This window comes from Acanthaster planci, linkage group LG20 (genome assembly GCF_054643075.1).
Source record: "Acanthaster planci isolate LZ-2023a linkage group LG20, COTS_SCS, whole genome shotgun sequence".
NCBI lineage: Eukaryota > Metazoa > Echinodermata > Asteroidea > Valvatida > Acanthasteridae > Acanthaster > Acanthaster planci.
In genome coordinates, this window is record NC_141796.1 from 6563200 (window position 1) to 6851557 (window position 288358).

General features: G+C 42.2%; 11 protein-coding genes and 4 long non-coding RNA genes across 26 annotated transcripts in view; 8 read left to right on the top strand and 7 right to left on the bottom strand.

Annotated features, from left to right (window-relative positions):
- Positions 1–695: 695 nt before the first annotated feature.
- On the top strand, positions 696–10140 carry LOC110978455 (uncharacterized). 2 transcript variants are annotated; one of them, XM_087130409.1, is made up of 7 exons: positions 696–809; positions 846–890; positions 1640–2083; positions 2677–2838; positions 3961–4227; positions 4393–4467; positions 8084–10140. In XM_087130409.1, exons 3-7 carry the CDS (start codon positions 1675–1677, stop codon positions 8266–8268), a joined length of 1098 nt encoding a protein of 365 aa, XP_086986535.1. In that variant the 5' UTR covers positions 696–809; positions 846–890; positions 1640–1674; the 3' UTR covers positions 8269–10140. The 2 variants fall into 2 exon arrangements, with proteins under 2 accessions (XP_086986535.1, XP_022089165.2); XM_022233473.2 differs by having other exon boundaries at positions 696–890.
- On the bottom strand, positions 8742–16725 carry LOC110978454 (uncharacterized). The gene is made up of 6 exons (XM_022233472.2): positions 16533–16725; positions 15225–15348; positions 13678–14739; positions 12793–12964; positions 11553–11630; positions 8742–10648 (listed from the first exon to the last, which is right to left on the bottom strand). Exons 1-6 carry the CDS (start codon positions 16590–16592, stop codon positions 10546–10548), a joined length of 1599 nt encoding a protein of 532 aa, XP_022089164.2. The 5' UTR covers positions 16593–16725; the 3' UTR covers positions 8742–10545.
- Positions 16726–16775: 50 nt separating this feature from the next.
- lin9 (lin-9 DREAM MuvB core complex component) lies at positions 16776–42534 on the top strand. Its single transcript, XM_022233471.2, has 14 exons — positions 16776–16866; positions 19196–19293; positions 20063–20173; positions 20848–21062; positions 21866–21991; positions 23101–23264; positions 24156–24289; positions 24873–24955; positions 25274–25406; positions 26371–26451; positions 27539–27664; positions 34537–34716; positions 36906–37000; positions 38091–42534. Exons 1-14 carry the CDS (start codon positions 16842–16844, stop codon positions 38191–38193), a joined length of 1674 nt encoding a protein of 557 aa, XP_022089163.1. The 5' UTR covers positions 16776–16841; the 3' UTR covers positions 38194–42534.
- An 8243-nt stretch (positions 42535–50777) lies between these two features.
- LOC147795874 (uncharacterized) lies at positions 50778–51439 on the top strand. The gene is made up of 2 exons (XM_087130842.1): positions 50778–50832; positions 50955–51439. Exons 1-2 carry the CDS (start codon positions 50778–50780, stop codon positions 51437–51439), a joined length of 540 nt encoding a protein of 179 aa, XP_086986968.1.
- A 1129-nt stretch (positions 51440–52568) lies between these two features.
- Positions 52569–53120, top strand: LOC147795875 (uncharacterized). The gene has a single exon (XM_087130843.1). It carries the CDS (start codon positions 52569–52571, stop codon positions 53118–53120), a length of 552 nt encoding a protein of 183 aa, XP_086986969.1.
- A 6277-nt stretch (positions 53121–59397) lies between these two features.
- On the top strand, positions 59398–70825 carry LOC110978504 (uncharacterized). Of its 4 annotated transcripts, XR_015423477.1 has the most exons (6): positions 59398–59820; positions 60616–60683; positions 62250–62541; positions 66201–66355; positions 67260–67379; positions 68900–70825. It is a non-coding gene; the product is annotated as an uncharacterized LOC110978504 (long non-coding RNA). The 4 variants fall into 4 exon arrangements; XR_002598078.2 differs by lacking the exon at positions 60616–60683; XR_002598079.2 differs by lacking the exon at positions 60616–60683 and having other exon boundaries at positions 66224–66355.
- An 830-nt stretch (positions 70826–71655) lies between these two features.
- Positions 71656–87436, bottom strand: LOC110978515 (uncharacterized). Of its 3 annotated transcripts, none has more exons than XR_015423478.1 (6): positions 86852–87436; positions 86193–86389; positions 82653–85002; positions 75915–76093; positions 75475–75540; positions 71656–73016 (listed from the first exon to the last, which is right to left on the bottom strand). It is a non-coding gene; the product is annotated as an uncharacterized LOC110978515 (long non-coding RNA). The 3 variants fall into 3 exon arrangements; XR_002598082.2 differs by having other exon boundaries at positions 82653–82747; positions 86852–87409; XR_002598083.2 differs by having other exon boundaries at positions 75992–76093; positions 82653–82747; positions 86852–87406.
- Positions 87437–88750: 1314 nt separating this feature from the next.
- On the bottom strand, positions 88751–164896 carry LOC110978497 (uncharacterized). The gene is made up of 15 exons (XM_022233543.2): positions 164581–164896; positions 113361–113432; positions 111396–111467; positions 106283–106360; positions 105914–106129; positions 103548–103691; positions 102888–102956; positions 101939–102010; positions 101623–101688; positions 100933–101076; positions 99730–99801; positions 99083–99290; positions 97876–97921; positions 96921–97076; positions 88751–95864 (listed from the first exon to the last, which is right to left on the bottom strand). Exons 1-15 carry the CDS (start codon positions 164799–164801, stop codon positions 93646–93648), a joined length of 3855 nt encoding a protein of 1284 aa, XP_022089235.1. The 5' UTR covers positions 164802–164896; the 3' UTR covers positions 88751–93645.
- Positions 107511–113435, top strand: LOC147795876 (uncharacterized). The gene is made up of 3 exons (XR_015423504.1): positions 107511–108245; positions 109488–111496; positions 113347–113435. It is a non-coding gene; the product is annotated as an uncharacterized LOC147795876 (long non-coding RNA).
- Positions 164897–165598: 702 nt separating the features above from the next.
- On the bottom strand, positions 165599–173442 carry LOC110978516 (DNA damage-regulated autophagy modulator protein 1-like). Its single transcript, XM_022233573.2, has 7 exons — positions 173326–173442; positions 172791–172943; positions 171849–171916; positions 171197–171339; positions 169995–170172; positions 169257–169345; positions 165599–167545 (listed from the first exon to the last, which is right to left on the bottom strand). Exons 2-7 carry the CDS (start codon positions 172913–172915, stop codon positions 167294–167296), a joined length of 855 nt encoding a protein of 284 aa, XP_022089265.1. The 5' UTR covers positions 172916–172943; positions 173326–173442; the 3' UTR covers positions 165599–167293.
- A 1488-nt stretch (positions 173443–174930) lies between these two features.
- On the bottom strand, positions 174931–231630 carry LOC110978486 (uncharacterized). 5 transcript variants are annotated; one of them, XM_022233523.2, is made up of 23 exons: positions 231370–231630; positions 226792–226872; positions 218177–218333; positions 217672–217746; positions 215948–216169; positions 214222–214405; positions 213094–213516; positions 212296–212531; positions 210746–210955; positions 209973–210150; positions 209546–209832; positions 206498–207050; positions 188561–188581; positions 186918–187150; positions 185136–185229; positions 184797–184900; positions 184458–184569; positions 183541–183680; positions 182733–182864; positions 181907–182284; positions 181426–181584; positions 180526–180663; positions 174931–179746 (listed from the first exon to the last, which is right to left on the bottom strand). In XM_022233523.2, exons 1-23 carry the CDS (start codon positions 231480–231482, stop codon positions 179603–179605), a joined length of 4374 nt encoding a protein of 1457 aa, XP_022089215.2. In that variant the 5' UTR covers positions 231483–231630; the 3' UTR covers positions 174931–179602. The 5 variants fall into 5 exon arrangements, with proteins under 5 accessions (XP_022089215.2, XP_022089213.2, XP_022089212.2 ...); XM_022233521.2 differs by having other exon boundaries at positions 209546–209829; positions 210746–210997; XM_022233520.2 differs by having other exon boundaries at positions 210746–210997.
- On the bottom strand, positions 188595–205531 carry LOC147795877 (uncharacterized). The gene is made up of 2 exons (XR_015423455.1): positions 201395–205531; positions 188595–191871 (listed from the first exon to the last, which is right to left on the bottom strand). It is a non-coding gene; the product is annotated as an uncharacterized LOC147795877 (long non-coding RNA).
- A 7796-nt stretch (positions 231631–239426) lies between the features above and the next one.
- LOC147795878 (sperm-specific sodium:proton exchanger-like) lies at positions 239427–254341 on the bottom strand. Its single transcript, XM_087130616.1, has 20 exons — positions 253992–254341; positions 252765–252994; positions 252148–252313; positions 251508–251624; positions 250767–251037; positions 249959–250102; positions 249117–249370; positions 248340–248527; positions 247802–247942; positions 247236–247394; positions 246252–246518; positions 245091–245282; positions 244255–244456; positions 243951–244099; positions 243101–243226; positions 242456–242554; positions 241830–242006; positions 240918–241055; positions 240541–240657; positions 239427–240422 (listed from the first exon to the last, which is right to left on the bottom strand). Exons 1-20 carry the CDS (start codon positions 254227–254229, stop codon positions 239988–239990), a joined length of 3810 nt encoding a protein of 1269 aa, XP_086986742.1. The 5' UTR covers positions 254230–254341; the 3' UTR covers positions 239427–239987.
- Positions 252941–275548, top strand: LOC110978450 (uncharacterized). Of its 2 annotated transcripts, XM_022233463.2 has the most exons (3): positions 252941–253023; positions 270040–270287; positions 270715–275548. In XM_022233463.2, exons 2-3 carry the CDS (start codon positions 270233–270235, stop codon positions 271674–271676), a joined length of 1017 nt encoding a protein of 338 aa, XP_022089155.2. In that variant the 5' UTR covers positions 252941–253023; positions 270040–270232; the 3' UTR covers positions 271677–275548. The 2 variants fall into 2 exon arrangements, with proteins under 2 accessions (XP_022089155.2, XP_086986743.1); XM_087130617.1 differs by lacking the exons at positions 252941–253023; positions 270040–270287 and adding an exon at positions 269768–269979.
- A 2811-nt stretch (positions 275549–278359) lies between these two features.
- The window catches only part of LOC110978475 (importin-7-like), a 23506-nt gene continuing 13507 nt past the window's right edge, over positions 278360–288358 (top strand). The window contains exons 1-11 of the mRNA XM_022233501.2: positions 278360–278539; positions 281349–281587; positions 281927–282085; positions 283076–283232; positions 283548–283643; positions 284236–284330; positions 284511–284581; positions 285930–286032; positions 286603–286648; positions 286927–287026; positions 287181–287374. Of these exons, the coding sequence (XP_022089193.2) occupies positions 278456–278539; positions 281349–281587; positions 281927–282085; positions 283076–283232; positions 283548–283643; positions 284236–284330; positions 284511–284581; positions 285930–286032; positions 286603–286648; positions 286927–287026; positions 287181–287374 (1344 nt within the window). The 5' untranslated portion in view covers positions 278360–278455. The remainder of the gene's footprint in view (positions 278540–281348; positions 281588–281926; positions 282086–283075; positions 283233–283547; positions 283644–284235; positions 284331–284510; positions 284582–285929; positions 286033–286602; positions 286649–286926; positions 287027–287180; positions 287375–288358) is intronic.

Here is a 288358-nt window from a genome sequence, read left to right on the forward strand (position 1 = left end):
TGCTCGAGCGCCACTTCCCCCCCCCCGGTTGCACTAGGGGACTGGTGTTGTATCAGTAGTAGCCAGTAGTTTAAGATGTACGTGTATGTTGTATGTTTGTTTTAAGAAAAGAACAGCAGAACCTCGGGGGTTGAGACTCCGAGCCCCCCCCCCGTACGCCGTGGCGACAGAATGAGCTTCGATTATTTCATGCATTTATCTGAACCCACTGGCTGTCCCTCTTCAGAGAATGCACGACGACCTCCAAGTCACCCCCTTTAAATTGAATCCCAGTAGATTGTAGCGCCATACCAGGTGTAGTGTTAATTTGCTTTGCAAAATCACATCTCTTGGGACGCATGGACATTATGACAGCTAGGGTCGGGCACTAAATGAACCTTTTTGAAGCATAATTAATACTGTATAGCCACGATTAGTCCATCGATTCATCTAGAAGCGTGTTGGTGGGCACGTCATTTTTTTTCAAAGATCTCACACGGGGTGGAATGGTATGGCACACCCCATCAATGTCCCCGAATGGACTCCAGTTGAACCATGGAGGAAGACGAACCGGTTTCCTCGTCTGCGAGTTTTGCTCTCCTCTGGATGCCTGTAATATGTAGCCACAAAGTGATGACACAGTAAACCAGACATCCGATCATTAGTATTTTGCATCCGGTCTGCCCCGTATATATTCCTCTGGGTCGGACCAGGCCCTTGGTAGCGCGCGTCCTTGCCTTTGCATATACCAACACAATCGACCAACACCGCGTGCCCAGCGAGTCATACCGAGCATTACCGGAGAGTGACCCGCTCAGTTTGGTGTCGATTTTTTGGTTACCGGGGACGCTTCTGGCGCTGGCGTGTGCAGCTGAGAAATCGATGCGATATCTTCTGGTCAAGTCATAAAGGTTAGTAGAAAAATCAAAGAAATTCTATTTAAAGAGCAAGCCTAATTTTTTTATTGTGTGGATTTACATATGCTCGTAACACTTGGATATGTTTGTGTATTTTTATTGGTCGCGCGTAATGAAAGGGGAGAAATTAGACTCTTGGAGATCTGTATCACGGTGTTGTTTTCCTCACTGAAATTTTATTTTGGAAATAGGTAACAAAGCTAGGCCTGCTCTTTTAAGTAAACACATATAAATATTGTATTGACCACTTTATTCAGAGGTTTCAAATGTCCGGCTATTTTAGTTTGGACTTGTTGAGCCTGTTGTTTCAAAGTTTATAACCGACTCTAATTTGTAGCACACTCTTTTGAATGAACTCCACATTGCAAAGTTTATTTCAGTACTTTTTTTGGGGGGGGGGGAATTTGTGTTTAATGTTTCTCCAGAATATTCCAACAAGTTAGATCAGTTTTGTCCGGTGCCTTCATTTTATAGAGCATTTTTATTAATGAAAATTCAGCAGGCTGTATTTAGCTTTTTCGACAAATATATTTTTGTTCAAATTAATAATCAGTGAGTCCGCTTTTGCCTTCCATACCACAGCTAGGCCTACTGTACTGTTTAATTTATGTTGAATTACCCAGGCTGAAAAGGAGACAATAGACGATGTAACCTTGTCAGAATTGACCATTTCCTCATGAATGGAATCACATCCGCAAATATGGTATGATCATTATTTTCACAGTTTGTTTTCTTTTTTATAGCTTTTTCGTTCTGCCTGCTTGTCGCTCAGGGAACGATGAATCACCAACTTCCGCCGACTGTTCTTATTTGCATCTCGCTCCTGATTGGCTGCTGCTACGCGGGCGTCGACCAACCACCGGAGGGTCCGTCCGAGAGCGAGACCATTTCTCAGCCAACCGACGCGTTTGAAAGCCCGGCTGCCGGCGACGGTGTCACGCCTGCCGGAAGCAATCCGTCGAGGCCCAGGGTTCAAGATCCACAGGCGTGTTCGAGCGGTTCGCCCATCGTCATTGGTATGCCTGGTCCGGCCGGGCCTGTCGGACCGCAGGGCATCCCAGGCGTTCAAGGCCCAGCAGGGTTCCCGGGCAATCCTGGTAACAATGGGAACAATGGACAGCCCGGGTCGACAGGGAGGCCTGGAGAAAGAGGGGAGAAAGGCGAACAAGGCTTCCCGGGTTTGCCAGGTATAAAAGTTTCATTTCAGTAAAGCAAATCGTGCACATGCCAGTGGCATGGAAATTAAAGACCATAACACTTAATGGTAGTAACTGACGATCACTGGAATTGAAATCAGGCGTATCAACAAACAGGAAGTACATGTACAAGATAATGACATAGACAAACGAAAGACATCCGAAGACATCCACATGAAATCTGGTTCTTCGTGTATATAAAATACTCAAACTGAATTACCACTTGTCCAGGGGTGGATTGTGGGGAGGGCAACGGGGGGCTATGCCCCTCCCCAAAAGAAGCAAAAAAACTTTTCTAAAAAAAAATTGAGAGAAAGGGTTTTTTGTCTCTATTTTCATTTTCTTCAGAAAGCATTTAAAATTTCCCCAAATAATTGTCTCATTACCCGTCACAAAAATTCCATGAAAGTTATATGAAAAATTCCAACCTCTTTGGTTTCCCCCAAAATAAGTCCCCGCCCCCAAAATTTGGTCTGGATCCACCCTTGTATTAGTTGTGGATGCTCCTGCAAAATTAGTAATTCTGTCAGAGTAAAACGCACGGTTGTATTGAATTTAATCATCCCCTAACTGTCACTGTGCAGGTCCCCCAGGCGGTACGGGGTTCACCGGCCCAGCAGGTCCGCCAGGGGCACCGGGAGAGGTCGGCAGTCCCGGGCCCATGGGACCACTGGGCAAACACGGTTTGACCGGGCCCCCTGGGAGCGTCGGACCCCCAGGTCAGTCTGGACCCATCGGTTTCCCAGGTAGGTGACTACATGGAGTATTACTTTTTAATAGCTCCATGGTGACTGTAAGTCACTCAGAAAATCCAGAGGGTATTATTCAGAACTGCACAGAAAGAGAAACAAATGGACATTTGTTTCCATGAGTAGGGGTGGGTATTTGTGTAAGGGGCGTGGAAGGGCTTCCCAGATGCATCCTGCGAGAGCAGCGTTGTAATAACTTGGGTCAGTGACTCTACTAAATCCATTTCTCGTCACAATTTTTGTCGACTTGACTCGACTCGAGTCTTCCATCAGAATACCCTACTCGTGTGAAAGTTTGAGTCCCCCAAAAAAGAAACTTCAATAAGTCGCTGCAAAAAAAAAATTGCAGTGACCTACATTGCCAGTTTGTAATTATGTGAGTTTACAATTATGTTCGTGCCATGTGCTATTGTCATCAAGAGTAAATTAGATAGGACCACATGTACATGTGTACAAACCCAAAGGTAATTTTTGAATGCCCCCAAAATGATTTCCGGCCTTGCTTTTATTTATCCTGATGTGTTCAAATATTTGGGACTGCAATTGACTCGAGCTAAATACTTTACTCAGCTAGACATTTTTTACTCAACTCGTTTCACAACGTCAAAATGACTCGAATTGAGTAAAAGAAAAATTGGTGACTTGTATAGAGATTTTTTTAAGGAACTGAAAGCGACAGCATCTTTGAAAAGGCATTATACCACCTCGGGGAGGGGGTTGAGGATTCGCTTGCAGAGGACATTAATCAGACTGTCATCTCTGGAAAAAATATACCCCCTCCTTGCCACTGCGACTTCCCATGCACCGTACAGATTTTAAGTGTTCAGATGAAAGTGTCCCCATAACTTCACTCTGAGAATTCCGTCACCACTAGGCCTACATGGCTCCTTTGTCCTCCATACTGCCGTCTTTAATAGGCCGTCATTGCTTGGTCTCAAGTTTTATCTAGAGTTTAAAGTCTAGCAGCAGTTAAGCAAAATGTACATGGTTTCTTAATTGGTTGCGTCCAGTTTCTGGTTAAGTTCGTGAATGACTTCAGTGGCCGCAAAGTTTCATATGGAATTTTAAGAGTGGTAATTATTTCAAACTGTGTATACTTTTTGTTTCGTAAATATGCAGGCGAAAAAGGAGACCCAGGGGACACAGGTCTCCCAGGGTTACCGGGTGAATGCGCCTGTCCACCGCCCAGAGCGACCGACACTCCCCCGCTGGGAAATACCGGCGGGGGGCGGCAAACCCGAGGCGGTAAGTCGGCCTTCTCTGCTGCCCGTACGACAAGCTTGATGGCCACCAACGGGCCGGTGGTCGTGACGTACCAGACGCTCTTCTCGAACAAAGGCGGCAATTTCGACAAGGACACGGGGGTGTTTCAGTGTGCCATCGCCGGTGAGTTACTAGTTTGGGGCTCTTATGCATGACAGATTTAGGGGGCTATATCAGCTAAGCCCCAAATGACTTAGGGGGCTATTATTCCCTAGTATATGTTAATGTTTACTTTCCTTTTTCCCCCCTGTTTTTCATTGTTATTTTCCATTGCATTTTTTCCTGCAGGGACGTACTTCTTCAACATGAATATTTACAAGTCATCAGCTCAGAATTTCCCTCTCGTACAGTTGCTTCTGAATGGTAAGTTTGGGCAACTGTGCGTAGAAAAAAAGAAATTAGAACGAAAAACGAAAACAAACGGGCTGTTAATTTTTGGATGGGAATTTTGTTGTTAATATTGCCCCAAAAGACTGAAAAAAGGAGCTTAGACCTACACAGATGTAGTGTCGGTCTAATTTTTAAAAAAATGGAGCTCATACATCAGGCCAGGTTTCCCTGGAACGTCTGACGTAACGTATCTTCCTCCTTTGTCCTTGTTATGTTTCCTTTACTTTTCTCTCCAAGAACTTTTCGAACCATTTGTTGGGAATTCTGACCAACCAGCCAAAGGATATTTTGCTTTCTATTGACAACTGTAAATCCTGCCGTGCGGGCATTCCTAATTTTATTAACCCAAGAATACGAAGGCACTTCTTATACTTTCCTGTAAACGGAACTGACCCTTCGACCGCCTAAACTTCGGCCGACTGAACTTTTTTGAATGAGACATCCTAAAGACTCTTAAGCTATTTTGCCATTGCATATACATGTGCATGTATATCTACTGGCTTCTCACACTGAAAATTCTTACATGAAGTAGGCCTACCCAATTCCACTGCTCCACTCAACGTTCTAGCTAGGCGTGCTTCTCTTCTGCAGTCTGGCCGAGTGGCGTTGGCCTAACCCGTACCGTCTTTGGTCAGGCTGGTGAATGACAAATTATTAATCATCTTTTCTTTTAAAAAACGACCGTCCCATTTTTTTATCTGTAAAGGAATCCCCAAATCCCCAGAAGGTGCTTGTTAACCGTTTCTAGCCCTTTCAATTAAAAAGAGCAGTGCAGTGTCTAGAGATTTGTTCCTATTATGCAGTGCGCAGTATACACACTCGTGGACGGTGCTGACGTGCCGCGCCCCGGCGCGCAATTCCGAACGCCGGTTACCATCAACTTTCCTCATGCAGCATTGCCAAACCTCTCTGTTGAAAAACTTTAAATTCATACAGTTAAATATTGGTACTCTTACCTTCATTATGCACGCTGTTGAACCTTTTCGAACTATTTCAGTTTCATGAAATTTAGTCCGAAATTTAAAAATGGTAGCTTCCGGAATTTAGGCACAAGTTCAGCTGAATGTTCCCAGGCTTGAGTGGCAACAAATCTCAGATACATCATATTAACATTTAAGAATTTGTAAAGTAGGAGACCTAGATAATTTCTGATAAATCGTTGCTGCCTCCTCTCACTCAAGTTTGTACGAAAATGATTTTCTAATTTTGGGGGCGCATTTTAAAAAAGAGTGCAGTGTGCAATTCGACAGTATAGCTGAAATCAGGTCAAATGCAATTTCATTGGAACATATTGCAGTGGGTAACGTTAACTAGAGCTTGATGAAATAACTTCTGTGAGTGTAAACATTTGAGGCAAAAATATTGCCATAGCGACTGGAGGCGAAACTGTGCCACCCCAGGTACTTGTAGGCGCCATGTGTGCCACGTTCGTTAGGCTTAGAGGCTGGTCCATAAAATACGTACGCACGGGGGGGGGGCGCCGTTGCGTACACCACGTGTACAGAGGTGGAGGGGGTTCAAGCCAGTGCGCCATACCGTCCGCCAAACGAAAATTTGTCTTTAATGAATCTTCATCATATCAATACACTTTCTTATACAAATAATTACCAGAATCAGCTTCTCTGCTTCGAAAAACCATTCAAACACGGTTTCCTCCATCATCCACCCCACCATGTTTTCCTCCCGTGACAATTATTTGTAAACCGCGATATAACTCATGACGCATAAACCGGCAGCATCTTCCGGAAACGTACAGGTACCCTCATCCGTGCAATTAATTGTAGCTAAAAATGCTCAACCCAAAATAAATAGCACAACCCTAAATATTTCCACGGTTGAGTAAAAGTCAACGACTTATGATTTTTGGTTATTACTCCGATCATGGAGGAAGGAAAGGTCTCCATGCTCTGATACGGTATGCGTACGGGGGGGCACTAAGTACGCCATGCGAAAACGGGGAGGGGAAGTCTGAAAAGTCGTCACAGTCGTGCTTAGGTACTTTGTGGACGGCCCCCGTACGCGTGCACTCACGGTATTTGTAGGTCTATGTACCCCCCCCCAAAAAAAAAAATACTACAGAGCATTGTTCCACGATAATACACGAATCAGTGATCGTACAAAATGGAATTTTCATTTTTTTTCTGGTCTAGTGTCGCGTAATGAAAAACGCCGGTTTGGTGTGCCATACAGCTAGCCCTAGCTCTCCGCACGTACGTACGTACGTGCGTGTGTAGGTGCACATCAACAGCGCAATTATAAAGGTCAACGATTATAGCCAAAGTGAAGCATCAGAGAAGCGTCAATCCTCGGTAGTATAGTGGTTAGTATCTCTGACTGTCACTCAGGAGACCGGGGTTCGATTCCCCGCCGGGGAGGATTGAGTTTTTTCTTTCTTTCTTTTAGGACATTTTGTTTTCATCTTCTAAACAAAAATTAGAAGGTTAGACTATTTGCTGTTTCCTTTTTCTTTTCCACTTGTTTTGCGCATTGCATGATGCAAAATTGGCATAGATTGCACGAGGATGGTAATTTAAATTTTCCCGACCTGCCGGACTGTTGAAATAAGGTTTCTCAAATTAAACAAGGACTTCCCGGCAGTGTGCTTAAAATTACATGATTGTCTATTGAGGCACGACTGGGCATCGCTGCTCTACTGGGTAGTTTATTTTAAACCTTTTAACGATTAAAAAAAATTGGTAGGCCTATTTGTATTATCAACATTGTTAATTGGGTCAATTTTTCAAGACGCTTGCCTTTACAGAGAAAAATTAGCAATGTCGATGTTGTGGGAAAGGCAACCAACTCTTGTTCAAAGTTACTCAGCTCGCGTAAATTTTTTCCTAGGAATGTTGGGGTGCGCATGCGTTTTTCATCTAGGAAGATTGGGGGCAATTATTAAAATGGGGTACACGAACTTTTTAAGTACAAGTTCACAACAAAATTGCCTTTCTGGCCGACTTGCAGGCACGGTACATGTAGCTCTGTTAGCAGAGCGTTATGTTTAAAACCAACAAGCCGAGGGTTTGAGTCTACATATGTAGTAATTTTTTCCTGGTGTGGAATTTGTTAGTTGGAGGATGTTAGTAAGAAAGTAGAGCCCGACATTTACCTTAGCACTTAAGTTTCTAAGTGTCCACTAACCCGATCAAGCTTGCAGTTAACCACGCCCGTCTACTATAATTACCCCTCACCTTTCTAAGAACCTAGGCAAACAAATTACGCATCCGGATCTAGGCCAAGCAAAATATTAAGACGACCAGTCCTCGTATGAACTTTCATGTCATTCTCCTGGGAATTTTTGCGTCAGTACGCGGCTACTCATATTTTGGAACAATTGTATGAAAAGAAGCATGTTTTCTTTGATTAGAGAATATAGAAGGGCATCCCAGCCCACCCCGTCCCCACCGTGACTTTGGCCGTCACTTGTAGAAATCTTGTACTCGGAGTCGTCTTCGAATAGTAATGGGCATTACAAGAGAAGACTGAACACAGGAATAGACAAATGTTGTCTTTCCAGCTTGAAATATTACCGTTTTCAATGGGGATAAAAGGATAGCTTCCATACTCCGTTCGTCTATCCCCGGTACAGGTGACCACAAGATCGCAGTGATCGACTACGGGGCTTCGGACACCGAAGACGGGGCCAGCAATAGCGTGATACTGGACCTAGAAGTCGGCGACCGGGTCTGGCTACAGCTTTACGACAGCAGAGAGCTGCACAGCAGCCACTACCGCTTCACCACTTTCTCTGGCTTCTTACTTTTCGAGGCTTAAGACATGGTTTACCAACAGTCGCCATAAAAGTGGCGAGGCAGCGGAAAGAACCATGGAGGAAGGAGGAGAAAGAACTAAGCACAAAGATTAAAATTCTTAAAATGTGAAATGCCGGGTGGTTGAGGAGGGGGCTTGTAAAGGAACGTAATAAAGTGATTTGAATGTTTGTATTGAGTGTCACTTTAAAAATAAAAAGGTTGTGTGGCATTTTAATAGAAATGGAGGCCATTTTGTAGGGGTGACTAACAATTGAAAAGACAGGGTGTAGTTTTGTGGCTTAATATGTGGTTACAAAGCCAGGAAACACTGGTTGGGTTTCAATGAACTTCATTGTATGAGGATTTCAAGAGTGTCTGTTGATCCATTTCTTCATGCATAATACTGCATCTTGTTCAGTTTTTAGTTTGTTACAGTAGAGTGGCAGTAGAAAACAGCAGCAAACGCCGAGAACCAAACACAACACACACAAAACGTAAAGAGAGATAATTTTATTTTTACCTCCTCTCTTTCTTCCACGGCATAATGTTGCACTAAAAAATATAATGCTTCAACACGACAGCATTAGCTTTCAATGTTATTTTTCCTGTGTAATGTGGAGTCATGATGACGAGTACATGAAAATGTATACGCAACAGACATGTGCATGAAACTGATAGCAATATTTGAAGGGGTAAACTTTCCCATTTGGATGCAGAAACATTGTAAATGCAGATCTGCTAACAAACTGAAGCAGCGAGAAACCAATTCTCAAAGACAAGAGTTTGCGTAAACGACATAAAATTATTTAAGAATGCACTGTGTCTTCTATGATGGTATGACATTTGAAAGAATAACAGCCCCTGTAGAAGTTTAAACTTGTTCATCATAATTTCTGTTAGTAAACGGTCCATATGAGTTTGTCATCAATCAGAAATTTAAAGTTCCTATCTTGATTTCATATCAACTGTCCAACTCTCAAGCTTGAAAAAAGTGTATTGTTTCTACAGGCGATCTTTGATCTGGACTTATTTTGACTATCTCAAAGACCTTCTGATAATTTTCATTTCATGAAAAATTGGTACGTATTGAAAGGACTTAAAAAGTACTACTCCAATACAAACTTAATCAACAGCTGAATACGTGTTGCTTTTCATTTTTACCAGAAATGTCATAACCTAGCCTAGTAGTTCGTGTAGCCAGGATGGCTGTAATTCACTCCATCTATAAACAAAAAATGGTAACATTAAAGCTAAACAGCACCCCCTGCCCTCGTTAAAAATAAAAGAAAACAGAGTGAGTGATTATGAAAGATGTCTTACTGCATTTAGCAACCAGCAAGGTTTTACAGAACAATTCAATCTTTTTTCAGAAAGTATTCATCAAAGTTTGTTGCACAATACGGGCGATTCACGACAGAGCACCTTCAAGAGTTTGCAACGCATTGGCCAATCATAACGTGCGAAATCTGTCGACCCTTTCCAAACGTGCATTGGGGCGACAAATTTCATGCATTGTGATTGGCCAAAGGGCCGCAAACTCTTGGAGGCGCACTATTGTAAAACGCCTGTATTGGGGAAAAGGGGTCACATGGAATTGTAGGAAATGTTTACAAACCTTGCAAATTAAAATGATGACCACAAAAAAGAGAGAAAAAGCACACAAATAAAAACCAACCCAACATTATGCATAAAAAATACTGAATTGTCTGTGTTCAGCATTAAGAAACAAAGCTTGTGCAAATTTGTATTTCAGACTGTTTCATAGAGAAGGACAGTCACGGTAAGTTAGAGGCATCTTAAATTAGAAAGCCTAGCATCACAAGGTTCACATCAACCATTTCAGAATTATTCACCCTTTGTTGAATAAAAAATAATGAACCTGTGTATACATGTATATATTATGAAACTGTCTGGTGACGAGATTATCTTAACTGCACTTTGAAAGTTCATTATCTTCAGATATCATTTAGTTAATTTTAAGTAGCACTCAAATTGCACTGAAAGTCACATATGAGCAAAATTGTAAAGCGTTGGGTCTGTGTTGTGCAAACTTCATAAAAAACCAAACAATAACAGCTCCAAAGTCTTTGGCTTTTTTCTCAATGGCAAGAGAGAGCAAAAAAGTCATCACTGCTTCTGTAAGCCTATAAATGGCCAAATTCTATCCAGATTGGGCACGTTTGTGGTCTTTGAAACACACCGGTGTTGTTGAGTGGCTCCTCCTTAAAATTGATAGTGAGAAATTTCCTGCAGTTGTGGACGTTGAGCGCAACCATTAGAAGCAGGTTTTCCTTTTTCGTCACCGTCTGCTCTTCTTGGTGGCTGTGTTGGCTTTAAGTCTCCTGTTCTCTTCTCGTTCTCTCCTTATGTCCTCCAGATCCTCTAATATGCCCAGACGGGTTCTGTAACATACAAAGAAAAAAACACACCGTGTTACTCCAAAATAAACCATCAAGAATGATTATAGTCTTTAGAAGACACAAAGTGGTTTCAAACCCAACTCGGGAATCATGGACATATTGGCGTCCCTGAGCAAGACACTTTGCCACAATTTTTTGTCGTCATCTACTGAAAACAAAATTCTTTGTTATTTTGGGCCATGATAATATGAATTGGCAAATCACTGTGGCCAATCAGGGCAGTAAGAGTTTGAGATTAACATTGTTGAATATGGCACGCGTCAATTAAGTCCAACATCAAAATGTAAGCGGAAACGTAAGCATCTGCATCCTGCGGAGAGCGTCATCCGATGTACAGCATAAGGAACTGGAGCAGTGCGTCATCTTCCAACTTGGGACACTGCATCCAGGGGGAATGAACATGGACTTTTCTACATTCATTCAGAACTGAATCTGCTTGCCATGACGAAGGTACCCAGTTACTGAAAGCTCGGCAAAAAGATAAATTTAGAGCACTGATTGTATATATATCTTTGTCAATATTCTGATTACAGTGCTACGCAGCCCTTTCACATTTCTTTTATCAAAATGTAATAAGCTGTATGTACATGTATTTATTGAATCGAAAAAAAGCCAACGAAAATGCTTTAACAATGTCTCTGGTCAAACGCTTCAAAACATCTTTTTTGCCAGAATATGATCACATGTTCTTCATTTGAGCTTCCAGGAATTACTATTGGACCGTTCTGTCTGGGAGAAAATGGAACTTGATACAATGCCTTTCATATGCACTTCCTCAATGTATTTCCTTTTTGGAAAAGCCTACAAGGCTTTTTTGGACCAAAGAGCAGAGTGGGGTGGGAAAAGGATAGAGCAAAGGGGCGTGGCTAGGTTATAAAGGACGTACGTTCTAGCCTCCTCTTTCTGGATTTCTCGGAAGCTAGCCTCCATGTTCCTCAGCTGGTAATCACTGACGTAGTCGTACCTAATGATTCCGAAAGAAAAAATGGATCAGAAACAGGTCAGATGGTGCAAAAACAATCATCCCTTATAACATTTTGGCAACTGAAGTACTGAAGTGTGACATCACTTTGAAGCAGGAAGTGTTGTGCAAACGAATGGAGTACGTGCGCGTGTTGGTTCACACACTGGTTCTCATGCTAATTGCCTTCTACACACGTATGCACTTCAGTACTCTATAGTTACGGTAGTCCATTTAGTGATGCTATATCACTTTTTGCATGTATCACTTGCTAAAATGCGTCAGATTTTTAAAATATCTTACAGCTTCAAGTTGAATGTGTCATGTAATCCAAAATACAAGAAAGTTCATTCACTTTAATACATGTTTATTTTACAAGACAAGTTCATGAAAAAGATTTTTTTTTCTGCCAAAAGGCTGAACTCCTCATACATTCAATTCGTTCCCTGGGAGATAAATGTCCTGTTTGTTTCACATGGAGCTTAATCTTGATTAGTAATCCGTCATCGGTTCACTGACACCAGAATATCAATAATGAATGCAGCAAACCAGTTTTGGGATCACCGACAGAGATCCATTTCCATGTGAAATTAACAGGCCTCACACTGCATGCTTCAAAGGACATAAAGTATGGTTTATACACTTTAACATCAAATGCCAGAGAGTAAGAAATGTATGGACTTTAACATCTACAACAAGGTACTCACAGTGTCATCTGTTTGAAATGTCTAGTGTGTGTTTAAGTAAAATGGAGCCCCCTACCTTCAGAGCGGCTTTTTTGGCTTTAAAGCTTTGTCCATATTACATGGCTTTGGCTCGCAGCAGCACATGTGCCTATGGGAAGTGGCTGCACCTGTGAGACAAAGCCTTGTCCGAATCACATGGCTTTGGCTGGCACTGAACATGAGCGCCTGTGGGAAGTGGCTGCACCTGCCAGCCAAAGCCTTGTCTGAATTAAGTGGATTTGGCTTAGAGTAAACACATGTGCCTATGGGCAGTGGCTGCATCTGCTAGCCAAAGCCTTGTCCAAATCACATGGCTTTGGTTGGCATTAAACACAAACGCCTATGGCAAGTAGTTACTTCTGGCAGCCGGTGGATTCCCTAAGCATCTGTGCTATTTCAAGCCAAAGCTGTTAATATTCGGTCGCAGGTCGCAGCCTTACTTTGACTTGTCATAGCCGAATATCTCCTTGATGTATTTGGACACGTCTTTGGCGCCCCCTTCCTCGAGGGGCGTGTCATCAATGAAACCGTCATCTTCATAGTCACTCTCCTCTTCGCTCAGGAGACGGCCACGCTTGGCACGGAAGGACGGAGGAGGACCTGATGAGGGAACTAGGGGGAAGGCACAAAATACCGATTCGTACAATGTAATAAGTGCCACTGACAGGGCAGGAATGAAGCCTAGGGATATACACAAGGAAGCCTAACCGCCTAGGCCCTTTTGGCTAGGATACACCCTAAATCCTTCAAACTCTCCAACAGCTCCCATGAAAAAAATTGGATACTGCCTCAATCCTTCAAAATCTTCCAGCAATTCCTCTCATTATGTTGAGGCAGTGTGAATGGTATACTGGAGCAGTATGGAGGGTCTCACATATAATGTGGGCACGAATTTGTGCACGGCTGCACATAAAACAACACAAGGTCGAACCCACAACCTTGAGACAATGCATCCTTTGCAATGTGCTGTAGTTTAAATGTGCTGTGTTAACAATTTCTTTGGCCTTTTCTAAACTGATTAAAGGTGGATGTTGAAATGAGTGTGTGAACTTTACATGCATGAACACATGGAGGTTGTTGTGTTCTCACATGATCAAAAGCATGTTTGGGCTTTGCTTGTTAGCCAATTCTTGTTTGCACTTGGGTTGTGCTCAACTGAACTCCCAAGTTTAGAACACATAACTGCAAATTACTGACAATTCAACTGTTTTTAATTCAGTTTACTGTGTTTTGAATTAGACAAGGAAAGCAATGTAACCACAGCTGTTCTCTGAAAGACACTGCTGGAGAAGATGGCAAATAGCAATGACAAACTGGGCTTGTACCTGGCCTTTTCCTGGGGACTTGGCCGCCCACTGGAGGAACTCTCCTCTCCAAGCCTGGCTGCGGCCTGCTACTGCCTCCCTGGCTGCTGCCGGGGGTGGAAGCAGATGCCCTGTCAAAGAAACTGTCCAGTTTGCTCTGGCGTCGGGGTGGGGAGCGTGACGGCGGGGCGATGCGCGGCCTGTTGGCTGCGGGCTTCTTTTCAAAGTACTCCTCCACCCGACTCTGGTGCAACTTTGCCGGGCGTCCCTTCCGTTCTAGTTCTTGCTTCCCCTGTCTTGTGCAATTTGGGTTTGGAGCACCGTTCTTCCTGATGTCTGTGGTGATCGGATACCGTTTGCCAGTCCCCGCAGGAGAATGTTTTGTTTTTGCCGTGCTGGTGGCAGGTTTTGAGGTCACTGTGTCTGGTCTCTTGGTGCTAGACAGATGTACTGGTGTTTCGGCTTTGCCTGCCACTTTCCCGTTAGTTCTGTGGTGATGAGAGGTTGGACCTTCTGTTGCCGTGCCCTGCGGTTTCCTGTTGGACCCACTTCCGGATTTCACTTCCCCGCTTTTCCTTCGCTCATGTGACTCCCGTTTTCTGGCCTCTTCAAGCTTACGAGTGGCCAGTGCTTTCTTGGCGGCCATGCCATCCTGTCTGTGGTTCCTCGGCTCACTCTGCTCGGCTGGCGGCTGCGAGTCGGCTCCAGTGCCTCCCTGAGTGTGGGGCTTGTTTTCAGCGCTGCCCCCACCATTCTGCTGGTCAGCTGCCAGTGCCAGAAGTTGCTTGTAGCTCATTGGCCCCTTCTGGACAGGGGCTGGCTTCTTGGGCTTTGCCGGCCTATCGGGAGCCACTTTACTAACGGGCTCTGTTCCTTCTTTCCTTGTCCTCTCTGCAACCTTCTGGATCTTCTTCATGAAGGACTGGTGTTTCTGCTTGTGCTTCTGGTCCTCATAGCCGTGCTTCCTCTGATCACTTTCCCGCTGTCCACTAACCTTGGGTTTTTCGACACTTTTCTTGCCTTTTTTATTCGACTCAGCCCGAAGTTTCAGCAGCTGCCGTTTTTTAGCCTGTTCATCTGAAGCTTTAAACAAACACATGAAAGATGATAAAAATTCTTTACACAAATTCATATTTTTGCAGACTTAGTACATTCTCAAATTTGCTGGACTACTGTTGAAAAACCTGTGTTTACAAAACACTACAAAGTGCATACAAGTACACAAGTATCGAACCAATTGTTGAAATACTGGAACGCTAAGAAACTTATTCGGCGCATGAAAGTACTGGAGAATTTCAGTGGCCACAAAATGGGTACAGCTGGCCTGAATAGATATACATGTACAATATGGCAGTCCTACTTCTCAGTGAAGCATACCTTGCATTGTACACGTAGTTTAAATACACCAAAATTTCGCCCATACAAAAATACTTGGCCGCTGAAGTTTTTGTGGTGCATATTTTCCTAGAGTGGTCTTATTTTAACCTCCGCAACTGTTTTGGCAAAATACTTCATGATATCACATTCCTGTCTTCACCCCAGGTGTGAACCTGTGTCAAGACACCCACCTTTCTGCTGTACTTCCTGCTGCTTTCTTTCCAGTCGGGCCCGGATGGCAGCCTGGTCCACACCATTTCTCTTCTCCTTTTTGGGGGGTGGAAGCACTGTACTGTAACGCTTACGTTCATCAACCTTTCACACAAGTGGAAATGATAACAGCGAGAAAAGAAATTACACTGTCAAGACCTATTGTTTTACAGATGCTCACAGATCCAAAATGCAACGGTGAACAGGATGAGAATGGGTCTGAAAATCTTTTTCCAAAGTGAGATCAATGTTTTTATTTGATATGCTTTAGGCACAGTAAAAATTAGCAACAATAAGGGATTTAGCAAATATCAGAAAGCATTAGTGGAAACAGCCCAAAGTTGCACCAGGCTTGTAAATATGAATTCAAAGTAAGCCTGTCAATAGTGTCGACGTAAGCATGGAAGTAGACAAAGATTTGCTGCAGTAAAATTTCCAAGCATCCAAAAAGACTCACTGACCATAATTAGTTGCCGCGCCAGTACAACCGCAAAAGCATATCAGGACATTGTACCAAATATCCACTGGCACTGCCTTTAAAAAAACTTGGACAAAATACTCTCTTTTTCAAAATGAGCCTCAGAGAGGTTTATAAAATCTGAGACGATGCCCACAAGAGAATACCCCGACCATTGAAAGAAATAGATCACAATTGTGGATAGTAAAAAAATCTGAAATTTGTCACAAATGTGCATTCTTTAAAACTTTCACTATTACAATTTTTCATTTTAAGTGTGAATTTAATTATAAGAGAGACAACTGTTTTTCAAAAAAGAATACTAGGGCCTACATTTAAAAAAAAATAGGAAGACAAACAGAAAGAAAAAGAAAGACAAACGTAAACCCAACCTTAAAAATAGTCCAACATGCTAACAAATTTTAAAAATGAGCAAAATGAAAAGGGCAGAGTTCCATTTATGGACAACACCAGTTTATCCTTAAAATATTATTATAACCATAACCAATTACAGTGTCAGAAGGTGATAAAAATGTCCTAAATTGAAATATAGCTTGGAAAATTCTTAAGCATTTCCTTAGAAAATTAGAAATGCCACTATGCCAGTTTGTATATACAGATTCTCACACAATTTCTGTTCCTTTTTTTAGTTTTACATTGTAATTACGTTTTTACACGTAGGCACACATTGAGCTACGTCATGACATTCACATGTACCGTACGTACATATACATGTACAGTAGTACACGTCCTGTCTGCCCGTGCGCGAAACAGTACTACATGAATCAGAATCAAACATCAGCAGTGACAAAAATTGAAGTAAAAAAAGTACCTCTTTTTGTGCCCTTTCATTGTTTCTAGCAGCAATGCTAAGTAACTTTTGGAAATCCATGACCACTCAGAAGTAGATGTCGCCAAAAAGAAGAAAATCCGTCTCCGGCTTTTGTTAAAAAATCCCGAATTTCAGCCTCTTTCGCCACAACCCAGCCTTTCCCTGCCTTCGAAGCAAATCATGATGTTTTGTGTCGAAGTTCATTGCCCTTTGACCCGTTTTTACTCATTCGGTATTTTTCGGAGTGGATCGGCCTTGATTTCCATATCCCAGGATTCATGGGTAATCTTTAAAAAGAGGCGCGTCAAGATGGCGGATGCGTCTGCCTTGGAAAGTAAGCAATAATTCCATCGATTTTGAGTTCACTCTTTGCCATTGTCAAGTTGCTTTTCTCATTGAAACTTTACGGAGAAAATTGGGAATTTTTTATGCACTTGTATGATATCTTAAACAATGATTCATTGGCTTTTTTTGGTGTGAAAAGGGCAGTCAAAATTGTCCGGCTAACTGCGCAAGCCGTCGCACGGCAGCAGTGTAGTGGCTGTGACTGAGTGTGCCGTCTGCGTGCGCGTGTGCTCCGCCGTACGTGCACAGTTCAACCATGGTTCAACAGTCCTGCTGTGCTGACTGCCTTGCTGGTGCATGCGTAGTTCCCACAGTCGCCCAGTCTGTCATTTTCAGACGGGCTGGATTGTAAAATATTGAAATTTAGAATATTGATCCATCCATGTCAAAATAGGCCTAGGCGCCATTGGCCTAAAAAATGTGAACTAGGCCTGAGTGGTGATGTTGTTACTTCATACTTGCCCCCCATTTGATCATTTAAATTTCATAATTTGTTTCATCATTGACATGTTCATTGAACTTGCCAAACTCTGATGAAGACTTAGCAGCTGGTTTCAGTTTCATACTTACTCAGCCATGTCAGTGGGATGCAGGATGCATCATTTTAGAACAGGGAGATACCAAAAACCTCCCTTGTGATACTTTATTACAGAATTTGTAAAAAACAACTTTCCAGTGCCCAGTTTCGTCTAGCATGTCGCGTTACGTTAGAGATGTTGACCAAGAGTTCCATATACAGGCAACACTAATTTTCCCTTAAAATGTTATAACAGCCATCAAAAAGTGATAGGGGGCCTATGTCAATAAAAAGTTAAATTTATCTTGGAAAATTCTGAAACATTTACTTAGAAAACCCTTTTTTTTTCAGACAAGTCTCTTACAGGTGTAGGTTTTTGCACAGGGGCATCAGGTGTTGTCCCTACAGAGCAAAAATCTCCCAAGTGTCCAACTTTTTAAGTGACGTCTTTCATGTCTTTTCAACATGTCAATTACAAAAATACAGTTTACTGACACTTTGTTTCTTGTGAATTAATTTACATTTAGTTCTCTTAGTATTAGAGCAGTAGTATCTTTATTACTCTTGGCCTTGCCTTGCATATAGTGATACCAACCAAGCGTATTTATGAAGTGTCTTACAAGCACATAAATTGGAACATGTATGCGTTAGATGTGTTTCTCAAAGAGTGCCTAGCACAAGTTTACTGCCAAATGGATAAGTCAGTAGGCCAGTATGAAAGCAGGGAGGAAGGACGCAGCATGGTCACTAAAGGAGTTTGAACTAACTAGGCTAGAACATCAGGCTTTCTGACATGCCCTTTATGTCCATAGCTAGAGCGCAGCGAGTGCTTGAATGATGTGTACCTCATCTGTTTCACAAAAATGAAACCCCTTTGTACCCTATGATCGTCGCCACAGTTCTTCTCTGGTCATCCGCATTTCTAAATCTTTGTGTCCTGAAGTGTACGAAATTGAATATCCATGTCTTCGTTGCTGCTCGGTACAATATCAAATTTAATGCTTGTGTTAAGACGTGTGCCCTAAATGTTCATCTGCATTCGGTGCCCTTCTGGAGTTATTTTGGGAATAAAGAGCCTTAGTTGTTTGTAAGATTTTGCTTTTTTTTTTTAAATCATTTTTCTTATGGCATTTATACAAAAAAGTATTTTATGAAATCTCATGATCACTCCTTGTGATGAAATAGCACATTTTATGAACTAAGCTTTCCAGTGTTGAACATTGCCAGTCTCAGCCACGTTCGTACCAAGTCTTTGAAAAGTGATGTTTGGAGGGGCAAAACTAAAATTACAAACTTTGCATGAATAATGGAACAGTGTTGAATATAAAAGTTTATTCGTAACAAAAGTAGGTCTAACCTTAGGGATTTTTCTCTGTCTGTTTCCTGGTCACAGCAATAAGTTGTAGTTAATTTCAAGCAAAACACCACTTGTATCGCAAGGATATTGCTGGCCTAGGGGGTTGACCAAATTGGAATACGTGTACCTCGAGCGGGCCCTCTATAAAAGATGGATGGGCTATGCAGTCACTGCCCACATTGATTTCCCCTGCACAAGCGGTCGCCACTTACCAAATGAAGCACTTGTTGATGCCTACGTATACGGCATCACAGAAAAGCAAAGATGATGCTCTCAGCTGGAAGGCCTCTGTGTTAAAAAAAACATGGATGTGGATATAGATGAATTTGGGGGAAAAAAGGGTCCTCCACTCTCCAAATTAGAGAAAGCCTAGAATCCTACCTCGTCATTGCTGTTAGTACCTTTTTTGTCGACACGCCAAGACTGTGATCTTTTTTGTTTCAGATTCCTCTGTGGAGGCTCTGATGAGCCTTCGCAGTGCCGGTAGGAACCGACCCTCGCCCATCAGCAACCCTGTGCCCACACCCCCTAGGAGGGGAAATGTAAGTGCCCGAGCTGTCAGTGATTTTGTTCCCCTCTTTATTTGGAGGGAGACAATCTGTCCTGTGATTTTCCACAGCTGAAACTGGGAAGTGAAAAAGGTTTGCTGAGAAGAGAATGTGCTTAATCATGAACTGAATTTGGGAGACTATTGAATGCACATATTCCCACTAAACCCTGGATGTAGGTAATTGGAAAAGGATTTACGAGTTCTTGATTTTCCTGTTACGGAGCTCTTGATATGATTTGTAATGTATACAGAGCTTTTCATTAAAGCACATAGAAAGACTGTGAGGATCTAATTTGACCCTCTGGAAGGAACATGGAAGTCCATGGTGCTTATTAGAACATGAGCTTTTCAGGTTCAGGGGAATAGTACATGAACAAGATATAAAAAAAGCATTTAACCTGAAAAACAATACCTGTATTTGTATTAATATCCTGCAGCCCCTTTAGACGCAATCAGTACCCTCTACCGACGAGCCGTGTCCTTACGATGACATCGGCATGAGGGTGCATACAGACTACTTGGTACATTTTGACCAAACAACAGATCACTGGAGGTTCCAAACAAGTGAATGTTGCTGACAAAAGGAAGTGTAGCCTTTTGGGCATTTTGCACTCAGAAAAATAAGTTATTTTTCTTGGTCCCTCCTTCCCTTTGCTAGTGAGGGGGACATGTGAATGTAGAAAATGTCTGTCCTTGAAGTTGGTTTTTAACCTTCATGTTTGTGCCATTTCAGTCAACCTACTTATTTTGCCTCAACACAGCCACCAAGAATTCGGAAGCGCAACCGACTCATCTTCAACGATGACGAAGACACATCCATGTCCCCTATCAGATCCTCCCCCAAGAGAAACAGGACGACACCCACAAACTCGGTGAGTCATTTAGCAATTCATAGGTTATTCATGGGCCCTTGCTGCATCTCTGGTATTTTTCTAATCTTGTCCAAGTGCATACTTAGACTTTCAAGAAGGGTCTGTCCCAAGGAGAGAAATAGTCACTTGCTGAGCAGCCTGGTGCACTGCTGGTTGCACTGTGTCAATGCTGATGTCGGCACAGTGCACTCTAAGTTGTGTCAGAGTCCGCTGTTTTCTTAGAATCCACTAGGTTCTCATTTCAGCCGCCATAGGTAAAGAGATTTTCATGTGACTTTACATGACAGGCAAAGGCCTTTCAGGAAGCGTACCACGACCTTGGAAGTGCCTTCATATTGCGATTCTGTGTATTTCTGTTGGCAATTTTATGCATACCAGAATGTTGAGAGACTTTGAAGGTGCACACATTTCCGCACACATCCGTGTAAATTGAACACTAACCGTCAAAATCACGTAACAGAAAACCCTCTATGATTGCATTGAATAGCAAGGTGCCCTGAAAACAAAACAGATATGAAAAACGAGATGGGTGTTAGTGGTAGCATTAGAATACTTTCAAATTTTATAATTGATCTTTGAGTTTACGTTGTACATTAAACTGAAATGTATTCAGGCCTCTCAAGGTACTTGTCATAGCCCTAGTCTGAGCCCAATTTTTTTTTTCTTCTGTACAGCCTGCCAAATCTCAGCACTCCCGGGACCACCCCAAGTCTCACTCAGTTCCCTCCACGCCCCAGAAGATTTCTTCCTCGGCTCTCCAGAACCTGATCCTGAGCACGCCGGCCAAGAAGTCCGCCCAGAAGATGGGCTGCAGGCTCAAGAACCTCCTCAAGTTGCCCAAGGCCTACAAGTGGTGCATCTACGAGTGGTTCTACTCCAACATAGACAAGTCAGTTGACATGGCAGGCCGAAATTCAACCCTTTGGTTATGCCGGCTTGAACGGCTAAGTCTGCATTACTTGGCTTATGGCTGACAAGAACACATGGGCCTGTGGGCAAGCTGCCACCTTGTAGCTGAATCCATTTCACATAGGAACGTGTTATGGCTAGCCATAGCTAAGCGATTTGGGCTGAAAAATCCAGTACTGCCAGCAGCCACATTTGGCGTTGCATCTGAACTTTGTTTAAGGCCACAGAATGAACCATTGGTTTGCTGTTTGCATGGTGAAGTTCCTATTCAATATGCCGTAAAGTTTTAAACCTGTTGTAACAGTTAATGATGCAAACACATTGCCAGTTTGATCGAATATTCAAACATTTGATCGTACCAATTTACCAAAAAGCAGAATGAAATATTTACATGTGTCTACATGTAGCCCACAAAAGAAGAATTTTAAACAAAAAAAATGTTTGGTTGGTTGGGCATATGCTTTAAGTTTACTCGTAATATTTGTTTGAAATAAATTTTTAGAGTGGAGTTTAATAACCCCCAAAATGAAGCTATTCCTTTTTTTGTTTTCATGATTTTCACCAACAAATACCTGATTTTGAAAATTAATAGTTGGTTATCCAATAATTGATTGAATATCCAAGTATTGAATAATCGACACAGCCCTAGGGGGTTTGTGTCCAAGATCTCTAATTTTCTAAAGTAGTACAGGCACTGTGGGAGGTTGGCAATAACCACCTCTTGTTGCAAGAATCAAAGAACAAGCAAAGTCATTTGTTTGGTTTTGTTCTCTCCCGCCTCAGGGCGTTATTCAGCGGTGAAAATGACTTTCTCATCTGCCTGAGGGAGTCCTTCCCCCAGCTCAAGTGTCGGAAGCTGACGAGGGTGGAGTGGTGCATCATTCGCAGGCTGATGGGCAAGCCGAGAAGGTGGGTCCAAGAGAGGGCTCTTTATCACTGTCAACACAGTCCTTGTAGGTCTGCCAATGATGCCTGTCTGTGTCAGTAGACTGATTGTGCCCATTATTAAGTCACGTGACCCGTAGTTGATATCAAACATCACAAACATGGCGTCCTCCCATAACTGTTTACCAAACCATAAAGCCAATTTTGGGTATAGTACTCAGCACATCAGTTGTCTGAGCACTGTACTGACCGTCGGCTTGATTTTTTTGGTTAGTAAACTTAAAATACCATTTGGTATGGGAGGACGCCATGTTTGTCAGTGTCTGATACCCACCGTAGGTCACATACATGTAGGTCTCTTGACCTGGCAGGCGCAATCGGTCTTTTTGATGAAGCGCCCTCTTTTTATGAGAGTTTCAGTTTTAAAATGATCTCATAGTTTCACTGGTGCGGCTGTACTATCAGGTTCCCGTAATATCTAGTTTTTATTAAGCAGGTGCATTGGATTAATTTTGAATGTGCTCATAGTAGAATCTGAAACATTTTCATTGATTGGTCTCACAGATGGCAGAATTTGTTTGATTAAGGAAGGAGTGAGGTAATAACAGTGACAGGCAGTTATTACTTTGTAGCATTTGGCCACAGTTGTTAATTAAAGCAATCCTCAGCCAACCTGAACCAAACACGGTTTCCTTGTGAGGCAGTTAGCTCCACTTGCAGGCAGGCAGGTCTGTACACACCTGTACACATCACAGTGCCTTCAATTTCACTAAATGCCAAATGTACTGGTGCGGCTGTATTATTGGCTTCCCGTAATATGTGACCCACTCTGCAAAAATGAGTCTTAAGTTGCCAAAGCCACTTTGTGAGTTTTCGTTTGTAACGTTTGGAAAGAGCAAATTGAGTTTTTTGTTTTGATGTAACACTCAGTTTGTCATCCTGACGGAAGTGGATACTCCGCCGTGGGTTCCTATTGATTTACACTGTGCAAAATTTTTTGAAAGGACTTTTTACTCCAAAGTGGCTCTGGCGACTTAAGACTCATTTTCACAGAGTGGTCACGTATTCAGTCTCTACTAAAGCAGGAGCATTGGATTTTGGATGGTGAACACCCTTGCTCTTTCGTTTGTCAGGTGTTCTCCGGCATTCTTTGCGGAGGAGCGGGCGGCGTTGGACACCAAGCGGCGCCGCCTGAGACTGCTGCAGCAGAGGAAGTCCAGCGAGCTGGACACCAGCGACATCAAAGATCTTCCCCAAGAAATACCTCTACCCCTGGTCATCGGAACAAAAGTTACCGGTGGGTTTTTCTAACTACAGTAAACTCTTGATAACTCAAAGTTGATTAACTTGAAACTCCGCTTATCTCCAAGACATTCTTCATTCCTGCCAAAAAACATAGGCTTTTACGCACAAAAAAATACCTCCATAACTCAAAATGCCCACACCGCGTGCACCACATTTTGAAATGCAACATGGTGCACCGTTAAGCAATTAAAATGGAATGATCATCTGGCCAAACAGGAAAACCCCGGACCTGGCCCCGGCCACATGAGCAAGCACTGGGCTGGACTGAACAAAAGGACTTTCACAAAAAAGTACCCAGTTATGGTGGTTTATGTTTCCTTAATCAGTAGAACAGAAATTTTACATAAGAAAATCATTAAATCTCAGCAGAATAATTTTGGGAAGAAATTTAATCTTGGATATAAGGAATAACCATTTAAAGCATCTCCAGCAGCCGCTTCTGGGGCAAGTAGAGTTGCTTATGCATTGTGAGTGTCTGTGTGGGAAAGACTCAGGAACTTTCGTTAGCTCAAAATCCAGATAACTCGAATTTTTTATCCATTCCCCTGAGGTTTGAGTTATCAAGGGTTTACTGTAGCTGTAAGCACGGGAAAGTGACAGAACTTGGATACACGAGTATCTAGGGCACAAGTTGTTCTTCCTGAGAGCAGCAAGAATGTGTCCAGTTTTCCTGAAGTAGAATGTTTTGTTGTAAATCTAAAATGTGCCCACTACACGCTAGTTTATAGGAACATCCTGCCAAGTTTTGAGAGTAAGTGGAGGAATAACTCACCAGAGGATGACGTGACATTGGAAAAAAAAAAACTTTCAGGCGTATTAAAAATCTCTCTGGGTCACTGATAGACAGGACATACTCATGAGGAATTTGAATCTTATATTTCAGCTCGTTTAAGGTACCCCCACGACGGGCTTTTCACCGGGCAGATTGATGCCATCAACACGCAGAATGCCACGTACCGGGTGACCTTTGACCGGCACGGCCTGGGAACCCACACTATTCCAGACACAGAAGTCTTAGTAAGTCTGTTATCTTCTTTTGCTTCTTGTCAGTGTGTATGGGTTTTTTTGGGGGGGGGGCATTAAGTGTCTCGGGCTTTATTTACTTCAACTCTTCCAAAACCCCAACAGCAGCTTTGACTGTGTTTTTATGCATCATCTTAAGGTATGTTCATTCATCAGTGTTGTTAAAATTCCTGATGTGTGATATTTCTGTAATGAGTAATTTTTTTCCAACGGTTTTGAACAGTATTCTTCAAGTGATTTAAGTTGCAATTTAAACCACAGTTGATTTCAATGAAACAATGCTGTTTAGCCCAGCTTGATGCCTGATGTTTGATAGCTGTCTTTGGTGGAAGTTAAAATGTGTCCTCATCCACCAGTGCACTGTAGTGGACTGTGAAGGATTCAGGATAACCTAGTTAAGTGGTTAGGGTTAACTTAAGCAGTGTCCGAATTATTTGGCTACGGCTTGATATTGAACACTAAGCAATGGCTAGTGGCTTCCGCCAGTATGGTGGACGCATCTGTGATTTGAAGCTGCAGCCAGCTGATCTGGACACAGCCCTACATTTCTTCCTGTCATTTTTTTTTTCAATACAAGGGAACTGAGCCGCAAGACACCATGCCACTATCTGCCTTCCTGAATAAGCAAAGACCCAGGCCCAGCCTGTTCTCACCACAGAGGTACGTTTACAGTTTAGATTGGCACAATTCAAAAGGCAACTTTATTGTTCTGCATGTTGATTCTCTTTTTATAGTCCAGTTGAAAATTTTTTTTTTTCAAAATCAGTGAAATGTTTTTATCAACTGAGAACCTGTCATGAGTAATGAACAGTTCCTGACATTATTGGCTGATAAGCTATTTTGTTTAGCAGATTTCTCCTTGCTTAGCCAATTTCTGTGTTTTTAGCAGAGTTGTGGAATCTTCCCCTGGGGCTAAGGTCTCTGATCTGTCAGTAATTTGATGGGGGGAAAAAAATGATTATCTGTCTATGATCACAGGATTACGCTGGATGGTCTCCATTCTCCTAACTTGGATAACGACCCAATGCTGGGTATGTCACCTCTCCGGGGGAAACTTCAAGGGGACGAGAAGACGTTAGGGGGATTCCCTGTCAAATTCCTGGTTCTTGTGGTAAGGTCTTTGCTTCCTGCTATAACTCTACCTGTGTGGTGACGTTGTACATATTTTACATTTTTTACATGTGTCACACTATGAAAGCTTTACATCAAAGTCTCGCTGATTCCAGTGACTTTTTTTCAACATGGGTTCACAGGACTTTGAAATCATCAAAAGTCGATCCAGTTTCTCCGACTAGTGCTTTATTTTTAGTTTAACAAATATAAATGCAGCTGTTCAGACCTGCAGACAGCAGACTGCTATATGACTACCCAGAAAAGTTTCAGTGAGTCTGGCAGACTGTGTGCACACACTGTTTCATGACTGTCCTGTTTGGACGAGGCACAGTGTATTTTGGTTTCAATGTTTTCAAGGCCTGGTGTGCCGTTTAACGGTGGCACTCAGCCATCTGTCAATTTAATAGACGTATTGTGCCCATTAAGTCTCATGACCTATAATGGGTATCAAACATCCGCAAACATTGCGTCCTCTCATAGCAAAGTGTGTCATAAATGTCATTTACCGGAAATAAGACTGACTGTCGGTAAAGTACTCAGACTACTGATGCGCTGAGCACTATACCCAAAAACAGCATTAGTTTTGGTAAACAACACTTACAACACTTTTCTATGGAAGGACGCAATGTTTGTTGATGTTTCATACCCACTACAGGTCACGTGACTTAGCTTGTGCAATTGGTCTATTGTTATTGTGTAAAGGGGCATTTTCATACAACATCCTTTGCTGGCATTGTCCCAGATTTCCGATTTCTTTTCGTGTGGCCCTTGTCAGATGCTGTGAGTTTCTTAAGTTCCGACTAGCTGCAGATTAAGTACAAGCTCTTGTTTCTTGACACATGAACAAATGCTGCCAATCTGCAGAAGCGGCCCTCAAGGAGGGCGCAACGTTTTCCAAGGTTCAAGTGCCTGATATGCATCGCCCTATTGACACGCTTTGCTTCAACTATCTGTCTATCCAGACCAGGTTATCAAAGATACTCGGCATCAAGAAGGACCTCTTGCAAGAACTGAAAGACATGAACACAAACGCCGAGAGGATGGTAAGCTCAAACCAGACCGTGAACTGGTCACGACTTGCTCAAACTGGTATCACTAGTTCTTCGTCTTTCTTCTGCTACACTGCTGAAATTGTTATTGATTTTGATTTGACGGCTTTAACAAAACGTGATCTGGTTTGACCTTCAAATACCTGGGTTTCTCAGACCCTCCCTCCCCCCAGGATCTAGGCTGTCCCATGCCTGAACTTTTTGTAAACTTTACATGCATGCAAGGGTATTTATTTTGAGTGGATATCGGAAGTTTAAATTCAGCCTGTCAAACTGTTTTGTTAAGGGTTTGTCATAGTTCATACCTTTATGCATGTCGGCCCCTGCATGGGTCGAGCACATGCGAAAGAGAAACATTAACTTTTTGGGCCGACCTGTCTCAGAAAAAGTGGCACCTTGGGAAAACGGTGCTTAAATAATTGTAAGACATGACTCGGGAAAAACTCTGCAGACTCTGCACCACAGGTGCCCCCAACTCCGCTCTTGTAGGGTATACCTGTTTTGAACTGTGGTTCATTTGTAAACGATGTTCACAATGTGCTTGCAAGTCACAAAACTGTTCGTAAGTCATTTTTACAAGTGTTGTTAGACTAAGTTCAAAGCACAAAATTCTCCCAGCGTTTGCTTCAGATATACTAATCAAAACAAGTTTAAGGAACACTTTCTATTTTGTGTATACTCTTTTATATGAGATATTTTACTGCTGAAAATGTGCATTTGATGTTTTGAAACATTTTTAAAATTTTTTATTTCAATGAGTACATCATCGAGACAAACAAAAAATGAAAGAACCAGACCCCACTCATTGCTTTGAAAAAAATTACAAGTTAAGAAAGGAGCGGTCCTTAACTTTTTTTGAGTAGTGTATATGTCTTTCATCAGCTTTGATTTCCCAAGTACCGCAGCAGTTAATTTATTTTGCCCAGTTGATTTAAACTCCAACAGGGCTGTATCCTCCAATTTCAGGATGCTTTTACACACACCCTAGGAAGTTAGGGTGATTGTTTTTTAACAAATAGTGGTTGACTGTTATTCCTGTATCTGTGTGCATGTGTGTCCACCCTTTTTTCTCCCTGAACAGCAATCCTTGAACCAAAGTTCAGGGTTGGACTTCAAGGAGAAATATGCAAAGTGCGTGCTGCAGTTGGAGAAGCTGAACGACGCCCTCAACAGGCACCTAAACGATGTCCAAAAATATTGCCAAGAGGTAAGAAGATGTAGAATACAGGTTATTCGTAGGTGGAGGGTATCTTCGTTCTCCTTCCATTTGAAGAGCAGCTTAGAGTTTCCGATCTGGGCTAGACAGCCAGGTCAGTGCTGCGTCTGTAACCTCATAGTGTTCGCCCAAGACGCTAGTGCCTGGTAACAAAGCATGCATAGTGATTCCTCGAACGGCTCCACGAGTAGACTAGTTCATAAACGTCTTGGGAATCTTGTTGGGGCGGTTGAATTTTTTTCCTTATTTTGTCTGTAGGTTTTCCTAGGGAACCAATCAGGCATCACAAAATGGTTTATTGTCAGTAGCGCAATGGTTGTGAAAGTGCACACTTCTTTTGCAGAATTGAACTGTGAAGAGCGATGATCAAGCATGGTAATTTGGTATGCAGTGCAGTGATGTCCCCCGTGCATTACTACTGGTACCAAATGACAAGCAGTCATTTGTTCAAAGATATTAATCTGTACATCAACAGTCTAATTTGAAAAGAATAGTTATATCCTCATTGCAAGAATCCCAAGATGTTAGTACGAGCATGGTGTTAGAAAGAAAACAAAAATCCCAGTTTACAACAAATGCAGCCATTAGCACTGATCACGGACATCTTGGGCCAAGACAGGTGACTTCATGAATTGCCTTTAGTTCCCCGGGGGAAGCACCTAAGAGTGGAGGTTACACAGGTTCCATTGAAGGCAGCGGTGTATAACAAGTGGAAGCATAATTATGAGTGAGATTAAAGGAAAATGACTCCCTGGTAAGAGATTATGAAGTAGGGCGGAGCACAGCACCCAAAGTGGTTCGTGAAAGCAGCTGCCTGAACATGAATGTTTGGGTTTTACAACTGATACTATAAGCAGTGGAAGCCAATTTTGATTCAAACTACGAAGAGTTTGTAGGGGTCTATAACCTTGTAGGAAGGAACATATTTTTTTGTGAGTTCAAAATGGTTGGATAGACTGAGCCCTTTTGGCCTCAGCAGTAGATGTATTGACCCGTGTAATTTTTAACGGAGGGTGGGTGCATCCACCAACTCTTTGAATTTCAAGAACGGGGGGTGGGGAAACTTTGCATTGTTTAATTGGCAAATTGTACACTCATTGTGCTGCTGTCTGAAATGGAGCACACCAAAGATGTAGTTTGGATTCTGTACTTGAGCAGACCTTCTTTTTAATGGAGAGATGATCTCTCCTGGGGAGTCAGGCATGAAGCCTGCAGCAGCTGTTTTCCTTCAAATCTGTAATGTCTTTGCTTGGGCACTCATGTCATGGTGCGGTGGTGCCCATCTGCATGGAGAAGATAACCGATTCGCCAAGATTTGCCACACGGAGCAAGAATGAAGGTGTACCGGCTGACAAGTGTACTGGCATGGATTGACCAAAAGGTCTTTCTCAAATGGCGTCGCCTCCTACAGATTGCCACATGCAGCGGCTTTGTGGATGTCAAATTTTCGTGGCGTGCATTAGACACGCTGTATTTCAAAGATTTTTGTATCAACACGTGTGCAAGTATAGAACATTTCCGGGCAAGGGAACCCAGTGAAGTTAAGTATGCATTTGCTTTAAAATAATGGTGTCCTGTGAGAGATGAGTATTTGTATTGGGGTGGGACGGAAAGTTTGCGTAGGGCCATACACATTATTTAAACAAAAATACTAAAAAAAGACCTCTTACCACTGATACTTGTGCAATTTTGCTGACAAGCATAATTTGCCAGCTGTGACAATTTACCAAGGAAAATGATTGGCCAGCAAGGACAGTTGGCCAGCAAGGATAATTTTGCCGACAGGGATCATTTGCAAACCGGGATATTTGCCAACAGGGAAGTTTTACTAACGGGGATCATTTGCTCACTGGGATCATTTGCCAGCAGGGGTCATTTGCAAACAGGGATCATTTGTAGACAGGGATCATTTGCCAGCAGGGGTCATTTGCCAACAGGGATCATTTGCAAACAGGTATCATTTGTAGACAGGGATCATTTGCCAGCAGGGGTCATTTGCCAACAGGGATCATTTGCAAACAGGGATCATTTGTAGACAGGGATCATTTGTAGACAGGGATCATTTGCCAGCAGGGATCATTTGCAAACAGGTATCATTTGTAGACAGGGATCATTTGCCAGCAGGGATCATTTGCCAACAGGAATCATTTGCAAACGGGGATCATTTGCCAACAGGAATCATTTGCAAACGGGGATCATTTGCCAACAGGGATCATTTGCAAACAGGGATCATTTGTAGACAGGGATCATTTGTAGACAGGGATCATTTGCCAACAGGGGTCATTTGCAAACAGGGATCATTTGTAGACAGGGATCATTTGTAGACAGGGATCATTTGCCAGCAGGGATCATTTGCAAACAGGTATCATTTGTAGACAGGGATCATTTGCCAGCAGGGACCATTTGCCAACAGGAATCATTTGCAAACAGGGATCATTTGCCAACAGGAATCATTTGCAAACGGGGATCATTTGCCAACAGGGATCATTTGCAAACAGGGATCATTTGCCAACAGGGATCATTTGCCAACAGAGATCATTTGCCAACAGAGATCATTCGCCAAGGAGTTTGTGTATGAAACTCCCCTCCTGCCTCCCACTTTCTCATATGCATATGGATTTTTCTAGAAAGTGATAAATACTGTCCACTCGCAATTGGACCAACATTTAAATCCGATAAAGAAGTTAAACTACCGTTTCAATGGCTGTCCATTTTCAATGGTCTTCAGATAAGCAATCTCTTTTGAAGATTTGTTTACACATGAAGGTGCATTTAATCCATCAGTAACTTTCCTCAACAAAAAGTACCCGGACCTTTATGTTTTAAAGAAACCATTCTCTCTCCACACCTCTCCTGGAAACTAGATGGTACAACTTGATACCTTCTAAGAAACAACAACGGACATCCTCTTGAAAAGATAACTATTAGGCCAGGGTTTTTACATCTTCTGTGTTCATGTATTTTCAAGTGATGAAGAAAATAAAATTCTTTTTGCTTGTGTTTTGAGTGTTTTATTCTAGTGTCCGCACTTGCTTAAAAAGTTAAGTATTGAAATAATATCCTGTTCATATGCTTTAAATAAACATTATTTGAAGTGTTCTTTAAAAATTTTGAAATTAGGTCCTAACTTCATGAAATACATTGTGGACATTTTGAAGAACAGGCTTTAACAAGTAGATGTACGTCCCGTTATTTGGACAGTTTTATCGCTTGAAAATTGTTGACGACATCTTGTTAATGTCATTTGATAAAAAAAAATCAGTAATAAGTAACCTACCAGATGGGGAATTTTGCAGATACATGTTGTAAAATTCTGTCTGGAAGAGTTTTTGAAAAGATTCGGTGCACAGCTAATTTTGTGGGATTTTTTCTTTACACATCCTGGGATTCCTACTTTTAGCGGATTGAAACAATCTAAAAGAATTCTGATTTGTGACTTGGATTTCTATTTACAATCGAAATTTTTATATTTCTGAAAGGTGGAGCATGTTAGATATCTTGGTAAAACATTAAGCTTTTACCATTTAAAAACATGTTTAAAGGGAGAAAAAATGCAGTATGGTCAGTAGAAACAAAAGTAATGAGTTCACAAACAACATAAGAGTTGTGAAAATTTTGAATTAAACATTATAGCAAAGGGAAAAGACGACCATAAAACTGGTGATAAATGGTCATATGTAAATTTTCCTATCTGTCTCTTGATGAAACTTAATTTAAAACACGTGAGGTTTGAGATTTCGAAAAAAAATAACTCCTTTTTGAATCTTTGCAGATACTTGAAGATTCGCGCGGTTTTCCCGCAATTTTTTTCGTACATGACCTGCGTGCATGAATCCAATTGGTCAATACATCGACCCACTCAAATCTGATTGGTCCGTCGATTCGACTTTTCACGACCAATCGCGTCAAATCAACCTGACTCGTAACCTTTCTGAGCATGCGTGGATCAATTTAAATGCCCAAATTTCAATATGGCTTCCTCAGTTTAAAAACCAGGAGAAAATTCGAGCTCTTTGTTCGGCGGCCTTGCAAGAATTTTGTCGGCGGTGCCTGAAAAATCTCGGCAATAATGGCGTTAAAATGAGCCGGTTTGGACCAGAATCATGGAAGATGAACCCCAAGGTGGCGTACATTTCGCTGCTAACGGGAACCAATCGTTACTCGCCGTGAATTTCGAGGGAAGCCCGGGTGTGGCACGGCGCTTGGCCGATGCGGGTATGCCGCAAAAATCACCGCGGAAACGGAAGAATTATGTCCCCGTAAAAGTCGTCAAAATACCGAGGCAGGAGGAGGAGGACTTCAACGGGTATCACTGGGACGACGAGGACGAGGATGAAGACGAAAAGAAGGGAGATTTGGAGGGAGATTCCGCGGTAAATATCGTGGGAAAAATGACAGAATTGCAAGCCAGTGCAATACGCACGCATTCTTCGTCGTTGGAAAAACCACGTTTGGAGTTGTGTACACAATCGTTGCATTGTCACAGGGGAATGCGGCTGACTAGTGTTGCTTGCATTGCGCTGAGCGTGGTTATGCCTCGCTATTCCAATGCCCCCGAATCACCTGCTGAATTCAAAATGTGAATGAAGGAGAGGTTGCAGTTCAGTGATTAAATCTATATCATAAATCACAAAACAACAACATGAAAATAACCATTCAGCCTTGAAAAGCATGCAGGTATGGCAGGAATCATATGCTGTGCATGTGAATACTGTACACTGTGGCATGATAAATGCTCATGAGTTTGTTCATTTTTATTTTTTTGGAACGTACTCCGTGGTTAATGAGCAGTACATACAGGTTTGATATTTTTGATTTGTTTGTAGGTAAGTAATTCATCAGTGTCAGGTGGCAGGTCTTTCTCAGATTATCGTATTTAACCTGTTCGAGCAAGTACATGTGACACATACATTTAATTAGTTACTTTGTCTTAGCCCTGCATATATTATCAGGAGATATATATGTAGTCATGTATGAAGCCAAACCACGGTGGTTGTGTTTCTATTGCACATGCCCAATGTGTATTAGACTCGCTTTGCAGCCGTTCATCCGCTGTTAACCTGTGTGAATAAGCCATTTGTGAGTTAAATTTGAATAAAATCTGGTGCACTGAGTTATCTGAATGCACATAAACATAACAATTTCCCCAGACTAAAGACACTATTGCTATACCTCCTGATTCGGGGCAAGCTTTCGCATAGCGACCACCATCTCTGGAATAGACTGGTTCCTTTGTGCCCTTCTTATCCATTGAGAACAGTGTATTGTTGCAATGCATCTCTTATGTAACTAAGCAAAAGCTTGCCCCGAATCACAAGGTTTAGCAACAGTGGTTTTAGTAAGGAGAATTCAAGTTGTTATGTTCACGTGAATTTAAGGAACTCATTGTACCAGATTTGGGTCAATGTTAACTCACAAAAGGCTTATTGCGGTAGTCAAGCGGTTACAGCATAATGGTTTGTGATGCATGGGGTGTGGGTTCAAATGCCGGGTCGAAATTGTGGACAGGGTGTTTCTTTTTTTTTTTTTAAAGGAAAATAAAGCCCGAATGTCATAGGAGCCTAATTTCACACGTGAAGTTTTTATGGTTGGTTGAGTATCTACTTGTAGGTGTCATGCATTGTGCATGGTTGTGAACCGTGGTTTGGCTTCATATGTGTGATTGCATATATAGCTCATTATCAGTATATAGTCCTTGGTGATGCTGCTATTTCTTGGCATCAGAAACCTATACACAGTTTATGCAGTTCTGTCCTTTGGAGATGGATGTGATGATCAGTGGCATAAATCTGTACATGTAACACAACTGAGAAATAAAATTGATTGCCCTACTGTGCCACTACTGCCCTGAGCGCTGCTCATGACACATTTTGTACATATTATTTTTACTCGCATCCCATAATCTTGTATCGAAATGACATATTTGAAGCTTTTATACTTCACCCCTTTTCAGTACCGATATTGAATACATCTTGGCTGTTGGGGAAATTCCAAAAATAAGTTTCCTCTCTTTATCTCTTGCCATGAAAAAGGGATAGATGAACCAAAACAATAGCCCATCCCCCAGGTTAAAAAGTGGTCGGAGATACACTCCTCCCCCTTCCATTCCCCTTTAGGACTTACGCCCCGTTGATGAACATGCAGAGCATGTTTGGTGCCTGAATTTGCAGTATACCAACCACAAGCAGCAGGTTTCAAGCAGTACTGACGTGAACCAGTTTAACACTGACATTGAAACAACATTTAGGGGTCCACCTGGTCGAGCACAATGTATATCAGATGGTTAGGAAATCTGGCAAATACGTGTATGTGCTCTTTAGTACATCTACATTCGTATGTAGACGTACACAGCTGATAAACTTATGGTTCATTTGATGGGGCCATGTAAAATGAAATAAAGAGGGGGCCCTAACAAGTACTTTGGCATCACATGGTACAGTGAAACGTGGAACACATTTGTTTTTAAGGTTTATTGTCGATCATTTTTTCTTTTATGTTATATTTTTTGTGGGACAACATCGGTTGTTTGACAGTCTCTCAAGACTGTAAAAGTGAAACCTTGGTGAAACAAAGGTTTAGTGCATGGGATGCAAGCTGCCATGCTCTGCAAAGTCGGCATCATGGAATTAATCTGATATTGTTGAAAATCTGTACCTTGGGTGTCTGTGTCGAAAGGATATCAGTGGTTACTGTGAAGTCACAGTTGCATGCTTTGTGTTGTGCTGAGGCTTTAGATCTCCATGGAAATTGAAATTTACGCGGCCTTATTTGTACTTTGTACAACTGCACTGAGCACTGGATGAGCTCACCCAGAATCAAAATCACCCTAAAATTTTGTCCTGTGTTTGTGTGTGTTGACTCAGATTGCACCGGAGCAGGGACTACCGCCCTTGTCGGAGCCCACGGCCGATCGGTTACAGTGCGATCAGGAGGCCAGTCAGATGGTTCACGATGCCAACCTGGCGCTGGGCGACCAGGCCGTCAAGAACCCCAAGCTGAACGATTTGATAGCCAGCTTGACATCTTTAATGCTGCAGATCAAGGTAGGTGGCACCAGGAATATCAACCCTACACCACAGACCCGTCATGGGGCAGCCATCTTGCTTTCCTACCATTCAAAGCAGTGTAACGAAACTGAGACTGCATCTGAATCTAATGTCTAGAGCTAGATCTTGGTCTTCACTGCATTACCTGTAGACAGTAGACCTAGCCGTAGCTCTGGAAGCCCATTTTGGACATGGCCTGAAAAATAAAGTTTGTTCCTTTTTTCAACAAGTGAAATTGTGCTACCATTGCCAAAGGGGCTACTAGGAACAAGAAAAACATGGCAGCATCATGACAAAGGCTTATTTATTATTCCATCGTAGACCGCTCTCATATTGCCTACTTCATACATGTATTTGTATGGGTGACCAAAGTTGACAGAAAAAAAGATCACCTTTGGTTAGTGTCAGATTGCACACAAAAAAGTGCAGTCAACTCTTGTTGATACAAGGACCTCGGGACACATTTTACACGTATTCCCATTCATAGATAATGTGCAAGTCAGACCATCAAAACAAATGTTTTAAAGATTTAACTTTCCTCATTTTTTTCAAATACCCCTGTGGCCATGTTACTGTTAGTTCCTCTCGTGAGCAGTTGTAAACAATTTGGAGATTTTCAAAATGGAGTCTCAAAATGCTGAATCACAGGAAGTATTGGGCAAACATAAGTGAAGATTGTGAACAAAGGGAAAAGGAAACCAGATTTGATTGGAGTCGAAAGGTCATGGGACACCGGGAAAAGGTTCACATCAGCCAGTCAGTGCTCTGTCAACCATTTAAGACTGGCCATGTTATGAATTTTCTATAAGTGTGTGGCATTCAAGAAAACTGGTACATGTGTTGTGGTGTTAGACTGAAGTACACATACTCGTCATGAATAAACCATGACCAAACAAAGAGAAAGACTTTTGAACAGAAAGGTTCCAGACACCTGCCCAGTTTTTCCACTTCCCTTCATTTCCATGTGGGGCAGAAGTAGTGTACATGTACATGGAGGTCTCATCTTTCCATACATCCAATGTACGTACTTCTGTCAGTCACTGTACTTTACAACATGATCTCTTTGTTCTGCTGCTATTTTCAGTGTCAGTTTTTACACATGCGTCACCTTGTGTCTGTTGAACTTGATATGTTCAGTTTGCATTTGCAGATAAAAGCTCTTATTGAAAAGTTGGCTTGGTACTGGGTCATTCCATAAATTCGGGGTCCAAAACTGTGACATTATTGTGTCCTTACACCAGAACATATACATATCACTGAAATTGATTTCAAACAATTTCTAGTTGTTTGGCAGGTAATTTGCATTCATGAATACCTTAGAGAGTCTCCCTAATCAACAAAGCGCAACTTGACCATGTACTAACATTTTATAATGCCTGCTGAGAAGTGATAATGCTGGCTGCGTAAATCACATGCTGGGACCTGGATACGAGAGAGTTTGGTCAGTTCTGATTGGTCAAGGGTCTGTGCATATGGCTCGCCACCCATTCACCAGTTGGACAATTTACACAGGGAATATTCCATAAAATAAACAGGGGTGTTCAAGAAACTGCAAGTAAAATTCCAGCACAAAATTGCTTGAAATCCGTCATCTTATTGACTTCTTTTGACTCTCTGACAAAAAAGTTTCTTTATGAATGGGAATATGCAGCTTAGGCATTAGTCGCATTAATTCATCTCTCTTGGAATGTGTGCTGAACTTACAAAATCTTATGTCAGATGTGACAGGGACACAAAAAAAGAGTCTAATTTATAGAATGACCCAACTGTAGAGTTGTTACAATGAGAGTTTGGAATGTAGTCATTAATATTCATGGGGTACGTAAGTGTACATAGTATGTGTACTTACCATGTATTTGCCTTAGCTTGGTACATCTGTTCACATCACTGAGGATAAAAATTGTGCGCCTGCACCTTAGTGATTTGTCTGTTTAGTGCATTTTAAGTGTACCCTCGTAAAGTCAATTTTTCTTCTTTCGTGCGCAGCTTTAATACATTGCATACTCTTCCCATACCTGGAGTCTTATGGGAAAAAACCTTGAAGTTTTTCGCATGTTCTTGTGGTTCAGGAAAATATTCAAAAATGGCAGACTACATGTAGATGGAGTTGATGTGGCTGATACAGTGAACTTGTGCTCTTCAAAGACGTCCCTAATGTCTGATTTCTGTATTCGCTGTCCTTGTAGTCGTTAGCGAAGAATGACATGAATTCCTACGGCTTCAAGTCGCTGAACGAGTCGTTAGAAGAAATCAAAAAGAAGATTGATCCTTCAAATCTCAGGTCAGTTTAACTTGTTGCAACAGCAGTGATATCGAGTTTGAGCATAAGCCCCCTTGGCTTTCAAATACCTCTGTAAGATACAACAAGTGCCTGCAACAGGAGTCAATTTCACCATTCAAAGACAAAAAAAATGAAAAGAAACAGAAAAATGTATCCAACTTTGCCTTTCCCTAAATGTTTCTTAAAAACTTTTGGACAACAAAAATGGTTGTAACATTACTGCTGTCTGTACATCTGTATACATAATTAGAGCTCATGGCTTGTTATTAATTATTACTGAAATTTTATTTAAAACTTATTGATAAAAACGTTCAAAATCTTTATTCATTATCTGAGAAGTTGCAATATATCTTGTTATTGTTTTTGAGTACCCTGTCTCATTATTTTAAATCAGTTTCAGATATGAATGGAAGGGTGTTTGGGTACACATGCACACGTTTCTCCCAAAACAGCTTTTTCTAGCCATCCCGTGGCCGGGGTTGGCTCTGATCAAGGAAAAATGCCAAACCCTTTTTTATTCTTTCAACCTGCCTGGAATGTCTTACCAAGAAAACAAACCTGAGACAAAGTAATCATCTGAATAATTTCTTTGCACAAGCAAGTACATTTTTACCCCCGTTTGTTCCCTGATTAACTTACTTACCGGCCATCCTTCAAGGTCCAAAAAATGCCAGAACTGAAGAATTAACTATGGATGCTCTTATGAATGTTCATGAAATTCTCAATTCAGTCCAACACTGGCTTTCATTATGGTCGTGTATACAATCCATGGCCTCACATGTGTCAGTCCACAAGAATTAAGCAATGGGAAAATTAGGTATTTTTGTCCAACATACCTCAGAAATACAAGTGTTGTGTGGGAAAGGTTGGTCCATTAGTGGTAAAATGGGTGTGATTGTATGACATCAGTGGAAAATGCTTTGCAGTGATATCGGAGAAATGGTCAAGGGGGGGAGCATTCTGCCACATTTCTGGTTAAAGCATGAATCAAGAGGACTTCATCACCAATTGCAGTAGCGGGAACACAAGGTGATGTGTTAGTTTAAGGTTGCAATGGAACTGAACGTCTCATTGTTGTTCTTTTTTTCAGATGTTTCCAGGACAACGTGGAGGTTCACATTGCACATATCCAGAGCGGCATGAGCCAAATGGGCAACCTGCACGCATTTGCTGAAAAGAACGTTGACTTCTGAGTCCTGGTACTTCCAACTTTCAACACACACCTCTCAATTCAGGCTTGACCCTTTACTCCCGGTGTGACTTCTACACTGTCCCGGGACCTTCAAGAAGTCACGTGACACCCACACTGTCCTCGGAATTCAAAGTTGTCATGCGACATACAAAGTTGTATTATCAAAAGCAAAGCAAGCACCTTTGCGTGCCTTTGAGATGCCCTTTGACCTTTGACCCATAAGAATGGCTCCCTCCATACTCCCATGGGACACCACGCTGTTTCAGAAAATGGTGTTGTTACTTACAGCTTTTGTTCACTGTAGCACACGAATGGCAAAGATTGATTCGGTTGAAGCCTCATTCTCGCACAAAAATGTAAAGATGTATTTGGAAGCAAGCTATGGTTTTCTTCGAAATCCCTTGGTAATCACCAATTTTGTTGTAAACCTACCTTACTTGTCTGGTAAGACTGAATTCTCTCAGTTTTGTAACTAGCCATTGTTTTCGTCCTCTTGTAAGTTTGTCCGATACGCTCTGCAATCAGTGATGCGAATTTTCACTCTGTTTTACGTCTGATGAATCACTGAATCTCTCCCCAGTCACTCCCCACTTCAGTCAGCCTCTCTGCCAATATGAAATCCGTCAGCTAAAAGAACTGATTTGATCATTGCACCGAAATTGTTAATCCCTGACTGACACTGTCAATCTCTACCTCAGAGTCATCTATTTGGCTGAAAATGACAGAAACACAGTGGGTTTGTTTTTGACCCGTTGAAGTGTTACACAAACGAGTCGTTACGATTCTTTCCTTGTTTGTCACCCCCCCTGCAAGGAAAAAAAGGGGTAAGTTGTCCTTTGCATTGTGCCCGTTGTCTAAGATTCGGAGGTGGCCTTTTGCCCACCTCTTCCTGCTATGGAGTACCAAAGGGAATGTGTCACGCGAACAATTTTGTGTGCACAAGGCATTAATTGAGGAACCGGCGTGTAAACCAACATATGCGTGCATACTCCATTCGTTCCCACTACACTCCCTGGTTCAAAACGACCTCGCATTTTGGTATTGTATAGTAATCAGACAGCTCCACAGAATTGGCTCTTTGGTCCTTAGACCCGAGTTCCCGTCCTAGGTCTCATGAGACCCTGAATAACCCAAGGGCAAGACTGCGCACACTTTGTCCCGTACATAATGGAGACTTCACCCTCAACAATTGTTGAGGATTTTAGCATTTTTCATTGTACTGTTGGACATTTGGAGGAAGAACTCCCACAAGAATTTCTTACATTACTTAGTCTTTGTGATGGCTGTGTAGTTTAAAAAAACTTGGGTGTTGTGGATACGACAGAATGGGGGACCTTTTTCAAGGATTCGCATGTACCCCTAATGTGACTACATCTCGTGTTAAATGCTTGACCCTGACTTCCGTTTATTCCTGTGTTAGGAATACACACCACGTAGTAAGGTTTGGAAGATTTTGAGCCAGTGGACTCTTCTGCCCTCCCCCCCATGTATCTGTAGCCATGGATGCTGGAGGATATCATTTCTTATATTTTTTTCCTCGCTTCATCAGATATTTTTCCAAATCACTGCCTGAGTCTTAGGAAAAAATTGTTTTGATATTGTTTTCAAAAGCATAAAAGAAACTATGTACCATAGCTCTGAGTTGTTAATTTGTAAAATATGTGGATAACAGACGTGTATTTTGTGATGTGCAAAAATTTTTGTATAGCTCTGGAATTTAGTTGCAAGCTTGCATTCTGTTTTGTGAGCTTATTCTGTTGGAATCTGCTTTGCCAAAAAGTTTGATTTTTGGTGCAAGCAATTAAATGTTGTTCAGATTGTGATTAGATTGTTGGGCCCGTTATCAACCCTGCAGTGTGCTTGTTGCTGGAGGTCTCGTTTTGTAATGAGTGTATCCAGGTTCTGGAGTTCAAGGTCAGTGACTGGACATTAAAATGGTTGTTAGACACCTTCAACATACTTAAAAGTCTGGACTCTTAGGGTGCGTTGGAGCGAGCTACTCATGTTAACACAAGTATACTCCTGAGCGCTTGAACAGCTGGAGGGTCAGCAAGAGTATACTCTCGCTAGAGGGGGAGTGTACTCTTGTACCCGAGTGTAATGCGCACTCATCCCACTCGTGTTAACAGGAGTAACCGCGCGAACGCACCCTTAATGCTCCTTGTCAACACAATGAAGCCACTGGTCAGTGGAGCCACTGGTAGCCATCTTACTGGGCAGGACACAAAGCTCTTACAAAGGCTTCCCCACCATTGCGAACCAGATTCAGTTATGGAATCAATAGACACTATGACACGCGAGCCAACCAGCAGCTTTATATTGGGCACGGTAAGATGGGTGCTGGTGGCTTCAGTCAGTACAAAGGCATTGAGAGTCCAGACTTCTTGACATGATTTCCAAGTTGGACACATATAGACATGGTTGTCACCAGACTAGACCATCCTTGACAATATCCATGTATTTTCCAAGCCCAGATTATGTCTCCAGGTTTTTCTGTTCCCTTACAACTACCTGTAGGCCTTTTCAAATATCGTAAAAAGACTTCCCATCTTGAGCACTGTCATCCGGTAACTAAGAACTCTACCTTTACTGAGCCAAAAAGTTCACATCAAGGATCTCAAAATCAGTCAAAGCTGAAGGAGATAAGCCACTCTCTGAAAACTTGGCCAAATGCTTTCTACTCGAGCTGATTTGTACAGTGGGTGTGTTTGAGTAGCTTCCACAGGCTGATTCAGTTCAACCTTGACCAAACCGTCTTGCTTGTCTGACACACAGCACACACGGCCTTCCCAGGTCTGGGTTGTCCTGTGGAAGCTACTCTTATGCAGTGTGTCTGATAACCTGGCAACCTGCGAGATTGTGACATCATGGCAGATACCTTGCAAATTTGCCTACGTGGTACACATTTCAATTCTGGCAAATCTCATGTCGGCGTGCTTCATGATGTCAAATCCACATTTTCGTAGAGTGCGAGTTTTCTTTTGCATTTCAGCTCTAACAAATTCCACTTTAACAGCCCTGATGGTAGTGCCTAGCTGCTACCATTCATTTCAACCATCACGGCAGACCCTGGGATTTAGTGGTGACCCATTGGAGACAAAGAAAACTTTTTCCCCATATATGTTTAGATATAAGGATTAGCACAAAAACTTGTGGTTTATTCATTGCACGTACCAGTAATGTTTGATTATGTGGAAGAGTTGGTGTGTCGGTCACCTAGAGTCGTTTCCTTTTGTTGAAAGAATTAGCATTGCTTACATCTTTATCTCTTACTAAAAGTGCTTTATGAAATTTTTGCTTTAATCATAGTTTTAAAAAAAATTTGCCCATATACTCCAGTTTTAAATTAACATTTGGCAAAGTACAGCATAGTAATAGACTTGTAACATAACCAAAGTCATGTTTTGGTGACATCCGCGCTTTCCTATGGTAGTGAGGTATGGCATGATCCATACAGCCTTCATAGGGAAGCACACGTAAACAAAGTGTGAGGTTATGTTATAGGTCTGTTGTGAGTAGTTGTTTACAGTGAATAGCCCACCCAAATCAACAACTTTCGTTGTTTCAAAAGAAACATACATGTATCTTTGATGCATTTTACCCCCCCCCAAAAAAAAAAAATTTCCAGTGAAGAATAGCTTAGCTAAAACTAGATGTGACTTACTAAATGTAATTAATCACTTATCACAGTCAGCCTGTTTAGTTGACATGTTTGACAAAAATCAATTTACCAAACTGAATTGGTGTATCAGTTCTTCAACACCCTTCGGTCAAAACTGTCATCAGGACAATTTCTAGAGGGAAATTGGATGCAAATGGAAGAAAAAATTTACTTTTCTTTTTAAAGAATTGTCCAAAACATTTTAATGCCAAAGGAGTAAGAAAGTTCTATACGAATAATTTTGAACCAACTTTGGTTGATACCCTGTGTCTACAGATGTGTTCCATGTGTGTCGTCTACATATGTACCGTGTTCCTACATGTATTTACTTACCTTAAATTCATGATGCCAATAACTCTGCAGGTTGGAACCCAGGCTAGGTGTTGGATAAATAGGAATTTACAAAGAAATTCAAGTACGTTAATATACTACAGATTTTCATATTGTGTACGTCATTTTCAGGTTGTACAAAAATTTGAGTCTGAATCATAGAAAAGGCCCAGTCAATTGTATTGCATTTTTATTTTAGTGTCGTATCAATCTTGTTCCAATTTTTTTGTAATTGTTTCTAAAAGTTGTAAGCACTAAAAACTGCTTTATTTACATTTCATGTATAAAACTTGTACATATATAAATAAGGTAAATTCGTATTTCAATTAAATATTCGTGTAAAAAAGTTCACCTTTGTGTCTGTTAATTTCTTGCTTATTTTGGCCTCTTTTGCTTTTCATTGTTTTGAGTGATTGTCAGATGAAAAGGGAACCACAGACGTGGAAGTTTTGTGATACGCTTGATATGCTGATGTTCTGGTGTCTTGATGTCCTGATTTGTTTCCTAGACATCTACAAATTAGAAAGGCGGCACACGTCCAAGCCCTCTCCCTTATCACCTCCATGTTGCAGTTTTGAAATGTACACGACCTATCTGCTCTGATACGAAGCACCCCTCATCTGCTGAACGGAGCCGGTTTGCCAGTTTTCATTTTACTGGTAGCGATGTGACCGTAACCCGTGCATTTTATAATCGTCCCGACACAACGAAGTGCACCACCGACCGCAGGAGCCTCTGAAAATTCTAGGAAAATTGTGCCGTCGATTCTAACTCAGGGATACCGTGCACGATGTGGGGCCGATGGGTCCCCCCCCCTACATGTCCAATCCTATACACATTCTAGATTATTGTTACCTAACACATCCCCCTAGAAGTCTGTAAAGAATTCCTGAGATTCCGATCAAACAATGACCAACAAAAGGCGGGGGGGGGTTCTCTCCGCCCCATATCTTGCATCATATGAAGGCGGGGCTCAAACACAAATCATGGTTTAATTTGCTCTAAATTCCCCCTTGTAAAATGTGTGCTCAGATATTTCACCCGGTTAAAACTGCCCTCACTCATCCATGGTATCAACGGATTAACTTAATTCTCAGTGGAATTTTGAGGTCAGAATGTGGGTCAAATACCTGAATAATAGGTTTACAAACTGTAATTGAGATTTTTTTGGCCTTTAAATTTCATTTATTTTACAAATTTGCTGTAGAAGTGAATTTTCAAGACTTCTTTTTTTGACAGGCATACCTTCCGATTGTTATTTGATTTAACTAAATTATCCATTTACAAGTTTATCGATCAATTTCTAGTATTCGTTAGTTATTATTGCTTGACTGATGTGAGCCACATTGCAAAAGGCCGCTCTTCAAACAAACCCTAACCCACGACGATCGACGAGCAACAGGGAGCACCTGCGACGCAACTACGCCTGATTATCATGTAAAATGTCTACAGTACACACAGTAGTGACAGCACAGGCAGAACAGCGTTACTCGCACATAGCCTACCTAACTTTCCGACTTATTTTGGCCTGCCTTGCTTTTAATGTCCACCAAACAAACAAACAAACAACCCAACACCCCAACAAACAAACAAACAAACACCCCAACAAACAAACAAACAAACAAACAACCAACCCAACCAACCAACAAACAAAAAACCGTGAATAGAAAAGGTCAGCATGGGAATCATAATTAAATTTAATTCACATCACCATTGAATATGAAAATAGAAAAATATACATCAACAAGAAAATAACATTTTAACAGAAAAATGTCAGTAAATTGTTTGATTTAGACAAGTAAGCTCTATTATCAGTAGGTTTTCGAGCGTTTCACAATATGCTTGAGAGTATTCAGAGCTTATTCTAATGGATGTTTACCGATGATTTATCCAATAAATAATACAGTACCAACCCATTTTGAGAAGTTACCAGCAGCTACTTTTTAAGTATACAGAGGGAAATCAAGCTCTGTCCCTATTCATGAAGGCAGCCTTTTCTTAGGTTGGCAACGCATACACAAAAATATTCCTCAACACACTTTATTGATTTAAATGATAAAATGATGGCGAACGTGGTCTGGTCAAGCAACCACGTGGGAAGGGTGTTGGACATGCAAAGGGCCACTCCCCCCAATATGGAGGGCGTGACGAAGCATGCCAATCAAATGGTATTGTTAAAAGCGCATTCCACGACAGGCCCGGAGACGTATAATAGTTGGTCGGGTCTAAGCCGTAATTCTTTTACAGACTTGGCGAAAGTTTTCAAATACGCCCGCTAGTAACCGTGACAATACGTCCGCCTCGACGTATAAATCATGGTAGTCTCCGAGATTTCGACAGCCGAACGTTTTCCATACGTTTTGGGCCCTTGCATATTCTTCCTCTGTAACAGACTGCTGCCTCAACGTACGAGCTGTGAAAGATAGCTCGAAGAAGCAGTTGCATGTTTTTAAATCTATCAAAAGAGTCCATATATTCCTAAGGGTAAATTCCCTTTTCTAGTGTAACCTGGAAATTTGCCCCGCTAACTTAATACACAAGACTTTGGGAAAGTAACAAGATCCGAAGAGGCTGGTTCAGGAAGACTGGGTCGCGATTTATTTGGAAGGTCAGGACAAAGTTAAAAAAAATGAAAAAAAAAATAGAAATGTGATAACAACCCAACACAGTGCCACAAGTGGATTACTCGAGTGACCAATCAAGCACAAACCCCAGCTGCAACTGGTGACAAGAGCAGAAAAGTGCAAATGTGGGAAAGCTGAAGAGAGCTGTGAGTGGTAATGCTCACTCTTCAGAAGCACGCACCAGTCTGAACAATTAACTGCAGGAAGCTCGATGAGCAATGCTAAACTATAAGGTGATACAGGGTACCAGACAAGTTGCTGACTAAACTAAGGAAGCTTGTAAAAGAAAATGTGTCATGTAAAAAACATTCAAATCTCCCTTCCACACTAGCAGCAGGTCCGTGTTATTTGGAAATCTTTCGTGGATTTGAAATCTTCCGAAGAACAGTTTTTAACTAATCGATCTAACAAAGCAACCACGAAACGAAACGAGTCTAAAAACCTGAGTTGATGCTAAACGAAATGTAATTTTCAGTGTTTTTGGCAAGTACGTTGATTTTACTACCGTCAAATGCTTGAGCGCCCTGCATAATTAAATGAGCGTCGTATTTTTCTAAGTTGTGCAGAATCACCGGAACGGGCGTTTGACTAGGCACGACTCCTAGTTTTAGCTTGCAGTGGGCATGTGCAGGCCCTCTATATTTGCCCGTGATGTGGCAGTGGTCGCGAACTTTTCGAAATTTATGAACGGGCTTTTCGCAACTCATACAAATATCGTCTCTAAAACCGCGTTCGTTTAAAGAACTAAAAGCGGCCTTTTCGCTTTTAGTTTTGGCTCGTCCGTGATTTGGCATGAAAATTGTGATTCTTTGGTTTTGCCAATGTGACTTTCGCAAATCCAGCAAATGTTGCTTTTCTCGTAGATTTTCTGCAACTTGTGCAACCAGGCTAGGGGCTTTGGATCGGCAAATGTTTCGTTGATCTTGACGACCTCTGAAGACAACGATTGCACAAATTTAAAGACCGCGTCTTGGCCTGTATAGGTTTCGCGACTGGTGCAAATTCGATTGCATCTCGCGACTGCATAAGAATAGCCGCTGGGTTTGTGAATTTGTGTTTTGACCGTTGTTGCGATACTAATATTTTACGGGAGGTTTGCTTACTTTCTGACTCGTGCCAATTGAGGGCGCTCTTATTGGTGACAATTCGCAGCAACACTTATCAGTCACGCGGAAGTAGCTATTTTGAAGTACGAATTTGGAGACAAGATCTGATATCCTTTGATGTTTTGAAGTTATCTTAAGACATAGGGCTTCTACCTATCCTGCAGATTTCAGAGATTTGGATAATTGTGTAGAGGAGCCATTCTGGTTTTGTACGTCACTTATAATAAGCTTGTTTTTCTGAACGTCGTCATGTTCATGAAGTTACGTTACCGGCATACATGTACGTTGTGTCACATGGACAAATTCCCTTCGTGATTGGACGTACTTCAAGGTATCGATTATTATATTGTTCATCCTGCAACGCATTTAGAACTGTGTTTGTGTACGCCCGGCCATCTAAGTGTCTTTGGGCTGGTACGGCATAGTAGCAGAGAAATCCTACCATTGCAGTGTACAACTTAGGAAGCCAGAATCGTGAGAATTATCTCATCCAGGCATGTATACGTACAAGATTATGATGTGACAAGTCTAACCTGGTGAATTGAGATTACTCACAGTAATAAAGTGATGAACAGAAGCTTGTGTGTCTATTCAAGCTATTTTAGGTGTCAGTCACAAACGGGGCCAGTTACGCGCGAGTACACAGAATCCATCACATTTTCTGTACAAAAGCAGAGATGTACTAGCTGGACGTTGCATTTGATTTGAGTTTTGAGTGAATTTTAAGTGAATTCGTAATCGCAACCTGCAAAGATAAGTAGCCATGGGAGTTTGCATGACAGCTTGGACCAACAAGTAGTAAAGAATGAAGACTTATTCAAACTCTGTAAATCGCGTGGTGGCCATGCTTCAAACATTAAAAGAAAATATAAGGATTTGCTGAAGTCTGTAGAGAGTAAGCTTGAATCAGAGGCTGTCAGAAATAAACTAGCATCACTTAAAGCAGTCCATGGAAAATATCAGGAAGTCCATGCTGAATGTGTTCGCCTAGCTTCACAAGTTACAAGGAAAAGTTACCAAAATATGAACAAAATTTTAATGAGATTGAAGAACTCATTAAAAATGCTCATCATCTGTATAGTGAGTTCATTGCTGGGATGAAAGAGGAAGTCAGCCCTGAAGACAGTTCCTCACAGTGTGGTACAAATGTTTCAAACCGGTCATCACCATCAAGTGCCAGAGCCATGGCCGCAGGTAGAAGGGCAGCGCTTCATATCAAGGCAAAGTTCCTTAGACGGCAGCAGGAATTGGAGCCAGAGCAACTGAGGCATAAAACCCAGCTGGATGAACAGTTGCTGAAACAGAAGGCTGCCATGGATTCCCAGCAACTTTAAACAGAAATTGAGGTGGCACAGGCAGAGGAAGAAGCTTTAGCTAAATTTAGGGGCCCTCCGCTGCAAAATTACGAGGCGGTAAACCAGGTAGTGATCCGCAGTAAATGGTCACGGTGAAGGAGGGTTACAAGATCAGCAGCACTTAGCAATGAATGCCTTAGCAGAGCTGCCACCAGCTGACTGCCCAGAGAACATTGATGCCCGGAATTCCAAGCTTAACCCAAATGCAGAGCCTTGGCCCACTCTGCCAAAGGAACCAGAAAGTGCCTTCCTAACACTGCAGCGACAGATGTTGGATGTCATGAACCTTCCAAAGACCAGACTGATGTCCTTACATGGCAACCCCATGAACATTGGGCATTCATGAATTCTTTTGACAGTTGTGTCGGAAACTCCTCTGTCAGCGATGGAGCCAAATTGAACAGGCTGTTCGAGTACTGTAAGGGAAAGGCAGCTCACGTCATACAGCCATGCGCAATGATGAAACCTTCAGAAGCTTATGCAAAGGCACGAGCACTTCTCAAAGAGAGATTCAGCAATGATTTTAAGGTCTCACAGGCCTGGGTTGACAAGGTATGTGTGGGCCCAATACTGAAATCAAACAGTACCGAGGCCTTGCAAGATTTTGCTGATGATGTACAGGGCTGTATGGAGACGCTAAAGGCGATGAACAAATTGAATGAAATCGACTCCCGTGTCAGAATGGTTAAAACTGTTGAACGGCTGCCATTCTTCCTGCAGTCCAGATGGCGTGAGCAAGCAGTGAAGACGGTTGAGGAGACAGGTGATTACCCAAGCATCAACAGGTTGTCAAATTTCTGAATATGGCTGCCAAGGAGGCCAATGACCCTGTATTCGGATCCTTGACCATCAGGAACAAAGACTCAAAACCGTTGGGCAGATCTAGCAATACTAAGCGTGGGGCAAAGTTCAATGTTCATGCCAAAGATGCGGGAAGTACGGTACATCAGTATTTTGAGTCAAATAAATCCGGGGCATCAAAGAAAGAAGGACAGCCAAGGCCATGTCACCTCTGCAAAGGAAACCATCGTCTTGATACCTGTGGTGACTTCAAGAAAATGTCATCGCAGAAGAGACTGGAGGTGGTGAAAAACAAAAGGCTCTGTTTTAACTGCTTAATGGCCAGTAACCATGTAGCCAGATGGTGCAGAAAGAAGAGTTGCTGTGAAAGGGAGGGATGTGCCAGACGATATTCCAGTTTGTTGCATGATTCAATGCAGTATTCCACTCCTGCATCAAACCAGAAGGATGCTGGAGAAAGCAAACCTGAGGATAATTCTCCAATGGTAGATGCCAAAAGTTATGTATGCGGACCTTCTAAAGGAGAAGCGCTGAAGGTTGTCCTGCCTATAGCAACCGTTAATGTCTGGGGCAGGGGTCAACACAGTTATGTTCATACCCATGCGCTTCTTGATCCCGGGAGTAATAAAACATTTTGCTCCCAAGCTTTGCTTGGCAAGATGGGTCTTCAAGGGGAGAGAGCCAGTCTGTCTCTTGAAACACTTAATAAAGGAAGTGATGCTGAAGCCTTTCAGGTAGCACTGGAGGTGACTGGAACCATCGGAAGGGAACGAAATAGGGAGGTCATTCAACTACCAAGAGTGTACGCCCTTTCCAAATTTCCAGAGCTGAAGAGTTGGCTACATCAACTAACACGAACCGATGGCAGCACCTTCAACATATTGACATGCCCGGTGTTGATGAGACTGAAGTGACCATATTAATAGGACAAGACGTTCCCCAGGCATTGGTGCCACTAGAAGTGAGACGAGGCGGTGCTAAAGAGCCATATGCAACAAGGACCGCCCTTGGTTGGGCTGTAAATGGACCAATTGGTGGGGATGTGCGCCGTGCAAAGGCTGAGTGTAATCTCATTCAGGCATGCATGAAACCGGAGGTCAGTCTTGAGGCCCAGGTTGAGGAGTTCTGGAAACTGGATACTCCACAAGTTTTGGCAGGAAGCACTTCCCAGATGTCTGTAAATGACCAGAAGGTGGCTGATATGTGGGACAGCTCATTGACCATTGTTGAAGGGCACTCTCAGATGAATGTTCCCTTTAATGTTCTGCTCCCTCAGTTGCCAAACAACAGATCCCTTGCAGAGAAAAGACTAGAGAGTCTTTGGCGACGACTTTCAAAGGACCCTGAAATGCACAGCAGATACAAGTCAGAAATAGATAATCTATTGGACAAGGGATATGCGGAGCACGTACCGATCTGTGAAACTGATGGCCCAACTGGTTGTACCTGGCACTTGCCAGATCACAATGTGGTTACTCCACCCCACAGAGATGTGTTGAGATTTTTGTGGTGGAGAGATATAGGTACAATAGCATCAGCAATGCCAATTGGCCTGATATCATCAGGTCCTCCAAGCATGAGCTACCAAACATCTGCTGCTTGGTGGACCTGATGATTACCATCCCTGCAAGTTCAGCAGAAGCTGAGCGTGGCTTCAGCAGGTTAAAACTGCTGAAGACAACCCAGCGGACCAGGCTGAAGGACGACGCTGTGTCTGACCAACTCATGGTGATGCTCCACAGTGCGGGCATTGAGGACTTTGACCCAATGCCCGCAATAGATCTGTGGAACAGATCTAGCGTAAGAGCAAGGCATCTGGGGAAGCCTTAGGTGCAAGCAGATGAGGAACAGAGTGAGAATGGGAGCGATGATGACAGCAGTGAGGAGGAGAACGAGGTAACTATGCCAGACGACCCAGACCCGGACAGCACATCATCTGATTCAGATTTTTAAATAGACCTCATCATTGTATAAGAATATCAAAGAATTTCAGACCAGCAGCCTATGTTTATGAGGCAAACATTGTCAACATTCTTTCATTTGATTTACCGTACAAATTACTTTAACATCAACCTTCCACCTGTCACCTTTTCATTTGAACTTAACATAAATTTTGCTTGGAAACCTGTAAAAGAAAGGAGGGAAAACAGAAGTTTGCATTTATGTAAAATGTTATATCATTTTGAGCCTTCTCTGTCTCTTCTGACAGACTGTGAATAAAGCAACCCATTTTCAACTGTTAACCACCTACTTGTCTGTGTGGTTATTGCTTGATTGAAATCTATAATTAATCTCATCACTCATCATGTAAACAATACGCACCATGTGCACGCTGTTATTTATGAAGTTGAAGTCAGCAACCTACAGACAAAAAATTACCTTAAAAATTAAGGGGGAAGGATGCGGACCAGTGAAAATGCTGGCGGACTAGTGAAAAGTCTACATTACTGGTCTGGTTGGCCAGTGAAAAAAAAGTTAAGGGAAAACCCTGCAGTGGAGAGTGGCGACAATGCCATAAATTTGGAACTCTCTCCTGTATGCAGCTACATCACTTCTGTGATGCGTCGATGACTGCCTATGGTGCAGCATCCTACATCAGGCTAGTAAACAGCCGGGGACAAATTTACACTTTGTTCCTGACGGGGAAGTCTAGACTTGCTCCCATTAAGTCAAAGACAATTCCCCGACTTTAACTTTCTGCAGCCGTGATGGCGCTGAGAATGGACTGTATCCTGCGTCGTGAGATGAGACTGGAGGTTCAAAGTACTACATTTTGGACCGATAGTATGATTGTCTTGCAATACATGAGAAACACATCAAGGCGATTCCAAACCTTTGTCACTAATTGAGTCAATGTCATCCACGATGGTTCACTGCCTGCTCAGTGGAGATATGTAGACACACATATCCAGCAGACGACGCCTCCAGAGGACTTGATGCCAAGCAGATGCTTTGCCAATCAAGATGGAAACAGGGACCGGAGTTCCTGTCAGAGAATGAAACAGCTTGGCCAGTTGAGCCTGAAGCATGGTCAGACCTGCTCAAGGATGACAAAGAAGTAAAGCATGGGACGAAGACCTGTGTCACAGAGGCGGTTGTTCCAGATGATATCATTGATTGCCTGCTGAAGAGGTACTCCAGCTGGCATCGCTTGAAGAAGGCCGTTGCCTGGGTGTTACGATTCAAGGAGTGGCTCCGCAGTCCGCAAACAAAACAAATGTTCATCCAGGTTCATGAGTTGCAGGCAGCGGAGAATGCAATCATTTCTTACCTACAGGAGAAGCATTTCAGTGAAGAGCTCCATGCCTTAAACAGGAAGGAAGATATCCAGGAAGAGTACAATATATTGCTTAGACCCTGTGATGAATGATGATGGTCTGTTGCGAGTTGGAGGGAGGTTGAAGATGGCACCGCTCACAGAACAAGCAAAGCACCCGCTGATAGTATCCAGGGAACACCAGGTAGCTAAGGTAATCGTCCGACACTACCATAAAAGGAAGTCTGCGCATTCCGGGAGAGAGTATGTGCTGAGCCTGACGAGTGAGCGCTGTTGGATACCTACACCACGCCCACTCATAAACAGGATAATTCGTGAATGTGTTGTATGCAAGCTGGCATCGCTTGAAGAAGGCCGTTGCCTGGGTGTTACGATTCAAGGAGTGGCTCCGCAGTCCGCAAACAAAACAAATGTTCATCCAGGTTCATGAGTTGCAGGCAGCGGAGAATGCAATCATTTCTTACCTACAGGAGAAGCATTTCAGTGAAGAGCTCCATGCCTTAAACAGGAAGGAAGATATCCAGGAAGAGTACAATATATTGCTTAGACCCTGTGATGAATGATGATGGTCTGTTGCGAGTTGGAGGGAGGTTGAAGATGGCACCGCTCACAGAACAAGCAAAGCACCCGCTGATAGTATCCAGGGAACACCAGGTAGCTAAGGTAATCGTCCGACACTACCATAAAAGGAAGTCTGCGCATTCCGGGAGAGAGTATGTGCTGAGCCTGACGAGTGAGCGCTGTTGGATACCTACACCACGCCCACTCATAAACAGGATAATTCGTGAATGTGTTGTATGCAAGAGTTTCAGAGAAAAACGTGTCTTCAGAGGATGGCCGACCTACCTGGAGACAGAGTAACTCCTGGAGACCCCCCCTTTACTTATACTGGAGTGGACTGCTTTGGTCCCTTTTTTGTTAAGAGGGGCCGAAGCCAGGAAAAGAGATACGGATGTTTGGTCACATGCTTAACAACAAGAGCAATACACATTGAGAAGCTGAACAGATTGGACTCTGACTCTTTTATCAGTGCTCTGGTGAGGTTTGCAGCAAGGAGAAGAATGCCTGAGAGGATGCGGTCAGATAATGGAACAAACTTTGTAGGTGGAGAAAGGGAGCTGAAAGAATTGATTCGGAATTGGAACCAGAGTAACAAGAGCAAGGAGTACTGAGATTGAATGGCGAGATTGAATGGCGGTTCAACCCACCCACAGCTTCACATATGGGGGGCATTTTGGAGCGCCAGATCAGAACAGTGCGTAAGGCTATCGATGCTGTGCTGAAGAACCAAGTGCTGGACGATGAACGCCTGGTCACCTTGTTTTGTGAGATAGAGGCTGTTGTAAACGGTCGTCCAATCATCCCGGTCCCAAATAGTCCCACAGATGCAGAGGCTTTGACCCCAAACCACCTGCTGCTTCTCATAGCTGGCCAGCCTGCACCCCCGGGGAACTTCACCAAGCAGGATGCATATGGAAAACGGTGGAGACACGTGCAGCTGCTTGCAGATAACTTTTGGAGGCGGTGGCTACAGGAGTACCTCACCACTCTGCACCTTAGACAGAACTGGATCGAACCGCAGAGGAACCTGGTGGCTGGGGACATCGTATTGACCATGGAGGAGACTACGCCAAGGAAGAACTGGCCTTTGGGACTTGTCAAGAAGACATTTCCAGGCAAGGATGGACTTGTAAGGACGGCTGAGGTGAAAACTTGTCAGAACATTGGGGCCAGACCGGTCCAAAAGCTCTGTCTGCTTGAATCAGCTAACTAAGATTAAAACAATCAGGATAAAGGCCAGAATAATGCCTCCTGATTGGGAACGTACGACATGCTCTGCTCTGATAATCTTAGTATCAACTGCCGTCTGCCAATCTACCTCAAGGCCAAGGAGAGTTTGTTTAGTTTGTTTTAGATTAAGCTTGTTATGTAGTTTAATGTAAGTTGGCTTTAACCTTGGGTCTGAGAAGTTAATTCAGCCCTCCTTTTTTGCTTAAGTTTGTTTGCGAGTTTATTGTCACTTAAATGTTGGTAAATGGTCACTTGTTAATGTTTTTATTTAAGGGGCCGGGATATTACAGATGAAAATATTTCACGGGAGGTTTGTTTACTTTCTGTCTCTTGCCGATTGAGGGCGCTCTTATTGGTGACAATTCGCAGCAAAACTTATCAGTCACGCGGAAGTAGCTATTTTGAAGTACGAATTTGGAAACAAGATCTGATATCCTTTGATGTTTTGAAGTTATCTTAAGACGTAATTAAAGTAATATGGCTTCTACCTATCCTGCAGATTTCAGAGATTTGGATAATTGTGTAGAGGAGCCATTCTGGTTTTGTACGTCACTTATAATAAACTTGTTTATCTGAACGTTCGTCATGTTCATGAAGTTACGTTACCGGCATACATGTCCGTTTTGTCACATGGACAAATTCCCTTCGTGATTGGACGTACTTCAAGGTATCGTGTATTATATTGTTCACCCTGCAACGCATTTAGAACTGTGTTTGTGTAAGCCCGGCCATCTAAGTGTCTTTGGGCTGGTACAGCAAAGTAGCAGAGAAATCCTACCATTGCAGTGTACAACTTAGGAGGCCAGAATTATCTCATCCAGGCATGTATATGTACAAGATGTATGATGTGACAAGTCTAACCTGGTGAATTGAGATTACTTACAGTAATAAAGTGACAATCTTCTTGGTGCCTGTCTAGTCTTTCTTTTGTTTGAAAGTGAGAGAGGCATTTGAAATACCAGTGTAATTTAGCTTTGTGTCTCATGTCGTCACCACCAACCGAGAAAAGTTCTTGACCCAGCAGTAATGACTCGTTTCGCCTTGGGTAAAATATAGTAAATTGATGGGCTCGTCTGTGCGTTTAGTTTTGTAATTTACCCCTGGGAAGAGGGAAGTGGCCTCTTCTGGCGAGTCCATTGGAGCTAATTTTTTTTAAGTCCAAATTCCACGACTACTTATCATATCCTACCCCTGAACATGCTGAAAAGCCTGGTTTATTCATTTTACAGCCAGGGCTTCCCCAAGCCAGAAAAAATGCAAAAAACCCTGACGGCCTTGAGCCAGCCTCCAGGCAATTCCCATAGGTCTGTGTGCTAATTGGTCCCTTGTGCACAACCTAATGGGCTGTTTACAAAACGGTGCCTGGGGCAGGCAGTGGAATGTTTTTTATCAGCGACAGCTGTCTGGAACTTGTCAGAGGCCTCTGTCGGCTGTCTTTGAAGTGTTATTTTTGTTGGGGAGGTTGTGGTGGTGGTATGGCTTGGCTGGCGCGTGGCGAGGGGCCCCCTCAAATCCGGATAGCCTGGGAAAACGGCCCCCACGGTACTGTGATGTACTTTTGGTGGGTTTTGGTGGTTTGTAAGATCTGCAGAGGCTATGGGACAACCTCTGAAGCATTAATATACCTTCAGGACGGACTTGGGGCTCTGCAAACCTGAAAAATGCAATGGACTCAACGGAATAGTCCGTCCCCGTAACCGTGTGAGTTGAAATTGGGAACGCGTCCCAGGGGTAAAGTATAAATGCCTTCTTTCTCAGTATAGCCGAATTCGTTGGTGGCTAAGTTATTTTGTGATTCGATTCGTGGAATCTGCGATAAAGGCGTGGGAAAGTCTACGTTTGCAAAATTTAAGCCGTCTGCTGTCGTGTACGTCGAGGTGCGCTCCTGTTGTATTTCATAATCTGGATTGATTTTGAGTTGATTTTTGGCGTTGTCTGAATATAATTTTAAAGCAGCTAGCAACGCCCACCGAATGCAATATTGATCTTTATTTTGTACATTAATGATTGCAGTCTTGCCTGCCAAATATTTTGGAAGTGGAATATATAAGTCGCTCCGACTGGGTTATACTTTACCACGTTGATGTAAAATGCAACGACTTTAACAAACACCCAGCCCGAGCCCCTCTGTTCGTGAGCTTTGACGTCCTCGAGATGTTTAGCGATTTGCTGGTTTAACGATTGTTTAATCTGTTGATGTGAAATGACTTCGTTGTTTTTACTCGTAAATGTGAACACACCTAGTTTAGTCTCGGCAGCGGGCTTTTCCATTTTGAACTTGACCTTGATGGCAGTTTGCAATTAATGACTAATGCCTTGTCCTGGATAAACTTTTTAATAGAAATAAAAAAGTGAATCAAGTCGTCGGCAAAGAAAATAGGTGTCAATTCCCAATTTCTATAGTTGCCTTTAAAACGTCTGATTCTTCGAATGTTTACCTCGTCAATCACTTGCGGGTTATGACGTGTGATTTAATCGCAGTAATTAGGTCCGTTCGCAAAATCTTGCCTTTGGTGCCCGTGGCCGTAAATTCAATGTCGTTGCCTTGTGCTATTTTTAAAAGTTGGCTGTTTTTAAAAGTTGGTCGTGAGATTTCTAAATTGCCGTTGGCTCGATTGAATCGCTTTTACAAGCTCCGGCTTGGCGTGCCTTTTTTAGGGGGTGGAGGCAATTGAATATATATCGTTTGACAAAGTCGGCTAGAAACGATTTTTTTTCAATAGCCTAAAATCTGATAATATAGGGCGGCGTTGTGGTTTGGTTTCTCTGTTCATGTCTCTATTTTATATATAGGTTTTTTGATTATCTCATTTTTATTTGAAGCTTTGAGGAGACCTATTTTTCCGGGGTAGTGGGAAAGTCCCCGGGGAATTCCCGAGTTGCTGGGTTTAGAGGTCACGAGGTCTAGTTTCGGGAAGTCCCTTTTTTAATTGGAGAAGTTCCTTCTGGGCTGGGAAAAGTGGAGAGGAGAGGGCTTGTCTGTTACCCCCCGTTACCTACTACTTTAAACGTGATTCCTCAAAAAGGTGAGTTAAATACATTCTCGTTCGTTTTCATTTTTAAAGTACTTCCGACTTAAATTATATCGCAGGACATCAGTTAAAACCAGTGAAATCTGCTTCATTTAATTGGATTTTATGGTAAATTTCTGATGGACATTTAGGTTGTGATGGACCCAGAGTTGTAATAGGAATATATTTAAAACTGCGAAAACATGAAAACAAATTATCAACGTTTCACACAGAGGCAAAAATATAAAAGAATGACTGTTGTCTATTTTAGTATTCTAAAATATCGCATTCGACCTTTTTGACATGCTCCCACGAGCAAAACAATGTTGTCAGGCCAGAAATCTCGGTAACTGTATTTTGCGCTTTCACGAGGAGAAAAATTTGGTGAGGTGGAACTCTGCTGACCGTGAACAACGGCATCAGTAAGATTTCCAATGACGGCCATTATAAACTTCGACGATTTGATTTTCACTTTGATACTATAATGATTGTATTGATTATATATTGTCGTATAGAAATAATTAACCGCTCTCGTCCTAATCAGACCAAGCTGAAAAAATAGTGTCCAAGTTTTTTGAAAATTCGAAACACACATACATTCACATAACCTCTGTCACGTATTCTCGGCTTACAGATGAATTTTTGATAAGCCAATCGGATGATGTGCTGGGTATAACTTGGGCGGATGTGTTCATAAGTCACATACCTTACAGATGCATTTTTAACAGGTCAATGTCTGTATATAAAAAGAAGCTACACAACAGATCAGCTCAACTTCACATAAATGTTATTTAGCTCAAATGATAGATTCCTGAGATGGAAAAATTGTGACGTTATTGCTGAGATAGCGCTGTTCACCTCTCATATGTGTCATTGAAGCATACTGAATATATTCATTTATTTCTTTAAACCAGCTTCATCTGGTCTGCCAAAGGTTGAGTACACGCATTGAGACAACCGGACAAGGTTTACTGATACAGATATAAACATTGACTGCCATTTTGTATGGGCGGCCTATAAATCTCCAGCAAGTTCAATCTTAAGTGGTTGGCAACAACATTTGCTTCAAAATGCTCTGTCTTCTCCATCAGTCTTCAAATGGGATGCATCTATTAAAGTGGTTTGATATTGATACTATAGATCTTTTTAAACTTTGTAAATTAATTGGTTGATTTGTACTTACAACTATCCATAGTTTTACGAATTACCGTCTTTACAAAACGCTGTGCTTCTGGCGTAAGAAAAGAAGGTCTGTACAGGTCCGTGTTTCATACATACAAAAGAAAAATACTGCAATCAATTTACTATTTAAATGTAATTCTAAATGGAAAAAACGGTACAGTACCACACGTAAATCATTAAACTTATGATGGCATCAAAAAATTTATTGCCATATTTGGCAATCTTGCATCACATAAGTATTATTACACACACGTGTCTCAGGCTTTTTATAGTGCCCAAAATTGATATTCCTTCCGCATTCGTACTCTCTTTTCGTGCAATTTTCATATGCACGCACCTGAACGTTTTTGGAAAAATGGCTTTTCTACAAATATCTAAGGCAACAGGGAGAAAAAAGAGGCCGAAAGAGCAATGTACAAGTACAGTCCACAAGTTACTTCCATGTGGTTTGCCTACATGTTCATAGGATTAAAGTACAAACACCAGACGCGACCTTGCAATGTTACAGTTTTCAAGGATTTTCATTTCTCCCTCCACTACGCATGCATTTTACCAGATCGCTGGGACCGTAACTCTCATGTATCATGTACATGTATATCGGTTGTTTCATATCATGGTTTCTTTGGTGCTTGGAAACGTTGTAAGAAACTGAGCAAGCTCACTGTATATGACTTGTTCACGACGATACTATAGTGTGTCGGGAATTTGGGTCAAGTGAGAAAATTATAGATCTCATGAGCTGGCAAATCGCTGAGTGCTGTATATGAATAGCTGAAGCTTCTGCTTACATCAAATCTGTGAAATAATTGGCTTTGCAGTATGAAGGGATGGAACTTCGTTGGTGGTGTTAAGTGAGAGCTTTGAGACGCAGGTGGCAGCAGGCATGCCAATCCCTTTTGCCAGTACATGGGCTCGGGGATGTCGTTCTGAACATGCGTACTTCTGAGCGACTGCAGAAAAGAACAGGTATTTAAGTTTGAAACAAATAAATGAGAAATTGGCTGAACATTATTACGTGACACGAGGACTGAAGAGGGTCTGTATGCTTATGCAAACAAAAAACAAGCATTTCTGAAGCAGACCAGTGCCTGACAATGTATTTTCTTGCCTAAGGTTGTAAGGATTGAGATAGTGATATTGGAATTATTGTGTGCGTGTGTGTACCGGGTGCCTCGATTAAGCTCCATATAGGGTTAGTATTGGCCTTGAAAGTGCCACATATATATAATATTTAATATATTATATAATATATAATGATTATACTTTTTTTCGGAAAAGTAAATCTAAAGAGCTTTCACAGAGAAGACATAAATGGTACTCTTACATTCTTGCAAATTAAAATCGTTATCTGGCGTTATCACAGCTCTCTTTCACTTCAATATATTTTAATCCAATGCGGTTTTGAAGTATTTTGCTTGATCAAAAGGAAAGGAAGTTAAGACTGCTTAGTTAAAAAAGGGGAAAAAGACAGAAAAATAGATAGTTTGTATCCAAAAGGAGGTTTAGATTCCAGTTGAACAGTGGATAATATTATGACAGGAGCTCGGGTGTTGAAATTGTGTTAGGAATCAAAACAATTTCATCTCGAAGCTGAACACTTTGAATACGACAAAAAACAAGTGTTTACTCGGTATGTATTCCTACTGAATATTATTTGCAAACGTTTTTACAATTTTATTTTTTCCATTCTAACGTCTCAGAGATTTGTCGCAAATTCACTTTTTTCTTTACTTCTGATACATGAAAACGTAAATTGGTCCAATTTTTCCTGTAACTTTGCTCTTTCCTGGGGAAAAAATCATCCAGTTCATAGGGGACTGTGGAGGTTTATTTAAAGTAAGCAAAACTTTTACTTATCTATTGAGGGCGCCATACTTAAAAGTACATCCGTGCATCGATTGAGTCATGAGGGCGCTGTTTCCTTTAAATTGAAAATGTCCACTGTGGACTCAACAGAGGGCGCTGTTAACAAATTTTATTCTTACGAAAGAGGGCGCTATTCACTCGGTCAATAGAGGGCGCTAAATATAAGCTCAAGAGAGGGCGCTACCATTTTATTTATTTTTTTCAACTGAGGAAGGTCAAAGCCGTGTCGGAAACGAGCTTCCAGAGCTACGGCTAGGTCTATTGTCTACGCGTCTCCACACATTCCCAATGGAGCGAAGACTTGGACGTAGCTCTAGACCACAGATTGGGATGCAGCCCAAGATTAATAATACGAGTGATTCACAGTATAATAGTGCGCCTCCAAAAATTTGCGACGCGCTGGCCAATCACAATGCGTAAAATCTGTCGACCCTTTCCAGACCCGCACTTGGTCGACAGATTTTGTGATTGGCCATGAAACGCGTTGCAAACTCTTGGAGGCGCACTCTTGTGAATCACCTCTAGTTTATCCAATACGTACAATACTCGGTAGTTTGTATACAGCGCGCGGTATGTATGAACATCAGACAAAACTTACGCGAGGAGAGACGACCTCTTCTGGAGGTAGGCTCTTATGAGGTGGTGCAAATACTCTTTGCAAATCATGAAATGTGAATTTCACTACTATCATACTTTACTTTAGTTTTACCTTATTGTTTTCTATTATAAATTAACAGTTTTTTATTCAAATTTAACTTTAAGTCTTTATTTTATGGATCAATTTTAGTGAGCATATTTTTGTGTTGAATTTAATGTATAAACAGGGCCCTTTAGGAATAGCAGTTCTTTTCATAACTGATGAGGCTACCCTGTATAAATAAAATAGATAATAATAATCTTTTTAAAGCTTGCATGCAGTTGTTGCTCGAGCACATGTACATTGTCAGAGACGTGCATGACTATTGCCATGCATGGTCCCTCCGATCCAACTGGAACATCACTCAATTCAGGTCAGATCTGTCTCCTGAATGTACATGTAAATGAATTTTGAACAGATGTGATGTTATAATGTGGCAGCTGATTCCAGTCCCTGGTTTTTGTACCAGTAGACCTACTTGTAGGGAATGGTTTGTAGCGGGACCTTTAAAATTAGCACTGTTCCTTTAATGTGCTTTATATATCCATGAGTTCAAAGGTCACACTTTGCCCTGCTCTTTTGTACCTGCATCACACACGTGAAGTTGTCAGTACATGCTCAGATTCTGTAGATTGTTCGCCATTCATATCGGATGATTACAGGCTATGGTCATCACTCTTGTTAAGTACCAGTTTTTATGATTCTGTATCTTGAGCACTGCAATCATTAGACTTCAAAATGAGGTCGAACTAGGCTTTTCTGTGCTTGAATCACTTTTTGAGGGGCATTGCCAAGGTTTCAGCAAAGAAATCCAGTCATACCACTGTTTGCTTTGGACTACTGTGTCAATGTGAGTATTCCACGTACGTCCTACGTACATGTACTTTGTCGTGTTTTGATATGTTGACAGTGTGATTACGAGGGTTGAAATTAACCTTTTCTTTCCACTGGTCCTGCTGAAAGTTTGGTGGGCCTTCTGTAACGGGAAAAATAGCACTCTATGGGGAACTCGCAAAACACCAAACCTCTAACTAAACCAAGGATCTTTGAGGGAAAGGTTGCAGGAAACTGAATTAATAAGGACTGGGACACCAATATTTGACTAAAACAAAAGGACACAAAAGAAGGTGTTAATGAAAAAGTACAAAAAGAACTTTGAAAGGACTAAACCCCAAACCAACACAGTGTGTCAAAATGGACTTAATGAGGAGAGTTAAGCTTGCGATCACTAACTCATAGAAGCAGACAGAAACCTGACGCAAGCAAAAATAACTTCTTGCAGTCAAGACAAGCGGCATTCACAAAATGAGTGGAAAAGGCTTAGATTTCCATTTCGCTTGTTCCAGTCAGGTCTGGAACATGTTGTTTCGAACGCTGCTTTCAAAATGACTGGGACCAGTGAAACCAAAGTCATAGAGGGGTGCAGTGCTGCAATTCAAGGAAAATTCTCTGCCAGGCCGAGGTGCATAAAAGGTTCTTTCGAAAAGAGGGGTCTGTTTGGGCCAAGAAACTGTTGGACTGTCTCAGTATGGCCCAGGATCATCTCTGTAGATTCAGGGGTACCCATCTAGGGGCAAAGCAGACAAAAATGTGATTGAAACTTTGTCATACATGTAAGAGCCCCAGGAAGGTGAGGGATGTCATGTGAAAAATGGCTGCTGAGAAGACTTGGGAACATTCACTTTTTGGGGGGGGTGAGTTTGTTTTGGGCAGATAATTCAAAACTTTATTGGCTAATCTACTAAAAATTGAAAATCAAATGAAATATGAGGGACCATACAACATATTGCTTTTTGTTTGAGAGGCTTCAGGGACTTTAGTTGCCTGCCTTGGAGCTCCAAACTTTGTTGATTTTTCACTATAGATTTCAGTGGAGCTTGAATTGGTTCAGTGCACCCAGAGTGTTTTCGAAGAGAGTGGATTCGGCTTAGACTGTAGTTTCGCTGGTTCCAGCCATTTTGAAACAGCGTTCAAAACCACATGTTCAAGCTCTGACTGGAACCAGTGAAGCTGAAGTCTATGCCAAAACCCCTTGTTTTGAAAATGCTCTACATGTAGGTTAGCCCAGTGCGTGGTGCGCATGTGTGGCAAAAACTACAATTTGGATCGTTCTTATGTTGTGCAGCTTCGTACATGCAGCACATGAAAATATAACCGGATCCACTACACTACTAATTTGGGTAATATGAACACAGATCTTTTTTTTTTAAGTTTCTTCAGTATTTTATTAAATTTGTCAAGTATATTTTGTACTGGCCCACTGGATCACCAGTTTTCTTAGATTAGCTGGTCCACCGACTTTTCTGCTTGCCTTGGGCCAGTGGACCACCTTTAATTTTGACCCCTGGATTAGACAGTTTATACGAATTTCCAATAGTAGCTTTTCTCTTTGTGAAACGTACGCTGCTTTTGTCAGGTTTGAAGGATACCAGCCATTCCTCTCTCAGTCTTCAAGCTGCTGCAGGTCTGTTTGAAGGATCTCACAGTCTGCTGCTGTCCTGCTGATATAATAGGACAAGACAATCATCCACGAACGGACATACATGTACTTGGGATTTAATCCCATCAGGGACATCTTTAATGTACAGGAGAAACAGGAGAGGTCCAAGAACGATGCCCTGAGATACTCCAGACAATACCTCAACAGGAGTTGAAGATGCGCCTTGAAGAACAACAGTTTGATGCATCCCAGTGATCAAAGATCAAAGGTAAATAAGGGACCTTCAGTGCCGAAATAATTGAGCTCATGAATGGCATCAACCTGCTTAAGAGACTCACTAGATGAGATGTAGCCATGAGTTGAGTTTCACAAGACCTTTTTACTCTAAACCCATGTTGACAATGATTCGAAGCATGGAAACGATCAAGATGTTTCATGACATGGCTGTAAATTATATGCTCAATAACCTTGCAACATACAGAGGTTAAGGAAACGGGCCTTTAATTAGATGGATCAGTATGACTTCCGTTTTTGAAGATAGGAGCAATATTTGCCATAGACTAATCAGCTGGAGCAAAACCGGTGGGGAGACTTTGACTGAATATCTTTGTAAGCACAGGGGTGACTTCTGATGCACGTATCTTCAAAACGAAAGGGTGAATCCCATCTGGACCAGGGGCCTTTTGTGGAACCAAACTGTTCAGAAGTTTAAAAATGCCATCAGGATGGATTTGAAGTGGCAGAATTGAAGGGTGTTTTAGTGCCAAAAAGCTTGGGAAAGTGAAGCAGAACCCTCCGTGGTAAACACTAATCTATACCGATGAGTAAGTGCCTCAGCCGTCTTCACAGAGCTAACAAGATTTTTTCCACTCCACCAAGCAGAGATGCTTGTTGATTCATGACGTCTATTCTTTATGAAGGACCAGAATTTCTTTGAATCTGTACAAAGTGATTCAAACATTGTGGAGAGGGAACTGTGTTCCGCTTTCCTTAATTCCCTGTGAACACATTTCCACAGATGAGGATATCCATCCCAGTTTTATACGATGATTACTTTTGGTTTTTGTCATGTAAAAGGCCCTGTTTTTTTTCTCCAGACAAGTCAGTTGAGAGATTGAGACATCCAAGGGAGAATCTTACATGTACGTGTATATGCTAATAGGATATACATGTATGCATCCGTACCTGAAAGAATAGCCAATTTCAATCTATTCCAGTTCTCTTCAACTGACGTCGTTTCTGCATCCTCCAAGAATGAGTCCGCCATGTGTTTTTTTTTATTTTGCCATTTACCTGTGATAACCAATCACACTTGACAATAGGTGGCAAAATTTGGGACCTGACAGTGATACTATATGGTCATGCATGTTAGGGCCTTCAGCTTAGACCTATTTGCCTAGGCATGCTATAGCCTAGGCCTCTCGTCTGCATGGCATGATGACCTTAAAAACAGGAAGCAGTAGGGCCTGTGTAGGCCCCCTTCCGGCTTTTTTTCTTGTACATTAACATGTACGTGTGTAAACTTGACAAACCTACGTTAAACCATGTACATAGCTGAAGTTCTTTAATAGAGACACTGTGTTCAAACAATGAGGTGAAACAATATACATGTAGGTCTACCTCAACACGGTGTGGTTCTTTGTCTGCCCTGCTTCTACCTTGACAAAATGGAACACAAGTCCTATATTATTCAGTGATGTTGGCCCATATGAAAATACCCAACATGAGCAAACTGCAGGCGTTTTACACAATGATTTGCAAGTTTACGGCGAATCTTCCTGAGTGGACTGGATATTTCCATCTAGTTGATTCATACATGTACAAAAAAGCCAAAACTTTCACAAGGCATAATGAAATATGGCACATACATGTAATGTCTGTCTAGAGGGTTGATTAATCCTTATAGTTCTGAGGGTAGCGGGGGTTGGTGGAATGAATTGGTATCCTGGATGTTATATACATGTACATGTAGTAGAGCCCAGGCCCCTGACACCCCACAATAACCCTAAAAAAGTGTCCAAACCCTCTAAGGTACTTGTGTCAGAAGCCCTGCCAAGTGGTTTGCCTGTCAATCATAACAAGATCAAGCAGGTCGATTAACCTGAAGGCCAAAACGGCCAGGAAGTCTGTGATTACCAGCCACCACAGGATCCAACAGGTTAACTCTCCCCAAGACCAAACGGCCTGGGAGTCTGTGCTTGCCAGCCACCAAGACCAAACAGCCTGGGAGTCTCTGGTTGCCAGCCACCAAGACCAAACAGCCTGGGAGTCTGTGGTTGCCAGCCACCTCAGGATCCAATAGGTCAACTCTCCCCAAGACCATACAGCCTGGGAGTCTCTGGTTGCCAGCCACCAAGACCAAACAGCCTGGGAGTCTGTGGTTGCCAGCCACCTCAGGATCCAATAAGTCAACTCTTCCCAAGACCATACACCCTGGGAGTCTGTGGTTTCCAGCCACCTCAGGATCCAATAAGTCAACTCTTCCCAAGACCATACACCCTGGGAGTCTGTGGTTTCCAGCCACCAAGACCAAACAGCCTGGGAGTCTGTGGTTGCCAGCCACCTCATGATCCAATAGGTCAACTCTCCCCAAGACCATACAGCCTGGGAGTCTGTGGTTGCCAGCCACCAAGACCAAACAGCCTGGGAGTCTGTGGTTGCCAGCCACCAAGACCAAACAGTCTGGGAGTCTGTGGTTGCCAGCCACCTCAGGATCCAATAGGTCAACTCTCCCCAAGACCATACAGCCTGGGAGTCTCTGGTTGCCAGCCACCAAGACCAAACAGTCTGGGAGTCTGTGGTTGCCAGCCACCACAGGTTCCAATAGGTCAACTCTCCCCAAGACCAAACAGCCTGGGAGTCTGTGGTTGCCAGCCACCAAGACCAAACAGCCTGGTAGATTGTGGTTGCCAGCCACCACAGATTCCAATAGGTCAACTCTCCCCAAGACCAAACAGCCTGGGAGTCTGTGGTTGCCAGCCACCATGGGTTCCAATAGGCCAACTCTCCCCAAGACCAAACAGCCTGGGAGTCTGTGGTAGCCAGCCACCAAGACCAAACAGCCTGGGAGTCTGTGGTTACCAGTTACCACAAGATCCCACAGTGGCATTGTTCAATGAGTGTCCAGTTGTCATTGTCTCAACATGTTATGGCCAGTTACTGGTAGGTCATCTGCTGTTGATTGCCCAGTGCAACAGAGTGCGTCAGACTAGTACACCCAGTGCACTGCACGGGATCGGTAGCATTGGAGTTAATACTGCTGGACTGGCCTGGGGCCTGCATGCCCAGCGTCAAGTCATGTGATTGTTTACGTGCAGGAAAGTCACGTTGCAACTTGTGCCGTGCCAGCGTGATGCAACAGTTTGCATTTCACAGCCATTGGTGGGGTCGTTGAATCATGACCTTCAACATGGCTGCCATCATACATACAGCATTTGCACATACTGTACTTGTGCACGTTACCAGAGCCTTTAGATAGACCCACGCTGTTACTCTCTGTTTACCAGGCAGTGGTGTAGTTTTGTCTTAGACACTTACATTACATTTCCAGTTGTAGATCCTGGGGTGAAGCGCAACAGCCCTGTCCCCCCCCCCCGGTAAAAAAGGAACCAAAATATGTTAAGTAATTGAAGGTTATTTTCTTGGCTTTGTCTTTAGTTCTCTTTTCCCGTGCGTAAAAAAGTCCCAGAATGTAGTCTTGGTCCACAGAAAGGGCATAAATGGCCACATGACGGTCCACAGAAAGGCCATAAATGGCCACATGACGGTCCACAGAAAGGCCATAAATGGCCACATGACCGCAAACATTTGGAAAACTTGTACCCCTTCCCAAACCAGCAAAGACACCCCCAAAGGTCTTGATTTATCCTGTTATACTTGAAACTTTCAAACTCATTTAGGTTATCTTGTCATTTTGGTGATTGTTAGATATGGAAATGCCTTGTTGACAGATGTAATGTATTGCAATGGATGCCCATGCCGAGGCTGGCTAACTTATCCCACGTCATGGAGTGAGTAGACTGACCAGGGATGAAATCTTCAAATCTGAAAATGCATGCTAGCTATGTCATGAATGGTAGCAGGTAAGAACGTCATTAGATTCATGCTTGCTTTTGGCCAGTATACAATACACATCACCAAAATGTATCAATTGTTTTTGCAGGGAACCCTACATTTAAAGGTGCAGTCCATCATTTGTCATTTGTACAGTATGTTCCTTTATCAAAATGACTCAAAAATCTAAAGAAGGTTGACTAAAGAACAAACCTGATGAAGTCTCAGTTCAGTGAATAAATGTTATTGTAGAATTTCAGTTATAGACCCAAAGTTACTGAGTCATGTTTTGAATTGCACCAGAATCTAGCATCTGGGGCAATTCTCATGCACAGTCCAGGACAACCACACGATGTCATGCTCACAATCAACAACTTATACATTTAGTAATGCATGTGTTGTGTCACAAGACTTTGGGCGTGCTTCTATTAATGGCAACTTTCCAATCTTGAGACGCATTGTTGGAAATGGCCTTCTTTCACTGTTTTCTTCAAAATGACAGCTTGGTAGAAAGACTGATTTCTCAGGGAGTTTAGTCCCCTAATCATCTTTAAAACAAGTTTGTTTTTCAACAATAACTTTGTCAGGTGCTTTTTAGATGATGGACTGTACATACAACATTTTAATAGAAACCAATCAAGTCATATTCTCCCACATCTTTTGACATCTCACCTGTAGCACCAGTATTGAAAAAACTGATAATTTGAGTATAAAATCTAGACACAAAGCCAAATAAGATATAAGACCAATATTTCACTTCTTGGTATCTTTTGAGTCATTTTGTTGTAAATATATATAAGTTTCAAACAGTTGCCCCCCAATAAAGTTCGATTCTGGATCTGCTCTTTTTTGGAAACCTTCACTCAAAAGCGTTTCATTTAAAAAATGTTATCTTTACTTGTCATGATGTTGACTGCTTTTTCCTGTTGTCAGGTGAATGCACCGGTACTGCTGAGGCTCGCTAACATATCCCGCATTCTGGTGTGACTGGAATGACCAGCGATGACATCTCTGATGTTGAAAACGCAGGCCTTACATCATGAATGGTAGACGGTAAGAGTGTCATGTTATTTATGTCAGCTTTTGGCCAGTAAATAATTAATAGACACATCACAGAAATGTATCACCTTTTTTGGGGGGGGGGACCCTACCGGTACATTTAAAGGTACAGTCCATCATTTGTCCGATCCTTTGTGGATTATGTTCCTTTCAGGCAAGAAAAGTACTCAAAAATGTAAAGGGTGCCTTAGAACAAACCTGAAGTTTCTGCTCAGTAAATGATGTATATTCCAGGAAAAACAACATTGTAGGATCATGATTTGCCGTGTGATGTGTTAGATTGCACCTGCATTCAACGGCCAGGATGCATTCTCATATTCAATCAAGTGCAGCTGTGCGATGTCATGCACTGAACCAATGAATTGTACATTAAGTAACGTGAGTCATGTCACAATGCTTGCACACGTTTCTACTGGAAACTTTCAAAATACATACTTAAACACTCAGTCTTTGGAAACGACCTTCTTTCATTGTTTCTTTATAAAGACAGCTTGCCAGAATGACGGATTTCAGAAATTATTCAAGTCAGATTGAACAAGTTTTTCCTCCTTGACATCTCACTTTTAACCACTCGCTGCTGGGTGACCCGTTTTTGAGTACACAGGCTTTATATGCAGAGCCGGGGAGCCTGGAACTGGGACAAAAGAGTTGGGCCTTATAACAAAAGACTGTGCTCAGCACAAAAGACTGAGCAGCTGGGCATCACCGACACTTTTTTGCTCTCAATAGTGGAGATAATCCAGCCTTGTTTTGAAACAGTATACCACGGTTTGAGGCAGTTAGAGCGAGCGGATTACCTCCGGGGACAAAAGCTCTCCACCACCGCAGCGATGAGCCACACAGCACTGCTGCACGCTAATCTGGCCCCAATTGAAAAGAGGTCAGCAGTGCACTGTGCCAGTTTCGGGAACAAAAGAATTTTACGTAACACCGCACAATCTGGGCTCTTTTTCCAAGGCTGCAGGCCTGGCTGAAATATTCAGGAGTGAATAAATTTTACCTGTCTGCTTTAGAGTAGTGCCCAAAGAGTCCTTCATATTGGTATAAACGGCAATTAAATGAAATAATGAATTTTTGAAGAATTTTGAAAACGGAAAATCTTGAAAATGAGCCGGCATCTTGTCTTGCTCAAGAAAAATCCACCCGGCAGGTAGTGGTTAACAGTGGCCCCAATACTGATAAAGATGTGGTCATTTGAATACAAAAGGACACAGATTCTGTTGGTGAACTTTGACCTATTTGCCTTGAGCAGAAGCACCCCCGCATCAGCTGAAAAGAGCCATGCTGATGGGAAGTGCTCACTTTGTTGGTAGCAATGCAATTGTAACGTGCATTTCATATTTGTAAGCCAGCAAAGTGCAGTTCCCACCAAAGGAACCTGCTTTGCAAGGAAAACTGCGCCCTCTCTTGGACCTGCTCAGGCCTCATACCCATAAAAGATGTGTATTTATTCTCAGAAACGTCTGTTCCCACTGTAGCTGAGCTCATTCTTTTGTGATTGATTCCTTCCCCAGACCTCATATGAAAGCTGTGCATATGGCCTAGGAGAACCAGACAATGGTGCCGATGAGAAGAGCACCCTCGCCTCCTACAACAAGGAGAGAAACAAGATGGAGGGCAAGATACATTCAAACCCTGTTAATAAGAACATTGTAAATACAACATTTTGCTTTTAACAAGGAAAATTTTAGGTCCCAATCATTCTTCATTGTTTTCTTTCCTGATAATACAAGGTTCATGTTATAACAAGTTAATCTGCTAACTCTGAAGGGCCTCGTATTAACGAGGTTCAACTGCACTCCCCCTCACCCCACAGATTTACGCCCCTGCCACCCTATGATGGAGCAATTCTATATGTGTTTGTATATTAGTGGGAAAAAGTTCCATACACAGCCATCACTTGACACCCTATATACAAACCCTATGAGGCAGGGCCAGGAAATTCTAAGCAGTAAAACTCTTCATTGTTTTCCCTGCTAAATTTGAATTTTTAGGACCGTACTGCTTCCCAATTGTCACATTTACAAACATGTTCCATTGCAGGCAGAAATTAGCGATGTATCAGTGTATGGAAACTCTTTCCACAGTACTTTCATCCAAATTCATTACTGAAAAGGATATTTTCCTGTTTAACGTAACTTGGTCATATTGCATTTCAACAACCATTCTCTCTCATATTTGCGCAAATTTCTTGCTTTAAATTCACTTTCTGGGAGTCAGGTTTGCATAGCAGCTTTTTCCTTGTCTTCCACCTCAGCGGCCCAGGTTCGAATCCCACCAAGGCCCACAACCTCCCAATAAGTGCTTAATGTTCATTGGATGACTAAAAATAAAAGAGTAACGGTAACTTTATTTATTCATTGTACAATTTGTACATGTAAACTCTATGGGATGATTTTCAATGGGCCGTCATTATCAGCTGATGCCACTGTAGTGATGTGTACATGCATTACTTTTTTCACCCATCTTGGGGGGGGGGAAATAATGTGAAGTTTTTAAAGGTGGGAAGAAAACTCCAGGTAAATAATCATAGAGAAACCCAAGGAATCAAGTAGGGGCCAAAACTCAATCCACACGTCGGTTTGGGCAAGATTTGATTGTGGATCGCTGAGGTGGAACACTGAGGTGGAGGGCAAGGAAAGTATCATTGTGCCAACCTGTCTCCCCAAAATAAAGTCATAACATTATCACGATGCTACACATGTACATGTATGGTACTTCAAAAACTGTAATTTGTCCTGTCGGTGCTAAATGGTCCTTACTGAAAAATTGCATTTAATGGTCCTTACCGAAAAATACTATTTTAAACCTGAAATTAAGCAAGAAAATTTCCTAATATTTAAATATGTTGGTCCAAAAAAAAGGTTTAATAAAAGTAAAACAAATGTTTTGTGTGTTTCAATGCATTTCCTTCATGCTCAGAGTAAGACCCTGAAAGTATTTTCACAAATTTTATTTTTGCTGCATTGACCTTTTAGCACTGACCCGACAAATTGTACCATAAAATAGTTACCGTTTGGAAAAACTACAGTCTAGGGCACGAGGAAAGTTTATAACTATATTGCATGCTTTTAAGAAGTGAACAGTGTATTGCACATTTCATATCTCCCCCTTTCCCATTTAGGCAATAAGCATGTACCTGTACCGTACCCATCAACCCTGCTTAGCCAAAACAGTGGCTGTTCAAAACCTCACTGTAACAAGTTTATCATCCCCTGGAAATGGTTCTATGTGCCTTTGTATTTTCCTGGTGTCTTTTAATTATTAGCCTTTCCAATTTTAATTATCACAAAAGTTTTAAATCAGAATTTACAAATTTTAGCTTGCTGTGAAAATACATGTAGGCCTTTTTCTGGGTATATTTATCAAAATTACTATGTATCAGAACCACTTCTATTGTACAGGTGCCTTTTATGAAATAAATGTTTAAACTAACAGAACTATTCTGTTTAATTCTATTTGTATGTAGTACTTTGCCACTTAGCCCCTTCTCCTAATCTCAACCATTTCACACTACCAGAGTTACATCCGTTTCCCATCCTCAGATTTTACATTGCAGCCGCATTCTAAGCCCTGCCAGTTTAAAACATCTTCCAAGCTCCTCATATAAAGTTCCCTCATGGAGCCTTTTCAGTATTAATCCTATATGGGCTACAATAAACCCACTGGCAATATGGAACATTGAGAAGCTATGTCCTTCAACCCCATGGGATCCTTAGAGCTCTAATGCTGATAGTCCCAAGCCCTCAGCCAGCACTCTTCCTTGCTACCTTTCCTGTCAGCTCTCAGACTTTCAGCCCCTGGGATTTCTACCCTTGCCCACATCCAGTACAGAGTTTGGGTGAAAAATATTCTAAGTCCAAACAATGGAAGGTTTAACATTTAGAAACGAGCACATTTTATCAAGAAAGTGCCGTGGCATAGCGGTTAAGGACACTAACTGGTATGCACAAGGACCTGGGTTCAATCCCAGGTGGGCATGCACAATTTTGTTAAAAAACTTAGTAAAAAAAAAAAAAAAAAAAAAAAAACTTCCTTTTCCAGGGACCCCAGGTTTTGAACCGGGATCCCTTGGCCTGGCAGCCAGCTAGCTAACCACCAGGCCACAGGCCTCTTGATATAAAATGATTCGGAACATATATTTAAAGGTTAGGATTGCGCAACTTCGAAAAAAGGCAGAGACATAGCTCATCTGCATAAATTTAAATAAATGCTGAATATGCAGACATAGGGAAGCAACAGCATACCAATGCAGGTAGAAACGGACTGATAAATACAGACTTTGATGTGTTTCAGTTTAATATAAATTCATATGTCAAACAAGTAGGTACAAGCACTTCTTTACGAACAGCTTCAAAATAAATTATTTGATATTATTTACATGTATCCGTCACAAAAACAATTGGCATAAAGATTTTGCAGGCATGGAAATTTCTTTCAATCAGAGGCATCTCTAAGAAAATTTGGTAGTAACAAGTCTCTTGTTCAAGCTACCAGTGACTTGGAACATGAGAGGAATTTACACTGCAATCACACTCAGGAGAACAAAATTGAAAGTTTCGAGAAATAACCAGCTATTTCAAGCTTCCTCAAAATTTCAAAAGAGTTCTATTCTATCTACATCTATACACAGCAGCAAAAGGCATAATTATGAATTTGTGCAGTCACAAACAATTTGACAGATTTTGAATGTACAACTTTGAATGCACAACTGATTTTTTTAAAAACTGAATGATAACTTTTGAAAACCAAGTTGACGTTTGCATAAACCTTCAATATGCATCCTCTTTTTCTCAGTTAACCCGATTTCTGGATTTTCTTTCACTTTTTGAAAAGGTATTTACTGCCTTTTAGGTCATTATGCTAATGAATAATTTCCATATTCATAGCAAAAGTGTGATGTCATCCCAGGAAGAAAGTCCTTGTGTTACATTGGTTCGTATTCAGAAGAAGTCCCTCATTTTTGTAGATTTTGCTGGACAACATTTTCACTTCGTTGCTGATTCATTGTCGTTTTTGTTCATAGCAATAAGCAAGCATTAATCCCTTTATCAGAAATGTTAAAAAACTTATGTGCTGAAATACCAGTATGTCTTCCCTAGGCTCCATAGCAATAGCGCCCTCAGTTGTCAAGGAAAGCTTGAATAATTTTTAAGCATTAAAAAGGTGCACTTTTCAATGTGAGTAACCAAATAGGAATGTAAAAACACATCAAACAAGTGTAAGTTAAAAAAATTGTTGTGAAGAAAATTGCATTGCAGCTAAATACTTTTATTTCTTTCTCCAGAGACAAAAATATACCCTTGACACCAAACACTATGAACGTCTAACAAAAGAAGCAGGTTGCAGTAACAGTGAACGCTTATACATGTAGTAAGTGCAATGCGTTTCTTTTGTTGGATGTTCGTAGCGAAAACTACGGCAACATTTGTTTTTTTTCTTAGACTAAAAAACATCTACACTCCCTGTTTCAAGTGTGAACACTGTTAACTGTGTCAAGACAAATGCTGTACAATTTTGAGCTTCAGAGCACCCCATTTGCACGAGCCATGTTTGTGAGGTGAATCCCCTCCAAGTACCACGGTAGACAGGAACCACTTCACCCTGCTTGAAACGCTAATGTTCTCTTGCCTGCACGGATGAGAAAATATTGTTGGCAATGGTCTCTTTAGTTCATAACGTTACATGTAGTACAAAGTACATGTTATGCACAAGGAAGACTTCAAATAAATTGGCTTTAATACTTCAAAGCATGGAGGAAGGACACAGGAGTTGTAACTCACGCATTTCAAAGCGTCCAATGATGGTTGTTGCCACGTCTGACGAATAATAGAAAACATTCCAAAAATGCCTTATTGCTGCCTACATCTTAGCCAGACAAGCGGGGCTAGTAATATCCTGGCGATACTTGTAATTTTTGCTTGCAATTAAATACAAACTATCGATGTGACCAGGAAATAGAGAGAGAAAAATTCCTGATATTAGACCTACTTTTGCCATAGTAAATAAACTTTTTAAATTTTGACACACTGTTTCATTATCCATGCAAAGTTTGTAATTCTAGTCTCCCCTGTCCAATACATCAGTGTTCAAAGACTAGGTACGAATTTGGCTGAGGCTGGCCATCAAAATCTTCACTACTTCTGGAAAGCTCAGTTCATTAGGAACAAAATGCGCCATTTCATCACAGGGAGTGATCATGAAATCTCATAAAATACGCCTTTTTACAAATGCCATAATAAAAATAATTCATACAAAATACAAAATCCTAGTAACAGCTTGGCTATTTACTCCAAAAATAAGTGCAGAAGAAAGTGTTTGATAAGGGCAACAACTGCACATGAACACTTCAGGTACACAGCCTAGTAAAAGCAACTACGCAAGCACTAAATTTGATGTTGTTGTCGGATCATATCAAGCACCAACGATGGCATTAATACTCAACTTCCTATTCTGCAGCACACAACGTTTTGGGGATGCAGATTACCAATGAAAAATTGTGGCGACGATCATAGGGTACAAAGAAGGCTTATAGTTGCAAAACAGGTGGTGAGTAGCAGGCGTGCGCTGCGCTCTGGCTATGGACATACCGGGTATGCCAGAAAGCGGTAATTGGCCAGATGTTATAGCCCGGGAAGTTCAAACTCCTGTGTCCTTCCTCCATGTTCAAAGTTATGTCACCTTGATTTTCAAAAAAAAATTGGAACTGAGGCTTTACCTGCAATTGAGAGCTATGCAATCGCACGTATGAAGCCAAACCACGGTTCACAACCACGCACAATGCATGACATCTAGATGCTCAATCAACCATAAAAACTTCCTGTGCGAAATTAGGCTCCTATAACATTCAGGCTTTATTTTCCTTTAAAAAAAACCTCCCTGCCCACAATTTTGACCCAGGATTCGAACCCACACCCCATGCATCACAAACCATTATGCTGTAACCGCTTGACTACCGCAATTCACATAGGTTGACGGTTTTGTTACTGTTGATATACCGATGAACGGCTGCAATACACACTGGGCATGCGCAATACAAACACAACCACAGTGGTTTGGCTTCATATGTATGGTTGCATATATATCTTGCAATTGAAGTGAAATAGTCAGGCTCCTTCTGATTTTAGAGAGGATGATAAATGAAGTGAATCCGGGTAACAAAATCCAAAATGGCCATCTTGTGAATAAAGGCCACTGAATAAATGATCCACATACTGGTTAAGTTGTTTAAAGAAGAATCAGTATATTAACTTTCAACCAATTCTTTTTTTTTCAAATATCCAACTAACGATTTCAAAGAATTTACGGAGCACGTGCTCTGGGAGCACATGATTGTCTTGAAGGAGTTATATTTTTGGAGTGATTTAAACAACTGTGCCAACTTGTTGAAACTATATTTTTGAAATTGGCTAATTTTCTGGAATGTTCATGTCAAACCTCAGCCTGGCTACAAGTGCAGTATTACACATTTCTGTTAAAGGTGCAGTTATCAACACAAGGAAACTGGTGCAGTTGGCCATCGTGGAACTAAACCCGTTGTGAAATTATTCTTTCTGGCGAGCTGTCATTTTGGAGAAAACAATGACAGAAGGCAGTTTTGGAGAAGGCAGTTTCAGAAAATGCATCTGAAGACACATTTTGGAAAATTACCACTGGAAATGTGGAAGCCTTGACAACACAAGCGTGCATCAACTACACAATATAAATCATTAGCTCAGTGTGTAATACTGCATAGCTGCATTTGAGTGAACGTGAGAATGGGTCCCTGAGGCTAAAATTCCAGCGCAATTCAAACACAACTCAGCAACTTTTGATTTGAAATCCAAATCCTAGAATATTTTTTTTTCTTCAGAATCTATAGTATTCTACGAGATGAAACTTCATCAGGTTTGTTCTTTGAAACCTGTCTTTGGATTTTGAGTACTTTTGTTGCCCCAAAGAACACGATCCACAAGGACTGGATAATCCGCAAATGATGGACTGTGCCTTCAACACATGAGAGGTTATTATTACTATTCACAATATCAAATGTACATGTACAGTTTGCATAACATTTCTGATGTTTTTAGTAGAAATCATCAGGGCTCACCTACATATATGCTCCTTCAGCCAGTCAATGGCATCTCCATGAAAGCAGGTCACAGTAAACAAAGTGCTGGAATACAAGAAGAATCAAGTTCGTGAAATCGTTGTCAATCGTGTTCACAATGCTTGCAAATGACTACACAAGACATTTTAGCTCATATGCAAAATTTACTGGAGGTGTTTATAAACTCAAACTCTAAAAGACCAACACCCTACTGGGTATAAAATCTCTCCATGAAAGTGCATAGATCTAGGATTGGTCACTCAAGCCTGGATGGTTAAAGGCTCGGGTCAACCTGCTGGTGCATGTTGCTGAGACTAGAACTAAGATTGGTCACTCAAGCCTGGGTGATTAGAGGCTCAAATCCACTTATTGGTTTATGTTGCTGAGAATACAGCTAGGACTGGTCACTGAAGCCCGGATGGTTAGAGACTCAAGTTCACCTGCTGGTTCAAGTTCCCGAGATGACATTGTAGAGCTAGGATTGCTGATACTGAAAGCTAGGATTGGTCACTCATACCTTGGTGGTTTCAGATTCTCAGTCCACCTGCTGGTTTGAGTTTGTGTCTATGAGTAAGACATTTCACCAATGCTGTAATAACAGCATGAGGGATGGGGAGCTCTGGAGATGGAGAAGAAGAAATCGAAATGGGTAATTACGTGATGCAGAATTTTACCTGTAAATAATTGGGTAAAAATACGCCATTAAAACAATTAATCCCAACTTATCCCCATTAGTCGCCAGATGACGTGTAAACACATACAATTTTCCTTTACTTTGTTCAGCGGAAGATGTGTACACTCACTAGGAATTCCTTGATTTCATTCCTGAAGTTGACTTATTAACGCGTCATGAAGTTGTAAGGAAAACCTGCCCCTAGCAGCTTTTTCAAGGAAGAAAATGGACATTAAGTGGCTAACCAGTAAAAGATCAACAAGAGCCAATCTTGTGCTTTGGCTGCTAGTTTAAGAGTCAGTCTCTTTTGTTTTTAAATCAGACGCATTCAAAATGTGCAAACATTGCCAAAGTTAAGGTGGGAGCACCTAGGACAAGTTTGTGCGATGACTAAGGCTAAGCAGTTTGACAAATGTTGCCCAAATGAAGGCTGGTAGGGGCCACACTTCCTGTTCCTCAGATGGAAAATTTGCTCAACTTATTGACATAACAAGGGAAAACTCAATGCGTGCACAACAGTTAGCAAACTGACCATTAAAAAGGTTAACAAAATTTTCTGATAGAATAAGCACACCTTTAAAGCAGCACCACAGACCTTTAATTCCAGCCTCAATTTGGTTACATTGCTTTGAATGGAGAAAAATGAAATGACTGCCCCATGAGAGAGGTCTATGAAACTAGGCCCCGGATCTTGTAATATACCAGACCATAGAGGGCGCTAGTCAGTCACTCCGGATAGTTCTCAGAGCTCACGTTGGAAATAAAAGAGTAGCTGAAGTTGTCACCTAAATACAGGTCGTCCTGACTCCATAATAACCCTCCACACATAACATGGTGGCAGCGCGGTCCTACCTCGCCATTTGCACTACCGATATTCACATCATCGCATAAAACAAGGTGACATTTGACTCGGAAATGTGCCATCATTTCTGTGAGAATGACTGAGTGACAATCCATGTACGCATGTATGCATAGACTGTGTGTGTACAGTAGCCTCGCAACGCCTGTGTGTATAGCTTAGGATCGTCACGGTGCAGCATGTACTGATACTCGCATAGTCCATTGAGGTCAGAGGTCATCCAACTTACAAGTAGGAACAATGACAGACTCAGTCACACCTCGCCTGACCTGGGATGATCCAGATTTGCCCAGTGCCATAAAGATTTTTCGGCAACAATGTGAGCTATATTTCTCTGTCAAGAATGTCAAACCAGAGAAACAAGTCGACCACATACTTCTCTTCATGGGGCCTACTGGACTTCGCATGTATAACTCATGGAGCTTACCTGAGGCTGATGTGAAAAAACCTGACATTGTTTGGGATCGCTTCTCTGCACAGATCACTCCGAGAACAAATTTCCGTGTTGCTCGCCTGTACTTACAGAAATTTCAGCAGAAGGATCGTGAATCTTGATGACTACATGTCACGGCTAAAGCTACATGCCCAAACATGTCAATTTCGTGACGACAAGGAATTCGCAGACAGAATCGTCGAACAGTTCATTGCGGGAACGTGTCACCTAGATCTGCAAAAGCAACTTTTGGCTCGCGATGACACCTTGACCATTGATCAGTGTTTGGATATTGCTCGTACCCACTAGGCATCCTTGTCACACATGGAACAGCTAACCAATGTTCATCATGGTCAGTCTTCCATTGATGCATTACAGCGCCGACGCACATGTAGGAACTGTGGTACGCAACACCCCTTCAGACCTCGTGAGTTATGCCCCGCCTACAACACAACATGTGATAACTGTGGAAAACGCAATCACTGGAGAAACATGTGCAAGTCCAAACACCAACCCAGTGATTCTACGCGTGGCCGACAAAACCAGCAAACTAGTCCCAGAGATACTCGTTGTCGCTCACAATCGCAGTCACGGTCCAAGTCGAGACAACGCCGTTCTCAACGCGACATGCACATGTTTGCAGACAGCGCCTCTTTGGTTTCGGGTGGTGACATTGAGGTTCCATTCGAACAACTCACACTTGATATTGTCGTATCCGCTATTCGTCCAAATGCACGTGATCACGACAAAGCCTACACATACGTACAACTTCGACAGGATACAGAACGTCGTATCATAAATCTACATGTGAAAGTCGACACAGGTGCCCAGACGAACACCATCCCTGTTCGTGTTTACCGTCGAATGTACCCAACTCACTTGGACTCTGATGGATTTCCGCGCAAGGGACATTTTGCTAACTCTGGTGCTGTTCTCAAAGCATACAATGGCACAGAGATTAAGCAATACGGCACACTGACTCTCCCATGCAAACATGCCCAGTCCGAATGGCACAATGCTGAGTTTCACATCTGTGAGACCGATGGCCCAGCTATCATTGGTCTTCGCACGGCTCTGCAGTTGAACATTGTAGCCTTCAACTGTTCTGTTGAATCGCACGCTCAGTCTGACACAGACATTAGACCACAGAACCAGCCGCTTCGCTCAGTTGAGGATCTTGTCTCCGCATACCCAGAACAGTTCGATGCACTTGGCGATTTTCCTGGTGCATATCACATTGTGCTTCGTGATGGTGCACAACCCGTTGTACACGCCCCACTTAAGTGCTCCATTCACATCCGCGATGAACTCAAGTCGGAATTAGACAAAATGGAGGCACAGGGTGTCATCCGACGTGTTACCGAGCCCACAGATTGGGTTAGTAGCATCGCCATTTCGCGCAAGGCTAATGGTCAGTTACGCATTTGTTTGAACCCTAAAGACCTTAACAAGGCACTCATGCGATCTCATCATAAGACACCGACACTGGAGGAGATTACGCACAAACTTGCTGGCGCAACAGTTTTCAGCAAAATGGACGCGAAACACGGTTACTGGTCCATCCACCTCGACGAGGAGAGTTCACTGTTGACGACATTCAATAGCCCCTTCGGTCGCTATTGTTACAAGCGCATGCCGTTTGGCCTGGCAGTCAGTCAGGATATTTTCCAACATTGGATGGACCAGATACCCAGATAACAGTGTGAAGGCGTGATCGGAATCGCGGACAACATCATCGTCTTTGGAGACTCAGAACAGTCTCACGATAAGAACCTTCGTAAGCTCCTGACTGTCGCTGCTGCAAACGAGATGAAGTTCAACGGTAGCAAGAGCGCGATCAAAGACAAGCAGATCACATTCTTCGGCATGGTATATGATGCACGGGGTGTCCATCCAGATCCAGCTAAAGTGGATGCCATAAAGGCCATGCCACCCCCCTCCGATAAGACACAGCTCCGCGAGTTCCTCGGAATGGTGACATACTTAAGCCCATTCATCCAGCACTTGTCGAGCCACACCGCTGACTTGCGCGAGCTACTATGCAATGACTGTGAGTACACATGGTCTCCAAGTCACCAACGTTGTTTTGAGAAAGTGCGCGATCTGATCTCCGACTCTGCTACTTTGTGGTACTTTGACCCCAATAAACCCACGACAATTCAAGTGGACGCTTCGTCACGTGGTTTGGGTGCAACCTTGCGAGCCGATCGCCTATGCTTCCAAGGCACTCAGTAGTGCAGAGACAAGATATGCAAACATCGAGCGAGAAATGTTGGCGGTTGTCTTCGGTTGTGAGCGCTACCATACATATGTCTATGGTAAACATTTCACGATAGAGTCTGACCACAAACCACTTCAGATGATTAATCAGAAACCGCTCACATCTGCATCCCCTCGTCTACACCGTATGCTTATGCGTCTCCAGCCATATGACTTCACTCTGCAGTATCGCCCCAGCAAGGAAGTTCCAGTCGCTGACAGTTTGTCACGCTCGCCGACAAACGACGGTACGCATATTCCGTTGGACATTCAGATAAATCTCGTGCATTTCACTGCCGATCGCCTCACAGACGTCAAACGCGAGACTGCGCGAGATCCAATCCTGCAGGAACTCCAACAGGTCATTGTATCCGGTTGGCCCGATCGGATGAGAGATCTGGCAGCTCCCCTACGACCGTATTGGTCATTCTGTGATGAGCTTGCAATAGCAGATGGCATTCTTATCACAGGATGTCGCGTTGTCATACCCTCATCCATGCATGCATATACGCTGAACAAGCTGCACGAAGGTCATCAGGGTGCAACCAAGACAAAGCTCAGAGCGAAAGTCACTGTATATTGGCTTCACATGAACCAAGACATTGACCAAGTTGTGAGCCAATGTTCTACATGTCAGGAACATCAGCGGTCTCAACCCAAGGAGACCCTACTTCCACACAAGTTGCCAACGCGACCATGGCAAATACTTGGCACTGACTTGTTCCACTTCGAAGGTAATGAGTATCTTCTGATAGCTGACTATTACTCCAAGTTTCCTGTCGTGCGTAGAATGCCTGCAAACTGCACAAGTCATGCAGTGATTGATGCCACTCAGCAAATCTTCTCAGAGCAAGGTGTGCCGGAGGTTATTAGTGACAGTGGCCCACATTATGCCTCTACAGCATACAACACATTCGCTGAGGAATGGGGTTTCACACGTTACGTCGTCGCCCCATTTCCCACAGTCGAATGGTTTCGCTGAGAGAATGATCCAAACTGTTAAGCATACCATGAATAAAGCAAGGGCCAGTGGACAAAACATCAGCATGGCTCTTCTCTGTCTACGGACGACTCCAGTGGACAGCAAACTTCCAAGTCCAGCAGAACTGCTTTGCGGAAGGAAGTTTCAGAGCAACCTACCGGTAGTCATCAAGCACACATCAGAGCACAAGGACCAAACATACCAGAGCCTACAGGATAGACAAGCACAGCAGAAAGTCTACCACGACAGATCTGCCCATGATCTCAAGCCACTCCAACCTGGCCAATTAGTGCGTGTCCAGGATCCAAACACTGGTTTATGGACACCAGCACAGGTTAAACAGCGCTGTGAGGAGCCACGTTCATATGTCATAGTGACTCCCAACGGTCGTGAACTCAGACGCAATCGTCGTCATCTTCGTGACATTAAACCTGTCAAGAAACGCGTCACATTCGCAGATGGCGCACCACCGTCTCGTGATAGCCCAGCACGAGACAATCAGAACACTCCCACTATCACGCGATCTGATCGACAAGTCAGACCACCAAAGAGACTCGATCTGTGAACAGTTTTATGAACACTATCACCATCATTTTCTTTGATGTTGTTATTACTTTTTTTTAACATGGCAAAGTGTTGGATTAGAGTTTTGCAGATGACTACACTAGACAAGTATAACACTACCTTATTTACTTATTTATTTTGGTTAGATGCATAGGTCATGCACAGACTTTTGTATACTTATATCTTTTTTTTTTAAGAAACACCATTTTTTTTGTCTGTTGTTACGAACAAAACAAAACAAAAGGATTTCAGCATAAGAAAAGATCACCAAGAACCAGACAGTAAAAATTTTTGTTTTTCCATGTAACAGCTAAGTTCATTTATTACCTGTTCAAGTGGACTCTCTGTTCCCTCTTTGCTCAGTTTTTTTTTTTTGGTTAATTTTTTTTCCAATTTCCAAACCAGTTGCAAATTGTTCATATCTTTCTTTTAAAAAGGGGGATGTAATATACCAGACCATAGAGGGCGCTAGTCAGTCACTCCTGTCGGATAATTCTCAGAGCTCACGTTGGAAAAAAAGAGTAGCTGAAGTTGTCACCTAAATACAGGTCGTCCTGACTCAATAATAACCCTCCACACACAACAGATCTTAGGAGTAGAGTGCTTTCAAGTACACTGTACATATACCCACTGCTTCACCTGACTCAGACCAGCCAGCCGACCCTAGCAAGCTCGGTGGTCGAGTGGTTAAGACGTCTGCACTAGTAAGCAGGACGTTGTGGGTTCGAGTCCAACCTGAGTAAGCTTGTGAATTTTTTGCAAGCTCTAAGACAAGCACTGAGCATACAGTGTTTATCAATATATACGTTGGCTAAGGGCAAACCCCGTTATATAAAATTAACATCTCCCCAACGCAAAAATACATCTTGAAAATACACTGTACTTAACAAAGAAAAAATAAATGGCAAGGGTTAGTGCGGCAGAGAACACTTGACAGCCTAACATGATAGGGGCAGGGGTGTGCATATCAGAGAGCCAGTGAACATGGGTCAGCATACGTTACATGTAGTCAGACCATGCTGGACAGATGACTATACATGTACAATCATACTATTTCAACACAAACACCGAGTATTCATCTCCTGACAAATCACAAAGCTCCTTGTTGCCATCTTTGTTCAATTCTCATCCTACAGGAACTACTTTCAAATTTGGGGTGAGAGTGGAGGAACTTGAAATATCAATGAAATAATCACTAGAGGTTTAAAGTGCCCTACAGCAGTGTAGGGTCTGTGTGTTTGCCTTAAAACAACCATTTCTTGTTTTTTACATGTACTTTTACGTGCAAAAACACTCTAATGTTAAACTCAAGATTTTCCAAATTTTAAGAGATTTTTTGAAAACTCCTGAAATCAGGAAAATCCTGATGACAAAATATGAAATCAGAAACAATCTTGACAAATCTCACCCCTTCAAATTGCAGTGTGCCTCTGTGCAACGCTTTGTGATTGCAACAGGTTCCGTACAGTGCCAGCATCCGGACATTCACTAGTCATGCTAGTACTGCAGACAGAGAGGTAGACGAGTCAGGATACTCACTCATGTCACACGTACAGTCAGGCATCAGTGTTGTGAATGCGACAAGAAATTCAAGATGTGGACATTAACCTTTGCTGCTCAGGACAGAATTTCCTTCAATTATGAACCTCAGCTTGGCATTATTGAGGCTCAAGATACAATCAAGTGTCTTCATAACTCATCGGTTGCATCACGGAATGACATGTAACATCCAAACTTTGTACATTTGTAAGGATAATTCATAACAGGCATCCATGAGAAATAGATAAAATCTCTGAATTAAATAATGTACAAATAAATCAAGTATACAAATAACCATAAAAATAATAAAAATTAAAACACATCCCAAACTTGGCAAAATCTTAAAACACCAGTACTTGAAGAAGAGTGGGAAGAGTGGGACATGCATGTACAGACAAACAGGGCTCTGTAGAGAAACACAAAAGAAAGGGGGTGGGGGGGATAGGGAACGAAGGTGGAAAGGCAAAAGGATGAACAGTACATGTACACGGAAGATGGGTGTGTGAACAAAGAGTTGAGGCAAGGGGGACAAAACACAAGGGATAAACACTGGGGAGACCAGCGAGGGCAAAGATCAAAGGAAACAGAATTCAAAGTTGAATAGTGGAATTGTGAGGGCCAAAAAGGGATTAAAGGGATGGGAAAAAAATCTGGAGTAATGGTATCACTCTAGAAAGGAATCATAGGGCTGAATGAACACAAAGTACAAAATATATAAATAAAAAATAAATACCATTAACCCCAAAAGAGTCCTCAACATTTTTCTGCTTTATTCAAAGTGTATTTTCTTAAGAACCGACTTTAACCCGATGTAAATCCGGGTCATAAGACAAATAAAACAAGAAAAATCTCCTTGATCCACTTTTAGAGATACCAAATGACAGGAAAGTTTCATTCATATCTGGGGTAGCATGTATTCTGTAAATCTGATCAACCAGAACAATTGTATTGAAGTTTTTGGCCGATAAAGAGATTGATGTGGACATAGCCATATTTGACTTATTCAAAGCGTTTGATACTGTCCCCCATGAGCATCTGAAAGCTAAGCTTCATATGTATGGAAATACGTGAAAAGCTACTGAAGTGGATTGCCAACTTTCTTCAGATGCATAAACAAAGAGAAATGTTCGATGGATCTAGTTCTGATTGGGATTCCTTGGACTCCGGTGTGCCTCAAGGCACAGTCCTCGGCCCTCTTTTATTTTTACTTTATATCAACGACATCACAGACAATCTTCAGTCAGAAGTTCGTCTTTTTGCTGACGATTGCATTTGATATAGAAATGTCCACAACCGGGCTGATTGCATCACATTTCAGGAAAAGATATTGAATATGCCTCTACATGGCAAATGCAATTTAATATAAAGAAATGCTCCATCGTGCATATGGGAAACAAAAGGAAGAAGATTTGCAATAGTTATAAGCTGGATAATCATTCTCTTGCAACAGTGGATCATCACCAGTATCTGGGAGTCTTCCTCTCCCACAAATTTAAATGGGATTATATGGTCAAGAAGGCTAACTAGGTATGTTGCGTAGAAACTTTAAGCAGTGCTTGAAAATGGCAAAAGCAACTGCTTATTTAGCACTTGTTCGTCCACACCTGGAGTACACTTCAGTAGTATGTGATCCCTTCGAGGCTAAATACATCAATAAGCTCGAGATGATCCAACGGCGTGCAGCACGCTTTATTAACAATAACTTTAGTACAGAAGCTACTGTGACCGATATAATCACCAACCTTGGGTGGGATACCCTAAAACAGTGTCATGAAGCTGCTAGATTGATCTTGATGAAACAAATGTATATGGGTACATCTGCTATTCCGAAGTCTATTGTCAAGCATGCTTCCACAAGACCACGTGGAGCAGCCACTGGAAATAGTTCTCAAGGCATTCCTTTGTACCCAGAACTTGTAGGGATGGAACAGGCTTCCTGATACATGATAGTCTCACCAATGTTGGGGATCAGGTTCTCGAGTTTATCAGATCCAGGGATAGGAACTTAAATTAACTTTGTGTCACTCCGTCTTCTCGCGTGGCTTTACATGGATTCAGTGAATCTGTTGCTACGTACTGAAGAAGAAGAAGGAGATGTCATCTGCGAACCGTGATCTAAAAATTGTTCAACAATTACATCATCGTTGCACAATTGAATGGCCTATGCACAGTCTGGCATCATCGCTAGATTGTGGTTTGGTCCCCGTGAATGTGGACTCCTTGTGAATGTAAAAATATGCGCAACTTCATTAAACATGCAGATTACGTGCTGCTTTTGGATCAGTCTTTTAGGGAAAAGATAGCTTAACCTGGTCCAAATCAATAGTGGTATACTTCAAATCTAGCCCACTGAGTGGAGCGTTAGTATGTCTCTTTTTGGATTTTGGACGGGATCGGTTAGTATGACTGATCCCATCCAAAATGGAAAAAGAGGCATACTAACGCTCCACTCAGTAGAGCTACTTCAAATCTCTATCCACACTCTCCAACGAAAAGTTCAGGGTGTTTTTATTTCTCCCAAGTCGTACACCGACTGCCTAACAGTTAATTGTTCTTACCTATTATTGATGAAATTCGATAACTCTCATCAGCCACCTTTCTCAATGAATGACCATGTACACGCAAGGTCTGATTTACTGTCACAGTGAGTTAATCAGGTCCCTGGCCTCAGATCTTACTAGTTGCAGGACATGTAGGAACACTCTCTCTCACTTGGCGCAAAACAAATCAAATGTCCCTAGCCCAGACAACCTCTTTCCCGAGCTCAAGCAAACATTATGATTTAAGTACGTACATAATCAAACGAGGCCAAACTTAATGTTTGTGTCATGGTCTGTTTTCAGCAATGAATATGTAGGTTCGCTCATACCAGCCACATGTTTGTTAAGTCGGCCTGAGGGATTTAGAGCCAGATTAGGCAGGTACCAGTGACTCAAGAGTTTTGTATTGAACTCGCTGGCAGTGTATACATATAGGATGGTGACAGTCTAGGATTTCTTATGTCGCTTTGGTAAATCCCCAAACATATTGCAAAATACAGGACCTTCCAGCATTGTATTTCTGTCACTTTTAAGGGAATGGGTCATGTTGGCGAAAGTGTTAAAATAAATCAACTTACAAATAATTTGCAAAGGTTAACAATGTTCCCTATTTGTTGTTTTGTATAGACAAATTGATCTGTGAAAAGCTCGATTTGTTGTTGCATCGGGCGTATATAAGGGGATCAAAATATCATTTGGGGTTGTGTGTAGGCCGAGGTGAAGAGCCTTTCTTATTCCTTGAGTATCACCACTGCACTGCTATAGACAGAATAGGGTGAATGTAGGCTACCAGAGGGGTATTGATAAATACCACGCATTAACAATTCATGCATTTGTATGGGACAGTATAGTGTAGGCCCAAAACATACCTCTGTGATGCCACGCCCCTTGGAGGTGGAGCGAGATTTGGGTGAGAATGGCCTCCTCCTCAGAGCGCGGCGTGGACGGCACATACCCGCAAGTCCCTGAGCGGCTCTGGACAAGTCCCTTGGGATGGAAGCATACCGTCCCAGTTGAAGAGCTGATCCCTCAGATTTGGCTGGATGGCTTGCTGTTTTCTGATTGGCTAAGTAGTTTAGACGGAACTCAAAGTGACATAAATAAACAGTCTAGGACACCCATTCACTGTACACTAGAACATCAGCAATTGGTTTATTCCAACAACATCAGACCATGGGAAAAACCTGCTCGCCTGGCTTATTTGGAAAAACGATAGAGGGTGCTCCTGTAACTGAGCATGGAGGTGTGATTCTACCTCCATGAACTGAGACAACTTTAACATCGACTTTATTCGCTTGATAAGAAAAACCACTTAAATGAGGAACAGGTCGATAGCAACTAGGAGGAGGACGCTTTCTCAATCGTAGCTTGTGGGCGAGGACAGAAATATATATAGCTTATTTCCCTCCTGCAATGCGCAATCTCTAAGGGGGCATATATCCAGGGCCAAAACCAATCTAGGGATGTCCACACAACCCACCGTGACCCTACCGCCCCCCCCCAAAAAAAACCAGGGAGTAGTGCTCACCTTGAACCTGCAGTCTGGCTCAGTGCTAACCTAACGGGCAAGCTTGGTTCCGGTTTGTTTCCCCGGCCGGTACTCGGTACCCGTACCCCGTGTACGCATACGTTGTTGTTTTAGTTTTAATGGCGCTTTCAGCAACTCGGGCTATTTGCGCCAATAACTGTACGTTTATTCATACACTTTATTAATCACCATCACATTACGGAGTTAGGAAGCAGATCCAGTTTTAAGAGGCAGGAGGAAACCGAAGTGCCCGGAGAAAACCGGCGAGAGCGAGACTGGAAACCAAAGGCACTTAAAGCCTGGGCCACGCCGACGCTCGAACCCTGGCCTCAAGCTTTGGAGCAAAGCGAGGGAAGAACCGCTACGCCCTCCTTGATCCTACACGCTGGGTCCGAGCGGTTTTATAGCCTCGCCGCAGTCTCGCGCTTGCGCAATACCTGCCGCGTGCATAGAGCAGTGACCACCCCGTCCATCATTTTTCGTTGCATTAAGCGAAATAGGAATGCAAAAGAGATTTCATACATTGACGAAAAGTACATAAATGCAGAAAAATTGTCTGAGAAAAATTCATTGTAGCTGTACACTTTAAAAGCCCTCCGATCCGGGAGCTTTGTACTGGATGAGAACTGAAAAAAAAGTGTTTAGCGTCCTTTAAAAACTTTTTTCTCTCTGACTTTTTTGTTCAGTCTTTTGTGTCTCAAGGACTGTCACCCTAGCAGACTTAAACCTTATACTCACTACTCCAGAGTTTGTAAAATCTGGCCGAGATTGTAGCATTCCCTATCCACAGAATAAGCATCAATTATGCACAATACACTCGGGTCGAACACAGTCCTAATTTTGGCAAGATCTTTTTTTTTCGCTGCAAAAGGGAGACCATTTCAATATTCAGTGCAACAAAACCTGAAATGTTGGGTTTTTCTAATGAATTTGCATTCTGTGAAGTGCTGAATAAAATTTGTCAACTATCCAGAGTACGCGTCGGATAGTGAAAAAAACAGAAATTTCGCTGATACCGTTGCTTTTTGTTGCAAGCGGGAGTAAAGTTAAACATTCAAAGTGGCGAAACTTGAAATTCAGTTTACTTGTTTTGTCACAATTATTAGTAATCCTCGTCGGCTTGACAAATATCAGCTTCCTGTGTCGCACACAGCCGCTCAGCTTAAATATATTCTTTTGTTTCTCATTGTTAGTAAGATGTAAAATTCCAACTATTTCTGAATATGCAAACCGTGAGACCCGCCACCCATTTAACAGGAAAAAAAGAACTGTAAGAAACTATGGAGATCGACCATGCCCCCCATCCCAAAATGAATAAACCGAATCTGCTAAAGTCCAGGTTTGTTTCACAAGGGTGGACTTGGGGGGGGGAGTGTCCATAGCTCCCTTAAAATGGGACCAAAAATTTCAAACCAATAGAGAAAAAGACATTTTTGCTCTATTTCATTCCTCTATCTTCTCGAAGTGTGTAAAAATCCTAACTTAATGTAGCCTTGAAAAGCCACAAAGATAACATGAAAAGTTTCCAAAGTCCCCAACCCCTGAACAAGTCCTCCCCGAAAATCTTTTTCTTGATCCGCCCTATAGTGGTCTAAACGATATGTTGATATAAGGCTGACCTACAACTGTTCTTGTGTGGCGCCGCCTGCGTCTAAATGTAGAAAGGGCTTAGGAATGGGGCCCCAAACCGGTCATCTGTTATGTTCAAAGAAATTGCGCATTTTCCCCGGCAAAAGCTGTTCCTCAAATGTCTTCCAGTGAACGTTACGTTTTGAAAGTTTATAAAACTTAAGAACAAAAAACACACTTGTAAACAAAAGAGGAAAAAAAGAAAAAAAAACTTTTCTGTATTAAAAGACCCCACTCTCACATAAGTAAATAAATGAAGCAAAAGATGTGTACTATTTACTCGGAGTATTTTTATTTTGTTATATATCACATCAATTTAAAAGCAGAAGTGAAAACCGACAAGTGTTGAGGTTCCCCAAGAGATCCTACGGAATAAAAGTGCTTTTTAATAAAACCTGGCAACCACATAATTATAACAATATAATTTGCCACAGTGCGCGCGCGCCTCAGTCATATACAACATGCGCATGATTGAGGTGGCCGCACGTGAATTACGGTCTGTACTGAAAATTGAAAGCTAAAATTCCGAATAACTTTCACACTAAAAATTTGGTATAAGTGGAAACACGAGTGTACTTCGTGAATGTAACGTCCGTAACACCTTTGTTACACACGGACGTCTGCACTCCTCTCTACACCACGTTTTCGGATATCAAGTGATGGTATTAAGTTAACGCAAACGTGCACATTATTATTTTCGTCACAATAATTATTTTTACACAGTGAAGTTTTTGAAATTAATATTTGAATTAGAATCAAAAGTTTATTTTTTTAGAATGAAGACATAAATGTACTTCTCTAAACTACCAGTGCACGAAAAAAGCGCTAGGCTGGCCGAAGGGAAAACAGGAATGAATTATTAATACGTGATCAAAATGCTCTAAAGACAGGCTTTATGAACACGTCAGCACTAGCTGTTGCGAGAACATACTCCAATGACTTATGCATTAAGTACAGCTGTTGGTCGGTTGTTTCTTCATAAATGATCCCATGAACTACCTTCATGTGGCCCGAAATTTCCCACTTTTCACACACTCTTGATTCGTCCAACACATCTGCCATGGGCAACCTTTCTCATGCTCGTTCTGAACTATCCCTCTCACACAAAACTCCAACCATCTCTGACTGCAAATAACTTAAAATACCCCTCTCCGAATCCCCCAAGTTCACCAAAAATCACACTTTGAAGTCCTCAAAAATACTGCTTATAAGTGAAAAGCGTCTAAGAAGACTGTCATGTCTAGCTCTCATTTACGACTGCATACCCTCTGTTAGTCTGATTTTTTTCCCCACAAATTTGCACCGGGTCGGTCTCTGACCTTTATCACAGGTGGCCATCAACTCTTTTATTTCAAATGGAGCCTTGGCAATTTTTAATCTTAAACGTTCATGCACGGGTGCGCCGGGCAGGTTTAAAACAATTCTACCACCTTGAATACACGCATTCAAAATTTGTGTGCTAACATTAATTAAGAGCGTGTGTGAGCGGACAGCTAAGATTTTTTTTGGGGGGGGGCGCGATTTACAGAACTGAACAGCTACACTTCAAATCGAATGATTTATTTCAGAACGTGTTTAGGAAAGCACAAAAAGGCTTCCGCAATTACTTCGTTAATTGAAAGAGGAACTTAACACAGGTTACAAAGTACAATCGTATAAGTAGGGAAAAAAGACGAGTATCTTGATCCAAGGGTTTTGTAAATAAATTGGAACATCAAGCTTAGGCCTATAGGCTGCTTGACTTGCAAAGCCTCCCCGTGGAAACCCCATGCACTGACTCCACGCTCCTATAATAGCCCGTTATCGGCCGCTCGTTCAGTCCCAAGACTCAACTCGAGAGTCTTCCCTGTCATGACATTTCCTAATCCAAAATTATCAGACTTGGTGAAAAAGTAATTCTGATAACCTTTCCAGATTCTTGGTCGGGCATTGGGAAATCTAAACCCCCAAAATGCTGGGGGGAGGGCACTTTGCTAGTTCTACGGTCACTTGCCCACGCTTTCATCTCTATTTGAGCAAATGATCCGTTTCTTTGGTTGATTTGCCAACTCCTTCACACATTAAAAAACCATTCCTATAAACAAAGGTTTACAATGCCACTCCAACCATCCATTGAACACAGTACTGAAAAATTTCCCTATTCTCTCGTTCAGCTGCTTTACACTCTTAATCTACCTAAATTGACAAAAAAATAAAAGCAGGAAGCTAATCTTTCTCATGGTGGCTGACCCTCAAAACCACCGTGGTTTATATTCTAAACTATATGCTGGTGGGGGTCTCCTTAAACCATTTTCATCCTCGAGGGGAGAACGGGTCTGGAAAGTCCCTGCAAAACAAGCTGACTTTCAGGAAGAGACAGACAGCTTACAGCAGTCAAATACTTTCGATGTGCTAAATTTTCAATCCTTATTCCCTTTTAATTTAACGATCAATGTTCCTTAATTCAATTGCTCTCGACCTTACTAACTTCGCGCGCTCTTAGTCCTCAAATTAACAGCACTCACCGAAAGATCTTCATACACGCTCTACGTATTCTCAAAACTCAGTGTTGAATCAAACACTTATTCATGAGTGCGGTCAGTGACCACTCTCTGAAACTGTGAAATCCAGCTCTTCGAAAGTGTGGTCAGTGACCACTCTTTAAAACGTTGAATCCGAGATTTTAAATATTAAATCCACCATTTTAAACTATAAAACCAGCATTTAACCCGCTAATGTAATAATGCTGATTCCCTATTTTCAAGGAAAAGTGTTAAATTTATACTTGACCCGTTGAACTAACTCTTTTAAATGTTGGATTTAAAATTGAAAATGCAGGATTAAGCATGTAAAATTCTGGGTTCAACATTTTCAAAGAAGTGGTCACTGACCGCACTTAATATGTAGGCCTACGAGTTGGATCCAACATTGCAGCGTTTAGCGTAAACACACTTACGCACAAACCAAAGAAATGGAGAACCAACTTTCACCATTGAAATTTAAACCAAAATTCCGGCGACATTAATTTTTTTCCAGAGAAATTAAGGTGACTGATCAAGAGCCGGGACTGATAGTAATGTCATGTCCAATTAGAACGCTGCCTACAACAACTATCTTAACATTTTCCACTCATCCAGTATCACCCTCGCTTTCAATTTCCAAATACTGTACAAACTCAAACAATGAAAACTCAAGAACCCACACGGCGGATTGGAGTTGTTCGCGCAACATTTCGGTGCTCTGGCTAAACTGATGCCGCAGAGAGTAACAAAATACGTCCAGCCGCCAGCCCGCAGTGATTTCCTGCCTTATAATTTGCGTCATTTATGACTACAGAGTGATAATCTTTTTATAATATGTATTAAGACAGGGAACGTGATGGCTTCACGACATCTAACCAGCGTGAAAAAGCAAGCTTCGAATCGCACAATCTAATTGCAAGGAAATCTTCTGTTTCAAATTGTCAAGGCGTGACTTCTAACAAACAGAATTTCCTTTATCATTACTACCACATACATTATGTCATATTGTCACCTTTAATGTGGGTTGGTTTTGGAAAACATTTTTGAGTCAAAATGACGAAAACTTATCTGTTGGACCCCTTTGTATTTGTAATAAAAAAACTTAAACCTAAAGGTCTTCTGAAGCACACTTCACTCACTGGTTTGTATGTTTTGTGGCAATATATAAATATATTCTATTTGTTCCACTGTAAACAAGACTGATAAAAATGTGACACTGCATTTTTCAAATAAAAGCTAGGTACGTGGTTATTGTTTATTTAAAAGATAAAATTTCCAGGGCGAATGGGGGAGGCAACAGGGGCCATGCCCCCTCCCCAAAAGAGCCAAGATTTCTAAAAAATAATAAAGAAAGGTGACTCTTTGCTCTATTTAGTTTCCCGCCCTCCAAAAGCAAGTAAAACCCCCAAATGCAGTCTCACCCCTCTAGAAAGACCATAAAATAGGAAAAATTCCAAATTTTGCCTGCCCCAAAGCCCCCCCCCTGAAAAATGGTGTTGGATCCGCCCTTGTTGACATATTTTGTTTCATCCAAAATTATATTTGGGGTGGACATTTTTCCCGCATAAAAAAAGAGAGAATCAATTTAACTTGACAGTGACACATGCTCCCCAAATTTCCGAAGTCCTTCTGGTCCCTTTTTAACTTTTAAAACACTCTAACATTTCTGAAATGAAAAATCTCTTTATCATGGCTCAGTCTTTAAAACTTCTCTAACCACAATAAAGCAAACATTTTCGTTCCACACATTCAGGCGAAAACGGTGACCAAAATGCCAATTTTTAGGCTTTGGAAAGGTACAAGATCAAATACTTTACATTTTTGTAATTATCAACACTGATTACCAACTGCGCTAAAACGATTACTGCGTTGGAGTTGTTTCGATAAAAATACTGAGTGTACAATTCAGACGGATTACTAAAGACATTTTTTCTTTTACATTTGGCAATGATGTGGCCAATATTATAAGAGACATCAACATTATGTTTAAGCACAAAAAATACAGAAATATTATATAATATTCATAGAATTTACACTGTGAGTGGAACACATATTATGCAGCACAAAATTTTCAATCAGTGATAACTAAAACTCAAAGTACTCAAGATGCACATACATGTTTAATAATGTACAAGGCACAAGTAATCAAAAATATAAGTCCTATTCTCGATATACTATTTTACATTTAGTAAACCCTGTTTAAATAATGAAACTTCACTAGAACACTGAATATTTTAACAAATACACTGTATACGCTGTTTCACTCAGGACAATATACACATATATAAAATATCGGTGGTCTCTATTTGTTTATGTGGCATCAAATAGTTTTGAATGATACTTACAATGGAATTTGGTGACACTACAGATGAGGTAATACCTTCTCCACGAGTTCTGATTAAATATTGTACTATATGCGTCCCAATATTTATCTATGCGATGTTAGAATTATGGAATTCTTTGATCTTGCCACGGTGGAGATGTATCCGGAACGAAGAAAAATCTACATTATTATCTGTTATGCCGACGGTAATACTATGCACGTTTAAGGTCTTATAAATCATGACAGATGAACCATGCATCTGACACATCAAAAGCTGTTATTATAAGCAGAATTCATTTCACAAAATGGTATACATGTACTCACAATATGCCAAGTGATACCTATACGACACTTTCCCTTGGCCTGGACATTACATTCCCTTTGCTTGGGCTACTTGGTACCTCGTTGTAGAATTTGTTTTGGTCTGGTCTTGTAAGATGAACCAGAAGGCTTCCAAGCCCTTGACCCTTTGTCACCAGGGAGTCTGAATTGACAACAAAACCCTCCTCGCCAGATTTGAGTGTCTCTGCTGAGTCTGGGAGGAACTTCATGTACTCGGTAGATTCGGGGAAAGGAGAGGAGGCAGTACCCAGACCAGAATCGCAGTCTGGATTTTCTTTACTGGGGGTGGGCACAGCTCTCAGCTCAAGTTCCTGTGGTCTGTGGAGCAGTGGTGAAGGAGTCGCTGAGGACAGCTGATCACGGACGGGATTGTCATGTGAGGAGCTCAGCAGCCTCTCAGCTTCACTGTCCTCTGGTGCCTTGCCTTTGCTTGAACTCCAGTCACCGGACAACCTTGCAAACTCCAGCAGACACCGCGCTTCTGTCTGGTCAAGACCGTCAGAGGACCCAAACCCCTTTGAGGGGGATTTCCACGTATGTTGGATGGCTGTGATCTGTTGCTGCTGGTCCCTGTCCTCTGCTGACCTTGCCAATGCTTCATCCACTCCAGGATTCTCACTCTGTGGAATGATAATGCGGATTGCTGCCGTTTGTCCATTATTCCCTTGGTGCAGTCTCTCGGAGCTCTTGCTGATTGTGGTGGGGACCCCTGGTGTACTCCTGATTGAAGTCAGGGGTTTCTTCTTGCCCATTCTGTGCAACAGTCCCTCAGTGACTGAGTGGCTGCGCTTGTGGCGCTGGCCCAGTGGAGTGGAGCATGCTGGTGAGGGCTGCCCAGACTCCCCGGCTGGGGTTTTGCTCGGGCTGCGACTGGAAAAGAATGGGATTGGGATGGAAAACTTACGTCTGGTCTTGGCTTTTGGCCGGCAATCTTGTGCCTTTCCCCTCACGTGGGTCGCAAGGTCTAGGAGCGGGGATCGAGAGCCCCGGCGTGGGTCAGCCAAGGTCTGGTTTCTGGTGACAGGGTCCAGCATCGTGGAGGAATCAGAATGGGAGTTGTCACGGGAGCAGAAACCGTTGGTGTTATTACTGGTTTCCATGATGGGTGCTTCGGAGGGGCTACTGAAGTTGGACACTGTGTAGATGTTGGAGGACTCCATGTTCTCAGTCTTAAAGGACACCGAGCAAGGGTCACCGGTCATGTCCTGGCTGATGCTGCCATTGGTCCGCCAGCGGAGCTGTGAGGTTTGACGGGCCTGGGTGCATCTCATGGAAGGGTGACGGCCAAGGCTCAGGGTGATGGAGCGAGACATGCTGCGCTGCCGGAACACCTGGTTGCTGAGCGAGTGCAAGATCGCCTTGGAGTCCTTTTTGAACTGCTTGGTCAGGATGGTGTACAAGAATGGGTTGGCACAAGAGTTCAAGGGCAAGACGAATATGGTCAGGACCTTAGCCCCTTCAAGGGAGATCAGTTGATGCCCAAAGGCTGCCGTCAGGCTGAAGAAGGCAATTGGGGCCCAGCAGGCAAAGTCAGTGAACACCAGGAGGGACATCCGACGTGCCACGCGGGAGTCGTTGCAGTTCCATGCATGCGAGCCCTGTATGGCTATGTAGATGCTGGCGTAGCAAGCCATGATGATGACAAATGCAAGGATGTTCAGGATCAGGATAGTGCCGACGTAGGCCTTGGCCACAATGGTACTGACGTCGAATGGCAGGCAGACCGGGAATTTGTGGTAGTGGCTGACGTTGACCAGTGGCAGCACGGCTGCCGTCACTGAGAAAATCCAGCCAAAAAGCATGACAGTGATAGCGTGCGGCAGCTTCATGCGCTTCTCTAGGTGCAGAGCGTGCTTGATGGCATAAAAACGCTCCAGGGTGATGACAGACAGCGTGTAGATGGACAGCTCAGAGGAGAAGACGGCCAGGAACCCGGCTATGTGGCAGCCGGCACTCAGCTGCCAGCGGGCGCCCCACTTCTTGAAGATGCCCAGCGTGGATGTGTCCACCCCAGCCAGGAAGCCGAGGTACACTCCCAGGAAGAAGTCAGCAAAGGCCAAGTTGCAGATCAGAAAGCGTGGCACGTCCATCTTGGTACGGCTGACAAGGATGACAAGCATGACAATGGCGTTGCCCACAATGGCCAGTAGGAAGACCAACCAGACGCCGATACGAAGGAGCCATGAGCCAAAGAGATCCACACATGGCAATAATGGCCCTAAAAAAGCAAAAGCACAGCAGACAAAATAAATCTGAAGTGAACACTGGCAGAACAGTTACTTACAGTTGCACAAGATCTTTCTTGAAGTTTCTGACTTTTTGAATGACACCTCACACTGTGAATGGAACTATCTATCTTACTCTACATAAAACACCATAAGCAACACAACAGAAACATATCACTGAGTACATGTCATTGAATGTCTGAAAGATGGAGATATTCTTAGAGTCATTCTCCTTTGTCTAATTAACTGTACATCCTTTTTTATCAGGTGGTTGCTTTGAATCAGCAGATACCAACACTAGCTTAGCACTAACTTATCCTTTGGTGAAACAGATTTTATTCCTCTTTTGGGCAGACAGAATTTTTTTTTATGAGCAGAACACTAAACTGTTATATCTGGTTCGTAAGTATGACGTCACTTCAGTTTAGCAGCTGACTGCTGCGCATAATTTCATAGGGGCTTTCCATTTGCCAAGCAATGTGCGCATGCCCGCATATTTAACAGATACCTTTCATGTGTCTACTCTACATGAGCATTTTACAGATGTATGTCCTCCACACTGCCAGCAGCGTATTTGTTGTGTTCTTCGGTACTGCCAGTGTATTCAATTTATTATAATAGCCTTTCCTTTCCTATGAGTATATTCATAATGGCAGAATCCGGTACACCTGTGGCTATGAGTGTACTCGTAGTCGGCAGTCGTGTTAAGACCATGCTCACTGCACACAGAGTTACATGGAACCATGGATGGAACCGAGGTAACATGCAACTTGAGCGCTCATCCTATGGAAGCCTGCAATCAGTGCTGCCTGCACTTGTATGATGAAGTCACTTAACGAACCGGACACTGATGATGTACCAGTAATTGCATGCAACAAGTACAGGTGATTTTTATAGATCTGCAGCATCACTGCGTGGGTGCCAAGTCCATGGCACTGTAGCAGCATTCAAATGTTTTTCCACTCTCAGTATTTGTCACATTGGAGGGGAATTACTTGTGTACAGACCAGAGAAGAATGCAGCTCTTTAGCATTTCATTCAGGCATTACCTGGCTTTGGTTTGCAGCTGATGTTGTGCAGCGGTTTTACAATACTGTAGTTTCCACTGAGCCAAGTGGGCGTGCCAGCTGACACAAACACAGAAGCAAAGTAACTCTTATCCAGCCAGTCGCTGTCTGATCCTATCCCAATGTTTCCACTGCTGCCTAGGAAAATACAAAACATGCAGCACATCAAAAACAAGAAAGAAAGAAGGAAGCTATGAATGGCTGCACTGAAGTTTGGGAAACGACAAACTCCAGTTGAAAAAAAAAATTACAGCTAATCTTTATAACTAATGCCGTGACCAAGTCGTACATCTATAAAGCTATGTGAAGGCTTTCACCAGGCATTGGGTTTGGTCAGTGGTGTTCTGTTTCCTTATAGAAAGTTTGATGGGAATTGGTCCGACCTAAATTTGACCTTTTTGCAAAATGAATGAGCACTAGTGCAAAACAGCTGAGAAGGCGTTATTTTTGTTTTTGTTTTCAATCCCATCATTAAGTCAAATTAAAAAAAAGGTATCTTGTGGGATTTGCATCGCAGAGGTCAAAGCTGGGACTTGCGATGTGGTCCACCCTCTCAGTATCCTTATCAACTGGCCATACTGAGGCTTTCGCATGACTAGTCACATCATGTGATCCACCGTGACCATATGCTAATATTAGTGAAACAGCAGGACTGCTACAGAAAACAAATTAACAGTCCCTCAGCAGTTGATGAGATATCCACTCCAAGCTAGCACCTCTGGCACTGGCTGGCCCATACATGTATGGCCCTGTCTTGTGACCAAATCTGATCACATGACAGGTCTATCGTGTGAGAGCCTCATGTACCACCACTTGATGGAGATGCCAAAATGGTGTTGCACTGATTCCTAATCTTCCTTTCAAGGTAGCCACTGTTTTGATTACCATACCTCTTTAATGTGACTCTAAAATCTACCAAAATTTGAAAAGAGCTCACCTAGCCAGGAATTTTCAGGCCAAAGTATGCTATCATTGATTTCTGGCTGCAGAAAGAAAACAGAGCAAAACAAATCTGCACAGGTTTCTAAGGACATCATTTGGGTTGTGAAGTAGTACTTGTATGATGCACAACCATGGGCATTGCAAGGGAGGGGTAAGGGGAGCTTGCCTGGTAAAAATTGGAAAACTGAAGAAGGAAAATAAAAGGGAAAAAAGCAAAAGAATTGACAATGAGATGAAAATGGATGAAAGTCACCAATTTCCTTTAAAAAACCTCAAAATGGACCCATCCCACCAGTAATATTACTTTGCGCCCCCCCCAAAAAAAATCCTTATGAAGCCTATGTGCACATTACCTTGCATCTTTCATGTGTATATATAATCTGTTGTCTGCCACACAAGCAGACAAAAGGAACACAGAAATGTTTCACTTCAAAAGCAACAACAAATTCAACAGCCATATTCACTAGCCATTATACTGGTTCACTACTGATTTTTATTTTCAGCTACTGGGGAAATCAACTTTCCGCCCCACAAACTGACCCCATGAGGCCATGTGCACATATATCTATTATGCAGCACAAAGTAATAGATCTAGTGGTACAATACCACTTTAGACCACTAATTATAAGATAGTGTATAGGGGACAACTTATTTTGTTAGGAAAGTCAGAACTGAGTTGTGCATAACTGTCCCTACAACCTTTGGGTTAGCCTGTATTTCAACACATGTGTTGTCCCCATAACCTAGTAACAAGTATCTGTGGGTAGGCATTCACCGTGTTCATCAGGGGACACATTCTTTTGTAAGGGAAATTTGAACGAGTACCCACAATGTTTTTGGGTCCCCACAAAATGGGTGAAATATCGAGTGTATGTCCCCACAACTACAGTGCGGGGAAACTGTGATCACGCAGTATGTTCTTGGAGGACTTGGGAGAATGAATCCAAACCAAGGGAGTTAATCTGTTAAACAAGAAGATAGTTATGAACCTGGCTTTTTTTTCTACGCACACTGTAGTCTCCTTTTTATCCCACCAGTCAGCGGAAGGCAGATTGGCAATGAGATAATGAACAAGAGCTAACGCATTATATTACCTGGCTCTGAAAGTAATCTGTGCCTGGAATGGCACTGTCTTGAAAACGGACAAGCAAACATTTGTAAAAACAAGGTACCGGTGTTGTAACAATGAGTAAAGGGCCTACCAAGTCTTCAATGCTGCTCTGGTACTGTTCGGCAAGTACGACGTAATCGCAGCAGTGATAGGCGTACTCCGTCTCAATCACGACGATGCTGGGGAGCGCCTCAGGTGGGGGGAAATCTTCCAATAGTTCATTGTGGTAGGTGTGGATCACCAACAGGCGCTCCAGGCCGTCCGTTGGCAGAGCGGGGAAAGAGTTCCCATCCAAATGTCTGCAGACAAATTGTAAACTGATGAGAAACACTGGTGTCTCTACAGTTGGAGAGGAGGGGGTTGCAATTAAGTGTGGAGTACATGAATTATGAGGGAAGAAAAATCAATGGCTATTGAAGCTGACATCACTTGACACTTAAAAGTTCTCTTCAGAACCATCCATGAGAAAACAGATGTCACACAGTTTTGGGCTTTTTCCGGGAATTCCAAGTCTCAAAAAATCTACATACAAGGCTGTTCTGATATTTTTGTTTTTCCTTGACTTTAACGTTGACTTTTACAAATTTCTTTTTCTTCTGCAGCATCAACTTGGAAAGAGAGGCTGGTTCCTAAACACTGATGTCCTCACTGATTAAAAAAGAAGAAACAATTCCCTATGAATACATCCATGCATGAAGACTGTACGTCCCTGCATGCAACAAAATTTGAAGTACTCACAGGTGTACCAGTTCTTTGCATGAAGCAAAGGCTTGGCTCTCTATCTTGCTGATGCTGTTATTGCTGAGAGATCTATTACAAAAAGAGTAAACAGCAGTTGGGATGACTGGAAATGTTTGGTAAAGCTGTCACTGCCAGGAATCTGATGAGCAAGCCAAAACGGAAAGAAAGCCCTCTTTCTTTCATATTGCCTGCAATATCAAATTAAATCCAGTTTGGAAAGTAGTGTATCATCCCTACACAGCATCTCTACACAGGTCCCTATCACAAATCTGGACTTATGCCAAGCCTGTGACAAAAGCATTCTGTTATTTGTCATTGTTCATCATGAAACTGGTGACTGGACTTGTTGTGAACTCAACTTCAGCCCTGACAATAGTCCATGGGGCTTGTGGGTTCTATGATGCACGCTAACAGTGTAACAGTTGAGCATTTTTCGAGTACCAAGGTTCTCATCCAAATGTTGAACTGGTCAGGAGGGAGTAAAGCTGGTGTATATGGTCATTTGATGGGACATGCACAAAGGTAAGATTAAAAAAACTTTTAGACTTCAGACACTCCAAGTTGTGTACAAAAATCAAGTTTTAGGGAGAAAAGTACTCGAAAAGTAAATGGCCAAGTACTTTTGTCGTATAAAGTTTAACAGCGATGGTTCAGTCATCATTTTACTTTGTAATCTAACCTTTGTGCCTTTACCATCCAATGTCCATGTTCTCCTTGGCACTCAAAAAGTACTGAACTACAAGGCTGCAAGCTAGGCAGAGAGGGGCGCATGCACAGTGCTAGCTGTCGCCTAATGAAAGGTAAAAGGAATGGTAACCCCAAACTCTTCCTTACCCTGTCCCTTCAATAAACCAAGGTGACCCCGGAGTGTGTACGTTTACTGAGTTGACTTGACAGTGAAAAAACATGCCTATCTGCACACTTTGTGGTGTCTCTCTGCATATCTATTATAACGTGTTGGCATCGTGGGGAACTTTTATTGGTAAGTGTGGCATGTTAGGCACAGTGCCACTGCCCATACACGAGTATACATGTACAGTGAAAGAATTAAGCGCATGTCGGAAGGATGGAAGTTCTTTTCCTAAACCATGCAAGCTTGTTCTCTGTCATTTATCTAGTCAATGAATGCATGTAAACAGCTACTGTCACACAAGGTTGTGCCAGAAATGTATTGTTATCTGGGGCTGCAATGTAACTTACAAGCTATGCAGGTTGGTCAGATTTTGAAATGCGTCGGCAGGGATGTACGTGATCTTGTTTTCTGGCAGATAGAGTTCGTAGAGGTTCTCGAGTCCATCGAAAGGTCGACCCTCAATTGATTTCAGCTTGTTCCTTCCAAGAAGACTGTCCAAAAACATGGATGGGAATGGAAATTGATATGGTTAAATTTTCAAGTTATTTCAAATAAAGGAAGACACATTGTAAATGCAAGGCAATTCAATAATTCAAAAAACGATGAGAGCAAAGCAAAGCATAAAAATATAATTTTAATTATCAAAGATTATAAAAAAACAAGTTCCTGAATTTTTTTTAATCATATCTGATAACCATTCTAAACATTAAAGAGCACCTCTAAGGAAAACAACCCTCGCCCTGTGTTTGTAGTGGATAAACCCTTGTGTATGCCTAACAATGGCTGTTCCCCTTATTTTCTCTTTTTTCTCAGAGTGACGCAATCTACATTCAGAATTCGCATCTTGGCATGAACAGAAAAAAAAACCGTTTAACTGGTCACAGTTGAGCCCTGAAGACACATGACACTGCGTTCAATTTGGATGCTTCCACATTTATTTGAAAGGATAAAATCAGAGAAAACATTTTTTCCTTAGAGATGCTCTTTAATCTGATGTCAAACTGAATGCTCCGTGAGTGGGTTACAGAAGTACTTACAGGATTTTGAGGCTGGAGCACTTGGAAAAGCTGGGTAAGATCTCAATCTGGTTGTTTATGAGATCTCTGGGTGAGCAAAAAGACAAAACATGATTGCAAATCCACAAAATGGGCTCTCCTTTAATGGTCCCCTTTGCATCCCATTGCGCTTCCAATGAATACACCCTTAGCACTTTCTCTAAGTTGAAATGGTCTGCTGGACATGCTAGTGACTTGCAATGTTCCTTGGGCATTTGTTGATATTGTTGGAACTTCTTCCTGCTCCTTAATCAGAATATTTGCCAATATCACAAACAGGCTGGCCTGATATACTTACAAGAATGTCAAACTAGTTCTGTTGTCACAGAAGTTCTCTGGTATTGCTCTCAGCGAGCATCGCTCAATTACCCTGAGGCAAAAACAATTCAAAAGATTAGTCTGTCCATAAGTCTGTGACTTGCTCAACAAATTATGGTGTACAACTTGCCCGATCATTTTAACATGCGTCACAGTATAGTGGCCAGGTCCCTTATTCCGCCACTCACTGTGAAAACCAATGAGACTTGAAAATAGGTGGCGGAATTAGGGACCTGGCGACTATATAGTCACACACGATAGGTGGTGTAAGTTGTGGCAGCAAATAAGAAATGATTTCATTAATCATGTTTTATACAGTAAATATTTGTATTTTGGAGGTAACGAAAACCTAGTATAGCAATTAGAGAAGTTTGACATTTTCCACTCGATCCAACAACGACAAGAAGAAAACCTTTCCCAAATGGCTGGCGAAGCTAATTTAATGAATGTTTCACAGCTGCAACACTAAAAAGGGGCCAATTGTTTTAAGGCTGTAATCATCTTCGTCTAAGATGTTCAACACAATTAAAATGTTGTGGAGCTGAGCAACCGGTTGTGAAACTGTAAGAGCCCTGCATAGCTACTCCACCAGCTTACGTGTGGTGTAGGCAATTGTGCAACATTTTCCGAAATCGGCTGCAGTAGTGTGTCCTGCCTGTGCACCTCGGACACACAGATTTGAGTTGTGCCACTGTCTTCCAAGGTTCTTCCCTTTGGGAAGGCTGCCACATTTAGAGAGATGCACGGGGTCTACTGAGGCTACAGACCAAAGTGGAAGACATGCTTCTTGGCATTATGGACTGGATCCAAACTTCTCAATATCAGTTTTGAACAGTTGTTGTGGAGGGGAAAACTATCAGTTGGACTGTTTCTGATAATCAGAAGAAAATCTATTTACTGAGCAATACTTAATAATGAGCAATACTCACAGCTCACTTAAGCTGGTGGTTCCAGTGAGATCGGGGAACACAGACAAGTTTCTCACATCAGATATTGCGCTGAAACAAAGAAGCAAATGTTCACTGAACAATGTGGTGAGTTTGGTGGTACTCAATCAGGATTAGGTGTGCTTCCATTTTGCCAACATCATTTTTTGGGGGGAGGACTAAATAAAAGGGGTGACTTCCAAGGTCATAAACCTGGGGGAGGGGGTAATTGTTTCCCCCACTTTATGAGGGAGGGGACTGAGCTATTGGATTATCTCTCCACTTTTTTATGATGAGAAAACAAGGCCAAATTGTGAAGTGGTTTTTCAAACTTCCCAAGAAACATAATGTACTAAGAATAACTGAAAATGGGAAAGAAAGAGCATAAAAGCTTTTTTAAAGTACGGCACACTGTTTTGATGTAAGTTTAAATCATCCCCAGTCCCTGGCAAAGATTTATGCTGCTGTGATGTAATATATGAGGATCAATGCAACACAAAGGTTATAACTATCTTGATGAAGTCTGCTCATCCAAGCTTGCCATGTAAAGGGCTAACTTGGTTGTCTTTGTTGCTACTATAGATTTTTTGAAACAGGGAGGAGGGCTATGTATACAATTGAACTGTGGAGAAAAACAATGAAAAGAAAAGCAGAAAAACTTACAGTTTATGTAGAGCAGGTAGGTTCCTGAATGTGGTGTGGGCTATGCTCTCGATGCTGTTGTTCATGAACTGCAACCCCTCAAGTTTGACAAGGCCAGCGAAGGGATGTGCAGAGAGATGCACGATAAGGTTATGGTTCAGGGACCTGTGCAAAAATTGAAGTGAATTACCATTTGGTGAAGGCAGGGCACCCAACATTTCTCCTCGTGCTCTAAGCTGGAGTATCGAATATCAAGGGTGGATAAGGGGCGGGGGAGGTAACAGGGGCCATTTCCTGCCCCCCAAAGAAATTGACAAGGATTTTTTTTTATCGATAAGCGTTAGGATATTTAGTGTTTTATATGGAGGTTGTTTTGTATGGAAAGAGCCATCTTGTTCAGGGAATTATTTCTCAGCAGCTGCTTAATTGTGAATGGTGTGATATGGGGATGCTGCTTGTTATACACACCCTCCCCCCCAAAAAAAAATTGGGTCTGGATCCAACCATTGTCCGGTCATAGGTACAGGGGCCATCGTGAGCATGCTATGTAAAATCTGAGAGGTTACAAAATTGTAGCGGTGAGTCATGCTCATTCTCCATGAAATTGTCACACTTGTGCTAATTAATACGTTTTTGCCCATCATGGCAAACCAAACGCTGCTGCCGAATGCCAACTAAACACCGGCGTCTTGGGCCTACCAAGGATGGATCCAGAGGACAAATCTGCTTTCAGGTGGAGAAAAATGGATTTTTTTCCATGTAACTATTTATGGCCTTTCTGAGGGGTGGGGCTTAACAGGGGCTTTTTACAAGCTTTATTAAGGTAGGGAAACAAAAGTGATATTGTCCTCCCTGTAATTTTTTTTCAAACAAATTTGGCTGCTTTGGGGGGAGGGGGGACACCATGGCCCAATTCCCCCCCCCCATCTGACCTTAGGACTAAAACTGTGTGCCAATAACCTAATTTGCCCACTTATGATTTGTTGATAATAGCAGCCAAAATGAAAGCCTCACAAAATAGCCGCTTCAATACACCGTACAACTTCTTAAGTAATGCAACTGCAAGTGCGGCCACAAATGGAGCGGTGCCACTGCATAACGATTTAGAAAATTTGCAGCTTAACTGGTGGTAGGCCCTACTCCCCATAGGGCACATGCTCCCCCCCCCACAAATTCCCAGTGCTGCCCCCTCCTACTTTAGTAAAACCAGATGAATGGATATTCAACAAGGCTAACAAAAACTTTCCCCAAAAAACCCTGGCACTGAAAGCTAGTGCCCCTAATAAGATGCTGGGCCCCCTTTGTGCCCCCCTGCACACTAGTAAAATCCTAGCTATACCACTGCCTACTCCACTGGTTGAAGTGGCATTCATTAATAACTTTATACATGTAATGTACCATGTTCTTTGCCTAACTAGTCTGTGGCCCCCACACCAAGTCCAATGTAAATATGCATGTCTCTAAAAAGGCCACAAATATTTTCTGTTGACTAAGTCATATTGAGTAGAACTCCCTCATTTTACCTTCTTTATTGTGATTAGTTTGTTCAAGTGCTCGGAGGAAGGGGGTCACGGCGGGTTCCATGTCATCTGGAACCCAGATTTGAGCCAACCACAAGCAAAGTTCTGTCCCACAAATAGTCCTTCCGAAAGCCAGACAGTCCCAGTTGTCTGAGATCATTTTGACTGAAGGCCCACATATGTACATTGTACTCAGTGAAGCAAACAGTGCCACCACAATGAAGCTGATTTCTCTGAATTTAAGCTGCTTTCTCTTCAAATGAAATTTCCCTGGCTGTCCTGGAACAACAGTGTCTGGTTTTCAAGATTTATTAGACAGCAATGCACAATGGGGCCTTGTTTGCTGATCTAATAAGAAAACCAACAGATTACCAAATATAGCCCATATTTTCAAGCAGGGGCTAGGCTGGTTTGGCCTCTGGGGTGTGATTTTCAAGAAAGCGGAACTCCAACTTCCAGCATTAAAGTGGGGAAGGCAAGTGCATGTGATAAGCAGATTGCCCCAGGTAAATGCATTTGGTATTTAAATTTTTCATTTTTCTTGTATCAAAACCCTGCATACTGTCACCTTAATAAAATAACGTACTGCTGTTTGGTTTAAAACAAAAATATGAACACCTCAAGCGGAACTCTCTTCAGCATCCCCCAGTCTACACCCTCGTTTGCCAAGTTTTGGGGGCCTAAAATATTTTTTCTAGATTTGCTCAAGTGAAGAATGCAATATTTCAAGAATTGGTGAAAATATTTTTGATAAGTATTTAATCTGAAAGAATATTACAAGGTAGGGGAAACTTTTTGTCTATTTTTCATTTATTTATCATTTTGAAAGGACAGTATGATCAAGATAAAAGAACATGTATGACTCACAGTTCAGTTAGGTTGGTATTGTTGACAAAGGCATGGTCGGGCACCACACGGATGCTGTTCTTTTCCAAGTGGAGGAAGCGGAGGGCTCCCAGGTGTCGCAGTGCCCTCGTCGGGATGCTAGTCAAATGGTTGCTGTTGAGATTCAAGTGATGCAGGGCCGGGAGGCCCAGGAAAGCATCATCAGGAACCTCTCGGATGTAGTTACTGTCCAGATGTCTGGTCACGGAATAAACATGAGAATACGATTAACTGACGCCCAATTTTGAACAAAATAAACTTTTCCAGAAGCAGAATCCCTTGGCTAAATGCCAAACTCAATACTTTTCTCACAATTCTGAAATGCACTTACAATGCAGGAGATACACTTACAACTTTCTTAGGTTGGCTGTGTGGCCATTGCGGAATGATTTGCTGGGGAAATGCTGAAATCGATTCAGCTGCAGATTCCTAGAAAGAGTGAGCGACACATAAAGATGAACAATGAAAGTGATGATGTAATTTGTGAACAAGTTGAATAGTTATTAACACACATATTCTCTGAGCATTTGAAGTGCAAGTACATTTTTCCAACATGTCTGCCTGGAAACTTTAGCCACTGTTTGATTACATGAAGTACACCCTGCTATGAATACCGTTCGACAGTAATTTAGGGGCTACTTCTAATCTAAGACAGCCCCCCTCACTTGGCATCTTTACACATAAATCAACACTTTGTAAAAAAATCTGTTTTTAATACAAGCACCTTTGTGTATACTTAAGTGAAGTGTGCCCTTTTTACTTCCTCATGTTTTGTCTTTGTTGTCAAAATCCTGCCTGGTCTTTTTGTTGAGATGAGGTTCTAAAGTCATGATTGTGCTCATCAGACTATGCCTCCATGTCATCATGCTATTTTCCCTTTTTATTGTAAGAATACTGTACCATATAAGTTGTCATAAAAATGATAAAATGCATGTTTGTTTGAGACTAATTCAGGAGAATGGATGTGACTAATGCCCAAGCTGCATTACCAGTGTTCGTTCTCCTGAGCAAAGTCTTGAACGATAGTTTAAGACAGGTCATGCACATATTTATTCCCATTCATAAATACTTTTTTATTCAGAGAGTCAAAAGAATTCAACTTATGATAGATTTCCAATGATTTTGTTCTAAAACTTTACCTTCATTTTCCCGAACACCCCCCCCGCCATTTCTTGGTATATTCCTTTTGAAAATTGTAAAATAGAATCCCCTTCAATGAACTTGGCACATGCATGGTGCTTGTGTGCACACAGACTCCTGACCAATTAGACCCCATTAAACTGTCTCCTATCCATGTGCCAGCGTGTGATTTACGCAGCGGCCATATATCACTTCTCAGCGGGCATTATCAAATTTTAATATGCGGTCATGTGATGCATTTCAACCAATAGGCGTAGAGAAATTGTCCCAGCCTGGTATTTATGAATAATTGTGAACACATGCTTGTTGCTTTCATAGCTTCATGTATTTTACAGAATGGGCATAAAATGGCACCTTTAATTATGTGGTCACATTTAACACCACGATTCTTCTTTGCTTTTTTACATACTAAGTTTAATCCCCACAAAATAATACCGAAGACATTCTACAACAATCGACATCAGCTGTTATTCCATCCCCCAAAAAGAGCCTAAGTCACTTCAGGGGACAGCTCTTAGAGCCACTGCTGTCAATCTGGGGCACAGTCTACATGTAATTCATTCAGAATAGGGGCTCATTGAGCCTCCTGTTTCTCAGTAACAAATAGTGAATGACTGTCTTGGAAGGTCTCGGTGCTGGTGACATCTCCATGAAGGTGACTGATGACACGAAATAAATTCCCCAAGACTGGTCTCCAGCCAGGTAGTCTTTATGAGAAAGCGAGCATGATTTAACTCCTCCTCCCTAATTTTCAATTTTTCCTTGCATGAGGTGAATTGGGGTTCAGTTCTTTCTCCCCTAGACAGTTGAATACGGTGGCTAGTCAATGATTGGCCATCTGCTGCAGCGGGGGCAAGATTTGCTTGTGCAGGTATGCACTGTTAAAGATTGATTGCCGATTCACGGCTGATTAATTAAAAAGCAACGCCTGTGTCCGTCTCTGATGTAGGGGACAGCTTGCAGGAAGAAAGGGCAGATCATTTCCAGCATGGGAGGATGCTAAAAAGAATCCAACTGCCTTGGGCTTGTTTACAACTCAGTTTACTGGACAACTAAATGGCACCGTGGGGATTGCTGTGGTCTGTCTTGCAGGGTTACTGCACTTTGCTGAAAGAGCCTTTGGCAGGAGAGTGCACATGTATTCCCACAACAAGGAAGGCCTTTTCATGACAAGGTATGGGTGCACTAATGGTCTACGGCCTCCCCAAGGGAGCATGATGTCTTTTTGCGAGGCAGTGGTGCAGGATGGTGAGAAGGGGTGGGGGGTTGAGAAACAAGACCTGTCAAGTAAACTTATCTGCCAGTTCGTGACTTTCTGCTATTTTTTCAAAAACTAGGGAAAAAAGTGGGGATTATGAAATCCCACAAGGGCCAATCCAGAACAACTTTTTTTGGAGGGGAGGGGTTGAACTTGTTTGGGAGGCCAAAACTTTGGAACATTTTTTCATGTAACCTTTAAGGCTTTTCCGAGGGGTGAGGCTACATTTTGGGGCTTTTTTTGACACTCTTAGAAGGGAGGGAAATGAAATAGGCATGAAAATTGCCTTTCTCTCATCGGCCCCCCACCCCCAAAAGTGGGCTCTTTTCTTGGGGGGTGCATGTAAATGGCCCCCTTCCTCAAATCTGCACTTGAAATCACACAAAATGACCACCAATAGAACAGTGATTTTTTCCCCATCCTTACTTAAAACTTTAACTGACATGAAATCAAAGTACATGTGCATTACACAGCTGGCTAATAAAATTGTTGCAGGGAAAGAAGTTCTTTGGAATTAGACTGCATTGGTATGTCAAACATGATGCTTGAGTCATTTTGTCCTGTGAGGGTTCACTTGACTTTGAGTAACATCTACATTCAAGCTGTCTCCAAAAGCATGCCGCTATTTATTTAAAAAGTCTATGAAAAAAACACTTTTAATAGTGTGTTTTACTTCATATCACAAAGTGTGAAAAAATCACTTCAGAGTGTGTTTTACTTCATTTCACAAAGTGTGATGTTTGACAGTAAAATGTACAGTTTCACCCCTGTCATCCAGCAAGGTGATATGCACCATTTCTTTTTTTGGGGGGGGGTGGGGGGTGGGAGGGGGACATTGAGTTTTGCATCAATTGACTTTTAGCTTAATAACTAAATTTGTTCACAAGTGGCCTGAAAGCAATGAATAGTGACTTCAAGACCCTCAGTGTGAATGCTTTACTTAATATATTTCTCGAGGCACCAAAAAAAACCAAACCTTCAACTGAATTCTTTCCTAGTCAGACTTTCATTAGGAATTCTTGCTCACAGGTACAATGGAAGTGGAGAAATTTGTGTCTATAAGACACTAATGGCAAAGGCGAAATTACAACCCCTTTTTAATTTTCAATTCAAGTGCATGTTCACCTGCCACAAGTAATAATATATTTTTCCTCTCAGCACCTCCTGTTTTTAACCAATCTGCAATGTGAACACCTCTTACATTAGGTAAGTAATTTCCCAGGGGTACTCAGACAACCAGCACAGACATGCACACCCAGTATTATTTTGGATACACTTCAATGATTTACTATTTTATTAAACTACCACTGGCAAAACTCGGCCGCAGGATTCCTTTGTGACAGCTGGCTCACTCAGGAATCATATATCACAACAAATTTACCTTTTGCCGGATGTCCTCAGCAAATATTTGGGCCATAAGAAATTCAATTGCTACTCCAAATTGTTCCTTTTCAACGGCAAATTGGGATGTAGTGTTGGCTGTATTTGCCAGAACAGCGGCTATGAGCCACACTTGGACAATTAAATGGGAGCTGACCAAAATGCTTTTTAGGGTTTCACGGAACGTGATTGGAGTCTCCTTTTTCCTGCAGGGAAAATTTCTCGGCTGATGATGGCCGAGCGTCCCCATGGAATCAGGGTCCTCTTCCACAATAAATTCTTTGGAATTGCAAGCTGTCTGGAGCTCAGTGGGAAAAAGTCCAGTACACCAAGCAAAATCCATGTGGGGATAAGACGCATTCACTTCATACTTGAAGGCAAAAGTATGATGCCAGGGAGTTTGTCAGACTACTTTGTTTCGGCTGGAAGTCTCACTTTCTCGAACTTACTAAGCAGGTTTTACCATCGGCGATATTTTATAGTAAATGGCCCCAGCTCTTTCCCCCCTCCCCACTCTCAGCTGTCACGAAGATTCAGGACAAATACAGCTTGATTTCTCTATCGGCTACAAAATCTGCTGTGACGAGAAAAAGAGAAGGTCGTATCTAGATTTCTTCTATTTGCCTGCAACATGTAAGATTTACGGCTGTAGTGGGAGTTACAATTTGGGAACAAAACTTGAAAACACTTATAACAGGAACAAAACAGACTGTGACAAGTTGAAAGCAGTATTCAGGTTGAGTGCACTTCCAGGGGTAAATCTGATAAAGAAGGCATCTATGCAAGTAATAGAAGAGTGACCATAACAAATGCAACAATCTATATACTTTGATGTGAGAGAAGCACTTAGGTAATCCCATAAAATTGGTGTTCAAAAGTGTAATACTTTTATAATCCTGTTACTCCCCACTTGTGTAATTGGGCGTGGAAATATCACTGAAATCTACTTCAAACTATTTTATTGTTCGGCAAATAATTTGTATTACTTAATCACTCTAACATATTAGAGGAATGTGTTCTAAATTTACAAAATCTTATGTCAGATGTGACAGGGAAATGAAAACACTGGACACCAACTTTACATAATGACCCACTTCAGCCATGTCCAAAAGATTTGGGTGCATACGGAAAAGACCAAGCTGGTCGATGTAGATGCATGTATTATTTCAAGCCTTAGTCAAGAAATTTGGATAGATAACTACCTCTGTGTTGAAAACTCATGAGGGCACTCCGTGCAGGAACAAAAGAGGGCATATTCTTAAATGAAAATGGCAGACTTTTGGTATATTTGGCATGGGGCATGTTGAGTACATGCAATAAATCTATGCTGGAATGTATGGTCTTCACGTGTGCACCGAGCACATGCTGGAACCTGGTTGGACAATTTCTCACCAGCCTGTCTTTCTTTCGCTGGCGAGGGTGCACTTCAACTCAGGGAGGATTGTCACCGATGACACCTACACTATTAAAAGTTTGACTATGATTATATGGGCGCGTCACCAAGCACAGTACTCAAAAGCAGCAGACTGACAAATGTTCCACAGTGAAAGCCATTTTCATAGAAATTTTTGAAATTCACCCCTTTCCTTGTTTTTTTCTATTCTGTTAATATTTTCCCAAGGGATTTCTTTGCTCCCCTTGAGATTCCCACAACTGCCAGGTCTACAGAAGCATCAAGGGACTTACAGTGTCAGTAGATTTTTGAGACCTTTGAAGACATCTTCATCAAGGGTGGAGAGATGATTGCCCAAAAGCTTCCTAAGAAACAGCAATTGATAATGCAGTCGGTAAATTACCAATGCTATGTACTATTTAACAGACCTAAAACATGATGTCATAACGTAGTGTTTACCGCAGTGTATTGTGGGTGAAAAGTGGAGATAGAAATCAATGATGCTGGACACAATCGTCAGTAATGTGTGTCTTTGTTCGTAGTTTGTCGTTTGGCATTTGTCGTGTGCTTGATACACACAATGGCACACAACAGTAAATGCCAACCATTTTGGAAAATACAGGCCTTCTCAATTTCAGGATCTCTTCGACAATTTTCCATGCACATGATGTTAGCAATGGCGTGCATACTATTGTCCCCACAATGCACAGTGGTAATCATTGCATTACGTCATTATGTTGTAAGACTACTCTAACACTGTGAATGGAATCTAACTGGACTCAAGTAGATAAATTTATATGCAACCAAACATTGAATGAAGGTTTGACTTTTGGGGGGAGATCAAACTATTAAAAACACACTGCTACTGGGGAAAATCTGCACTTTTTTCTATCATTCAGGTACAGATTTAGTTGGGTCTTTGCATTTAAAGTTTCTGAATGGGGAGAAAGCTTATTTTCTTTATTTCTACAGATCAGCACAGGGTGAATAGTACAGTGCTTATTTCTCCTTTGTTTAATCATCCACAGAGAGTTGCTTTTTCTCATCACTCAACCTAAACCCATGTGTGGGGTGGATTTCAGCAGGTTTATTTATAACTCGAGAAAAAAAGTTGTGAAATGGGATACAAGTCATCAATTTTACCATTGGTTGGGGCTTCCAGTGGGCACAGCGGGAACCAAATTTGATCAATATGAATCACTAGATAAAAAAAAAGAAGCAAAGTTCGTGTAACACCCACGCTACAGGACATTGGTTGCCATGGTTTCCAAGACTGTTCCATCCATTATAAAGGGGGTTCAGAGTAATAATATTCAAACTGAAGAATGGGTACATTTTGCCTGATTTCTACTTCTGTCTGATGCTCATTAAAAAGTACAATTTGATAGGAGCCATTAAGTTTCTCTGCAGAAGAAAGGAGTGGTACTGTTTGAATAGAAACAACCATCTTGGGAAATGAAAATACCCAATATCAAATGCTTTGGGCTGCTCCTCTCTACAGGTGTCTGTGGTTATTGTAGGAGTGGGGATACCTGTTGAGGAGGCGGAAATGAACACAGGAAGGGCAGGGAGTGAAGGGGTTATTGTTGATAATATAATTACATATCTGGGAAGAGTGGTGTCCCTTTCCAAAGATTTTCTTATTGACTTTGTGGAGAGAAAAGTTGCGGTCTCCCAATTAATGTCCGATTCTGCTTTTCATAAATCGAAGTGCTAAAACTGGACACTCTTAGAAAATGACTAAAATAGCATAGGAATTTGAAAGGGTTGTGGTTTATAACGGTAAAGGGGAACCACACACTGGCCACCCCAAGCGTTTAGCCTACGATCAGGCATTCATAATAGATTCTACTATAGCTATAGCATAAAAGACCTGAGAAAGAGTAAACTAAAGATGGGTCTCATATACCTCCAAGAAAAACAGTCATATCCATGACAGGTTCCACTGGATTTGAGTCTATGCCCAACACAAAATAAATGTAAGGAATATCCCCATATTCTCTAATCTATGACTAACCTACAGGCTACAGCCACCCGAGGAAGTGGACAAATGTGTGGGCCCCTGGCACATCTTTTCTGAATGCAGCCACGTAACACATATCTAGCAACATATAGAAAACTTTAATGATTTTCCTCTGTAATTGTTGACAAATTTCAAATGTTAATTCAGATCTATAACAATGCCCTTCTCCCCCCAAACAAACTTGAAAAACAAACAATTGTTTCGACATGTGTTTTTTTTAGGAACTCAAACTTACAGGTGGACTAGATCAGGCAGATGGTGGAATGCGTCGGCGGGCAGAGTGCTGATGTTGTTGAAGCTCAGGTCTCTACCAAAGAGGAAAAGGAAAGAATACAAAAAGCATAAAACAAAAAGCTTGCTTTGGCTTGAAGTTACCCTCTTTCCATTAAACAGACCATTTTGGGGGACATCTGCTTTCTAATAACAAAACTGGGGACTCAATGACTTCAGGGGAAAATTACTCTTAGGCTAACTTTAGAGTGAAAAAAGACCACTCTGAGTGAAAGTCGATGTGAAATTTTGATCTAAGTGAGCTGTTTCACTCTAATTTTGTCTGGTTTCTATTGTCTCAGCTGGAGGTGCTGAATTTAATCTTGAGTAAATTTACACTCGGTTTTATTCAGAGAGTGCAAGCTTGCAGATTGTCTTGATGTTCCACAGAACAAATGTAATGTGTGTCTGTGCTGGGACTTCAATGCTACTCTCTTTTTAATTGAACTACCACACAGCACCCAAAGTGAAACAAAATCTTGTCGGTCTAGCATTACAATACATCTTGGTTAAATTGGGATAAAAACTGATGAGGATGTACGAAGCCACTAAAAACTTTAAGACCCACAGATTATATTGAATGCAGGGGTTAATCTTCAACTGACTGTAGATTTGATGAATTAGAAAGTGCTGTGATCTGGCTGTATTTTATCTCTGTATATCTACCTAAAACGAAAGACGCCCCCGATCTTATTATTGTAAAGATCCAAATCCTACTCCTTTTATGAGCAACTATCCAATATACGGAAACCCACCACGCAGATTTCTGAGTTTCAAAGATTTATTCATTAAACATTTACACATCTTGCCGACAGCCGACATAAATTCGTGTTATCTCCTGTAAGCAACTGTGCTTTCTCAAAGGTGACCTGTGACCCGCAAGGGGCCACAGGTCATGTATTGGAAGGGGGAAGGGTGCCAGTGTCTCGTGTCCTGGTCGGGCGGGAACTTCACTGCAATTGCCAATTACATTAATGTGCCAGAGATTGGATGGGTATGCTCTCTACATCAATCATCCCGTGTCTGGATTCTGCCTTAAATTTTTCCCCTTGCAGAGGGATTGCAAGACGCTGAGGAGGCAATGAGAATGTGTCGCAGAAATAACGAACGTGCGAGTGAACGGAGAAGAGTAAATGAAGCAAATACACCTGATACCATGGATGACAGCTAAATAACAGGAGCTGAGAAACTCTGCCTGCCCAGGATACCTAGCATTCACTGGAAAGCAATCGATGGAAAATTTCTGACAGTAGAATTCCATCTAGACAGGTATATTAAACAACCCAATGCGATGGCTCAACTGACTGGAAAGCCTGATAAACAAAACAAGCTGGATTGGCTAACTTTCCTAAAGTCTGACATGGTTGTGAATCCTGACACCTGATCAGACTAAACTTTGGAAAAAAATAGCTCTATTAGTACTTGAGCCTTGTCCACGCTGGCCTGAAAACTATGAAGAAAAAGTCAACTGCTTTGTCAGACATAACGAAAGATGACTACTGATGAGAGAGTTTCACAATAAGGTCAGACTTCTCCAAAATGACTTAATTGACTCAAATGAACTGCACTGGGAGAGTCTGCCTAGACTACAGTGACGTTGACTCACAACAAGCTTTCATTTTGACTTGAGATCTGCCAGAAGAGAACTCCAACTGTCATTTATGACCAAGGCCGGGAAGCCAAAATGCAGCACCTATGCACAATAACAAAAACAAACCATATGTGATAACTGATACATGTACACAGTTTCGGCCGATTTCGACGACTTTAATATGCACATGCTACTTGATGGATGATCCATTAGCACCGTTTTGCAAGTTTCATGCATAATTTGATAACAGCCAGTTGTGACTCTTTTTTCCCCCTTTTTTGGTGTTGTTTCTGCAGAGTAATTCCTGGAGACATCTGTTAGTATATTGTTTCCCCCTCAGCAAGTGACAGCTTAATAAATTTGCACATTTCTTTTTATGGCTGGCCTGGGGGTCAGTAGAGGGTCAAGGGGGTGCAGGAATCCAAAGTACATGTTTGGGATAATGTTAAAAATAGACCAAACCAGATCTGTGGCCCCACTGGAACATAAACTTTCAATGCTCCTTTACAACTCAAAGAATAAACACACTCCTAGTTTCAATCTAGCACCTCTTGAAGGTACATGGCGTTTTATTGGGAAGTTTAAGAAAACAGGTAAAATCAATTGTGCATTTTCCAAAATCAAGTATGCTGGCAAAACAATACAATTTATAAAAGTCAGTAATGGGAAGGAACTTTTTCAAACAACAGTAACAAGGAAAGCTATAGTTATTTGTAACTGTTTGCCAGCATTTCCAATTGCTTTAATTATTGGAAGAGAAAAAACCTTTACTGAATTAATACAAAAAACAACTGTGAGCCTGACGATTCCAAATAACTGCATTATTTAGCCATGTAGGGTAAAACTTTGAGTTGTATACCATAGCTTATGAAAGTCAATTTCAACATCCTGAATGAGTTACTGCATAATGATATGGAATGTTTCAATCGGGTAAAAAAATCACAGAGTGGAAAAACCTGTGTGCTGTTTTTCTTCATTTACTCCAAAGAATGCGTTGACTCCATTCAGGAACAGAAGACGAACTAAAGTGGACCCTAAGAAGAGAAACAAGTGAGGCAAAATGACTTTTTGTGCATACGCGTGCGTGCATCTGGTGTGAGGGGCACAACAGGCAAATAATATCACCGGAATCTGCACAATGCCAGCCTGCAGCATGTCTGTGGTGATGCTTTTCCAGAGTTCTTCATTTTCCTCTTTGTCACTGCTGCTAATGGTACTTCCCATATCCCTGATTACTGACCAGAGTTGTAGTCAGGTACCTGTATTACCTAACCCCATCCTATGATGAGTTCACTGAGCGAGACATTAGGAATCCTAATCTTGAAATACGGATGAAGCTACATACTACAGATCTTAGACAGTAACTAATTCCCCCACCCCCCCCAACTAAAGGCTTGGACAATCAGATTTGGTTACATACTATAATTTTCCAAGACAAAGGTTTTCAGAAAAACAACTGCCCCAGCAACTGTTTTTTGAGTACATATATCCCAAAGTTCAATAAAAGCAGAGTCAGGTTGGCGTAGTGCTTCTTTCCTCACCTTCCACCTCTATATGGTCCGGGTTTGATTCCGGGCTCGGTTCACTTACCTGAATCTGTAGGTAAATTTGACCCAGAATATTCCTCCCACTTCTAAAACTGTGACTATTTCTCACTGTCTCCTAGATGCAATTTTCTTCAGGCTTGCAAACTACGTACAGTACGACCTAAGGTGATCTTCAGGAATCCTCAGTGTTATTACCAGAAAAAGTCAATAATAATAATAGTAATAAACACTTTTGTGTATCGAAGTAAGCCCCATGACAGGTTTTGAGTTTTCTCTGCCATTGACTGCATTTGTTGTCTATGGGGCAGCAAGGACATCCGGGAGTTTCACAAAAATACGGGTAGCAACCACACCACGGCCGGCGAAAACAACTGCAACGAGCGCGCGCATACGTACAGATCAAAGAAAAGATTGTATAACCTGATCCTGTGTACATCGCCAAGGTCACTGTTTTCACCGGCGCAGTGCCTGTTATTTTGCGAGAATCCCGGATGTTTGGGCCGCCCCATACTGCCAATATTTCTTTTGATTTTGTTCACTATAAAACAACTCCCTCTTCTACAACTCTGTCCTCAACAGTTTTCCACATGAGTGCCCTAAGTACTGCATTTTGAGCACTGGTATAAGAACTGGACAAATAAACACATGAAATACAAATGGTCACATATGGCCTTTAACACTTTAATGTTCTGGTGGGTATCTAAAGACCTTTCTAACAGCAAACCTCAAAACAACAAACAGCAACCCCAGGGAACAGCTGTTCCAAGGTTGGAGTCAAGACTTGAAAATCAAAGAATTAAACAGAAGCACAGCCAGTGGTCTCTTTTTATATTGAGAGTGGAGGATCATAAAACCACAACAAGTGCAGCAAGAATAGCCCTGGCTTTTCTTTTAACGACTCCTGCCACTGCCAAGAAATTTACAGCCAACCTCCCCACAGTAGGGGGTAGGGGTGAGCCCAGGTACCCCATGCACACACTGGCAAATATTCCAAGCATGCCATAAGAACCAAAGTACAGAGGTGCACTTTGGTCAGATTTTTCATAATTTTTCTCCTGGGTTTGAGCCTGCTACATGCACCTCCATATGGTCTGAGACAGTCAATGTTTTTTCTGGGTAGCAAGTTTTTTTGTTTTGCCCCAGGTGAAAACCCTTTGATCGATGAAATGCACGTGTCAACCCCTTTTCGTAAATGAACAACACGGGTTTTGATCGTGCCTGCTGTGAGTGGAAATGCAAGTTCAAAACCACAGATCCCTCTTAAAATTGGGAGGAAAAAAGATTGTGTTTGGGCTCACATTGTTTTCCATCTAATACTTGTACACTTTTTGGTTCCATACCTGGTAAAAGTAATAGCACAGTTTAAAATGTTGGTTCTTGTGCTGATGTTGAAACTGCACAACTGTTTATTCCCCAACAAACACAGATAAGGGTAATTCTAGAAATTAGGGGTCCATTTGTTTTTGTGTCCCTGTCACATATGACGTGTGGTTTTGTAAGTTTAGAAGACATTTTCTAGTTTCAAAGAGTGATGAATTAACGCAAATTACCTGCCAAACAAATAGTAATAGTTAGAAATCAATTCTGGTGATATTTCAATGTCAAATAACAAAGATCAGATGTACGTAACAGGGACACAAAAAGGTCACACTTTTGGACCCCTAATAATCTGGAATTACCCATGATTTATAAGTATACTTCCAAACTTGATAGAGGGGTATTTAAAGTTTTATTTCCAAGGAAATGAAGTCAAACATTGAAGTTAACCTTGAAGAGCTTAAAAAGTTAATGGATCTGTTCTTCTGTACTGGACAATGATTACAGCATGACTGGCATGAGCCACATAACTACAATGTAGACACAGTCGCTCATCAAGAATCGTGGTGTTAGTACAGTTACTCATATCCATTCTTAGTAGAACTTCCTGAGTTGTAAAGATCAAGTGCAAACACAGACAAAGTTTTACTACTGGAAATCACTTTCATTGCTGTGGCAGTATGCTCTTCCATCAACAGATTTGCCCACATGTAGACGGTGTTCCTCAGTGCAACCGATGTGCAGTGCTTTGAAAGAGAATTTTTTTCCAATCTAGTGAGCCACATTAAGGAACCACTTGCCACATTCAAGCCTTTTTGTTAACCCGAGTATAAGATCTTAATAATTGATCGTTCAGTTCTCATCCATGGAGTATTTGGAGAGTGGACGTGACTTGGCAGCGAGTAGGATTGAAAGCTAACGGCATGTGCACCATAAATCAATTTTAATTGACAAATAAACCTTACATGAATGAGTTTTCGGGTTTGGCATTTAGGGTCTAATGAAACGCCGCATTAGGGATCAGTGAACTGAACTCGCTAAAGTGCATGGATGTCACAGGGAGACAGTGTACAGAGTTTACTAATGCACAGGGATGGCAGTCAGATCTCTCTATGTCCAAATTTCTGATGATTTTGTGGAACATTGAGGTTGATTTTTCTTTTTCTTCCTTCATTTTTAAAACTGAAACTCTACATGAACACCAGATCACTGCTTGACAGTTATAGGCAAGAGCCAGGGGGGGGGGGAGTTTTGTGTCATTTTTGTTTTTGTCTGACTTTTGTACACTGTGAGCAAAATCATTCCAAGAATATGTGAACTATTTCTGGAAAATTGAAAGGAAGGAAAATTGCTCAAAAAGCTTTAAAAACAACAACTGGAGTTTCCAAAAATCACTCAAAAACTAGGCTTAATTTAATGCCACTCCCGTATGCCTACAATGTTCCTCTGTTAGAACAGATACAATATGTACACTGAAACCACTGATCTCCCCAGCATTGCCACGGTTTCCAGAGTGGTTTGCAGATAGGCTATGGTGTGCAGTGATTGTGGAAGTTACTAATTACACACAATTTAGTGGTTGTGATGACAATAATGTATCAACTCCTAGAAATGATGGATATTGCTCCTCTGCACCAGTTCTTACAAGAACAGGATAGCAAAGTCCAGGAAATTGTTGTTTAAAATTTTATCTTTTGATTTCTTTCCGACCAAATTATCTGGACAAAAAATAAATAAGAAAAGACAAACTTGAAAAAAAGAAAGCTTAAATTATTAATTTCAAAAACATGCTTGTGCCAAAAGTCTGGCCCAAGGATCGACAAACACTAGACAATACTAGTGACGCAGGGTTGAAAACTGGTGACGATTCACACTTGAAAATTTTCAACCCAGCTCCAACCCTGCATCAATCATCAAGATTGATTTCAAACTGGGTTAAACTTAACCCTGCTCCGGACCAGGGTTGAGAATTTCCAACCGGGCTGAAAATTTTCGTGTTCATTTCAGACCTTTTCACAATAGACAAATCTCGGGGTTGACACAGGGTGGAAGCAGGGTTGAAAACTGGCGGCGATTCACACTTGAAAATTTTCAACCCTGCTTCAACCCTGAGATTGACTTCAACTTCAACTCAACCCTGCTCTGGACCAGGATTGAGATTTTCAAACCGGGTTGGAAATTGTTTGTGCTCATTTCTGGGTTGAACTCACCCCGATAAGCTCGGTTTGCACGAAACAAGTGCAAAACAAAACAGGGTTGAACATGGGGTTCAAAAATCCAATTTTCAACCAAGGGCGGTCATGGGTTTGCCGCGGGTTGAGTTCTGTAGTGTGAACAGGACTTATACGTAGCTAACTCAGCTGCGTTATACTGAATAAGGGACAAACACAAATGAACCACAACAAAATGTGTTTACTTGCACAGTTCCCTCAAGACTGGGGCTCCCAGATTAAGCAGGTTGGTTGTTTTCATCAGTCCAGTTTGTCCAAGAAGTAATTCCAATAAGGGCATCAAAGTATGGATTGGGGCAGTAGTGTTTGCATTTATAAGCAAACCAATGCCACAATTTCTCTAGGCCCAACTTCTCTTTCCACTTGACTATCTCAGCACATTTCAAGACCATGTTTTGTTTCTTTTTGATTGGAAGCTTTTATTGTGGAAAATTGCCTGTACAGTTTTTTAAGAGCCCTTAAAGTTACACATAAATCTAATTTGAACTAAAGAGCTTTTCTGGCTTACTCTAGGAAGCACTGCTGAATAAAAAAATCACACTGCCAAGCAGCAAAGCTGCTGGATCCAAGAAATCTGACAGATCATATCAAAATACTGTGTTCTAAGTTGTTGGTTACTGTGTTCTAAGCTGCTAGTGGTTGAGGCTAAGTTTTTGGTTACAGCAAGGGAAGAGTTAACTGGCTTCCATAAACCAACTTACATACAACTTAAATGTCAAAGAAAATACAATTTTGATTTCCCCCATTCCTTAATGAATGATTACCGGTACTATTATAGAACGTCAAATGGATTAATGATGTAATTTCATAATTGATTCTATTGTACGTGGGTGTAACTGTATCCTGAAGTTTATTGTTTCCTGTTCACTGTTTCATTCAGCGATGGTAACTTTGGCAATTTGAGAAAATTAGATTTGACAATGGCTGTGACATTATTTTACTAGTGATGAGCATCAACAGGTGCCATAGATGTTCCAACATCAACATCATTGTTTGTTTATACAGGTGCACTGCACCTGATTAATGTTGTGAACAAGAGACAGTATAACATCTACCAAAGCCCATTAAACTGAATCTATTTCCTGACTGGCCTAATCAAGATGTAAGAGCGAACCGAATGGTGGAGATAGCGTCATCATAACTGGAAAAAAACAACAGAACAAATTTGTTTTGACAAGACGACTGGGGGATGGGCCCAGGAGATTGGGATGGCGACCATTTGAAGAGGGCCTGATTATTCCCTGCCTCGAAGTCAAACAATCTCTCCCCTCCCAAATTCCTCAAGCTGCCAGGAATCCTGACTGGAAACTCTGGCTCTTGAGATGGCCAGCATTTCGTTCGGGAAAAAGCAAGGTGCGAGAGATCAGTCAAGAGGCCAGGCAGTCTTGGAGATGCAATGCTGAACAAGTTTAAAATGATTTAAGAGTCCCTCAGGTTTAGAAACAGTGAAAGAATCAAGATGAACATCAGACAGGCTTTCTCATGGATTTGTTTGAAATCCTGGGGATTGAATTGTACCACAATTCTACCTTTTCTAATGTTTATCATCAGATGAGTGCTGGGAAACGTTATCTGATACAATTCAAACCGTTCAAAATATCCAGATTCCAGAATGAGCAAGGAAGCAAAATTTTAACATTTTTTGTGTATGAGTCTTGCTCCTACACACTTTTGCATCCTGAGGGAATGATTTTGCTTAAAGAACTCTGAAAGATTTGGCAAAAATTACAAATCAGTTTCCAATCTGTATTACCCTTACAAACTCAAGTTACCTCTTTCCTCAGTTTCTTTGGCCTCAACTCAGGCCAGACTTGGAATAAGACACTGCAAATGCACAGCCCAAGACGACTTAGCGTAGCTGTTATGGACAAATATTAGTGCTCATGTTAAGACTTTTGGGAGATGGCTGACAGGAATGTCCACAAGGAGGAAGCGGGTGGGAGGGATTGATCAGAGAAAAAAAAGCACAGAAAACAATGTGTGCGCTTATGAAGCTGGAGATTGGATTAATGGATAGCGATTCGGCAGGCCAACTGGAGAAGCCTGGTTCAGGTTTCGCTTGGAGTGCACTTAGCTAGCCCACATCTGAAGACCAGCACAGGAAGCACACTGACTTCTTTGAACCAACTGTTGACTATTTCTCTATATGACTCTCCGGTTTCTCTTACTTCACTTGCTTTGTGTGCGCGGAGGACAGGAATGAAAATATGGGCCCACTTAAGAAATAGGAGTCAGGAAGAACGTCAACTGTTTGGAGAGAAAATGCCAAGAGTGAGGTTATGTGAAACACAGTTGTCAAAAGTTCCCACTGCGCTATTTCAATTTAAAGAGTTGGACAGAGTGAAAACAACACTGCTGCAAAGCAACATTGTTCCACGTCTTTACATAAGCTTCTGAGCAATTGAGATGCAGTCATTGTAGTCCTTGGGTTCACGCCACTTGTTTTCCCTCAAGTAACACTTCGGGCAAACCTCTGGGCTATCAAACAGAAAAAAAATTGTTGATTTTCCCATGAACCTCCACTTGCACACAATAGGTGACATCAAACTAAAAGGAAATGGTAAGGGAATAAGGGGGGGGGTTGGTGGATCCAGGCAGGGCTGGAAGTGTTTCTTGTCAAACCTAGGCACTAGAGTACCGCAGGCTTGACCCTGCATGCTGGGAAACACTGGAGCCTTAAGCTTGTCTTTCATATTGATGTTAAACTGTAAAATCTAGATACAATAACATACAATACAATACACTAAAACTTTATTATCCCATAACAGGGAAATTCAGCTGGCCTTTTTACATAGGGAATCATTAAAATGCATGTCAAAGACATAAATATCGAAAATACAAACAAACATATAAGTATTGAAAACAAATAGGTAACAGACAAAACTTTAAACAAGCAAAAACATATCACTAAAATTGTGATATTTGGCACATTTATCATCAGTGGAGGGTACAAATCTATGGCACCAAGCAACTCAACATTCCAATTGTTCATTATATCACCTGACAGCTGCTGGAATGAATGAGCTGTTGTATCATGTAATTGTTATGATCCTTTGTAAAAGACGGTTACTTCTCGAGGTTTGGAAAAAATTTGTATGCAACCGATGGCACCTGTCTGACATGATCGATTTCATATTAAAGTATGTCAGACTTAAATCAGTCAATGAGTTGCTCCTGTTGATGGCCAATAATCCTGCCAGCTTGTTTCACTATTCTATCCAACATTATGAAATTGGGTCCTCGTATTCCCAAACACACATACAAAATGGAAAGTTTACCAGATAGTTCAAAGCATATCCAAAATTGAAAATTCAAAGACAGAAGTTACCACACTGTGTTATTTGTATAGGTCGTCAACTTTTTCATAAGCCCTAAGGGCACAGTGCCTACAGTGCCTTTAGACCGGAGAGTGGTAAAATGGGATTATTCTCCATGAAAGACTGTCCAATTTTTCTGTCCCCCAGAAAGGTGGTACTATGACCATTGCTTACCTATTACTATTACCATTTCACAGATTAGTGAGCTCAATTCCATTAAAACAACGAAAAATAATCAACGTCTCCAGAGGGCAACTTGTCCCCTACCCCTGGGTAGGTAACGGGTACCTCCCATCTACTGGATAATCTGGCCCTGGATCCACGTTTGGCTAATAAGGGTCACTTCTTTTCTTTTCATTCTCCTACTTCTGGCAATTTAAGGGAGAGTAAAGCTCTCCCTTAGATGTTTGAGTGGATTGAATTTAGATATAAATAACAGGACGAGAACGGGAGCAATGATGACGCAAGCCACTCTGTCAACTGAAAAGCTCTCAAAGTTTCTTGATCTGTGGCTGAGTCCACAGGACGTTTTGCCATTCAAAGAAAAGATGTGCAGCTGTCTGCCGGCGTTGTTTATCTTAATAGCAAGCAGCTTGGAGTGACTACCACTGTCTATATCAGATGGCTTACTCAAGGAGGTTACGGGCAATTTGATAAATGGACGTCATCTGCTGCTGAGGATGGGTAGGAAAAAGCAGGCAAGTGAAGGGGTAGTTTGCGGGGGGGGAGCTACAACAGGGATGTACCCATGATTATCAGAAGGGGGGTTTGAAATAAGATGGCCTGGGAAGGAGGGTCCTCAGACTTGGGAGGTTCAGAGAAATGCTCCCCAGCAAAAGGTTTAAAAAGTACATGGAATCCTGCAACCTGGTGCATTAGAAATATGCAAAAGACAAATCCAAGACTTCTATTCTTTGCACTTGTTTTGATAATTAAAAATGGAGGACTACAGAGTAGAAAAATGAGCTTGTTCTTGTAGGTGTACAATACATGGAGTTAAGAGGAGAGACCCCATCTTATGATCCAGCTCTGGTCGAAAGTAGAAATTTCTGGCAAATTTCATGGGCAACTAATGAGAGGAATGGATCCTAGTATTTTAAAACCCTTATCTCTAAAGGTTGCAGACCAGGAAATAAGCTGCAGTGGACTAAAGAGATTAATATCCTTACTTCAAGAAATCAGGGAAAATGCAAGGTTTTTCAACTGTTTAGGACACACATCAAACTAAAAGTCATTTTCTCCTGCCTCACTTTCCTTTCAATTTTCAGTGGTTCCATAACCAATGACCTTTGGAAGTATTTCAACGCAGAGAATCCCTACAAATAGTTGTGGAGCCCATGTCCATTTTGAAACTTGATGACTACACTCCACTGAAAAATAGAGCAACTTGGAGGCCCCCATTTTGTCCAAAATAAATTTTCAGAAACACAAGCTTGAAGTCCAGCTATGGTAGATTCAGTCCTTTTCTACAAGCCATCCTGTCCACATGCCTCAAAGTGCTCTAACAGCAGGAGATTTGACAGCATGCATTTTACCAAACATTTTTCTTGATACGTAATAAAATTTTACTTAGTGGGTCTTATGCCAGCACACGATTTATCCTTTGTCCAGTTTGCAGAGTTGTAGACTTGAGTCACTTGACTTGGACTCGAGTAGGATTGGAGTCGCTATTCTTGCGACTCATGACTTGACTTGTAACTATCAGTTTTTGACTTGTGACTTTGTCCTTGGACTTGCAAAAAATGACTTGTGACTTGACTTGGACTTATCACATTATCATGCATGTACTTGTTACCGATGCAAGTCAACAAACTACTCAATTGAACTCATTAAAGTTTTAAATTAGGCCTATCAAGTTATGTCTTGCTTTTTAAAAATAATCAGACTTTGTTGTCTCACAACTTCTATTTCGGCCTTGTCTACCCAAGGCCACGTCTGAATCACTTGGCTGTGGCTTGAAATCACACATCATGGGACTTGTACATGTACTTGGACAAAGAGACTTATGACTTGCTTTGACTTGACTTAACCTGTGATCAAATAACTTGTGACTTGACTTGTGACTGGATGGACCATATGACTTTGACTTGGCTTTTTTTTTGCAAAAATTGACTTGTGACTTGACTTGGACTTGAAAATTAACTTGCTATCACCTCTGTCCGTTTGGCATTTCATAATCTTGAATTTGTCACATCAGATAATGCTCTGTCTTTGGTAATTAAAGATGTTGTCGAATGACATGATTAACACTGGGTCTGATCGGTGGCGAGATGTTGCGATGAACCAGGGGTATCCGCCAAGAGGTGTGTAAATTGACAAGGCACAATGTCAACGAGACCATTCTCTTATCGTTTGTAATTAAGTGTCAATCGGGGGCAGATCGTGCGGGTGCCAGGTTTCAGTTTGGGGTCTGCCAGCCTGTGTCACCTGGACAAAGTCACATGTCACTGCTGAGTAAGCAATGTTCTGCTCACAGAGTCTACATACATGTACCGTGGAACTGCACAGATCTTATGTCATCTGAATAACTTCGTCTATTCAGTATTAATAGCAGTATGATTTGAGGAGCATGGTAACTTTGGAGGCATAACTTTTTTCACACTTGGTGTTTTGTTTGGTTGCAAAATTTTTCTTCTATTTAGATTCAATTACAAAACTAAAGTTCAAGTCAATGGTAAGATAACAGTCAAATCCGTGAATATTTTTGGGACATTATCATAATCCAGGTGACAACTTCTTGGATTTATTTCCACAATTCATTATTTTGCCATCCCGATTTTGCAACTAATGGGTCTCCTGGTTTTGCTCTTAAAGTCTCTAACACACTGCATCCTGCCATGCTACATGTGCACTCCCTTGCCATGTACAGACCCTTATGTATAGGCATTTAACATCCTCTACAAAGGCATTTTACTATAAACCCACACAAACTGCTACAATGGGTAAATACCACCATGAAATTTTCAGCATTTAAGACAGCTACATGTAATGAACAGACCCCCCCCCAAAAAAAGGCATTAAAACAATTGCATGTGACCCAACAACCAATGATAGATTCCACATTTGGCTGAGAAGATAAGCTGCTCCTGAGTTGCTTTGCACTCTAAGGAAACGGTCTTCTGAGAAACAAATTATTCTCCTTGTTGCAGGAGAATTCATTTGGGCTTTCCAGCACTTTGTCGGACACCAGCTTTTACAGAACACAAAGAAATGGAATTCCCAGTGAGACATGCTGGCAGAGCTTCCACAAAATAAATTGTACCTCCAGCCTCTCCAGCAAGATGGATTTATCTCAAAGCACATGCATGATTCTTCATTTTCGGCTAGGATAAATCAAGTCTCAGTGGCCAATGGCACTTTTAACGAATGAAACATTTGCAGTTCCTGATACGTTTCGACGTGTCTTCCAACCATCGTCACTTTGGAAAATCTGTCAAGCACAGACCACCGCAAGCTTACTGGTCAAGTGGCAAGACATACAATCAATGTAGATGCTGTAAACAGGACAGTCTTGGGTTCAGTCCCCTCCAAGCAAGCTTATGAAATTTTCTCACAAGGCTCTCAGACATGACCAAGCACAACAGCAATTCTGAAACTGCAGTGACGTAGGGTACAATTGCCAAAGTCCATGTCCCAGGTGCTTTACAAGAAACTGGAGTAACTAAATGGAAAATTTCTGTTTGTTTGAAATTCCCAAGTATTTACCTCCAACACTTCTATATCCAATCATTGTCTGACTTGTGTCGAGCAATGTCCAAATCTTTCTCAAAATTTCTAAAACCTGTGTACTTCCTCTTGAAAAAGAAAAAACTCATTTCTAACTTCCCTTCATCAGCCCCTTCCTCGTACATCTTATCAGGTGATGGCCCTGTCACACAGACCACAGACACAAACTTCCACACACAGTATTGGATCCGGTTAACGTGCCACCTGCTATCCAGCCAATTAGACCCTGACAACTGCACTGAAACAAAAGCCGCAGTACTGACAACTACAAAAAGCATCTGCCTCTGCAAACGTTAATCCTGCAAAAAGCTGATAGATTTCAGGCAGCTACAGTGGCAACTGAAGTGGATGACCGACAGAATGCCAACCTGAAACCAATGCCACTCCCGCACTGACTAATTTACCGTTTTGCCTCTCCCTTTTTTTTCAGGCTCCTCTCTGGTCAGTAGAAATGTTTGCTGTTTTTAATCATGATTCAAATTTCTTGCGGTCCCGCATGACGTCCTGGGAGCCCGTCAGTGGTGGCATTAGTATAAGCCACAGGTCCTTTGCTTTAATTACTGCGTTACGAAAGGGGCTAGGAATTTATGGGATGAATGCCCAGGAACAGTGATGGCAATTAAGATTTATGTCAGACATACAAACAAGCAGAAGAAACAGTGAAAACTGGTTAAGCATCCCAAACAGCAGTGGAATTATGATGAATCTGTTGTCATCATTTGGAATGCAATGATGTATTATACCATGGCATTAGATACATATAGGCTAATTGCTGTAGACCCAGTTGTTGCATGTGTGTGGGGTGGTCTATTCTCATCTTCAGCGATCTACAGTTTTCAATTTTTCTCCTCGGTGTTGGCAGCTTCAGATAATAGCACTGTTCAAAGACTCTATGGCTGGCATGAACGGGAAACAATTTAAGATCCTGACTTGGAAAATCACTGACGACAAGATTCCTTGATCGTCTTTCCCAAAGACTATTTTTAGGTGAGGAGGTGTGAAGTTGAATACTTCCTTCCCCCCATCTCTCCCCTCAGCACATACGTTAACAGAGGGGAGATGGTTTGTGGAAGTAATCTGGAGTTGTGCCTGACGAATTCATCGACTGAAGTCCTCGGCTGAAAGTTTATCATGCTTGTGGAAGAAAAAAGCAAGAAGTGGCAGCTGGATATCGATTCCATGCAAGCATGAAAAAGCAGCTAATAGCAGACCTACACCCTGCACTTGAAGGGGGAGGGTTATATCTATGGAATTGCCCAAAGACCATCCAAGGAAAAAAGCCTGAAAAGTTTCCACCACCTAACATGAGATGCATCTAGTGCTGTTCATGCTGGCTTCTTTTTCGCTGGCATTTCATTAGCTTTGCTGACAATAAGGTGATTTGCGGATAAAAACAAAAAAAGAGGCAACCCGTTGCTCCCCTCCCCACTGAAACAAGACTGTATAAAGAATGCAAGACAATACACACATCTCCCCCCCCCAAAAAAAATCAACTCCCTTTGGGATTAAATTTTAACTACAAGCTGCTCGTCAAACTACAAAATTAAACAGGTAGTTCCTTTCCACTGATATCCATACGGACAGAAATACCCCCCATAAACAGGAACAAACCAAGGAAAATCAAGGAATCAATGAAACCGCAGCTTCAATTTCAAATTCCTCTGAAGTCACTGACCGCCCACAAGATGAGTACAGATCTTGCAATGCCCACTAGGATAGAACGCACAGGTCTGTGGAGGTGCTGCTCTGTGACGGCCATTCATGCTATCTATATAATCTAATCTTTCCCCTGCCCAGTTCTTACTTGATCATGCCACGGCAAATTCCTCAATCACACTGTTTTCTGCATTTTTTCCCTCCCAAGTCAACTCCCATCTATCTGACCGTAACTTCGTGCGCTGAGACACAGTCTCAAATTTCCAATATTTTTCCCAATCTTTGACTTCGTATGGTAAGAGAAGAAACCCAAAAAACTCTGTGTTTTCTTTGTCTTGTGTCTGGAGGCAAGAGGAGTGTTTGTCAAAACCACTCGGATCAATGATCACCTTTATAACTGAACTGAATATGAAAATTCATGGGTCCCTGTGATTTTGGAGGGGCCTTGGGGCCCTTTGCTCAAGTGGGGCAGGCGCAGTAACTTCAGACGTGAGGGCGATTAACGGCCAGCCAAGAACGACAGAGAGAGGGAGACTGTGGGCATGTTTTTTTGCCAGTGGCCTATTTGCAGGAACTCTTTGGGGTTCTGTTTCAATCCATGATGGCCATCCACGTTTCCACTGAAAAGGCCACAGTGTGATTCTTTGGCTAAAAATAGCTATGATGTGAATACGTACTAATTTTGTTACAACAGGCAAAAAAAATACACCTGCAAGTTTTCTATAAGCTTTGAGAGCAAGGGTTGTAAATATATAAATGCTAAAAACATTCCACTTAATGTCGTTTGTAATACACTTCTTTTTTTTACAGATGGAAATAATATCACATGTATGAGACATAAATTGAAACCATTTCTTTTCAATTGTGGGAAGAATGTTCCCGATCAGTGATGGGAGATCCTTTGATTTGATGATGCTCCAATTGGTTGTTCAGTTGTGAATTTTTCTTGACTTAATTTAATTCAACCAGGCAATTACCCGGCAGAAGTTGATGACTTGATTTGCTCAGCTTTTCAGTGTCCCCTTTACACACATGTGAGATGTCTCCCAAGGCATACGTTACACTTCCTTTTAAACCATCTTCCACAAAGGCCAATGAATAACTCTAACAAACAAGATGAAAGTTTGGACTGAACAGACGTCCAATATTGAAGAATTTCTTGTGTCACATTTACACCTGACTTGAGACAGATCTAGAACATAACAAGTTGAAGACTCCTTGAGTCCTGAGGAAAAATGACAGATTTTAATCTTGTTGCTATGACAACTCATCCAGTTTGATACAGATGACATACATCATTCCTCTAAATCTGAATACAAAATTGCCCAGGATGGCTATTAAAGACAGGTGCAGAGTGTTAAAAAAAATGGAGTTGAAATGTAAACACATTACATTATAACATCATGGGAGTGAAAAAAAAGATGCTATTTTGAGATGTTTTGTGCAGGTTATCATAGGTGTATCTAATCCGATTGACCGTGGGGCCTTTTGGATGTGAGTTTAATCAGCGTAAGGGCTTGTTTTTAGGCCTATGTTCTTCCCTCCCCTTATTTTTGAAGAGACACGTCTGCGTGTAGTCAAGCGGTATGCTCAAACCCTGGGGGCAATTTTCATGGTTCATTAAACCTGCCCTCCCATAAAAGAAGATTGGTGCTGACCCCTGTCAGAAGACGCATTGATCATGGAGATTTCGGAACAAACTCAGATGGGAAATGAAGTCAAAATCTAAAAGCTAGCTGTCAAAAACGTATTGACACCTTCTCCAAGGTTCATTTGCTATTTGCCCAGCAACAGCAGCAGAATAATTTCAAAGGGGGGGGGGTTGGCAAACAGTTGTGAGACCATCAGGCACCAGCCACTAATAGACTGATCCATTAAGCCCTGCCCCACGTAGGTCCTGCCAAAATTGGGAGGGGGGTCCTGCCCCCAGTGAAAAGTGGGGGAACACTCCTCCCAGCCCAGTTTCCCCTGCAAGTGTTGCCCAATGTAAAAAAAACAGTATTGCTGTAGGCTAGTACAACACGTAATAAATTGCCGAAATAAAAATGACTGACAAATAGACCAATGTGAAGCCAGCTTGAAGCATAAACTAGATCCGTATAGGCTTACCAATATGAAAAACATACCGTAACTTTGATCAGTAAACAGTCATTGCATTGCTTAAATGTATAACCAGTTCTTAATGTCAGCTTTTCCGATCTATGCTGCACGAATGAACGATTTTGGTACTTAGATAAAATAGATGAACTGATATCTGTAGGTCCTACAATAAAAAATAGAAAAGATACTAAATTCACTCAGTAAACGACCTGATTTTTTTCAGCAGAAGAGGTGACAAAAAATACAGATCTATTGATTTATAGTATGTGGTATTTACAAAAAATTCTCTAGGCATCCAATAATTGGAAGTGAAGTACCAAAAGTAATTTTCTCGAAACGTAATTGCCAAGAGATGAAAAAAGAGGGGATAAGCAAAGACTGTGAAAATGTGGCGCCAACTGTCTCGTGGCTCAATAAAAAGAGCTGCAGAAGTCACAGTTAATATTAGATTCGAAAGCAGCAACTGGAATGGGAGTTGAATGATCCTAGGTGCGTGTAGTACACCACCTAGTCATCCGCAATGACAATTTCCTTTGTATTAATGGTCCCAGAGATTGATACGGTCAATTTGCTAATACTCCAAAATGATGGCTTTGCCAGATAAATTGTGAGGCTCAGGGGAGGAGAAATGCCAGATAAATCATCTTATTTTTTGGGGGGGAGGCAATTTGTGGTCCATACAGCCTTCTGTCACTTGTGAAGGTGCAAAGGAGGACTTCTTCCATTTTGACGTCTGATGTGTTGTACTTCCTTTTTGTTTAGTTGTTTTTCATTTTGCTTTGCCCACAGTGGTTCAGCCAGGCTTTTCTCAGAGGGGGAGTGGGGCGGGGGAGGGGAGTGTGCCCACGGGGGAACCTGTTTACCATTGCTAGCCCCTCCTTGGCCACACCACTGAGTTTATATTATGGACAACTCTTTCAAGAACCTTGTTCAACAGGTCTGTGTTCACACTACAGTAGTGCATATCAACACACCACAGATGGTCATCTCCCTTCCCCCCCCTGGTGGGAGGGTTCCCATGGGGAGCAGTTTCCCCCTTGCCCCCCTGGCTATGACACTGCTCTTTGCTTTGTATCTGTGCACAATACATTTCTTTCGGACGGCAGTAACCACTGCTACTTGCAGACGTGAACCTGTCAACCAACCCTTGCAAGTGCAGGGACTTGGTCATAAGCTGTCAAGCACTAATAAGCTGGAGGTCGTGGGTTCGAGTCCCTGTGGGGTGAGCTTGTGAATCCATTTATTAGTTTTTGAATGGCACTCAGAATATTCTCTTCAGGGAAATGATGTCACTGAAAGGTAAAGCCGATACTGGCATTTTGCAACTGGTTTTTTTATTCTGCTATGATGAGGCATAATTTGTTTTCCTGAAGCAAAAGTTGTTATTTGGTAAACACGTGAACTGAGCTGAAATTGACTAGATTGACTTCCTGACAAGTTCCCAGCCTGCGACAAAACCACCTGAGCATTTTATGTTTTCAGTGAACTCTTGTCAACCTCGGAGGGGAACATTTTTTGCAGTGCAGATTCAGGACGCATCACACCTTGGCATACATAGTTTGACAGCCCATTTTCATTTGGCATGACCTACATGAAGAATGAACGGGAATATTCTAGGAAATGAGATCCTACAAACCATTTTGTGTCCAGCAGAAATGTGTCATGGGTCCGTTCTATAAATTATGGGTCCAATTTTCCCTGGCCCTGTCACATCTAATAGCTCAGGGCACATTTTCTAATTTCCAAGAGTGATGAATTAATGCAAATTACCTGCCAACCAAATAGAAATAGTTTGAAATCAAATTCAGTGGTATTTCCATGTCAAATTACACAGGTCAGGCATGACAGGGACACAAAATAATGTCACACTTTTGGACCCTGAATTTATAGAATGACCCTTAAATGGTAACTTGAATAACCTCCAGTTCCCAAGCTTAATGATGAGATGACGTCCAACCCACAAAACAATCCCCTAATGCACTGCATAAAAAGAGTTCAAACATCCCACCTCATCATTTTACATCCAACTTCACACATGTATGCAGTGGCCTGCGAAGAAGCGTGCATACTCATGTCTTCGATTTTGTTTTACATCAAACAGGCTGTGTAGGTTTTTCTTGTATATCTTAACCCAAAATCAATCAATCTGTTGATAAGGATCAATACCTGCAACGTGTGATGAATGGCGTGATCGGGGTAATAGTGAGCCCTAATCGTGCCGGAGAATGCAAAGTCACTCCCCGTCAGGCCCATTGCAGATTGCACGATTAATGGCTGGGCAGTTTGGGGAGCTATTATGAGAAACACTGAGGGAGAGGGAAATTAACTCTATGCTATTCTTGGATTTCGGCATCAGTTGCCCGGGGATCCTCCTAAATAACTCAGCAACTTGTCTGGCAAGACAGAGAGGAGAATCACTCAGGGGTTATGCCCTCCCACCCGAAAAAAGAGCCCCCCATTTCAAAGAAAAATGAAAAGTGATTTTTTGTTGTATTTCATTTTCTACCCGTCCGAAAGCATGTAAAAACCCTACAAATATATTCTCATCCCTCTGAAAGACTGTAAAAGGTAGACCCCCCCAAAACACAGTTTGCCAACCCCCCAACCCCCAAAATTTGGTTCTGTATCAGCTCTTGACAATTTGTTGGAAAAACAGTGTACAGCACTGCAAGATTAGGAGTGCAATACCTCTGTCTGCGTGGGCTTAGAATCTGGTAAGGTATGCTCATTAAATGTAAGCCTAGAATGAGTAAAAAGCTTGATGTGGGAAGCAGGCATGGTTGGGAGGGGGGGCTAGGGAGATTTAGTCTCCCCAAACTTTTGTCTAGGCCCCTAAAAATGGAAAAAAAAAAGCTGGGAAATACTGGATTCGCAGTAGCAAAAGTTACAAGGTGACATCACACGCAAGGGTCTAGCCACCGGCAGCGAAATTATTTTCGAAGTGGGAGGCCAGTTGTTGGACCATCAGGTATCAGCCATTAATAGCGCACTCCATTGAACCCACCCAATCACATGACCTGCAAAAACTGTGTGGGGGGCAGGCCCCCCCCGTTGAAAAAGTGGGGGGAGGGCTATCCCCACTTCCGCTGCCAGTGGGTCTAGCCCCCCCCCAAAAAAGAAAAAACTGCACATGGTTGGGAGTCCCAGACTCAACTGCAAAATTCTCAAAAGAAAGGATAAATGGATAAATCTTCCTTCATCTGTCAACCCATGGCAATAAGGTCAGTGTCTATGATGGGAGTTAGGCCAAAACACTACATGCGTGGGTTGTCTTAGGTGCATACTGAGAATGGGCAGACAAAGCAAATACAATTTTCCAGAGATGTGATTGTATACGTGTACAGGTTGCCTTGTGCATTTCTAATATGGGGCTGGGACCAAAAAACCAAACTTCCATCTCCATTCCCAAATCCCCCCAATGGAAACCACAATCTACAAGAACTGACTTATACATTCATTTATGCAGTGAAAACATTCATCAGTATTAGGCCCCATCTTTGCTACATTTCGCATCGATTAAAATTCCTGTTATGCAGACTTTAAAAGCATTCCTGATAGAGTATATACAATGCAACTGCTGACATTTTGGCAACATCTAGCAATAAACCTTTTGCCAGTTACACTTGAATAGAATCTGGTACACCGAGTTCATTAAATTCACGTGAAAATCTAAATTTGAATTTTCCATACTGAAGACACTATTGGTATACCACATGATTTGGGGCAAGCATTTGCTTAGTTTAATACGTAAGAGACATCTTGCACCAATATGCTGTTTTCAATGGATAAGAAGGGCACAAAGTAACCAGTCCATTCCAGAGATCGTGGTCGCTATGCAAAAGCTTGCCCTGAATCAAAAGGCATAGCAACAGTGTCTTTAGTCTGGGGAATTAAAATTGTTATGTTTATGTGCATTAAGATGACACAGTGTACCTGATTTTTTTCAAATTTAACTCGCAAAAGGCTTACTGATAGTTATCCAAGATCGTTACTGATAGTTATCCAAGAATCAAAATGTGACAGAGTTGTGTCTAGGAGAGCTAGCATGGATCCTGTTTAATATATGTCTAAGATCCATTGTCCACAAAACACTGAATAAAACATAACCGACCTTTTCCTTTTCTGGAAAACAGCAAAAAGCTCCACAAGAAAAAGTAATAGCCCCTTTCTTGATACAGATGTATCAACGTCTGTTCCCTTTGCTAAACTTCCCCCCATTCTCATCAAAACTAGATTGATTGCTCTGCCGCTGGTCTCCAGCCTAAGGCTGGGAATGGCCCAGTTTTTCACCCTGTCCTTGCTCATGGTTGCCCAAAACTGCCATTATCTCTCACTCTCACTGTCTCTTGTGATCCAAGAAATGATGAGTCCACTTACTACTTACAGGTAGACAACCCCAGAAAAGAAGAACAAGGGAAACCTTCTCAAATTGAATCTGATGGCCACCTCAGATAATGTCTGTCTCTCTTTAACTAGATACATTTATATGGGGAGGCATTTGGCCATGAAAAATTAGTGTGATGTTTCTCAGGCAGGAGGGGGGCTTTCAGTTGAATGAAATTTCACAATGGCCAGATAATTTAGTTCAATTTATTATCAGTAAGATAGGTCACTGACACCGTTAATCTGTTCTGTGGCTGTGTATGCAGCCATAGTGCAATTACTATCAAAAGTAGGGGTAGGGGTAGGAGAGAGTTCAGGGGAGGGGGAACATTCCACTTTGGTCCCATGCCTATGTGGCCTATGATTTGTAGAAAGCTGCAAATGTACTGTCTTGAAAACCTTTTTGCCATGCACATTCGTTCTCTTTTAAGAAATCCAACCCGTCTTAAGGAAAACATTTCAGCTCTACATCCTGTCGTCGAACTTGTTACATGATGGCTTTGCTCTTAGCTGGGCATTTCAACATTTACCCGGCATGCTCTGCCTGAGGGGTCGGTGACCTCTGAGAATCTTGGACATTGGCAGTCCTCTCCCCCCATCATCAGAAAACATTCAACATGGTCAGAATGAATCAATTTGGTTTCATTAAATCTGAATGGATTTCAGGTGCGTCAAGGACGGTACCGAAATGCATGAAACTTCATCCCCGGAGCAAATTCATTCCGGGGGCAGCTGATGAAGATTGAATCCTAATGCAATTGTGCGAGAACAAATTATCGCCTAACTGACTCCAGCTGTTTTGTGGAAATCTGTCAGACAAAAGGGTAATTTATTCTTGTTTGCAAATTGAACCTTGATCACTCTAGGTAAACCAAACTCTGAAACTGAAACAGATTTCACGTTTTGGCAGCACCAACCTTAGTCAACTTTGGATCAAGATGAAATGAACAAAAGACCAGTGGTGTATGGGGGCAAATTGTCCCTCCCCCCATGGATTTTTAAAAAAAATACTATTTCATAAGGAAGAAAGCAAGTAATTGGTATATTTATTCATCAAATATTAGCACCAAAAACCCTAAGAATATAACACCATAACACCACCATCCCCCAACATCATGTTGAATGCGCCCAAAGCCGCATTTGCTTTTGAATTTGGCCCCACTAACACCAAAGCTAGATACGCTGCTGCAAAAGATACTTAATATCAGGTTCATGTGTGTTTAACTAAAAACTCATCTGAAAGACAATAGCAGTGGGGATGGCATAGCCCTAAAATATGTAAATACTGTAGCATCCAAGGCATATCTAAAATCTAATAAAAGGAGGAGATTCATTAAACGAACAGTACAGGGAAACTGAATGGGAGCTTGCATGATGGACAAAAGAAATTGACTTAGGCGGGATTTGAACCAGTGACCTCCAGAGTGCCAGAACAGTGTTTGGAAAGTTGCACATTCCAAAAATCCAGCTCCAGTCATTTTTTTCTGATCATATTCATTAAAATGAAGTGAGATCAGTTTTGCAATTCATTGCAAAATATTCCTACACTCTCCAAACAAAAAAACAGTTGTGGGTTGACAAAATGTAAACTTGTGCTCGTCAAGGAAACCTCTCAATAGTCTTTTATGCCCTTGGCCCAACCAACCCAAGGCTGTTTCAGTGATTAAGTTCATCCCTTTCCCCGAGATCTGGCTCACAATTAGACAAAGAGCCAGAGGAGAAATGCATGCGACAGACATATGAACTTTCCGAACCCTCTGCGATCTGCTTACTAATTACGGCACGTGGAGCAAAATCTTTCCCTCTGGAAATCTGACCATGGTAAGGCAGTGTGCAGTAATAAACAACATTCCATATGTAACCACACAGATTATTCAACTGTGATAGAAATCCCCTTGAGCTCCAAAAACTGTTATGTGCAATTCATACAGTCTATTTATGCATGAACATCCGCTGCGTTGTAACGTTTTCCACGAATCACTTTATTTCACTATACTTATCCATGATATCGTGTGACATATTGAGGAATCTCTATTATGAGTCAGTTACAATAGTGCACAGCAAAGCATCAGGAACATTGTTCCATTTTTCGGTCCTTGACCTCGAGCATATAGGACAGAAGAGAAGCTGAGTTCATGATATACAATTTACATTAAATATGTCCTTGACTGGCGGTTCAATAAACATGCACCACTGGATTATTAAATGGAACATGTTTGGAATGTGCCTATTCTCCATCAGCAAGTGAATGTGGTTGTTTAACTAATGGTAATTCTCCATGGCAATTTGTTGCTAGCTTCGGGCATGGGGGGCCCCATTCCAGCTTGGGGGAAGGGGCTCATCAAAAGAACAGCTTTGATGGTTATTTTTTTTCTGATAGGAGGGGGAAGCAGGTGTTTGCCGGGGGGTCCCTCCTTTCGTCCCCCTTTGCAATGGGCCTGGGAAGATGTTGTTTTGTTTTAATGGCAATTCCAGCTACTCAGGCTATTTGTGCTAGTAACTACACGTGTATTCATTACCTTTATTAATCAGCATCACTTTACGGAGTTAGGAAGAAGGTCCAGTTTTAGAGGCAGGAGGAAACCAAAGCACCTCCAGAAAACCTGTGAGAGTGAGTATGGACTGGAAACCAAGTGCACTTAAAGCCTGGGCCAAGCTGGGACTCAAACCCGGGCCTCATTGGTGCAAAGCGAGGTGAGAACCGCTATGCTTAACCCGCTCTCCCGTTTGGGAAGATGAACAACTTGGTAAAGTTCAATATGTCAGCAGTACATCAATGAGAACAGTATATGCCAATTGAGATGGCATGCAAACTGTCCTGGTTAAAGTGGGTGGAGCAAGATATCAAAGTCCATCCAGTCTCCTACCAAAAGCCTTGCCCATCCTTGTGCTGGATGTGGACGCACTGAAATCCACCTCTTAGGGCCCTTCATTTTCAGCCTTTTAGGCCATGGTTTGTGCATTGATGCCTTCTTTTATCAAGGTTATGGACCATTAATCAGTGAGCAGGATATGAAGCACGCATGGAATGGCCAGAATAATCATACCACAGTCATCAGTATTTCCAGATTTTCAAATTCCTTATACTGGACAAAACTCAGGAGGAAACTTTGCCTTTGAGAAAGATTCTGCTGGGACTGAAACATCAGGTTCTCCTACTACTTTGAGAAGAAGAGTTTCCGAGAGAGAAAAGAACTTTTGATGATTTCTAAAGCTAATTCCTGGATAATAAATACAATCAAGCCACAAAACCAAATACTGTCTAAAGCTTTCATATTGTAACAAGAGTTCAAGGGTTCTCTTTACAGGACGCAGCACTCTCTTATTGTAGAGGAACTGCACTTTTTCCAATGGTTCTTTGCCATATTAAAGGAACTATTGCCAAGTACCACATACAACTCGGTCCGGGGATGTAGCACATATAACATCATTAGTGAGTTTCTAAAATTCTCTAAAAACTTCTAAAAGCTGGAGTGTAAAAGAACACCCACATAGTCTTTAGAGCTAAATTATCATCATCTGAGTTTGTAGAAACCAAACATAACCTAGCATGAAGGTCAGCGAACTTCAAAATTGGTAACTGGACTCTTCAGCTTTGATAGCATTATGGTTCCCATAAGATCTACTCAGAGATTCCGCAGCCCTCCCAATGAGCGTGACACTGCTCAGTTACACTGCCCCCTAGGCTCCAGCTGAGCAGAGGGGTAAGGTCCGACCCACACCAGCCACCGTCATCACGTCCAGCTAAACCAAACCAGCTGGGACCCCTTGGCAATGTTCCCAAGAGAGGAGTTGAAGAGAAAAGGACAGGGAGAAGGGAAAAAATTAAATAGCCAAAGCAATCCGATGTGTGCCATATCCAGGCCAACTAGCCGTGAGTGTGTAACAGTGTATGTCAGGCAAAAATGCCAACCATTCCAGTATAAACTGCTTCGGTCGATGTCTGTAAACCCACATAATTCTAAAAGCACGCCAGGGTCTGCGTGAACACCGAGAAAATGTTCACTTAGAGATTACCATGGTGGTGAACATTATGGGGACCAATTTATTTTAGGCCTAAACTGTATACTTCTGGAACTACTTAATTTTGTTCAGAAAGACAGCTGGTAAGGAATGTAGGGGCTCCTCATTAATCAGACCTTGTTCAGGCAAAATTTGAGAAATTTGAAAACAAAATCCCCCACTACCTGATGTGAATGTCACTGCATGAAGTGATTCTGCCATGCCTATTACATGTCTGAACATGTTAGACAAAAAAAGCAACAAAATACAGGGGCACAGAAAAACATCATTAGAGACAAGAAACATACTGCTCAAAAGTTCTAAGAAATATATAGGCTAGGTATCAGGTTGATCTTTCTCACAGCCCTGTAGGTATTCCTGTAATTTTCATTTATCAAAATGTAACAATCAACACTGTATTATAACAAAGGGTGTCTGTCCTCGCATCCCTTGCATAGTATTTCCAATTGCCACATTCAAGTGCCAGATGTGCTCACTGCTGTGGTCTCCATGGAGCATACGATGGCTCTGTTGATATCGGAAACTGTATCCAAGCAACATCGTGAAATCGGATTAGCAAGTCCAGACTCTCAGTGGAAGAGCGAAGCACTGAAGCCATGGGGCTGTAAATACTGAACCACATGATTGAAACCTGCACAATCCACAGTGGAGGCACAAAAAATGTCCTCTTTCCCGAGAAACTCCACAAAAGCCTTGAAGTTGAACAGCACAGTAACAAACACTTTTAACCAATAAACCCTCAGAAACCGACCAACGCTAAAGAGCCAACTGTGTTCTAATATTGGACTTTTTCATCGTTCCAATTTACTACGGCACAGGTTTACCTTACCTCTGGTTCTCTTTTTAAACAGCCATCACACAGACCATGGAGCTAATAAAACACATGAACATACCACCAGAAAGCTAAGTCACCTGTTAGTCATTTAGGTTAATTGAGCCGGTAATACCCCCTCTTGTTTTCACGCCCAGAAGTGTCTAAATATATCCCCGAAAAGTGACAGAGTGGTTGACTGTGTCAACAGTGGAAAGCCACAGCCGGGGACTCAGGTTTTTGTCTGCAGGTGAAGTTTACGGCCATATTGGCTTTCGCTGATGATTCACACCATGCAGGAATAAGAACACACCAGAGAACCTACTGTGAACTTGATGCATATCGGCAGTTCTTCCTGCCGATCAACAAAACTCTGGCTGTTTTAACTCTCCTTTTCCTTGGGTAAGTGGTTTTAACAGCAAGTAACTGATTCAAGTTTTTTGGCCTGAAAGTAATATATACGTTTACTGATTTTTTTTCTTGAGTTAGATTGGTCAAATTGAGAAGATTATTGAAAGGGATTAATGTATCAATTCCATCAAGACTTCACAAAATTACAACCCTTCTCAAGTGCATTTCTAACTGGCTGATTTTTGTCCATTTTCAATGCATAAATTAGGCAAATTGATCCTATGACTCTATTATTACAAAGAGATTAATCAGCAACTCCTGGAACCGCTATTGCTGATTCACTGCACTCACCTCTGATAAATGGACCACGCACTGAACAACGGTTACACTCATTAAAATCCAAATTGATCACTTTGAAAGTTGAAAAAGACATATCCAAAGCAATAACCTCTCAGATCAAAAACCCCCAAAAATGAAATACCAGAATAATAATAATATACTGTGAATAAAAAATGTTTAAAAAAGAAGACATTTGGGCCTCAAGTCTGAAAACCCCAGACATTTGGGGCAACAGAATACTTAAGTTCCATGGTACATGGAGGAATGATTCAAAAAAAAATGTCACTTTCTAGTCCTTATTAAAAGGCCAGCATTTGAAGTTTTGACAGGTAGCATATTATGCACCTGATCTGGCTTAATGGCATCATTTCCTGCCAAGAAATGCACTAGACTGAGAACAATTTGAATCAATCACTGCTCAGCTGCTTTACACTGGAGGCCCAGTCAACCGAGGAAAGTGTCATTTCTGCTTTCTTAACTCCTTCCCAGGGCAAACAAACAGGAGGTCTATTTATATCCATGGAGGTGGGTTATTGGGATAAACCTCAATTGGAGTGGCTCCTGCCAGGCTTGGAGGAAGAAAGGATCTCAGGATTACCAAAAGCTCCGCGCTGTTTCAGATATATAGCTTGAATACTAGAGCAAGCGTGGAATTTGAAGTCTGCCGCTGCTATTGCAGGGTTCCCACAAGGATTTGAAAACCAAATTTCAAGAGTTTTTAACATGAAGGAATTTCCAGGACTAAAATGTGACAATGTCCATGACATTCAAGGCCATCTTGCAGAGAGAACTTGTTTGTTGTTATGAACCAGAAGACTGCTGTATCCTCTACTATAGACTGACAAGGATATAGCCTATAAATTCACAATTATATCTTAATCACATCAAGAGGAGCCCATTAAAATAATCCTTTCAGGATGTTCATTTCCATGACTTTTTCTGCGGTCAAGAGGAAATTCCACAACACTGTATTTTTCCTCAATTTTCCATGATTCTTCACAGAAGAGTGTTGGTTATTATCAACCCATTTTGGGAAACTTATCATGACTCTAAAAGTTGGAATACATAACTCAGATTCGGGTAAGCCTAATTGCAGTTTTGACCCTCCTTTGGATAGAATTTAACACAGGCAATTTTTCAGTGATGATATTTAAAGGAAAAGTCTTCCGATTTAAGAGAAAGAGAGAGAAAGAGAGAGAGGAGAAACGAAGAAAATAGAACCCAAACAAATCATTTACTGTTGAATTGTGTAGACAGTTGTTTGCAAAAAAGATGTCAACACTTTTAAGCTGGGAATTCATCCAAATCTCTGAAACGCTGCGACGGCAGGCCTACAGTTTGTTTATTTTCCAGTCTGAACTGAAATCGTATCATCTCCACATCTAATGGAAAAACACTGTGACATGTCCCAACACTGGGGCTCTTTAGTGACATGCCACAAAGCTGCCACTTTCTTTCTTCGCCTTTTTAAATGTCACCGAGGTCCAGAGGCAATGGCACTGTTATGCACAATTTCCATCCCAATTGAATAAAGGCAATTCCTCCGTGTATCAACATGATTTACTTTGCTGCTGTGAGCGACACATTGAAAAATATCTGGTTTCTGATCACAACGCTGAATTGATAGCTGATCAAAGCACAGATTTTTCACAAACTTCTTTTTAGTCGCAAAACAGATATCATGAGCGGGAGGAACATTGAGCTTTAACAAAATGATAGCACTGCAGCCTTTTGACTTTCAATATAACACTGAATATATACTGTCAACACCACTGAGGATAAATTAACGTACTCAGGTAACAATTAATTTTGGCATCTACATGTACGCAGCGGCAAATGGCAGAATTTATCAGCCAATTGATCAGGATTTCAGAGTACGTTCATTAATCATATTTTTCTGACAGGCCTACCCTGTCAGTGAGGTGCACTCTATGCAAAAATGTAGGCATAACAGTCTTTGCTCATCAGAGGGCATTTTCAGCCACTTAGGCCTACAGCAGGTGGGTACTGGTGTTCACCAGTCCCTATGTTTCCTGGTTCCTGTTGTTTCCCAAATTAGACACTTCTACATAAATAAGAATGAACATAAAACATATCCATGCCTGAATGGGGTCATTCTGTGAGGAAAATAGGGAGTGGGGAACAAGGACCGGGGAACACCAGGGAGGCCCCCTTGCAGCAATCCTGCAAATGAGCTCCTAAGCCAATTCAAACTTCACACCTTAGACACTGCTACAGGTTAAGGTTACCCTGTGTGTTAATTATATCACTACTGGCCAGATCCTAACAATGACAATTGATATGCTGAGCAGAGAAAATTGCTAGGCACAGAAAATATTTGTGAGCTGAAAGAGTGAACTTCCTAAGGAAAGGTACCTCTCATAAGCTTCAAGACATTAGTCAGTGCTCTTTTTTGGCTGAGCAGGAGTATGCTGTTGTTTTAGTGGTTCAATCCTTGTGAAAATAGCATGCAGGTGTCTTGCTTTGTAATTTTCTTAAATCTGTTGGCAGGATGCTCAAGTGAAAATTGGGACTCAGGGTTAAAGCACTATTTCATCACTGCCAAGGAAACACATCACCCCAAAGTGAGCTAATGGTGGAGAGATGGCAGCTGAGACTAGAGGGTAGAATCTCTTAGCAACAGAGAGGACAGGACGGACAGCGAGCTGAGGTGCATACTGGTTTGTATGCAGAATTCAAGCTAATGGGTAGACTTGCCTCAAAGTAGTTTGACCTGAAATGTAGCTGAGCAGACAGGACAGATATGGCTAGGCCTCGGGTGAGTGAATTGGTGAACACTTGCTAAAAAGGAATTATAGAGGAAAAGTGCTCCAGGGGCCAATGAATGGTAGCACAAATTTGCCAACAGTCATACCAACATTCTTCTGGATACTTTTAAGGGAATATCATACACAGTAGTCAAGTCTGACAGGCTGATACTACATGAGGTTGAACGGAGGTCAAACATGAATGGCATACATGTGGCATTCAATTGGAGCGCCAGCATAACACACACCATGGGATGCCAACATGCTTGTGTTATTTCTGGTCAATTCAAATGCTGCTCAAAGTTTGCGCACAGAAACAATTACATGTCACATACCAATATCAAATGATGGCATTACTAAGGGAATACGTAGGCACTTGGCAAGACATAAAATGTTCCTATTAGACCAGATCAGGAGAGTAATATCCAAGCTGAAGGGTTTGGGACACTATCAGCATCCGTTCTCCTGAGCCGGTCTTAAATGAATGTTTTAAGTCTGGCCAAGCACATGTTTAGCCCTTTAATAAATACCTTTAGACAAAGTCAAAGAAAGTTTTAAGAATGATTTATTTCCAACATTTTGTTAAACAGTTTCACTTCATTTTGTTTCAAGCATCTCTCTTGCAGTGTTGTGGGATGTTACTCACATGAGTAGTAGGAAAAAAATCCTGCTATAAAGAGATTGGCATGCATGTGGTGTACGTGTACTGGGTGAGGGGGTGCACAGCCAGCTGATACTTAACAACCGTGTGAGACTGGCCACACTAAAGGGCTCTCACCGTCACAGCCAACTGGAATGACCGAACAATATTTATTGGCTTCAACAGACAAACAGGAACGTGTGCACATGGTTCTTCTCCCTTTTAAAACAGAGCTAACATGTACACCATTTTTTATGCAAACTGGTTTGCCTGCCTCTGTAGAGGGCATTTTTTTAAATGCTCGATTGATGTGAAAAGGTCCATAACGTACATGCACATACGTGGGTACCCATAATGAAGTATCAAGTTACTGGACAAAATGACTCAATGCCCCAAAATAAAATGAACAAACTATTAGCCTGTTGACATGCTTACTTAGATTACTGATATAAGTTACCACCAACATCCTGTTATTTGAAGTTGTTCCTGTTATATGTAGGATATCATTTTGAAATGGACTACTGTAACAAAACTCTGCATGTAATATATACAATTGTATAGTGGCTTTGCCAATAGGGCTGATCGTGTTAATATTCACTGTTCAAATATTCGACTTTCAATTTGTTCGAATATCCGAATATTCCGTCATACTGACCGGCAGATTGTCAATGAACAATAACACACACGATTGTACATTATAATCAATATAATAGCATAATAGCTTCTCACATCTAGGAGCATCTCCAGCCATGATTTAGCAAGATTTCTGAGATGAACAAGACTTCTTGCCCTGTTGAAAATTTCTATTCCGTTTAATTTGTTTAATGGATAATTTACTTTTTGAATCGTAAGATTTCAGACGCTTTTCATTTGAATCGGCTAGAAACAAGCCTCCAGAGTGCAATTTTTCTCATTTAAAACAAAACAAGATTTTCCCTTCCTTTTCATGAATTTTGCATTCGAATATTCAAATTCAAAAAATAATATTCGAATATTCGACAATCGATCAAATATCAAATCAGTATCTCTTTAGAGATTTCAGAGCTGGTTTGAATGTTGCCTTTTACCACAAAAATGGAGACTGGCAAACTTCTGAATTGCTGATTCTTAATACCATCACACGGAGATGCTACTCTGGTCACCTCGGTCAAACGTGCCAAGATGCAAACATTGGAGTTCATCAAAGGAACCAATACTAATCAACTAAGCAACATTTGGAGCGGATTGGTATTTGGAAAATACATTACAAGGCCATGGCAGCAGAACGATTTTCAAACTGAAGGGGAGGGCCAGTTATGAGACCATCAGGCATCAGCCATTAAAAGGTAGGTTCATTATGCCCCACCCCATTCTAGGATCTGCATAAGGTGAGGGAGGGAAATGCCCCCAAGTCGAAAAAGTAGGGGGGCCACTGGTCCCCCAAGTTTCCTCCCTCCCGCTTCTGGTGCTAGTGATACAGGGTAATATTCCTTTTTGAAAAGGAGCACCATTCAGCGTTGAGCTATGCCTCTCACACTGTAAGTGATTGATAGTGATGCATTGGGTACACGAAACGACAATTTTGGGCACTGTGGCCAATATAATGAACAGTGTTTCATGGGAACTAAATAGGCAAACAGTGCAAGGGGCGACAGCTCGCGCTCAGTCCCACCATGGGATGTATTCACTGCTCAACCCATGTCTGTGCCTAGAACAACTTTCTATTTTCTTTTTGCTGTTGGAGACTGGCGGCAAATCAGATGACTGCATGACTGCATTTAATTCCCCACTGGTTTCTGTCTTTCAAAACCTCTGGCTATTGACAACAAACTTTGCAAACCCAAAAAGGGGGGGGGGAGGAAAGCAATACAAGAACACTTGAGATAAGAAAGAAAAACTGTAAACAGAATTGCCTTGCAGATTTAATCCAATCAACATTTTGTTTACACCATTTCCAATCTCCAATCTAGGGACTCCATGTATTTTGCCAAGGGAGGAATAACAACAGCTTTGTTCCAGACATTTTCTTGGAAATTACATCACAGTAAATCATGCATTTTTCATGTCATTGAGAACTTTCTGAGTACTCGCTTTCTACAAAATATTGACCTGTTTGTTTGTAAACATCCAGAGAAATGTTGACAGCAGACATTAAGGCAGTGTTGACAAAAACTTTGATGTAGCATAATGTCACACCAATTACCTTATATGACCTGGCTGGCATGCAGTAAACTTGGTATCTAGAAAGCAGAGTAGGCCTACTACAACTATATCTGCCTTACACTTTGTGAAAAATGGGCACTAGGAACGCTCCACACACCTCTAAATGCAACAGTGAAGTAGCTGTTCAAGCTAGACCAATTTCACTTTAAGACTGCTGGTTTTTCTTTCTTTGGCTGCCTTCCTCTACAGAATCATCGTGAAAGGAATATTTGCATTGGATCCAATTGTAAATGTATGGAAGTTAATACCAAGTTGCATTGAAGCCAAAAGGAAAAGATGAAATAACTGAGGTTTGGAAAATGACTCAGACTGAACTCATTGCAAACATTTGATTGACAGTGTTTCCTCTAAAGTATGTTTACCTCCAATTTAGCCTCTAGTGTAAAAACACCCCTCTTTAAGAGTTCCATTTCCTTCTAACAAAGCAGACTGCTATGCGATACATGCCAGAATTATCATCGGCGGCATTCACCTGCCAAAACTTCAAATTTCCAGGGCAGTGAGCGGACACGTTGTGGTGACACATGCAATAACGTTTACCCTGGCCGAGTTCCGACCCGGCGTTATTGAACGAGGTGGACTCCTTCCCAGAAACATCCTGCAGGCCAGTCGGTTCCTTTTTCCCAGCTGGGGCTAGAGTTTCAGCGTGCCGGTGTTAATTTGCGGCAAATTTTGTCAAAATGTCGAGGCAGATTACAGGATGACTTTTCATTGGCAAGTCTCGGCTTACGCAAATGGACTTGTTTTGACACTGTCCAGGGCAGCATTAACAAATAGAAGAAAAATCAGGGAAATGGCCATACTTTCTTTGAACAATAATTTTTTACAATGTCAATTCAAAACATAAAAAAAAAAACAATTTTTTTCATTTCAATACATTTGGCCATTGTAACCCTAATAGCTGATGAAGTTAAGGAAAGACTGATGCACCACTGAAGTTGAGTGGTGAATTACCAGAAACAAAAATTAAAGGTTCTGAAGAGCAGACTACAACATGATAGTAGCAAACCTGGCATGGCATTTTCACCAGACGTTTGCCAATTTTAGAAAAGTCATCTGTGTCCTCTTTTAAAAAGTCCCATTTAGAAAACAGAGAATGGTTGGAATATCCAAATCCCTTCATTTGTCTAACAGATGGTAGAAACTGAAGAAGACAGTTGGAGTCTCATTTGATTCAATTGTCAACTGTCATCTGATGACTGCCACCATTTCAGAAATTCTCCTATAGACAAACTCTCTTCTCCCCTTGCACAGGTCTTAGTGTCACAATAAATGTTAACACAAAGAAACTCACTAGTAATAATCCAAACTAGAGCCCAATAAGCTGTGAGTTACATTTGAATAAAATATGGTACAGTGAGTTATCTGAATGCACATAGACATAACGATTCAAATTACCAGGACTAAAGACACTGTTGCGATACCATGCGATTTGGGGCAAGCTTTTGCATAGCGACCATCATCATCTCTGGAATAGACTGGTCCCTTTGTGCCCTTCTAATCCATTGAGAATAGTGTATTATTGCCAGGCATTTCCTATGTAACTAAGCAAAAGTTTGCTCCAAATCATGAGGTATAGCAATGGTGGTTTTAGTATAGAGAATTCAAATTGTAATGTTCACATGAATTTAAAGAGCTACCAGCTTTTATTCAAATTTAACTCGCAACAGGCTTATTGCAAGGGCTCTGTGTACCCAAGTCTCAGCTAACACCTGCTGTCACCTGCCTTACAATCCATCCCTTGCATAACTCAGAAAATTAATCTTAAAAAAAAAAGATAAACATGCACTTTACATAATAATGCCCACCAACTTTGGTGAATTACTGTAGGCAGGCATCCCCAATCTTCTCAAGTTAGCTTGAGTTTCCATCATTCTAAATCTGGCTGGAGTATTCTAAATGTCAAGGCAACCAGACATATTGATTAATTAGGGGTAGACTGGATTCACCATGTGCATTTTGGGTTCAAGCTCTCATATCTCCTCTCTTAGAGCTAAAACTGTGGATAATGCCTTGTCCTTCCACATGATGATAATAATTGATATAAAATTCGAAGGATTTTGGCTAGAGATTAAGTTGGCCTTCATGTATAACCATTTCAATGATGAAAAAGTGTGACCTGCTTGGTTTAATAAACAGTGGTGTAACCGATAGGGGAGGGGCAAGGGGGAACAACTGCTTCCCCTGTGGAAACTATTGCCCCCTGTGGAAACTATTGCCCCCTGTAAAATTGGGGAGTTACTATCAGGCCAGTACAGACAGGCACCATACCTTTCTTTCCACCCCAGTAAGTCATGCCTGTGTTAGTGTTATTGGAAAACAGTGCAACCCAACAGGCATGCTTAGAATTTTCAGATGCCCAGATTTAGCTTTCCAGAAATCTGGCTTCATTACTGAGAACTGAGATGATGCACATGTGGAAGTCTTTCCCTCTGACAGAGACATGGTCACTGTGACTATGTTAGTCTCCAGTACTAGAAGTGGAACGGAACTCTTAGAGGGCCTTCAGAGCACTTAATTTTGGCATTTTACCTACCTGTCTGTAATCCTCCCCCCCCCCGAAAATTTTTTGCCCAGTATTTTTTTTAATCAAAGTAACAATGTTGACTCTAAATCTATAAATGATACAAACTGTGTTTGTTTGCTCAGTTTGAACATGTTTTATGTGAAAAACCAACATGACAGAGAAGATTGAAAACATGCTAGCCAAGGTTCACAGGACTTTCGCAAACATTTGGTTTTAGACTGACAAACTCCTTCGCACATTGCGCTTTGAAAGTCAGCCAGTTAAATTTTCATCACACTAACCCCATTTTCACAATTTTCTAAGTACATGTCATGGCCCATTTTTGTCAGGCCCCCCCCTTGCATCATGATGGCTGTTCGTGTTCCTCCTCTTTTCCACCGCTCTGATGCTCTCCCCACCGCTCTCCAGTTTCTCCAAAATTCAAATAAGGTTCGTTAATACTGCATGCTGTTCATCACTCGTCTGGTTGTTCTCACGTGCTGGGTCCAAAGGTCTCTTTGCCCGAGTCACACATTCTACGATTCCATGACAGGAATTGAGTTTTGAACCTGATGATGTAATCTGTTACAAATACCCTTAAATATACTGTGAAATAAGCTATCCTGATCAACAGATAAAATAAACAACCCCTCCCCAAAAGAGCATCAAAATGCCTCCTGGAAAGGAAAACCCACGCACTTCTTCTTGAAATTATTAGAATGGTGGTCTGGTCTACAACATTCACTTTTTGTGTGTGTCTGTCATCTCTCAAATGGCTTTTGCCCTGTGAGACAATAACTCACCAAGACTACCCCTATTTCCAAACAAATTTGCTCCAATAACAAATAGGGTCAACAAAACTCAATACCTCATTTTTTGGCCGCCAGCTTGCAAAGTAATACCGGGGTAGCCAATTGGAATTAGCCCTCCCCCCAGCTACGATTCCTCCTACTGTTGGCAGCAGCCATTTCCATTGCTATTTAAACAGTTTTTCCTCCAACCCCCGCCTTCGTTCCTCAACCCATCGCTGTTGTCATATAAAGACGTTTCTCAACCGTAACAGCCCGATTAACTTCCCCTTTGGAAAGTGACTCCTCTCAATCATTTTTAATAGAATGGTGAATGCCTCTCCATTTAAACTAGCTTCTCCCTCCATCTCCCTAAGAGGGGTTTTACCCACCTTCCCACTTTGAAAGTGTGTCCTATTAACAGCAAAGACCTATTTCCTCTCACCTTTCGATTTATCATCGACTCCCGCCTTTTATTCAGCTTGCGAGAAAAACTAATCTAACAAATGGAATTTTTTTTGGCGGGTTAGATCCTTTTTCTGTTTATCTGATCAAAGACGACAATAATCCCTTTTGGTCCCCGGGGCGAGTTTTTTTCTCTCTGCTCATAAAAACACTTACAGGATAAGTGATAAAGAAAACACCTGTACTTCTGCGGCTATAAAGCGAGGGAGCGAGTCCAGGGTTCGCTTGGAGAGATCTCCGACGAAAAAACTGCCGTGCAGCAAAATTTAATTAACGCTCTATCAGGTTATGGCAGAAGGACCCTATGGCAGGGCCAGTGTATTTACTACGAATGCGCACATCCCATCTCCCCAGTTAATTGGATTGAGCGATGTAGGCTTCCATGGCTGTACACAAGCCGACACGTAAAAAGGGGTCTTGGGTTTTGCAGCCGCTTGGGCAGCCTGCTCACATTTGTCAGTGCCCTTAAATGTTCTACCTGTAACAAAACGCTGATTACCACGTCGCGATTAGTGAAGGATGTTGAAATCTGACTCAGGTAGTGTTACTAGAGAAAAAAGTCTCCAGTAAGACAACTTATTTGAGACTTTGGCCTTTTTTTCTTCTTTGTATTTGGAGGACCAGAATCAATACTTAAAGTGATGAAGATGGATTCCATTCACGGTTAGCCGCTTTCCTGGGCTAATGCACACAAACACACTGAGTGTATTCATCCAGCTTAATTAGGACACACTCTAAACAGAGCATCGGAAAAGGTGTCAGCATTTACTGTAACCTAAACATTCAGAGTGTAACACGAACTAATCCACTCCGTGCACGCACTTTGTGTTGTCAGGAACATGACAGATATTTTACAGAATGTGAGTTTACGAGCGTAAACAATGTAGCTGATAGAGACTAATAGGAAGAAGGCAATGCTGATGCGGTGGCAAAGGGATGTCTCAAGCATTCTTAAACTTGACAGGCATGTGCATTTTGGCAAACTCTTAATATCAGTGTGTTGTGTTCGAATCCAGTCACAAGTCCCTCCACAAGGCTTGTCCTAAGTAACAGGGTGAACATTGACAAAAGAATGCTCTTTTCGTCACAGCTCATTTGAATAGCCTGTGAATTGGCTCAAGACTGAATGACTTCTGATGGACTTGTGATGGACTTACAGGGACTTGCAGGGACTTGTGATGGACTCAAATACAACATTGGTTAATTTACTCTTTTGGTGGAAGAGACCCCAGTTTTTAAGCATCTTTGCTAGGCATAGGATGGACCATTTGTCATTATTTGCATGGTTTTTGCCTGAAGTAACAGAAATGCTCAATAATATCTTAAGACAGGTGCTTAGTAACTAAACGAATGAAGTTTTAGCTCTGTGAATATTGCATAATTCAGAAAATATACAATACATGCATGTTTGGGTCTATTTGTCAATTCGAGAGTTGCTACACCGTAGTTTAAATTGCACCCAACGATCTAGAATGCAGTAGGATTGCTACATGACAAAATGCACACCTGCACACACATAGGAAATGCAGCTCCCAGCACGAATGCTTCCAGAGTTGTGCCACTTGACAGACCCACTGTTATCCATTCTAAAATGACTGTAGGCCAGATGGAAGAACTTCATTGTGATTTTCAACCACAATCTGGTCAGTAAGTCTTTGAAAACCTGCAAGTGATCCACGCTACCTTTAAAATGAACAGATTGAATAGACAGAATAGGATATCTGTTCTTACTGCATACATATACATGTACAGTGAGCGATTTCCCATGTATCACATCGCAAAATGTGACATGTTTTGGACAATCTGTGATCCAGTTTCAAAAATGGACAGTGATGACGCAATTCTTCTGCGGACGATTCTGGAATTTTTTTGCATGTGTGATGGCCAAAATGGTGAACAATAATCGACATATAAAACCCAAGCTTAGTGTTTTAACGTGATTTAAATTACAACAGAAACTGCTAAACGAAAACTGATTAGTTGCTATACAAAGTAAATCTTTTGCTATGCAAACAAAAAAGAGCATAGCGAATTTGCTATACAAAATTTTAACATGAAATCACTCAATGATGTACATGGAATACTATCCCAAATCCCATGCACGTGTTAGGTGGGATATTAGGAATCTCGCCTCGTGGCAAAACTGACAGGGTTTTACGGTCAGCCACATGAAGCATGAAATTGTCTGACATTAAAATTCTATTCTGCTGTCTGGCCTGGGGAACTTTATACCATGAACAATCAGAAGACATCTGCAGTATAAACTGAATCCGGACATTCCAATTGTTTTTCGTTTTTCTTCTGCCACATTTAAAAATAGACTGTGATCATGGAAATGTGACAAATTTTCAGCTTACACAGTTGTTTGTCTTAAATAGCCTTGGTTTTTTATTACGGATTGCTGTTTTTCACTAAATTCATCACTATGCTTTTGCAGTAACTCTGAATATTTTTATAATGTATAAACATACTGTGAGCCAAAAAAGTGCACAATAGGGTTTCTTTAAAACCAATCAAACTGAAAGGACCAAAACAAAAGACAAAAGAAAAAAATAAAGTGATCTTTAAAAATTACTGTTTCTTGTTTTGGGATGAAAAAAACAAGTTATGATATGGACTGGTATACCTATGTGTTCTCTTGCCTTTAAAGAAATGATATCTTAGGACACTTTGGATCTGCTTGCACTTTCGTCTTAAGCAAGAAGTACTAAAAAAAACCCCAAAACAGCACTAATATACAGACCTTCCATTGTGATTCTGAGCCTTACATGTACTTAGTATGCTTTAATTGGTGACACAATCACTTCCTTCACAAACACATGCATCAGCATTGTTCTTGTAATGTGATGATATCCCACAAGGCATGAAATACAAACTAGGTAGTCCACAGTGACAGCAGTCATGATACAATGGAGCAACGGGCATGAAATTGGCAAGATGGAGTTAGCTTATGTGGGAACAATGAGGTAATAGGTTCATAATACCACTCCAAATGATCAACATATTTGCTGTAATTTCATGGCACTTGGTTACAGCATTTTCAGTGGCAAATTGATGTGACATAAATGATAGCTTTTTGTAACATTGAGCACTTGCCACAAGATGATTCTGTTGTTTACCATTTGTCGGCCAAAGTAAGCCCATTTTTAAGCTGATAATTCATTTGATTGATAAAACTACTATTTAGGTTTCTTAAAGGTTAGTATGCCCTCTCCCAACCCTAATGTCTTGGCTTCCTTGATAACTTCTGGTCAAAACTTCCTGAAAAAAGTTGCGCTCTTATGTCCACAAAAAAAGTCAACCAGGACAGTGCTCTTTCAGAACCAAAAAAAAAAAAAAATCAGGAAGTGCTGTGCACTTCTACAGCATGTTGACGATCCTCAATGCCCACTGTGACTGTCGGAAACAACTCTCTGTCCTCAGAGATGAGTCGGAACACGTGCATCGGAAGACTAAACACATCCACCAGAGGCATCCCTGTCATCTTGACGGCCCTAAGGACTTGCTCAAGTGCACCCTCTGAGTGAAGTGGTGCGCGGACGGCGGATAAGGATCTAATTAGTGGTCAGGTTTGAGTACCAAGACTAGGACAAGTACAAGAGGGATGTCCAGACAACACTTGTGACTTTAGCCATTATTGGGTTGGTCAAACTGGCCTCTAGTAAGTTGCCTTTGTGTGGACACAACGTGTAGAGCCATGGCCAGGGTTATAGTGAATATGAAACATGCCATTTACTTATAAAGGGAGCTGACCTGACCAAGTAAACACAAAATGGGAAAAAATTTAAACAAATAAAAATAAGACTGAAATATCTCTCCATCACAACCTTGAACATGTGTGGAGCCATTCTCCTGAGCCACTTCTCTTCAATAACCACTGTGACAAATCACATGTAGTTAACATAACAGGTTGTGAGTTTTGACAATACATGTAAATCACATAACCACAGACTCAAAATCGAAAAACAACATCCAAATCCGCTTTTAAATTCACACCTTTGCTTTAAGCTCCAATATTGCAATGCTTTCACACCTGCAATGAGTGGAGTGCATTGTTTGAAGCTCACATGCTGAAAACCAAATCCCCTTGTCAAGTCCGGTGGGATTTGTAACTTGCACAACTGTTCTCTTAAGTGACGACTGCCGTTAAGACAAAGTACCTGAAGGACAAGAATGACAGGCCTAGAAATATCTACACTTATGTCACAATCAAACTTTGATTTCTTCTTCTGCAAACAGCCCCTTTCAGTCCTTCCCGGGCGGAAATTGTTCAGTTATGCATTGCCAAACCCTGGCATGCATGCACTCACTCACGGCCAATGACAATATTTGAGTCAATATTGTCTCACTGTCCCTGTATTTGCAGGAAGAGCTTGGACTCATCTTGGTAAACACCTTGCTATTGTGAAGATACGGCAAAATCATGATGGATCGTGCACGTTCATTGCAAAGTGAGATGTGATAACAAGGACTAGGTCATTTTTCTGAAACCAAGATGCATTCAATAATGATACCGGTAATGCATTTGCAACATGAAAGACACGCACCTGACAAGTCCTGTTTTCCCTTCTATATATGCATTTCCTGAGCCCAGCACTGTAACGCACCTTCAAATGAAGGGGGGGGGACACCGTGGGGATGGACTAAAGGGGAACTCTAGCCTCCATCTCCCTTCCCCCCGAGTTGCCAATTTTTTTTAAAAAACTCTCTGAGAAACAAAGACAAAAAATAAAACTCCATCTTAAACTACTAGCTCTGATGTAGCCATAAATCCCAGTCCCCTGTGGCCCTATGGAAGGGGGGGATGCTTGGGTATCATGAGCTTTTTTCGAGGGGAAGGGGCAGGAAATTCCATTTGTTTTCCCCCCCCCCGACAAATCCTGGGTGCACCACTGGTCTGGTAAGGTTATTTTCAATTTCAGGTAAACTTTCACACTACATCATTCTGCAGTCCAGAAAGTCTCCCTTATAGCAGAAATTATGAACAGTACTGTGATGTCCTACATTTTACACCACTTAAATGGTTACACACATTACAGAGACATGATTTCATTGAAAGGCCCAAATGGCCGAACAATTTGAACTCCAACGTTACAACAGAGAGGGTTTCGTATCAAACACTTATCCTAACCGACATACATGCTTGCGCATTGAGCACTATATACTAAGCTTACATAGCCTCAGTTCAAGTCCCTACTACAAGTACCAATTGTCTTTCACTAACTATTGAAAAATCCTTCTTATAAATCTTTTATTTAAGGAAAAAATTATTTGACTGCATCACATTCCAAATGGAGTGAAAGCTTTGCTGCAAGGCATGCAAATGCCCAATAACGTCTTTTTGAAAGTAACCTAAAAACCCTTCTGTTTGAAAGAATTACTTTCAGAGGTTTGTCTCAGTTTAGGGTAAGAGAGCTACATGCATGTATCACTTGTCAAAATTATGGAGTTCTGCAATAAAAAACAAACTGTCATCTCCATGTGGCCTGAAGTGGAGAGAAAGAAAAATATGCCTCAACAAGAAAATGAATTGTCATGTTCATACCACTAATTTTGAAACAGGCTGAACTAACAATATGTCTATTATACCTATTATGTCTATTGTACCCTTTTCTTTTGGTAAATCTCAGAGAGAAAAAAAAACTTAATCACAGTTTCCTCTGTGGTTCCCTCTTAAACTCTATTTGCTCCTAGTCAACAAAAATCTCAGCCTACCCCGAAATCAAATCCTCGGCAAATTTGCCCTGTAACAAGCAGAGGATGCCGGCTGCGTGCCCCACCGACGCAACAGCGCGAGCGCTGCTTCTCTGCCTTTTAATGAGAAAATATCTCCCCCCAAATTACCAGTTCAACAACCTGCGGCACAGCAAAGGGGGTAAACATTGTCTGCATCTCAGGTGGGAGAATAATAAACAAGACGATGGTCAACTTCACAGTGCTGGCTGGCTGGAGGATTTATCCCTATTCGTGGCTGAGACTCATCTGCAAACTGATGGATTAATTCAGAGCAAAACCAGACAAAATTCATATTGTAAGTCACAGCCAATGAAACTACCACAATTTAAGTAAACAGTGGGGTAAAGGCGGGGGATGGACAAACATATTGAAACTGTCCAGCCATGAAAACTGTAAAAGTTAGTGAAGGCAATAAACATTTCAAACTTCAATTTTGGTCCCTGTTCCTCATCCAACATTGTCTTTTGGAAAGGTTGAAAATGATCCCAATCTGTATCCTTTTACCTCCTGTGACCACAAAATGACTGCAGAGTGCACAGGCCACTATTACTGCATTCCCCAGCTGAAAAATATGCATTTATGAGGAATTCTTTGAAAATCTCAATTGAGCCGCTGATTCCAGGTGCTGTTGTTTTGTGACCATGGAAGCCAAGGCAGACTTTAAGCTGGATCAGAGCAGACGACCTGAAAGAGATCTTCAATACAGGCCGACAGTTTCATGAATATCACGCCTTAAACTGTGTGTCTCCTGATAAAGTGCAATAAAAAAGGTGCACCAGGTTAAAATTTATGAAAAAGTGATGTCCAATTTGCAAGTAGAATCCTAAATCTGGTAATTTACATTTCATTTTGAAGGAAGTGGAGGGTATCATACAATACACAGACAAGGCTGGCATTCTCTTGACATTTTTGGTTACATCATTTAATCTCAATCTCAACAGACTTACTCCACATTTGTTTCACTAAATCATGGAGGAGATGAAAGCTGTAACAGATAAGTGGGACATGGACAAATTCCTCATCTATGGGATCTTGTATTCTAACATACTCCTGCTGCAGTTCATCACAGTTTTTGGCCCTTTTAGCCCGAGAGCAGATGAGCAACGCCAGTGTGTACTCAGGCCTCCTAAAGACACCACTCCTGAGTTTCACGGCCACTTCTGTGCTAAATGAAGTGCATCGGTTGTGCCCCGTGCATGGCACCACGCATGACTGCGACATAACTCACCGGTGATCATGCTGGCGGTCTCAGCATGATTTCTGGCTAAAAATAACGACTCCAAAATGAGACCAGACCCAATATTCATAAGGAAGAGGGGAAAACGATGCCGTTTGAATCCTTCTGCACAAAATTCTGGTGTGCAAGAAAGCTTGAGACAGTAACACAAAGTAATCCACCATTCATTTCCAGTCCCTTGATGTTCTGAATATCTAACAACGTATGGATTAATTACACCTTCAAGAAGTAGCACGATTCCTGTAGAACAGAAAATTCAACTTGTTTTGAACAGAAAGTAAAAATGTAAAATCTGGGTAAAACTAGTGTCCCTGATTGCAGAAAATGTTATGTAACATTGATGGTAACATGCCACAAAATGCATAGGAAATGCTGCTGATATCAATAAGAAGTTCTTGTAGGCAAAACAAATTTGTTTCAACTGATACGAAGTCTTAGGGTTGAAAGCCACACATATAACGGTTCAAAAAGTGAGACCGGTTATCAGGCAAAGTTAAAGATTTCTGGTCAAACACGTACTGCATGATCTCCCTTGTGAAAATGGCTCTCTGATTTCTGGTTATACAGATTCAGCATTCTGCCCTGCAACATACAAGGTGCAATGAGGCATTCCAGCATGTCTTAAGGCTGCAAATACCATGCACATGAGAAAGGCAATTTTTGCAATTTCAATAAAAAAGTGAGAAAGAGATTATTTTTAAAGATTTGAGTAACTGTTCAAGCTGACATGAAAAGCCAAATGTTGAGTGATTGATTGATAACTGACAGGCCTAACAACTGAATGCACCAACCGACAGGTTGCTTGATTAAACAGCATCGCAAAAGTAATCTGTCTTAGTTCTATGATCAAATTGTTCATTTGATTCAACTGACTGAATGATTCGCTAATGAATTTATCCATCAACTGGTCAAATAATTAATAAACTAATACAGTGGAATTTTAAAAACTGGGAAAAAAGTGGTATCCAAGCCAGAGTGTAAATACAATGTGCACAATTTCACCATTTTTCTAACCAAACACTCAACACAAAGCAAAACCAAATTTCAAGGAAATAATGTGACAAGGGGGAAGAGCGAATAAAAATAAAGACAGGGACACGAGTATTGATCCCTATCACTGTAATACAACAAACCAATTTCTCTATTAAAACTTGCGCCTCTGAAAACACAGACTCTATGTACCCAACAAAGTGATTTCTGTTATTCTAACAGTCTCGTTGCTACAAAAACACCCGTTCAAATATCTGTGATTGAAAGCATTAGCGTGTTCTTGTTTCCCCAGTATTTTAATACTGGATCAACAATCTTGTCAACCGTATGTAAACTGATGTCCCTTTGGGTACAGTGCACATAAAGGTGAAGAGAAAGAACTACAGGGAAGAATGGCAGGAGCTTAGAGCTGTCTTTTATGCATGTCTTTCACATCGTAGACTCCACGGCTTCAAGGCACGAGGCAGTTTGACAAATAAAAATCAAGATTAGACAAATAACTTGAAAAGCAGGCTTATCCCCTGCAGGGAAAGAAAGAAGGAAAAAATCCCTGCACATTTTGGTTCCAAGCCTTTTGACAGTTGTGAAATGTGAGCCATTTAAAACTTAAAAGCCGGGCAAACTGAGTTGTTATTTTATTCAATTCAAGAAATGATTGTCAAGAAGAAAAGAGAGCCTGAGATGAGGCAACAATGTGATGTTTTTACATGAAGAGGGGTTAGAGGGTTTAGCCCCCCCCCGGCTGCTAAAACACAAAAAAGAAAAGAGCATGTGATTAAAAATTATATATTCTGACAAGCTGCCCCAGGGTGTGTGTGGGAGGGGGGAGAAGGGGAAAGTATACCTAGGTGGATTTCCAAGTTATCCTCGGGAGCGTACACCACACTCCCAACATTAGCAGGCACACACGGGTTACATTTAGGGCAATTTCAATTGAGCAACTTTCCCTGATCCTCTTATGTTACCTATAACATGTACAAGTCTCCTTTTGGACTCAAATATTGCTGGACAAACATTTGGAAGCATTCTTGTGATGTGATGCAAACTGTAAACAAAAAACCTGCATTGTGCAATCCACTTTTCTGAAAATCGCTGGCCAAAAACAATTATGTAAATTTGCTTTGCAGACTGTCTTTGTACCTTTGCCCTCTCCAGAGCTTTCTCAGATTGCGCCTTTTTTACTGAGGTAGACTACAAAACCAGAAAGAAAAACCACAACTTTCACATCTGCTGGACAGTAAATTACCGTTAGACCAAATGAATGATTTATCACAAATAGGACGTCCCGCGCTTTAAATCTAGATCACGCACAATTTGCCCCGTGTGCGTCAGCGCAATTTGTTTTTAGCCCGACCCCCCTGAAAAATGTGAGATTCCACCTTAGATGAAAATCCAGAACTATTTGAGGAATCAGGAACTGCTGCACGTAGGCCACTTACGCGACTGGCACAGGTGCAAAATGGGACGAATTAAACTTCAATCCGATATGCCTGATCAATCAAGCCAATATTGCCTGGCTGTGCTCTGATGCTTAGCAAGTGCAGCAGCAACAGGCAAGGAACCAAATGAAAAAAAAAGAAGAAAGATGCCTAAAATACATCAGACGACAAATTTATTTTAGATGCAGTGTCGAGCGTCTGTCGTTGGCGCGAAAGGCCACAGGCTACAAGTAATGGAGTATTACATGTAGGTCCCGCAAAATAAATGGTCACTCTCTCATCCCCGCTCCAATCCTTCTGGCGATCATTCAAATTGGTACATGTACAGGCCCATCACATTTAAACACGGCTCTCCTGTTTACACATTGAATGCTGTTGCTAAATGCTGTCCATGTGACTTAACACCCGATCGAATCAGTGCACTTTTGGACTTTGATTTTTCTGCATCTTGATGTAATATAGTGTGAGCCAGTAGTAGACCAGGCCAATTTTGATACAGCTACAGGAAAGTACCATACTTTGACAGAATTTTGCAACAGGGTGTAAAAAAATGTCAGATTTTCGTTTTGCCTTCACTACTACCTTCTTGCAGAAAGCTTGCATGTTTGATTCTTAAAAATGCAACATGTCCAAGAGAAGGAAATCTGACCCTCCTTGCCTCAATTTTACTCCTATAATTACAAGAGGTGAGAAAGCTAAACCTGTGGTAAAAGATCAAGTTCGCAGGGCAGAGTATGGTTTACATTTTTTCAATGAGCAAAATGTTGACCAGAAAAAATAGCACAACTTTAACTGTCTAAAATGTCAACCATGTTAACTTTTACAACTGAATTTCAGAATTACTTCAAAATTTACATTTCTGTGTTACTTTCACAGATTCATTTTTTCTTCAAACAACTTTGATAAACAAACCTACTTTTCAGTCCTTTCAAATTGAGCAAATCATCAACTCAAAATTGAAACAGTTCCCGGCCAACCTATCATTGTAGCATTTTTTGTCCCCATTCAAAAGGGATCACCCTTCGCCACACCGGTAAAGATAAAAGGAATTGAAACATTTCCATTAGAAGTTCCAGGCGTAAATAGAGATATTTGATGCCTCTGTCGGCCTGTACTTTGCATTGTGGATGTACCCACTCCATCAGTACACAGCTCTAGCAAGCAAACAACAGCAATTTGTACATTTAAAACAAACACAACAGCTCCACCTGCCCTGGTGAAGGTGATTTATGACAGCATTCCTCAAGTTTGACTTTCTTTTAATCGTCCGATCGCGTGCGTAAACTAGAAGTGAATTCTTCAAGAAAAGGGAGGGGGGAATAGGCAGACACGACACCAGAGGCCAAATTGACAGGTAAAGGAATGCTTGCACCATAAATTTCAAAACAGTTTGGGTGTCAGCAAACAAAAGGAAAGTCATGAGTGCTTTATAATCAAGCCGCTGTGATTTCTCTTTGATGGGTACAGTGCAAGCCGGAGTGTGTAAAGAGTGGAGACTCAAGTGGTTTCCATGAGGGTGTCATCACATTTCCAAAGTTCATGTGACTACAGGGCTAAAAAGCTACGATTAATGTGTGCAATTATTGCCACACAGCCCTGCTCGAAACAGAGAAAAAGAGACTGAAAACCCTTGAATGTTCTCATCACCTCACAGTGTGGATGAATTTTACGAAATTCAAATAGACAATGTAAAATACAACTTTAATATCTCCTTCCAGCTGTGCCAACGTAGGAATGCCAACACTCCAGCCATCTGTAAAAAGCACACTGACAGTCTTTTTCTAACAGCTGCAAGAAACAGTGCCACAGTTGTAGGCAACATGGCAAACTATTAAACAAAGAATGAACATATAGTTCAACACCAATCAATTATGGTGAAAGGGCTCAAGGCGGTTAAGGCACCCCCTTTCAAAAAATAAGAAACAAAAATCCACCGGTTTTAAAAGCCAAAAAACGTATGAAAGCTCAAGCACCAAAACAGATGACTGCACCGATACCAGAGAAAAATCCAGGCAGATTAAACCCTTCCGTCCCAACTATTTTGGGGCTAGGTACTGAATGTACGTGGGGCATGTATTTGAAGTGTATCTACATACCTTCAAGAGCTCTGTGATCTAATTCAATTTCCTGATTTTCATAAGCAAATCCCAAGACTAACCATGAAACCTTTTACCACGTCCTGCACACTCCCATTACACGGACAAGCACAGTGTGCCATTGTGACGAACTGTGCTTGAATAAACAGATTTTCAGTGAAAAAAGATTTATGCAGTAAGAGAAACTCAGATAAATGCACAAATATATATCATCATCAGAGGATGGACAAAAATATTAGGAGAAGAGGAAAAATGGGCAGAAACAAATGGACAAAAACAGTGCAATTTATTCTTTAATAAAATAAGTGCTAAATTGCAAAATTTATTCTGTGATGCCCTTCACTGTTTTTCTTTTTTTTGCTGGGAGGGGGGAGGGACTCAAGACATGGTCCATCCTCTTTCACAGTGCTGAGTGATCATCCAGTGATCCATTTCCTCTGCCTATTCAGAATTTCAGAATTTCCGTCAACACAAGCAGATGTAGGGCTAGTGTGAACATTTGGGCGGTTGAGACATTTAAAAAAGATGAGGATCCAAAAAGATAAACACCTTCTGGTAAGGTTTAAGAAAAAGTGGAACTGTTTGGAAGTTAGGATTTCAATCCTTATTGAACATCAAAGAAGGATATTTTAAAGCAGAGGGAAAAACTGGGATGGGACGGAGCTTGATGCTGTCTGAAATATTCCACACATTCTTTACATTTTCGCTAGGAGCACAGAATACACCCTTCCCCCATCATGCTTTTGCTGCATTCCAACTGAAACATTCTTCAGGCACTGGACGGGAATACGTTTAGAAGATGTTCATTTGTCAGTGAGGACGGGCAGAAAAAATAGATCAATGTGTTATATAAAAGCACAGATGCACCGAATCTCCTTTTACCAAAAAAAAAAAAAAATTTATGGATGTGATTATTCCTGCTTGTGGCTTGAGGCTGGGCAGCGAATGAAAAATACTTCACCGTGACATGCAGTGCTCATCTGTGAAATGTTGAATTGATGTTTTCCTTAAAAGTCAAGGCTTGAGTGTTAGTGTCCTGCAGGCCATCTGTTAGTTTGTTACACCCAAGCTGGAACGAAGTAAAACACACACACTCGGGCTGTTGGGAATGTATCACTGTTTCCATGTATCCTTCATACAGTGGCCGTGCGGAGGGGAGTGACGGTGTTGCTGGCTTTAACTCAGCCATTTCCCCACCTCCTGTGAAACCATCTGCAGAATGGCCTATTCAGATTTGGCCAATACTGAATAAATTCCTCACTTTACAACAAAATCTGTCGGTGGGGCCGATCCTATGGCCTATCCTTTCTATGGGCAAAATGTGGGAGGGATGTATCTCCCATCCCTTGGGATCTACGTGATGCCTGCCATTAAATCTCACATAGCCCTTATAGAATTAGGAAAAATCTCTGAGTATTTCACCTTACTAAAAACAAAACATAAGCAAAAATAAGAACACAAAGTCAACTGTCAGAAGGAAAAAGAAAATTCAAAATGCCCTTCCCTTTCAAAAAGGTGTCAACTTAAGAGTAAAAAGCTAAACCTAAAAACAGCTAAAGCTAAGAACATGGTACAAAGTGTAAAACATGAGTGACTATTAATGGACAACTGGAAACTGTAGACCTAAACTGCAGCACTGAAAATGCTGCCCTGAAGAGCAATTTTCCCCATGAGTACTATGGAGACAATTAAGTTCAAAACTTTGACCTGTGGGGAAACAGTTACAAGCTATCATACTAGGCGTTACAAAGTCTTATCAGCTAACAAAATGGTCCTCTTGAAGACAGGTGGCATATAAAGTATACAATGATTATCTACAAGTCGTCTCCGCCATATTGCTAAAATAAATTAGGCTAAATATTAAAAAAAGGTTCTTGTTAAAGGGTGAGCCTCACTTTAATAAGAACTTGTGTGGTATTTTGTTTTGGGTTTTTTTGTCTCTCTTTTCTGCCACAAAAGGATGTCAACAGCTGCATCCAAATCTGCTAGATCACTTGGAATCTTACAGTCAGGATATTTTTTCTTTTGACTTGCCTCGCTCCTTTGAATATTACAATGGCCAGGCATCATTTAATCAAGTGTTTGTGGTCAGAAAACAATGCATGGGTTTTAATATGCCCTTAGTCAAGGCTGACAGATCTACTTACACTTTTTTTCAGCCGACAAACTTCACTTTCAGTGTCTCTATACAGTTTGATAAAATTATTGCTGCTGATTATCTACAAATATGGCTACTTCATGCAATGTGTTATGGGTCTATTGCCCTCTTATTCTTTAAAGATCACTCTCATTTTTCCTACAACTTGTAATGGGCGACCAAAATTTGCAGAAATATCATCTTTTGGTTGTTTTTTATTTTACCTCCATTTCATTCAAAATGGACAATTGTCCCATTGATTTGAAATAGGGTAATATTTTCATTTGGTATTTAATAGTAAGTGTGTTATTATCTGGAGTTCTGTTAGTTGTGTGGGAATGTTAACAGTAACACTCTGTAAATTATTCTTTCACTTTTGTACCGACAGGCAACCATAGGTTTAGCAGCCACTTGTAGGAAAACACAATTGTGAAGTCACATGAGCAGACCGTAGACTACAGAGAAATGGAATTACTGAAAGTTTGAATGCAATATGTGCAGTCTTAATTTGCTCAATGAACTCAGGCGTTTTAACAGTTACACGGCACTTTTTGTAGTAAAGAGAAACCTTGAATAACGTGCGGCTAGTTGTTTATTTTATGCTCTCTTTCCTACATCGTGTGGTACATGGACATGGTTTCTTCTTATCTTTGCATCCCCCTTTCCCTGAGCAGCCCCACCTCTCCCCTACCCTACCATCCACAGCGTTATCACAGATTGCGTCAAAAGCAATGAAACTAAAAACATGCTAATACTACAGTCATATTTCAGAAAGGAGTGTGTACTTACAGCTCTACTGTGCGTTTGAATTCAAACTGAGGGGGGACGTCTGTCAGGTTCTGCTTGGAGCAGTCGGCGAAAAGCCCCTGGTTCGTGTAGCGACAGCAGCATACCGTCCCCTGACAGTTATACTCCTCGTGGACACAAACACGACCCGACAGCACTGCACGAAAACTAAGAAGGCCGAGTAAACAAATGCTGGCCCATGGCAGTACACCTCTGCACTCCATCTTTTAGATTTTAGAGGAACTTGGACATGTTTTTCACAAATTTTTGACACGAGAATTCCTTGACAAGCCTCTGTCACAACGCGCTGAGGATTAATAACTTCCATGCGTACGGTGTTGTCTATTTACGCAGAGCCAACCTGCTTGCGGGAAATAATCGGACGGATACATTGAACGATTGGGGTGCAAATGTACACTGTCCCCTCACTGATCCAGTTCAAAGTTGAAGTAAAATATACTCTTTATCCGTCTCTTGGGTCCAAAAGCGATTTATTCCTTTCTGTTACGATTCGATGTATTAACTTATTTTATATTCTAACTAAATTACGCAAAAATAAAAGAAAATGAAGAAGTTACCGACAAAACTTTCACGCACCCCTACTATTAAAGTGTACTTGTCCGTACCTGTTGCTGCCAATCACGAAGCACCTTACACCTGTCGTAGTTTCTCCGCACGGAAAGTTTTCTCGAATGTACATATTCACAAGACAAAAATGTAAGCGTTAATGCGCCAAGTGTGGTAACTAATGGACTAAGGGTTACTTTTGCAAGTCACAACTGACCTAAGGGTGAACAATGGTAGAAAAAAAATGGCACGGACCACCAAGATTTTGCGCAGCCGATAATTCATTTAGCTAATTAAGTTTGTAAGTAACAAATCAGCCTGGTATGTTTTAATTTCAACATAATCTTTCCTCGGTGTGAGTGAAGGATATTTTCATAACCCTGCCAGGTGTTTGTTCTATATTTCCTCAACATGTGTATTACCGAATGTTGGAATAAGCAGTCACACACACATATTCAATATTTAGAAGGTTTCACAATAAAATACATTTTATTAATCACGATTTTTTGTTCTTATCAAAATGAAATTGAGGGTGTACAAACTCAGGATGATTAAATATTGCACTTATCACATTTTGAACTCTTAAAAGTGTCCACAATTTTAGTAGCAATATTTACATGGATAAGTTGTAAGACCATTGGTAGTGATTATCATATGCCTTTATCATGTTAATACACCCACGATGTAAAATCTTGTTCCCTGCCAATTACCTAGGAGGAAATACATATAATATACATTTTTACACCTTAATTTACACCTTAAGATTCCACGAATAACCAAAATATATCTATATATCTTTCTCTTACAAAGGAAAAGGCACCCAATTACAATTATTACAAAGATAACTAAGCTGACGTAAAAAAAATAGAAATGAAATCTTTTCACTCGTATTTACATGAAGTCTGACTTCAACTGTACTTTAAATAAACTGCAAGTTACAAAGTAATAGTAACTACACATACAAGTAAACATAAACTAATGATGGGCAGAAAGTGGGGCATTGAAACTGACCTCGTTTTGACAACAATGCATCTGATTATAAAGGGGCACTTGGCTCGTTCACATGAAGAGGAAAATTTACAACTGAACATCTTGATACTAAACACTTGATACTTTATGCTAAGTGAAATAATAATGAGGGAAGTAGCCTACCTAATGAACTTGGCATGCTGACTGCCACCCCAATCGTGGGTAACAGCCTGTTTGTGACGGCATGTTACCTGTTCAAAAAACTTCACTCGCAGCGTTAAAGGGCTGTAGCAATGGACTTTTAAAAAAGACAAACCTCCAAAAAATAGCTTTGCATCTTAGTTCACCTCTCTTTCAGTTTCTGTTTCACTTTTTAAAAGCGTACTTTGCTGCCTTTTTGTTTTTTTTTCCATATTCATGGGGTAAAACTGTGAAAAAACTCACTGTTACTTTATTAAATGCTGAAAATGTTACTTTGGTTTATGCACAAAAACTCCTGCACTTTTGCATGTTTTTCTTTGGCAATGTTTTGCTGTGTAAGTATGCATTGCAATAAGCAAGCAACCCTTTCTCAGAAACGTTTTCTTTGAGTAAATTTTGGCACCATAATTTGACCAGAAAAACCTATGCACTGATCTGTGTCTTTCCTGGATGACAGTGAAGCAGCAGCGCCCTCAATTGTCGAGGGAAGCGTGGATGATTTTAGAAGTTTTCAAAAGTGCACTTTCAATGCATTTAGCTAGGAAGAAAAGGACTTTTCATAACACTGAAGAAGTGTATACAATTGGAGAAAAAATTGTGTCTGACAAAAATTCATTGCAGCCACAATCTATACTGTATCTACTCTGTGCATGTACTGCGGAAGGGGGGCTTTAAGTCTCAGCAATGACAGCCAGGTGTAAGTGTGCGGCATCTAGATCACTTGACAACACACATGAGACTAATTTCAGCTGATGGCCATGGGCAAAACGTATTATTTGTGGCTGAAACCAATGCAAACTGCGGTCACAGCCACATTTCTGATCTCATTTCTGTTGTGTGAAGTGTCGTCTCTTGTTTTCCTTATTTCAATTAACATCAGGAAAAGGGAAAAATTAATCACTTGACAGTGTAAAAAAATATTTGACCTGATTTTCTTCTCCTGAGAAAATCACTCATTGCCCTGCTCTAAAATCCTTTCTTAAGTGTTACTAATCACGGTCATTTCTTCCTCGCTATCCTCCTCCGAGAGCAAGTGATAGCTCTGCCCATTCTGACATCTCTCTATGCCAAATTTGTCTGCGAAGCACCCACTGCTGTTGCGGTCACAAGAGATGAGGATAACTTGGAGCTGGACAGAGTAGAACTCTGGGATGAAGGTGAGAAAGTAGAGGACGAAGGAGGAGACCATCATCAATTCGGTGAAAGCGCTGACCAGATGGGCTGCATAGCCCTTCAAATGAAAAAAAAAGGATGAGTTGACTTAGTAGCGAATCAAGAATCAGTGCTGTGTTCGAGCCCTGTCACAAGTCCAGTCACAAGACAAATCACAAGACCAGCCATATATACCACGGTGAACAATGATGAAGGAATCCTTATGCTGTGGCTTGTTTTAAGACTGATTGACTTGCGATGTACTTACAAGGATCATGTAGGGACCTGTGATGGATTCGACCGCACCACTGTTCAGTCTTGTGAAAAGAAATGGTTTGCCCCAGTGGTTGAAGTTTGTGACTCAAGACCAGAGGTCAGGGGTCAACTCCAGCAGCACCCATCCAGCACCCATGTATTATACAAATACAGCATGGTGTGAGGGGAAGAAGTGAGAATTACTGGTGCGTATCATTCCTACTTCCTGGGTGTGTGGTGGAATCGGCCAATGATGTGCTCTAATTCGTTTGTGAATATTTATGATGTGTAGTAAAAATGGATACCAGCATTAGCGGGGGGGGTCATAAATTTTTTTAAAGTACATCCAATTAACTAATTTCACACTCATTAACCACTTGCTGCCAGGTTTAATTTGCGGGACGAGTTCCCGAGGCATTTTCAAAAAATTTAATTTTTAAAATTCTTCAAAAATTCTAACTTCACTTACTGGACGTTTACACCCACACGAATGACTGTCTGGTGGCTATTTTAATTTGACAGACAACATCTATTGACACAGGAGTATTTCAGCCAGGCCTGCTGCCTTGTAAAGAGAGCCCAGATTGTGCGGTGTTGAGTAATTTTCTTTGTTTCTGAAATTGGCCCAGGTTGTTGCTGAATGGCAGTGGCATCTTTTCAAATGCAGCCGGATTAGCGCGTAGCGGTGTTGTATCGCTCATCGCTGGAGTGCTGGAGCACTGTTGTCAGCGCTGATAATCTGCAGGTACTGATGCCGCAAACAGTGGTATACTGTTTTAAACAATGACGGATTACCTCCACTTAAGCCAGCTGAAAAATGACGGTAATTCCCAGCAGTGGGTCTTTTGTTCCGAGAACGTTTTTTTGTTACAAAGCCCAGCTCCTTTGTCCGATTTCGAGCAGCCTGGCTACGCATACAAACCTAAGGAGACCGGTACCAGAAACCCTGGCACCAAGTGGTTAATAGCACAAGAAACTAAAATAGGATATCCAAAACAAAATAAAACTAACAGCTCTCCTGGCACTAATTTCGACACTTTCTTTAAGCAACATTGCTTCAAGAACACCACTAGAATTGACATTCGAGAGCAGACTGGCCTAGACTGAATTAGACCAAGTTCTTAATGCATCAAATGTGACGCACCCGTGCTAAAAACAGGCTGAAGTCAGTTCTTTTGATGTTGGACGATTGCTACTCCCTAGCTGTTTATTTTTCGTACATCAAATCGATCCACATTGGGTCTACAGAAGGCTTTGATAGTTACAGGCAGTGAGAGTTCAATAATCTGCATTGTTCATGTGCAGACCGGTGTCGAGATAAGAAGCTATGAAATCTTCAGTCTAGGCCCAATTTTGGTAATGCCCAGTAGCCTGGTCTTTTGTTACAGGGCCCCTTGTCCAAGTTCAGAGACCTCGGCCACGCATATAAAGCATACATGTCCGGTACCGGAATCCCCGGCAGGAAGTAGTTAAACAGTGCTGTGAAATTGGGCGCATGCTTTTGGAATGGTGGGTCACAAATTCTTGGCGCTTACCCCATCCTCTAACTGCCAATGTGGTTTGTCGTTCACATGGTGTTGAACCCGGGACCATCCAATCCCAGCGTAAATGGAGGAGACTAGGCCTGACGTCAAAGTAATGCACCGTCAAGAAAAAAGGTATGGGATGCTCTCTTTGAGAACTAAGCCCAGGCCTGTTGTCAAGGGGGGGGAAGGGTTACACCCCCTTGGGAGCAGCTTCCCCCATCAACAGGTATCCAAAATTATCCACTGTTCTTGTCCCCCCTCTAGCTGGTCCTCAGACCCCCCTAGTTGGTACTCTGCCCCCCCCCCCCCCCCCCCCCCCCGCCCCACCCAAAGCTAGCAATGGGGGTTGACTGAGCCTCAGTTGGCAACTATGATCCAACCAAAATCAGTTGAAAGTCGCCAGGGACACTTTTGAGCAAAACGTCTTGGAAAGAATCTTGCACAGTTTAACTCAACAGGATCTCTCAACACTTTTCCCCTTTTCCATTTTAGTCAGCATGCTAATTTGAGTGATGAGCTTCAAAACACTCAGCTCAGTTTGGTCTTTCAAATGCAAACTAAAACAAAACAAGGCCAGTATTTTTGTGGGATCCAGTCACAAACATTTTGAGTCCAGTAAATCTTTTGATCCAACGTCCTGTGGTCTATAGTTCCCTGATATTTCATCTTCAACATCCTCCCATTATAAGACCTGGGAAAAAAGGCTTATAGAATGTGACCAAAAAATTTTAAAAACTCGAAGGATACATGTAAAGATACTAATGGATGACAAGATACTCAGCACCAGGCGCAGACGGCAGACCGTACCATTTCCCTGAGAGGTGAGCATCAGGTAGGACAAGACAGTCTGCAGGATACAGTACGTTGTAGAGGGCCAGAAGAAGAGACCTGCCCCCAGCATGTGAATGGAATAGACCTCCGTTATCTGAGAAGAAAAACAGCAAGTCTGGAGTTTGTTGGTGTGTAAACTAATTGTAAATGCTAACAATATCCTCATGTGAGATTTATCAGACATGGTTGTTACACAATTACACAAAAAACAACAAAAGCTGCCTCATTTACTGCTGTAAGTTTTAGAACCATTTCCTTGAAAGCTTAACAACATTAAACCAACAAATTAAGACATAACAGATGAGAAAGTATTTCAAAAGACTTCAAAGACTTGTCATTACTTTATCTGCAACAGTTCCAAATCTGTTGGATAGGTCTGTGCCAAATATCTGAATAACTGCATATTCGATTAATTGTTGAATATTCAAATATTTTTTTCGAATTCGAACATTCGCATGCAAAATTCATGTAAAGGGAAAATTTTCTTTTGTTTCAAATGAGAAAAATTGCAGAATGGAGGCTTGCTTCAAGCAGATTCAAATGACAAGCATCAGAAATCTTACTATATGAAAAGTAAATTATTCATTAAATAATTTAAAAGGAATAGAAATTTTCAACAGGTCAAAAAATCTTGTATATCTCTTAAATCTTGCTAAATAGTGACTGGTGATACTCCTACATGTGAGAAGCTATTATATTGATCATAATGTGCAATTGTGTGGGTTATTGCAACTGATGTTGTATATAGTTTGTTCATCAACAATCTGCTGGTCGGCACCACTGAATATTCGGATATTCAATCAAAGTGAAAGCCGAATATTCGAAAATTGAATTATTAGAATGACTCAGCCCTACTATTGGACTGAATGAGATTTTTTTTTTCAAAACTAAAAAGCAGGAAGTTGGAATATATTTAAGACAGAAAGGGACATTATTTTGTTTGTCTCTTTTGTTTTATTGATTTATTTTACCCTGGCCGCAATACCTCTCTTCAACTCGGGCCTTAGATATATGTTTAACGTGAACCATCAAGTGACCACTGTCAAAGAGCCTTCACTGGGTTGCTTGCACAAGGTCAAAAGGCCAAAATCAAGGCGTATCTTCCTGGCCACACTTACCCGGACGGTGGCAACGACTGACATTCCTATACTGGCCAGGACGCTTAGGATGAACCCTGCGATATTAAGGCGTCTGGAGTGCTTTGACAGGTCACTGGAACTCAACTTCACCAATCTGTACCTCACAAATGAACTTGCAAAAACTTGATTCAAACAAAGAGATTACAAAAAGAGAATTTTAGTAACAATAAGGTAAATAGAAATTTTAAAGCCAATTCAAAATGATCCTTCCAGCAAGAACGCATTGTTTCAGCTGCAACATGTGAAAGGTTGAACATTATGTCTTTATCATGTTGCATACACTAACTAAAATGAAATCTAGAAAACATATTACACTCCTTATCATTTCAATGTGACATGGAAAACCCATTGATTTTACCGAAGTCTTAGAATGACAAATGCAGTAACTGGGATCCATTTTTTCCCCCAACAACTTCCTTGCTAAAAAGTACCTAGTACCAATTCCATGTTTTATTTCCACTTAAAAATGAGTTTTGCAGTGTTCAGTTAAAAGAAATCTGTCTGGAGATAATTTCTGTTTCAGACTGTGATTGATTTGCCAGGGCTGCTGACAAATACAGAGCGTGTCTTATCATTCTTTTTCCTCAGGTAAAAAACAAAATGTCCTGCCAAACTTCCACATTCAATTTACCGAGCAGAGATGAAACGTACAACAGGTAGCTGAACACGATGGATTCAGGAGGTTTGGAGCCAAGAAAACTGCAACAAAATTATGATCGGGCATTACGGAGAGGTAGGAGCTCGGCAGACAGGACAGTCCTTCCATACGATAACTACTCCGTGTACTAGTGGCCCTCCTTTGGTTTTACAGCACAAATATGCATGAGTGCCCACAGTCACTCTCTTGCATGTGTTTTCTATATGGAACACAAACATGCACAGGTTCAGTGTGTACATAGTTGGTTGCCAGCACATAATGACCCAGGGTCTTTTGTGCAGTCCTCTTCACTGCATTTGGTTTACTGCACAGTTATGCACATGAGACAGTGAAGCACAGTTGGTGGGCAGCACAAAAGTGCTATCTGATATTCCTGTGAGGGACAGTTGGTGCAGTGCACAACACGACACAACTGTGCTTCTTTGAGGTGTTTACCAAGTGACCCAAAGAGTGACAATGTTAAGCAAAAGTATGCGCAAGCCCAGAGAAACCTGCTTGAATCAATGACTTTAAATTTGACAATAGAAATCTCTGAGCATTTATAAGCATGCTACCATGAGTGCAATTGGTCAATCTGCACAATTGCTCCATCTTTGTGCTAGAGTGGTTAATCTTATTTGACGATTTGTTGACAATTCCACCATGCATGGTCACTTCATGCAGGATTGCCATAGTGCTGTGCGATCGTGCAGATTGACCCATCATGCCCATCACATCCAAACCCATAAACCTTACGGTATCGCTATAACTGCATAGGTGATTTTTACGATAGTAGAAAAGCAAAGCAGGAATGAACAAGGAGCAAACAGTCGTGCCCCTTTTTTCTTCCCACAGTGCATTTCTGCCAATGTGCAAAGTCATTCATGTGGTAGTAGCGACTTAGGAAGGCTTATAAAATACAGTTTCTGAATTTACCTGATGTAAGGGAAAAATGGTGCTACATCTCTCCTTGCAACAGACACTGAAAATGTAATGCTTAGCAACAACGTTGCTATGACAACCAAGGCAACGGGGACGGCAGCCAGGCCACATCTCGGCATTGTCGCTTAGGGAACAGATTGTTTGATTCTGGGAGAATGCCAAGGAACAAAACAATGGAAAATCTCATCAAAGCTGTATGAATAATTGGCCAAAAAGAGAGTATAAAATTGACTTGACAAAAAGGGTTATAAATACAACCAAATGTGAAGAAAGATCCTCAGGAATTCCAAGGTTTGTGAGTCATGTGAGCTGGTGAGTCGGTTCATCGGGAGGAATGTTTTCTTTTACTAGATACTTGGACACCACGCCATGCACACTTAGGCCATCGCAAAATAATAGACCTACGACAAGTCCTCGGATAATCCACGTTATAATTCATCCAGTGCAAAAAAGAATGCGTAGTTTCTACAGTTGCTTTATAGTAAATAAACAATATATTATGAACATGACGTACAACAAGAAACGTTACCTCAAGCCAAGTTTTTTAATACCGCCCGCAGTCTGCGTCTCTACCCTTGCGGAGCGAAGGCAGTCTTCGTTGAGATATAGATGGGCGCCCAGATTTTTCTATTTTTCCGGGTTGTCCAGTGACATCAAATAGCGCCCCCTTTGTGTCTGTTTCAATCGAATCACTGAACACTGCACAATTATGTAGGCCCAACACTCTAGTATGAGAAATCGTTTCACCTGGATTCCTAAAACGCAATCTACAAGCCGCCGAAAAAAGAAAATATAATTATAAGACTCCAACATTCTACTTTAAAAGTCAAAATATTTCAGAAAATTCATCTGAAGTTGACAGTGCCTACGGAAGGTTTGCCATAAAGAAAGATTCTGCTAGGATCGAAACGTCGGGCCCTCTTTTTTGTGTAAAGCAAAATTGAATAGTAAGGTTGCTTGTCGAAACAATAGATCAGTCAGTAGTCATTGGAAATGTGGAATTAATTTCATTCGGCGGGCAACATGTGCCAGCCCCCCCCCATTTTTAAGGGGGGGGATGAGAGAAATGCAAGTTTTTTTTACGTATTTCAGTTTCCTCCTTAATTAAGAAACCCACAAAATACATGTACATCCCTATCCCTCAGATGGGCCATAAAAGGTTCAATATAAAAAATCCCAATTTTTATTCGGCCCACCCCCAACTTCCCCCAAATGATTCTAGATCCACCCTTCGTAAAATCTCCACATTACTTTTATAGTTGGAACAAAAAACACCTGGGACTTCAAAACCACGCACGGAGTGAACGGATCAAAGAGCCTTCTGTGCCTTAAACGTTAACCTTCGAACATTCTTATGTGCGGGGCTACGTACCCGCGGGTCATAGTAGCTTATTTTACTTTTACAGTCCGTGACCCACATACATGTAACTGTTATTTGTCTTGTTATGTGTTCGGATTTTTGTCCCTGGTCCCTGTTTCTGCTTATATTTACTTGTTTGTGTGTTTTGTTGTTTTTTATGTACTTTTTGTTCAATTTTGCTTTGTTTGTTCTAGTGATGGTGAAATAATAATAATTCTGAGATCACCCACTAGCTGTTTCACAGGGTGGCCCACAACAGGCAAAGCAAAGCGCCAAAAGTGTGGTGCTTTTGCTTTTGTCGTGGCACTTTTGCTTTTGCCGTGATGTCGTTGCTTTGGCATTTTGCTTTTGCCATGACAGTTGTGGGCCATCGTAGTTTCATTATCACACTGAACAGGAAACAGACCTATTACGTATTCCAACACTTTATGGCTATTGAACCCCCCCCCCCTTGCGAGGTGAAAGAAATTTAAGGCGGACTGGAAAGAAGCCGACTTCCGAACAACCAAAATGTATCCAATAGCACTCAAAAAGGAGGACAAAAATAAAGCATAAATATGCCTTTGATCTGCTGTAAGATAACACACAAGTTTAACATTACAGATGTAAATGTCCCCTTTCTGGTGTCATGGTGTCAGCCCCCAACCCCTTTCAAAATTTCCATGGCTGAGCAAGTCATCCGTCACGGTTCCCCATCCCCCAATTTCCGGCACAAATTTACACCACTGACTGAAACTTTTCAGAGCAATACACAGAAAAAAATTGACTCAGATGTACGTCAAATAATATCTAATTTTATTTCCTCACAAACCTGACAAAACCGAATGTTCGTTCGAAAATAATAATTCAAACAATTCTGGCATGTGATTTAATACAATACATACTCTTTCAAAAAGGCTGACGGTAGGTTTTATTTTTTTTTTCAAGGACGTGGACAACCAAGTCAAAATGACAAAGTCGGACAAACGTGAGTTAAACGAATTTTAATGGTTACTGTCAATTAAAAAAACAATCTGGTAATGTATGTTTAATGGACTGGGTGTGATGGTTAATCACTTTTTTAAAGACAGCTTTCTGGGTAATGAATAGCATCATTTTAATTAAAAAAACCCTACATAATAATGAAGTTAAAAGGGTAGAATGGAAAAGTAACTGACTTACTACCAATCAGAACCTTACTCCGAAGGCAGAAAAAGTTTGGAAATGGATTTTAACATGACTTTTAAGTTTAAGGATTATAAAATTCATAGAAAGACTGCCAATGTAGTGATAAACTTTATTTCATGAGTTTTATCCGTCTGAAATGTGAGGTACTTCATGCTCGGTTATATTAAGAAGTTATATTAAGAAGTCCTCATGTTGGGTAAAACCATCAAATGGAAGACACAAAAGCCTACCTTTGGAAGAGAAGTCATATTTTATGGGTACTTGTCATGTGATGAACAAGTCACTTTTATGAAGGTACTAGCTACTTTGTGCAGAGTACAAGTTATCTCATTGAAGGTTAAGTCACTTAGTGCAAGTTGCAACTATGAATGTTACTTCGCGTATGTGAGGTGCATAAAGAAATGATTATAAGACTTGATGCGGAAGGCACTTAGGTGCTAGACAACTTGCCCCTAATGCCCAGGTATGGGTTACTGTGCTTTTGAGTGTCAGTTGCCGTGCCTTACGTGACAATCACCTTATCAGAGGTGTTAATCACATTGACCAAGGTACTGGTCACCCAGCCAGAGGTGCCAGTCAGCTTCCCGCATCAGGTACCAGTCACAAAGCCTCAGCTGCCAGTCACCTTGTCTTAGGTGTTGGTCACCTTGACCACGGTGCTGGTAACTGAGCTTAAGGTGACAGTCAGCTTCCCTCAGGCAACAGTCGCCTTGATTCTGGTGCCAGTCACCTTTACTCACGTGGTATTCACCTCACTTTAGGTGCCAGTACTCGTACCATACCGAGGTGCTAATCACACTGCCTTAGGTGATCTCACGATTTCAACAGCTGAGCAAATTATGACTGAAATATTCAATAAGGTAGAATGGTTTAAATTTTTAACATGAGGAGGTGGGGGCCCAGAAAAGCAAGGCACTGCAGCTTGAATAAGGGAGCTTGAGCTTGAAAAATGAACTCAATTACAGGTGTTGCACTTACAGTTTGACTTCCACAGAGTTTTAGTCAAGCCTGATGCTTTTATGAAACCCCAACATTCCAAAGCACCAAAAACAAAATACATGTAAACAGTGATGAGGGATAATCCTGTTGCTTTAAACTTCCCAATCATTGTAGGCCTCCAGGCTGTAAAAAAGACTTGAGACAAGTCTACTCGCCCTTAAGAGCAGGACTTGTAGCACCTTTCGGCTTTCTGTCTCCATATGGAGTCAGGAGCCAGTCTTGACTTGTTTTTTGTGGTGGGTAAGTTTGCAGGAAGGGAATTTTACATGAAGAATTGGAAGTCACGAATATGTGGGTCTCATTTAACAGCATCAGCACATTTTACTTGAGAACCAGCCACCTTAGACATTAAAATAGATCTCCATGGGTCAGCATGTGCACAGTCGTCTTAACAACCTCAAATGGTCAACACTGTTTTGAAGCATTTAAAATACATATGCTCAAGTATGACAATTCTTACATTCTTTGCCGTCACCTAGTTGTAGAAAATGAGATAAATAATAAACAGTTTATTTTACTCTCACAACGTAACTGATTTGCCTTGCACACATTTAACCAAGCACATACTGATGAAGATGTATATCAAATATATATATTCCTTTACATATTTCATGTCTATTTACATATTTACATTTGTTTCATTAGCAAAACCAGCAAATTTGAGTAAAGGTACTTGTTTAAAGAAGATATAAAAATACAAAATTATACAAATAAGAAATGAAGAACAAATTCAGCACATCACTTTACAAGAAAAAAAAATTAAGATACAGGGCTCCACATAGTATTCCACAAGGTTGAAGTTGAACAACTGTGATCTCTTCAGTGAGAGTGGGGGTGGTGGGGGCCCGAGCAATGCCCACATTAGTACGACTGAAAAAAACGGGATACCAGTGCAAATATCACATTGTAAAGCAGACTCTTAAAGCTTCTTTCTGAAGTTTGAAGTGACCACTTCTAACCTACATTTACACTCATCCCCCGAGGACATCGCCCATGAATTTGACTTTTACAGTACCCATAAGAATTGCTGACATCAGGGACAAGTGGGAAGCAGAAAAACCTTGCTCGAGGCAGCAGCTTTTCCGGAGATAAAATATTTACACGGTGGGAGAAATATGTGTTGGCATGTGGAAAGTTTCCGGCAGCATGTTTTAAAGGAGTGTGGATGATGGACCCTAAGCGGGACCGAGAGAGGGTGCAAATTTTGGAGGCTGCTTTGGTGGGAACTGCACTTCACTGGTTCACAAACCACTATGAAACACGCATGTTACTTTCGCGTCACTACCAACAAAATGAGCACGCTGCACCAACATGGCTCTCCTCAACTGATGACGGGGGAGGGGGCTTTTCTGCTCAACGCAGATAGGCTCATGTAATGATGACCCCACACTTTGTTTGTGCTTTCCTGTGGAAGCCAGGAAGCCAGGTGGGGACAACGGATGTGAAAGTTACTAGGAAAGTGTACGCCCCACCAAAAAAGAAAAAAAAAAAAAAAAAGAGGTCGTTGACAGGAGAAACAATGTTCAGTGTACATACATTGTTTTTCAAAATGTAAAAGTTTGTGGTATAAGCACTTGTCTTTCTTTCTCGCACAAGAAAAAATGCCAAATGCTGAAACAATGAGAAAAAGATGCTCATTTCATAAAAATTACTCCTTATTTACATACAAAAAGTTTGAAAATACTGCTTCTGGCAAGTTAATATCTATGAACATTGTAAAAATGGGACAAGGTCGGCGAGATGAACAAATAACTTTTAAACGTACGTATACATGATTTTTTTCTTTCTTTTTTTTCTCGCAACTGTGTCCTGAGTACATGGTTTACAACAGTGCCAGACCAAAATTACCTCATGCAAAATATACTGTGCCCTTCGAAGCAGGGAATCATTCAGGAATTGGAAAAACGAACTTGTGTCCCTGATCAGATTTTTTTCTCAAACAGACTGGGTGGTTTAGAAGACAGACAGATTAGGAGTTGGAAATTCATCCTCAGCCTCCACTTTTTGCATGAGTTGATGGCACTGGAAATTTCGAAACCATTCGAAACCAAGTTCTGGAAACATCCTTCTTTGTCAGGATACAAATGTGGGCACTGTAGTTCCAAGAATTAAACATCAAACGTTCCCTGTGAAACACCGGGGGTAGGGACAGAGAAGCTAAAACACGAAACTGAATTTTGTTTTGTATTTTGGAGTTTCCTGATTAATATATTCTGTATTATTTAGCCCTCTTCATAAATCCCATGAGAAGGGTCTGCCCAATCTATCAAAGTGTGTAGCTGCAATAAATTTTTCACACATTTGCTGCAGCTTTGTACTGTTCTTCAATGTGCTGAACTCTTTTACAATCATATTTGGTTAAATACATTGAGAAGTGCACTTTTTGAAAGTTTTAAAATCATCCATGCTTTCCTGGACAACTGGGGGCGCTGTTGCCTTGATGTCATCGAGGGAAGACGTTCAGTGCATGGGTTTTTCTGTTCAAATTGTGAAGCCAGAATTAACTCAGTGAAACGTATCTGAGAAAGGGATTGGTGCTTTCTTATTGCTACACTGTATGCACATAAACAACAAGGAATAAGCAAAGAAGACGACATTTAGTCCAGCAAAATCTACCAAAATTCAACACTTTTTTTGTGTACAAACCAGTGCAACATTGAGGCTTTCTTCCTGGGATGACATCACAGTTTGCTCATAAATATGGAAATCTCATTAGCATAAAACAAAAAAGGTGACAAAATACCCTTTGAAATGGTGGAACAAAAGTTGAAATTAAGGTTAACTGAGACACAAAGGTGCACTTAAAAGGTTTGTATTAAAACAAATTGATTGCAGCTACCCTTTAAAGCTTTATTTACACACATTTTGTTCTGAGCTACTTTGTCCTGTTTCTGTGGGAATGGGTCACAAATAAACACATACATGTATCTCGACAGCCACAACATTATCGGGCATGGTTCTGGGTTGATTCTTGCTCATGTGGAGACAGAGAAAAGCATTACAGAACACCGCCAAAATTGTTTGCAGAATTTTATGTTGAGACTTCCTGATGTGGAGAACATTTCTTGGAAACTTTAAAGATTCAGGCAGTCCCTCCCACATTAGATTCACACAACGTGGGCTATACTTTGGCAGAGGTGGTGAAATTTCACAGGTTGTAGTCTGTCTGCCTTGACCGCTCTGGGAATAACCCGGACACTGACACCAATTTTGCAAAGGGGTAAGCGCAAATAAGTTTTAACAATGTACTGGGAGAATAGGCTTCTGTTGAGGTGAGTCCTCATAATCTGGTTTCGTGGTCGTTTTCGGAGGTATTTGACAACAGTCTGGTGTGTTCAGTGGAGCCCGGTCTCGACTTCAGGAGCATCTGATAAGCTATCTCAAACGCCTGACCCAAGGTCATGATTATTTCTGCAGCAATGTCCTGTGGGAGGGTAGAAATAATATCGTCCTGAAGTATTACAAAAAACAGAAGCAACCACAACTCCCATGCATTTCATACAGAACTTCCTGAATTCGTGCAAAGTAAACAACCGCCAGAACTTAAGGCCTCTTTTTTAGGGCACATTCTTTGAAGAGTGAAAAAACCGAAAATGTCTAGTATAAAGTGCGGCTGGGCTGTACAGCCATTTAGCTATCAACATGAAAAAAAAAAACCAACCCAGGAGTGAACTTTGATAGTTTCAGGGTTGATCGAGATTAATTTCATTTTTTGGTCTTCTGAACAAAGTCTGCACCACAGTGGATGTTATAAGCCCACAACTAAACTGTACCATGAAGTCCTATGGAAGTACACAAATGGCCACTGAATATGAGGTTTACATGACTACTACATTTTGATGGGTTTTTCAAAATCTTCAGTAATGTGACCGAGAGTAAAACAAAAGGCAAAATCACGTATGAATTTCACTGATATTTTTGGTCTTCCTTTCTGGACGATACGTATAGGGATGACTGCCAGTTTCTTGTCCACAGCCTCAGAATGAGGGCCAAAGACAAATGTCTCAAAATATATTGTTAGGGTCCGAAATTAGCCCGGCATTTTACATTAAAGAAAAGCTGAAAACAGACTTTTGCCTAAAAACCTGCAATGCACGCTCATTCAGGAACCTGGAGATTGGAAGAACATAAAATAAAATATGGAAGTGACAGACACGCTGGTACCAACGCACTGATTGGAAATGACTTGAACAACATCCTCACCTCTGCCTTCACGCTGAAGACGTGGCAATACAGCTTGTCATTCTCGCTGTCCTTGGTGATGTATGCGAAGGTTCGCAGGTCGTCCGAATCCTGGGTGACGCATGATATGTTACAAATCTCGTGCTCTGTGATGACCATCTGTTAAGAAAAACAGAGAAGTAAATTATACAGAAGCTGTTATTTGGCCAAAACAGCTCACTTGAAAATGTAACAGTTTGTAAATGGTCTCCGATTGAGTCTGATATCCGAGAACTTTTGCAAACCAGTGCCTACATTTCTCAGATCGTTGTGCCTGGCAGAGTGTCCAAATGCTTATTATTCCTACTCATTCAAGGTACTCAGTAGACACAGCCTTATTATAGAGGGTTTGCACGGCTGCTACCCTTGCAGGCCAGTGCTTTTGTTCCATAGGGCATGTACAAAGGAGGTTTCCTTGTGGAACAAAAGAACTGCCCTCCAAGATGGCTACCGTGCAAAGCCTCTATACATTGTGCAAATAAGCCTGGTTTCTAATGAAAGCACGCATTTCATTGTATGTGTTTTAAATGAAAAATACATGACTCCAACACTGCAAACACTACCTCAAATTACTCCTCTGCCAATGACCAAGTTTTCTGCTGATGACCAACTTGACAGATTTAAACTAACTGAGAATAACGGCAGTACGGTGGCAAATGGAAAGAACCATTCAGAACTTCACTGTGAAAATAACAGCCGCTCAGAACCTCGGTAGTACACTGTGCAGTACACAAACTTGGGTAATGCCATTACAAGTAGACACAACCATTTTAAGCTTAGGTTGTACAATGAGCAACAAGAACCATTCACAGCATTTCAGTGACTAGGTTGTCAAAGGCAAAGCAAGCTAGGCAAGTTGGATTTTGGAATAACGCAGCCTACCTTGGACTTGAAGTCAATGAATTTGACACCCAAGTAGCTGATGGAGAGAGTGATGGAGGGCACTTTGTGCAGGTGGGAGGCTGACCGTCTCAGCTTGGTGCAGGATTCTTGTGTGGAGTCCGTGCCTTTGGCTTCCTTCACCAGTGTGGACCCAAGATACTGGAAATCAAGCAGGAAGAAAGAAGACTTTCCAAGCCTCATTGCAGACAAGTGACTCAAGTCAAGATAAATTCCATAGCAAAAATTTTGACTAATATAAAACCGGGACATTGACTGTACAGAAGTGAAGACCTGTGGCTTGCAGATGAAACAGACCTACGACAAAGAATGTTATGCCTATTCGAAAATATTTGTTGAAGGCAGTAAAAGATGGCTTGTGAAATAGACCAAAAATTACAACAAACTGTTTTCCCCTTTAAACTGACCACTTCAAGCAGCTGAATTAAATTTTGGTTGAGTCAGTGACGAGAGAAATGCTCACCGATGCAGTGTAATTGCAACAGCCCTTGATGAGTGCCTCAGGAGGATGCATCCATTGCACAGGGGGAGAGGTTGGTCCATTTTCCGCCTCCTTGGCATCTGATGCCCTACAAGACGTACTGGCTGTCATCCTGTCCGACGTGGCCATATTGTCATAGTCCTCAATGTCTGAGTGCTGCATTGCCGCGACAGCGGAGGCTTGGGCGTTAGCCAAGGGCGTGCTGTCCTGAGCAGAGAAGCCTGGCAAGGGTTTGGGCTTGTTGGGCGTGGTCACCTCCTTGGAGTAGTCCTTGAAGAGGTCAATGTCCAAGGAGGCAGACTGCTCGGAGGTGATGCTGGAAAGCTGCTTCCGCCTCTCGAAGGAGGACAACTTCAACTCCTGGGTTTTTTGATGCAACAAAAGCAATGGCAGAAAAAGAACACTCACCATTCAATGAAACTGTCTCATAAATCAGAGCAGCTGGGAATATTCTCACTTGGGCAACAAATTGGACTATTTGACCAAGTTGTGCACATTCAATCGGAAATTTCACCATGTATATCAGAACTGTTGATTAAACATGGTGAAACAATACTGTCAGAGTGGTTAGGCTTTTTAAGGCTGGATAGGATCGGAGCACTTGGATAAAGGAGCAGTCTACCAGTAGAGTGTGTCCTTTCTTGTATATAAAGAACGTGCTGCATAGCACTGCACTCTGTACAGCACCCACACGGAAAATGCAGCACCACTTTTCTATTTTGTCTCCTGCTGCTGGCAGTGAGTCATTGGTGGCTTGGGGCAGAAGGGGGGGGGAGTGTAAGAAGGTAAGGAACAGATGGTCACTCACCAGGTCATCTGTGGTGAGTTCCAGCGAGTCTGGTCTAGGTATGCTGCTGTTGCTGCTGCCCACACTGTGCCTCCTCTCACCCAGCGATGCTAGGATTCTCTTCCTGTGTCCCAACAGGTGGACCTCAAGTACCTGTGTCACCAGATAGAGACATCAAACCCGGAACAATCGTTGGCGAAAATCTACTTCCAAATTAACAGGCTTTGCAGCCTCTGAAAAGACAGATGGGAACACTCTCCAGGCCTCTAAATCTCAGCTGATTCCCGATTTTTAAGCTTCATCTCAAGTGCAATCATCAGTTACAAACATTCAGTGGGAGCCAAACAAAATTTCTCCAAATGTGGCTTCATTTAACACAAAGATGATCATGTGTGGTAGCAGAAGATGAACACGAAGCCATGTTGAGCATAGCGGTCTCTATAATGTAACAATAATAATACGCTCGTGTAGTGCTCTATGCCTCTCCACACTTAAGCAACAAGTATGGAACTTGAAGCTTGAACCTTACAGTGGAGACGAAGTTAACAATTCGAACAAATCAACTCCTGCCAACATGATCAACCTCTTCACTTGATAGCTGAACCATTCTCAGTTCCTTCAGAGTGCATGTCAAATCACGCTAAAACAGTCTATTTTCCATACAATAAATCTACATTTTTGAGCATCCAGTAGTACCTAAGAGAACATATATTTTTCTCGCTTGATTTTGGAAAACAATGAATGCATAGTACTTCATGGCATCCTTCTGGTGAAGGGCACATCCAATTTTGAAGTTTTCGCAACCCAGGCACATGTGCGCTTTACGTACAGTTTCGAGTTCCAGCTCCCAGAGTTCCATGGCGCGCTCCATTGACGTGATCCCGTTGGACAGGAAATTTGGTATGCAGTCGCTGAGCAGCAGGCTTCGCAGCCACTCTGACACAGAGCTGGGCATGTTGCCTTCTTGTGCTGATGATTACAAAAAAGAAAGGAGTTTTGAAACCCTTGTTCTCAGTGACGATCGACATGGGACATTAGGTTGGTGTTTTTTAAATCTCAGGGTTTGAATCCTACATGTATATATGTGGTAAAAATAAAGAACTGAAACAAATTTTTTTTAGCTTTTAGTATATGTACGGCGTTTCTTATTTTATCTTTGATCTTTTATCATTTTATCCGAGGAGTGATTTTTAGAAGGACCTTGAGGTCTTGTTCATGACTCCTGACATGGTAAAAAATTAATAATAATAAAAAACAAAAAAATTACTGTTGTTTCATATTTGTTTTGCATCTGTGCTCTGGCACATAGGTCATTCCATGAGGTTGGGGCACAATTTGTGACGGTGTCCTTGTTACATCGCTAACTTTTACCACCTGTCATGACCTTTAGAGTAGGTCATTTACTATGTAAAAATAACATACACCTCTGTATTCAGCCCTGCAAGATGTATAACCATGTGAATTTGGAATCCACATGCAGGGAAATAGCTGTTCATTTTGTGCCCCAACCTCATGGAATGACCCACATAACTTGTTCACTTTCAGTTGAACATAGTTAAATAACTGTGGAAACCAAATGGTAATTCTTCAGCACAATGAAGCCTGAAGACTAGATATGGGTGTCCTCTGGTCCATCTGTGCACCAAGTGTGTACCAGTGAATGGCTCATTTGACCACATGCCAATACCGCGACCTACTGGCTGATGTACTGTTAGTCTCGACAGTGAATTGAATGCTTGGGCTCACTGATTGTCTTCATGACTGGGAGTGCGCTGGTGGCCTGCAAGATGATCTTGCGGTGGAGTTCCTCCAGGATTCCCATCTCGGTCAGGTCACTCTCCTCCAGGATGTTGCCTCCCTGAAACACGCAACACAAGCCAGGCCACAGTCAGACGGTGCTCTCAAGCCCCATATTCTAGGCACCAACAATTGTATTCCAATGTATAACAGTGTATTTATTTCTTGATGAATCTATTAAACCACATGGTGCTGGGACAGCTTCAAGTGTAAAAGTCACAGACAAGCTGCGAATGTTGAGAAACCAGTTCAAACATCTCGGAGGGAAGTCTGTGCACTAATACCTACCATGAAGTCCAAGTTGTCAAATCCGTTTGCTATCAGCATGTTCTCGTACTGTCCCATGCCTAAGCTTTCCAGCCATGCACCAACGCTTTGAGGTTTTGTGGGGCCTATTTCAGACAGAAATTAGCAGCAGGTTAAGGCAGTATCACTGGAGTTAAGTTAGCCTCACATATAAAAGAATACCAGGGAAAATGATATGAAAATCAATGTGCATTTGAAATCCGGTAAATACCAAAGACAACATCCGTTACCCCAATTTGGTGACACCCAGTGATAACAGCCAATGCATACTTCTAGGAACAAGACCAAGATGGCCACCATAATGAAAGACATGTACCTTACCTTCAAACATCTTTTCAAACTCTTTCTGGAAGTCTCTGATGTAGACAGATTCTCGGACCAGACCAGCACCGAAGGATGCCATTATGCTCTCAATCTGTTCAAAAGAAATACGCATTGAAAACCAATCAATATCGTTACTTCCTGTTAACCAGTTCAGAAAACAACCTGTTCCTGAAAGGAAGCAAACACAGCTCAAAATGAACGCAAAATAATATGCTAAGGTTTTCATCAAAAATTTCATATCTTTTGAAGCACTGAAGTACACCAATTTATACATACAACATCCAACTAGAAAATTTCTATCCTGAATTAGGCAATGGAGTTCAGGCCACTGGGCTAAGCAGTTTACAGTCTTTTTTTTCCTTACACATGTATATGGCTGCTCAAAAGAACCCACACAGACGTAATCAGTGATTGGCCATGCTTGTTTGGTAATGGTGTGATGAGCTTTAGGCTAAAGGTCTCTGAGGAGCTGAAATGAGTCAAAGGAGATCAGTTCGGATGAGTGGCCGATGATCAAGTGCTTAAGTGCTCGTACACAGTGCCACCATTCCTAATGGACCGGCTTACTTTGTTCTTGGATCTGCCTTAACAAGCCAAGAACGAATAGGCACATAAATTGGCAATCATGGGGTTGTATCAGAAACTCTTTTTCCTTGTGGATAGCTATTTATAATACTAAATGCCAAATTTTATTATTTATTTTTATACAGAAAAAAAGGAGAAAAAACAGAAAACTGATTGTACAAGTATGTGAATCAATGGATATGCATGGGTGCACGTTAAGTAGCAGTTCAGCTTTTGCTATGACAACAAGAAATTAAAAAATGGAAGCAAGCGGTCAAATCTGTAGCATCTCATTGGGGTGGAGTATTCTTGGATTGTTCTTAAAGCGACTGATGTGATTCCAGTGTACAGTATTTCAAAGATTTGTTTCTCACTGCAAGTTTGCCGTCTGATCAGGTTGATGTCTGTCAATTCCTCAGTTTTCTCCAAAACCTGTTCTGCCTCATTAACTCGGACATGCGCGAGTGCATCTCAAGAATGCCGATAGTTTATACATGGCAGTCCCAGCAACACAAGACAGTAATCCGACTGACAGCTGTAAGCCATCAGCCACCTTGAAATGACTGCCGTCTCAGGAAGCTCAAACTATGTACATCTTTGCTGAAGGCGTCGTTACTACATGTGAAAAAAAACCCTGCACATGCGGGTCTTTTGCGTTCAAATCAAAAGGAAAGACCTCAAGCTTTTGACTTTGAAGTGAGCAGATTTTTGAAGTGAACAATGCTAATGTACTAATGTTAAGCTGGTGTCTCAGATCATGAAGCTTCAGTTGAAGACACACCTGAAGGGAAACTGACGGCTGATAATTCTTGTGCCACAGGGATCTGACAAGGAGAAAATTTGTTACCTTTCTCAAGAATCACGGAAGTTGAACCATCTCAGATCAATCCAAATCTGCTGAGACATTTGGAAGGGTTCTGAATGATGGGCGGAAGGTATGGACCTTTCTCATAGGACCCTATCTTCATGGGAAAATGTACATGTACAGTGCGTATACAATGCCATCATGCACATATCGCATATGTTCCATAAACCCGCTCGTGCTGATCCAACTATCTTCGAAATACGGGACAGCCGATGTGAAATGGGACTTAATATTCCTTGGAGGTTTAGGGAAGACAAATGTGTCTTTGAGTCCTTCTGCACGGGTGGAGTTCGGAGGATTAGGGAAGCCTCGCAGCAAAAGTGACTGAGGGGGTTAGACTTGAAATTTACCTGCGCCCATTCCGAGTTCTCGTCAATGGCTCCGGCGCCGTCTTCCGTCCCTCCCCCGTGTCCCCCGCCTCCTCCTCCGTCGGGTGGGGCATCCGCTGGGCCGTTCTCCCCGACCATGCTGGTGCGGGAGGAACCGGCCAGGGACCAGTCCGTCATGTGCTGGGACAGGGAGAAGCGGGAGGTGGTCTCCAGGGACAGGTTGCGACTGCCGCGGTTGGAGCCGTAGATCAGACCTGCAAGACCATGAAAAAAAAAGTTTATGAGCTTGCTGCAAAGGGCAAAGGTGCTGCGCATGGTCTTTATTCAAAATTACAGCTATGTCTCTGCATCTTGGCTTTGTCTTGAGATGTTTGAACTGTTGGAACCAAAGTAACATGCTAAAACTCTTGGCCTCATACTAAACAATATGACACTTCTTGATGTTCAGAAAATGGGGTTCAGTAGTGCTCTCTTAAGCCTCATCTCAGGGAACTAAATTAAAAGAACTGAAGCCAAACAGTGACCAGTAGATGAACAAACCTCCCACATACCGTTAACTAATGGGGGAGATCTTGACTGCATGTACATGTACCATATATTCCACCCATGCACAGACTGTGTTTGCAATCCAATGGGAAAATGGTTTACAAATGTTTGAATACCTGGAATGCACCCCAGGTTGGAACAAAACATTAGCTGTGTCAGGAGCAGATTTTGAAAACAGCCAGTGTTTGTTGTCTGTTTGACCTTTGCTGGAGGGTCAAATAAGAGAAATACTTGTGGGAACACAATTCCACACTGCACGTTAACATTCCTAGAAACTTGGCTAATCGTCCCACAGGGAAGGTCAATTCATTTCACAACCAGCTGATCCAATTCAGACACATCCTAAACTCTCAATGGCAGCATACTGCATGTACTGTGTCATGTCTTCTGACCTTCCCCCTTCCAACCCCTACCCCTTGTTGTCAGCTTGGCCAAGTTCTGAAGTACATTGATTTTAAACTGTAGTACTGCGTCTATGAGTGTATGTACTCATGCAAGTCAACATTTGAATGCATGTAAGTTGACCACATTTAAGACCCCACCGGAGAGAGAAGCAAGATGGACAAGCTGGCCAATTTGAAGAAAATCGTAGCTGGGGTTGGTACAAAGTTGTGTTTCAACTGATACCATAGTGTGCTATACACGTATGAATAGCATCAGTGCTGTTGTCAAGATCATCACGAGACCACGCACGAGACCAGTCACAAGTAAAAGGGTGAACAGTGACAGGGGAATGCTCTTAGTGGAGGACTTTGAATAACTTGTGACATGAATCAAGACTTGAGGTCTTGTGTTGGTCTTGACTACAACACTGAATATCACGTTCAGAAAAATAGCACATGAAAGTGACAAAGATGAAAAAACCAAAAACCAAACAGGAATGCAGTTTGTAAACTGAAGCTTCTCAGAAGTTTACAAAGGGCTTTACATGTACATGTACAATTCAACATACTAGTTTGTCTATGATCATGCCACACCCATATGCTCCTACGCTTTCCGCACACGTACGCAAAGGCACAAAGTGGGTTGCTACACGTACATTGTACAAGTGGTGCTACGTGAATGTATACCGGTGCTATACATGATCTTAACCGGAATCGGCAATTCAACAACTGTACCTTGGATGCGGTGAGCTGGTCCTTGCCAAGGTGGAAGCACACAAACAACAAGCGAGCAAACAAGCAAGTTGTCATTGAATGCCAAATTACAACAAATACAACCCAGAGACTCATAAAATGGAGAGCACACAAGTTACTAGTACTTGGAACGTCTTGGATGATGTGCTAATGATCCAGTGGAAAAGTGAAATGAGCACCATGCATGGCAACAGGAAATAACCTCCGACTGAAAACAATTACACCATCTACAGTATATTTAAATCAAAAGTACAAGTACCGGTAATAGAAATAAAAACTGGAAGGCTGGTAGATGGAGAACACCAAACCCACAAGTGAAAGTTTGGATTAATAATAGTGGATGATGACATTAGTGCGGGTCTTCCCCATCCAAAAACATTTACCAAGCATGCGTCATGTACTGCACGGTACTATACATGTCAACATGTAAAGTGTAAATGGTTGAGGAAACAAAACAACCAAACAAAGCCAAAAAAATATTTGACTGAGATGTTCAGATTATGGCAACTTAAGGGGGCAGAACCATACGTCCTATCTCATTTGTATTTCCAAAAATATCCTTCTGATATGATGCTTTTCAGATATTAATGTCACTCTACAATGTACCGTACATGTATGTATGAAAAGTGTTTCTTTAGCTGTGTATAAGCTTGCTTCTTCAAAAATGCAAAAACATTTTTTGAAATTTCTACATGTATGAAGCTATCACTGAATGAGACTTAGGTTCATGCACCTGAAGCATAATTAAATGCCATGACTTTTCATGAATTTTTCATGACCAAATTATGAAAATCCATGACCCAATAACGCAATTCCTTGGACTATTCGGACTTTTAAAGTTGCGAATAAAATCACACATTATATGCACTTATTTCTGATAATAGAAATCACACACAATGTACGAAAAATTTCATGATTTTTCTATGACTTCAGTCATTTTTACAAAATTCCATGACTTTACCATGACTTTATTCATTTTTATGAAATTCCATGACTTTTCCAGGCCTTGCAAACAAAACGAATTTCCATGACTTTTTCATGACTTTTCCAGGCCACAGGAACCCTGGAGACTGCAGAATGAGGGACTGGTGAGATTCTACATGTATGCTGTAGAAGTGTGCTTTATTCACAGTACATTGAGTTTCAATAAACACATCCATATTGGGCAAATGGTGTATCGTGGATCTCTGCGATGAAGTTCAAAGGCACCACTGCAGCATGTGCAAGAAACGACACGTTGTTTCCAAGCCGCTTTATTATATTCCCCAGACAAAAGAAAAATAAATTACCCACACCGTGTAATTTTTTAAAACCAATACGTGCCTCCTACACAAAATGGCTGAACCCATGCGCATGTTTATGTTGGAGTACCAGAGTGTACATGTATGGGAAAATCCTTTCTCCACTAGAAGTAAAGCGAACAATGCAAACACAGAGAACATTCAATAACTCTGGAATAACAATATAAACCACATTAGGTATGATCAGCCGCTGCTGGGTCATTGCGGTATTAAAATAAAACTTCCCTCGTCGGGGCAACGGGGCACAGAGAGAGAAACACAGTTTATCAGGAATACGAGGGACTTACAAGCGCAGGGCCAATCGATATCGAGCGGGCGGTGAGGGGAAAACACAGCAGTGTTTTGATTGGGTCGGGCCCTCCAGATGCGGGTATGCCACCCCCTGGCACCTTTACAGCTGGCTATTGATCCGAAGGTTGGGACTCCGCCCACCCCGGGGCAAAAAGTGTGTGGAATATCTCATCTTGGGTTCCACTGTTGAATGAGTTAATTCTTGATATATGCATACACGTAGTGTGCATTTTTCCCAATGTGTCATACGAAAGCTGATTTCTTGTCACTGCACATACGAATACATGTATGTGCATGTGTAGACATACATGTACATGTACCGGTACAGTGCATGTGGGCATTAATTACCAGTATTGTGATGAACATGCAAATGTACATCACTGTATACATGTCGTGCATGAGGCCAGTGCACGTAATACATTTTTCGGGTATCATCAAGCCCTGTGTGACAGGTATGATCAGGACTTTATTGGGGAAAAACTCTTCCTCTGCTCCAAGGTACACATACATGTACATGTGCACAGGTACATGTATGTATCTATAGCAACATGGGCTATGTGCATTTCTAATGTATCGAAATACATGTACAAGGTGTGTGTGAGGGTACCGGTTAAACCAGGATATTGCAATCACCAAATTTCAACATCAAACCCCAAAGTGCATGTACATGAGCATGTAACTTTGACAGGCTCCGATCCAGCACTATGAAGCTGCTTTTTAAAAGCAATTGGGGGAACACTTGTACCTAAGAACTTAGGCAAAAATTGAGCAACTTCTGCAACTTGTGGCAGTGTGTATGAGCCAGGAAACTTCTCTACAATCGTACTGTACATCTTCACCGAATCCTACCCCTATATGTGCAGTAGCACCAAGGTCTCTGCTTACAGGTTACCGGTACATGTACATGCACAATTGTACAGTTTCCCTGTAATTAAAGAAGGTTCCTGTGCTATCAAATCACACGTGGGTCCTGGTGTTATTTACAAGGAAACAGTTTGATTCAGTCTTATGGAATTACATGTAATTGCATAACACATTTTGCTACATACACATCTGGCACATGTACATGTACTATGTACACGTACCATGTATATGTACATGTACCATGTACATATACATATAAAGGAACATGTATACACTCTACATCTACATGTACATGTAAAATGTACATGTATGCAAATTTTCATGCACCACATCCTTCATTCACAGTAGTATGCTAGAATTTCTGATCATGGAGAAGACACTAAAGTCCTAGGAAATTTTAAGGTATTTTGCTGACATTTTGCACAGTTCCAAGGAAGTCAAACTTACATGTATGGTTTGGAGACTTGGACAAAAGCTGTGGTTTCCCTTGACAAACGTTTATAAAACCAGTGTGCCTATCAGCTTTCAAATGAAAATTGACAGAGTAATAATTACCATTCATGAGCTTTGGATTTCAGGTGGAAATTGAAATTTTAAGTCGATTTATAGTGTTTAATTCCAACATCACCTGAAATCGCAACTGCTACTTTTTCATGTACACTCTAAACTGTTACCAAGGCATCAAATGGTCTCGAATACACTCCAATTTCACTGGCATGCATATTTTCCTAGTGGCAGCATGCCCTCAAAGGCAGAGCTTGCTTGCTTTCAGACAGGGCTGGTTGCCATGGTTATCAATCATCCCATTGATCTCTTGCAGAGCTCCTCCAAAGGCACCTGCATTTGTAGGAGAAAGAACCTTGCTGGGGCTGAGTTCATCACAGAATCAGATGCAATCCGCTGCATTTCATCATTTGCCTGAGATCGGTTCAGTCCAGGGTGCACACTCCACTGTACATCTTCATTTAAAATGGTCTCAAATGTGACATTACAGGTAGTTTAAAATGTACATGTACATAAACTTCATACATTTTGTTCCTTGTCTATTATAAAAGCCTGGGGCCGATCTCATTATATGAGCACAAATTTGCTCTGCCAGGAATTCATTTACTTACAATGTAACAAAGACAGGCTATCAGCCAAAATGTTATGCAATATTGATCGCTTGTAATTGGTTCTACTGTGAGATCCAACCGGTATGTGCTTCAAACCCTCAAAGAGTGAGGTTATTTTGGACCAATCTCACAGACCGGGAGGGGAGGAGGGACGGTCTCCTTGAGAACTCAGCTATCACATGTCTGATTCTTTTCAAACTTCGTTTTGATTGTCTTTATGTGCAATGCTGCACGTAAAGACAATCATTATCAGTACCTTCACCAATGTTATACATGCAGTCGAGACCTGATAGTCCGAGACCGAGGCCAAGACTGTGGTATTGGAGAAAATGCTTTGGGGGGGGAGGCAGATTCCCAGTGGCCCTTTCAGGGTTAAAAGCAGCCTTGCTGTGTTATACTGTATTTTTGGCTCAGCATCTTTGCAAAGTAACGCCACACTCCAGATGTGCAAATTTTTCTATGTGCGTACCGGTACATTGTACATGTACACGTCAACTCACTTTGACTGTACATGTACCACCATGTCTCATTATAAACTATTGGCCGGGGCGGTCATCCAGGATTTTCACAAATGGCAGGTATATGTAGCAACCACACTGTTCCAATGAAAGCAACTGCGACCGTGGCGACGCGCGCGAACCAGCCAGTCAGAGGATCAGACTACTCGATCATTTCTTTGATCAGTATGTGTACCCACGCCCGTCGCAGTTGTTTTCATCAGCGCGGTGTGGTTGCTACCTGCCATTTTGCAAATGTCTCGCAGGTCCGCCCCAGCGTATAGCAAACTGCCTTGATAAATAAAACAAAACCTGATTAATCCTGAACTGTCACCCCTTAAGAGTGTGAATATGTAGACCGAAACTCGCAGTCTGAAGGTATGTATGTAAACACAGAGCTCGTTTATGAGTATGTGTACATGCGCATTTGGAAAATGCATGCAACTGTTATGTTAATTAGACAACTTCCGGGTAACATGATGTTTCTGATCATGAGTGTCACATTACTTGTACACTGTAAATGCATGTCAATGCAAATGTACATGAAGGCGTTCATATGGAACGCCGCTGTACCATGTCAAGACCCACTGAAATGTATCAGCAAGGATTCAGTATGTTTTGTAACACCATGTACAAGATATAATGAACCTGTCAGTATCTGCCAAAGTACGTACACGTACTAAGATACAGGTAGACCAAGTTTTGCCTGTGGTACTGTACTAAAACAAGTCTGTAACTTCCCTTACCGTACATCAATAATCACTTTCTTACCATACATCAACAATTTGGTGGGTTATTTTTTGGGGTTTAGGACAGCTTCAATTGGTCCACGTACTCTACAGGAACAGGCACAGTGCCTTTAAATTACTTCATAAACAGTCTTATGATTACATATTGAGGCATGCAACTTGGACTTGACAAAAAATGAGGGAATTCCAATTTTTACAAGACTTTGTACAGTGTTTTTTCAGGTAAGTGTGAAGTAAAAAAAAGAATAGGAAATCAGGTGATCTGAGGAAAAGTTGCATGCCTGTATCGGTATATTGCACAGCACAGGCATGGGGCAGCAAATGAGGAATAGCTTGGAATTCCTGGACACTCAAACTGCAATCAAAGCTGGTGTTTAGCCGGAGGGCATTCCTGTGACATTTCTGACATGCTGAACTGCCATTTGCAATGACATCAATGACCAACAAGAGGACAAACATTCGGTCCCACTGACCAAGGTGGTCTGTGTGCGACATCCTGTTTGTTTCACCAAGCAATGGCCAATTCTGATCGGTCAGACAAGCTCAGGGCAATCGTCCTCCAAGGTACGGCAAACATGCCTTTTTCTGTGATTACGATCCTCCATGACATACCCAGAGGCTCCTCTGCTGGTGTAAAATTGTACGCTTAGTAGTGCCATGAAATTGGATCCTTATCTGTGAAGTTGGCCCCAGTTTGCATTTGATATTGAGAAACTCACAAAAGCACAGGAAAACTTGTGGTACTTTGCACAGGGCCTGATGTCCCTATTGGCTTCAGCGCAAAAAAGTGCAGTGCTGGGTTACAGGATTCAGGGAGGTTTTTCAATACAATAAATGCAGTGTGGGTCTCAGGGTTAAGCCTCTGACAAAAGGCCGATAGCTGAATGTATAAGAATGTACTGGTATTTGAGGCTGGTGGCTGTGGAACATTATGACATGAAAACATGTACGTACATTACTCCATAGGATTTCCAGCACTTTGTGCCCAAGACGTGTGACTTTGATTACCAGGGCAGCCAATATACCATTTCTAAATATGCAAAGAATGCAAGAATACATATACACTTCCTCCGCCCATCAAAAAGTGAAATATTTCAAATGACAGAAGCCCCTTTCGATACTCAATGCCAAACGGCATTTGGCCAATGCTCAATTTATCTCCCAGTAAAGTTTACATGGACGTAGACGTTTCCAGTAGGACTGGAGAGGAACGGGAACTATCAGGAAATTGATGTGCACATCAAATACCGCCGGCATTGGCACTGTCACTGATTCCCTACTGCTGTTTGCCTCGGCAAGTCCAGTTTAAGGGGCAAATTTTCCCCCTGCTTGCTAGCTCTGCGAAACTGTACTGCAGGGTTCATGAAAAAAAAAAAAATTAATCGCCCCAAAACAACGGCTGTAAATAAATAAATACAAAATAGCTTCAGGACATTTCACTTCTTTTAATGGCCGGGATTCTTCAGGTTGAGATTTTCAAAAAATTGTGTTTATTTTCAAAGATTTGTTTATGTACAATGTACGTGTACATGAACATGTATACATCATTAAGACATGAAGTATCGCAACGGCATTTCTTAAACACTTCCTAAAAGAAGAGAGAAAAAGGTTTACTTGAACGTATAATACATGTACATGTACAGTACATGTAGTTTTCAATATGTTTATTTATTCCATCTCCCATCAGTGCTGCTTCCTGTGGCCTACCGGTATGAGAGTCTGGAGATCTCATCAAAACAAATGCCAAGACTTCTTCAAGTATTCCACAACCCTCCAACAGCGACTCCGAGAACTGACGAGATACAGTCTGCATGAAACCAGGTGACCTTTAGCTATGACCCTCGACCTCCAAGGGGCATGCATTAATCTACTGAACAAGTTTTCCTGACAATATTAGACCACTACAGATAACCTGCCGAGTGCAACCAGAATCTTGCTTAGTTTAAGTCTACAGGCAGTTTGCGCAAATTGGTTGAAATCCTTTGTCTTTTGATTCGTGCTGCAACTGTTCCAGTATATTTTTTCGAAAGTCAATTTTCGATATGCTCTGGAAAATTTACGGCAATTTTTCTGCCAGTCTACATGATAAACAAAGAGCTCAGTTTGCTCTTTCTAATCCACACGGGAGCAAATTACGTGTACTTGTAAAATGGCCTTAAAACTCATTGTGTGGGATCCTGTCACTGATTTACTAACCGGTACTATTTCACAACTTTGTGCTTTGAGAATGGAAGTCCAGAGAACCAGCAGATAAAAATAGACACACCTTTAAGATCGACTTCTAACTCCTCAAAAACATATGGAATTTGTCTCCATCCCCAACACTTACCTGCGGTGTATACTGCACTACTAAACACTGCCGTATCATTCAGACTGATTCAGACCTGCATTGTACATGTATATTCCCTGTGAAAACTCCACATGTACGGCAGGCAGACCCACAAGCATAATGAAGCTTAATGAAGATATGCGCACGTCCTGATGGTCTTGTCAGGTGGATTTAATTGAGCACCAGAGAGCAGTGGGCATGCCTATAGATACATCACGGACCATTCATTTCCGGCTGACTGCACAATGAGCTCAGTACTGGCAGCTGTCACGGCAATCGAGATAACCGCGGACGGACCAAGTCCAAGGAGACAGTTGTCACATGGGGTTTGTCCATGTGGATGTACATACATGTATACATGAAGAATTTGGATGCAAGTAAGCAAGAGTACCACTTGGAACATTTACGGGTACATTAGCATAAACACATTCAGTCTCAAAGGAACACGTACACGTACATTGAGTTTGGCTACTGTTAGTACATGTAATTCTGGTGCGGTGCATACAATGGGCTGGAACACCTTGAAGTGCACCAGTTTATACACCTGTAGGACAGGTACTTAGAAGCATTCGCCAAACTCATCAAGGGTCTGCAAAACTGAGAATGACTGAGCACAATATGCGGTGTTGTTTACATGTTACATGTTTATCAACTGTACTGGCTTTAGTGGGGAACACAGCACAGTTGAAACTGTCATGGCCCACTTTGCATGATGGGTACAGTAATTTACAGTTCCTTGAATTCCCTTCACTAACGAGCTGCACTTTCCTGGCCACTTGCAAAACTGAAACCTGTTCTTGTTGTCTTTATGACACCATTTCAGCTGCACCGTAGACTTCTATTCCGAGTTTCCATCTCATCACTCACAGTGAAAGAAAACATCCCAGTTGACATTGTCAACTTTATGCTCGAGAGGGATCCCACCACACTGACTACCAAAGTGGAAGGCACTTATTCCATTCTCACATGGGCATGGCTGATTCTTAATTAGGCCCCCTGTTCTTGCTGAGAAGTTGGAACACTCAGCAAGTGATCCGATGCAACAGCAAAAATGCTCCTTCTCAAATACTGGGTTTAAATACGGTGCGTGTACAAGCCATCACTCTCCATCAGTCCATACACTGTACATCACTTACACCGCCTGAAGAAATTGAGCACCGTAACATAACTCGTGTGGTACAGCGTCTCCGTTTACATTGTACACTGTAGTTTCCTCACAGCAAGCACGTGCCAACCTCTGTCACTGATGAGGAAATAAATGCCTTAAACTCCAGTGCAACAGGATTTTCAATCACATAAGTCTATCGTACATACATGTACATGTGCTGGCAGCGGCAATCACAACTATACAGGTACATGTACATAGGCAAGTAACTGAGAGGGCAATTCCAGTGATCATCTTTTGCTTCAAAGTTCTTTTTATGTGTAGTAGAAATCACGGTATGTTCGTCTGGGGATCAACCTAATCTGTGGGAGCATCACCCCCAGGACACGTAGCCACCATCAGCATCTCAATGTCTGAATCATCTTTGCTCTCTGTCCCACAGCCTTGTACACGTACAATGAAGGTGATGCAGGGAAAAGTATGCATAAATATGCAAGGCACGACGTGCGGGGCTGTGCTGATGGCCAGGGCAGCCTCCTGCATTTGTTCTGTAACAAATTCCGGCTGATGTGCGTCTGATGAGTGTGTGCCCCCCCAGAACAAACAGGGAAATGCACAGGCCACGCGGACTTGCAGAAAATGGTAACATATCTTCCTGTTACAACAAACGCATATATAGTATTTGAGAGCATCAGGCTTGCTAGTTAAGTTCTGTAACGTTGCTTCCAGTGCACTATGAACGAGCAACTTGAAGCACCAATTCATGAAGAGCAATGAGACATGACAGCTGGAAGAGTGTATTTTTAAACAATACATTCATATTTTTGTTCAGTGTGTCTCCTATTGTGAAGGGACTTACTGGTAACGTACACTGTACATGTAAGTGTACAGGTATGTATATCATACGTCCTTGTTTTACAAAAAAAAATGAGCTTAGGATTTGTTTTTTCCTGCTGATGACTAATAAAGACAACTGTTCTTTTGAGTAAAATAAAGATCAATTAGGTCTTTCAGTATACTGGTACATGTACCGTACATGTATTTGTTATGCCCTATCCTTGAGAATTGACACCATACATGTTTACAGGTATGTATGCTCTCAGTTAATATTGTAGGAGTCAGGAGCATTTGGGGCACAATTTGAAACATACTGTGTGATCGATTGGCAGCTTGTGATTTCAAATTGACATAATGCTTTAGAAAAGGACCATTTTTGAAAATCCCTGTTTCGAAGTGCCGCAACCATAAAATACATGTACATGCACAGAAACTGTACATCTTGAAGACTTCACCCACAAGGATTTTCTTTTCACTTGCAAATAATTGTAAATGTAACCTGAGCAAGCAAGGCACCATTTCATAATGCCTTTTTGAAGGTCTGAAGAAAAAAAAATACACAAACACGCCAAACAGAAAGACCAAACAAAAACACACTATTTTAATGGGAGTTCGTGAATGAATGTATGATGACAGGAAATAAGTGACTGATTAAAAAAGAAACACAAAAACCAACACCCTGCCTCCAAAACCAACCCCACAATGCAGTGTTTCAAGTGTCAAATACCTCTAATAGAAATATGCATGAAACCTAGCCAGTGGCGTTCTACATGTATAAATCTCCATAAATTGCACTCTAATTCATGCATGGGGGGGGGAGTCCAAGGTATCATTGACCAATGCCTGGGTCTGCTATATCAACTTCCTCCATGTCTCAATTTATTCAGCGCTACCCCAGGTGTCAGTTTCGGATTCTGCCTCTTCACTCCTCATCAATTCCTAAGTGGGTTCTAAAAATACATGGCCCACTACTTCAGAATATCTGAGGATATTCACTGTCTACTGTGCATCAAGGAGTAACTCTGCTTAAATACAGCAAGCTCAAAACATTCAGAGGTAGATAGAAGTAGGTCAGGTTGAAACTGTCAAAAAATACATGTAATGTTTTGCATGTGTACGTAGAGAAGCCATTTTCAAAGAAAATCCAGTGCAATTCATTACATACATGTATGTCCGCCTATGTTTGTTTTTTTTCCTTTTTTTTTTCTTCAGTGCCACTTCTAATTCTTGTACACAGTACATCACGCACTTCACAATTTGCAAAGATGTACCCTGGTAGGTCAGGAGGAAAGTCGTGTCTAATGTAACACGTCAATGTCATCTCACACCTCGATGCACTTGTACTGCTATGGTCTGTGGTCTATGGCACTCGATGCTAAGTGACGAGGCTCGGTGAAAGCCAGATGAGACCATTACCTTGTTTATCGTTGCGGCACATACATGTACATGTATCAGGAATCCAGGTACACTGTTAAAAAGATGATTCCAGTTTTTTTTTGGGGGGGAGAGGGAAGGGGTTGCAACAGCCTTGGTCAAAATCCACTGCCATACAGTTTCAGCCAAGAACATGTAATTCCTACAGCTGTATGATGTATGGATGAACTCAAGCTCAGGTCCGGGTGTATAGTATTTTTTTTTCCTTGAGCAATGCTTTTCAGGATTTTTTGTTTCAAAGAATATACAAACAAAAAACCCCCCTGATAAGGAACAACAGCAATTTCTCCCTTTTTCATTGTTTTTGGGGTGGGGCTTCAGGGATTCTACAAGTGTGAGTTTGCCCCTTTTTTGCCTGAATCGTACAGTGGGACACAAGGTAAATGTATGGACTACGGAAAGGTACATGCACATGTATACTGTCAGGTCCCTGTGAATGAAGGTGTATCTTTAGAAGAAATTAACTTCCCAAATTCCTTTGGAAAACATATCAATTACTGCACCTGTTTGTATACATGTACATACATGTACATGTAATTTGGCCAGATTTCCATACATATGGTACAGTGTACATGTAACATTATACATATTTACATAGAATTCCAAATCTTAGTGTCTTTATTTTTAAATTTGAGATGTTAATGTTTAGATGTATATTTCCAACTTTACCTACTGCCCATTTTGTGACCTCCTATTACCATGTGTGTGCTTATCTCTCTTTCAAAAGTTTAAAAATACCAGTAAGCTGCTGTCGTCTTTATACATGTAAGCTTGTTCATCTGCCAACAACACACCAATATTTTGCAACCCTCTAGGATTTAATGGACTTGGAAATTCCAAAGCTGGCAAGCAGTCAAATCACAGTTCCGGGTCACAAATGAGTACTGGGAGATGAACAATGACGCAGGAATTTCTGTCACGGTCCACTAGAATCTCTCCTGACTTTACCTGAAACTGGACGGCTTTTGAAAGGCTTGTGATGGAGGTGCACACTGTACTAGTGACTTGAACATGAGTAATGAACATCTACACATGAACATGCACGTGTAGTAACTCAGGGCAATAAGCCATTTGCGAGTTAAATTTGAATAAAATTTGGTACACTGAGTTGATTGCACATAAACATAACCCAGACTAAAAGACACTGTTGCAAAACCTCATGATTTGGGGGAATGCTGTTGCATAGTGACCATCATCTCTGGAATGGACTGGTTCCTTTGTGCCCTTCTTATCCATTCAGAACAGTGTACAGTGTCTCTTATGTAACTAAGGAAAAGCGTGACCTGAACCATGGGGTATAGCAACAGTGTCTTTAATATGAGAGAATTCTAATTGTTATGTTCACACGACTTAAAAGAACTCAGTGTAACAGATTTTATTCAAATTTAACTCACAAAGGTTTATTCATCCAAGATGCATGTAGATGGTACTATGCTGCATACATGTTATGTGCACCTCCCTTCCTTGCACTGTGGTTTAACTCACAGACTATCCTTGACACTTGACACCCCTCTATCTTCTAGGGTACCAGTCCAAGTTTACAAACTATTTTATAATACTTCTCACTCTCACTTTTGATTCTGGAGACAGACACTGGACGGCCTCCTGGGAAACAAGTCTGTGGTGTGCAAGGTTCTTATTTCCAACAAGGAGTAATGAGCACCACAAAGAAATATTTGTTAAAGACAGCAAGAGGTGAATGATCCCTCTTCAGACATAAAACCTCTTAACAGTGACAACCAAGGACACATGTACATGTAGGGGTATTAAACAGTATGTGATGTACACTATGAATACATGTCTTTGGGCATTATGACCCTACACAACACATACATGTACATGTACAGTGTAGCAGTATCTATTTTATAGACTACATGTACTTTTACATGTATTTTTGGTCGGGATGGTCTATGGATTGCATATGCTCCTCCCCAAATGTCTAGGTCCCATGAGTGAATAAGACACTGTAGTTCCTCTGCTCGACCTTCTTGCATTAATTCGCTAGTTATAAACGAGTTGGAATCATGCAGACACTCAAGAATTACAATGTACTTCTTTCTCACTACTCAAAAATTTGTAGTCAAAATAATGTGCCTCATGCTGTGCGGTGAACACTCTGGTAGCACTCTGAAGAGTCAAATCCCCCCAGTACCAACAAAGTAACAAAGTTGAAAACAAACCAGTACATGTACCAGTGATCTGGTGGCACCTACATGTACATGTATTACTTAGAGCTGAACCCTGCTGAAAGAATTCACAGAGAAGAGACCAAAATGCAAGGCTTGCTGACTTACAGTCCATTATTGTCCTGATGTCCACACCATCCAACGCCCCAAGCCCGATACCCAGCAGGCAGCGGGACAGCAAATATTCCACTACCCCATTCCTTCCAACATCTCCAGTCATCTTAATAACAATTACTAGTATTATCCCCAAGGGGACAGACTTGCAGTGACCACGCTCGCTCGCTTTCAGAGCCACTGTGGATCTGAGGGCAATGCTCCACTTGTCACTAGCTACTGGCAGAGGTCTTTGAAAGACTTTTTCTGAGAGGTTGTACAAAAGTGTGGCAGGACAAAGTGTGCGTCATGCCTGACTGTCAAAGAGGCATCTAAACCCCCCCCCTGTATTTTTCACCTAGTTTTTGTTATCTCATTTTGTTTGGCCAGTCAAGAAGCCAAACACAGTTGGAAGGGGGGACTCCTAAACAAACGGGACACAATAGGACTGGCAGTGATATGCTTTGCTACAACTCCTGGTCAGGGTAATCTGTGTGATACCGACCGTCTGGGCTCATTCACAGCATCAGTCCGGACTTGAGTGAGTAGACATTAGGCGGTAGCGTTCCTAGAATTCGGCAAAGTATGGAATGTGCCAGAGTATGAAATTGCATTGTGATGGAACAATGGGCCACCTGCGCAGGATCCCGACACCAATTTGAGTGACTAAGCCGGGTTGAATGACATCTGGCAGGTACATGTACAGAAGCTGGATTCACATAGAGTATGAAATGATGTGGCATTCTTCTGGATAAAATGTACACACATTCATACATACACATGTACTTGTACATGTATTCCCGCTATTGAACCAGGGCTTGACGCGCAGGCTGGCATCTGAAGTTTAGGACTCTATCCAAAGCAAATGCCGGTACCGGTACATGTACCGTGCTGTGCAAGAGAGAGAGAGAGAAATATGCACTAAGTAAACAAATTTTTTACTAAGCACAACTGTACTTTGCGTGCAGCGTCTAGCCCAAAGTGCACTCACTTCATGAACTCAGAGGAGTCAATCAATTTTCAGAATTTTAATGAACACCTGTGGGTTCTCAATGAACAATATACCGGTACACATGTACTTTCCGTATTGTGTATGTACATGTATATGTACAGGTGTAACATGTACAAGAACTCTGTATGCTGTATTGTATACCGTGTAAAAGTACATTGTACGGTGCTCATGTAGGTTGCATGAAGTACATGTAGCCTTCTCTTTGACTGATACAAAAGAGGTCTGTGATCGTTTACAGGTACTTTGACCGTATTCCTTGTGTTGTCTTTCTGTACAAGAAAACTGGCCCCCAAACTGGTTTATACTTGCGCACACTGGACAGTATGTAAATGTACCATACATGTACATGTATGTTCATGACGAATGCGAGAATATTTGCAATGTACATGTCCATGCATGTACATGTTCAGGACATGTACATTGTGTACACCTACATGTTCATATGTACATGTACTTGTACCCTGTATTATGCAACCACACTTAACAGTCACATTAAGCTTAGTCTGCAGTATGGCACAGCATGTTTTTTTTACGATTATGATATACATGTACATGTACCTTACCAGTAGGTAAACAAGATGGCTGGTGTGGTATCGGTACATGTATGAGCCAATTTTGAAAGAAAATAAAACGGAACATTATGCCTTTCAATTTAATTCTTTTGTTGTCCTAATTGTTTGTGAAATTTCATAGGTTGGACGTGGTTTCAACAAAAGGTCAACCATACATGTACCGCACCTGTACTTTTTTTTTGGTAACTTCTTTGAAAAATACAACGAAACTGCGGGATGTTTGTTTTTCCAGAAATATCTGCCGGTCTGCATCCATACAAAGACAGCGCTTTATATCAATATTTTCCGGCTTTTTTTTTTCAATCTGGCGTCTGGCGATCGTTTCTCGTAGACACTTCCGGACCGGATGTGTGCGGTTTGTATTCAATGTTCCAAGTGCAAATATTGAGTTGCAGGGTTCAAGTATACGGCTATCTCTGGTTGTTATTTGACAAAAAAAAATATTCCTGATGGCTTTCTGGGATAAAAAAAAAGAACAGGCAAAAGAACACGATTGCTTGGCTGCATAAGTAACCTCTACCAGCCTTTCCAATTTAGCTTCAAAATGCGGCATCTTCAAAGCAACATTTCTGGGTTTTGGCAGAGCTCTGCCAGACAATTACTTTGTTGAACAGCGTGAAGTGTGAAGGCACAGCCGTGGCTAAGTCATGTAGAACGGACACAGTCAGCGATTAAAATGCAGAAGTGATAAAATGAATAAACACGCATGTACATGTACTGTGTGTGCATTAGAAAATGGGCAATTCTATGAAAATTAAATGACTCAAAAAGAGGGCCACATTTTCAAGTTTTAGAACAAAAAATGAAAAATGTCTGCATTAAGGACACACACACACTGCATGTTTGTTGGGGCACTGCATATTTGTTAGATTTGACATTGATAAATTCTACATGTACCGGCACCAGTACAATGAAAAGAACTAAACTCAAAGATTTTCACTGTGACAGCCTGACAGTCAGGGTTCAAACAGACAAGGTCAATTTCCAATAAAAAAGGTAATGTTTAGTATTTGCAGAAAACAAAGACATGTATACATGTACATCCATCAGTCAAAAATGCTTGTCTCTTAACATCCAAGTAAAGCCCAAAATATTCCACTGCTGAAAATGGCAAATCTGGCAAGAAGCTGGCAAATACAAGAAAATCATGCACAAGCAAACTGGGTAGGTTCATCCTTTACAATGGGCCTAGAAGTAGTCAAGTTACAGGAAACTGTACGTGTATGTGAATTTAACTTGCTCTATATGGAAATTTCAGTGCCCTTAATTTTTGGGGGGATCAGAGCAGCATTCACCTGGATGACAACTTTCAGCTGTAAAACAGTTTGCCTGGCCCGTGGCCCGGCCATTTGCATTTACAGGCTCAGTGTACAGCCGTGCCATATATTCGGTCAATATACCGATACCTACATGTACGTGTACAGTGTGTATCTCTGGGAATTATTCAGAGGAAAGCCTCGACCTACTCTGAGCATTCAAGTGCAATCACGCTGGAACGAATGTGGAACAAATTAAACTGGAGAATGTGCCATTTGAATGGCTCAGCGGAAGAAATGCGGCCGAATGGCGAGTGAATGGGGCTGGAATGCAATACACACATGCAGATATGTACGGTGTAACTGGGATAAAAGTGCAGAGTCCAAAGAGAAGACAGGAAGAGTCTGGGTGGCAAACAGGTTAACTCATTTGATCACATGCTCTAAAATGATTTAAATCACATACGGTAAATATGTAGAGACAGAGTGGCAATGATGGAGGATTGAAGTAAGATACATACATGTACATGTAATATGCCCAAAGAATTTGGATTAAACAGGGTTAAAATGCTTCAATAGTTTCACGTCTTCTTCAAGTGACAGAGAACGGGTAAAGGAGGACCTTTTACAAATTTATACAGGTGATTCCATAGTACACACATGCATCTTGATTTTAAAAAGTGAACTTACTAGGAACAAAGTCCCACAATTCTGTCTTCTTGCCATACATGTAGATGTACGGTACATGTGCTAGTATATTACGTAATGTGGACTTTGACCAATTTCCATAATTCATATCAAAATCCAGACACTCCAGACACATGCATCAATGTACATGCTCCTGTACTTTACAGTGCAGTGATAATTTTCAATGAACCCCCTCATCCCGGTGATATCAAGTTAAACATTAAAACCATTACCTCCCATAATCTCATCCTATCAAACTACATGTACATGTACCCGGTATGTACAGGATGCACTTCAGACAAGGTCCCACAATAAGCCACTTGCGAGTTAAATTTGAATAAAATCTGGTACACTGTGTTATCTGATTGCACAGAAACGTAACAATTTGAATTCCCTAGACTAAAAACACTGTTGCTATACCGTGTGATTCGGGTCAAGCTTTTGCATAGCGACCACCATCTCTGGAATGGACTGGTTCCTTTGTGCCGTTCTTATCCATTGAGATCAGTGCACAGTTGGAAGGCGTCTCTTATCATGCTTATGTAATTAAGCAAAAGCTTGCCCTGAATCACGAGGTATAGCAACAGTGGTTTTAGTATGGAGAATTCAAGTTATGTTCAAGTGACTTTAAAGAACTCAGTGTACCAGATTTTATTCAAATTTAACTTGCAAATGGCTTATTGACAGTTTATGCTTGCTTTTTCATTTCTAATTTTCTTCATTATACATGTACCATATCGCATGATAGGCCTACCGGTACATTATCCAGCTATTTTTCATGTTTTTTGTGCTTCTGGAAATGTTGAGTACAGGTAACGTCAAGTTTGATGAAAAAGGGAACACACAAGCAAGTAGTAATGACCAAAATATTATAAATGATTACTATTCAGGAAACAAATGGCACACCGGTATTAAGATATCACACTGTACATGTAATGGCATTCCCTTATGATGTTCATTTTAATGCAACAGGCAAATTATTATGCTACATCATACTGCATGGCCCTATTATTTTTACAATACCCATCCAGGGCTTAATGAACAATCAAATCCATCCATTAACCCTCACAAGTGCCGCTACATGTGTGCATTCTTGCATGACTAAACGGTGCTGTCAGGTACCCTCTATTACACAATTAACACTCGAAAGGTGACCGTTCTTTCTAAAAATGCTAATTCTGAAACTTGGCAAGGGCTATCCTTCCAAAGCTGACACTTTGCGTCTACTTTCTCTATTTCATTCATATGAAAAAAAAGTCTATATGTGAAACTGATCTCATCTGCCCACAATTGCTGCTGATTTTCTAAGTTGTTTTTGAAAAGAGCCAAATATTGAAAATCAATCGGTTTAGTTGATTTAATTTCATACTGAGCAAGTACATATCTGAGTCATTATCCAAATATTGAGTGGTTGGCATTGTTTTACAACTGTCTCAGTTTTGTTGGAAAACTAGGAATAAACATTGTACCGGTACCTAAATGTATGTGAACCCACACATCATTTGCTGCAATAATGCAGGGAGTTGGATTTTTAAAGGCGCACGGTTGAAATGACCCTAGGACTTTGGGTTGATATTGTGGAAGCACTTACCAGCAAAGGGATCTTCCTCGTCTTGTCTCAGCAACTCGGTATCGCCGCTACTGCTGGTATCAGTGATGCTCTGAAACTCGTCGTTGGCCTGGTAACCCTCTGAGTCAGCAATGCTTGAGTGAGTGAGAGAGTGGCTGCCGTTCACTGGTCCCCTGCCGGTCTCAGTCTGGTGCAAATCCACAGGTCCTGGGTGACTATCGTCGGTGAAATGAGTTTGGGGTGTAGCGCCGATGCCCGTCCGTGGGAAGCCAAAACGGGATGGTTTTTCTGGTCGGTTCAGCCGTCTTCCGGACTGTCTCTCTTCGCTCCGGTCGTCAAATCCACTGGACGGATCGGCGAGGGAGTAATTAGTCCCTGTGCTGTAAAAAACAGAACTCTCTGGAGCGAGGCAATGCCGGGTCTCAAGGAAGCGAGACGCCTGTTCTGAAGAGTCTGCGGGGTCTCTGCACCCGATCGGCCGGAAGGCTGATCCCTCCTCCACTGATGCACGCTGAGAAGTCCACGCTTGATTTGACGGCTCCTGCCCCCCGAGCAAGTTACCACGCGGGAAGGACTAGGCAATAAATAAAAAAAATTAAGTGAGACAAGAGTGCGGTCGTATAAATTGGACGTGATCAGAATGAATGCAACCAATCGGGCAGGAGCTTTGAGGTAAATAAGGAAGCTTGGCATGCTGGAAGCAGCTGAGAGTGTTCGGGGGTCTTCATGTAAAATTAGCTTTGGCCTTGGACAGCTGGCCAGCCTGGCGGAACTTGAAGGTATGCTTGCGCTAATCTGCTAAGTGGTTTTGGAAATTGCTGGGAGGGTTGGATTAAAAGAACTGTAGTGTGCCGGTGATTTGTCAAATGTGCTTTTGTGCACAGGCTTTGCAGAAAGAATTAGCATTACAGGGTTTACAAATATTGAGTTTAATACCCCTCTTTCTGGGGGGAAAAAAGAGAAAAATGTGAACAATTAGACATAACAAGCAATAGTACTAGTAGAATGCATTAATGGAACAGTAATTCAGGAGCATGAATTTACGTGTACATGTATTTGTGTGTCTGCATATCTCAATGTCTACTGCAAGAAGGCAACTTAATGTATTTGAACTTGTTATAATTGCTTTTCAATTTGAAAAAAAATTTAAGGACTGATATTATGACCCAGAGAGAAATTTTCCCCAAGGCAAAATTTTTTTCCAGACGCAAAATGAATGGGTTGTAACTCAAAAGTTGTACTTATCAGTACTGTTTGAATGTTCGCAGACTTCAAAGCCACAGTGGTGAACAGTTGACAATTGAATGATGTTGTTACGGATATATTTAATCTGCCAAAAAAGGTCAATTAATCCCAGGTGGATTTCCAGAAAGGTCTAAATGTCGCACTTCCAAAATATTCATTCACAACTTCAAGTACCAAATCAAGTACCAAAACGAGCAACAACACACTGCACTTTATATGTGCATGTACGACAATACATACATGTCCATGTACAAACCAAAGTACGATACTACCAAAAACTAGACAGCTGTTGCTCAATGCTGAATTAAAGGAATACATTTGTAGGATTGTTTGTAATTTTCATTGCTATCTTCTGCGTACTTTCTTTGCTCTCGTTTCACATTTGAATTTTTACACAAATAGTTAATTGACACCTGGTGTCAAATTGATTTTGTTTTCTTTGCAGTTTAACAACTACATATGTGTTCTGTGTAGGTGTACTTTTCTTTGGGAATGTTTTAAAGTAATGTATACATTCATAATGATGCAGTAACTACATTGCTCTCTACAAAAATGTTGAAAAAATAAAAAATACATCACATACAAAACCAGGTGAAATAGACTGAAGGGTGTTTGTGTCCAATCCTACTAAAAAATGCTACCTAAAATGAATCACTATTTAAAAGCAACGTATTAATTTTCCCAGCCTGTGACTCCTTTTCCGAAGCTGTCAACCAAGTCAACCAATCTGTTCAGATTGGTTGACTTGGTGGAAAGCTTCAGGAAAGGAGTCTTACCAAACGTCAATAAATTAAATTGTACCCTCAGAAAAAAAAAAAGCCAATCTCAAAATTTTGGTGCTGGTTACCGCTACACATGAACCTGCTGCTAGTGGTGCTGGTGTTGAATCACAGCACTTTTTATTTCTTAATGTTACCAAAAAAGGGTGAAAAGTTTCAAAGGTTACATGTATGTTTCCTTCCTGCCACGTCACTGGTTCATTCTCCACAAGACAATAGAGGGCAGTATTGCACTGTCTTCACTGTTGCCTTCTTTTTGATGCAGTGTTTCACAAAGATATCAGAGTAGCACGCAACAGAACAAGCTGGCAGCTTTTGCAATCATAACTTTGCCTCTGTTTTCAGTTTGATGCTTTAGTTTTGTTGATTTAGTCGCATGAGGTGACACTCTCTGAACACTGCCCCACTTTCTGCTACACAAACATCCAATAGTTTATGACCAGTAAATGTGAAGGCAAACAGAAGGAATTCCGTTAGCTTTACTCTCCATCTTCCAACACCCTTCCATGTATATCGAGATTGTGCATATATCAATAATACTGCAGATTCACAGCACAGCTCACCACCAAGAGGTTGCAACAGAAAGGTCATTTTGTATGCAGTGCATTGTGGGAAATGGTCGACAAATTCTATTTGCCCGCTGCACGCTGGCAACTGGAAGAATTCATGATGCTTGTTTGTCGGGGAAGAAGTTTGACACGTGTGCTTCAAATAGCAGTTTCAATTGATCCCTTCTTTCTACTGCATGAAAGGGCCCAATCCATCAAAAATTTACTGCCTACTGACATGTATACCCTCAAGTGCTAATCACAGCAAGGCGGCCATGCTTTGACTGACTTTAAACTTAAAAAAATGGCCCCTCCACGGCAGCTTCTGTGTGGTGCACTGTACTGTGCTTTTGCCCAAATTGTTTGCCAGAGCAGCATGGGTTAAATTCCGACGATACACGTTTCAAACTGGCTTAGCGTGCATGAACTGAAGCAAACGTGGAGAAGGCACCGAGGCAAACTTGCCCAGTGCGGAGAGACTGGCAAACTTCCCTCACCTGTGGGGACAGCTTGGCCTGAATGCCCAACATGGCGGTGTGCGGGGAGGGTGGTGGGTGGTCCGGGGTGGGCGGCTGGGAATAGCAACTGCCGGGGGAGGACGGCACGTCCGAGTCCGCCGTCTCCGAACTCTGGAGGTCCGAATAGTAGGAGCTGGTGGCCAGCGTGGGCAAACTACCGTTGAGGTCATTGTTGATGGACGGCATGGGGAGAGTCGGGGTGGAGCTCCTGGGGGAAGCAGCTTGATGTTTGGAGCGGCGAGGCGGAGGGACAGGGTTTATGCCTTCTGAGGTGGTTGAAAAGATGAAATTAATAGCAGAATAAATGCTTTTGATAAAAATGGATGAGTGATATTTAGTGCCATTTTTAGGGGAGTCACCACTCAACTCGTATTCATGAATTTCTACTCACGAGGCCTATACTCACTTGTTGGGGATAAGTCTTCCAGGGCGGAGCCCACCGAGGAAAGGGCAACTCTGGTGGGCGGGGGGATGTTGTAATTCTCGTGCTGTCCTGTCGTGGCGTCAGAGAGAAGCTCATAGACATCTGCGTCTGTGTCGCTGCCCGTGGATGAGCCCATTGTACTGTTGCAATGTGCTGGGATCTGTAAAGAGAAACATGTTCACAAGAGTCATGAACTCTACTGTGTAATGATGATTTGACAGAGGGGAGAAGATATCCTTCCTCGACTCACGAATTATTATAAAAAACCATGATGGTTGTTTGAACAATAAATTAGAGCAAAATGTCCAAGTATGAGTTGAGAGAATACCAGTTAACACCGAAAAGCATTTTTGGTTTCATATCAAAGGGAAACACTGCAACTCCTTGCAGATCATTGTATGACATAATTTCCAAACTGATACTGCAACTTTCAATGCCTCAGATGATTCACAAAACCAAAACTAGTTTACTGCGACGCTAAAGCAAGAAGAAATCTGGTTTGCTGTGGTGTGCGAGACAAACAAGCCGGGCTGTACATGTATGTGTAAATTTTTACTCTGCATTTAAACAAAAGGAAACCCGCAAATGATAGCTTAAAACAACCAATGGTGGCCTGGACCTCGCTGAAGAAAATGGGGATGTGGTCTAAGACTATCGTGAAGAACTGCTGATATGTGTTTTCAACGGATTCACTGTGTAGGAATCATCCCTCCGTTGCGCTCTGCAGTTGGTACAAATCAGTGGTGTACACTCACTTGCAAGTGCTGCAGGGGAGCTGTGGAGCTTTGCACCTGCTGCATGGTGACAACCTCACCGCTGTACGCTTCGGACAAATCCTCATAGAAGCTCTCCGACTCTGACGAGGAGGGCATGGGACCGGGGCCGGAGATGGGGTCAGGGGCTTGGGCCAGGAGAGGGGGGTGGTCCAGGAGGACCAGGCTCTTGCGGACTTCGTTGACGTCCTCCTTGGAAGAGATAACGGGGTCATCGTCAATGGGGTCTGGTGCCTAGAGTTGACGCAGATGGAGAATGGATTGCAAATGAGAGAGACAGAAAGCTAACGCAAAAGTGAACCCGGATGGGTTGCCAGGGTGTGGATGGGTGGGTGTGGATTGGTGGATGATTTGGTGGATTACTGTGGATACAGAGTTAGTTAGCGGAGATTGGTGGTTCATGTGTGGAATAGTGATTGCATAAATCTGTGGACCAAGGTGATTCTAGGTGGACAGTCATTCTGACCACTGTCAAGGATAATTAAGAATCATCATCATCGATCATGTCATCTGGAAGTTTTCTTCTGGTGGTACACGCCCCAGGCGTGGTGCCATTGCTCTCAATCTGACATATGACCCTGCAACTCTTGTTTCATTGCACCCATATAACTGCAAAGTGTCTTAAAATAGGACAACTTTGGAGAATGAGGTCTGACATGTGGCCAGCAAATTTCAGTGTTCTCTTGTTAATAATACAGCTGACTGGTGGAACTAAGCCCCCTCCGTAAAGTTAGCAGGTTTGGGTGGTGGCCGGTGGCCTGGAATATGAGGTTTTCTTTTACTAAATAAATTCTGTTCATGCCTTGGTGGATGACATCGGCATGCATACAGAAAACTGATTTTCAAATGACGTGGTTCTGTAGTTGGATGAACCTGGAGCACATGCAATGAATGAGCCCATTCTGGTTTTGGGTGGGTAATGGACTTGGGAGCGTGCAGGTCTTCAACAGAATTTGTGTAAGGGAGCCACTCTAGCATGGGGTTTGCCTAAAAACAAAATCACTGATAAGGCCAACATAGTAAGCAACCAATAAATGAGGAAAACAAAGATATGAAAGAAATAGCATAAAACCCCCACAGGATTCTCTCAACAACTTGTCAAACACAACAACGGCAAAGTGTGTGGACTGCAGTGTCCAACAGGCGGGCTTTAACGATCGCCTGACGACAAAATCGCAGTCGTTGAAATAAGTTTCCACAGTGCCTGTGGCAAACCTGTTCCGGTTGCATAAATAGCACATTCTACAAAAACTCACAACTTTCCCACTTTTTCCTTTAAACTTCAAAAAAGCGCACAGTTGTAGGCCTCTAGTTAAATAATAACTTTTAACTCTAACTAAATAATAAGGCCTCTGCTAAATAATAAAAATCTTTGGGAAAAAAGCTCATTGTGTACGTATTTTCTGAAGCATAAGAAACATCAAAAATGATGAATTTCAGCCCATGAAAGGTCTATTCTTGATCAATCACCCCACAGCTTCAAATCCATGCCGTCGCGGCCAGTCTACTCCCACTTTTTCAGAAGGACTCACGTAGATGTGCCGCTTCTTCCTGGAGCTGGCTCTCATCAGCACGGCGGGCTCCGGCGGTACGGTGGTGGGAGGAGGGGCAGAGCATTTGAAAGAGGACCCCGTGGACTTGATAGGCACTGAGGGTGAGGCACTGACGGTGGCTTTGGTGGCATCCAAGCGGAGTTGGGTGTACTCCCCTGCGACGTCTTCGTCGTAGTAGTTGCGGTCCGGCAAGGGCGGAGGTGACTTCTCCGAATCTATTCAACAAGAATACAATAATGGTCCATCATTTAATAAAGAATTCTGTGCCTACCCACAACCATTGAAGACCAATTGTACATTGGCTGCATCCTAATCATTTGGCTGTAGCTGGCAATATAACAGAAGTCTACAGGAATTGGCTGAAACCGCTAGCCACTCTAAATAAGTTTATGGGAAGTGGCTAACACTGCTACAGATAGCCACTCCACATAAGTCAACGAGAAGTGGCTGTGCCACTGGCCACTGCCTTCCATAAGGACACATTATTCCTAGCCACAGCCGGGTGATTCTGATGCAGCTGTAACTAATGGATACTTTAATTTCTCAACCTTCTGCTGTGCACTCAAAGTCACTTCTGCTGTGCTTTTCTCAAAGTCACAGCCTCTACGAGGTTGTGGAAATTCACTTGAGACCTGCTGAACAGAGACAGAGGAGGAAGAGGTCACTCTGTCAACTTGACTGGTAATCTATGCATAACATACATCCTGGGCAACAGGTAAAATTGATAAGTTGATTGACAAGTGATCACTGATCAAACTCGGACCGGTGTTCCATCACCTGAGCTCTTTGGCTGAGACGCTGGGCTGCTGCTGCCCAAGGGAGCAGAAGACAGGTCATACATGGAACAGGTGGAGTTCACCAGCGGCGACTCGGCCTTGGGCGAGGCGGACAAGTCCACCTTGTCCAGCAGAATCCCGATGGAGGAGCGAGCTGGTTTCTTGGGAGGCACCTTGGCGGGCAGGTCCACGTTCATGTAGTTGGCACTGCGGCCCACGCCCGCCATCGGGCGGAATGGCCGCGCAGGCTTTTTGACCAGCGGCGGGGTGTACGAGGAGTGACGACCGGCGGGGAGGTCAGGGGCCGTAGCTGGAGGCACGTTATCATACGTCGACTGCTGCTCAGCGTCAATGAGCTCTTTGGCTTTGCGCAGTGGGCCGGGAGTTGCTGTGGACGGGGGTAGTGGATCGCCTCTTATGTGGGCTGGAAAAATAAGGAAAATTTAGATTATGCGAATACACAATCATAAGACTTTCTATCCAAAAATCAGAGTAAACAATGCTTTGGATAGGAATTTTTGAACAATTCTGTAGTCCCGAAAGACTCCATGTGGTTTAAATGCAATACATTACTTTTATTAAACCCTCCTATGCAAAGACACATTCTTGAACCGGTTGTCCTATCAATCAGAACCAGTCAAATTTCCCACATGTGTCTGTGTACTGGGGGAAATCAAGTGGAAGGAATTTTTGACAGTTACAACAAAAGGAGGGTTAATAGACATTCTAGCACCGCTTTCATGTGAGCTCCTTGACAAACAAAAAAGAGCACTCTTGTACATCTCTTGAATAAGCCACACAGTGATACCGCACCCAACAGCAGTGTATGTCATTGCATGTCCAAATCAACAGGCTGTGGCTAGAAACTGCACGTCTAGGGGAAATACATGTAGCCACTAACTGGTGGTTTCCACAGACAAGTAAGCTATGTCCAACAGTAGAGACACAGCCTCAGGCAGTGTCCAGATTACTTGGCAATGGCTTGAAATTACATGAGTCCATGGCGCTAGCCACAGCCACTGTATTGTGTATTTTCAAGCCGCAGCCAAGTGATTCTGACGCGGTCTCAATTCTTCTCTGCTGGTTTGGATGGGAGTGTGCTTCGGAGCTCACGCACCCAGACTCTCACCTTTGATCATGGCGGCTATTTCGATGGCCACTTTGGACGGGTATCCTTCCACTTTCTGCAGCGCTGTCTCGCTGGCAGAGTCCTTCATGCGGTAGTTGATCGCTGGGCTGTGCTCTAGGAGGACTCGAACCGCCTCCACTTTACCAAAAAGTGCGGCCTCATGTAGCGCTGAACCTGTCTTGAGCTGCAGGTGGGGGAAAATAAGCACCGTTAAGCAGTTTTGTTAAACAGTTTAAGTTTATGCTTGAGATTGAGTTCTTTGAAGTCTCCTTTTTCGCTTGCTTTTGATGTCTGTGGACTGTTGAGTCCTCTGTACTTCAAACTTAGGAAACCATCAGGAGGATTTTACTCATTTTGAATAAGGATCTGGTTAATATTTCTGGTTGTTTAACATTTTAGTTTTTATGATATACTAGGTTTCAAGCCTGCGTAGTCAAACAGTGCCAAGGGATTATTTTGCTTTTCCACTTCCTGCCATTCTTGATATGAAGGAAGATTTGATGAAACCACAATCACAGTTTGGGAATTAGGCTGGAGTTTTTTTCTGCTAGTGAGATATTTAGAAATGTGTTCCGAGCTAGAATGAGAGAGGGTGTGCTTGTACATGGAAACGGCGCTTCTTTGATAGAAATTCACTGTGAGCATGCAAGTTTATGCACACTTTGTGTGGGGCGCAGTGAGTACGTGCAACCAGTATATGCTGGAATGCATGGTCCCTGCGGACAACCCCCCCCCCCCGTGTGCCGGGCACATGCACGGGCTCAGTTGAAAACCTTCCCACTGGCCCGTCTTTCCTTAGCTGAGGAGGGTTCACTTCAACTTTTGGGAGTCAGGTTGGCGTAGTGTTTCTTTCCTCACCTTCCACCTCTGCGGTCTGGGTTTGATTCCTGGCTCCGTCCACATGTGGATTGGGTTTTCAGTGCTTACCAGATTTCGTGGGTTTTACCCAGAATATTCCTCTGGGGTTTTCCTCCCACCTGCATAAGTGTTACTGCTTCTAATTGTCTCCTCTCTACAGATTTCTTCAGGCTTGGGATCTACAGTGCCTAGGACACTTTCGAGGAATCCTTAACGTCATTACCAGAAATAAATTACAATATAACCACTTCCTGCCAGGGACTCCAGGATCGGAGACGTATGGTTGATATGGGTGGCCGGGGTCTCCGAACTCGGACAAAGGAAACAGGGCCTTGTAACAAAAGACCGTACTCCGAACAAAAGATCAGGCTGTTGGGCATTACCGAAATTTTTCACTCTCAAAAGTGGTGATAATCCAGTGTTGTTTTGAAACCGTATACCACGGTTTGGGGCATTGAGAGCAAGGGGATTACCACCAGGGACAAAAGCACTCCACTACCGCAGCGATGAGCCACACAGCACCGCTGCATGCTAATCTGGCCCCTATTGAAAAGAAGTCAGCAGTGCACTGAGCCAGGTTCGCGAACAAAAGACAGTCATACAACACTGCACAATCCGGGCTCTGTTTACAAGGCTGCTGGCGTGGCTGAAATACTCGGGCGTCAATGAAGGTCACCTGTCAACTTAGAGGAGCGCCTAAAGAATACTTGGTGCGGCTATAAATGACTGTTAAATGAAACGGTGAATTTTTGAAGGATTTTGAAAACGGAAAAAATGATAGTCATGCGACCCAGCATCATCAACATTGAAAAATGCCCCGGCATGAAGTGGATAACTCAGGGTGGAATAACGACAGCAAAAACGGCACCTTTTTATTGATGTCACAGCCGGCCGCCAGCAGAGCTTTGATGACCTCCGGGTGGCCGTTCCTGGCCGCCAGGTGCAGGATGGAGCGATGGTCGGGGATGCGGCCCAGCAGCTCGGGCTGCCTCCCTAACAGCAGCTGGACCGTCTCCAGCCGCCCGTACTGGGCCGCCAGGTCCAAGGGCATCTCCTCTTTCTTGTTGACGATGGTAGGGTCAGCTGCATTCTGCAGGATGAACATACAGACAGCAGGACACAAGTGAGAGTTTTGTAACAGCCCTATGTATTGATGGAGTATCACCGCGGTGCATGGTGGGACAGAATGGGGGTCGGTGGTGTACATACATTTATCGCCATACATGTACATTTACATTGCTATCAAAAGCACATGAGTACAGTTCCTGGGAGTCAGGTCGGTGTAGTGCTTCTTTCCTCGGTTTCCACCTTTGCGGCCTGGATTCCATCCGTGCTCGGTTCACATGTGGATTGAGGTTTTCAGTCCCTAACGGTACCTGATTGTGTGGGTTTTATCCAGACCATTGGTCTTGTGTTTCCTCCTGCCACCAAAAATGCACCTGCTCATTATCTCTTCTACAGGTTTCTTCAGGCTTATGAGCTTACAATGTCTAGAGGGTGCGCTTTGGAGGAATCCTTGGTTTCATTACTAGAAAAACTTACTAATAAGAAGAATCTCTGTTTACACAGAGCAGATTTTTGAAAAAAATTTCTGCATTTTAAAAAATTTTTATGCAAACACTGTTTTAAATCTTCTGGGAACTATCTTTGACAATGGAAAACGCTAGGATTTCACCTCTCACTTTCATCTGATCGAACATGCCTCTTACGCTGCCATCTCCTCTGCTCATGGCATGCATGTACAAGTGTACATGTACATTGCCTGTTTATACCACACTGATAAGCCCATTCTATCCACTGCGGTAAACCAGTGTAACACCGGTACGTCATCAGTACATACGGGTAGGCATAGTGAGTCTACCACAAGCCCACTCATATTTGTTTCACGAAGTGTGGACATTCCTTTTTTTCTCCTGTGGTTAAGGTACTGGTAACTCTGGAAAAATACTCACTTTTTCTCCCACTAGGATAACTATTTCGAACTGCATAACTCTGACCCAAAAATGTTGCTGAAGATGTGTTTTAGAGAGGGGAAAACATTGTGTGGACGTGTGCGAGTCCACACAATGCTATCATACCCTACATTATTTGGAGTTCTTTTGTCTGTATGTGCAGAGGTCCACACTTTGTATGCCAAGCCTGCACATTTCAGTCCAGCACAAGTCACCCACACACTCACACTCATTCCATGCCACTGGGTACTCAAACAAACTGTGACCAAAGCATTCCTTTGTTACTGCTTGTCCTGTAACTAGTAACAGGACTAGTGAAAGGACCGGTGACGGACTTCATTTCAACCCTGACACTAAATAAACTTTTTTAGACCAAACAACTTAAGAAATACTTGGATGAGTACTCTTCAAGTACTTTTCTCCTTGAAAACATTCTTCTTTCAGGGAGAGTCTCAAGTCTTAAGGTTATTGTGTAACCTTACTTTCATGCATGTACACATAGCATTCAATGTTCATCTTCTCTCGCTTTGTTCACACCTGGCCATGGTAATATTTGGCGAGGTGATGACCGCTACACCACTGCTCAACTGTGACAGGCTTAATTATTGTCGGGATGAACAAACTGGAAAAGTTGACTCACCTCCAGCAATAGTTTGACGACATCTGTGTGGCCATACTGCGCTGCGAAGTGCAAGGGAGTATCCCAGTCATTATTCTGAAGTAAACAGTTGGAAACCACAACATACAAACACCTGTAAGCTAATACTTTCCACGATCAGAATCATAAAATTAATGTTGACACATACTACATGTAGGTATTTACAAAGGGCACAAGTCAATAAACGACCCCAAATTTTTTAAAGTCAAGGCAAAGTGGGAGATCTGATTTGCTCTTTGCAAGATGCACTCTCGTCACCCTGTAGTGCACGTGTACATGTAGGCAGAGACCTTGTGTGAGGTCCACACAGCAGACTCCACCACTGTTTCTCAACCGAGGATAAGATGAGGTAATTGCCACCCTCGTAAGCAGCAGGGTATCCACTCAAACACCATTTCAGTCACAGGATGGCACTACGTGAACTCAATCAAACGTAAGATACAGCGCCTTCAAACCGAGAGGCCACCCGAGACTTCCCATGCAGTACCTGTCCGTTGATGTGGCAGTACGCCCGGGCGTGAGATATGAGTACACGGATGATTTCCGTCCCTCCTGTCCAGGCAGCCAGGTGGAATGGTGTGCTGCCCTTGGCATCTGGCATGCCCGGGGAGGCATCGTACTTAAGCAGAATCTCCACTGCAAGCCTGAGGACATGGAACACAGTAGATGAAATGTAAAATTGGTTTAAATCCAGTCACACATGTGCCACATCCAACATCTAACTGTCGAAATTTGTCTTCATGTACTATACATGTACCAGTACATGTACGTGACCAGTAATAATTTAATAATATTCATTTATAAAGCGCAAATTTCATATAGATATGTTCAAATGCGCTGTACAATAAAGACATTAAGCGTGGAACAATGAATACATTTAAACATGGTTGAGCCGATGGCATACAAGGGCGCCTCAGGCAGCCGCCAAATGACCCACATTCACCAACATCAGTAAAGGGAAGACAGTACGAAGCAGTTACAGTTTTAGAGGTGGGAGGAAAACCCCAGAGAAATATTCTGGGTAAAACCCACGGAGTCAGGTAGGGACTGAAAACCCAATCCACATGTGAACCGGGCCGAGATTCGAACCCGGGACCACAGAGGTGGAAGGCGAGGAAAGAATTACCCTGCCAACCTGACTCCTGAAATATCGAGTGTATGTCCCCACAACTACAGTATGGGAGTTTGGTACATGAACCGTATATACATGTGCACATATGTACTGTACTACTACGAGGCACGTCCGTCTCAGGGAAATATTGTTTACAAGTACTGGTACAGTACCGATATTTACTGTCTACAGTATTATGCACATCAAGTTGAAAATTGAGCGAGGGCTTGTGGGAAAAAAAACATACACCATTATAATTTGCAAGTGGGTTGGGACTCACACACATGTGTACATGTAAGTACATGTACAGTCGAACATGAATAACACGAGCACGCTTGAGATGAGATCGCACTTAAGACGAGCATATTTCTTTGGTCCCGATCAAACTGTACACATTCCTATGACAGAAAACTTACTTAATACGAGCTATGCTAAGACAAGAACACGGACAAGACGAGCACTTTTGCCTAACTGGCAGTGTCAAAAACCATTGTCCATGGCATTTTTTATACGAGTACAACTGAAAAGCATCTTCAAAAGCTTAATCCCTGTAATCCCAGTAAGTAATTCCTGATGGAGCACATCAGTAGTTCTCTAAAAATACTTATCCACTCGGCAATTTGTGTTGCGGTTTTGCCAACGATGACTTAGCGACTCTGTTCCTTGTGCTGCTAGAGGGGGCTTTATTCTAGATGACACTAGGTGTTGCGATGTCGTGGCATCAAAGGAGTTTTGATCACAGCGGGTCTGGTCCGAAAGAGTTTTTTTTTTTCAGCTGAACATGAACAATTATACGCGAACCTGACTTGAAAATAGATCCCTCCCGCCAATTACAAACCAACAGAAATTTTCCAATTTCAACGCCCTCTTACGTCCCTTCCTTATATGAACTGGTTCTCAAGTTAATTAAACCTTAACTTACGAGCAACGTCAGGTACCAGTTTCCAAGGAGCGCTTTACCTGGCTATGCCGCGTGCGCGCGGCGCACGCAGGGCGGCCGGCCAGCCACTGTTGTGTCAACAAGTAGGCGTATTCGGAATCATTGTTTTATTCATTTGAATCGTATGATTTAAAATTTATTAAGAAGTTAAAGGCTGTACATCGAATACTAATCCACTGCATGTACATGTACTGTATCGTAGAGTACCAGTACATGTAGGCCTGCAGCACACGTACATTGCCGTAGTGTATAACAAAGCTTGCTGGTGTATGACGCCAGGCTTGCGCTCTATGCATGGGGTAAGTGTGTCAACATGTATAAAACAAGGTTTACAGTAAGACGAGGTTTTTTGGAGAGTCCCTTGGAGCTCGTATTAAAACGTATTCGATTGTATACAATGTATGTGTGGGACTAGATACCGGTACATGTACATTCATGTACCGGTACATGTGTAGATCGGGTACAAATTCTGCAAGTTACATAATTTACATGTGTATCTTGACCAAGCAGCACCCATCCCTTGGCACTCATCAGTTGGCCAGCTACCGGTACAATGCACATATATGTGTACATGTACAGTACAAAACAGCCATATACATGTACATGTACGATGTATTACACCAAAACTGGCTCACTAGTGTATAATATTACAGGAAAGTGAAACCTTATTATGGAAACTACAATGTACCGGTACGGTATGCTGGAGCCAGGTCAAATTTAGTATGGAGAAACAATACTTCATTTTGATGTGGCCTCCCAACTGGCTTGCATGTCTTCAGCAATTCCTGTTTATGGAAGTGGAGAGTTGGCTTCCAGCAAGCCAGGAAATATGGCCTGGGGGCTGAAATGATTTGATCAGAGCCCATTACAGGATTGGGTGCTAATGAAAAGGCCATTTATTGGATATTGTACACCACAGGATTACACTTGAGGAGTTGAAATGATCTCAAGTCAATTATACATATAGTTTTCATCTGAACTGCTGATAAACTACATGTAGGTTGATATTACTAGAGCAAACAGTTTACTCTTACAGTAACTGTCTGTTTATTTTCTCTGTACATGTGCATATCGGTACATTACCTTATCATCATACACGTTCAGTACAATATTCTATTCTAGATTACACTTGAACCCATTACTTCCTGTGGTACCACACAGGTACAATTCATTGTTGTGGGTAGAAGTCCCACCATGATGCAAACTATGTACGTGTACCGGTACCGTACATGGGAGTCCGAAGGAAACTTGACTTGTACGGTACATGTGGATTTTGTTTTGCTCAAAAGATCGTGGATCACAAATGATACGGTAAATAACAGCAAATTTATGTACCCCGGTACATGTAACTGAAGAACAAAGTAATACCCCTTCCCCGAAGAAAAGCAAAATACCCGAATATTTTGTACACAACTAACGTCCAAATTATATTTTGCGGGGCTGTGATTGCACACATGTACATAGTATGTAACCTACAACAGGAAATATGAACATTATATTGTATTCATGAAATATACTTCTAAACAAAAAATGGCATACATGTAGGAATATTCCACACAGGACAGCGAAATATTTAACATTTAAACAAGTGCTCACTTGTACCGGTATATAATGTGCACAGCACATCATACAAATGTACAGTAAATGCACATGTACATGTACATTGTCTCAGTGAATAAATTTGAGCAATACTCGTATACACTGTACATTAATTCTCAAAAGTTCCTGATCTTGAAATTCTCTTTACTAATACGGCTTCTCACATCCATCCCTATGACAGAAGTCTGGAATTCTGAATTCCTGGTACAGGTGTATGAAAAAACTGGAGTTATTGCCCAAGTTGACTGACCTGGGCACTCTGTACCAAAATACGTGTATGTACATTTGTTTGAAAAAATTGTATAAAAAGTTGATGTACACTGCAATGTATGAGCATTTGCATGCCCAATTGCCACCTTGGGTGTGTAAAATACCATGGACACCATCACAGCAGGTGACAATTCTGTGCTGTTCACAGTACAAAATATGACGTGGCAGCCGACAATCCCATTCCACAATAACAAAATCCCTTCATGAGTGGTATTATTGGAAGCCACAACCAAGGGAAGACGAAACTCCAGTTCATGCTGTAAACAAATACTGATGTACATGTACAGTGCATAGACGAACAAAGTACCCGTACACGGTATGTATGGTATGTGTAAGCACATGTATCAGAACAAAAGGGATAATGCAAGGTAACTATGTATACATTTATTTGTGTACAGGGGTGGTACCAGAGAGGCCAGTTACATGTAAATTCAAAAAACATGGTGGCTGAAGCATTTTAGCAGCATCCAGTATTTCTTGCAGCTACATGTACATATACTTTTGTACACTACTTTTTGTTTTGCCAACTGGTCAGAATTTTAGCTGAAGTTTGTTTAATACCAGTACATGTACGGTGGCAGAGCACCTAACAACTAGAAGCTTGCAGTCAGAACACTGGCAAACAACTACGGTAACATCTTCACAAAATGTGCCACTTAAACACTGTGACAAGGGATGAACACCCCTCACTGTACATGTACAATGTACATTGTAAACTGATTGTCACTGGAGAGCAGACAGGACCTTCACAAGAGACAGAGAAGTCGCACTGCCTACATGTGCAAAGCTTAAGTGTCAAAACACTTTTACCAAGCAATTTTTCTCCCAACCTTGACAGTATACACCAATTGGATATAACTTTGCCAGGTTTGTGTGGACCCTATCCACTCTGCTGTGCATGCATGTACATGTACCACTTCTGTCCTTGGCTTTGCCTGCAGTTCAACCAAGAATAAACTTGACAGCTCAAGGGATGCACGTTCTCATACATACATGTACATTGTACAATGTACCCGTTCTCAAACACAGGAAATAGGGAAGACGGTCCCTTAATATACCCATGTCCTACTCATGAGTACAATATACACTGTTTCTCCCATGAACTTGTATGTGTGTAAACGGTACATACCCTGTTCAATGATATCCTCATTGTTGGGGTATATGTACCAATAGGTCATATATACATGTACCGTACATGTACCAATTACCATACACAGTATTTCCTTAATCTAAAAAATACATGAACTGTAACATAACCTTCAATATATACAGACATGCAATGTACTGAAGATGTACTGATATGTAAGATTAAACCCAGGCTATTATGGCCTAGTCATTTTGGTCTGTGCTGTGTTAAGTATTGCACATGTAACGTTCACATGTACATGTATGTACATTGTATGTATGCACTGTAGTTAGTTGTACCAAGACATACATGTACATGTATATGCATTGTACACAAGTGGCACATGTATACATGTACATGGGCTGTAGTAGCTTGAAGGTCAAAAAGATCACTTCTAATTCTGTGAAAAGCTTACTCAACCTGCTTACATGTATATCCTTTTTTGGAAGTTTTTATGGTGAATGTGATGCCAGTGTAGTCTATTAAAATTGAAGTGAGAATTTTTGGCCAGCATTAAAAGTGCCCCCCACAGTGTTGTTGAAAAAAGAGATTTTGGCCCCCCAAATGGTGTGATTGTGTAAATATCTGCCAGGATCAGCTCCCTGGGTCTTTCGGGCTTTCATATTTGAGAGCAGAAAAGTTAAAAAATACGGTTGAAAAATGGTCCCAATTGCCCGGGAAAGTTGAGGGTTGCCACTTGAAAAATGGCTACAAGCAGACTTTGGAAATATCACTTTTTTGGGGGTGATTTTGTTTTGTGGGAATAATTAAAAATGTAATTGGTTAACCTGCCAAAAAATTAAAAAGATATTGAAAGATTAGACACCAGACAAAAATTTAATTGATGTGTCAGAAATCTCAGCGATGTTGTATGCATGTTATTGGGCCCTGAACAGTGTTGAGTTTGCACAGTTTTTAATGGGGCTTGAATTAGTGGACTGTACCCATGTACATGTACTGTACTGACGATGTACACATGTACATACATTGTACGTACAAACTTTACGTATATGTTGTTGCACAGATCCCAAAGAAATTCATATTGAATTGCATAGGCCTACATACTCGAATTCAGTAATTGTACATGTATATATTTACCGGTATCTTCAGGCACACTTGAATTCTGATTGGTCAATCTACGGCAACAAACAGTGTGACAGATAACTGTGTTGCGTGGTCCATGTCAGACCCTGCATAATGCGCTGTTCTAACTCAATGTCCTGTCCTATTTTTACACTAACAGCAAACGCACATTTGCGTGACTGTAAATTTCAAGAGGCGTGCTTGCCTGTGCTGGTCGTCACATTTAATTTTAACAATTTCCATTATTAATGTAAGCCCTAATAATAAACAATTTCAATGCTCAGTAGATAAAATCGCAGACGTGTCATACATGTGTTCGGTGTACACCGGGGTTACTGTTTTTTGCTGTGCGCATGTACATGTACAGTGTATGATACCTTTTGTCGTCTTTTTCATGGAAAGCATGCAAAGCCCCTTTAACATCTTTACTGCGTGTCAAATTTGCTTGAAGAGTACATGCACGAAAACCGTTTGACCTCCTTTGTGAGTAAAGTGCATTTAAGATACACTTTTTAAAAACATTTGAAATGTTTAAGTTTTTTTTTTGAAGAACTGAGGCTGTGGTTGCCAAAGCCAGACTTGAATCAGTGACCTTTGGTTACTGGTAGTGTGAAGGGGGCATCGGAGGTCATCCCTGCGGTAGCATACACTCTTGAGCAGGTGATGTACATATGCATGCATTATATGCTCCTTTGGTCAGTGATGGGATGCTGTGGATTGCCTAATGTGCGTATGTGTCAATTCATGCACACAGCCTGAGTGATGCCAATGCAGTAACGTCATGTACATGTAGTTGGTGTTTCTTCAACTAAGAGCTCTAACTGACACTGATAGTATACATGTACACTGGCAATGCCCAATGGGTCAGTGGCCACGTTCTTAATTGTATCTCTTAAAAGGTATTTTAATTGCTTAAGTAAACATGAACTGGCCTTATTCACAAGTCAGTCATATTGAATCGAAAGTGAGGCTACATGTACTCCTTTTGTTTTGGCATCTGAGAAAAACAAATGAAAGCACTGAAATGAAACTCATTACAAATTAATATCAAATATGCTGATGATGAATTCAAAATTTGTAATTATTAAAACAAAAAAAATAATAAAGTGAGGCATGGAAAGGCAAAAGTAGTTTTGGCACTACACTAATGACAGATTACACTGATTAAGACAGATTCTAGGAACACAATCAAACATGGCTTCTCTGCCCTGACCATATTACAGTATCCATCCCTCTTTGCATAAAGACTTCTCGGGAACAGTCAAGGCTCCAGGTAACTGTATGTGCAGTGATAAGGTCTCCTTTTTAGAAAGTGTAGAGTGAAAGACGCACGCACACATGTATGTGTACTTTTAGACTGTAAACCAACCTCACATGTACATGCACATGTACAACTGTACACTATACGTGACACGCACCCTGAGCATAAACGGTTCACGCTTGATGTCTTTCAGAAGTCCAAGGGCTGAATTCTGTATCAGCAAAACAAGTTTTTTGGGGAAGTGATGGATTTGCTGAGGTAATCCTTACTTCCCTCGACAGGAAATGCAAAAAGACGCAATAGGACAGTATTGGCAGCACACACATCCGCTACCTTCACGTGTCTCAACATTTTGGCACCTTTTGGGCTTAAACTTCTGCCAACGTTCATGTACAGGTACTAAGGTACTGTATCTGCGGGTAATTCTACAAACTGAGGTACGTACAGATGGGGCAAAAAGTTACATGCACTAGACAAAAAACAGTTTTCCTCAATTTTTCACTGTTCAATTGAAAATACTCAGAGACATTTATTATGGTTCAAAATATTATTATATCTGAAAAATCATTTTGTAAAAAAAGCACCCCATTATTGTGTTGAAATGGCACTGAACAGAGAGAGGTAGAGACATGCAGTAAGACCCCCTCGGCAAGTGAAGCCAACTATAGGGAGGACCAGTCCAACCCCTGCTTTTCTATGGAAAGAAGGACGTAAAACCGAAGATGATGATGATGAAGAAAAATACTTCAGAATGTGGTCCACTGCGACTGTGTGATGTGACCACAAATACAGGAAGTGGCACTCAATATTAGGGTTGGAATATGTAAAATTTTGATTTCTCTGTAAATATAAATATGAATCGTATACGTCCTCGGGTGTTTTTATTTCATGCATACACCCTGTACTTTAAGTAAAGACCCATCTTGTCTGTCCTGGTGAAAAAAAAAGTTGATAGAAATGAGCAAAGTTGTGAAAGTTATTGGAAAACTGTTTTTGTTTTACCATACCAGGTGTACAGCAGTACTGGGGGGGTATGTAAACTTTTTACCACAACTGTACATATATGTACATAGACTGGACATTTGCACAGTCAGAGCATGGAATATGGACAGCAGCGTGTACATGTAGACTAGAGTGGTTTGTCGGTAGCAAGCCTTCTTGCAAGAGCTTGTTGAGTTTTCTTGACATTCCTGACAATGATGGTGTATACATGTATACACCAATATGAGTTAATTGGTTTAAAATTGTATAGTTGTCACCTTTTACAGCGGTTGTAAACTCCAGTTTGGTACAGTATCCACACCTTTTCCCGATGTTCAATTTGAAACAAAACAAGTCAGTTATACCTAACCAAACATCAGGCAGAATTGTGGAATTCATAAAAAAGGGGGAATTAAAGGTGGAATTGAGCCGTACAATATTTCAAGTCACATGTTTATCACAATCTAAAGTTATTTCATCATCCACACTGTAAACGTTGCCTATTTTTGCCCATGAAACAGAGCACACTGAACATTTCTTGATGCCAGGCGTAATGACTTAAGGCATTCTCTTGAATCTGTACATGTATGTTTAGCGAAACACAAACATGCAAACCGATTCCAATCAAATAAAATCAACAGCTCAACAACAAAATCTGTACCCACCCAGTATATTTAATTCCAATGCCTTAAACTCAACATGTGTACTTGAGTAGCGTGTATTTACCGTACCTGTGCCCATTCAGAACTGCATGGTGCATTGGTGTATACCCAGAGCTGTCTTGGCAATTAGGGGCCACACTTCGTCTGAAACTAAAGGGAGAAGAAAAATCCAGACTTTTAGCATGACAGGTACATGTACATGTATGTCCAAGATATCACACACTTCATTACACCCAAAATGAAATAGAAACTGGCAGAAAGGAATTCAGAATGAAGTATGAAATTTACAGAAAACTGGAATGTGATGCAACTCACGATCAAATGATTAACCAGAAGACTGCAGAAATAAATCTTAAAACAGGTTTTGCTATTTAACAGATTCAAGCCAGTTCAGTGGCTGGGTTGTAAGATGTTTGCACAAATATGCACTCAGTTACATGTACACTGTATGTACATGTATGTATATGTAGGTTCTTGGGTTCGAATCCCTTCCGAGGGTGCCCACAATTATTTACGTAGAATTTCCTGGATGTCAGTGGAGTATACACGTACCAGTAGCTGTGAAAATAACCGGTGCACATGCATGAACCGGTATGCCAGTAAAAGCCCCAACCAAATGTTATTTCAAGTGCATACAGGAAGTGCTAAACACAAAGTACACATACCAGTAGCTCGACAGCTAGAACATGAAAAGGTTGAAACATCGATTGGCAAACTGACAGGAACCTTGTACATGTAATAGGCCTTTTCCCGTGAAGTAAATCTCAGAGTTAACACAGGGTTTGGGGCAGGGTTGGAAACTGGCGACGATGCACCCTTGCTAATTTTCAACACCTGCGCCAACCCTCCGTCAAGCCCAAGATTGACTTCAACCCTGCTCTGGACCAGGGTGGAGATTTTTCGACCTGGGTTGAAAAGTTTTCGTGCTCATTTCTGGGTTGAACTTGGACAGACATATAACAAGTGTGAAACAATGCCGGGTTGAACACAGGGTTGAAAAATCAACCTTTCAACCCAGGGTGGTCACGAGTTCGCCCGGGGTCGAGTTCAAGCCAGGCCAAGAGGCTGTAGTGTGAACAGGTCTAAAGATGAACAGAGAAATTTACCCAAAAAAAAGGGATATTTGAACCTGCCACCCTCACACCACTGTGGAAGTGCTCTATTTTTGTGTGGTAGTCCAAAGCACCAGTGAACACAGGAGTCTGCCTACATGTTCGGGTACATGTGCACGCAACGGTACAGCCCAGCCACGGCCAGGATTTCCCCTGCCAATTCATACATTATCATGTAGGCCTATGTGAGGCAGCTCACCTCACAAATCTAAGTCACTATCACCACCCTTCAGCCTTTTTTGGGGGGGGGAGGTAAATATTGCCACCTGAGTTACACAAAGAAAAATGATAGAAAACATGAAATGATGTGTGGTAAATCACCTCCAGATTGTTCTCACAGGCAAAGAAAAGGCCACTGAGAACAAGAGTGAACTATTTTGAAGAAATGAATTCAGAGTTTTTTTGGCCCTGTCAGCAGCAGTCAGGTTTATTTATTGCAGGTGCTCTGTGTCTCAATTTTTTTAAGCTGCCTGGTGCTATCAGCACCCCAAGGGAAACCTGAGCCCAGCTATGTACACTGTATACATTGTACATGTACTGTAGTACATGTAAGTAGAAAGCCACAGCAAGTTTCTTGAAGAACACTTCTTCAAAAATAAACTAAATTACCACAAATTGTACATAGGTTGTGGTGTGACAAACATCGTCATCAACAATATTGCATGTAGTGCATTTGTTCACAGGCAGCAATGGGCCAAAAGCCACAGCTGCATGTGTACTCATCATGACAGCTTCTTGTTGAAAGAAGATTCGCTCACTGTCCCCAGAAGACTTGGGCTCAGCACGCCCAAATTCCGCTAATAAGTGACTTGTGCTGTGCAGACGTACAGCGATACTCCTGTGTGTGTGTGCTCTACTGACGAAAGGTGATGAACACTCTTTCATAACAAATAACATGCCCGAATTGACCCGGGATGACCTGCCTTAGGGCAACGTGTGGGGTTCCTTTCATTTTGCAGGCACTCAGCACTGGGACATATTTGTGGTGGTCTGTGTTTGGCAGTTATCAGAATTGATGACTGCCAAATTTGTTAGGTACTCTTTATACTGCGATGACTGCCCCCTTTTTTGGTGCATTCATTACATACAGGGTATGCAAGCGTCCACAGTAGTGCCCTTGTAGTGCCCACCTGATAGGTGTAAGCACAGATTTCTATTGTATGTTCACTTTTTTGGAATGCAGGTCAAATGCGTGGAAAATGTCCTTGGCTGTTTGTCACAATGGCATTGCAAAATTTCTTGAGGTTAGTTGATTACAGCTGTGAGCATGATGTACAGTATATAATGCTGAGTGCACCACCAAGAACAGAATCATCATCAACCTTTACTAGCCATGTACATGTAGGCCCTGTCTACAAAGAAAAGTCAAAGGACATACATGTGAATGGACCTTCCTTTTTTACTCCTTACTTGTATTGCGCTGAGTCTTTGTGCACTCAGTAGTTGAAGCCACAATGTCCTATTCTGTACTTCTGTGGTAAAGTTCCTCGCATCATTGCTCAGACATTTACTGTCTCAATATTTCAATACAACTTGCCGGTAGTCTGTGCATTTACAGGCAGTATAAGACTCACGGTGAATTAACGATGCTCAATTGCCTAGGAAGTGCATTTCGGTGGGAAGGGAGGGGGTGTCAGCACTGAGTAGATTAAGCTGCTGTATAGTCAACGGCTTTCTTTCATTTCAAAGTCTTCCGGTCCAATGAGGCGACAAAAATTGCCAACTCGGCGTAAAATAATGGATCAGTGTTCTGCCAATATTATATCACTGGAGACAAGTTCGGTGTACTGTGCCCTGAGTGCTGGCTTCAACTTCCACTGACTCAACCAGTCAACTGTGGACCTATTTTTTTTAAGAGGATGTTTTACTTCAGTGAAATTGAACACCCCTTGAGTACACCAGCCTCAAGTCTCATGACTTTATAGGGAAACCCAAATTTCTGGATATCGTGAGCATCGCCGCTGGAGTTACTCAAGCTTTCAACACCACAAAACTTCTACATTTTGTATTCAAAAAAAGGAAAACACTGAATTTTTGCCGAATATGCATGTAGCTGTACTTTAGGCCTGTATTAACCTGAACAGCCCTAAATATTACAAAGTACTAAGTACTACTTAGTAGTAAAATATACTATTCAGTGCTGTCGCTTGAAAGAGGACATGAGCTTATTGTTCTCTGAAGCCATAAAATACAATAGATAAGACAATGAACCATACAGTGTTCTTGCACTATGAGTGCATGACTTTATTGTTCTCTGTATGAGTAACAATGGAAGTGCCCTAGCCAGAAGTAGTAATTTGTAACGCTACGTGTACATGTAGGTCCTTCACTGAAGTTCAGGCTCACAAAAAGCCTCACATTACTGCTTCATGTATTTTGTACTGAGTACTGTGAGTACTCCAAGCCAAATTTTATGCAGAACTGTTAGGGTTAAGGGAATGTACATGTACATGTACTTAGCTGGTCTTAAATGATCACTAGCTAGGGATAGGATCAAGTGATAATGAGGCAGGCCAAAGGGACATGTAAGGGACATTATCAGCCTCCATTCTGCACGTATCTCCTCCATTCTTCCATTTAATTTTTAGTTTCACACTTTTTCAAATTTATGCGTAAGCTAGCACTGAATTCTCTGAAATACTGTGCAAGAACAAAGATTTTACATACATGTAACTGTGAACATGATGAATGGTAAACTTTTCAGTACAGACTCACCATCATTTTTTGTACCAAAATGATCACAGTTTGCATGCATTACACATGTACAAAAAACATTATTAAAATAAATGTATGTAAAAATAAATGTATGTAGAAACATCTTTGCCTTAAACTCAGTTTTTCATTGCTTTGCAGGGTCTGATAGAATCCAAACTTTAATATATTAATATATATTGCAATGTTTCTTACAAAGTTACGACACCCTACTCTACATCGCTTCAAAAACAAAACAGAAAAAAAAACTATTTCATATTTACATGTACCTCTCTAAGCATGCTAAGCCTAAGGTGTAACAATGACTTGTCACGATGGCTCAGGTTGTCAGGTTGGCATACATGCCTTCCACCTCTGTGGTACCGGGTTCAAATCCCGGCCTGGTCCACATGTGGATTGGGTTTTCAGTCCCTACCTGACATGCCTGACTTCGAGGGTTCTATCCCGACATGCCAGAATATTCCTCTGGGGTTTTCCTCCTACCTCTGAAACTAACTAGGCCTACTGTACTGATCATCCTCTCTACAGGCTAGCAAGCTACATCCTCTCTACAGGCTAGCAAGCTACAGTCATGACAGTGCCTAGGCCATTTATGTCAAAGAGGAATCCTTGGTCTGTTGGTGTCATTACCATGATTACCAAGGCAATACCAGACTGAGATAAATGATTGGTATGATGTGTCCTCTGGATGCATTGCCGACTATATTGAGCAGATACAGGCTACAGTGAACATATACCACGCGCACAGTACATGCACAGTGATTGTTCGTAACGGAAGCTACTGTACAGGCATATGATGTAGGCCTACATGTACAACTCTTACCCGATAGCAATCGCTTGCGAGAGTGCATTCTTCGGTCGAGCCGACAATATTTTTTGAATCGTTACAACGTTCCCTGTCCGGGCAGCATCCAACAAATCTTGCTCCTTTCCCATTTCGTTCCAAAAATAAAATTAAAAACTAAACTAAAAAAATATAGTCAGGTAAAAACCGGTGGAATTCCGGCAAAAAGAAAATCCGGAAGAGTATCTTCTGACTTTCACATTGTCGCCATTATTGCATAGTACCCACAATGCAACATGAATTTGGCGTACAGTATAGTATAGTACCGAAGTGTTAACAACGCGCGCCACATGTGTTTAAAAAGTTGTTGTCGGGTTCGTCACAATAATTTAACAAACGAGTGGTGGCTCACTTTCCTACCTCTCCACTAGACGTCATTCAGAGATATTTCTCAGGTTTCATGATTTTCCCCTATTATAAGTAAATCAGTCAGTCTGCCGGCCGGCCAGTGACTAAACCTCTTTCACACAATTTTGTACAATATCAGCCTTTCCTTTATTGGCATTTTGGCTAAAGTTTGACTCTTAATGAGTCGAATAGTGTAACTTCCTTCGACTACAGTAGACCTACAGGCCTACTTTGGCATGTACGTCGGTCGCCAATCAAGATGGGCTTAGATCCATCAACATTCCTTGCTAGGCTTCGAGAAGCGCTGACTTGAATGGGTTGAAATCAACGAATAAACAAACACACTATTAATCTTCTGAAGCTATCTACTTATTTTATTTTGATTCAAACTCACTTGATTAGCATATAGACCTGCCAATAAAAGCACAGTTTTATTTATAAGATCTTTCGCAGGAGAGACAAATTTACAGTTCTAATGTTTGCCACATATCCAAGAAGCGAAAAAATTGTGAAATACTTTTTTTCGGCTGGAAATATGTTTTTTCCCGGATAGAAATGCAACTCGATATGATGGGGGATCTTCGTCATTCTACTTATAGCACGTATCTACGGAACTAGGATATGCCGGGGCTCCGTGGATGGATAGCAAATTTGGGTAAGCCTACTACAATGACGTCCCTTTGGATCGACCCCACTGCTTGACAACGATAGAAATGTTCCCACTGGTTGGTGTTTGTGTAATGTACAAAATGTCATGTTCGAGGGAACTGTATTATTCTGCTCCATGAGTTCTTTCCCTAATCGTCGGTAGAGCTGATTCCGCAAAAAGATATAAAGAACAAATTCTTGAACTTTATAAGCTAGAAAATGGCGACTTGAGAAGTGGTACATGTGGTTTTTTTCATACAACGGACGTAAAATAGATAGGGAAATCCCAATATAAGGATTAAAAATCACACTATAGGGGCCCACAACCTGCAAACGTGCGATGGTAAAGATCAAAATATTATTTAGTATATGCACTTCAAAATCAAATGTTTCGTTAATAAGAAAAGTCATCTCTACGTCTTATTTTTTGTGTTATACGTAGTTGTAGAGCAGAAAAGTGAAAAGTGACCTTAGTATAGTTTGTGTTACACAGGTGCATCGGCGTTCGTTAGGGTTACTCCTTTGCTTTGAAGAACTATCCGACTAGCATCAGTTTTTCAGCAGTTCCATAGCTTTTTGAACGGAAACTGAACCTTTTCGCTCACATCTTAAAACCGCTGACGTAACTTCCGCAAGATCGCCGTGCATTCGTCCCAAAAGTACCTGTTCGCCTTACCGTAGACAAACACGTTGAGGACGCTGTTGAGGTACACGATGTCGCGGAGAGCTACCAAGGCAGCAATCATACTGGCGTGGTGGGAGGACTTCAGGAAATCAGCGAACATGCTCCCTAGGGCGTAGATTCTGATGCAGACATTCGGCAGCCACAGGACGAAGTATAGGAAAGTGGCAACGAAGAGCATTCTGGTCGTGCGCGACTGATGGGCTGCGATTTGGTGGCGGCGTCCATGTTGAGGCGGACGAAGAGCGGTTTGGAGTTGGATAGGGTTGTCAACTTGTTGGGAGGGTCCTGCAGGTGACATTTGCTGCTGGACAACCTCTGTGCCACTAACTGAGAGCGGTTGCTGTGGAAGTGATTCTGGGAGATCAGTTGCTGCACTTCTGGCTGCATATGTGCCTTCTGTCTCTCTTTGATTAATCTTGGATCTGCTGATCTTCATACGTACTGGACTGCTTGCTTCATTGTCAGCGGGCGCATTGCATGCCTGAGGAGGCTGTTGCAGGCTTGCTGGTGGTGAGGAGTCAAGTGTGCGTTTGAAGCAGTGGAGATGCTCGCCAAGATCTGCCAGCCTGGCCAGTTTGGGTTCGGCTGGGTAAGTCAAAACACCACTGACAGCAGGTCTGAGTGCTACAGATTGGGATCCAGTATATATATCTTCCCCTGCCTGCTGAGTGGAAACGGAACCCCCGGTGAGTGGTCGATTTCGCCCGTCGGTAGCGCAAACAGTTTCCCGTCGTGATGCAACACTTGACGGCATAATCTGTCGCCGATTGCGGACGAACTTGAATATAATGCCATAAAACATGATAACTAAACACAGCGACACTAAGTAAAGTGAAATTGGGATAAACTTGAAAAGTGACCGTATGAATTTATCTACGGTGTGGCCATACACATCCTCGTGTATTTTGTGGGCAGCTTCTGGGACGACTCCGATGAACCCTGTCGCAAAGCACACCCCTGCCACAATCTTGGCCCGTCTGAGCGTCATAGTGCGACGGAAAGAACGACAGACAGCGTCATAGCGATCGAAAGCGATCGCCGTGGTCAGTAAGGCCGTCGTGTAGAGCAGGGCGGTACTGAGGAAGTACACCACACTCTGATCGTTGTAGTCGAGGAAGTGCGAGGCTGACGCCAAGACTGCAGCGTCCACGAATTTCAGGAGACATATCAGGAGGTCGGCTGTGGCCAGCGCCCCGATAAAGACGTGGGTGGTCGTTCGCAGCCTTCTTGCCCGGCAGACGCACAGAATCAATGAGTTGCTCGGTACGCCGACAAAAAAGACGAACAGCCACAGGGCAAATTCGGCCCATCGTGTAATTTCTAGTTTCTCAACGAACGGAAAAGTGTCAGACGATGTGGTCGAAGGCATCCTCGTACAGTCTGTTTATCGGGATCGTTCTAGGCTCTGAATTACTGAACGACACCCAACGCTGTTCCGTTGCAGCAGCGACTGAAATGCTAGGGGTTCATTCTTTGGACTCCTTTATGGCCGTGCAGACGTTGGTCTATAATCAAAGTGACAAGTTTAACATAATACCAACTCACATTGCCGTTAAAACATCTCACTGCCACTTGATTTGCCCTGCACATCGAATGAAAAAAAAAGCAATGGAGCAGCGATTGAAATGGAATTTAATGTGGGCAGTGTGTGCCGGGAACATGATCCGTCGAGCATGACTGCTCAAGTCGACCGCTTCTTCCTGCTGCCTTGCTTCAGGTGTTTTTAAAAGCACGCAGAAAATGAAAGTGCATAAGGCAGGGGATCAAAGCTTCAAGTACTACGGTCACAGCTCGCCGTTATCGCCGTTGATTTCAAGGGATTTCAAGCAAACATGGACCAACAACCACGTTTATTGGGGAATCGTAGAATTTTTTTCAGAGAATCTCTGAGCCACAACAAAATTATCGATGTACTAAACCCCCAAAATACTCCTGTTATTACTTTTATTTTCAATCGAGTGAGAAATAAATTTCTTAACTTCCAGACGAAATTGAGAAATTACTTGTACATTTAGTTTAGCAGCTAATTCTTCATTCAAGCTAACATGGCATTGCGTTGTTTTTAAATTAAAGGTTCATAAACACTGTATACTGTAGTAAATGTCCGAGAGTTTGCTAAAAAAATCGCAAGCTCGAACCCACGACCTCCTGCTTACTAGAGCAGATGTCTTATCCACTCGACTACCGAGATTGCCAGGGTTTCTGGCCGGTCCGAGTCAGATAGACCAGCGGGTATTGCAAATTATTTAAAGATATGCTTTTGCCTCAAGCTCTCAGGAAATATACGTCGGTGTTAAGGCAAAACCTTTGATTAAAATTAACATCTCCCCATCGCAAAAATACACCTTGAAATATGCATTATATTTGTTTAAAACTAATTTACTGTACTAGTCAAGACGATACCCTCGTAACTCAAATCTTAAAACAACGTTGTTATTCCGGGGCACTGGCTAAATTTGCACCTTGGTCATGTTTCTGAGGCAGTATACTTTATCTTGCGTATTAACTTTAGACACAGTTGGATCTCGCAGGCCAACCTGGATCCTGTCGGCGAAACAACAAATGAAGGAAAAACTTCATCTGTCGACCGGATGGGTTCGGTCAGTTTTTATTATATAGAACCATCCCCTTTAATTCCAGTGCAACCTTTGTTTAAGGTGAGAAACATAAAAGTGCAAAGTAGAGTCCACCAATCCGCCTCTAGCAGAAGCACCCCCTCATCTGTTAAAAAGAACCACATTGGTTGAGAGTGTTCATTTTGTTGATATGCGACCGTAACGCATGCATTTCATAGTCGTTTGTGAACCAGCCAAGTTCAGTTCTGACCAAAGGAACCTCCTTTGCGCCCTCTCTTGGTCCAACTCGAGGCTCATTTTTAAAAAATGAGCGAGTGCTAACACAAGTACTCTCCTGAGCACAGGAATGGGGAGGGGGAGGCGTAGGCTGTACACATACGTGGTTGGGCTTCTTCAGTCTTATCCACTGGGACGTCTTCTACAATGTCTCCATGATGATGGGTACCCAAAATAACCAAGTTCGGGCAATAGGAACCTTGGTCATTCTCGTGCATCAATACCTCTGCCAACTTTCCTGAGGAAAATTTCACCGGCCCTCTCACTGCCTGAATACCCTGAGGGACATTGGCGCCGTGCAGTGGTTCAGAAACTGTTTCAAAATCAACATCTGCCAGGGCTCTTCGTACTGAGGCTGCAACGACAACAGCTTGTCTGGCAGGGACTATAAGAGGGGGACCTTTGTTTAAGTGAACCTTCGCAACGGCACCTTGAACGTCGTCAAAAGCTTTGCGCTTAGTTGGTTAGACACCGTCAGCTCAACGCTTACGGACTCAACGCTTACCCAGCTGAGACCGACAGTCAGACAAAATGGTCATCTCTAGAATGCTTGGCACATTTTGAAGGGCTAGCATTCGGCCTGGCCTCCTGCATGACCATAGTCGGGATTTAATAGTCCTCCCCAGCAAATGCACACCACTTTCGAAGCATCCTACATAGGGAATGTTGGTTTCATTAACTGCGACGAGTTTGAACTTACAGGGGATACTCTCATGTTGCACACCATCTGGTGTCAGTGTTCCATTGAAGTAGTCTTTGGTGATCGTAGTGACTATATATCCAGTGTCTTACAGGCAAGGAACAGTTCGGTTTCCAAATATGACATTAACTGCATAACAATCTGAGGCAGCATGGGCTTGAAAATCAGGTATGTCAAGATGAGTCCAGCCATCTGTCCAATATCCCATTAATTGGCTTTCAATAGTGGGATGCGTTAGTTTCCCGAAGTCCCCCAGCCCTAAGCGATGCAGGGGACGGGGCAGGTTGGTGTTGTCGGCAGAGTTAAGGCAAAATATCCAGGTTGGCCACACCTATGGTGGAGGCAATCTTCCGGCAGGTGGAATTCTCTCGGCGAGGGATTTCACGGAGAGGACACCGTGATTTCCTGCAGCTGTCTCTCCAGCCGCTTGGTTTTACATGAGGTTTCATCTCAGCCCCTATTTCCGATGTGGTACTTTGAGAGGTTTAAGTCTGTGCCCAGGCCCGTTCCTCCCGCGTTCTGGCCCAGTCCAAGTGTTCCCCAAAGAAGACAGATGGATTACCATCAACAAAATCTCGAAATGAGTGCCTCAGCTCTTCTTGTTGCTCCAGTATGATGTTGTCTGGATTTTTGTAAAGTCTGGGGTTTCATTTTAATAGTCGATTGAAGAGCTGGTGTAGCTCCACACTAAAACGACGGATGGACTCACCACGTTGCTGGCGTCCTTCCTGACATCGCCTCTGCAATTCTCTACTTGTCAGGGTCTTATGTACCATAGGAGCTTTCCAAGTATTTCAGGGCATACCGGATGACAGCAGTGACTTCAACTTTTTGGCCACCTCGAAGTGCGTCCAGCAAAAACTGGCCTCGCTGGTCTTCCAGGATGTGGTTTCTCTCATAAGCATGGTTTGTTGCAGTCACAAAGTCATCATCTTGCACTGATTTTAAATCATCTCTCCCCTCGTGCAATTCGAACTGAACGCACTACCGTCCATTGTTTCATCACCCCCTGCTTGCCCAAGCTTTTTAAAATAACGGCTAAACGCACAAAACCGGTGGCGGATGTGTTTGTATGTCTGTGGTACCAAAGGACTGTCAATTACATTTCAAAACACGCCCTCTTTTGTTCCTGCTCCGAGCGGATTACAGCCACTGTGAATTGGTGCGGAAGAAGCAGGCAACAGCAGACGCGACGACAACATCACAAATGCCCTGACCGCCACATGGTGGCGTTGTTGCCATGTGCCAGTTTCACGGTTACATCCCTTGTGACATTCCTTACAAACAAGTGGGTAGATAAGGACAGGGTATCTGCCCCAAGTGGGACTAAGAGAGGCTGCAATATTTCCTAGCAACCTCTGGGAATTGCACTTTACTGTTCAAGAACGATTGTGAAATACAAGTGTCGCAGTCACGTTGCTACAAAGAAGATGGCACCTGGTTACCATCTACACTAGCCCCAGAGTCTATGGGACTCCCTCCGTATCCTTGGCCTCACAACGGTCAATCCAAAAAGTGGAGACTCTGAGAAAACGCCTTCTATGAAATCGCTTTTGCGTGTATGGATCACTCACCCCATCAACCACCAATGTATTATTACTTTGGGCGATTTGTAGAAGTCTGCGAAATTTTGGTTTAGATTTGGGCCATTTGTTTACCACAGCGATCAACTCCGATCGTTGACCGATCCAAACGAAGTCGGGGTCTGTTTGCTCTGACTTCAAAACAAACTAGGCCTACAATGTGACCATGACCCATTTTCAAAACGCGCTCTTTAACACCAAATTTTGTGCCGACAGATGCCTTCGTCTGTTTCACAGAGACTGTGGAGCAGTAAGCATAATTGCTTAAATTGGTGACTTACAAACTGATCTCCATGCACGTGTAAAATGCTAGCTCATTTAGGACCGGAATATGCTTGGGCAACAGCATTGCCATCTATTTCAGTAAATCGACTTTCACGCTAATTGCTAAACAGCGCTATAAAAACTAGTCATGCATATACATTTAAGCTAAAGCCGTCTCTACATTATCAAGAGGAAAAAAAAACGCTGAGGGAAATGGTTAACGCCAGAGAGGCCAGGCAACGTGAATGCTTAGAAACAATGATGAGCCTCGAGCTGGACCAAGAAAGGGCGCAGTTTTCTTAGCAGCGAAGGCTTCTTTCGTCGTACTGAACTTCACTGGTACACGAACAACTATGAAATGCACGCGTTACGGTCTTAACGCTACCAACAAAATGCACACTGTCGACCAATATGGCTCTTTTAAACCGATGAAGGGGTGTTTCTGTTCGAGACGGATAAAAACCACACACCGGCCTCCCAAGTACTTTGTTCAGTCGTATCAAGGCTGGCACAAACCTTCCCGAAAAGCTCGAAGCTGTGAGACGGTCGTCGGGAATAGTACTGTCTTCGAGACTCAACTACACTGTGTTCAAGCAGTGTCATGCGTTTGTCAGTAAAAAAAGAAATGAAACTGGCAGGGTTTTATTTTTTCTTACTCTATTGTCTAATTGCTATGTCCAGTCTCTGAACAAAAGGAAGATTGTGAATTTCGTTATTTAATGACACTGAATCGGAAATTGAAATTATGGGCTTGTTTGAATAGAGTTTGTTTCACTGTGTTTGATACTCAACGGAACAAGTAATCTCCTCTTTTATATTCTACTGCCATAAATATTTTTCCAGCTGGACAAGATTTTGTATCGTTTTGAGATTTTTCACCGTTGCTTTCGCCTCTTTATTACAAGACTTGGCAAGGCGTGTTGCTACAACGTAAGCATTACACGTTTACAATTAGGTTGACGTTTTACAATTGGGTTGTTTATTTATTTTTTTGTAATGCTTGTTACAAAGTGTTCTGTTGGAAGCCTTCAGAATTTGATTTATCAATATAAGAGATTTTGCCCAGGCCCTTATTGCTTTAGATATCTATTTCCAGCTATGGACGTCAATTATTTGAACTCTTTGAGGATAGGCTTTACCCTTGCTTGTTCTAGCCCAGCAAAATTGAACAGACATATTCTCAGCTTGAAGGTGATTGTAATTATGTCAAAAAAGAGAAAAGAAAAGCGAAATGTTGCGAAACTGTCATAGTCAGCTCAGAGATATATCAACCGTTTGTGTACCTATATACAATGTATATGTGTCATCGGGAGACAGATCTTACACGTCCTTTTCAGAGTTCCAACCAATACACAGGGTTAAAATTTGTCCAAGCTTCGAATATCCTCTGTTGGTGTAGTTAAACTTCGTGTTTTCTGGTAGTCTCCCAGAGGAGCACTCTGACTTGGGTTCATTCTATCAAATCGTTGGCTAGTTCTTGGTCTCAGTGCATTTACCAGGAGAGCAATTGTTTGTACCTAGACGGCGTCATCCACGTAAGTCATACCGTTCTGACCTTTGACGGGGGAGGGATACCCGATAGGATCAAGCGGCTCAAGGTTTCTTAGGGGGAATCCTCCCTTAGGGGGTGGCAGGGGACCATCGAGTTTCTTGGCACTGGAGGAATCTTTGTTGATCCCACCGCTGCTACTGATCCCGGACTGGGTGTTGTGCAGGCGGAGTCGGGAGGCATGGCGGAGACACAGATTGCTGCGGATGCCGGCCACCGATATCACGGAGCCGTGGGCGCTGACTGCACCGTCGAGAACCGGCAGCGTCATCGTCTGGTTCGGCACAACAAGGATCTTGGGTTCGTGTTGGTTGTCTTTCTTGAACGTGAGGCGGTGGACGGAGCGCGGGATGACATGCGGGGCGCAGAGCTCGTCACGGGTGTGAGCATCAGTTGCTTTGCCCTGTGTAACAAACCAAGATATTTTGTTCAAGATACAGATTTGCTGTTTCCTAAACAGCCCGGTGACACCCGCATAATGATTATGCATTACGTGTGAGGACAGTACTCGATTAACAAACCTGAATCAAGATTACATCATCCACGTTATCGTCGATTTCAAAGGAATACCCTTCCTCCTCCAAGTCAGGTAAGTAGCCTCTTTCCAAGTGTAATTTGATCTTTTCTAGAGTCCAGCCCTGTAAGTGAAGTAAAAGCCTTCTCATTCGAAAGACCATACAACAGTGATTTATCTAATAATCATGATAAACTGCCGTTTTCTATCGCAAAATTCTTGCACAGTTTGCACTCGCTCAAGGCTTTTTTTTTGGGGGGGGGCGCATCGTGACAGATGTTTGTTGTGCTGAACTCTGATGAATATTGTTGGAGTGTGTAGGGTTTAAACTTCGCCTTTGCATCGACAATCCTGAATTCCAACGCCTGTTACGAAAACGTTTACCTGGTACGCTATCTGCTCGAGCATCAAAGGTGTCGCAATACGAATGGCAATGATGCGCCACAACCGATAGAGAAGCGACGGGTGTAAGGTAAAGGTCTCCAGAGCCACTTCCATGTCCTCCAAGTTGATGAAATAAACCTGAAATCGACGAGGATACAACCCAGTGAACATGTGCATGAAAACGGGTCTTTTACCACACAGTCAGAATATTGATATCTAGCGAGGATTATATTCTGTCCTGTCACGTGCGTGGCACCAAGTCATTATAAGACGGAACGTCTCTGTCTAACTGTGGACTTTGAGAAACCAACGAGAAACTAACGAGCAAGAAAAGTCAAATAGTTTCTGACATAATTATTTTCCACTGTGGGCAGAAGAGAATAGCCGTGAAAACGGTATAACATGCAATAATATGGCATGTTGGCGCTGTAATTAAGTTACAAAACACACTTTGCGGAAACCACAAATTGATAATCCACCCTGCGGTCAATTCCTGTGATATTATACTAAGTCTGAAACGAAAGCGATGAAGATATTACAGCATTCTGGAGGCATGGCAAGAACATTAATAAAACCGATTAGCATGTATCGTCACTGTAAAAAAGGTCCATTATAAACGCGTCTTTGCGTTAACTGTTCACATGTTACCGTTTCAAATTAAACACCTTTGGGAAATAAGTGTGTTTCACTGTTCAGAAAGTCTTGTTATTAACACCCAAATTGTGTCTAAATTTATTGACACATCAACACGGATATGTTGAAGACAACACCACAATATGTCTAGCTCAACACGTTCATAAAGTGTTACAAGGAAGGCGTCTAACATTGACACTAGTTTCAACAGTGTTGTTTATCCCTCTGTCGAAAACAAGAAGCTTTGAGATGGGTACAGGGAATCCCAAGTGGGCCTACCTGTACGGTTGTTTCACACTGAACTGTTGCGTTCCTCGGCCTCCCAGTCAGCACACCCATCTCACCGATGACGTTGCCGACAGAGAGATAGTCCTCGAAACGGCCATGGCCGCTCGCCGCCATCACTGAGTGGTGACTGGCGAGCTCATGGTCAAGATACTCACTCTGACCAAAAAGCTGTTGATTGGTTTCACAGAAAGGATGCGTTGGACGCCTCAAGATGAGATCTCCAAACAGTCGCTCGCGCGTATAAGCACGTGCTTATAAATAGCAGTTCTTCATTGGATATGAAAAATTATCACGGCCTCTGTTCCCTTTTCTTTGAAGAGAGTGGACATGCTATTTAAGGATGACATTAGTGCTGTGAGCCTACTGGGTTTTAGCACATTCCGATCTATCACAGTTTCAGATCCGATGCAAACACATACATAATGCATTAACCACACTGTAACTGCTGCAAGAAACAAATTAATTGTATCTTGGCATGTATACATCAGGAACTTTTTTGTTTTTCAAAATGCATACCTGTACAGGCCGGTATAGTTTGGATTTTTTTGTTCTGTGGACGTTGACTAATCCTTATCGAATTTGAAGACTGTTTTGATTGTTGCAGAGCTGGTATTTACCTTTACAAGTCCGGACACGATGAGATAAATTCCATTGGGTTTGTCACCCTCCTTCACAATCACATCCCCATAGTCAAAGTGGAGTAGCTCCGCACGTGCCTGTAAAAAGGAGTAACAAAATTCATAAGGAAAGGGAATCCCTATTTGGTCAAAATTTATCTGAATAACAATTTGCTCTACGTTCGACTTTCAGATATCTCAAATTAGCTCCATATTTAAACGGTTGGGCGTCGGTCAAAACTGAACAAGCAACCGGTTATGCAAGGGAGATTAATAAACTTTTTGCACTGATAACGGACACGTTTTTTTTCTAAATGTAAAATGACTCAATATTCACGAGCGGTCTTCTTTCTACTCGAGTTGATCAAGTACAATGTCGGCTACTTCATCCAGTTGATCTTTCATAGGTTGACACAGAAACTGATTTGACAAGCATTCCTAACGTCTCAACACAAAGTCTTTAAAACGAGCCCAATTGTATGGTGTTTCCCAGTTCCAATTTCGTCACTGCGAAGGCCACCATCAAAAGAAATAATGTCTATCAAAAGAAATAACAATTCCCTGATCGAAGTTTTTTTTACTGTTCCCCTAGCTTGCAGATGATTAAAAAAATACCCAACGTCAGTGAAACAAAAGTATCTTTACCTTGATGAAATCAATGAGTTTCTTGTCTCCTTCGATCCACGGTACATTTTTCAGTAGGTTTTCCGGAGGGGGTGGTGGAATGCTGGCCGGTGCATTCATCAGTTGTTTCATCTTGATTTCTACAACCTACCAGTTTAAGTAAATTACAAAAACCTTCAAACCTGTGATACGTTTGTCTCGTAGCCCCCAAAAGTCTGGGCCTCCACCTTAATTGCCCATGGTACATTTTGCACAGGGGCGGGACTCAATGTGAAGGTGGTTGTGAGTACAGGTAGGTACGTGTACACGTACTCAACATCGTGTATCGCTTTAAGGTCGGTTCATCCTAGAGGCGAACGTGACAGCGAAGTGCATTTGACGTCATTAAAGATTACAGCAATATCTCGCTCTAACTAAAATGTGTTCAATTTTTCGAATTTGCAGAGCGAACTTTTGATCTTGCGTCACAAATTCGCGTTTTTGTTCCTTTTGCTTTTGCACCAAGTATGAATCGGCCTTTACTCTAAGTTTTGAATCAATTTTAATCGTGTCAACGAGCATACTGAATGTTCGAAAGCTACTGTATTCGTTCTCGCAGATCCTGAGTCAACATTTAATTTGTATTACGATGCAACGCTTTTATACAACTTCTCCAGCGACTCACCCAGTGATGTGGTTTCACAAGTAAAGACAAAATATCTTGATGTTGATAAGTGACCTTGCGACAATTGGTGGCAGCATTACCGGTGTTTTACCAGTTGTGAGGTTGCGCTTGTTGTTCGGAGTATAAGTGAATAGTTCTGAGCACGAGCCACCAGCGTACAAAGTCTCCGATTGAATCTATTCCTCATAGGCATGTCATGTTACCAACCTTTTCTAACTTGTGAGCCTCGCCTTCGTCAATCAAGCCGGCCCCTTGCAGTTCTCGGATGGTGTCGCGAGAGTGGTTTAACACCGTCCGGATAGATTGCCTGGTCTTGACCGACACGGCAATACCAGGGTGTACACGCTGCAACATTCCTGCGTGTATTAGAGTAGGCACATCGACGAGCTTTATGAAGCGATGATACTGATAACTGCGCCGCTCTTTATGTTCTTTCTTCCCCAATTTTGACAATTTTCTAATCTGCAACGGTGTGTTAAATTTATGTTCTTATTTCTACAAAACATCTCACCTAGCTCTTTGATGCACTCTAGCCGATTGGTCTCCGAGATGTTCTTGAGGTAGCTGAGAATGTTGTCGTTGTCGACGAGTCGGTCAATAAGCTTGCTGACTTCTTCCTCGCCAAGCACGAAGCCCTTGCCCACGTCATAACCTAGGGAGAGCTGCAGGTTGATGCGGCCATTGAGGAAGTTGACCAGCTTCGGTAGAAGAACCTATACAGGATCGAGGGTAACGTAATTGGAAGCTCGAGTAAGGGGGATGGTATGGGCCTCCAGCTGGACCAAGAGAACGCGCTATTTCCTCAGCAATGGAGGTTTCTTTGGTTGGAACTGAACTTCGCTGGTTCACGAACGACTAGAAAATGAGGGCGGTTTTAAAAGTAGCATAACTACCAACAAAATGAACACGCCCGACAATCATGACTTTTTGAAACCGATGGGGGCATCTGCTTAAGGCGGATAGGGACCCGTGGATAATTCGAAAAATAAACAAACGTGGGAAAGGAAGAGATAAAGGAAAGTTGACCGCTCCACTGTGGAGGCGTTGCGCGGTAGTCATCTTGCAGGGCAGTTCTTTTGTGTCGTGGGGAAACCTCCATTATGCATACGCTGTGGAACAAAAGCTTTGGCCTGCAAGATGGCAGCCACACTAACCCTCCATTGACAGCTTACTTATTTGAAAAAAAAATACTGACAGCTTCCTCCCTCGCAAGTGTTGCTCCTCGGAAAAGGTCTTGGTACTGCTCACGCGTCACATACTAGATGAAACTGTGGTTGTGTGGCATCAAAGGCTCTTTTTTTTTGTACATATTGGTAGGGTGCCCAAGGCTGAGGTATACCTAATTACCTTAAAAAGGCGGAGCATCCTTAGGCCCCGGAGGAGGCGGATCAGCTTCACCACCTTCAGCAGGGAGGGGTTAAACCCCTTATTGTCGCCAATGGTCTCGTCGAGAATGATGTCGATGAAAGACATGACCAGAATAAAGAAGTCAAACTTGTTCCAGTTGCTGAAGATGTAGTACTTACGCCAGCCGATCACCTGGTCGAGTGAAACAGTTGGACCGACGGTGGTTTATGTCATGATAGACAACTTTTCAGTGAGTAATTGAGACGATGTAACTTTTGTCGTGTAGGAATGCGGTCAGGGACCAATTTCATGGCGCTGCTTACCCAAGCGAAAAATCGGCGCTTACCGTAGCAGAAAGTTCTGTGGTAATGGCGAACGTATTTCACAGGTTGGCGAGGAATTTGGATTGTACGCATGCGCACATCCCGTAACTAAGGACTTTGTGCTTGAATGGTTAGGGCAGAATTTTTCTGCTATCGCAGTTAGCGCAGCACGGAGATCGTAAGCGCGGAATGCTGCGGCCAGTAAGCAGCGCCATGAAATTCGGCCCAGCTTTTATCAAGTTCACCAAACGCACACATTTGCGTGCAAATTAAATCTCTTGTCTTTGACGCCAAACTGCAAAAGCGAACTTTCTTTGGAGGATTGTGTCATTATACAGCCTCAAACCCAGATCCACCCAGTCATGAAAAGGATTCTCGAACAGTTGAGCCTGGAGCTGGACCAACAGAGGGCGCAATTTTCTTAGCAACAGAGGCTACTTTGGTCGGAACTGAACTTCGCTGGTTCACAATTGACTATGAAATGCACGCGTTATGGTTGAATTGTTACCAACAAAATGAATACTCCCGACCACCATGACTCCTGTCAACTGGTGAGGGGGTACTTCTGCTTGAGACCGTCGTTAAGAAAACCACAGTCTGACCAATATCGTGGTGCACAGTGTCAATAATAGTAGAGGAACGTGATGTGGTTGACACAAAGGACACTTCATGATGTTGATGTTGCTTTTCTAAGTTGCAATTCAACCCTACCGTTTCAAATAAGTGCCATTTATCTCCCCTAAGACAGTTTGAGACCCAGGCGTGGTTGAACACAGAGTATGTGCCATAAATTTGGAGGCATGTTCGACAAGGAAACCCTACAATAATCTGTTTTCACCTTGACTATGGCTTCCAGCGTGTAGATGGAGGTGAACACGTAATTGCTGATCTTCAGGCCCGGTTTGTACTGAGGGTACAACGGGTGTTCTTCCTGCACCACGAAGGCCATGATGATGGGGATCATGTTGAGTATGATGATTGCCATGATACTGACCTCAAAGGCCACGTGGCTGCTGACTTTGAACATGAGGCGGGAGAGGGCGAAGCGTGCTTCGGGGATCTCCTCGGTCTTCTTACCCCGGACAATCTCCTCCAATTTGCGTTTCTGCGGGGGGGGGGTAAAAAAGAGAAGAGGTTATGAATTCTAGCTGAGAGCATAACCTGCAGTAGCCAGAATGTTATACGTGCACTGGTGCCCTTTACCAGCCAAGATTTGATATTGTGACCTTAAAAATGTTATGAGAGCCAGTCCGCCGGCCAATTGGACCTTTCCCTGGAACTTGAAACCTGTCCCTGGACTGAAATGCAATCATGAATAGTAATTGGTTAGTAGCTTTCAAGGTATTGTTTTACAGGACCAGCGCAATATGTTTGTTCCCCTTTCCCACAAGAAAAATGCTTCCGCCAACTCGTCAGCATTATGGTATAGCTGTTGTTTCTTAATTACGTGATTGCCCCACCAAGGGCAAAATTACCACACCCGTTCACTGAGATCTTTCTTGAAGGTATACGCAGCCAGATATAAAGCAAGTTTGTAAAAATATCTCTGATTCTTTGTACAATAAATACACATGTCAAGTAGCGTGCTTATACATAGGAGAGGACGTTCTATCTAGCATAGAATTACACATCCAACCAAACTGGTCGAAACGTCGAGTACACACGTACACTCACCAGTTGTTACCAGAACCACATTTGTTCCAAAAGAGATCTATCCACACGGCGTAACCGCAACCCCTTTCCATAGAATATCCAAGCAGTTTGGGAACCACAGTCTTTGCGAAGATCAAAATAGTCTCAGCATTTCTGCCACTTAACTCACCAGGTACGGATAGATTCCCTTGATCTCCCAGTTCTTCTTCAGGTCGGACACGCTGATGAAACCTCCCTCCTCGTCAGCTGCCGTCTCTGTGTAACCGACCAGGACGCGGACCGCTTCCCGGGAGAGCATGCCGTGCTCAAACTGCTTCCAGTAGCTTACCTATACAAATCACAGGAATTGGTCAAATCTCAGAGAGGAATAATGCGGAGCTAGACTTAGTTAAGCACATTATCTTTATTGATTTTTTTAGACAAACTAAACAACAACGGGAAAGTCAAGGCATTTGTAGTATTTTATGGGGAATAATGCTTTTCAATGGTTCTTTCCATTCACCAAGAAATATTTCAGACTTCTTACAGACCATTTCCACTAACAACGGCCGTTATGATGTAAGGCTTCAGCATGCAGCCGAATGCCACAAGCGTCCAGGTAATGCATTGCTCCGGAACGAGGTCGCGCCCGAATCACTTGGCTGTGGCTTGTGGGAACTTACTGCACCGGCTACCATAGATTCCTGTATAATTTCAGGCTGCAGCCTAGCTATTCGGCCACGGCCCCAGACTCACTTGTTCCGCTTTGAGCATTCTCAGTCTGGCCTCGTCCATCATCTCAGCGTACTCTAAAGGCGATGGCTCATTGGGTACGTCGGTGTGGCAGCTAGGGCAGACGCTGAACCGCTGGGCAAGACTCATGGCCTCTTTGCTCATCTGCCCCAAATAATCAAGAACTCCAACGTCACGGAAAACAATACAAACAGGTGAATTGAGTGAGTGCACGAGAAAAATCCAAAGCGGCAAGCAGGAAGGCAAAGGGACCATGTCATAATCTCAGTGCAACTGGACAGATGTCCTTAATTTTTCTAATGACCGATAATTCATTTTTCCCTGACGTTTTCACAACTTAAACCAGTGCTACCAAGTGCGTCAGTCCCTCTGTTTAGTTCAATGCCATCTTAATAGGAAATATACTTGTAATACATGTTGGTCATTGCTTTTTGCATTTCTTGTAGAATCTTTTGTAAACTCCACTTATCGCGACCAACCGAAACTGATCTCGCGTGCTGCCAAAAGAGAACTTTCAGCTGCCAAGGACTTTAACCCCTACCCCTTCCTCCTCATTTAGCGTCTTGTACGGGTCTTGGATCTCGGCTGCCTTCACGGCAATGTTCCAGTCGGCGTCAGCCAGGAAGCGGTCTGCCTTCAGCATTGCAAAGGTGCGCGCTTGCCCCTCCTGGATGCGTTTCACAGCGTTAGCCATAGCAAGCCTTTTCGGTATGGATATGTCGCTCATACCTTTTAAGAGGAGGAAAATAAGTCAGAATTACAAGTGTTTTAATACACACATGGCGGTGACTACCTAAATTGGCTTATTAAATCAAACAACACCATTATGAGCACGATACTTGTGTATCTTTACCAAGTTGTTAAACTGTAAAATGCAGTGAGAAATGGCAAAATGCGTGGAATCAGAAATTTTGCACTTGCGCAATAAGGTGTGGCACTAACATACAACACAAAAATTAGAAAACCCTTTATTTTGCTGCTGTGTCTGCTTTCAAACCGAGCAAAGGAAGCTGACATAGGAAAGATGCGAAGCACTGATCCCTGAAAAACTGTCTAAGCTCTTGAAAGCTGAAATTCAGAAGCTAATGGATACAATCCACCTTGAGCAGAAGCACCCCTCATCGGTTGACAAGGGCCATGACACTGGAGAGTGCTCATTTTTATTCATTATTGGTGGCTGAGCCACCGTAACAAACGCATTTCATAGTCGTTCGTCACCGGCGAAGTGCAGTTACAGCCAAAAGAGCTCCGTTGCTCAGAAAATTGTGCCCTCACTTTGTCGCTCTTGGGCTTATAATACACAGGGAAGGAAACCCACCCAGAAGCTTCAGCAGGAACTGGATCGTGGTAGCGTTGATGACCAGCGTGAGTACCACAATTCCCGACGTGTGAAACAGCACTTTGCTGCCAATGACCTGGGAGTCCAGCTCCTCGGACTGGGTGACCAGGAGGGCCATCGCCAGACCCACGGCACCGCGGAGGCCTCCCCACGTCATGATGACCCCGTTGCGCCAACTGAGCCCGTACCCGACGCGGGAGAGGATGGGGCTAAACACTGCGATGACAAAGCCCCTAAGGTAAAAGAAAAAAAGGGGGAAAAGAGAGAAAAAGACAATGAATCCGCGTCTGAATTTTGTGTCAAGAGGTAGGTCTAGATCTTCCTCAGTTACAAGGCAGGGCACATGCTGAGAGAGACGTACCAACTGCTGCTCTAAGAGCCCGCCTTGGACTCACCAAAGGTGGACAAAACGGTGACGTCACATTAATTATATCCAAATATACCGCTGCATTCTGTCAGTATGCTAGAGAGTAAAATGCCAGTAGCATTAATGTGAACAAGAATTTTTTTTGGTCACGCTTATTACTGTAGACCCATTCGATCTCAGTTTTGACGGAAAAGATTTGCAGGGATAATCTCACCATCTGTCAAAAATCTCAAGTTGATTCTGCAATGTGGTATTCGGTGTTCAATGAAAGTCCATACAGGCGTTAGTAAAAATAGAGGAACCAATTAACATTATCTCATAAAGGTACATTAAAATCTTGGAAATTGTATTTAACAAGAAAGAAATAAAACTTAACTTCAGAGTACTTCCTGTATTCACTTCCGCTTTGTCCCCAAACAGGCCGCTACTTGTTCGCGATAGTGGGGTTACTCACCGTATTATGTTGACACCAACGTATAGGGCAAACACGTAAAACCAGTCAATGGGCTCCACATTCGCCAGGGCGTGTTTGATGATGACCAGGCCAACGAGCATGAAGATGAGCGTGTTGGCAAGGTAAGCCAACATCTCCCAGAATCTGCGCGGCGAGAGAGGCAAATTTTCCTTTTTATTAATTGTAAACAACGTTAAATTACGTCATTTTTGGGACTAATTAAAGGGAGTTTTTTCCTTTTTTTCGAAGCACGGATTCTTTTATGAAATTGCATAGTGACAAGCTAGTGATGTTATAAACCATTTAAATAAAAGTTCATTTTCTTTAGAGTTGGTATGGGACGCTCAGAAAGCTTCCAAAGTGTGAAAAATAAACAACTTTAGAGACAAAAGCTTTAACCGTTACTATAGGTGTTGACAGGCTTCGAACCCGTTGCAGCAAAAGTGTGTCATACTCACAAACTTGGATTGCTCAGAATACCACTGACCAGCGCAATTCTCCCTTATTTTGCCCACTTCTAAATATCTATCAGACTTTCGAATAAGGAGTGAATGCACAATGTGAAAGAGTCTTAAGCTCATCACTATTATCAGGAGAAATTTACGGACGGATCACGGTTTGCGCGGCGTACCGGTTCGCGAGAAGTAGCGCGAACGACGAGTTTGAAACTATTGCTAAAACGTGCAAAAGGGGGTATCGTTCCTGCGCTGCGCGGGAGGAACACGGGTGAAAATGACGCGAAAGTGGCCGCATGACTTTTGTATCTACCGCCGAAAATTTGACAGAGCTGTGCCTTTGGAGCATTTACCTGTGCAAGAAAACCTCCACCTCCGGACTGATGGCAGTCCTCTCGGCGTTAACAATGAGCCCAAGAACCACGACAGCCAGCACCCCGGACACGCCCAACACCGACTCACCGAAGTAAAAAGTCAAGTAGGTGGAGGCCAGCGTGATGGTGATCTCCACCATGGCGTCGTTGAAGATGTAGGATAACCAGGCAGTGGTCACCTTGGCCATGGCAAAGCCGAAGGCGGGACCTCCCAGGGCGACTCGAAGAAAGTACAATGCCACACTGGATGCTAATGAAGCACAGTTGAGTCAGAAAATCAGGGCCTGATATCATGACAGTGCTAAATACAGAATGCATGCACGCATGTCGTCCCATCCTACACCAGCCTCATTCCCATGGGTACGATCTTGCCGCGCCATGTTGGTTCCCACCATGCCTTGTGTGATTTAACCCCCGGTATTGTATAATTCAAATGTCCCACTATTTGGTATATTTAGATAAGAACTTTATGCGCGCATGGCGTGCAAGAGAATACGTGGGCGCGAGCGTGCAACTTTTGAAATACGCCCGCGATTGACTTTACGTTATGTATATTCATCTTGAATAGCCAATCAGCGTACAACCAGGGGCTAGTGAAGGAACGCAAACGCAGCCCTTGGAGTCCAAGTTGATCCCACACCAAAGAGGTTGGCTTGAACGCCCTCCAGTTTGGACCGAGTCTTAACCAACTTCTTTGTCATCTGGCCAGCAGAGACTTACCGGTTGCACCATGATTTGGCACCGAGATATCTCTGCAGACTTTGAAGATGACGAGAGAACAACCATCATTGAGGAGCGATTCGCCTTCGATTATGGTTCCCAGTTGTTTCGATGCTCCTGTGCATTTCAGGAAAAACGTAGTTTCTTGAGAAATGTTCCAGGGTGTTTCACTATGCTTGGGTATCTGAATACGTGTACCGCAATATTGTGCACCCTTTTTATGACTTCTTTGAATATTTTATAGTTGTTATATACACAAATATCAGTTATCTACCAGCAAACTACCCCGTGCCAATGCATCTTTTCCGTATTTTTATTCATATGCATAGCTGCATGACATTATCTAAAGTCTTTATAAGATTTGAAGACACATTATTAATCATTATAAACGGACTGAAATATAACCTGGAGATTAGAACTATTCAAACGATGCCCAGCGAAGTTGGCTAACGGACGGAGACTCATCAGAACTGCCTTGGTTTTCAGTGTAACATACAACAGCTGTTATTTCTTGGGAGCAGACGACGACATTCTATGTAATAGCTAATTTCAGCTCCGGGTTCAGTGCCGCCTGACATTGTGCATCAACTAATCCAGAAAGACGTGGACTTTGAAAGACGTGCGCAGCACTGCAACCTACCGAGATCTTTGAGCAGCGCCACCACGGCAACGGGATCCGTTGCACTCATGATGGCACCAAACATCATGCTCACGCTGAACGACCAGTTGTAGGAGAAGACGTACATTGCCAAAACTGCCGTCAGTGCCGAAGCGAAGATGAGTCCTAGAATGGCCAGTATGCATACCTGATAATGAATGGCGAGGACGAAAATCAACCTTGTGCCCAAGTTCGTATTGCTAAGACTTTGTGCTGAAGAAGGTAAACGGGCCAATTCACCATGACTTATAATTCGCAAAGGTAATATTCTTGATATTCACGAAATCGATCGAGAGACAAAGAAACGATGCCACAATAATTGTTTTTGTTGTCAGGGTAGTTCATGCTGTTTGCTCCCAAAGCCACCATATAATGTTACTGCCCTTGTATATGCTGTGTGTTTCGTCTTTGTCTTGTTGTGTCTAATTCTTTAAACTTGATTTCCACACACTGCGAGTAAGTCCCATTGTTTTTTAGCCGTCTTGGCAAGCTCTTCATCTTACGGATGCCCTCCACTTCCTACTCTCAACACTATGCCTTCTCTTACGTTGCACGTCTCCTTTGAATGAAGTGGAAATGAGGTACGAAGTCACCTTTACCTGTACAATGCTCTTAATGAACGTGTGCACGTCCATAGCGAAGGCCGACTCGAAGATGAGCACGGGCAGGAATACGTGCAGTAGCAAGTGCGGGTCCATGTGGGCTACCGAGGTAGTGTAGTCACCTACCTCCGGGACCTTTTCGGACAGCAGGCCCAGCCCTACCCCGAGGATGAGCAAGACCACGGTGTAAGGTATGGGTATCTTCTGGAAGAGCGTCCGCACGAGAGCTGTAAGGACGGATCGTCCATCGTTACATGTAAGTTTCTTTGCTTTGGTTAGATTGCATTTTCCCTATTTAAACGACGTTTGCTCTGCGGAATCTCTGAGGACTGCAAGTCGAAGAACCAGATTTTTCCTATCTGTATTAATAATAGTTTTCGCTCATGGTATATAATGTCAGGACAGTACCATTAATGTTCAGATCTGAAACCAGACTTAAAATTTCAATGCATATCTATTTTGCATGGTGTTATAGTCTGACATTGGTCACTGCCTTAGGATTTTTTGTATAATAGCCTATTCCATTCTTATCGTTTAAAGTAATTTTTTAGTCATCTTATTGAACTGGGTTTTAATCACAAAGCATGCTGACTTGAGGCTGTATCCCGAAAACAACTGTAGACTGCAGTAATGGAGGTAAAGATAAGCCAGCCTTTCATTTCGTTGCGTTTTTAGGATACCAAGAGCTATTTTTCTAATTGTTGAAAAAATGGTAGCCGTTCATTGAAGTTTCGGGGGTTGTAAATTTGGGGACCCTATTCCTACAATAGAAGGGTGAGGTACATTTTCACTTTGGATGCACCTTGGTAGATGACTATGACATCGTCCTCAGTATAACTGTAGGGTTGATGTTGTCAAGAAAGGGCAGTATTTTGAGTTTTGAGCAAAATTATGAAGGGAAGCTGTGTGTAAGTGCCAGCACATGACAAATGATGGATTCAAATTTGCATGGTTGGCTTATCAGTTAGAAAATCAGGAGAAAGTTAGAAAGTGGGGACTGAACGGCTTATAATATTAAAATAACAAAGAACAATCAATCAGTTGCGGGATGGCCAATAGCCCGAATGTGAAATATTTTACCAGTCCGTGAGCTGAAAGAGTCGTTCTGAGAAAAAGTCATTTCCTGAAAACGTGTCTGTCCAGGTCGAAAACTTTAACTCTTCGGCTCTTCAAACTACGCCAATAAGGCCTACTTGGGGAAAAGAGTACATCAGCGTACTTTACCTCCAAATACGCATGAACCGAAGAGAAAGACGATTTCATACGGTGGTGGATGGCTATGGTCCTCCACTGGTGCCGTGCCATTCCCAGCGGTGACATTTCCACCGGGCCCAGGTGTCACCGGATGGCCTGCTACATCGTGCGCCGGTACCGCTCCCCCTGTCGGGCTGAGAAACTGCGCCGCTACCACCGCTATGACGGCCACGTAGAACGAAATTCCTAGTCCAGAATCTGGTGCCATCAAGTAGTTTTGTTAAGATTCTTTCTGAATTTCTTTTGGACGTCCTTGGAGGGGTAGGGATATTTCAGTTGCTTTTTCAATGCTCTGGCCTTTGCAGCCGGGCCGCTGCAACATTATCTAAATTAATTTTGTTATTGAACTTGATGCAACAGCAAGCACGCTCGCGCGCGGTAAGGAATACTTTGTTTTCTTCCAATTTTTAGGACGCGTGTTGCCAATAGAGAAGCGCGTGCGCCGGGATGCTGTTGGTTATTGTTACGTACATATAGTACCGAAGTGAATACGTCACGCGCACAGTTAGTGTGTAAGAGGCATTAGCGCGAGAACCAGCGCGTGAACCAACACGTGCGCGTACTCCATTCGTTTGCACAGCACTTTCTGGTTCACAGAGACGTCACACTTCGGTACTCTATACCATCTTTGCTCTATATTTCTTCGCCACAGTTCATTTTGACAGACAGATTTGACCAAAGTTTTTGGTCATTCGTAGAGCTGCGGCAAATATCTAACGTGTTTTTAATAATTTGTCTACGAGGCTCTGATGAGGTGAAAGTCGCTACCCTCCCACTGCTCTCGGTTAAACATCAGTTTGAGGTATCTGCACAAAGCTGGAAGTATTCTCTAAACGGTTGCACTCCCGTATCCGTTACAATACATAGATCTACTACTATTAAACGCGTCACGAAAATGCCTCACTGTTTGGGGGAAAATGGGCCAGGGTGAGCTCTCCTCAGGGTGCAGTACATTATAAAGTGTTAAATCTGCCGTGCTTATTAGCATAAAATACATGTAACGCCACAGTTCTTTTGAAAAAGGAGATTGTTTTGCCCCCCCAAAAATCGAGGATTGTGAAAATATAAGCCAGGATCAAATCCCTAGCTTTGGGGGCTTCCATCCCAGGACAGAGTAGATGAAATAATTGTTGAAAAATGGTCCTGGTTGCCCAAGTCTGAGGGATACCGTGAAATATCGATGTGCAGGCTGAAAGACTGTCCCCTTTCGGGGATGAGTTTCTTTTTTAGGGGAATAATTAACTGGCTAACCCACAAACAACTGAAAACAGTTGGAAAGACCAAGGAAGAGAAATTCCAGTGTTTCTGAACTTTGTTGATTTTACACCCTAATGGGGCTTGATTAGTGCTTTGCATCCCGCATCTTTGACCACTCATGCTGAGGTAACACCCATGGATCTTGAACGACCATCAAGCGACGCACTATACGTTCCTTTTATGTACACTGCGCCGTATCTTTTCAAAATCTCCACCTGTGACTCCCTTTATTTAATAGATCTGCATTCGGATTTTTGAATTTGATTTCAACTTTTCGATCAGCGGGGTAATGATTTGAAAACCGCAGGTTCTAGTCGTGACCGTTAGCTGGTATGGTAACCCTGAAGCACTCAGCAGATATATGTCGAATCAATATTGTACGCCTGCAGTATAATTATACTGATTTTGTACTCCAGTGCTCTCAGTTTTCCTGTGAAGTTCTTCCGTGAGGTGGATATAAACAGTTTCACAATACGGTCTAAAATATTACTGCTCGTTAGGCCGTATACGGAAGGCAGTATTATATGGGGCGTAAGCAATGGATGACATCATTTATGCATGGCCGATCTAAAACGTGCGTTTAAGACCGGTTCAAATGTTTGTTAAGACCGACCAAGCACGTTATTATTCTCATTCACAAATACAGTTTTAGTCAGAGAGAAGTCAGTATACGACACATTTCCAAGGATTTAGTTCAAAAATTTCAAATCGTTTTCCTGAATACCCCGTCCATTTTACGAGCCATATAAGGATAGGATTAAGCTCTGCCGTGGCAAAGGGCTGTGCTTTGGGAGCTTGCAAGCCTCATCACATCTTGCGAGAGACTGTAAGAAAGGAAAGAAATGCAATATCTGTCGACGGTGGCATCCCACAGTATTGCGCAAGGAGTGGAAAGGGCCCCAGCAGCCAGATGTGACACCGATCAGCACAGCCGGTGCCTCTTAAGGAAAGAAGAATCACATAAATAAAACAACGTCGGTGAAGGACAATGTTAAGTACGGCCTAACAATTTCCAGTACATGCCCATGACAATCACCTCCTCGAGTTGTGCCAGGTCAAGAAAGACAAGAATGCCAAGAATGCAGACCACAACCTATGCATTCTTAGACTCTGGCAGTAATGCAGTCTTTTGTGCTAAAGAAGTGATTACCCTGCTTGCAGAGAAAGGAAGTTAGTCAACACACAAGTGCAAACGTTGACTGATGAGAAAGTGGTGAAGGGGCATGTACTATTGCATCTGGAAATAATGTGGATTTGCAAGGTGAGACAGTCATAAGTCTGCCAGAAGTCTACACTCAGAAACAAATGCAAGTAGCCAGAGAAGATATCCTCACAAAGGATGACTTGAAGGAGTGGAAGTATTTTTTAGACAGAGTTTAACTGCCACATGTGGATGCTGAGGTGGGGCTGTTGATTGGAAACAACGTTCCTAAAGTTAAGGAGCCCCTTGAAATAATCAACAGCAAAGAGGGTGGCCCTTTCCTTGCCGATCAGTCCTTACTTGGCAGGTTTTTGGGTCAAGAAAATAACTGTGAAAGCCAGAGCAGACGTTGAGGAACTGCTGCAGACCCTTTCAACCATGACTCCAATGTGAGAATTACAGAAGACAGGCCAGAGAAGTCCAAACAGGATTTGAACTTTTCCCCAAAGGTGAAGAGTTCCATCGGAATGGTTGGTGACCATTGTGAGATTGCACTCCCAATGAAACACGATGAAGTAGGAATGAGCAAGAATGCCAAACAACAGACCACGGGCAGAGCAAAAAGCAGCCTACTTACAAAGAAGATTTCGAAGACAGCAACATCGTCTGAAGGAATACACAGGCTACATGGAGTCCATGTGAAGCAAAGGGTACATGGAAAGGGTTCCGGACAAAGAGGCAAACAGGGATGATGGTAGATTATGGTATCTTCCTCCTCGTGATGTCATGCATCCACACAAACAAGCTGAGGGTGTGTATGTCTGCATAGCCAACTACAGAGGTGCCTCTTTAAACATACAGCTCATACAAGGGCCGGACCTGCCCAACAGCCTCCTTAGTATGTTAACAAGGTTCAGACAAGATAACGTTGCTCTAATGTCTGATATTGAGGGTATGTTCTCTCAAGTATTGGTACTAAAGGAGGACAGAGATCTCTTAGGCTGCTTTAATGTGACAATGGTGACATCCAGAAACCGTTGAAAGCATTTGTTTTAGTGCGATCTCTTCTCCTTTATGTGCAAACTACGCGCTAAAGAAGATGGCAGACGACCATGCAGAAAATGAAGAAGTTGCTCGCATCATCCTTCGCGAATTCTATGTTGGTGATTGCTTGTACTCTACCCCAACAGAGTCAAAGGCAGTTCAGCTTGTCAAAGGCTTGACAGAAACGTGCAGTAAGGGGGGGGGTTCCACCCCATAAAGTGGGTGGGCAACAGGAAGGAGTGCATCTGGAGTACGTCCCAGAAGAAGAATTGGGCAAAAACTTGAAAGCTCAAACATTGATGCAGGCAGCATGCCAGTTGAGAGAGCGTCTGGAATGATGTGGTCTATAGAAGATGATGAGTTCGGAGACAAGATAAAAATGAAAGAAAGACCACCAACAAGAAGAGGTATTTTATCTACTGTCACCTCTGTTTTGAGCCCTTGGGATGTCTATCCTTAGTTGTGCTTCCATCCAAACAACTACTGCAAGCCTCATGTCGTATGCAGTTGGAATAGGATGAAGAAGTTCCACCTGGCTGAGAAAAGAGTGGCAGAATTGGCAATCATAGCTCCCAAGACTGGCAGAGTTCGAGATAGCGATCGAAGTGCCTAAAACCTGCTGGTTTTAAGAACGAAAGTTAGATACAGCACTTTGCTGATCCCAGTGAGCTTGGCTATGGCACCATTTCCTACCCGAGATTAGTGTATCCGCCCGAGTTGAAGTGCACCCCAAGCGGCAAAAGAAAGACAGATGGTAGTAAGTTTTCCAAGCGGATTCTTGCGAGCCTGCTGCGTGTACAGAAAGACCCTGCGACCCGGTATGAATTTTCTTCTCACACGGTTTCGGGGGCGGACTGGCCAGTTGAATCCGTTTCATTTTTCAGGGTTGCAGAGCCCTGAGTCCGTCCTTAAGGTATATTAATGCTTCAGTGGTTGTCCCCTTGCCTCTACAGTTCTTACAAACCACCAAAAGTACATCACAGTACCGTGGGGGCCGTTTTCCCAGGCTATCCCAATTTGAGGGGGGTCTCGCCACGCGCCAGCCAAGCCATACCACCACCAAAACACCCGCCAACCAAAATAACACTTCAAAGACAACCGAAAGAGGCCTCTGACAAGTCCCAGAAAGCTGTCACTGATAAGAAACATTCCACTGTCTGCCCCAGGCACCGTTTTGTAAACAATCCATTAGATTGTACACAAGGGGCCACTTAGCACACAGTCCTACGTGAATTGGCTGGAGGCTGGTTGGAGGCCGGCTGGATTTTTAAAACTTTTTTTTCTGGCTAGGGGAGGCCCTGGCTGTAAAGTGACTAAACCAGGTTTTTCAGCATGTACAGGGGTAGGATATGATAAATAGTCGTTGCATTTGAACGAAAAAAATATATTTAACGTTAATTAGCTCCAATGGACTCGCCAAAAGAGGCCGTTCCCTCTACCGAGGATAAAGGAATAAATTCGTTACGCATACCGAGCGTGCTCTGCGTCAAACGCGCCATTGATCTCGTTAACCGTTCCCAGCGGAACAAAAGAGGGCGTGTTTTTTTGTAATCACGTCACATAGGCGTGCGTTTATATGGAGACTTGGAAAACTTATTACTATATCTCATAAATATCCCTAAGCAAATCAGAGCGCGTCTCTGGCAATTTCCACTTTTCGTCTCGGAAGTAAAAATGATACGCGACCAGGTGACATCGTAGCGGTGAGTATCCACCTCGCTACCGTGCAGTAGTGTTTTTTCTGGTAGCATCAAATATTCCTCTGGAACACGCCGCGTAAATATGTAGTCTGTGTCATGTAATCTTTACAGAACCAGTCTGGAGTTGTATCCTAATAACTATTACAGTAAAGACCCAAAACGTATGTCATCACCAGACTATTGAAGCCCTGTTTCTATGTACATCTGCACTACATTATCATTACATGGAAATTTAACAGCTGAGAAACAACAATGGCGTTTGTGAATACAAGTAATTACGTAGGGAGGTAGTCAAGCTGACCTACACCTCGGGACCAGTAATTCCCACTACTTCCTCTCAAATTATGCTGTATTTGTATACTACTATCTGTCTTTCTTTTGCTGCTTGGGGTGCACTTCAACTCGGGCAGATAACGAGCGCGGTGAAAAAAAACTAACTTACTAAAAAACACGCCCTCTTTTTTACGCTCGGAGTGGATGATGAAAGAGAAGTAAAGCGCCCATTCCTGATGCGTAAGTCACGGGTCGTCCCATTCAAACAAGTGACGTTTCCAAAAATGAAACTGACAGCAGCGACAGTGGTAGCAAGAGTTGACCACATGATCAAGAAAGAGCTTGAAGTAGAAAACACGTATTTCTGGACCGATAGCATGTCAGTGCTGTGTTATATCAACAGTACAACAACGAGGTTCAAGACATTTGTTGCCAACAGGCTAGCAGTGACCATCATCCTTGATGGTTCTAGCCTGAAGCAATGACGCCATATTGAATCAGCTCTAAATCCTGCTGATATCTGTTCAAGAGGCAGGACAGTTGAGGAGTTCATACAGACGGAAAAATGGCCCAGAATTCCTGCTCAAGTCAGAAGATGAATGGCCAAGACCCCGAGAGCTCGGCAAATTTTAAGTGGCAGAATTAGAAGACCCTGAGGTAAAAAGGGCTAGTCTTGCCAGTGCTATCAAGCCAAGTGAGACAAAGGAGCTGGCACTTGACAAAGTAATTGAGCACTGCTCTGACGGGATGCAACTAAAGAAGGGGGTCTGCTGGTTGTTGAGATCTGGAAGATGGCTGAAACCAAGCGCCAAATCAGGAAATCTCAACAAAATCTACAAGGTGCCCTCACTTTGAAAGAAGTGCAAGAAGCAAAGAAGAAAATCTTGCAGTATGCACAGAGTCAAGCATATGCTGATGAGATCAGAGCCCTTATCCAGAATAAAAATCAAGCAGAAAGCAGCAAGAGGAACAGAGGAGCGAAGAAAGCCAATTCAATCTACAAAGTTGACCCGGTTTTGACGGAGAGTTGTTAAGGGGTGGGGGAAGGCTGAGGCGGGCCTCATTACCAGTTGATGCTAAACAACCCGCCATCTTTTTCAAGGCCAACCACGTCTCCACCCTGATCCTAAGCCACATTCATGAAACATCTGGGCTCAGTGGAAGGAACCATGTACTCGCATGCCTTCAACAAAAATATTTGATGCTTGGTGACAACTCAGCAATCAGAAGAATGGTTGGCAAATGCGTGATGTGCAGACGTCACAGAGCAAAGGTCATGGAGCTGCAAGAGAGACGGAAATGGGTGCGCCCTCAGCCTGACGTCCGTTTTGCAAACTTGGTGCTGGTAGTTGATACATCTGTTCCGAGGAAATTCCGGCCGCTTGGGAGAGTGATACGCACCATGCCGGACAAGGAGGGTTTCGTTCTGAGTGTGGAGGTGAAGACCAGGGCCCAATTTCATACAGCTGCTTAAGCGTAAGCAAATTTTTCTGCTTGCTATAGTACGGAAATTGTACTTAAGCATAAACGAATTTCACCAGCGTTTGCTAAGCTAAGCACAGAAAAAAAGATGCGCGCGTATCGTCTGCTTATTTTCTGGCTTAGTGAAGAAAAGTGAAAAAAATGGTGGACAAAAGTGAAGAGTCCGCGGTGTGTGCCCAAAAAACGACGCCATTTACTGCAGAAATGGATCTCGCTATAGCAGCAAGCCAAGTTAATAAAAAAAGCCCGTCATCGAGGGGGTAATGAAAGGAGTGAAGCTTACCGAACAAGCATAAGCTGGCGGCTTGGGAACTAGTGAATGGGCAAGTCAAGGCGTGAGTACTTTAACTAATGGTGGCGCCAGTTTTGTTCGCGGTCAGTTAAGGTGGCTCTCGCACCCAACCTTTTTCATTGACAACACAAAACTTCACAAACAGCACGCCGTAACTTCGTAAGCCTATTCTCAAATAAGCCAATAACCTATAAACATACAGTATAGTGCTAGTCTTTTTTTTTTACTGTTGAACCTTCTTTTCTCCGTTGGTTGTCTATGTTGCTAGGCTTCGTGTTTAGATTTGTAGTATACCGACCTTGACATCACGATTGCCATGATATGATTGTTCGATGCACATTCTGTTTATCTAACTGCGTGATCTGTGAGAGATTATTTGAAAAAGAGAAGTAACCTAGGCTAAGAATCGATACTTCAAAGATCAACCAATCTCCTAAAAGCGTAATGCCATGTGGCGATCATGCAGATCGAGTGTACAACAAATAACGAGAGCCTGTGAAAAATCTGAATCACTGACACTAGGACCCTTTGACTTGCCCCTTTTCAAACACTTAAGCCTAGACATGGTCGGACAATAGCACTATTGCTAACGCCCCCCCCCCCAAAAAGGGGAAAATTGGGACCTTTACAATTTGTACTGTAGGCCTTGGCAATGGGAAATGGCAAATTCAAGCAACAGGAGGTGGGTCGTGTCCACCTCCAATGAGTCAGGCACAGCAACTATTGGATGCCTCTTTATCCAAAGTAAGGGTTGAGGGGATTGACAATTGACACATTCTGTGGTAAGTGATATGTCATGTAGACACTTACAAATTAACAACATAATAATTTATCAATACAAATTCTTCCAATACATCTAAATCCACAGATGAATGTCCTCTTATGCTTTCTCTCTTTCAGTTGCAAAAAATGGAGATGGCAAATTCCTCAAGCTAAATTTAGCCGTATGTAATGTTACACTGAGACATTTTGATGAAAAAACATTTACCTCTTTTCAATTTTATTAACAGTCCATAATGAATTGTGCTCCTCTCCGAGATACACGCACCTGAATGTTTTCTTGAAAAGTGGCTGTTTTTTTTACAGATTCCATCCAGGGCAACAGGGAGGAAAAGGAACCCAAAGACCCATGTGCAAGTACAGTACATAACAGGTGACTTTCATGTGCTCATACGAGTATCAAAAGCACACACACCAAATGCGACCTTGCGATGACACAATTTCAACGATTTTCGTATCGCGTTCTACTGAATCTGCTTGCCCTGAAGAAGTTACTCAGATACAGAAAGCTCGGCAATTACTTGTTTGAGAGGACTGATTTTATATTAGATTCTTATCAATATTCTGATCACGGTGCTACGCAACTCTTCCATATTTCTTTATATCAAACTGGAGTGTCAGTTTGGCTTCAAGAGGCAGCATTGCCACCTAAAAAGGCATCTTTGGCGAAAATGTTCCGAGTTTCAGGCGCCATTTTGGGGGGGGGGGTAGCATGACGCCGCACCGCGTCTCTTCCACGACTGTCTGCGTCTTGACGTCTTGCAGACCGTTTGCGTTACAAATGAACATATGGAAACCAGGCTGAAGTTAGAGGAGCTTAGGAGTACAAGCAAAGGAGGTGGGGCGCAAAGTTTTAGGAGCTGGGCGTTAAAGGTCTGGAACAGTATAGTGCAATGACAAGTTAAAACATACGTTAAAACAAGGGAACAAATAATTGGGAATTTGGGAAGAGCTCTGAGGAGTCGAAGACCTTGGAGAAATCGAAATTTGCTCAAACCCTGAGTAAAACATTCGCACCCCCTTCCGTCCTTGCTTGCCCTCTTCATATTTGGAAACCATGGAAGACATCGCAGAAACTGAGAAAATTTTAAGAAATCTCAAAAACTTGTGTCTAATTTTACCTTGTCTGGATCTGATTCATCGCCACGAATAACGCATTCCAATTCCAACGGAATCCAATATTTCCTCCTAACAACAGACAGAACATGATCCCTTCCACCATGACTTGCAAGCAACTCATGAAGGATACATGATGATTTTTGGGCAAAATGGAGGGGAACTTGCAGACTTCTTCAATAGGAGCAAGTCGTAGCCTACCACCTACCCTCAAAATAGCATCATCGTCCAGATAAGGTCTCAGATTGTAAATGGCACTATGTTTTCTCACAGCTGTACAGCCCTTCTGCAAATCCTTGATTTCTTGAGGGAAGCTCTTATGTTGGGCATGCTTCAGGATAGCCTGCTCAGCTGCCTTGAGCTCTCGAACCGTCAGCCAGGAATGGTCACAAACCGGCTTGCCATTTGTCAACCAATTCTTGAAACGGAGGGGCAATGTCACTGCCTTACGCAGACTGAGCCGGCAGGAATACCTATTCATAAGCTCATCAGTTGGATTGGCGTTATCCTTAGCATCAACAGCTCGACAGGTTGTCTCCCGTTTCACTTCTCGATCCTTGTCAAGCAGATTTGTCACTTCCGGTTCCATAGGCCATTGACTGTCGCTTTGCCAAAGGAATCTAGGTCCATTCCTCCATCTATCCAGATCAGTCTGCTTTCTGAGCATAACGTCCTGCCGAGCAGCAAGCACAGTCGCAGACAGCTCAAGTCTTGGGAACGTCGTTACCTTCAGGGGTGCTATGCATTCACTCTGTAGGAGTAACTTTGCTCGAAGAACATAGAGGCACAAAAACCCGAGTGGATCGTTGACCGAGCACATGATACTTAGCAGACCTCGCTGAGTATGACTTCAGAGCTTTGGACGCAAACTGATTCCCAGGGTGTCATCTTCAGCATCCCAGTGGATTCCAAGAGCTCAGTCTGCCGGTGGTGATTCTCGGGCCAGGTCTACGCCTCTAAGAGTCTTTTCTCTCTCCTGCTGAGGGATGGCTTCCAGGACCTTTCTGGAGTTGCTTAACCACTTTGTCAAACAAAACCCTCCACAATTGTGTCAGTTGCCCCACTGTTTTGATTGCTTGTTCCTCTGAATTGACACTCTTCAAGCAATCATCGACATAGAAGTTCCTCTTCACAGTCTCTACAACGTTATGGTCGAACTTATCACCATGGTCGTCAGCCGTACTTTGAGGGGCAAAGTTGGCCCAGCTCGGCCTCAAAACCCCGCCGAATGGATGAACAGTCATTCGGTAGATCTCTGGTGGCTGAAATACATCACCACCTGGCCATCAAAGGAACCTGAATACATGTACGTCCTTGTGCCTCTCAAGAACACCGACCTGGTGAAACATCTGCTCGCTGTCTGGCATTAAAGCAACCTGACCTTCTCGAAATCGCAAGAGAACTCCTATCAGTCTATTCATCAAGTCCGGCGCCTGTGGAGCAGAAGCATTTAAGGACCGACCTTGGCACTTGGCAGCGCAGTCAAAGACCACACGAAGCTTTTCTGGCTTTGATGGATTAAGAACGTAGTGGTGTCGAAGGTACTACACTCCACCTGGAGATGCATTCAGCATGTCACCAAAGACCATTTGTGCATAACCTCTTTCCAAAAAAATTGTTCATCTCCGTGGTGTAACGGTCATGCAAGCTCAGATACCTAGTCAAACGCTTTTTGAGGGATGCAAGTCGCATCTCTGCCAAAATTCTGTCATCTGGCAATTCAGGGTTATCTACCGTGAAGGGAATGGCCGGCTGGTAGTGCCCGTCTACCACATGCAGAGAAAGCTCCCAAATAGCCATTGCCTATTTATCATTGATGGACATTGCAGGTGAGTCACAAACCGAAGCATCTCCAGTATCAAGCTTCCAGAAACGTCCCACCTGCGCTTCTAGATTTCCTCGAACATAGTGTGTGGTAGCCCGCTGGGGTGCTCTGTTAGTCAAGGGACCATTTATAGTCCACCCTAGCACTGTCTTTACAGCGTAAGGTTCCCCACCTAGTCCAAGTCTCACGTCATGAGATACAAGCAGGTGATGAGGTGCATCCTGACTGATAAGCATCGTCACACCTTTGCTCGTCACGCCTGGAAGAAGGATGTCCTTAAGATGCTCAAATTTCTGCAGATGCTCATGTGTAGCACAACTACACCTCTTTCAAACAAAAAGGTGCCCCACGCCAAGCCTTTTCATTGACTCCAGCAACTTCTAGAGAGACCACAAGAATCTCGACTAACGAAGTGTCACTGAGGGCATTTATGAACATGGGATGTAAGTCACCATCAAGGTTCAACATTTTTGTCAAGTCCAGTGAACAGAAAGATCTGTTACTTCAAGGATCCAACAAGGCGTAAGTCTTCAACCAGTCTTCCCTACCCCTGCCCCTTACCATCACCGCGACCACTGGTAAAGCTATCCTGGCCGGTACTTATGATCCTCCACACACATAGCTGGTTGCTTGAAGATCCTGACTCCCCTGAGTAGTAGAGGGAGTGGACTCCATCTGGACTAACGGACTTCCACTGGAAGGACTGCCTGGAAAGCATCATTAAGCATCTTTGAGTGCCTTCCTTGACAACCAAGAACACCATATGGAGCCTGTTCACATCTCCTAGAGAAATGCCGTTTCTCCAGAAGACAACTGAAGCACAGTTTCTTATCCCTTGTGACGGCCAGTCGTTCAGGAGCTGTCAGGTTCATGAACTCGGAGCACATGGCCAGAGTGTGGCCCTTGGAACACAACGGACAGGCTGTTGGCCTTGGCTTCCTCCCATTGGCCTTCGCTCCCTTCTTTGATTGGGTGCTTCTCAGGCTTTGTTGATTGGACGATGCATCCACACTAAAGTTGGAACCTCTTGTTTTTTGCAGACTTGTCCTTATGATCCTTGAAGCCGAACACTGGAGCATTTGCCCCCATTGCGGCTCCACTGAGGAATTCAACCAGCTTGCTCATGTTCGGATATTGACCTGTGTCCTCAAGCATACTAATGGCTTTTGAGCGCCACTTGGATTGAAGGGTCCTTGGCATCTCCTTGCTATGTCTTCAAGGCTTTTCTTAGTATCGATCTCCTCCAGCTTTCCCATCGCTCTAAGAGCAAGAGTGCAGCTTCTTAAGTCATCAGCCGAACCTTAGATTGTCTTTTTGTCACCAGGGGCAACACGAGGGCCTTCTGTGACCTTTATGGACCCAAGCGTCAGAAATCTTGTCGTCATTTCCAAATCTATCCCTGAGGAGTTCTCCAGCTTTCATGTAGCCTGCCTTTATCTACATAACAACACAGCTACGGATAACTGCCATTGCTGTACAGTAATGGAATAGGCGATTGAGCTTCACGCCATTATCGACACTGGTGTTCCCCACTGTAGCATCGAAGCTGCGGATAAGCACCCAAATACTGGAGTGGATCTCCGTCAAACTTCTGTAGCAACTGCATAGCATCAATCATCTTATACTGCAAGTTCAGTACCAAACCACTGTCGGGAGAGGACTTTTATGGGCTGCGCTGATGGTGCTGCCGGCTCAGTCTGCTCCGGTGACTGCACGGTCTGTTGTACTGCCGGTAGAGGCTGTTGTGCTGACTGCTCTGGCTCTTGGGCTAGCTACACTGGCTCTTGTGCTGGTTGCATTGCCTCTTGTTCAGGCTGTTCTAAATCAGAATGCGGAGACTCGTCTACAGCATCTTCTAGCTACTGTCCCACCTTCTCCTTGGTTGTCAGCACAGCAAACAGCTCCCTCAGAGTGTTGCAAGATGACTGCTCTTCAATGTTTCGAAGCGCTTTCTCTTCTGCTTCTGCCTAGCTAGCTTGACTATCTCAATATTCAGCTGACACTCTCTCTTGCGCTGCATCAATCTCAGCTCTTCTTCCTCAATAGCCTTTGAATCCGCCATACTCTTTGCTTCAGCAGCTAGTCTTGCTAGTGTAGCAGCTGCTGTTATTCTGACACTACTTACTCTAGTTAAATTAGATTTATTACTACTAGAAGAAGGCATCTTGCAACCTTAATATTTATAATACGACCAATGCAAAGTTACAATACATGTACATGTTAACTACAATCCAAAATTTGCACCATGGCAAACGCAAAGTCACAATAAATGAAAGGTTGCAATGAAACATGTAAATCAGGTAAAATACATTGCAAATGGTACTGCTAAATTACTGTGACGTGACAGAGTGCGCTAGTCACTAGGCGCGGCGAAGTTACTGCTGGTCACATGTAGCCGGCTCGCGAAGCTATGAAAGGGGCGCGCAGGCAAGGTTTAGTTGTCCTGATCAAGGGTTGATTCTGAGGTAAGGGTTGAGAATCCTGTGCAAGGGTTAAAGTCACCTAGCCTTGTGTAACTGTGCCTAAGTCCCGATTGGTGTGTGTGTCGTTGAGGGGCTCGGTAGGTTGAGGGGCTAATTGGTGGTGCGGTATAGTTCCTGATAGGAGTTTGCGGTCGGTATAAGGGCGGATTGCTATCTCGTGACGTGAGTTGCGTGTAGTGCAGCCCTGACAATAAGCCCTGTAGACTTGCTAAAGTCCCTGATTCGGCACTGGATGCCCACAAATAATTGTGGTGTTCACTGCTCCGGGCGAAGTCTGGTCCGGTCACGTATAATCACAGTCTCCCCGTCAATAGCACCCTCTACTGGTGTATCGGTTGAATGTGATTGAAGGAGCTTTGATGAATAAAAGCAGCCACTTTCATTATTTTATGTAAGTCAGGTGTCCAGACGAAGTTTATTTCCAGTCTGTTCTGTCTGGATTGCGTCACTAAGTTTTGGCTAATCAGATTAGGCATTATCTCAACAAAGACCAGAGATCATTGAACTTTCTTGAGGGACGGTATACTTTGGTCTCAACGGACTCGTCCCTAGCCGCTCAGGGACTCTCCGGTACCTGCCGTCAGACGCGAGGAGGAGGGCGCCCTCGCCTTCGTCGGAGGGGCACGGCGTCACATTTAACCAACAGCACAATAACGATTTCAGCAAAGTTCAAAGTTCGTTGTTCCCAGCCCTTGGACGGATGTTCTGCATTCTTGCTGACGTGGTGTCCTGTGCAGACATGTCAGGAACTTCTCCTAGGAACTCCAATCAATCAATCAATCAATCAATCAATCAATCAATCAATCAATCAATCAATCAATCAATCAATCAATCAATCAATCAATCAATCAATCAATCAATCAATCAATCAATCAATCAATCAATCAATCAATCAATCAATCAATCAATCAATCAATCAATCAATCAACCAATCAATCAATCAACCAACCAACCAACCAACCAACCAACCAACCAACCAACCAACCAACCAACCAACCAACCAACCAACCAACCAACCAACCAACCAACCAACCAACCAATCAATCAATCAATCAATGAATATAATTTACCAAAATTAGGTTTCTGACATAACATTCTGAAATATCCGTGTGTTATACTAAGTCATGGATACAATGCAATATAGATTGACACAGCATTACAAAGCACATCGTTAGAAAGCTGCCTACGCTTCTAGAAAGGGAAGTGCTGTAGACAAATGTGGTGGTGAGTTAATTCATCAGTTGACAAGTCACGTGACATTAAAGGTGCACTCTTCGTAGCCCTCTCCTGAACTGTATGTCTGATTGTGTTCAAACCTTGCTGATATCTTAAAAGGGAAGTAATTTTGACAAATATTGAGAAGATGTGGTGATGACATCATCAGGGGACACGTCACGTGACATTAAAGGTGCACTCTTAAGGCACTGTACCCCTTGAAGTACATGTCCGATTGGGTTGAAACTTGGCAGAAAGCTAGAAAAGGAATTGTATAACAATTGATGGTAATATGTTGGTGGCGTCATGGTTGATGTGACATGATTAAAGGTGCGTACAGTTTTCTCCGTTGGTTTTTTACACGTTTTTGTACGATCGTCAGTACTTTTCTGAAACATTTATATAACATTCATGAGCAAAGACTGTTCATCTGAAAGCCAAAACAGCGCGTTTGTTTACTTACAAACGTATCTCTTGTTTTCCCTTCAAGTTCTTCCACGAGGTGGATATAATTATCTTTCATTTTCAATGTTCTTCTAATTCTCATTCGTTGGAATGGGGCCTCAATAAAATGGCAGGTAAGGACCGTATATTTTTGAAAGTAATGACAGCTTGAGCAATGGATGTCATTATATGCCATGATGGCATAGGTGGTTACAGACCCAGACTTTAATTCTTCGAGAAATTATACATTCTGTTCATTTTCTTTTATTTGACATTATTGCCTTCAGTCTAGACTCGAATCAAGTCGGACTTATGTTGCTCTTCCCCAGTCAGCCATCCCTTCAGCCCGTACGCACTGCATGCACGGTCGTCGCGGTCGTCCCGGTATCTCGCATAACCCTTGTAATATGCCCTTATTTGATAGCCTTTATTGCTCAACATTTGTCATACATAATCAGTCAGTAAGTCCGACTTGACGGATAAGCTAATCAGACCCCATCGGTAATATGTAGTCATTCATAATTGCATATGAACGACGCGATCTTGCGTAATGTACGGAATTTCCACCAATCGAAGTAGTCAGACTTGTAGACTCGTTCATTATAATAATGCCGTTATGAACGACTTAAAAACAAATCCGGCAATGTAATTGGCGGCTACCACTCTTGGTAGATGAGCCCATTCGCTGTGTACAAACGGTTGGCAGATTCGTCAAGTCGGGATTTCTAAACTGAACTCATAGCAATAAGTGGACACAAGAGGGCGCGAAATAAACGGCGCGCAGTCTCGATATCTATCCAAAGCGTAAACAAAGACGTCACAGAGATCCTGACTTGGGTCAAGTCTACCTTCAGCCAGAGTGTTCGTCGCGTGATGTGTTGTTCCTCGACAATTTTGCTTCCGTTTGTAAGTGCTTTCAGTTCAGACTGCTTTTTTGTTTTTGTGTCTTTGTTCCTCTATTTCCAGATCCACTTCCTAGTTAACTGGAGAACGACCGGAGATCATAAACTGAATGTGTTTTGCTACAGAACAACTGGGGTAGGCTATCCTGTAGGCCCTAAACCTGTACAAAAATAAATTCCACCACTCGAGGAAAGTCACATTGTGTCGGTCGTCTTAACAACGTTCATCGCTAATCTTGTATCTGATCACGCCAAGAATGCTTAGAAAAACTGTATTCTGGGTCTTCACATCTTTCTCCGCTGTCTGTGTTTGTAAGTACCAAAAAAAAGGCCTTGTTATACGATTCACCTATGCGTGACATCAAACAGTTATAGCATACAATTCATGTGAACCGGATAACGATTTTTCTTCTAGTAGATTCACACTTCGAATAATAAGCTAGATAGGCCTCAGGCAGACAGCATTCGGACGTACAAGGGTATTCAAGATTCCATGTATTTGAAATAGCTATGGTCTCCTTTCATTCCCCCTTGATTCCTCTCAATGATTCCACGTATTTAACTGATCATGGCCCCTTTGAAAAGATGAAGGTGTTATTGTTTTGTTTGTGAACGAGGAAGGTTTTATTCTGACGTTGATAAATATCATGTTGGGGAACTACTACCGGAAATCATAGTTGTAGAATAGGAATGTCGGAAAGATGTGACCATTGACGGGTATTCATTATTCTATTTGCAGATTGGCAGATAATCCTTGCATTTCGGAAATATGAAGTGGGGCGGGTGGCCTTAATTAAATCTGTTGCAGGACGGGCTGAATATGTCGGTGCGAAGACAAGCTCGTCCGGTCATGAGGCCGTGCATAACGTTTCACTTCCTAGTGCTAGCGCGTCCCATAAATCACCATCCTGGGGATTAGCGATGAACGGTACCTCCACCTCATATGCACACTCGCTGTCGTGCACGCAGGACGACATAGAAAGATGGTCGGGCACGATCGTGTTAGTGACGACAAACGCTGGCTTCCTCGACGTGACCGAGAACATGCTAGAGAGTGTCAAGAGAGCCCGGGCCTGCCCGAGCATCACAATCATTGCCGAAGATGAGCTGTCGTACCAAATCCTGACCAAGAGAATGAAATCCCAGCGTGGCTTGCACGTCCAGAGATCTGATTTAGGAGCTACCGAATCCAAAAGCCTCATGTTCGACTCACCACAATACACTCAGTTTGTCAGAAGGCGTCCGCACTATGTCCTCTCCCTGCTCGAAAAAGGACGCGATGTACTTTTCGTGGACTCGGATACCTTCTGGTTCAAAGATCCCTTCGAAGACCTCCAAGGGAATTTCGACATCGCTATGCATAACGAGAAAGACAACGTAGCTGCGTTTTGTGACGGTTTTGCTTATTATAGACGAACAAACAATACTTTGCGTTTTGTGAGAGAGTGGGTGCGATTGCTAAATTCTCATACATGGTTGCCAGATCAAAGAATCATGAACCAGATGATCTCAGAGAAGCGAGTTCCTGGTCTTAAAATAAAAACACTCAATGAAACCAACTACCCCGATGGAAGAAAATATTTTCATTGGGTGGGTTGGAGAGAAAAACACAATGACACAACTGTTTTGCACTTGACTTTTGTTAAAGGACATGACGCGAAGGTAAAAAAGTTAAAGGAATTTGGTTGGTGGCTGATATGAGCTTTACTGTAGAAAACGTGACAAAATTGCCCCTTGGTCATGTTCTAGAAACGTACCCCGTGATAATGTGACAGTCCGAAAGGATTTTGAAGCTTCTAGTGACCGAAGGTATCTGATATATTATTGATTCTTCTTTCAACCGTCACGACCAACAGACTGAAGTTGGGAAAATTCAAAATGACCATCTGCAGTTCTCTAATTTACCGCCCCATTGGTCCAAAGTTTTATTCGATTATTTCCTGATTTAGACAGTAAAACCAAACTTGTATCAACCGAAGCTTATCTTTGTTTGAATTCTTCCCAACTTTGTCCCAAGACATAGTTTCTATGGCCAAATCGGTAGTTAGTCATTTTCCAAGCACCGAAGCAGATTGTCTCCTCGCTTTTCATGTTAGAAAGTATTATGGGTATTTACACTGAGATGACGTCGCTCATTTTCTAAATTATCTTTTTCTTTACGTTTATGGGACTCTTCATACTTTAGTGAAAAAAAATGATTATTTCTTTAACAAATTGGGGTGTAGGATTCAATGATAAGGTGGTCATCGGGAGTTGTAAATAGATTGCATAGAATGATGATTTTTAGAGGTGTACAAAAATTGTAAGTACAACTTTGTTAGACTTGCGAGCGTAGACTGATGTAATACATAAGTTTCTGCGTTTAGCATCCAGTCCAGTGGTTTAAAAGGGTACATTTTGGGGAGATCGGGGTTAGTTTTTGGCGTCACCTTAGGTTGGTGTAACTTGCACTGCAGAATGATTCGATTAGTTAATTTTTAGGAGCTGGGCGGTAAAGGTCTGGAACATGGTCAGGATTAGTATGGTGCATTGAGCAAACATACGTTAAAACAAGGGAACAAATAATTGGGGATGTTTGAGGCACCTCATTTAGATATACTACTGTTGGTTAATTGGTATTTCTAATTCAGTCTTCTCAAAAAATAATCCCGGTGCTAGGACCGGTCAGAAGCCTCGAAGTTTCAGAAAAATATGGTGTTCATTCAAAACAATCTCTGGTAGGATCTGGCAGAGGCCTTTGAAAAAAGTTTGAATCAATTTGGGCAAAGTGCCTCGTGAGAGTTTCATAGGGCAAAGGAGTTGCCTGATAAGCTAGTTGTGCGGTTCAGAATTCTTTTAGTATTTATTTTCTGTCTTTTGGTAGTTATCGTGCTATTGAGGCGTGATCCTGGCTACGTGGTATTTCAGGTTCATGGCTTCTGACTAGCGCTCCCCAAACAAAGATATTGGCATGTGGGAAAAATCACTAACACAAGGCTTGATAGTTCAGTTGGTGCAGCACCAGTACGATCTTCCGGAGGTCTCAGGTTTAAATCTCGGTCCAGTCAATTTCTGTGGTCATCTTTATAATTATTTGTAAGCACCATGCATGGTTTTTGTTTATGGTTATTCACAATTTATTTGTGAAAGCATATACATGTAATTGCCTCAAGGTACTTAAAAGGTGGTTTTCTAGCTGGAAGATATTCTTAAGTGGCTGTAGCACAGTTTAAAGACACTTACCACCACCCCCCTGTCTAGGGAGTATTATTGAGCCTATACCCTCCATTGTGTAAACTCATTCTTGTTTTCATGGATTTTGAGACTGAAAAACCCCAATTCCTTTTTGGAAAGCGAAGGTTGGTCATGTTGATGAGATAAAATTTGTTTTGCCGAAGTGGCTGTATAAACAAGAATTCACTTTTCAACGAGACATATTTTATTGCTTCCCAAGAGCACGTGAAATAAAATTCTCACACTAACTCTGAAACAGGAAACTGCTCTAAAGCCGTACAGATAGGAGGCTAGTCCACTATGATATTTACTCAAATCCTGAGTAAAACACTCGCACCCCCTGCCGTCCTTGCTCTCCCCGTCCAGATTTTGAGCCACGGAAGACATCTCCAAAATTATCAGATGTTTTCTCGAATTCCAGTAAGAACCAACAGATTCAAGGAAAAACCATCCTTCTTGGTGATATTTGAAATGTCATTATTTTTAGTTTTTCTTTAAAGGGTCTTTTTTTAAAGAATAATGTTCGCTTGTGACATAAATGTGTGTTCAAGTCTTATAGTCTTGTAATGAAAATTTTGGTACATGAATGTTATGGATATACCTTTTTGAGGTTATCGTAGGATGTCCTTTATGTTGTACTTTATGTTTTATTTTCACAAGATGTATGAAAGAAAAAGCTAAACAAAACCACCTCTCTATGGACATGGTATCTAATATGTAATATCGACCTAATAACTTCACGTAATTCATGATATATTTTGAATGTCATCATAAGAGTTGGGAACCAATCATGCAAACTGCTGCAAGTCAGTCAAAGCTGCATTTTTGCCTTAAAGTGCAACTGAAAAACAAAAGTTGAGCACCAGTTAACTCCTTTGTATAAAAGGGAGGGTGTAAATTCTTTTGCCAACATGTCAAACCAAAATCCATCACCGAAGAGGCTTTACCTGTTCTTCTCCCAAAACAGGCTTTTAGAAAAGTATTCCAGCTTTTTAGATTGCCAAAATGGATTTTCAGTTCAATAGTTATAGCAAACGGCATGGAGTAAGTATAATAATTTTCAAACAAACAAACCAACCAACCAACCAACAAACAAACAAATAAACATATTCTGGCTCGAGGATAATTTTGCCTCAGCCTTAGGTAAGCATGGAGTGAGGGCACTGTCGGTAGCTGCCCAGTTTGGTTTGAGATGCCCTCAATTTTTAAAGTGTAGCAGCAATGAATATTTCCGAGACCATTTTTCTGCAACATTGTACTCTTCTTTTTTGTTACAAATGCTTTTTTTAAAGCGTTCAATTATCCATGCTTTCCAAGACAATTGAGGGTGCTGGGGGAGGACATAGTTCAGTGCACAGGTTTCATTAAGATGTTCAAATTGTGAACCCCAAATTTGCTCACTGACAGCATTTCTGGGTAAAGCTTTATGCTTGCTTATTGCTATCATGCATGTATAAACAACAATGAATGAAGAAGAAGGGAAATTTAGTCCCACAAAATCTACAAAAAGGCAGGACATTTTTGTGTTCAACCTAAAGTAATACTGAGTCCTTCTTCCTGGAAGGACATCACAGTTTTTTTCACTACGGAAATTTAATGGGGATATAAACCAAAACTGCAGTACATTACCCTTTGAGATAGTGAAACAAAAGCTGCTAATAAGGTTAACTGAGCCACAAAGGTGTATTTTGAAGGTTAGCATTAAAGAAATTTCATTGCACCTACCTTTTAGTCAGAACTTTTAATCTAGATTCAAATGAGCTACGTGATTACAGACTTGTGTCTAATTTAACCTTTTGTCAGTAAACAATTGAAAACAGAGTCGTTGACCAACCTCAGGCGTATTTGGATCGAAGTACTCTCATTGCTATCAACATTTCAATTGGCCTATCGTCATTATAACAGCACCGAGTTTGTTTGATAAACGTTCATAACGACATTTTCATTTTGCTTGACAATCACTAAGAAGTAATTTCGGTTATGACATAAACAGCCACTTTCGATACCATTGATCACCCAGTTTAATTGGTAGACTGGAAAACAGATATGGGATAAAAGAGCTAGCGCTTCTGAGCTTCACCAGTATTGTTTGGATGGTTGTACTCAAAGGGCTAACACTGGGTTTGCCAAGTCAGGGTAGCACTCTGGGTCTATTTTGTTTACAACCTATCTTGTACCATTGAAGTTTTCAAACGACATGATGTTAGTTTTCTATTATATGTTGATGATACACAGCCACTGGTGTCGCTAGGATGTTTTCCAAGGTATTTATTTTTTTATCCACAACGAGAAAAAGATGAAACAAACCTGGCGACGGATGAGAATTGATGATCAACCCATTAAAGGCTGGAGGGACGATATATTTTAAAAGCAAATCCGTGACTTGGCATCCCATTTCCTCTCTTATTTTTATTAACTTCATTTCCCCCGTTTTTTTTCAAATGTTCCCCTATTTGTTAAGGGTGGGGGGGCAAGTGCCCCCTCTTGCCCCCCCGCAAAGTCCATGTACACAGCTCTACCCCTCTTGCAAGAATACAAATAACTCGAAAGCCCATGTAAAAACATGTTTCGTCGAAACTAAACACTGGATGAAGAAAACCATTAAGCATGTCCAGAAAGCCACCTACGATGACACACTGCTGAAGTCTGGTGGCTACCACAACTTGAACTTGAAGCTATCACTGACTTAGTGCAGTGATTATATCCTTCAGGCCGGTGGGTACCTTGACGTTACAACTCTACCCGATGACGTCAGACACCCTTGGATTATGCCGTCGAGACATCCAGTGGCTACCCGCGCATTTGTATTCGGCTCAGTAAAATGGCCGCTGGTTGGCTTCTATTTCATACAAAGGCGTTGCAAGTCAAGGTTTTTCATATACGTCAGTGGGGTTGGCTCGCTTCTATTGACGCCAGGGAGAACTAAAGGCGGGCATTGCCGGGCAAGCTTTGTATTCGGCTTGGTAAAATGGCCGCTAGTGGATTCAACGATCTCTATAAGCTGATTAAGGGCATTGCGAGTCCAGATATTTTGGCCTGCTTCACCGTAAAAATGAAAGAGCGCCCTCTGTTGACTAATAAAAAATTATTCAACAACAGACGCTGCTACTCCCTGCGATGAAACTACAAAGCCTAGTTCACCGCAAAATTTATATCCAACAGGTAGCCAAACATCTGATATAAATATTCCCTAAATTTACTCACACTTATAAGATAATCTCAAGTAATATACAGATGAGGACATAATTGTTTACCCCCGCATCCTCTAAGCTTTACAAAGAGATTCGTTGGGATCTAAAATTCTGGATTATTTTTCAAAAATGATGCAGGAGTTGGTTAAACTCCCATGCACGGCTTCCAAAAGCATGAGGTTGTATGTTTGTTTCAGAGTATCTCTGCACTCCATCAAGTAAATTGCGTGAGAACTCCTACAGAGTAACAGCAACTGATGAACTTATTTAGACGAAGGCCATAGCGTTGCAAAGATCCTTTGCCACGTCCTCTGGATCAGGTCGAAAGCTTACTCTTTGGTTGGAACAAGTCTGTAGCCCACATAGAAATTGCGTTGAATGCGCGAAGTATAATTAAGCCGCTGCGAACCCAAGCTCTGATTCAAAGTAGTCAGCTTTCCGCCTCGAGCCGAAATTTTTACATCCTGGAGATGACTTCAAAAAATTTGTCTCGTTCTCTCGACATCAATCAAATTGTAAACAAGGCTTACTTACAGAACGCTTTGTGAGACGTAACCTCTCCAGATGTGAGCCAGCTGTTGAAGAAGAGGCCTATATACACCTTGATTCTGCCTCAGCTAGAATATCATAGTGCAGCTGTAGTCTGGGAGCCCCATCAGTCAAATCTCATTCATAAACTGGAAAAAGCACAGAGGCAAGCGGCAAGATTTGTAACAGGTGACTACAAAAGAATGTAAAGTATTATGGACGTGTACAGCAAAATCTCCAATGGCACCCTTCAACATCGTAGTAAAACCAGTAGACTCACAACTTTTTATTGTTTTATTCATAAAGAAATTGCTGTCAACATCCTGTATCATCCCCAGTGGAAAGATCGCAGACTTGGAGAAGTAGACATGACCGATAGTATGCATCTTTGAACTGTCGTAGGCTACACAGGCATATCAACAGAGCTTATTTCCAAAGACGATTGATGTAGACTGGAATTAGCTCTCCACTGATCTTGTTCATCAATCATCATCATCAGGATTCAAGATAGCTCTAAAAAACATCTTATAGCATATAACCCTATTTTTACGCTTGCACGGCACTGGCACATGGATAATGATGCCTTGCGACGATATCCAGTCACTAAGAATCTGAAAATGATCTGGCACCATCAAACAGGCGTACCTTCATACCAAACACCTGAGGATCTCGTTCACATCATCCAACTGTAACACGTACCACAGTAATCCGAGAAAACATTGCCGGCGAGCGACGTTTACTTGGTGTACTGTGGTACAACATCTGCTCTACCTTGCCGGCAAATGAGTGCCCGAGGGTCTTTTCTACATCTGCAGAGTACATGTACACCCACGAGGGTTGGTAAGCCCATCATGGTAAGACTCGGTCTGGACCTCAAAGAGGGTGATCGTTGATCCGTGATATCTAGCACGAACAGTCGAAAACCACCCTGATCTTTTTAGGTTTTTTTGACCATGTTGACGTGGTAGGCCTATACACTGTGGTGAGGTATATGCCAAACGTGACCACTGTCTTCACATGGTAGCCCAGATTCTGCCACATGTTCTGCACAGCTGCCATCAATGACGGTGTATGCATGAAGTAACAGTAGTCTATAAAATGTTACCGTTTTTTTATTGACTCTTCGCGAAAAAGCTTGTCTTTAGTTGGACTCAGTAGCGAGTCGCTTTATTACAAATTTGTTTGCAGTGTATATAGGAGGTTCATTCTTCTTGAAAGGGAGTGGCATGATGCGATGGACATCTGGTTGTTGACAGATCCTTTCTTTCATCTTCTTCATAAACTTACGGTCATCAATTGAAACTGGAACATTGCTTCACATTTGTTCTGAAAAGTCGAGTTCCATCATCCCTACAACTTACAAATAAAACCACGCTGTAACAGCAGCGCCCTCTCGGGACAACACTTAGAGAGCCATACACATGCGCACTACGAATTCATGTGGCGCGCTGCAATTACAATAACAACTTAACAAGTATAGCGGCGCGAGTCTAGCCGAAATTCTCTAACATTTTGTCTCATAAACGTACAAGAAAAAAAACGGACAACATGGACCAACAGAATCTGGTTCAGATTCTGCAGGGTTCTATTCATCCAGACACCCGAGAAGAAGCCGAAAAACAGCTTGGTGAGGTGAGTATAGAATCGAAAATATTCTGCGACGGTACGTACAAACCCGGCTCGTGTATTTTGACGTGCATGGCCAGTCGTCATGACCGTGGTATTGCGCAAGCACGTGTCTGTATAGTGTACTTTATTGATATTGGCGCAGGCCTAAATCACATATTTACTCCATACTTTATGTTGCCCTATTTAAGCCGGCTGACGTTTACAGTTGTGTGAACAATTGTACCACTTTCCTTAAGTGTTCTGAACTATCAGGCCTGTTATGCCCCAACTAGGCCTCGGGCCTATGCTACCTGACTATAGCATCAGTCCTAACTATAGTTGGACCTGTCCCAACTATAGACTAGTTGGGTCTGTCTCAACTAGAGTGCTACAGTTGGGCCGGCCCAACTACAAGAGAGAGGTCCTGTGTGCATGATGTGCCCAGCATGTGCCAAAGTCATATTGTTTACAAATGTCATCAGTCATAGGGCCAGATGAACAGATGACGCATGTGAAGTGCACCATTTTAGATGAATTGTGTCAAGTGTGAGACACATTGACTTGGATAATGTTGAGACATTTCCCACAGACATTGGTCAACAATAGTTGGGCCAGTCCAACTGCAGCACACTAGTTAGGACTGTCCCAACTATAGTTGGGACTTATGCTATTGTTGGGGCATAACAGGCCAAACACACATTTGTGGAATCCTACATCAGTCTAGCTCTACTGAGTGGAGTATTAGTATTCCTCTTTTTTGATTTTGGACGGGATCGTCATACTAACGCTCCACGACAGTACATAAAGCAAAGAGACAAGTCTCAAGAATTCCAAAGACTCACCAAAAATACCAAAACTTTTGGGGCTTCAGTGATATTTCCGACATCAAAATCTGTCAAAATCTCTATGTAGAACAGCCAACATTTGGAAATTACATCCAGTGGGACCAGGTGTTTCAGTGGCACCATAATTTTTCAGCAATTTGGCCCTTTGCTATTGGAGGTCATGTCACATATGTTTTATAGTGGAATTTTTATGGGTACCTGGCCTGAAAAATGGAACCAGGTTTTGGTATTGACGGGCCGGTACTGGGCACAAGCCTAGTATTATAGTAATTTTTCGAAGGATGATTTATAGACCGGGTGGATGTGGATGGTTAATTAGGCCTTGCGCAAACTTTTTTTCCTGGCTAGTTCAATGGATATTTTACTAGCCCATATATAAAAAAATGTTAAAAACCCGAAATTTGTTATCAGCTTACCAGTGCAGAATTTGACATTTCGGAAAATAAAAGGCTGATGGTATATATAAATAAGGAGGCATGTATGTTAGTTAAAAGTCGCTGGAGTCACTGGTCACTGAGCCGGGATCAAAATCATCTCTTTGCCCCATCTTTCCTCTCATTTGGGCTGCTTACTTTTGGCAAAAAATGTTACTTTTTGCTTACGTTCTGACCTCCGCACGTGCGCGGTGAACGACAGAAAACCTTTTTCCAATCAGAAGAGGGTGCTGTTTGCACATGGCTTTGTGTATTAGTTTCAAAGCCTTATGTGCGCAGATTTAGGATAGAGGGTCCATGGAATAAAGGGTCTCCTGGACTAAGGCCTGGCCAAACGTTACCTGTTGATAAACTCATTCCCTAGGCATAACAGGTAGGCACCCCACATTGCGTGCAGGAAGTGTTGTTATACTGTTACGAGTATATTTTGGTCCGCACCAGTTGTTCAGAAACAGAAATCAAAGTGGCTTACGAGTTACTCTCAGACTTCGAGTTTAGCCCTCTCAGTTGCATTGAAGTGTTTGATTTAAGTCACTTCATGTGCTAATATGTTTGAACATGTACATGTACACCTACATGTACATGTGCATATACTGCGGCCATGCAGTGTGTGGTGTACTACAGGTATATGAAAATAAAGGAGTAAGAGTTCACTGAAGGTCACTTGTGAACATGCAATGATCTGCATTACAGTGTACAGGAATGCTAACTTCCTGATTTATTGTGCAATAAATGTATATTTGGACCAATGTTATACCACGCAGTGGATCTTTAGGAAGCAGAAGAGTCACCTCACAGTGGAATAGACTTTAGATCAACTTTTTAATTTGGTGGTCCAGCTCCCAGACTGTCGCTGCAGAGCTGGTGACATCACTGATTTTCACGTTGTGTGTAGTTGGTGCATTGTGTGATGAACGCTTCACATGTGGCAGAAAACATTCGTCGTTCAAAGCAGCAACTACGTGATCTTAATTCTTGATGGAGTCATAACAATTGGGGATATGTACAAAGTATGTGCATCAAGCTACCGGTACACAGATGAAACTTAATGGTCAATATTTTTTGGCCACTTGAAACAAAGTTTACAGAAGGAACAAAATTGAAAGCTCTTCAGTTTTGTGGTTGGATTCAATGTTTTACCTGTTCGCACTTTGAGAATTGTTAAGAGTTGAATCCAGTCAGGTTTGGGCTTAAATCCACCAAACCCTTGCAATGCAAATTACTGTTTGAGGACAGTGGTGATCTGCTCCGTAAAACAAAAATTTACTGTCACAAGTCCCCAGAGCCTCGTTTGAGTCAGATACCTTTAAAATGAAAGCGGTAGGATCTCTGCACACTGTAATTGTCCGTTGTCATCAGAATGCCAAACTGAAGGAATGGATCGACACGAAAAGCTGGAATTGCTCTTTCTGTTGCAAACTGCAACAACATTTATACTGAGACAAAAAATGGTCTGGCAACTTGTTTTCACCGAGCAGGTCACAATCTGGCATGCTGCTGTGCACTGGCTCGTGCAAAATTATTTTTTTTCTGATTATTTTTGTGCCGGAGCAGGTCCACAAGATCATCCACTTTTCGCCCACCCTCCTGCGGGTGGTCATGGATGAGGGGATTCTGTTCCCTGTCCGGCAGGCAGGCGTCATCTATCTCAAGAACATGGTCAACCAATTCTGGAACCTGCGAGAGCCCGACAGCCCCCTGGAGCCCATCCCCTTCAGCATCCATGAGGACGACAAGGTGGTGGTCAGGAGCAACATTATCCAGGCCATTATCGTCACGCCCGATCTCATCAGGCAAGTCAGGCGGATCCCCAATCGTCCATGCAGATCCCCAGTTTGGGGCTTTTTCATCCAAATTCCACACAGTGACCAAGCGCAGCTCACATACCACACAGAGTTGACCTCCGTGGACGAGTTGAACTCTTCCTCCCTGAAAATGAGATACTCAAAGGCTGCGGGGATGTGTATGTGTCACTTGCCAACTGTGCCAGAATGTTTTGACACGCCCCCTGAAAATGGCACAGAATATTGCCGGCATGTCCAGTGTTGCCAAAGTGAAAGGTGATGTTAACAATTTTAAAAAAGGCTCGCGGTACCGTTCCATTTTCTATTTTTTTTCCCCCTTTCACTTAGGGTGCAGTTGGCAGTGTGCTTGAGCACCATCCTCAGGCATGACTATCCTGGCCGATGGGACATCATCCTGGACACCATGTACAACTTTCTCAGTGTCGATGACCCCAGTACCCTGTACGGTGCCCTCATTGCCGTCCACCAGTTGGTCAAGAATTACGAGTGAGTAATGGTAGAGCTTTCCTCCGCGATTGGTTGCCTAGTCACGCCCAGACGTTGAGCTTTGTCTCTTGCTAGGCACTGGACCAAATCCATCAAAATCCAACACTCCCTATGCAGTCCACATTCATAGCTAACAAGTCCATCAGTGAGATTTGAAGCTTTACATGGTGGAGGTAGCAAGTTTTTGGTAGTACCATGGATATATCTCATTTTTTTCTCGTTTTTTTCAGAACCCCAGATACTAAAAAAAAAGAGATATATCCATGGTGCTATTAAAAACCTATCTAGTTTAAGTGCACCACTGGTGTGATGGTCTTTGCTGATGAACCAGATTTCATGAGGCTTACATGATGTCATCGATGCGGTTGCCATGACAACATGCACGGAATACCCCGACGATGCTTCAGGCCTCCTGGACTGTGTCCATCATAAGCCATCGATGGAGAGCAAATTTACTTATTTTTTCACCAGCCCGCAGAAATGTTCACAAACCCCAAGGACGTTTTTCAGCAAAACTAACTTTTCTGGCTTTTTAAACGTTGATCATTTCAACCTTTACTGTGGAGCCAAGCTGTAAATTTTAGAACTCGCAAGTCAAAGATTCTACAATCAAAAGTCTAGTTTGTTTCATTTATCTTTACTGATGAGACAAATAACAGTTTCAAACAAGGAGATTGTTCTTTTCCAGTTTGCCAGGCAAATTAAAGAATGCTCATTACTAGCCCCCCAGCAGCATTTATTAGAATGTGTCCACTGGTCCAGTTTTTAGGTCAAAGACTGCTTATTGAAAGAGCTTTGAAACCCCTCACCCCTAGCCCAATATATTCACCTTTTTTTGACATCCTCAGATTAGAAGCCTTTTTGGTTCCAATTCCTCAGTGAAAGTGCACCCTGTAAACTTGTCTGTATTTTACATGGGACAGTACCTTGCAAAATTGACATTGAAGCTAACCTCTGTGATGTCTGTGCGCACTACTGTGGCTTTTGCAGGTACAAGAAGCCTGACGAACGGGAGCCGCTCCACGTGGCCATGATCCGTCTGTTACCCCTGGTCCAGCACCGCTGTGTCCAGCTCCTGCCCGACGTCTCGGACCAGTCGCTGCTGATGCAGAAGCAGATCCTCAAGATTGTCTACGCCATGATCCAGGTGAAAGGGTTTGCTCTAAATACGTCGACCCATCCTGTGACCGCACAATTTCCCTGAGACCAACCACCATTACCGTAGGCGAGCATTTCGTTGGCAGCTGTATGTTGCAAACTTGATGGCAGAGCTCATTTCTCATAAAAGAACCGTAAATTCTTCAACAGATGGCTGATCCAGTTCTTGGTGTTGGCTGTGCAGTTTTCTCATGCATTTTGTCACTTGTAAAGCTTTGAAGGTGTGGTATAATCTGTTAATTGCACCCAAGTTTTCATTAATCGTCAAACGTCCAATTTGTTTTTCTTCTCGTTTGCTTTCCAGTACAACCTTCCGTTGGACCTTGTTAACAGGGACATCTTCAAATTTGGCGAGTGGATGCAGATTATTCAGACAATAGTCAGCAGGCCCATTCCTGAGGTACAGCGCTGCTTGTTGCATTATCCTTGTCATACAGGGATGCCAACCCCTCCAAAGTCAACGTATTGAACCATGTAGAGTTGCGGAAGACACAGTTTAGCCACTTTTGCTCCTTTTTTTCCCCCAAGGTTTTTCACGTTGGAGTACTTTTCAGCCCTTACTTTCCGATCCGACCTTTGTACATTTACTGCAAAGATTCAAGATAAGTGGTCCAATGCTTTGCCAGTGTGATTTCACAGGTTTTCCGCTTTCACAGAAAATTCTGGCAAAACAGTTTTTTCAGGAAAGTCATGGAAAAGTCTGGGAAATCTGAATCATGCAAAAGATGCATTGTTCAGGGGCTGTTTTTCCTGTTATAACAGAATGATTATTAATTCACAGGCCATCCTTGTCCGTCTATGGTAGTGGTTATGGCAGTCTTCCATTTCACAATACCAAACTGTCCTTTGCAAAATGGCATTAAATGTCATTGGAACTGTCTTTTTCTAGTCCTTGAAGGTCCCAGAATAGTCAGGAAATTTGTGTTTCTGATTTCTCTGTCAACTGTCCATGAGTTTCCAACATGTGATTGATTGTATTCCGCCCCATTCAGTCCACACTGCAAGTTGACATCGACGACAGGCCGGAGCTGCCCTGCTGGAAGGTCAAGAAGTGGGCCATACACTTCCTGTCCAGAGTCTTTGAAAGGTAAACAAGGGTCTATACTGTGTCTTGTTTCCCCCCGTTTAATACGAATGATCAATTTAGTATGTGTATTTAATACTCATAAACAGCTAGAACAAGTTACAGAGGAGCTAGTCACTCTGCTTTCCAACATGCAATTACGCAGGCTTCTTTATCTGTCTGTGGTTTCGTTGTTGATGGCAGATACGGCAGTCCTGGTAGTGTGATCAAGGATTATGTCAAATTCTCCGACTGGTATCTCAAGACGTTCTCGGGTAAGTTGGAAAGCTTCATTCTGTATAAACCCTGTACTGTGTGCCTTGTCTGTTTACTGCATGGCCATTGCTACAGTTTTAGGCAACCAGCGTGACCAGGAATGCCAGGCTGATCTGCCTGTCAGCCAGTGCACACCGTCCATCATTCCATTTTGCAGTCTTTGCCAGCAGGGCACTGCATTCCTCGAGTGCCGTCTGCTTGAAGGGTGTTGGCATGGTTGGCATATCCAATGGACTGGTGAAAAAAATAGCAGCCAAAGAGGCTAGAGCCTGCATTGATTAGCAGTGTAGTGCTAGCATGTCACAGTTAGCAATGTAAACCTCGTGTAGATTTCTTCTGTTTAATTACTGTTGCCCTGCAAGACACCTTAGTAAATTAACATTGCACTTGCTCATGCAGTATTATACAGCAGGCAAAAGTTAGTGAACGTTGTTGTATTCTGCAGGGTTCTCATTTCAGCTGTGTTGCATTCTGTTGCACTGAGCAGGGTTTTCATTTCAGCTGTGTTGCACTCTGTTGCACTGAGCAGGGTTCTCATTTCAGCTGTGTTGCACTCTTGTTTCATTCGATGGCGTTCTCATTTTAGCTGGCTTGCATTCTGTTGCACTGAGCAGGGTTCTCATTTCAGCTAGGTTGCATTCTGTTGCACTTAGGCGTAGCGGGGGTCTCATTTCAGCTGGGTTGCATTTTAGCAGAGTTTCTCACGAGAACCTGATTGGTTAGTGAATAGATCAATGTATGTGTATAAAATTGTCATGTTTATTACCCAAAGGGGGCTTGGTTCTTTCAAGAACCCTGTCCTTCCTCAGTCTTCCAAAATCCTCTCTGCAATTTGGAGAATTTCGGAGGACTGAGGCTGAATGGTAAAAAGGCGTGGCTGATTGCAAAGGATGGATTGTGTCGAGGTCTTGGGCAAACCCTTGTGTTGTTTATGCTCTTCCATACATAAATTCACATCCTAGGTAGATTATACATGACAACCATGCTACTCGAGGATACCATTTGCATTGCCTCGGCATAGGTGGATGACCACTGCCTCAATCTAAGGAAGGACTGAGGCAGTGGTCATCCTTCTAAGGGACATATTCCAGAAACAAAGGAGCATTTTGGTGGACTGAGGCTGTATCCAAGTTGTCCATGAAGACAGTTAGAGGAGATTGAGGATGCATCCAAGCCAAAAGCACTCAGGGGCGAGGGTTATCAAAACCTTCACGAGTTTCGGCTAAACAAGTGCTGTACTCTCCTTGGTCTTCCATAATTTGGTAAATTTTGAAGGATCTGGGAGGTATATCTGATACAAATAGTCTGTCAGTGTCTGGCATCTGTTCCTTTCTTCCATCCTTTCAGCAACAACGTTGAAAGTCTTGCTGGGCATCCTGGAGCAGTACAGCCAGAAAGTGTACATCGCACCACGAGTCACCCAGCTGACCTTGAGCTACATCAACACTGGGTGAGAACATCGACTTCTGGACTGATTTTGCAGTGTCTGTGTTGTAGTCTCCCTGCACTTGTGCTGGGGAGACAAAGAACCTGCTAAATTTCCACAAAAGGTGTTTGAGTTGCATACACCCTGGACAGAGCTGTCCTTCCACTCAACGTGGTCAAGTGGAATTGTGATATGTCTATGTAGTGTACACGTAGCAGGGACAAGTGGATGAAATTTTGGCCACTCTTGGACCGTTCAAAATATCAGTGCATTGTCAAACCCACAATAAAGGACTTTCCACATCTATGGAGGCTCGTGATGGGCCCAACTTCAATACCGCTGTTGCACGTAGTCCCCACCAACCAGTAGATCGCGTCACTGGAATTGAGGATGTTGATAGAGGGGATTGCTTGGGCAAACATGCCAAAAGAGCGCGAGACATTTGAAAATACCAAAAATTCAAGAGAAGCTTAGTTTCTGGTACCCAAACTGTGTAAGATACTTGAGCTGCACTGAATTTGCTGTCTTAATTTCTAAAAGAAAGATAATTTTGTCAATATTGAAATCCTTTTTTATCATTTTTTTTTCAATTAGAGTGAGTCATGCTTTCTCATGGACTTTCATCAAACCACACATTCAGGTAAATGTCAATTTCCTTTTTTGAGAATCCTTCAAAATACACGCAAGTGTATTATAAAATAAGGTCTAACCTCAAGTTACAAAAAATTCAGCAAGTGAGGTTAATAAATCAAGTAAAGTCAATGGAAAACACAGGCTTTTATCCAATTCTGGTTGTTGAGAAAAGGCATTTCGTGAAAATAAACTCTTATGCTTGAGAATGCCAGTTTATAGGTACATGTATCCTTTAGGGACACTTTTTACCCAAATCTCAAAACATCAACATTTGACACTCCCCAGCCCATCATTCAAGAGGTTCTGTTCCCCCTGATGTGCTACACGGATGAAGATGATGAGCTGTGGAACGAAGACCCATATGAGTACATCCGGATCAAGTTTGGTATGTCTCAATAACGGCCATTCTCCTAATCACTTCTGTCTATCGAGATTTAATTCAAAACAGATTTCTGCTGAGTTGTGTAGTTGTTCCAATGTCATGACTTGGGTTTTTTTTTTTGACCGACTGACTGACTTTCCTGGGTGTTTTTTTGCAGATGCCTTTGAGGATTTCATCTCTCCCGTTGCTGCCGCTCAGACCGTGCTGCGATCCTGCGCCAAAAAGAGAAAGCAGGTCCTGCAGAAGGCCATGGGGTTCTGCATGCAGATCATGACCACGCCGGGCGTGGAGGCCCGGAAGAAAGACGGCGTGATGCACATGGTGGGCACCATCGCCGACATCCTGCTCAAGGTGAGCGGAGCACAGAGGCTGTGGTCTTTAAACGGTATAGGGTCCACCTCCGAGTCGATATCCCACCCCGATTGATGCAGAAGGGACAGGCGTGTAGGAAGCTTTTTGCACATGGGGGGGGGGGCAGCTCACCATCAGAGATTTGTGTTTTAACCAGACATTGGTCTCTTGTCCTCAGCTAGGGCTCGATTTACACAAAAAAAGTGGCATGCACTGGTGCATGTAGACCAAAAAACATACATGCACCAGGAAAGACTCACATGCACCGTAATTTTGTGAATATCAGTAGCGCATATTCCTGTATAGCAATTTAAGGATTAGAAGCCAAAGCTTAAGATTAGGTGGGTACATGTATTATGAATCTGCTGTGAGGAATGGGAGAAAGAAATAACATGTTTGTACACTATCTGGTCGAGAATTCAACAAATTTTATTCTTATTCTCAGTTTTTGGTAAATATATTCAGGAAATAAGTATTTTGGTGGTTAAAAAGCTACATGCACGTCGTGCATGTTCAGTAAAAAAGCTACGTGCACAAGCAAAAATCTACATGCACTGGTGCATGCGTGCACCGGGTGAATTAAGCCCTGTCTTCAGCACATCTCATGCCAAACACATGTGAGCTTGTGTATGCATGTGGCTATTGTTTGAACACATGCCCACTATGACACCCACCTGGAGTGGATTTTGTGGCTAATGAACTGGCAAATGGCAACTTTTTACCTAACAGTGATGTCCTTTTGAGGTGCACGCTGTGCATGCATCATATTTACCCCTTTGAGTAGATAAGGCCGTGTCCGAATCACTTGGCTGCAGCTTGAAGTTGCACATGAGTTCATGGTAGTGGCTGCGGCCAGTTCCCACAGAGTTGTGTGTAATTTCCAGCCGAAGCCAAGTGATTCTGACACAGCCCAAGATGGACCACATCACAACAGAAACTGACTGTGTTTACTCACAGTTGTAATGGATACGATGGATCCTAGCT

Excerpts from the sequence above, each read along its gene's own strand:
- LOC110978497 (XM_022233543.2), bottom strand. The coding sequence starts at position 164,801 with ATGGAGTGCAGAGGTGTACTGCCATGGGCCAGCATTTGTTTACTCGGC. Across the intron at positions 106,130-106,282 it reads ACAGCCAACCTAAGAAAGTT|ACATCTGGACAGTAACTACA; the intron begins GTAAGTGTATCT and ends TTCCGTGACCAG. Across the intron at positions 103,692-105,913 it reads AATACCAACCTAACTGAACT|GTCCCTGAACCATAACCTTA; the intron begins GTGAGTCATACA and ends ATTTTTGCACAG.
- LOC147795878 (XM_087130616.1), bottom strand. The coding sequence starts at position 254,229 with ATGGCACCAGATTCTGGACTAGGAATTTCGTTCTACGTGGCCGTCATA. Across the intron at positions 247,395-247,801 it reads GAATGCTCAAAGCGGAACAA|GTAAGCTACTGGAAGCAGTT; the intron begins GTGAGTCTGGGG and ends TGATTTGTATAG. Across the intron at positions 240,423-240,540 it reads ATGATGTAATCTTGATTCAG|GGCAAAGCAACTGATGCTCA; the intron begins GTTTGTTAATCG and ends TTTGTTACACAG.
- LOC110978450 (XM_022233463.2), top strand. The coding sequence starts at position 270,233 with ATGCTTAGAAAAACTGTATTCTGGGTCTTCACATCTTTCTCCGCTGTC. Across the intron at positions 270,288-270,714 it reads TTTCTCCGCTGTCTGTGTTT|ATTGGCAGATAATCCTTGCA; the intron begins GTAAGTACCAAA and ends TTCTATTTGCAG.
- LOC147795874 (XM_087130842.1), top strand. The coding sequence starts at position 50,778 with ATGGCGCTGAGAATGGACTGTATCCTGCGTCGTGAGATGAGACTGGAG. Across the intron at positions 50,833-50,954 it reads GATGAGACTGGAGGTTCAAA|TGGAGATATGTAGACACACA; the intron begins GTACTACATTTT and ends CTGCCTGCTCAG.
- LOC147795875 (XM_087130843.1), top strand. The coding sequence starts at position 52,569 with ATGGGGGGCATTTTGGAGCGCCAGATCAGAACAGTGCGTAAGGCTATC.
- LOC110978516 (XM_022233573.2), bottom strand. The coding sequence starts at position 172,915 with ATGCCGAGATGTGGCCTGGCTGCCGTCCCCGTTGCCTTGGTTGTCATA. Across the intron at positions 170,173-171,196 it reads CAGTCGTTGCCACCGTCCGG|ATAACGGAGGTCTATTCCAT; the intron begins GTAAGTGTGGCC and ends TTTTCTTCTCAG. Across the intron at positions 169,346-169,994 it reads ATCCATTAGTATCTTTACAT|GCCTAGTCTCCTCCATTTAC; the intron begins GTATCCTTCGAG and ends CTTTGACGTCAG.
- lin9 (XM_022233471.2), top strand. The coding sequence starts at position 16,842 with ATGGCGGATGCGTCTGCCTTGGAAA. Across the intron at positions 24,956-25,273 it reads AGCCTGTTCTCACCACAGAG|GATTACGCTGGATGGTCTCC; the intron begins GTACGTTTACAG and ends CTATGATCACAG. Across the intron at positions 37,001-38,090 it reads ATTGATCCTTCAAATCTCAG|ATGTTTCCAGGACAACGTGG; the intron begins GTCAGTTTAACT and ends TCTTTTTTTCAG.
- LOC110978486 (XM_022233520.2), bottom strand. The coding sequence starts at position 231,482 with ATGGGAAAGGAGCAAGATTTGTTGGATGCTGCCCGGACAGGGAACGTT. Across the intron at positions 184,570-184,796 it reads TTGACAACTTGGACTTCATG|GGAGGCAACATCCTGGAGGA; the intron begins GTAGGTATTAGT and ends TGCGTGTTTCAG. Across the intron at positions 180,664-181,425 it reads TCATTGACTTCAAGTCCAAG|ATGGTCATCACAGAGCACGA; the intron begins GTAGGCTGCGTT and ends TTTTCTTAACAG.
- LOC110978454 (XM_022233472.2), bottom strand. The coding sequence starts at position 16,592 with ATGGATTTCCAAAAGTTACTTAGCATTGCTGCTAGAAACAATGAAAGG. Across the intron at positions 14,740-15,224 it reads GCAGGAAGTACAGCAGAAAG|CTTCAGATGAACAGGCTAAA; the intron begins GTGGGTGTCTTG and ends GTTTGTTTAAAG. Across the intron at positions 10,649-11,552 it reads CAGAAAGAGGAGGCTAGAAC|AACCCGTCTGGGCATATTAG; the intron begins GTACGTCCTTTA and ends TGTATGTTACAG.
- LOC110978455 (XM_022233473.2), top strand. The coding sequence starts at position 1,675 with ATGAATCACCAACTTCCGCCGACTGTTCTTATTTGCATCTCGCTCCTG. Across the intron at positions 2,084-2,676 it reads AGGCTTCCCGGGTTTGCCAG|GTCCCCCAGGCGGTACGGGG; the intron begins GTATAAAAGTTT and ends GTCACTGTGCAG. Across the intron at positions 2,839-3,960 it reads TGGACCCATCGGTTTCCCAG|GCGAAAAAGGAGACCCAGGG; the intron begins GTAGGTGACTAC and ends GTAAATATGCAG.